The following is a 247,512-nucleotide window of genomic DNA, read 5'->3' on the forward strand; positions in this document are numbered from 1 at the left end:
TCCTAAGATAGCCAAATCTAAAAAAAACTCCCACTCCAACTTCCAAAAATATTAAGCTTTGATATTTATCAGTGTTTTGGGTTGACTGAGAACATAGTTGATGATCAATATTAAAAAAAATCCTCTAAAATATGACTTGCCTAATAATTCTGCACATGGTGTATATTCCCTATCTTGGCACATATGTTCCCCATCCTAGTATAAACTGTATGGACCCCATCTTGGCATATTTGTCCTTATCCAGGACTCATCCTGGTATATTGGTATATATGTCCTCATCCTGGGCCTGTCCTGGTATATATGTCACCCATTCAGATATATATGTCTATCATCCTGGGCCCATCCTGGAATTAATGTCCTCATCCGGGGCCCATCCTGTTAAGTATGTCCTCATTCTGGGCCCACCCTGGTATATATATATATATATATCCCTCATCCTGGTATTTATATGTCCTTATCCTGGTATATATGTCCCCATCCTGGTATATATGTCCAGATCCTGGGCCTATTCTGGTATATATGCCCCTATCCTGGCATATATAGCCCTATCCTGGTATATATGTTCCTTTGTGTGTATAGGAACAACACAAAAAAAGGCAAATTGGACATAATATCTCACAAAACCCTCAAAATGTCCTCGACAAAATTGTTGGCACTCTCTCAGCTTAATACTTGGTTGCACTCTCTTTGAAATAAATAACTGCAATCACTTACTTCCTATAACCATCAACAAGCTTCTTACACCTCTCAACTGGAGTTTTGGACCACACTTCTTTTGCAAGCTGCTCCAGGTCTCTCATATTTGAAGGGCACCTTCTCCCAATAGCAATTTTAAGATCTCTCTACGGGTGTTCAATGAGATTTAGATCCTGAATCATTGCTGCCCACTTCAGAACTCTCCAGCGCTTTGTTTCCATCCATTTCTGGGTGCTTCTTGATGTATGTTTGGGATAATTGTCCTGCTGGAAGACTCATGATCTAGGATGCAAACACAGCTTTCTGACACCGGGCAATACATTACAACCCAACATCCTTTGGTAATCTTCAGATTTCATGATGCCTTGCACACAGTCAAGGCACCCAGTACCAGAGACAGCAAAACAATCCCCAAATATCTTTGAACCTCCACCAAATTTGACTGTAGGTACTGTGTTCTTTTCTTTGTAGGCTTTATTCCATTTTTGGTAAACAGTAGAATGATTTACCAAAATGTTGATTATATCTGTCCACAAACCAGTTTCCGAGAAGGATTTTGGCTTACTCAAGTACATTTTGGCAAACTGCCGTCTAGCTTTTTTTATGTTTCTTTGTTAGCAGTGGGATCCTTCTGGGTTTCCTGCCATAGTGCTTTATTTTATTCAAATGACGACAGATCACGTTGTGCTGATGCAAACTGAGCTTGTAAGAAAGCTTGAATTCTTTTGGAACTTGATTGGGGCTGCATATCTACCATCCAAACTATCCTGCATTCCAACCTTTTATCAGGTTTTCCCTGCCTTCCATGTCCAGGAAGATTAGCTACAGTACTATGGGTTGTAAGCTTCTTGATTATATTGCGCACTATGGACAAAGAAGCATCAAGATCTCTGTAGATGGACTTGTAACCTTGAGTTTATTGATATTTTTCAACAATTTTGATTGTCAAGTCCTCAGACAGTTCTCTTCTCATCTTTCTCTTCTCCATATTTAATGTCACACACACAGACACACAATGCAAAAATTGTGTCAACTTCTCCCCTTTTTATCTGGTTTCAGGTGTGATTCTCATATGGCCCACACCTGTTACTGCCCATACTTGTTTGAACAAGCATTACATGCTTGAAACAAAGCTGTTTAGGCTAGTTTCACACTTGTGTTGAATGGCATCCGTTGCATTGCGTTTTGTGACGGATGCAACGGATGCATTGCATATATAGGCACAACGGATGCAACGGATCGTACAAAACAACGTAAAGCTTTTTTTTTCTTCTTCTTACAGTTTTACTGGCAGCAGACTATTGTGAACGATCAGCTGATCACCCGGCTGCCGGGCGCTCAGCTGAGCGCTCTCAAAAGCAGGCTGCCGGGCGATTAGCTGAGCGCTCTCAAAATCCGTCTGCCGGGCGATCAGCTGAGCGCTCTCAAAATCCGTCTGCCGGGCGATTAGCTGAGCGACCTCAAAATCCGTCTGCCGGGCGATCAGCTGAGCGCTCTCAAAATCCGGCTGCCGGGTGATCAGCTGAGCGCTCTCAAAATCCGGCTGCCGGGCGATCAGCTGAGCGCTCTCAAAATCCGGCTGCCGGGCGATCTCAAAAGCCGTCTGCTGGGCGCTCTGTTAACTCACTGATAGTTCATCGAGGTCCCCTGAGGTCAGGTTACCTGTGGTCACAGGTGGAGGATCGTGGAAACCTCTAGCTGTGGCTGCAACTTAAGGTACCGTCACACTAAGCAACATCACTAGCAACATCGCTGCTGAGGCACGACTTGCTAGCGTTGTTGCTGTGTGTGACATCCAGCAACAACCTGGCCCCTGCTGTGAGGTCGCTGGTTGTTGCTGAATGTCCTGGACCATTTTTTAGTTGTTGCTCTCCCGCTGTGAAGCACACATTGCTGTGTGTGACAGCAAGAGAGCAACAACTGAATGCGCAGTGAGCAGGAGCCGGCTTCTGCTGACGCTGGTAACCAATGTAAATATCAGGTAACCAAGAAGCCCTTTCCTTGGTTACCCGATATTTACCTTCACTACCAGCGTCCGCCGCTCTCACGCTGTCAGTGCCGGCTCCCTGCACACATAGCCAGACTACACATCGGGTAAGTAACCCGATGTGTACTCTGGCTAGGAGTGCAGGGAGCCAGTGCTAAGCGGTGTGCGCTGGTAACCAAGATAAATATCGGGTTGGTTACCCGATATTTACCTTAGTTACCAAGCGCAGCATCGCTTCCACGCGCCACTGCTGGCTGGGGGCTGGTCACTGGTTGCTGGTGAGATCTGCCTGTGTGACAGCTCACCAGCAACCCGTGTAGCGACGCTCCAGAGAAGGGCGGCATACAAATCTGACAAATAAATAAATAATAGTGGGGGGTCTCATAGATGCCTCTCATTACTAATCTAGGGCTTAGTGGAAATTGTGAGCTGACATTAACCCTTTATTACCCCGATTGCCACCGAATTAGGGCAATTGGGATAAGCCAGGTAAAGTGCCAGAACTGTCATATCTAAGGCTATGTGCGCACGTGTGCGCTCTCCACGGCACCTAAAAGGTGCGCTTCAGAGCGCAGCTGAAAAGCTCCGTTCTGAAGCGCATGGTGCCGGCGAGAACGTGCGCTCTGCCTGCAGCTCCTGCCATAGACAGAGCAGGGGCTGCCGGCAAAGCGCACGGAAGAAGTGACATGTCACTTCTTAGAACGCAGCGATTCGGGCAGCAGCCGAAGCGCTGCGTTCTAATATGCCACGTGCGCACAGCCCCTGCACAATCTCCATAGATCTCCATAGATTGTGCAGGGGACGCAGGACGCATGCAGTTACGCTGCGCTACAAAGCGCAGCATAACTGCATGAATTACGCACACGTGCGCACATAGCCTAATGGATCCTACATTCCTGGGAGGCAGCGGGCTGATATTTTTAGACTGGGGGGTCCCAATAACCCTGTGTCTCCCCAGCCTGAGAATACCAGCCCCCAACTGTCGGGCTTTATCTTGGCTGGGTATAAAAATTGGGGGGACTGCATGCATTTTTTTTTAAATTATTTATTTAAATAATTTTAAGAAAAGCTGCATGCCCTTCTTATGTTGATACACAGCTGTCATGCTTGCTGCCGGGTGGTGGTACTGCAGCCTGCCGTTTTACTGGGAGGGGCTTGACTAAGTGCTCACTGTGACGACATGGACTCTCATGGGTTAAAGTTTCTTAAAATCCAGCCAGACAGCATGATAGATTGTCTATAGACGGGGGAGAAGTCCCTCATTGTTTTTACAAGACTCTTGTTGACTCAATGTAATTGTGTTGGCCACTGAAAGCCAAACGTATTGTTTCCCCAGACATTTCCAGTAACCATTGTATTGTAGTTGTGTATTGATAATGTAATTACCTTAGTAGCCATTGTCTAGTCGGTGACTCCCAGTTTACATGTACACCCTCAGTCTTTCTATGCACATCATTTAAATGAACATTATCCATGCAGCTTGAAATTCCTCCAATGGGAGAAGCAATCTTGTCCAACCAATCGATGAGGACGCAGTGTATCCAAGTGGAAGGTTGTGGCTATAAAAAGGACTTCTTTAAGCCACTAGTGGTTGTTGATGGATGCTGATGGATACAGTCTAAGCTCTTTGGAGCTGACTAGAGGATCAGGATATCTTATGGCTTCAATCTAGGGACTCCGGACCTGGTTGGAGACCATATCCACAGCCTAGGGATTTCGACTCCGGCTGCCAGGATTTTATCATCAAACCAGGACTACCTAAGGAGGACACGCAGGTTGGGACAGTTCAGTCACCTGTTACAGACTTTGCAGACCTCAGACAGCTTGGAACCTGTGAGGCATGGACATTCTAAATCCCTGGTGAGCCAGCGGAAGGGTGAGACTCTGTTGCCTGTTACATTTTGTGTGTTTTGCTGGTTATGTGTTATGTGCCGTTAATTGTTTGGGGATCCAATAAAGTCTAATTATTGTGGTTCCCTCACCCTGTGTTGTCTGAGTAGTGTTACGCCCACGGTTAGGGAGGCCGGCGTTCAGTTGGGATGAGCCCTGAGCCACGCTGTCTTTCTAAAGGCGGCGGGTTTTGGTGGATGAGAGCGCCCACTGAGCCCCGTGTCTCCACAATTGGTGGCAGCAGTGGGATACTACTCAGCCTGGTTTACCCAGGGGAGCTGCAGTGGACTGGTGTTTTCGGACACCGTCCAGGGCTCAACAACCAGGGAGGCACATAAGCATACCCAGCAGGCCATAGGGGAGGCATTCAGGTTTCGGACGCTGCCATGTCCAACCCCACCAGCTCAGCCATGGGACAAGGACCAGAGAGGAGTTACGACCGCAGCAGTAAATGGATGCTACAGGATCTGTGCCAGATGCGAAAGATTGACTACAGGAACACTGACACTCGGTCAGACTTGATCCGGAAATTAGTCTGTTGGGATGCCCAGAATGATGCAGAGGATGATGAGGACACTGCCGTTGTGGTATCAGAGGAGGTAAACCCTGTATCTCATCCTAGATCCAGTGACAGTCTGGAAACAAACTAAACCCAAGCAGACCGAGTCAAGGAATTGTTTACTGCATTGGGGCCTGAAGCTTCAAGGGAAGAGAGGGCTGGTGTTCTGCAATTTGTGTTTGGATTTCCAATTTCCTCACCATCAGCACCTACCTCCAGGATAGACCACCACCAAGGAAGTCATCTTCGCTACAGGGATGTGCCAGTGTTTAATGATTCCAGCACTGAGATAGATGAACACTTGCAAAACTTTGAGATGCTAATGCGTATGCACCAGGTGCCCACAGATGAGTGGTCCAAATACCTGTGGACAAGCTTGCCGGTCCGGGCCCAGGAGGCTGTCCGATCACTTGGGCCTCAGGACTGCTTGGACTACGGAATTATTAAGGACACTTTGTTGGCCCTTTTTACCATAACACCCGAGAGACATCGCACTAAGTTCCGGACTATGTCTCGCCAGGGTGTCTCGTACGTCGAATTTGGCAGTCAACTCCGACGACACTGTAATCGCTGGCTCGATGGACGGGCTGCCCACTCCGCTGCTGCCCTCCGTGATGTGATAGTGCTTGAGCAGCTGCTGGTGCAGATGGACCCGGAAATCCGAGAATGGGTAGCTGACAGGAAGCCCGACACCCCAGAGCAAGCAGCGCGATTGGCTGACGAATTTACAGCCAACCGACCCAGCTGGAGGCCCAATAGGTCCCTCAACCATGGATCCAAGCGACCCCCAGACTCACGTGCTGGACTAACTCGTTACCCCACAGAAGCCCCAACAAGACAAAGGTTTACCAACAGGGTGGGTGACTTGTCTAACCCACGGCGCTGTTATACGTGTGGGCGCCTTGGACACATGGCCAAAGAGTGTCTACAAAACCGGGACCCCATGCCTGGAGCCCGTCTACCAGTCAACATATGCCGAGATGAACCAACGAGACCTGAGGAATGCTACTCCCGAGAAACACCAATAGCTGAGGAAGTGGTTTATCCAGTCCACACCCTACGGCAGGCCGGACACCGTACACCAGCTAACCTCCGTCCCCACACCAGTTATTTCGGGAAAGGACCAGGGAGAGGTTGATGTGAGACTTGTGAACAGCCTCCCCACACCTGTCATTGTGGAGACTAATCAGAGCAAGGCTGATGTGGAGCTTATGGACACCGTCCCCACACCAGTTACTTTGGGGTCTGACCAGGAAGAGGTCCATATGGAGTTTATGGACAGCCTCCCCACACCTGTTGTTTCGGGGACTAGCCAGGAGGAAGTTGAAGTGGGGTTCATAGATGGCCCCACCAAGCCTGTTGTTTCGGATACCACTCAAAGGGAAGTGAAAGTGGGGCTTGTGAATTACCTGCTCACACCAGTCATTTTGGAGAATGACCTAGGACAAGGACTATCCAGTCAGTTTGAAGAAGCCATCACCCACCTCCAAGCCAAGCAGGACCCTGATGTGGATCTTTCTAACATCTTTTCCAGGGATGGTTTGCATTCCCGGTCTCCATCATCCACTTCTGAGCCAAGAACCGTGAGTAAGCCTAACCACACTGTGGCTATTGACTGGGGGAGGATTGATAGTGGCAGATTTGTGCAGGCCCAACTCATGGACCCCACCTTAGTGCTTGTCCACCATATGGCTGCTCAACTTGGGGGAGGTAATCAGGGGGAGGTGTATAGATGTGAGCCTCTGTTGCTGACCTCACCATTAAAAAGGACAATGCCGTCAAGAGGAGAAGGATGATCGGAAGCCTATCATGTCTGGCTAATATTAAGAAGGGGGAGGAATGTGACGACATGGACTCTCATGGGTTAAAGTTTCTTAAAATCCAGCCAGACAGCATGATAGATTGTCTATAGACGGGGGAGAAGTCCCTCATTGTTTTTACAAGACTCTTGTTGACTCAATGTAATTGTGTTGGCCACTGAAAGCCAAACGTATTGTTTCTCCAGACATTTCCAGTAACCATTGTATTGTAGTTGTGTATTGATAATGTAATTACCTTAGTAGCCATTGTCTAGTCGGTGACTCCCAGTTTACATGTACACCCTCAGTCTTTCTATGCACATCATTTAAATGAACATTATCCATGCAGCTTGAAATTCCTCCAATGGGAGAAGCAATCTTGTCCAACCAATCGATGAGGACGCAGTGTATCCAAGTGGAAGGTTGTGGCTATAAAAAGGACTTCTTTAAGCCACTAGTGGTTGTTGATGGATGCTGATGGATACAGTCTAAGCTCTTTGGAGCTGACTAGAGGATCAGGATATCTTATGGCTTCAATCTAGGGACTCCGGACCTGGTTGGAGACCATATCCACAGCCTAGGGATTTCGACTCCGGCTGCCAGGATTTTATCATCAAACCAGGACTACCTAAGGAGGACACGCAGGTTGGGACAGTTCAGTCACCTGTTACAGACTTTGCAGACCTCAGACAGCTTGGAACCTGTGAGGCATGGACATTCTAAATCCCTGGTGAGCCAGCGGAAGGGTGAGACTCTGTTGCCTGTTACATTTTGTGTGTTTTGCTGGTTATGTGTTATGTGCCGTTAATTGTTTGGGGATCCAATAAAGTCTAATTATTGTGGTTCCCTCACCCTGTGTTGTCTGAGTAGTGTTACGCCCACGGTTAGGGAGGCCGGCGTTCAGTTGGGATGAGCCCTGAGCCACGCTGTCTTTCTAAAGGCGGCGGGTTTTGGTGGACGAGAGCGCCCACTGAGCCCCGTGTCTCCACACTCACCATGAGGCAGACGCCAGGTACTACTCCCAGAGCAGGGACCGAGACTGTGGCTGCTGACCCCCAGGGCAGGGGCGGACAAAAGAGGAGACAGGGCTGGGTCTCAAGTGCAAACGGTGACCACAGGACTTGTCGGGGCAGATGGCATGGTCAGGGCAGACAAAGTCTATAGCAAGCCTGGGACCACCGGAGTGGCCGAGGCAGAAGGGAATGCCAGTATGGATAGGCACAGTCTCTGGTGTGGCAGGGGCCACCAAGGTAGCTGAGGCTGGAGATATGGCTAGGATGGACAGGCAGAATCTCTGGCATGGCGAGGGTCACCGGGATAGCAGAGGCTGGAGGCGCAGCCGGGGTGGACAGGCACAGTTTCTGGTGTGGCGGAGGCCACCGAGGTAGCAGAAGCTGGAGGCACGGCTAGCATGGACATGTACAGTCTCTGGTGTGGCAAGGGCCACCGGGATAGCTGAGGCTTGAGGCACGGGCGAGGTTGACAGGCACAGTCTCCAGTGTGGCAAGGGCCACTGGGATAGCTGAGGCTGGAGGGACGGACAGTCAGGTAGACAGGTACTGACAGGACAGGACTGACAGGCAGGGAAGCTAACAGGACAGGACGAACACAGGGACCCGACAACTAGCTAGCTGGAGTACTGGAATCTGACTAGCTAAACTGGCACGTTGATCAGGCAACTCCCCTAGTGGGAACTTGCCTAAATACCCAGTAATAGGCTGGGAGGCACTTTCCCGGAGTGGCGTGCTGGCCTTTTAAGAGAGGGATCACGTGAAGAGGTCAGGGATGACCAAGTGAGTAAATGGTGGTCACACAGGGGAATGATGATGTGAGGTTAAATGGGGTATGTCATACTACCTGTTCACACTTGTTACAATCTCCGTAGGATAATAGGTGTCCCAGTCTTCACTATGACCCTCAGGTCTGGCTATACATTAACAATTTATCTTGCATAAATAATGCTTGCTATAGGCCCCAACGTTTCTGAGATAAAGAATAGGGATGAGCGACCCTGAATGGTAAACTTCAGGCTTTGTACCGAACATCTGATATCTAGGGCTCCGACTTGAACTTTTTTAAAAAGTTCACGTCGGAGTTTGGATACTGTTCGTATTTTAATAAAGTTTATTGAAACGCTGCAGTGTAGCCAACCACATTAGATGCATTTTTTTTCCAGAAGATGCAGATTTGGTGCATGAATTTGGTGTATAAACTTCTGCATCTCATGGCAAAAAAAAATGCAGTTTAGGTTTGGCTTTCTGCCAGGAGATGCAGATTTGTTGCAGAAACGTCTGCACCAAATTTGCATCTTCTGGCAGAAAACTGCACCTATATGGCATCAAACCCGTGTTTTTTGTGCGATTTTCTGCCAGAAGATGCAGAAAGTTAGTGTATAAATTCCAGCACAAAATCTGCATCTCTTGGCAAAAAACAGCTGTTTTCTCCCAGAAGATGCAGGTCTCATTGAACTCAATAAGTTCACCTGAGGTGAGGTCACTGAGTTCAATGTGTTCACCTGAGGTGAGTTTACCTGCTGTTACAGGTGATGTACCGTGGGACCCTCCAGCTGTGACCACAGGTAAACTCAGTGATATCACCGCTCACAGCTGCGGTTCAGTCAGTCTCTGCCTAAAATCTAAGAGGGTAGTCATGGTCTCTAATGTGTCCGCTACGACTTCAGTTTGTACTAGAGAAGGGATCGTCATGGGACTATGTATGGATTACATTGGATCTGCAAGGGTGTTTGGGAGGGTTAATAAAGGTGTGAAAAATTGTGTGTGTATTTCATTTCAATTAAAGGATTTTTTGATCTTTGTGTTTTATTTCTTTTCAGTTACAGGATTAATAATGAGGGGTGTGGTGGGGGTCACTGCACCAGGGTAATCATAATGAGCCTGATAAAAAGATAGAATTATCGCATTTAATGGTTTCGATAATTTAGAGCAGCGGCAGGCAGGTATTTTTTGGCTGCTGGGGGTCTATAGCCATGGTTACTCCCATCCTGATAATGCCAGCTCCCACCTGTCTGCTTTACTGGATATCAAAAATGAGGGGAGCTTAGGTCTTTTTTCCTCATCTATTTTGATATGCAGCCACAGTAAAGCTCACAGGTGGGGGCTGCAGCCTGCACCTATTGTTTTACCTGCGCTGGCTATCAAAATAGGGCAGGAGCTTATGTCATATTTTTTTTAATTATTTATTTTTACACTACTACGGTATACAGAAAACTGATTGTATCCAATCACAGACGCGGACACACAGTGGGGGGCGTGTATAGCAGTCTGCAACCAATCACAGACACTGGCACAGAGGGTGGGCGGGGGAATCAGTGAATATTGATGAACCTTAATAAGCAGGCCCGTAAAAGAGTATGATTGCAGTGTGATTCTCCATGAAACATGGTATGCATAACTATCCTGCTCTTACTGACATTTAAATTCCATTTTCAGCCCCCTAGTGCTTATGAAATGCCAAGCCCCAGGGCCTTAGGTGATATTCGGAACCGGGCTGGACTAGTCCACTGATGTCAGCGGTGGTGAGAACCGACTCCGTGACCCTGGTGGTGTCTTTGAATAAAGGGGATGATGATGATTATATTTACAATAGAATAAAGTTCGTGACGTCACCTGTGGTTTTGCGGCTATGTGGGCCGCCGCTGCGGTGCGTGTTCCCTGGGGCAGATGATAATTGCGCAGCTGAGGTGATCTTGCTCCCCACAGGTAGAGCTTGAGGCCCGGGGATGATGAGAAGGGTGCGGGAAGGACACAGACGACACATGGAGTTGCAGTTAAAAGACTTTACTCACAGTACCGATCCCTCAGATGTACAGTGTGCCGGCGATCACCCGCTGGGATCCACCGTGATAGGCCTCCGCCGATCCTGGGCAGGTCAGAGGTCAATACCGATGCACCCCTCAGATGTGCCTTTCCTGGTCGTCTCTATTGCACGGACTCTCGCCTTCCTGTCCTGCGCCTCCGCACACAGTGCCCTAAGCCAGGGGCCGCGGACCTTCAAAGGATTTTCTGCCTGATTGCTCCCTGATCTTCTTTTTTTTTCTTCAACTTTTTATTTTGAGAAGATTTTTTAACATATTTTACAACCAAAAATTAAGACAAATACACAGGTATCAGAAATAATTCTCAGGCATGCAGTCAAATACAATGCAATAGGGGCATATCAGAAGAAAAATGGAAAGTAAACAGTTTGTTATCCCATATAAGAGTAAGAGAAGATAGAGGTCAGAGCCCAAGCTGGAGGTCTCGATAGCAAATTCTCAGTTCCCGTTAATATATAGTGCAAAAACATCCAATACAATAGAGACCTTCACTACCCTATATCTGGTATGAATTCGCAAAAGTGTCCCACAAAGACCAAGTTGTTATAAACCCATCCATTGTGTTATGAAGCTGGGCCGTTAATCTCTCCATATCTCTGACATCTATTATTCGAGCATACAGATCTGAGACAGACGGAGGCGCCACTCTTTTCCAGAACAATGACACCAAGCACTTGGCAGCTGTGAGGATATGAAGCAGCAATTTTATCTCTGGCTTACTTAGAAACGATGGGAGGGCATTCAACAGGTAGACCACCGGATCCCTGCTTATGTTTCCACCTCCCCCCAGAAACCTTCTATGGCTGGGCATGTCCAAAATATATGATATAAGGATGCCCTGCTGTTCCCACATCTCCAACAGACATCTGGGCAAGCACGGTTAAACCTATGCAGTAGCTCCGGGGTATGGTACCATGTCATAAGGACTTTAACTTGGTTTTCCTTATAGAGAGTACTAATTGAGGACCTGAATGTCCTCGCCCATATGACCGACCAGAGTGCCTCCGACAACGGTCTCCCCACCCAGCCTTCCCATCTCCTCATATATGTGTGCTTCACTGTGTCCGAGGGATTCCCCACCACCAGTATTGCATAAATGGCTGAGATTAGTCCCCTGGTCGAGGACCGGCCTGAGCAGAGAGTCTCAAATGCCGAGGGGCGGCCTACCTCCCTCTGTCCCATAACATCCGCATAGAAGTGTGATATTTGTTGATACGAGAAGTATAGATGGAAGGGTAGTTTATATTGGTGTCGCAAGTCCGAAAATGGCTTGAGTTTTAATGTGGTTGGATTAACTATATCCCGAAAGCAATAGAGACCTGCCTCTGCCCACCGCCCGACCACTTCTGGGTTCATACCTGAAGTTAGATGTGGGGTGAACAGGAAGGGGGTCAACAGGGAAGACTGTGATGCCAACTGGAACTTCATCCTACACTGTCGCCATAAGTCTCTTGTGAATGCCATTTGGCCCAAGAGATCTCTAGAGGGGGTTTCGACAGGTCGTCCCCAGATTAGAGAGCTTGGATGAAAAGGAGCCATCCAAAGCTTCTCTATTTCTGTCCATTTATTGAAGGCTGGTAAAGTCGTCCAGGAGGCCAGGCAACGTAGGTGTGAAGCATAGTAATAGAGTGTAATATTCGGGCAGGACAAGCCTCCCTTAGTGCGTGGTGCACATAGGACCGAATCTGGGATTCGATGTCGTCCCGAGTGCCAAATAAAACGCAAGAGCGATGATTGAACCTTTTTTAGCACTCCTAGGGGTACTCGTACTGGGAGAGTTTCAAACAAGTACAGGAATTTAGGAATGATTGACATTTTAATTGTGGCAATTTTACCTAGAAAAGAGATCTGCAAGGAAGACCATTTCTTTAGACTATTTTCAACTTCTCGTATCAAGGGTGGGAAATTTGTCTGATATATTGTCTTGTAATTAGAAGTTATCTTGACTCCGAGATATCGCAGAGAGTCTGTGCGCCAAGAGTACTTAAAATTTTGTTTAAGGGACTGTAATTTAGCCTCCGGAATGTTGAGAGGTAAAGCCTCAGTTTTGTCCGAATTAAGTTTATATCCCGAAAGCCTAGCGTATTGGGCTATTACCTTGTGGAGATTTGGTAGGGAGATCACAGGGTTGGTCAGAGACAGCAGAACATCATCCGCAAATAAGGCTATTTTGAAGGATTTCTCTCGCACTTTGATCCCCATAATATCTGCGTTATGTCTGATATGCGCCGCCAGTGGTTCAATGCTAAGAACGTAAAGCAGGGGGGACAACGGGCATCCCTGCCTAGTTCCGTTTCTGATAGGGAGGGGCCCCGAATGTGCATTGGGGAGATGGATTGTTGCCGCAGGAGAAGAATACAATCCCCTGAGCGCCGAAACAAATGGCCCCGACAGGCCGAAATGGTCCAAAACAGAGAACATGAAGGACCAGTCCAGCCTGTCGAAAGCCTTCTCCGCATCTAGCCCCACATGCAGTGCTTAAATTCCCCCCCTATTCACCACGTCCACCAAATTCAAAATCCTTCGAGTGTTGTCTCCTGCCTGGCGATAACGGACAAAACCAACCTGATCCTTATGGATCAGATGTGGGAGCCAATTGTTTAGACGGTCAGCCAGTAGTTTAGTGAATATTTTAAGATCCGAGTTTAGAAGGCTAATAGGACGGTAACTCGCACACTCCAAAGGATCTTTTCCTGTTTTAGGAATAACAGTTATGTATGAGTGTAGGAATGTGTTTGGCATGGTGTCACCCTCCATGAAAAGGTTAAAAAGGTGTGTTAGATGGGTGGACAGCTCCCCCTCAAATGTCTTATAATATAGATAGGCAAACCCGTCGGGACCCGGGGCTTTGTGGCCTGGTAAGTCCTTAATAATTTGATGAATTTCCTCTGGCTCCACCCTCCGATTAAGGTCCTCCAATGCCTCCTGATACAGTTTTGGGAGGTGACATTCAGTCAAATAGTCATTTAATATTTTTGTTCTATTCGGGTGTGTCATTGGTAACCGCGGGGGGATAGAATACAGCGACGTATAGTATGTGTGGAAAAGTTGAGCTATTTTCGTGGGGTCATAGTGAGGGGTGCCTGTAGAATCTTTTATTGCGCATGGGGCACTAGTTATCGCTTGGTCTCTAAGCTTTCTAGCTAGCATCATATGGGGCTTATTACCGTATTCATAGTATTTCTGGCGGGAGTAACGCAGGAGTCTTTCTATGTTTCCATGTGAGATCTCTTTTAGTTTAGTTCTCAAGTCTATCACTTTTTTCAGGCGAGTTTTAGTGGGGTGAGTTTGAAGCTGATTCTCTGCTGTGCGGAGGTCCCTTTCGCACTGACGGTACCGCTGTTGTGAATCTTTTTTGAGTTTGGAAGACAGGGCTATGCATTCCCCTCTAACTACTGCTTTGTGGGCCTCCTATATTAATGGGAAAGATGGGAGGGACTGAGAATTCTCTGAAAAGTAGTTCTGTATGACTTTACGAAGAGATTCTCGAGATGTGATGTTAGTGAGTAGGGATTCGTTCAGTCTCCAATGGGTGCGTTTCAGGAGAGGGGTTGTCAGATTAAGAGATATCAACACAGGAGCGTGATCCGACCAAGTGATACTGCTAATTTGTGCATGTTGGAGTGCTCTAAGTGTAAGGATATTGCCCAAAAAGTAATCTATTCGGCTATGCGATTTATGGGGATGTGAGAAGAAGGTATATTGTCTCGCCGTCGGGTTATCGATTCTCCAAAGATCAAATAATTGATGTTTGCGGATCAATTTGCGGAACCCAGTGGATAGATGTGGTGATCTATGTGAGCCTGCCGAATGTGAAGGTGCAAGCATTCTATCAGCCTTGTCTGAGAATACCGTATTAAAGTCTCCTCCTATGATGTGGATGGTCCCACGGTCCCTCGGGAGGCGTGACAATGTTGAAGAAATAAATCTAAGCTGGTTAGAGTTTGGTGAATACAGGTTACACAAAATTAGTGGTATTCCATTTAGAGTACCTTGGATGATCAAAAAGCGACCCGAGGGATCTGCTTCCCACTTACTCACTTGGAGTGGGCAGGTGCGAGAGATCAGTATTGCCACCCCTGCCTTCTTCTTTGTGGTTGTGGCTGAGAAGGATTGGGGAAACCAGTGGCGGGCAAAGTTAAAGGAACCTTTCTCTGTGAAGTGCGTCTCCTGCAGAAACACCACCTCCGCCTTTGATTTTCGCATCTCTTGGAGGACCAGCCTCCTCTTTACATCAGAATTCAGCCCCTTAACATTAAGGCTCATTAACCTAGCCATCCCAAAATCTCAGCATACTCTAATGTAAAGGCTAGTGCCCGGTACCTCGACTTGGTGTGTGTAAGAACTGCACTCCATGAACCCCTCTGCATTTGGTGAGACGCATACCTGTAGGTAGAAGATAGACATAGAAAAACAGAAAAAAACATAACTATATTCGACAGAAAAAATAGAAGCTTTTCAGTTATGAGATAGGTATATGGTAAACGACACCACTCGTCCACTATCCCAGTATCAGAGCCGACTTGCATTCACTCTAAATAGAAACTGACACACTAAGTACAACCTGCACTGTAAACCAACGTGCGACTATACTAGTCAAACTCTGCTAGTGGGTGAGTGGTGAAACTCCACAGAACAGTCCCTCGGGTCCCCGCCCTCCCCCAGGATTCCGGAATGGGGAGACATTCCTCCCCCCAAAAGTAAGGCAAAAAATCACCGAAAAAACTATAAAAATGAGCCCATCAACCCCAATTGAAGACTATAAGTAGCCATAAATGTGCAGGAGGGCACTGTCAAGTAGGGCCCTTTTCTCTTGAACTCCCAGGCCGCCGTTTGCGGGGTGAGGTCGTTGGTTGCCACGTTGGAGGAAGCAGCGGCATCTGTTGAGGCAGAGTCCAGTCTGGTAAGTCTGGGACAGGAAGATCAAAAACCCGACAAAAAGACTCCAGGTCTGCAGGAGCCCGAAGGGTGGCCGACGCTTCTCCACACCGTGCAGTGAGGCTAAACGGGAACCCCCATCTATAAAGAACCTTATGAGCCTGCAAGGATGACAGTAGAGGGCGGAGAGCCCTCCGTTGTTGTAATGTTATCCACGATAGGTCTTGAAAAAGCTAGATCTTGGTGCCCTGGTACATCACTTGTTTTGGCGGTCGGGCTTTGAGCATTATTTCTTCTTTAAGTTGAAAGTCAATGATGTGACATATAATGTCTCTTGGGTTCCCCTTTAGATTTTTGGGGCGGAGAGCTCTATGCGCTCTGTCCATGGGTATTGGGTTTTCTGGGGGCCGTTGGAGGAGCAAATTAAATATGGTTTGCAAGATTGTGGTGACGTCTTCCTTTGATTGGACCTCAGGCACGCCCCTGACCCGTATGTTATGTCGCCTGCCTCTGTTATCCAGATCTTCAACATGGCGCTGTAACTCTCTTATGACGTCAGCCTGAGAGGAGGTTTGGGATTGGAGGTGGCGGATGGTTGTTCTAGCTTCACCATGTTCATTCTCCAGTTGGTTTATTCGTTTGGAGATGGAAAGAACGTCTTTTCGGACTGCTGCTATTTCAGATTTGCAGGCGTCCTTGACTTCTGAGATGAGTGTTTGGAAATCTGTCTTGGTGGGAACTTATTTGATAAATTCCCACCATTCTGGTGGGGGGCACCCTGGTTGTGTGGTCAGTGATCTGGCCTTCATACTGTCTGGGGGCCTTTTTTTGTTGCTTTCCAGAGCAGGTGGGCCAGGGGGTGGCTCAGGGTCTCCCCTCCATCGAGCCGCGGGGCCCGGGTTCCGGAGCCCTATGTCCCTGGGTGGTTTATGGGCTCTTTGAGGTCTGGGTGTAAGGGCCTCATTTAGTAATGTTGGAGGTCCCGATGGGGAGAGCATGTCATTTGTTGTTATATTTACTTTATCCCCTGGGAGCTGGGGGGTTCCAGCAGGCTGCAGGTCTGACCTATCATGCTCCAAGTTTTCCCCCAGAGTCTCCCCGTCGCTCCTTTCCTCATCTCTTGTTTCCTCAGGGCCATCACTCCTCAGCTCCATGTCCTCATATGCCCATTCTGCCTGCTCCAACCCCCTTTGCACGCTGTCTGTGTGGGCAGCCGGGCTCCAGCCACCGCCACGCTCCAACAGTTCTATGGGGGGGAGGGGCGGCATAATCACCTCCATCTCCTCTAAATCACCGGTGCTCGCGTCAGGGGGGAACACACACGTCTCACCTGGGCTGGCATTCCGGAGACATGCAGCGTCACTTGCCTGGCGATGCTCCGGCTCGTGCTTCTGTGCTGGTGAGTTGCTGCACGCCGCCTCCGCCGCCTCCGCCGCCATCTTGCCCACGAGGGAAGGCCCGCTCCCGCCGGGATCCACCGGCTCCCGATCTCCTCCTCCTCCTCCGTCCGCGGCGCGGGTGGGTAATCCCCGCTCCGTCCCTCCTGCACAATCCTCCATCGCGGCTGTCCCGGGGTAAGTGCTTTGTGGCGCTCCTGCTGCCTGTGCCTTCTCTTGTTCCCGCTCCCCTGGCGTCTCCTTTGTAAGGTAGGAGTCCAGGGTGAGCAGTGCTGGAATCACCGGGTCCTTAGTAGTTTTTGGGGGTCTCTTCTTCCCCATTCCTGCTTATGCAAAGCTTATGTAAAGGGCTTTTTGGTATCCTGGGCGGAGGAGCTCAGCCCTTACACGTCCTGCTCCATGGAGTCCCAGACACGCCCCGCTCCCTGATCTTCTGTAGCCCCCTTTCAGAAGATTTGTGTGCTGTTTGTGGCTAAAGGTACAGCCACCGTGGCCTCCCATTGTTACTAGAAAGTCCTGAAGTCTTTTCCTAGTCTAGGAACCGGGACCCTGTGTGTGACCAGATCCTTCCACCCGGTATTCTGTGGAGCAAGCCCCCGGGTGCTTCCAGCACTCCCCTATCTCTAGGATCCCTTCTTCTGTGTCAACTGGGGCGAGTAGGACCCCCGGGTTTCTACACTCCGGTTGCCTCCTCACCACACCACTAACTGACTGACACCATGAACTGTCAACTTTCAAACTTAACTCTGCCCACTCACCTCAGACACCTCACCCACTAAGCTCCACCCCCAGGCTGGTTTCAGAGACAGTACTAACCACTATACAAGTCCACCTGCACTAGGCCCTAACTATGGTTTAGTGGAGTGTTGTGATGAGTCTGTCTGTGTGAGTGTATCATGTGAACCGGTAGATGGCCTCTTTCTTACCCAGGATGGGGCACCACACCTCTGGCTGAGGTGCAGTACCTCTGTGGCGACGGTAGCCTCAGGGGCGCCACACTTACGACTGCCATTTTACAGCCCCAAACTTCTCGTCCCCATTGACTTGTATGGGTTTCATTGTTCGGCGTCAAGTTTACTTGCCGAACCAAATTTTTCATTTAGTTTGTGCTGGTTCGGTAAACCCGACTATCCATGGGTCTGCTCATCACTCGTTAGCTGTCACTTCACAGCTTGCATGAACCCCACAAATATTACCCTGATTGCAACCTCACCAGTGCAATCAGGAAGAGACTAGCATAGTGCCAGAATTCGCACATCTATTAGTTGCGCCACTTCTGGGGAGGCAGTGGCCGGCTATATTTAAGCTAACCATGGACCTTCGCACCCTGATAATACCTGCCCCCAGCTATCTGCTTTACCTTGGCTGGTTATTAAAATAGGGAGGACCCCATGCAGTTTTTTAAAATTATTTAAATAAATTTAATAAAATGGCATGGGATCCCCCCTGTTTTTGATAACCAGTCAAGGTAAAGCACAGCTGAGAGTTGTTTTACCTGAGTTGGTTATCAAAAATAGGTGGAAGCCCACACTGTTGTTTTTAATTTATTTATTCCATATCCAAATTTGCAGGGTAATGGCCCCTTTTTTCTACCTTTTGCAGCTCCTAGCCCTTACTACAACCATTTTACAGCACAGATATTCGGGTGCCTATTGACTTATATGGGGTTCAGGGTCAAGTCCGGATCCTGAACCAAACTTTTAACTTAAGTCCGGGTTAAATTGGAACTTCCACGGCTCCATCATCCCTAATAAAGAATCCGTCCGCTATTTGAGCCTTGTTCACTTCAGAACTTGCTATCTGAGTATGGTCTCCTCTCTGTTCACACACATCACCCTTAAATCATGTGGGTTTGTGGACCATAGGTCCTTCCCCTTTCTATGCTTTCCAATGATTACCTAACAACCAGTTAGCTACTTTCTATGCTCACTAAACTCCTCCCAACATGAGGGAGGAGAAACCCTTATTCCAGTAATGTGTTACTTACTGGGTTATTCGCTGCAGTTTTCATAAAATCCCTGTTTTCTGAGCTGAAGATCTACCAGTTTTCTGAATGCTGAGCTCTGTATAACCCCGTTTACACTACCAATTGGCAGCTTTTAACATATGGCCATAGTACACAGAAAGCTACAAATCAGTGCTGGGGGCATAGTTGGACTACATGGCAGAAAGTTTACTAGTTCTGTAGTGATAAAAACAATGCTTTCATCAGCAGGAAATTGTAAAAACTACAGCGAGCAGCTCTGGACATGATACATAGTTGGAATCAAGGTCTCTGTCTCTACATACTGCTCTCATATTACATAACAAAACCCTGGTGACCGATTCCTTTTGAGAAACGTCTAAGGCTGCTTTCACACCTTCGGTTTTAGCAGAACCGGCCAATCCGGTTCTAAAACATATGCAACGGATGCGGCGACAAAACCGCATCCTTTGCATAAGTTTTTGACATGCGGCCCGTCCGGTTTTTGCCGCTTGCGGCAGGCTACTGAGCATGCGCAGTGGAAAAAAACGCAGGCCGCGTCCATGGGCATGCATTGCAAATTGCGCCGCATCGGCCGGATGGGGCGCAATGCGGTTTTTTTTGCTAGACAAAAAAAGTACCATGCAACGTTCCATCCGGCGGCCGCATCGGCTAAATCTGCCGCATGCGGCAAAAACCAGACGGAACGCAAGCCCATGCTGCACAATACGGCACTAATGTAAGTCTATGCAAAAAAACCCGCAACCGGCGGCAAAAAAAAACGGTTGCGTTTTTTCTGCAAAGTGCCGGATTGTGCCGCACAGGAAAAAACGGATGTGTGAAAGCAGCCTAAGCTTTCCCTGTGTTCAGGGCTGGACTGGGACTAAAGTTCAGCCCTGGCATTTGGAGGCACACGGGCCCACTTTTCGTGTGGTGAATGTGTAATATCTTTGTGCACTTGTAGATTGTGTAACACGACCATATAACATACAGTCATGGCTGCGTCCAGTATTACAACTCAGTCCTACTTAGTTGCTCTTAGTAGCAGGACCTGGTGAAGCCGCTATTTTCCCTACAGAACTGGGTCTCGCAGATAATGAAGAGGATGCTGCTCTCCACATAATGCTGCGGTCCATATAATGCTGCTTTCCATATAATGCTGCTCTCCATATAATGCTACGGTCACATAGCTGATGGGCAGAGATACAAAATCAGATCTCCCTGAACTAATACTGATGACCTATTCTACAGAGAGGTGATCAGGGAGCTGTCGTTTTCACTGGTGATCATTTTGGACACATACCACTTAGGGTATGTGCAATGACATTTTTTGGGGGCAAATCCCACCATGGAAACTACTATGAAAAATACTGGAATGACCATCTGCATCTACTCGCTGTGCACAGGTTCAGGATTTTGAGCATCTTTTACCCCCTTCAGGTTTCTAAAACCACCAAGTGATTAAAAGAAGTGACCGCTCCATTCTTCTGGTGTTTTCCACTTGGAAAACGTTCTGTGTCTTGCATTCCAAATCAATGGGAAGGCTCGGAAGATGCCGGAATCTACAACTCCCAGCTTGTCCTTAACAATGGTAAGGAGATGCTGGGAGTTGTTGTTATCAGACTGCGGACCATACAGGAACCACAATACTGAAAAGACGCAGGCAATATCACAAATAATCATTTACATCCAGGTACCTTTATAGGTGACATCTTCTGAGTAGATCCCATCCCTTTCGTCTCCACGCAGTTCAGATGCCATGATGAGGTTTTGTGCCCACTGCTCGTCTCTGAAGCCTTCCCTTTTTATTCTTCAGCAGCACTTCCACACAGCAGCTTTAAATAAAAGTACATTATACTGCCCTATAAATATATCTCTCATGCTGTGTCCCTGAATAAATAATTGCTGTGCTTCCTTCACAAAATATCCCCCACACTGACCTTATCCAAAATACCTCTCACACTGCCTCGCTCCTTAATATACCCTCACACTGCCTCGCTCCTTAATATACCCCCATGCTGCCTCTTTCCATAATGTCCCCATACACAGCTTATCTCCATAATGTCCCCTCCACACTGCTCTCTTTATAATATACCCCCACACTGCCTCTCTCCATAATATTCCCCCCATGTTGCCCATTTTTATTAACATTATTCATTTATATATTCCCCCCAAACTGCTCTTTTTTAATACACACATGCATATGCCGCGGGCGGCGGGGCGCTGCGCTCGCTAACGCTCGGGTCCGGTGCTGCTGCTCAGTGGCTCGAGCGGTGGGCCGGATCCGGGGACTCGAGCGGCGCTCCTCGCCCGTGAGTGAAAAGGGGGTGGTTTGGTTTGGGGATTTAGTCCGTGACGCCACCCACGGGTTGTGGTGAAGATGGGCACCACCGCTGCTGGTGACGGGGATCCCGTGAGCGATGGTAGGGAGCAGCTGAGATGTTGTTTTCCCCCCTCCGTGGGTAGGGGTTGGTGGTCCCGGGGCCCGGTGGTGTGACGGGGAGGCAGGGTCGGTGAGGTGCAGGGTTGCAGGGACAGCGCGGCGCCGGATGGCACGGGTGTACTCACTCAGCAAGAGATGCACAAAGTCTCTGGTAAACCAAACGGCTGGATGGACGGGTCCCGCAGCCGGTTGCAGTGTCTCTCCCCGGACAGGTGATGGCGGCTGTCTTTCCCTGCACCTTTGTGTACTGTCTTGACTACGATGGGTTCCCAACGGTAGTCCGCTCCTCGGTGTATGGATGCCGGAGGAGCCCATTTTGCCCGCAGGCGCTGGCCCTTGGGTCTCTAGCCCGTGGCGGTGGCTGTATACCCTCACGGTGCGGACGGTTGCCTTCTAACGGGTCTTTGGTTGTTAGGAAACCCCTGGGGTTCCGGTCACACTCGGATGTGACTTTTGTCGGTGACTCCAAGCCTGGTCGGGGTCCGATGGCCCTGCCTGTATGTGCTAGCTTCACTTCGCTCCCCGGTCGGTACCGGCGGGCCACCGCCCGACCCCGGTCCTACGGTTCCGCGTTGATCCACCACTCCTGCAGACAGCCACCACCGTCTGCCAACCTTGCTGTCAGTGCCTGGGCCACAAACCCAGACACTCTCCACTTTACTCCTCTCACTTCAACCTCCTGAACTAAACTCCTCCAAACTCTAACTCCAACTGACTGCTTTTCCCGCCTCCAGGCCTGTGAACTCCTCGGTGGGTGGGGCCAACCGCCTGGCTCCGCCCCACCTGGTGTGGACATCAGACCCTGGAGGGAGGCAGCAAGGGTTTTGTGTTTGGCAAATGTTACTGTCCGGGGGGGGGGGGGGGGTGTGTTACCTGTGACGAACTGGCTAGTCCGGGGCGCCACACATACAAACACACACACACACACACAATACAATGCACCCTCATTACCCCTCCCCCCACACAATACAATGCACCCTCCATTACCCCATGCACCCCCCCCACACAATACAATGCATCCCCCATTACCCCCTTCCCACACACACCATACAATGCACCCCCCATTAACCCCTCCCCACACACACAATACAATGCACCCTCCATTACCCCTCCCCCCACACACAGAATACAATGCACCCTCCATTACCCCTCCCCCCCACACACAGTACAATGAACCCTCCATTACCCCTCCACACACACACACACATACACTACAACGGACCCCCCATCACCCCCTACACACACAAATACAATGCACCCCCCATTACCCCCTCCCCACACACACAATACAATGCACCCTCCATTACCCCTCCCCACACACACACAGACACACACACACACTACAATGCACCCCCATCATCCCCCCCCACACACACAAGTACAATGCACCCCCCATTACCCCCTCCCCAAACACAATTCAATGCACCCTCCATTACCCCGCACCACACGCAATACAATGCACCACCTATCATCCCTTCCCCACACACAATAAAATGCACCCCCCATCACCCCCTACAGACACACTCATACAATACAATGCACCCCATCACCCCCTACACACACACAGAAATACACACACACACAAAGTACACGGTCCCATCACTACACACTCCTGCCTCTCCCCCCCCCCTCGGAATACAGTAACCACCCCTGCCTGTCACAAAGCTGTGTTCCTTCACAAATGTTCCCCATTAAGTGTCCTCAGCCCCTCCCCACTCATCCCCATTAATTAAACCTTTCATCTTCGGTTCCTCCATGGAGCGCTTACCGCTGCCTGATGTATCCTGTGTGGTGTCCGCAGCACTGTGATGACATCAGCAAGGGGCTGATCTCATCCCGTTGCTGCATGTCTGGGGCGGGCCGCAGTCCTGACATTACACTGTTCAAATGTATTTACGTCTGAAAGACGCAAATACATTTGCATAGGAAGGAGGAAGCTGCGGTCACCGCCACCGCTGCACTCCTCAGCAGTGTGTGCATGCCGGGTACACTCACACAGCAGGGCCGGAACTGCACGCTGACTCCTGGTCCTGCTGCAGATAGTGTGTGCACGGCAAATAATGCTGCCCCGCCTGCACATTGCTGAGCAGAGCGGCGGTGACTGCAGATAGAGTGGCCCAGTACAGGCACTGACCCGCTACAGGCACTGGCCCACTACAGGCACTGGCCCACTACAGGCACTGGCCCACTACAGGAACCGGCCCATCTAGCATTTGCCAGAATTGCCTTATGGTCAGTCCGGGCCTGCCTATATTATCAATAATTCTAATAATGTAAACATATACTATAAATTATATTCCTCACTAAGGGTACCTTCACACTTAGCGATGCAGCAGCGATCCGACCAGCGATCTGACCTGGTCAGGATCGCTGCTGCATCGCTACATGGTCGCTGGTGAGCTGTCAAACAGGCAGATCTCACCAGCGACCAGTGAACAGCCCCCAGCCAGCAGCGACGTGCAAGCGACGTTGCGCTTGCACGGAGCCGCCGTCTGGAAGCTGCGGAGACTGGTAACTAAGGTAAACATCGGGTATGGTTACCCGATGTTTACATTAGTTACCAGTGTGAGCAGGGAGCAGGGAGCCGCGCACACTAAGCGCTGGCTCCTTGCTCTCCTAGCTACAGTACACATCGGGTTAATTAACCCGATGTGTAATGCAGCTACATGTGCAGAGAGCAGGGAGCCGCGCACACTGAGCGCTGGCTCCTTGCTCTCCTAGCTGCTGTACACATCGGGTTAATTAACCCGATGTGTACAGCAGCTACATGTGCAGAGAGCCGGAGCCGGCAGCACAGGCAGCGTGAGAGCTGCTGGTAACTAAGGTAAATATCGGGTAACCACCTTGGTTACCCGATGTTTATCTTGGATACAGCTTACCTCAGCTGTCAGACGCCGGCTCCTGCTCCCTGCTCGCTTCATTTGTCGCTCTCTTGCTGTCACACACAGCGATCTGTGTGTCACAGCAGGAGAGCGGCTTTGAAGAAAACGAACCAGGGCTGTGTGTAACGAGCAGCGATCTCGCAGCAGGGGCCAGATCGCTGCTCATTGTCACACACAGCGAGATCGCTAATGAGGTCACTGCTGCGTCACAAAAAGCGTGACTCAGCAGCGATCTCGGCAGCGAGCTCGCTGTGTGTGAAGCACCCCTAACTCTAGTGATTAGCTGCTGTAGTAGTACTACCAAGGAGAAGATAAGTACTTACCCTCCCGCTGCTATCATCTGTGTTGTAAATAAATATGTGTTGATATCTATCAATCCTGCTAAAGGCAGGCAAACAGACTGAGAAAAAGCAGGGATTTGGAAGACACTTACATGCAATTTTTTAAAGACATGAATGCAAATCCCCCAATAAAGGGTTTTGAAAACTTTTATAACTTTACCTGCTGTACAAAATTATCTAAAAAACCCCCCAAAACATGAAAGTTTAGTTAAGCATTTACAAAGGACCAGTTACGTGCTCAAAAATTTAGTTAAATTCTTTGGAGAATCAGGACAGCACATGGATATTTACACTTTTTTCCTTTTCACTGTCACACAGACATGGTGAAGGTCTGATACACAGCAAGACACAAAACAGACAAAGGGTAGACCAGGGACAATTTAACAATGGTGGGCCCTGGTGATAGGGAATGGGATGATGGGACATTTCCTGCAATGATGGGACATTTCCTGCACTCACCTGCACTCCTAGCCAGTCCCTATACAGGTTCTGCGCCTGAGACCGTGTAATAAACCTGGCTAATGAGGTGGCAGGTGAGGAGCTCTAGTTTCACCACTGACACTAATACAACAAGAGGGGAAGGTACGACAGACAGGGGAAACAACAAAAGATAATGCCCAACATAACAACTGCAGTCAGACATCAGGGCTGCAGCCACACTGCTTCACAGAAGGGCTCCAGCAGCTCCTTCCAGCTCAAGGCCTAGCTTCAAAATGAATCAGAATAACCGATGCCCTCTACGGCAAGATGTGACCATATATATGGGAAGGGAGTGGTCACCAACTGGATGCATCTGAGGCCAGGAGTCAGAAGCTGCTGGAAAGCAAAACTGGCATTAACCCTTTCAGCACCAAAGGAAAGGGAAATACATTTAATGTGAAGAATCTTAGATGACTGGCCCTGATCCTGTCACAAGTCTCTAAATGCAGAGAGTCAGCTATGACATTTGCATTGCGCAACTCCATTGCAGAGATATTTACATTTGTTTCTTCTGCAGCACAATATGTGACATCTCTGCTTGTAGTCTTCAGAGTTTTTTTCTGGAAGCGTATGCTTTCACCCACCCCAGAAGCTGCCATTCACAGCTTGGCAGTTGACATAGAAGTCTATAAGTCTATAAGTGTCTAGTGATGGGCGAACTTGCAGATAACCTGGACTGGTGGGTCCTGGTTATCTGGTTTTAAAATCTGGTTCCAGGCCGGTTGCTGTATCTTATATAAATCTATGGGGACCAGAATCCGGCAATTAAAAATGGTGGTAGAAGGGATTGGAGATAGGAGCAAGCGCGCTGTACTTACCGAAGCTCCGTTAGGACTGTAACTGCTTCCAGGCAACTCATTCACTTCTATGGCCGCGCAGTATCCTTCATTGCATATGCACTGCTTTTCCCTGCTACCAGTGTTTGTGATTGGTTGCAGTCAGACGCGCCCTCACCCTGAGTGACAGCATGTCAGCTGACTGCTTCCAATCACAGACGCTACGTGCGTCTATCGTGGTATAAAAATATTTTGATACCCAGCACAGATAAAGCATACGGCTACAGGCTGCAGCTCCCAGCCGTACCCTTATCTTGGCAGTGTATCAAAATAAGAGAAACCGTATGCAGCTTTTTTTTTAATTATTTAAATAATTTGAAAAACTGTTGTGCAGTTGTCCCCCCAATTATGATACACAGATGTCACTCAGGTTAGTTGTGGTCACAGCTGGAGATCCCCACGGTCTTCTACCTGTGACTGCAGGTAACCTGACCTCAGAGGACCTCATTAAATTCAGTGAACTCACCTGCATCTTCTTGCAGAAAAAGGCATTTTTTTTGCCAAGAGATGCAGATTTGGTGCTGAAAAGGAGGTGTAGATTGGCTGTATTAACCCCTTCAGCCCCCGGGCACTTTCCGTTCTTGCGTTTTTGTTTTTTGCTCCCCTTCTTCCGAGAGCCGTAACTTTTTTATTTTTCTGTCAATCTTGCCATATGAGGGCTTGTTTTTTGTGGGACGAGTTGTACTTTTAAATGAAACCATAAGTTTTACCATATAGAGTACTGCAAAACGACAAAAAAATTCCAAGTGCGGAAAAATTGCAAAAAAAGTGTGATCGTACAATAGTTTTCGGGATATTTTATTCACCGTGTTCACTATATGGTAAAACTGATGTGTCTATGTGATGCCTCAGGTCAGTGCGGGTTTGTAGACACCAAACATGAATAGGTTTACTTGTATTTAAGGGGTTAAAAAAAAATCACAAGCTTGTCCAAAAAAAGTGGCGCACGTTTTGCGCCATTTTCCAAAACCTGTAGCGTTTTCATTTTTTGGGATCTATGGCTCAGTGATGGCTTATTTTTTGCGCCTTGACCTGAAGTTTTTAACGGTACCATTTTATGCGCAGATGCTACGTTTTGATCGCCTGTTATTGCATTTTGCGCAAAATTTGCGGCAACCAAAAAATGTAATTTTGGCGTTTGGAATTATTTTGCCGCTATGCCGTTTACTGATCAGATTAATTGATTTTATATTTTGATAGATCGGGCATTTCTGAACGTGGTGATACTAAATATGTGTATATTTTTTTTTTTAACCTTTTAATTTTCAATGGGGTGAAAGGGGCGTGATTTGAACTTTAAGGTTTTTTTTATAATTTTTTAAAACTTTTTTTTACTTTTTTTTTTTAATTTTACTAGTCTCCCTAGGGGGCTATAGCGATCAGAAATCCGATCGCTCTGCCCTATCTGCAGATCACAGCTACAGAGCTGAGAACTGCAGATTTGGTGCTTTACTTTCAATGCCGGCTGTATTGGAAGTGACTCATGTTAGCTACAGGCGTCATCACATGACCCTGTGCTACCATGGCAACCACTGTAAGTCACTGTCATGGCGGCGCGCATATACATCTCGCTGACAGATTTTGGCAGCGAGATGTAAGGGGTTAATGGCCGCGGGTGGAAGCGATTCCACCCGCGACTAGCAGGCACACATGTCAGCTGTTGAAAACAGCTGATATGTGCGCAGATCGCCGCCGCCTGCCCATGGCAGGGGGCGGGCGGGGATTAACCTCACACGATCCATGACATACCCAGTAAGGTGGAAAAAATTTGATCAGCAAATTGCATTCCTTGGCCCAAAAATGCAAAAGAATGTTGTTTTTTCTGCCAGGAGGTGCAAATTTTGTGCAGACATTTCAGCACCAAATTTGCACCTCCTGGCAGAAAACCACACCAAGATGAAGTCAAAACCTTTTTTCTTTTTTTTTTACATTTTTGGGCCAAGAAATGTTGATTTGGTGATGAGATTTTCATACCATATTCATGCACCCAATCACCCAATCTACACCTCCTGGCAAAAATACACATCAAAACCGCATGTGGTATGATGTGGTAGTGATGCAATTTTTTGCTTGCTGGTAGCTGGTGTAGATTGGGTGCATGAATATGGTGGATAATTTTCAGCACCAATTGCAGGTCACTGACTTTGCTGAGGTCACCTGAGGTCAGATTACCTGTGGTCACAGGTGGAGGACCATGGGAACCTCCAGCTGAGACTGCAAATAACCTGAGTGATGTCATCGCTGATTACACGGCTCAGTCTCTGCTTGAAGTCCACAGTGGTCGGTCATGTTGCATGATTGCACTCTGTGACTTCAGATATGTAGCAGAGCTGGAATCATCGTAGGACCGCGTGTGGATTACGTCGGACCTACAGGGGTGTTTTGGGGGTTAATAAAGTAGTGAAAGATGGTGTTTTTTGTATTTTATTTCAAATGAAAGATTTTTTTGTGTTTGTTTTTATTTTCTTTCACTTGCAGATTAGTAATGAGGGGGTCTCAGACCCTCCCCATTACTAAACTAGGGCTTAGTGGCAGCTGTGTGCTGTTATTAACCCCTTACTAGCCCTATTGCCACCGCACCAAAGAGCTAGGTAAGGTGATGGGATTGTCACAACTAATAAATGCGGCAATACTGGGAGGCTGCAGGCTGCTATTTTTAGGCTGGTCGGTGGCCCAATAAGCATGGGTCTCCCCAGCCTGAGAATACCAACCCCCAGCTGTTGGGCTTTATCATGGCTGCATATCAAAATTGGGGGGACTGCACGCTGTTTTTTAAAATTATTTATTTAAATAATTTTAAAAAAAAGTCGCATGCAGTTTTTCTTATTTTGATATACAGCTAAGATAAGCGCATGGCTCGGGGCTGTAGCCGTATGCTTTATCTGTGCTGGGTATCATAATATGGGGGGGACACTGGGCCAAATATTTTATTTATTTTTACTGTACGATATAGCCCTGCAGACAGTGCCTGTGATTGGTTGCAGGCAGACGCTGTCACACAGGCTGGGGGCGCATCTGAATGCAACCAATCACAGATGCCGTTGAGCGAGGAAAGCAGTGCATATGCATGAGGCTAAGAAGCGTCCCCAAAAGTGAAAGTCCAGCTGTGGCGACGCCTCGGCAAGTATGAAGCATTTGCTTCATTCTTATCTTCTTTATTTCACCTTTTTTTTACTTTCCCGAATTGCTGGATCTGGATCGATATCTGGGCCAGGTACAGCACTCGGGTAAGTTTTAAACTGTGCGGATCTGGAGTTCTAAAGTTCGGGTCTGCCCCCCTAGCTTTTTTCCCAAATGGGAGGTAGACTTGGGTATGCCACTGTCGGGGGCGGACAGGTCAAAGATTCTCCTTTTCACCCAAAGAGCATCCATGAGTTCCATGACTCAGGAGAGAGGCTGTAAGATTTTATATAGGTTATACAGATGCCCCACAACTGTACACATTATGTTTCCCTCAACCCCAGACACCTGCTGGATCTGCCTAAACGATAGAGGATCATATATACATATCTGGTGGGCATGCGAGGCTATTAAGGGATTTTGGAAAGCAGCGTTCAACCTAATTAATCTACTCTCCACACGCAAGGTCACTCCTTCTCCAGAGCTTGCTCTATTGTCATTATGTGATTGGTCCGTATCTTGTTTTAAAAAAGTCTACTACGTCACGTCCTGGCGGCAGCGAGATGTCTGATCCCTAGGTACTGGAAACAGACACTGGTTCATCTCGGGAAGATTTGTTGCAGGAGGTGAATACATTATTTAGAATGGAAGAATTGCTAGGACAAATAACTGACACTTCAACCAAGGTATTGAGTCTTTGGACTCCATGGGTCCTTTTTAGAGACTCTTCAGATCGGGATAATTGGTTGCTAGGTGTGGTTTGAGCAGCGTTTGTAGTGGCTTATGGGAAATGGGGGGGCGGTGGCTGGATGGATCGGGTCGTGCCTTCTCCTAAGTTTTCCTTGTGTTTTTACCTTCCCTCTCTTTCTTTCTACACTTTCCCAAGATTTCTTGAATTCTCCTCTCATGTCCCATCCATCCCCTTACTATTCTCCCCCCTCAACTTCTTGCATTTTCAAGACTTGTTTCTTTACTTCTTGACTCAGATTTATCATTGATGCGGTGTCATGTAAGAAAGTTATTATGTAATTCATAATATTTTGATGTATTATGCTCTATATTTTGTTTTGAGAGCGTATCTTGTTTTGAATTGTTTTTTATGTAAAGCGAAATGTCAATCATATGATATTAATAAACTTCAATTTGAACTAAAGTTCGGGTCTGCCCATCACTGTTAAGGGTGCTTTACACGCTGCGAGATCGCTAGCGATCTCATTAGCGATGTGACACGCTATATCGCAGATGCGATCTGCCGAGATCGCACGTGACCGGCGCTACAAAACCGACCTGTGTGTGATCTCGGCAGATCGCATCTGCGATATAGCGTGTCACATCGCTAATGAGATCGCTAGCGATGTTGCAGTGTGTAAAGCACCCTTAAGTCTCACGTGCATGCCCCCTAGAGAAGTCTCTGAAGAAATGCCCAGTTGGACTGGAAGCAGAGATTTTAAATATGGAAAGAAAAATATGAATATTCCTGCAAATGAGTATATAACAGAGAAGAGCGGTAGCATCATGGAAGCTCTGGGATTTTCTTCTAGTCTCATCCTTCTCATTTTATGTACCAACCTTTGTGTAGCACTGTATCGATCACCTTGAAATGTTCATATATTCATGGCCTTACCTTAGTCTAGTCTGGAGCTTACCTTCTCATAGAAGCTGGTCAGATTAGTCAAATAGAACAAGTTATTTTTATTAAGATACTCCAGGATAGAATTTGTTGGAAAATCCTCAATGATATCGCCCACAATAAGAAATTAAATTTACTGGCCTATAATTTCCAGGATAGGATCAGTTTTTGTCTCCTTTTTTGAATATTGGCATCACATTCCTTATTTGCCTGTTCTGTGGACTATGCAGTTAGGGAGTTATGGGAGCTCTCGGTGGAATGGATATGGAAGTAGTGGTGAGTGTATGGTATACACTCACCTCCTGTGTGCAGGACAGTGGCCCCAAACACTTACTGTTTGGGTTAGGATAAGGCTATGTCCGCACTTTGCTTTTTACCTGCTTTTTTGCTGCTTTTTTAACTGCAGCGTTTTAATGCCAAAATGGATGTGTTCTGCTTTTCAAGCATAGTCTATTGGAATTTGGGTTTATTGTCCGCACTATGCTGTTCAAAATGCTGCCTTTTTGTGGCAGAAATTTGGGCAAAAACTCTGCTTTTTAAAGGGAACCTATCATCAGAAATGTAGCTATAAAGCTAAAAGTTCCCCCCTCTGCAGCTCCTGGGCTGCATTCTAGGAAGCTTCCTATAGTTCTTGTGGCCCCTTTTATACCAAAATAAACACTTTGTAAACTTGTACCTTTTCTTATGCAAATTTCGTAAATCTTCCATGGGGGTGGGCTGCCTGGGGTCCGTTGCTGTCCTCCTGACGATTTACGCCGCCCCCGAACGCTGAATTTCAAAGCTCAGGACGCCGCCCCTGGGTGCCCGTGGTCCCGCGCATGCGCTGTTCCACTGTAGCGGTGCCGTGCACTGTGTGCACGTGTGACCGCTGGTGACGCTTTGCGTGGGCACAAGGTTATGGGCGGCGCTGTGAGTGTCATCAGCAAGTGCCGCCCATAACCTCGTGACCGCACTTTCCCCTATTACTCCAGCGTTATGCGCAAGCGCTCGCTGGCCAGATGACCGGACGTCACCTCTTTCCCATCCTGCTCAGCAGCAGGTGACGTCCGGTCATCTGGCCAGCGAGCGCTTGCGCATAACGCTGGAGTAATAGGGGAAAGTGCGGTCACGAGGTTATGGGCGGCACTTGCTGATGACACTCACAGCGCCGCCCATAATCTTGGGCCCGCGCAAAGCGTCACCAGCGGTCACACGTGCACACAGTGCACGGCACCGCTACAGTGGAACAGCGCATGCGCGGGACCACGGGCACCCAGGGGCGGCGTCCTGAGCTTTGAAATTCAGCGTTCGGGGGCGGCGTAAATCGGCAGGAGGACAGCAACGGACCCCAGGCAGCCCGCCCCCATGGAAGATTTACGAAATTTGCATAAGAAAAGGTACAAGTTTACAAAGTGTTTATTTTGGTATAAAAGGGGCCACAAGAACTATAGGAAGCTTCCTAGAATGCAGCCCAGGAGCTGCAGAGGGGGGAACTTTTAGCTTTATAGCTAAATTTCTGATGACAGGTTCACTTTAAAGAAGCAACATGTCAATTGTTTTTGCCATTTGCGTTTTGAATTGCAAAGCAGAGTTTTTGCCCAAATTTCTGCCAAAAAAGGCAGCATTTTGAACAGCATAGTGCGCACAAGAAACCCAAATTCCCATAGACTTTGCTTGAAAAGCAGAACACATCCATTTTGGCATTAAAACGCTGCAGTTGAAAAAGCAGCAAAAAAGCAGGTAAAAAGCAAAGTGCGGACACAGCCTAAGTGAAGAGCTGGTCTGCAGTGGTGTGCTGTCCGCTAAGTAAAATAAGTCGCTCACCAATTGTAGACATGATTCCTTTATTTTCAAATGAAAAAAAAAAATGATAAAAGTGTGATAGCACTATTGTTTTTGAGATATTTTAAACACAGTGTTCACTATATGGTAAAAATGATGTGTTGCTGTGATGTCTCAAATATGAATAGGTTTACTTCTATGTAAAGTATTAAAATTTGTCCGAAAAAAGTGGCGTACATTTTGCACTATTTTCCGCGACCTATATCGTACATTTTTTGGGATCTGGGGCTCAGTGACAATTTATTTTTTGCATCTCGAGCTGACGTTTTTAACCGTACATTTTTGCGCAGATGCTACATTTTGATCGCCTGTTATTGCATTTTGCGCAAAATTTGTGTCGACCAAAAAACGTAATTTTGGCATTTTTTGCCGCTACGCCATTTACCCATCTGATTAATTGATTTTATATTTTGATAGATCGGGCATTTCTGAACCAAATGTGTGGATATTTTTTTTTAACCCTTTAATTTTCATTGGGGGGAATAGGGGGTGATTTGAACTTTTAGGGTTTTTTGTTTTTTTTTAAACTTTTTTTAATACTTTGTTTTTTGATTTACTAGTTCCCCCAGGGGGCTATAACGATCAGCTGTCTGATCACTCATTCATTTCTCCTGATCAGAGCAGCATCACTCAGACCAGGAGAAATGATTATCTCTTGTAACAGCCAGTACGTGGCTGTTTTTTACAGGACCTTAGTTATGTGATAACACGAGTCATCACATGACCCTGTGCTACCATGACAATCACCGGATCCATGTGATCATGCCACATGAATTCCGATGGAGACCTGTGAGTAAAGTTATAATGCTGATTTCTATTATAATGCCTCTGTCACATCTTGACAGCGCCATTTATGAGGTTAAAAGGCATGGGCGGAACGCAATTTCGCTTGTGCCTGGCAGGCATACATGTAAGCTATACAAATCAGCTGAGATATGCGCCAACCTCCCCCAGCTGCTGCCAGCAGTTGGGGGAGATTAACACTATGACCGCTAGGATGTAACATTACTGCCCACGGTCGTTAAGGGGTTAAAATAATGGTTCGTGTTGCCATTTTCTGAAACTCATCAACTTTTTATATTACATCAATGGAGCTGTGTGGGGGCTTGCTGACTGCATTTATTAGTGAACAAAAAAAACGCAATTGTAGTGATTTGATTTTTTTTTAATCTCGTTATCGAGTTTACAAATCTTCTTAAAAGGAATCTGTCAGCAAGTTTGTGCTATGTAAGTTGAAAACAGCATGCTGCAAGGATTAAACCTATAATTCACGGATGCCAGTCTTGTCAATGTCTGATCTGTTGTTTTCCTATAATGTTTAAGCAGCAGAACAGAAGCAGGACTTCTTATTGCTCAGACTACGATATCACAAGCACGGCGGTCCGACACACCCCATCCCCTGATCGACACCTCACTCTCAATGTACAATTTCTAAAGGGAGCTTGGTGTCGGCGGAACAGGACTTTCTCAGCTCTGCTACATGCAAAATCTAAAAATTCTGATTGTGTCACAACAGCTGCTCCCAGTAATCTGAGTGATACATTGTTGGATTCAGGGTCTCTACATCATACTACTCTCAAATGAGGAAGGAAAAACCTGCTGACAGATTCCTTTTATGTAATTTTATATTTTTATGTATCAGACATTTCTGGATGTAGCAGTACCAAATATGTATTTATTTTTACATTTCTTTATTAAGGAAAATAGTGATTTTTAAGATCTTTACTTGGAATATTGCATGTAAACCATCAGGTTTTATTTGTATAATTAGTGAATTCTTCTGGAAAGGTAATGATTGCATGGCAAATTACAAGAGAACTCTCGGCCACTTAGGCAGGCAGTACATTCAGAAAAGGTTGTATCCCCTAGAAGAAAATGATTGAAGATTTACATTTTAAGACTAAAATATGAGAACACAGTGAATACTTCATATACTATACAATATAGATTTTACAAAATTGTAGCACTTTTCATTATACAATGAATAGTTATTTTGTTTTGGTTTTTTTGCTGAATGCAAAATAACTTTATAATGTTCCTAGCAGAGTTAAATCGAAAAATTTAGATTCAATCAAACAGGTTACCGACGCCCCAACCTTTGTGAAATAGGATTCATTCAGAAGTAGCATCTGAGCCTTATGGCTGCAACAGAAACACTGCAAAGGGTTTGTATTACAGCGCTCAGCATTAGCCTAATCTTGTATATGGTGTTTCTCACTGACAATATGGAATTCTGTGTTATATTTATTGTTTCTTATAGTATTAAGCAAAGCACATTTTACAAGGCTATGACTGCACTTTGCGTTTTTACCTGCGTTTCTGCAGCGTTTTCATGCCAAAAGGCATGCGTTTTGCTTTTCCATAATAGTCTATGGAAAATGTAGATTTCTAGACCGCACTTTGCGTTTTAAAACTCTGCGTTTAATTTGCATATTTTGTTGCAAAAGCCATGCGTTCAAAGAAGCAGCATGTCAATTGTTTTTGCCATTTTGGGTGCGTTTTGCTAACATTGAAGTCAATGAGAAATGGCAAAAACCAAGAAACTTCAAAGTTCCAGCGTTTTACCTGCTTTTTAGGTGCAGAAAACACGCGTTTTGGACTTCAAAAACGCATGCTTTTCTGACATTAAAATAATGGAATAATATGTCCCTTTACACACACACATAGTCCGACAATTAAAGCAAATTATGATGTTATTGCTATTTTAGCATTAAATATCATAAAACAGCTATAAGTTCATGAAATATAACTATTTTCTTTATTAATTCCAAAATTATATCTGTTTTCCTTTTTTTTTTCTCTTTTTTTCATTCTTTTTGACTATTTAATCTTTATTTAGCAGTGTCTTCATGTTCAAAACTCATCTGTCAAAACGCAGGTGAAAAAGCATGTAAACAGCGCTAAAAACGCATCAAAAACGCGGTAAATACGCATGCGTTTTCAGCGCTAAATTTCTGGAAAAGGCAACTTTGGTTAAATCAATTAAGGCAAAAACGTGCGTTCTAAACTGCATGTAGGGCAACACAAAGTGCGGTCTTAGCCTAACTTTACAACATAGACTGCAATGTTTTCATGTGTTTATAAAATGTGGCTGTCTACATCAGTGTTTCAGAAAACGTCAGTCCTCACGGCCCCAACACGTCATGTTTTCAGGATTTTCTTAGCATTAACTAAGTGATGAAATCATTATCAAGGCATCCCCTGTGCAATACTAAGGAAATCCTAAAAACAAAACTTTTCATAGGCTGTAATTATGGTACATATTTATATAAACCTATAATTATATATCTCATTTCCCTTTCTGCTTTCTAAACTAGACAGAAAGCAACTCTATGGTATTCTAATGTCCAGTATTTGAAAACATTACAACTAGGAGTCCTGCATGGTTTCCTGTCATTGGAGTATCTAATGACCTATAGGCCCCAGTGCAATATTTGGACCTGGGTCCCAAACCAGCTTGTTGGTGGGATGTCAGGCTCCTGTAATAATGGCCTCCATCCTTGTCCCAAACTGTGGGATTTTGCTCCAACCTTTAAATATGGGCCCTGTACTGGCCCCTATCCTGTAATAATGTCCTCCATCCTGGCCCCCGTCCTGTAATAACATCCTACAACCTTTATTAGTGGCCCCCATCCTGGGCCCCTTTCTGTAATAATGTCCCCCTTTCCTGTCATAATGTCCCCTGTTCTGGACCCTTCCTGTAGTGTTCCCCATCCTCTTCTTCAACACATTTAGAAGAAAAACAAATATATAAATGTTCTTATTTCTCTCGCTCCTACGATGAGATGACTCCTCTTCATGCTTCATAGCCAATAAAAGGTGGTGGATGGCAGCGGTGGACATGTCAACATCAGCCGCCGGCCTCTGATTAGCTAGCATCAATAAGGCCTAAGACACATGGCATGAAAATCGGACCGAGTGGAATGCGATAAAACATCGCATTCCACTCGGACCAATATTAGCCTATGTCCCAGCACACATGAGCAATTATTTTCTCACTCCCAATCCGACGGAGAAAACAATTGCAGCATGCTGCGAATGTAAAACGAGACTCTTTCTCTCGCACCCATTCAAGTCTATGAAGTGAGTGCAGGGCAAGAATGGCATTAGCCGGCTACGGAGGAGAGAGGGAGATAAATCCTGCCCCTCCTCAGTGCCGGCCCGTCCCCCGCAGCTGAGGTCCGATCGCATGATCGGACCTCAGTCGCAGTCACATTCGCATGACACTCGGCTCCTGCTGTGCTGCCAGTCCTCGTGTGGCCCCGGCGTTACTGCGATTGCAGTGCAGAGAGCTAGTAGCTCTCTGCATCGTGATACATTTTAGCTGAAGGTGTGTCAGAGGTCACAAATTCAGTAGAAAATAATGGAGGGTGAACGTCCTGCACGTCCCCAGTCAGTTGCACACTTAGCGAGTGCAATCGTTTTGTCACCTGCTTTCTGTACGATATACGCCTGAAGATTGCAAGACCTTGACAGCAGGCTCTCTCCCCCTTTGTATTAGTTTTTCACTGTTAAGTTTGTTCCTACTGTGCTTGTATGCAAGACATGTAATATATGTATGTAAACCCTTTTCAGATGTAAAGTACCCTGGAATTAATGGAAGTTAAAAAACCCCAAAAATAAATAAATAATAATAGGTGCATATTAGAATGAAAAGTTTAATAGAATGTCTTTAAAGGCTGATAATTTTATAGGGAATTAGTTTAGAGCGCACTTCATACTTACAAGTAGATGATTTTCCCTGGAATCACACAAAACACAATGTAATGATGACAGTAAGGTTTGGTTTTAGTAAAGAAAAAAAATAAAATATTCAAGTTAAAATCAAACCTAACATCTCTCTTTGGTACAGTTCTCTAGTGACAGAATGATTTATTTCCAATATAATACAATATATCAATGACATGGTTCATGGTAGAGCAGATACATAGTAATATTTCCATACTGTGCAGCATTTAAAATCACAGTTTAACATGACAGTCTGACAACAACAGTTGAGTTTTGAGACAGACGCACCTGAACCATTTGTAAAGGCCCCTCAAGTATAAGACACAAACCCAAGTATATGAAAGGCTCAGGCTTGGCGGAACATGGCAAGTGTAGCAAAGCTAATCAGTACAGCGTGACGAGACTCATAGTTAGAAAGTGATGTCTTGCTTCGTCTTCCAGAAGCCATCCTTGTAGGCAGTCAATCCTCAAACACATCATGTAATAAACTGAAATTATATCTAAAATATACCATTTTCTGTACTTAAAAAAATACATATAAAAGGAATATAAAATTGGAAACTGAGAAGTAAACTGCTATTTGGCTTCTCCTAGCAAATTATTCTTTTGTGTTGTGTCTATTTTATTTCATTGTCTAGACTTGACATCATTTCTGAAGACGCCATACTTCCACAGTAGTATGAATGTACCTATAAGTGACTGAGATTGGGTTTGTGAATCTGTGCTATATTATAATGAAGAACTACAGAAAAAAAATCATAAAGAGGGTATTTCAGAGAAATATTCAAAATATAATTAATTTTGTCTATATCCATTTATAGGAGACCTTTACTAAGTCATTCTTAAGGTCCCAGTAGTCCCCAGAACTAACCAATTTATATGTCATTTTAATTGTGAAGCCCAAACTATTTGGTACAAGTGATAATAAATCCAGTCTTTTTCATATAACACTGTATGTCTGAATGTGTATTTCGTACCTCCATATACAGCAGATGCAATATGTACACATATACATAGGTTTTTGCCTCTATATGTAACCACCAGTAAATGAGACTGAAAGTTCTCTTGTACCAAGGTGTCCACAAACATTAAATAAAATTTTTAACTTACACTTTAAAAATATTTTTTTTTTAAATTAACATATGATCAAAAATAAGTATATTTTGTGTTCACAGCAACACATACATGAGTGTACTGAATACAGACTATTTGTGCAACAGCAGCATATACAAAAAGGTTCTACTGAGCTTGGCTTACAGGTCTGATATGTTGTAGGAAAGAATAACAGAGCCCACTCTTGCTGCTGGGGAGTAATACAATAATTTACATGTTTATTGTGTATGTGTGTGTATATATGTATATGACATACACAGATAGACACACATGTAGTTATTAGATTGAAGTGACTTGTGCAGCCCTCTCCAGCAGCCTTAGAGGTAGGTCAAGCTAAAATTTGGTGCAACTGACACACGAGAGCATCGTTGGTTTGACCACTTTTCACTGGCACAAAGAACCAGCCAATGGACTTTCCATTTATTCTTTGTGTGGTGTGTTTTTAACTTGTTTTCTTTCTTTCCCGCTCAGAATTGTGTTACCTTCTAGGAAAAATAATATTGATATTTAGCTATCAAACTTGTCCATAAATTTTGCCGTTGCGGGTGGAATCATCCAATTAGAATAAACACAGTCATTGGCATATCTTGAAAAAACAGACTTATTGGCATCGAATCTCGGGATTGGAACGGGGCTCTCTTCAGGCCAGTTCGGATAAGACATGCCTAAAAATGAAAAGACATCATTTGTTCTGCACTGAAGAACCAAAAATATATAGTAATAGCTTCACGTGCAGACAGTAAGGCCCTTGGCAAAACTCCCTTTAATAAGAAAGAACATAAGCCATTGATTTTGCTACAAAGACATACAACATAATTGACAAAAAAAAGCTAAAAATTCACAATAGTCATGGTGCTATAAAAAAAAAAAAAAAAAGGATTTTCACTTCTTGGCCCTTTACATCTGTGAAAAATAGAATCCAGTAGGACAAATCTGAGTCCATTAACAGTAAAATGAAATGAAGTAGACTCTCACTTCCACCTTGTAAAACTGTCCATTTCTTATTAAATTAGTAGTTAGGCGACATGCAAACTTTGGAAATTATGGGCCCAAATCAAAGTGTTTGCACTATGAGTCTGGAGTAAAACACAAAAGGGTGCTTTACACGCTGCGACATCGCTAGCAATCTCATTGCACATACGATTTGCCGAGATCGCACGTGTGACCGGCGCTACAAAATGACCTATGTGCGATCTCGGCAAATCTTATCTGCGATCTGGCGTGTCACATCGCTAACGAGATCGCTAGCAATGTTGCAGCGTGTAAAGCACCCTCTAGAGTTGCAAAAAAATATTGTGACTTTTCTAAGTTGAGTTTACGTCAGTTCTGGTCAGATCTGACAAAATTAGGAGCAATGGTGGGGCGCGGCGAAGCCTGATCGGCAAATTTTTTAAGAGTTACGCCAACTTAGTGGTATAACAGCTTACCCCAGTTAGGGACAGGAGTACATTTCTGTTGTGACATTTCTGGTGGAGGCAGACGCCAGTTGTAGGATGACTCTTATCTATGAAGTAGTGTTTTCATGAATTTGGCACATCTTACTCCAGCTCTCCAATCATTTAGACTGAAGTACCAAGCGCCAATCTTAATGAATGGGACCTATGTCTTTTCAACTTAGTACTTTTTATTTTGTTGAGATCTAATTAGAAACCATGGACCACTATACCACTTTCCCACCAGTTTTGATACATCTGCCTCACTAAATTAAACAGACTAGGTCATATTGAGTATAGTCACAAAGTCAAGGTCTAGTCCTAGCATAAAGAAGTCTAAATCACGAACTTTGAGGTTAGTAATATTACAAGGTAATGGATTCCAGTGTATAATAGACATTTTGGATATTAAAACTACTGCCCTTTAAAAATAAAAGATATTAACATTTTTGCATTTCCAAGGCAACAACAATGGCTTATGTCTGTGAAGCAGTTTAGAAACACGAGAGTAACCAGAATATACTAAGAGGAAGTCCACCACGTAAGGTTGCAAATTAAGACTGAGTTTTCGTGAGGCCAATGTATGTGATTTTATAATCCAGGGTCAATCAATATTAATACTCTTACACGCATTGGTAAGACTCTTCCCCTTATTGTGTATGGGTATTGAACATAGAATAATGGAAAATCCCAAGTCTGATTCTTTCATTACTGAAAATCAGAAGCAAAAAATTAAGGAGTTTTGGCAAGAACTATGCTTACTGTCTCAGGTCACCAACACAACAAGACACTTATACCAGAGACATCTCAAGAGACAACATAAAAAACAATTCTTCACAAAACATAATGTAAAATAACTTGTACGCGGCATCATCAGAATACAAGTTTTTTCTTTGTGAAGCTGTGGAGTTTAAAGGGTTTGGAAGGAGTTGAAGAAATGGTGTCACTTTTGCCTGTTGTTGTCTACACTCGTTCACATAGGCCTTATACACTTGGAAAGTGAAGAGCTGCAATATCCAAATGTAACATAGCCCCTGACAAGCAGTCATGTTTCTCTACTATCATAAAACCCTGTTAATGATATGTATTGTCATCTCTCCACCAGAAGACATTAATGACAGAAATTAATAAATCTATTCATATTGATTTGTTAAAACTAGAGTAATATAAGGTGGATAACAATGAAAATACGAACTAATTTGGCAGAAATATGCTACACTTAGATTTTTATTTCATGTTTATGCCATGCAGATGGTAATTTTAGATTCTTTTCATGCGTTAAAGAAAATCTGTGACCAGGTTTTTCTACCCTACCTGAGAGCTGCCTGCTGTAGTGCTGAGTCCAGTGATGGGACACTTGCTGGGCTGCTTGCTGTTCTGATAATATCAAAGTTTTATCTGCTGCAGATCTAGCAGTACTTTGTGAGCTCTTATAACCCCCCCTGTCAGTCTTTTCTCTGTTACAGAGTTTTGTGACAGGTTCTGAGTCAGAATCTCACTTTATATTGGGGGGCTCTACTGATTAAATAGATTCCCTTTCCTTTGGGGAGGAGAGGGTTAATGTCAATTTACCTTCCAGTAGCTCCTGACTTCTGGTCAGGTGTTTTCTTCGGCCTACAGCCTATAAATGCCCTCTACTTCCACTAGAGGATGCCGGTTATTTTCATTAATTTGGTAGTCTCTCTCTGAGACTTGCGTTGTGGGCTGCAGCATTGGTTCTTGCTGCAGCAGTTCTAGGTGTGCTGGTTGTACGGTATGGATGTTCCCCAGTAGTCTGTTTTCTTACCCCCCTTCTATATTGTTTTCCCTTGTGCACTTTTAGTGGCTCCTTTGTGTGTGGTTGCTGTGTGTACGAGTTGTAGTCGTTGTTACCCATTTTTTCTTTATTTGCCATTGGGGTTGTAAATTTCTGCTCTTGCCCTATCCCCCCCCGGTGGTGGGTTGTGGAGGGGGGTCTTATCAGGGACAAAGACAGGTGACAGGGCATATATATAGGGCAACTTTTTGCATTATGCTTGTATAATTAATGAAGGATACAAGTAATATATATATATATATTTATTTCTATGTAAATTGTAGACTGAATCGGCTTTCTTTGTATTTTTTATTTTGCTGTTTTAGGACTGAGTTATTAACCATTTGTTGTTACCAATTGTTTTAATTATGTTGAATTAATGATGTAATGTTAAACATATGAAAAGATCCTTGTAAGGACATTTTATTAGCACCTGATGAAGAGGACTAATGTCCTGGAAAAGCGTTGTGCCCAATAAATGTTGACATTTTTTTACATCTTGGCTCCCTGTTACCTGCAGCGCCTGTTATACCTCTAAAATGTTTTTCCATGAAAGACAGGAGACAGGGCCTAGGTTGGAGGCCCGGACCTTCCTACCTTCAAGGGTACCTCCGGGTGTTAGAGTGAGAGCAGGGGCCCCAGCCTTAGAACCAGTATAGGTTTCCCTGCATTCCCTTGTCACCTGTGACACCCGCCCATACCACTGATTGGCAGCTTTCTGCCCATGTACATAGAAAGCTGCTAATCAGTGATAGGGGCAGGGTTATGCAGAGCTCATGATTACGCTTGACTACTTGGTAGCACGTTTATTATTCCTTTAACCCCTTCACGACCGGCCGATTTTTTTGCTTTCCGTTTTTTTTTTTCGCCATTCTTTTTCTGAGAGACGTAACTTTTTTATTTTTCAGTCAGTATGGTCATGTGAGGGCTCATTTTTTGCAGAACGAGCTGTACTTTTAAATGAAACCATCAGTTTTACCATATAGTGTACTGGAAAACGGCAAAAAAATTCCAAATGCAGAAAAATTGCAAAAAAAGTGCGATAGCACTATGGTTTTTGAGATATTTTATTCCCTGTGTTCACTATATGGTAAAACAGATGTGTGGATGTGATGCCACAGGTCAGTGCGAGTTCGTAGACACCAAACATGTATAGGTTTACTTTTATATAAGGGGTTCAAAAAAATCGGAAGTTTGTCCGAAAAAAGTGGAGCACGTTTTACGCCATATTCCGTAACCCGTAGCGTTCTCATTATTCGGGATCTATGGCTCAGTGATGGCTTATTTTTTGCGTCTCGAGCTGACGTTTTTAACGGTACCATTTTTGCGCAGATGCTACGTTTTGATCGCCTCTTATTGCATTTTGCGCAAAAGTTGTGGCGACAAAAAACCGTCGTTTTGGCGTTTGGAATTTTTTTGCCGCTACGCCGTATACTGATCAGATTAATTGATTTTATATTTTGATAGATCGGGCGTTTCTGAACACGGCGATACCAAATGTGTGTATATTTTTTATTTTTTTAATCCTTTAGTTTTCAATGGGGCGAATGGGGGGGCGATTTGAACTTTTAGGTTTTTTTGTTTTTTTTTAATTTTTTAAAACTTTTTTTTTAACTTTTTTTTTTATTTTACTAGTCCCCCTAGGAGGCTATTGCGATCAGCAATCCGATCTCTCTACAGTATCTGCTGATCACAGCTACAAGGCTGTAAACAGCAGATACGCTTTCTTTCTCTTTTGCTGTGCCGCTGGCACAGCGAAAGTGAAGGCAAGTCAGGTGTAGTACAGGAGTCATCACATGACCCTGTGCTACCATGACAACTATTGGAAGTCACGTGATCGCGTCACGTGACTTCCGGTATCGGGCGGTAAGTAAAAGTTTACCGCGATCGCGTTTATAATGGTGCTGTCACATATTGACAGCGCCATATAAGGGGTTAAACGGCACGAGCAGATAACGATTCTGCTCGTGCCTAGCAGGCACACATCTCAGCTGTGAAAATCAGCTGAGATGTGCGCCGATCGCGGCATGCTGCCGCCGGCAGACCGCGGGCAGTAACATTATGACCGCTAGGACGTAATTTTACGGCCCGCAGTCGTTAAGGGGTTAATAATCTCCTGCTGATGAAACACTGAGTTTTATCAAAACTTCACCAAACGTTTTGGTAAGTGACACATCGCTGGAATCATGGTCTCTGCCCTTACATCATTCTATTCTCAGATTAAGTTGCAAAAAACCTGGTGACAAATTCCCTTTAACTATGAAATAAAAAGTGGATATTTAAAGTCAACCAGTCAGCAAGTTTAAGACCCTAAACTAACATCTCTGTGAAGCATCTAAAATATTAATGATGTCCATACCTTTGTATTATAAATCTGTATGTCCATTTCCTACAATATTATCAGCTTGGCCTGCACTTGTAGTGCACCAGCCTTTCTTCCACATTCTCTTCTTGCCACCTCTTGCCTATGACTGACAGGTCACTTTTCTCTGTGACCTGCTTAAAAACACAAGATTTTGTACAGCCAACAATACTTCCAGGAGCAGCGCAGATTGAGAGAGTGGCTCTCACAACATCATGAGGACCAAGGTGTTGCACCCAGGAATGACCGTGCTTCCACAAGATCTCGAGTGCGGGAGCAGGAATCAGAAAAAAGTGACCTGTCTGCCACGAGCAAGAGGCTGGCGGTGGGAGGAGAAGAAAGAATAGAGGCCATCGAGTTTACATGCCAGCCAAGCCCCCTAACAATAGTGCGCTAACCAATACAATTTTAGAAAACAAAAGGTATGGATGTCATCAACATTTCATATACTTTACATAGATGATGTTCGTTTAGGGTCTAAAAACCTGTTGACAGGTTCCCTTTAAGGATATTAGCCTGAAACATTCAGTCTGATGCTGTTTCATAGGATTAATATGTGGTCATCCCTTTGAAATATGGTCCTATGGCTATAATTAGGAGATGGTCTATCTTAAATCTGCGTATTCTCTTCTATACATGATCAGGATATGATCTTCAGTACTATCCAGTGCAAAATAATCTAGTCATAATCAAATCGATATAGAACTTAAAATTCAGTGGCACCTTACAAAAATAAAACTGCTAGTAATGTAAACTCTGACTTAATTATACAATCAAACCTTCTAATAGGAGATTAGAAATATGATAAGTGAATGAATACATCCAAGTTTAGAATAAAACCTTACTAATTAAAGATGAAATGAACCAACTAGTTTTAGTTTTGACATACAGAGTCTTGTAAAAGTATTCACAACCCGTGAACTTTTGTTTTTTTCACATTACACCCACAAACTTAAATGTATTTTATTGGGATTTTATGTGATAGACCAACACTAAGCAGCAAGTATTTGTGAAGGAAATGATACATGGTTTTCTAAATATTTTAAAAATATAAATCTGGAAATTGTGACGTGCATTTGTATTCAGTCTCCCTGAGTAGGACTTTGTAGGACCATCTTTTGCTGCAAGTCTTTCTGAAAGTGTTTTTTGGGGTATGTCTCTACCAGCTTTGCACACCTTGAGGATGACATTTTTGCCCATTCTTCTTTGCAAAATAGCTCTGGCTCAGTGAGATTGGATGTAGCGTCTGTGAACAGCAATTTTCAAGTCTTGTCACAGATTCTCCATGTGATTTAGGTCTGGACTGGACTGTGACTGGCCTTTTTACAGACATGAATATGCTTTGAACTAAACCGTGTTTTCAGGGAGATGTGCAGTGTTAGTTTTCCACTACACATAACATTTTGCATTTAGTCCAAAATGTTCTACTCTGGTCTCATCTGACCAGCGCACCTTCTTCTACATGCTAGCTTTGTCTGATACATGGCTTTTTGCAAACTACAACGGGACTTCTTATGGCTTGCTTTCAAAAATGGCTTTCTTCTTGCAATGCTTCTATAAAGGTCAGATTTGAGGAGTACACAACAAATAGTTGTCCGGTAGCAGATTCTTCCACTAGAACTGTGAATATCTGTAGCTCTTCCAGAGTGACCATGAACCACTTGCCTGCTTCTCTAATTAGCACTCTCCTTGCTTGGGATGTCTGTTCAGCTGGATGGCCATGTTCTTGTAGATTTGTAGTTGTGCCTTAATCATTCTATTTTTTGATGATAGATTGAACAGTGCTCCGTGAGACGTTCAGAGCTTGGGATGACCCTAACCCTGCTTTATTCTTCTTCACAACTTTATCCCTGACCTATATTGAGTGTTCTTTGGTTTTTATGAAGCTGATTGATCCCTAAAGTTCTCAAACAAAACAGAACAGCTGTAGTTATACTGAGAATAAATTACACACAGGTGGACTTAATTTACTAATTAGGTGACTTCTGGAGGCAATGGGTCACTCAGGATTTTTAGGGGTATCACAATACAGGGGGCTGAATACAAATTTAGAAAACCAGATATCATTTCCTTTAGACTTCACAAATACTTGCTACTTTGCCTTAGTAGATCACAAATAATTGTAATACATACATTTAAGTTTGTGGGTGTAACGTGAAAAATGTTTACAAGTTCACAGAGTATGAATACTTTTTCAAGGGACTGTATATTAATAATTATTTTATTTATGGTCATTAAGATATAGTAAGATATTATTAGTGCAATAATATGGTATCATCAAGTAGATAATTGAAGTAGGTCTCCTACTTCAAGAAGGTAGGATAAGTCAGCTTTAGTAGGAGTTATTAAAAGTTTTTTATTTACTATAACACTTCAAAATTGGAAGACCCCATTGGGACTAATTTTACCCTTCAAAATAACAAAGGGTAACATCAAATATGTACAGCAAGTCTTCATGATATCTAAGATCAAGAACCAAAAGAGTTATATGGTTAGGAGATGTAGCAGCTGCACCTAGGCCATGGAGCGTTTTAGACAGTTTTTGCATACACCTGGGCACTATTAAAGTCGAAACCATATATATGTGGTTATATATATTGAAGAAATTAAATGTCTGGTCTCCTTTATAAAATTTAGATTTGTTTTTCCCTAGGATTTTGATAATGTTTTTTCCCTCCAAGTTGCATGGGCCCTAAATTGAAACTTTTTGATATTGTGTGAAAACAAAAGGGTGAATTTATGAAAATTTTCTATGTGGCCCATAGCAACCAATCACAGCAGGGCTCTAATTTCAGATTCTAAGTTTGAAGAATGAAAGCTCCTCTGTGATTGGTTGCTATGGGCAAAAAGACAGTTTTTCTACTTAGATAATTTTCAGATATCTGCCCAGTGTCTTGAGAACATTAGATACTTTTGTACAATTTTATGAATCATTTTTCTTCTCATCGGCCAAGCTCAAGAAAAGTACTTGCCTATGTAAATAAGATGACACAAGATGTATAAATTCCTAGTGGGAACTGTCAGATCATCCTATGGTAGTTCCCACATGCTTCTTTTTTATGTAAGCCTAGACCTTACTGCTCACTGGATGCATAAGCAGATCACACTAACACTAGGTTCATAAATGGAATGATCGCTGAAGAGTAGATGAAGCTCTTATGGGGTAGCTATTGTCAAGATAATTCTATATGGCAAGATATGGATTAACCTATGAAATTTATAGATTAAGTATTGATGCTTCATCAGAAAATGTCAGCTATTGGTTAGGATTAGAGCCTTCTATTATGCACATAAGGTCCCAACCTATTCTTTAGCATGTGTTTTATGGAAAATGCTTCCTTTGGACATTACTGCAGAATTAGTTACTCATTGGCTTTTAAATTTTGCTAAAAACAAAAAAAAAATTATCTATAATTTTAAAGATTCAAAATCAAAGTAGACAGATTGTAAAGCAGAGTTTGATTTCTTAGACACACAGCCCTGGTGTTGTTGAGAAGCAGATTTCTAGAAACGTTCAGATAGATGGCATTTGTCCTACTGGAAAGCGTAGCTAGAATCTAGTAAACGCATGGGAAATTCTACCATAGAGTTTGTTTTCTATCCATGTTGAAGGCAGAGTTCTTGGGATTGGGGCATTATTACAGTCCACCAAAGGTGTCTCCTCTTCAGACAGGCCATCATCATAGAGCATGGAGTCTGCAGGAGTAGAGGCCGCAAGGTCCAAATAATCCTAGAATGTGGAGAAGAAAATTCAGGTTAGAAATGCTTTCAATAAATCACATAGAATATCAAAGCAATGCCATGTAAAATTATCCCATCAAAAGGGAAAAACACCACTGACCAATGGAGTTATAAAACCAGTGCACTAGGCACTTCATAGATGTTTTTTAGTTCCCAATCTTAAAATTCAATTATAACTGTGTCCTTAGGTGGAATTCAGACATCTATGATCCATGGTCCGAGAGGAAGGACTGGCCATGGCTCTCCTGACCGGAACTTGACAGCCCCACAGACATTTATGAGGCTTTTAAGTTTGGATCAGGAGACCTGCGGCTTTACTTGGAGCGTGATACACAGGCGTCTGAACGAGGCCGTAGTATGAGGATATGGTGGAAAATGGCTAGGTAAGCAGCCATAACCATTTGATTGTATATACTTTCTAATTTAGTCTAACCTGGCATGTAGGCAGGCACATTAATAATGGCTTTGAGGCTATCATATTATGCATTGCACTAGTCATAGAGTATAGGTGTCATAAGGAGTATATGGTGTAAAGGCGAAGAGTTAAAATTCTGGTAGCTATGTGATAGATTACGAGGCCTTGATGCTAATTTAAACCACATGGAAAAGATGTGGAAGGAACAATTGCTATCAGAGATTATGTAGTCTGAGTAATGCCTCAAGCTTGACTCTATGGCTATGTGCCCACGCTACAGGATTTACCGCGGATTTACCGCGGATTTTGCCGCGGATTTACCGCGGATTTGCCGAAAATCTGCAGCAGCAGCACTTCCAAGCCATTTCAATGGCATTTTGGAAATGCTGTGCGCATGCTGCGGATTTTTCCGCGGCGGATTTGCCGCGGATTTTGATCCGGAAAAATCTGCAGCATGTCAATTGTTTGGTGCAGATTTGGTGCGGATTTTTGGCTTTGAATGGGGAAAAAAAAAAAAAAAAATCCGCATCAAAATCCGCGGCAAATCCGCGGTAAATCCGCGGCAAATCCGCGGCAAATCCGCGGGTGCGGATTTGCCGCGAAAGTCGCGGATTTTCAGGCAAAAAAATCCGCAGGGACATTCTAGCGTGGGCACATAGCCTATATGTTCTCTACCCTCACCCTATTCTGATAATAAAGCCTATGGTGCCCCAGGTGTTCTAAAAGCAACCCCATCTTGCCACCTGCTGACTTCTACCATGTCTTGCTAAATATACATTTCAACATCATATCTGTATTCTTTAGATAAATGATTTTTAAATACATAATAGACATAGTACAGCTTCCAGTCCTTTCTGTTTGTGTTTTTTGTATATACTAAATTAGAGAAATATATACTTCAGCATAGAAATATGGTCCAGACTCCCTTTTGGACTTACCCTGCTTTTCACCATCATTTTCTCCAGTTCTTTACTAATCTCACCAAACGTTGGCCTCTTGTCTGGCTCCTGCTTCCAACATTTCAACATAAGATTATACCTATAAATTTATAAGCGAAATTAATGCAACTTACTTCCTTTCGATCAACAAATAAAAAATCTCTGCAAGTTGTGTAAATGTACTTTAACATAAGGTATGTTTCACGTGTCCATGATTTAGGCATTTTGTAGTCAGCTGATTTCTGTCACAGACGTGATGTGGTCTGAGGTTCTATTGGAAAATAACAATCTTATTGATCAAAATTTACAAGATAAAATTTAGACGACACCCTACTTACATTTCATCACTGCAGTTCTCTGGCTTTTCCATCCTATAGCCAGTTTTAAGGAGATTAAAGAGGCGCTCTGGAGCAATACCCGGGTATGGATTTCCACCAAGAGTAACAATTTCCCACAGAAGAACTCCAAAAGACCACCTATTATCATAAAACAGTACAAATATATATGTTGAACAGTAATTAGTACTTATGAAAATTATTTACAATATGAAACATGTAGATTAGGTTGGGATCTGGATTTTAAGGCGGGCTTTACACGTTGCGATATCGCTTCCGAAATATCGTCGGGGGCGCCGGTAGCAACAGCGGAACGTGTAAATCGTAGGTGCGACGATAAATGATCGCAAATGCGTCGAAAATCGGTGATCTGTGTAGCGTCGTTCATTTCCATAATGTCGGGTTGAGCGCAGGTACGATGTTGTTTGTCGTTCCTGCAGCTCCACACATCGCTGTGTGTAAACCCGCAGGAGCGACAAACATCTCCTTACCTGCATCCCGACGGCAATGCAGAAGGGAGAAGGTGGGCGGGATGTTATGTCCCGCTCATCTCCGCACCTCCGCTTCCATTGGCCGGCCGATTAGTGACGTTGCGGTGACGCCGAATGCACCTCCCCCTTGAAGGAGGGATAGTTCGGCAGTTACAGCGACGTCGCCGAGCAGGTATGTGTGACGATAATGTTCGCTACGGCAGCAATCATCGCATGTGCGACAGGGGCGGGTACTATCGCGCTCGGCATCGCTAGCCGATGCTAGCGATGTCGCAACGTGTAAAGCCCGCCTAAGATTTTACCATTCTCTGGAATTGAGCTATTCAAATGTTTGTAGCAGAGCAAGCCAAATTAATCTACTCTCATACTGTTTTGCAATGTCCTTCAGGGGTATATGCCAATATGATTTCCCATTTTATACCACCTATGAAAGCCATAGACATAGATTTGCTGCCTAAAGGTTAGTTTATCACTCTTCTGCAGAATTAAATAACACAAAGAAATTCACCAAAAAAATAGTGGGAAACAATACGCTATTCTGACCTCTGTAGGTTGAAAGGGGGGCTAATAAATTTCGAATATGCGCCGAGTTTTCCAAACACATATGTCAGATTCATTCTACAACATTTATGAAACCACTCTAAAGGCCGCTTTACACGCTGCGATCTCGCTAGCGAGATCGCTAGCGAGCGTACCCGCCCCTGTCATTTGTGCGTCACGGGCAAATCGCTGCCCGTGTGGCACAACATCGCTCGGACCCGTCACACTACTTACCTGCCTAGCGACGTCGCTGTGAGCGGCGAACTGCCTCCTTTCTAACGGGGCGGTTCGTTAGGCGTCACAGCGACGTCACTAAGCGGCCGCCCAATACAAGCGGAGGGGCGAAAATGTGCGGGATGAACATCCTGCACACCTGCTTCCTTTCTCATTGCGGGCGGCCGCAGGTAAGGAGATGTTCCTCGTTCCTGCGGTGTCACATGTAGTGATGTGTGCTGCTGCAGGAACGACGAACAACCTGCGTCCTGCTACAGCAACAATATTTGGGAAATGGACAGTGTGTCAACGGTCAACGATAAGGTGAGTATTTTTGATTGTTAGCGGTCGCTCGTACGTGTCACACGCAACGACGTCACTAACGAGAACGGTTGTGCGTCACAAATTCCGTGACCCCAACGACATCGCGTTAGTGATGTCGTTGCATGTAAAGCAGCCTTAAGGCAGACCATATGCATTAGGCAAATTGTTTGGATGACCGCCATCTCATCCGATACTCCATACTCAGCAGCACTAACTCGGCCAAGTGCTTTTATATTCTCAATCAGTTTCTCTCAAGGAGAATAATATGATCAGCAGTCCAAAATCGGACATGGGCGATCAACATGTCTCCCATTATCAGTCTTTGGGCCCCTTCATACATATTAGACCATTGGTCAAACCTGTAAATATTATTACTCTAATGTGTGCAGAGGACGTAAGGGTCTGTGCACAAGATATCCTATAAACTAGGGGAACCCGATGAGTATTTCAAGCAGAAGACGCTTCAGGAATCTCTGGAGTTTTTTTTTTCCTTTTCCTAAAGCGTCTTTTGTGCAGTTTGTTTAATTGATTCCTTAGTGTTTTTTAAAGGGCTGTCCATGATTTTTGTGCAGTCTTGTTTGCTATTGATTTCAGGCATTTTTTCTATGTTATGGAATAATGAAGAAACTATATAGGTTTTAAGCAAAAGCTAGGCCAAAATGCTCCAAAAAATGGCCAGCCGTTTTCCGGGTGTCTGTTAAGCTTTCCTATTGACTTGTATTGTATAGTACATATGAAGAGCAAGTTGTGTTCACATAGAAATGCCTCTGTTCATTCTTTTGAACATTTTCTTTGTTAACCCCCTTCAAACCCGGGGGATTTTCCCCTTTTCGTTTTTTCCTCCCCTTCTTCCAAGATCTGTAATTTTTTTTATTTTTCATCAATATAGCCATATGAGGGCTTGTTTTTTGCAGGACAAGTTTTACTTTTGAATAACACGATTTATTCTGCCACATAGTGTACTGAAAAACAGCAAAAAAAATTCCAAATGCAGTGAAATTGTTAAAAAAATAGTGCAATTGCACAATTTTTTTATTTATTTACTGTTTTAACTATTTTGAAAACTGACCTGGCAGTATGATTCCCCAGGTCAATATGAGTTTGTAGATATTTGCAAAAAAAAAAAAAAAAATTAATAGCGCTTTTGTCTCCATTTTCTGAGACTCGTAGCTTTCTCATTTTTCAGGGTCTGGGCCTCAGTGATGGCTTAATTTTGCATCTTGAGCTCGCGTTTTTAATTATGCAATTTTTGCGTAGATGTATTGTTTCCATCGCCTTTTATTGGATTTTAATGCAATGTTGCGGAGACAAAAAGTCCGTAATTTTGGCGTTTGGATTTTTTTCTCTCACTACACTATTGATCAGATTAATTTATTTTATATTTTGATAGATAGTGCAGTTCTGAATGCGGCGATACAAAATATGTGTAATTATTATTATTGTTTTATTTTCAATGGGGCAAAGGGGGTGATTTGAACTTTTAGGTTTTTTTTTTCATTTTTTTTATTACATTTTACTAATCCCCCGGGGGACTTTATGGCTGCAGTGTCAGATCGCTTCTCGTGATCTGATCAATGCTTCAACATCATTCTGATAAGGAGAAATGCTGTGTTCCTGTGAGTGCTGGCACTCTGCCGTCATTCACATTAATCATGGCATGGCAGTGCCAGGGGTCATCATCTGTGCAAACACTGCCATGCCAACCCATTGGCGCCCCGTGACCGCATCACAGGGCCGCCGATGACTGCGTGGAACAGTGTGATCCCCATCGGAGCGCTTTAGATTGCTCTGTCAGAGTTTGACAACGTGATCTAAGTGTTAACAGGCGCGGGTGGATCTCCAATCTACCCGCGCCTGTTAACTGCACATGTCTGCTGATCATATCAAGTGAGCCCACATTAAAAAGACAGACACTGCCAAGTACATACAGGTACGTCCTTGGTCGTGAAGGGGTTAAAATGAAATCTGTATGAAAAAGACGTCAAGTGCACATACCCTAAGACTAAGTTCCCATGAGTTTTAGGTGAGTTTTTCCTATGCAAAAATCACAGTGTTTTACAGTTTCAGCAAAGTGAATTGTCAAAATGTCAACTCATCTTGCAGCGAATATGCGTTTTGTGTATTTTTTCCATAGACTTGAATGTTAGGAGAAAAATACACAGGTAAAAAAATGCATATAAGGTTTTAGTGCGTTTCCTCTAGCGGATATGCACTAAAAATAAAGTAATCCGCACATGACTTTATCAATTTAGCTCAGCCAAGTACCAGGTAATATCAAAAACAAAGTATTTAGAAAAAACGCAATACTAATTCATGAAACAAAAAACACTAAAAAAGTTAAACCAATCGATGTAGAAAATCTGCAACTCATCATGGGAACGAAGTCCAAAGCGCCAACTCATCATTTCTCTAGTTTAGGCTTCATTCAAATGCCTGGAGTTATGAAGTGTACTAACACCGCCATAGAGCCGTAGATTGGGACATTAGATTTGCGGTCAAGCTAGAACTTGTAGATCTTATCAAGTTTGCTAAAATGCAGCTTCATCAAAACAGTCTGAATGAAACCATAATTGGTAGAGTGAAAAAAGCCCCATCATTTCTGATAGAATCTCTTACTGCCGCTTGAGTTTTGTTGTTCAGGCTAAATAAAAGAAAAATAAATTCCATCATTTTCTCCAAACATCCAAATCAAAAACTTACACATCACTTTGTGTGGTGTATATATGATCAAATAAGGATTCAATAGCCATCCACTTTACCGGTATTCTCCCCTGAAAATTAGAGGTGATTGCTATTAAACATTTGTTTTCTTAATTAACACATAATAAAAGAACAGACTTTATAAACTTATCTAAACCCCACCTATTTTCATCAAGGGGAAGGAAAAATATTTAGCTACTTAACTTGTGAATCATTTCCTGCCATCAACATGCCAATATCATAAATTCTATTTTATTTCCATTATTTATTTTATTTTATTATTAAGGAAATTGAAATCTGTAATTAGGGACTTAATATTTTACAACATACAGGTGCATCTCAATAAATTGGAATATCACAAAAAATTTATTATTTCAGTAATTCAATACAAAAAGGGAAACACACCATATTATAGAGTCATTACACACACAGTGATCTATTTCAAGTGTTTATTTCAGTTAGGCCTGTTTCACACGTCAGTGATTCTGGGACGTTTGTGCTTTTTTTTTAAACATACCAGAATCACTGACATACGCAGACCCATTATAATGAATGGGTCTGCTCACACATCAGTGATTTTTCACTGCACGTGTCTCCGTGCGGCGTACCCGCGTGTGCGTGATTGCCGCACGGAGACATGTCCATTTTTTTCTGGCATCACTGATGTCCCACGGACCACGCAGTGGTGTGGTCCGTGAAACACGTGCCAGACAAAAACGTGCTTTTAAAATAAAAATAATTTTTACTCACCCGGCTCCAGCGATGTCCTCTGCAGCCCGTTCTGCCGGCTGCTTCTGAGCCGGCTCATTACTGTCGCGCATATTCATGATGCACGACACAGCCGACCCGGAAGCAGCTGCTGCGGGGGTCAGCGCCGGCCGGATGCTGCACCGCGGGAGCGATCAGCACCATGGAGAGCGGGAGCGCGCACAGGTGAGTTAATCTCTAGGTGCAATCACGGGCCACGGAGAACGGAGCCCGGATTGCACTTAGACAACCCACGTGTGCCGTGATTCACGGCACACGGAGGGACATGTACGTGTTTTACACGCCAGTGAAAAACGTCAGTGTTTTTCACTAACGTGTGAAACGGGCCTTAATGTTGCAGCCAATGAAAACCCAAAAGTCATTATATTATCTCAGAAAATTAGATTCTATAAGACCAACTGAAAAAATTATTTTAAACTCAGAAATGTTGGCCTACTGAAGAGCGTGTACAGTAAATACACTCAATATGGGGTTTAGGTCTGGTGAGTTTGCTGGCTACTCAAGCACAGTGATACTGTTGTTATTAAACCAGGTATTAGTACTTTTGGCAGTGTGGACAGGTGCCAAGTCCTGTTGGGAAATGAAATTTCCATCTCCATAAAGCTTGTTGGCAGAAAAAAGCATGAAGTGCTCTAAAATTTCCTGGTAGATGGCTGCGCTGACTTTGGTCCTGATATAACACAGTGGACCTACCCCAGCAGATGACATGGCTCCCCAAACCATCACTGATTGTGGAAACTTCACACTAGACCTCAAGCAGGTTGGATTGTGGACTCTCTACTCTTCCTTCAGACCTTGATTTCCAAATTAAATTCATCTAAAAACAACACCTTGGACTACAGAGCAACCAGTTCTTTTTCTCCTTGGCCCAGGTAAGATGCTTCTGGCATTGTCTATTGGTCACAAGTGGCTTGACACAAGGAATGCGACACTTGTAGCCCATGTCCTGCATACATCTGTGTGTGGTGGCTCTTGAAGCACTGACTCCAGCAGCAGTCAACTCCTTGTGAATTTCCCCCACATTTTTGAATATCCTTTTCTTAACAATCCTATCAAGGTTGAAGTTCTCCTAGTTGCTTGTGCACCTTTTTCTACCACACTTTTTCCTTCCACTCAACTGTCCATTAATATACTTGGATACAGCACTCTGAACAGCCAGCTTCTTTAGCAATGACCATTTGTGGCTTACCCTCTTTGTGGATTGGGTCAATGACTGCTTTCTGGACATCAGTCAAGTCAGCAGTCTTCTCCATGATTGTGTAGCCTACTGAACCAGACTAAGGGACCATTTTAAACACTCAGGAAGCTTTTGCATGTGTTTTGTGGTAATTATTCTAATTTTCTGAGATGACTTTTGGGTTTTCATTAGCTGTAAGCCATGATCATCAACATTAGCAGAAATAAACAATTGAAATAGATCACTCTGTGTGTAATGACTCTATATAATAAATGCGTTTCCTTTTTTTTATTGAATTACAGAAATAAATTAACTTTTTGATGATATTCTAATTTACTTAGATGCACGTGTATTATGCACTACAGACCGTATTCCATGTTTTGTAAAATTGTAGAATGTAGAACCATATCTTTAGAATAACATGAATTCTAGAATTATAGAGTTATTCAACAATTACAACAGATGAGTAAGGGGAATTCAATAGAATAAATGAATGACTATGTACTAATGTCCTCTTCTTCCACATTTATTAATAACAATAAGTAGATAATCTAGATACATTAAGATAACTAGCATATACAAAGTGATATGAAGAAAAACAGCAAAATGACAAGGATTTCACTCTGAATAACTTTATCTGTTGATCAGGCTATAATTGCATTATCAAGGTGAAACAAATCGGTCTGTAATCATTTTGTGCATAGTCCTGGACTACAATATCTAAAAAGGCTATTTATTTGTATTCCTGGAAAATGAATTATTATAGAAGTGGTAGTGGGAATACCTTGCTTCTCTTTACATACGAATCCTCCTCATAAACATCACGAGATAGACCAAAGTCAGATATTTTCATTTTACGACCTTCTGCCACAAGGACATTTCGAGCTGCCAGATCTCGATGAACAAGCTGAGGAAACAAAAAGGTATTCAGCTATCTATACTATATAAAGTGTAGAAATTTTTTCAATAAATGCAATACATTTAGTTTTCTAACCAGTAAACACAACACCAAATGGTTGCCTTTCCTTACCTACCCTATAGGTATATTCAGGAATGCAAAACAGTTTCTCCTGTCCTTCCTTTCTTTTGTGCCTCATAGGAAAACAAAATAGACAAAACCTTTGACTTCTAAAGAAGCAAAAGCTTTACTTTTACCAACAAGTCTATTCTGCTACAAGAGCACAAGAGACAGTATCTAAACCAGGTATTCACAGTGTGAAGTGCACTTGTGCCTTCATTGTTAGGACCCTACAGGCCACGTGTAGGAGATTCAGAGTGGGGGCCGTACATGTTAGGGCTTCACTTCCACATTCTACCATTTGCTATTTCTAACATTCTTAAAGTCATTTTACCCCTTATGCAAACCACAAGTTTGACAATTGAAAGCAATCTTTACTGCGCCAAAAAGTTGTGTCCTAAAATTGGAAAATTTTGGAGAGGTTTGCCAAGATCTCTCATCTGCACAGAATAGACTGATTGAGGATAACTCTGCAGTCATGTCAAATTACACTGCTACCTGCGAGGAAGGAATCCAATTTTAGGACTGAAGCTCATATCACTTTATACTAGACGGATTACCTTGCTTTTCCTTTTTGAGTTTGACCTCAATGTCATTTGAGCCAGTATGCCCTTTACAATTATCTGGGATTTAATTCAAGTTGCCATATTAATATATATATATATATATATATATATATATATGTATATATATATATATATATATATATATATATATATATATATATATATATATATTAATATGGCAACTTGAATTAAATCCCAGATAATTCATGGATTATGGATTATGCCCTGTTTGTCAGTCACCTGACCAATGCAGCCAATCACTGGCATCCAAAGTGACTTTTGCTAGTAAGCAAAGCTAGTAAATGGCTGCTGTAGTCAGGTGACTCATAGCTGGGACCTTTGCTCACAGCAAAGCCAGTTGGGACTACCAGAATGGTGGCACTGGAGGAAAAGGGTTCTTAATGCATGGTGATTGTTGTTTCTTTATTTTAAACAAGTTTTTCCTATCCATGGGAAAATTTTGTGAACTTCCAGGAAACCACTTATTATCTACATAATCCAAATGTAAAGTTATTGATGTAGTCTCATCAGATTCATAAAATAACATTTACTATTACTCTAGGAGGCATAAGGGTACTTTTGATCTTTGGTTCACAGAAGATATGGATGTGGGATATAGAATAAAAGAAAGTGTGAAAGTGTGTCTTGTAAGGAACACACTGTGGCCTTGATCGTACACCAGTCTTCATCAATTTGACGCATATTTCAGCTGCCATGTGCCACCACAAGACATTTTTGTGGAGTTCAATATGAATTTGTTGGGTGAGGTCAGCCATACCCCTCCTGGTGGAGCTTTACACACTTTTTAAAAAATAAGCAAAAGTTGCCGGGACTGGCAGAAAAATACTGAATGCCGCAAAATGTTTGTGGAAATACAAGTTACGCAAAACGTTTGTAACATTTAAGAGTTTAAAACCAGAAAACGGGCATAAATGGCTTAATGTCTCAAACAATGTATATTTTTAATAATTTTCTGCTAGAAAATGTCAAAATTCTAAAAAAGGAACAAGTTCACATAATATATAATAGAATGGCATACCTTCATTTCTGCCAAATATTGCATTCCTCTAGATATTTGCCATGCAAAGGAAATCAGGTCTCCCATTGTCAGGGCTCTTTCATCGGGATTTTCCAAATAGCTAGAGTTGCGATTTGAGTCACCACCTATAGAACTTGGTCCTACTTTTCGACTTTCCCTTAGAAAGCTACGTAAAGAACCATACTTTGCATATTCTACTATGAGATAAAGGGGGCCTGAATCAAACACAGGGAAAAAAACAAGTAAATAAAAGAGAAGACATAACGGCCAAAAACTAAATGAGATAGTTATACAAGGTATCATCTGCCTATTTGCTTCTGCCGTAAAAATTCAGTTTATGTTTAACATTCCTAAGTTTTTTATATGAGCACCATATAACTAAGTCTGCTGAGGGGTAAAAATGTTCAGAATAGTAATAGTTTGTTAGAACCATATGAGAACATATATTATAATACTGAAATATACAACTTTAGAGGGATATATATATGATGGGATGTACTTACCATCTTGTGTACAAGCCCCATACAACTTGATAACATGTGGATGATTAACCTGCTTTAAGAGGTTAAATTCAGAAAGAAGATCCCGTAATTCACTCTGGGAGGCACTTTCTGTGAAAAGAGATGAGGGCCAGATTTAGTTTGAACTTCTTTTTACATTCTTTTTTTGGATGAGCAGGGTTGCCTTTTTTCCCTTTAAATATTGTATCTTCTATAATTGTTACTTGTTTGTATATGTTTATGTATATGATATGTATATGAGCCTCCTGAATTGTAAAGCGCTGCGGAAAATGTTGGCGCTATAGAAATAAAGATTATTATTATTATTATTATTAATAATAATTCTCTCCGGCTTTAATTAAAGAAAAAAAAAGTGTGGCAAGATAGGACTACCTGATCCAAATTTACCATGTGGACATCTCTAGACTTCAATAGTCAAAGTCCCTGCCATAGAAGGAAACCTTGACAGCACTCTAATGTCAAAAGTGCTCCCATGATTGGATAGTGGATTCCGCTTAGATCAAGGCATGATAAAATCCAAAATTCACAATCTTTTTTTCTATCTAAAAATCGGACATCAGAGAAGAGTTAAGAGACCTTCAAACACTTCAGAAGAGTGTCCCGAATTTGCTGAAATCGGTTGAAAGGTTAACATATACAGTGCCTTGTGAAAGTATCAGCCCCCTTGAATTTTTCAACCTTTTCCCACATTTCAGGCTTTAAACATAAAAGATAAAATTTTTAATGTTATGGTGAAGAATCAACAACAACAACAAACAACAACAAGTGGGACACAATTGTGAAGATGAACGAAATGTGTTGCTCATTTTAAACTTTTTAAAAAAATAAATAACTGAAAATTGGGGTGTGCAATATTATTCGTCCCCTTTAAGTTAATACTTTGTAGCGCCACCTTTTGCTGCAATTGCAGCTGCAAGTCGCTTGGGCATGTCTCTCTCAGTTTTGCACATCAAGAAACTGAACTTCTTGCCCATTCTTCCTCTGCAAATAGCTTGAGCTGAGTGAGGTTGAATGGAGAGCATTTGTGAATAGCAGTTTTCAGCTCTTTCCACAGATTCTTGATTGGATTCAGGTCTAGCGTTTGACCTGGCCATTCTAACACCTGGATACGTTTATTTGTGAACCATTCCATGGTAGATTTTGCTTTATGTTTGGGATCATTGTCTTGTTGGAAGACAAATCTCCATCCCAGTCTCAGGTCTTTTGCAGACTCCAACAGGTTTTCTTCAAGAATGGTCCTGTAGTTGGCTCCATCCATCTTCCCATCAATTTTAACCATCTTCCCTGTCCCTGCTGAAGAAAAGCAGGCACAAACCATGATGCTGCCACTGCCATGTTTGACAGTGGGAATGGTGTAATCAGGGTGATGAGCTGTGTTGCTTTTATGCCAAACTTATTGTTTGCCATTGTGCCCAAATAGTTCGATTTTGGTTTCATCTGACCAGAGCACCTTCTTCCACATGTTTGGTGTGTCTCCCAGGTGGCTTGTGGCAAACTTTAAACGACACTTTTTATGGATATCTTTGAGAAATGGCTTTCTCCTTTCCACACTTTCATAAAGGCCAGATTTGTGCAGTGTACGACTAATTGTTGTCCTATGGACACTCTCCCACCTCAGCTGTAGATCTCTGCAGTTCATTGAGAGTGATCATGGGCCTCTTGGCTGGATCTCTGATCAGTCTTCTCCTTGTTTGAGATTAAATTTTTGATGGACGGTCGGGTCTTGGTAGATTTGCAGTGGTATGATGCTCCTTCCATTTCAATATGATCACTTGCACAGTGCTTTTGGGATGTTTAAAGTTTTGGAAATCGTTTTGTAACCAAATCCTTCTTTAAACTTCTCCACAACAGTATCACAGACCTGCCTGTTGTGTACCTTGGTCTTCATGATGCTATAGGCACTTTAAACAGAACACTGAGACTCTCACAGAGCAGGTGCATTTATACGAGACTTGATTACACACAGGTGGCTTATATTTATCATCATCAGTCATTTAGGACAACATTGGATCATTCAGAGATCCTCAATGAACTTCTGGAGTGAGTTTGCTGCACTGAAAGTAAAGGGAATGAATAATATTGCACGCCCCACTTTTCAGCTATTTATTTTTTACAAAAGTTTAAAATAAGCAATAAATTTCGTTCATCTTCACAATTGTGTCCCACTTGTGGTTGATTCTTCACCATAACATTAACATTTTTATCTTTATGTTTGAAGCCTGAAATGTGGGAAAGGGTTGAAAAATTCAAGGGGGCCGAATACTTTCGCAAGGCACTGTACCAGTAACCACCCTTAGAATAGATGGGGAGGGTGGCTCTAGGGCAACGCAAGTATTGATAATGTAATGGCAGTCATTTAAAGAGAGTTTCCCAAGAACTAAGTTCCCTTTAATCAATAGATCTTGGATAATAAGCGCCACAATTGGATGTGTTTAAAAAATGTTCCTGTGCGGAGATAATCTTATATATGTGTCCCTGTTATGTACTGCGTAATGGCCAGTACAGGAACTTGTTCTGATCATACCACAGCTCCTGGATAGGGGTAGGAAATAAAACATGTATACAGACATTATTCCATAAGATTGAAAATAATTCATTTTTTAGGTAATTTTTTTTTTTAAAAACAAGCAGGGAAATGTTTTACCTCACAAAAAGAATCATCTATGATCTCGTGCTGTAATGTCTTTATGCTCTTTTGTGTCCTCCCCTTTCCAGGAGCTGTGGTATGATCAGACCATGTTCCCTGTACGGTCAGACATGGCCATTACACAGCACATATCAGTGGAACATTTATAAGAATATCTCTGCACAGGAACATTATTTTTAAACACATCCAATTGTGGAAATTATTATTACTCCAAGATCTATTGACTAAAATGAACTTTGTTTGTGGAAAAACCCCTTTAACAACTAATTATGTAACTGAATTATTGTACATTTTAATGTTATTTTTCTTTATTAATATTCACATCAATACAGGTTACAGTTTTTAAGCAGCCTCAATAGTGTCAACTTGAGTAGACTTCAAGCTTAGCAGGTCATCACAGCTACTTGGCATCATGGCTATCATTGTATCACTGACTGTCACAAATAGAGCTCTGCTGCCCCCAATCATCAGGGCAATTATGCCTTTGACTGACAATTAATGTACAAGATGGCGGCTGTTTCCATATGCCGATTATTTTAGAGCTCACAGTGAGGGTGTTGTAACGCAAGAAACTACTAGTTGCCACCACCAATCACTTATACAGTCGACTGGACATCATTAACAGTAACCAATGGCTTGAGGGAAGCATATATAGAGTAGGAGGAGTGAAGCTATTACATTTTATATATTTGATTTGAAAAGAAGGCAATGTTTATAAAAATATACAAGACATGTTACAAATGAGAAAAAACAATAGAGCATACACAATTATATAAACATAAGGGAATAACAAAAGAAAATTACTAAACCTGGGTCACAGAAATGACTCAGGTCTATGGAAGAACTCCAATGAAATATGAAACAATCCTGCACGGCAATGTATTTTCCTGTCATTGAACAAGGATCCTAATTTAGCATTTCCTTTTAATAATACAAGTTACACCCACACACCTCCCCTCTGGGGACTCATAACAGGGTTGGTCATAGGATGTGGATTCAGTCTCCACAACATTAGGAGATCCCCAACTTTCAGGATATCTTTGCCCCTGGAGGTCCCAGGCTAGAGATTTCATGGTCATGTTTTTTATCATGATTTTACCTTTCTATAGATATGAAACATGGCATGGATTGCATTATCCAACTGGCCAATATTGATTTGGAACTGATGCTCAGGTTGCACAATTATGAAAAAATATTCATACTCTTCCTCTTGTCATTACGTTGCTGAGAATGTACCTCCGATAAATATCGGATCGATATAAACCTCAATATTCATCATTAATTTCTGATGCCCAAAAGTCTGGGAAAATCTTTTTAAACTCATCAGAGCTGACTTCAAAGATAACAGAAGTGATGCTCTCTAAGCTCTGTATATACAGATCTCAGTCTTCATGTGTGGACTAATACATCTACTGGATACCAATTACCTTTCCACCCCAGGAGGTCTTACTTCAATGGAGCTTCAAGTGTCAACTCTCTTTCTTCCCCAGTTATAATTCATCCCATATGATCAATGTGAGATGGATATCTTTCCTATTCAGAGATGTCTTATGGATTTTGCAATTTCTCTGTGACACTTACCAATATCAATATTGTACAAACTTTGTCACAAAATTCCTGATACAATAGGAAAAAATATTTGATGTGGAAACTGATTAAGTTATTGTTTTATGTACAAAAAAAAAGACAATTTTCTTTTCTTACCTTTTAACATTTTGACAGCCACTGTAGTGTAACCAGCTTTCCCTTTCAACCGAAATGCTGTGGCCTTAACTACTTTACCAAACTCTCCTTCACCAAGAGTTTTACCCAGAACCAAGTTTTTCCTTGGAAATTCCCATTTTGGATCCTCCTTTAGATGAAAAAAGAAGATAAAGAAAATAAATTTGGAAATTGTTTAGGTTTCTTAAATACATTAATGCCTATTCATAAAGCAGCAAAAGAACATTAAGATAGAATAGAAAGATTTCAGTATCCTCTTTCATCCCTTAACTGAACTTTATGGACATGTCTTTTTTTCAACCTCAATATCTATGTAAATAAATATACCAGTATATTTTGCAATAAAAATATATTTTAACAGCTGACTTCCAGATTTGCTGGAAGTCCTCCAAAAGGTACATTCAAAATACTATAATCAAAATTTTACATTTGATCCTTTTATTGAGGACTCACTCACACTTCAGTTGTTTGGTCAGTCTTTCATCAATATTTAAAAATCCAAACCAGAAGTGGCTCCAAAACACAGAGCCGGCCAATTTTGTTTAACATACTGCGTTTTTACGCGCGTTTATTTTGCGTTTTTGCTGCAGAAATTTCTGTAGAAAATGGTTGTAATCTTTCTGCAGACATTCCCCAGCAAAACCTATGGAAAAAAATAGCTATGCGCACACTGCGTTTTTTTCTCAAGAACATTCTTTCTGCAGAATTTCTTGAGAAAAAGAATGATCATGTCACTTCTTTTCTACAGGTACCTGCGTTTTTTCCCATAGATAATGGTAAAAAAACGCAGGGACCAACCCGCAGGAAAAAACGCACCAAAAATGCATAAAAAACGCACAAAACCGTGGTAAAAACACATGCGGTTTTCGGTGCGTTAATGATGCGGTTTTTTACCGCAAGTGCGCTAATCTTTCAGACTCAAGAAATTTCTTGAGAAAAATCCTTTTTATAGTGTGAACAGAGCCCAACTATAGTTTTTTTTCACATAGGTTCCACTCCTTATTTTTGCTTAAAAACACTGGTGAAACACTGACCAAAAAAACTGACCTGTGAATGAGGATTAGGCTAGGGCCCCACTTTGCGTTCTCCTATTTGCAGTTCAGAACGCACGTTTTGGGCTTAATTGATTTGACCAAAGTTGCCTTTTTCAGAAATTTAGCGCTGAAAACACACGCGTATGTACCGCGTTTTAGATGCGTTTTCAGCGCTTTTTACCTGCTTTTCCACCTGCGTTTTGATAGATGCGTTTTGAACATCTAGACACTGATAAATAAAGTTTAAATAGTCAAACTCAATGAAAAAATTGGAAAAAAGAAACAAATCTATATTTTTGTGAAAAATAATGGAAATAAATTATTTTAATGAAATTATAGCGGTAATATGATATTTAATGGAAAAATAGCAACAATTTAATACATTTCTTATTTTTAATTGTCGGACTATGTGTGTGTGTAAAGGGACATATGAAATCATTATTTTGATGTCCAAAACGCATGTTTTCTGCACTGAAAAAGCAGGTAAAACGCTGGAATTTGCAGGAATCTTGGTTTTTGCCATTTCTCATTGACTTCAATGTTAGCAAAACGAACCCAAAATGGCAAAAACAACTGACATGCTGCTTCTTTGAACACATGGTTTTTGCCACAAAATATGCAAATTAAACGCAGCGTTTAGAAATGCAAAGTGGGGTCAGGAAATCCACTTTTTCCATAGACTTTGCTGGTAAATCAAAACGCATGCCTTTTGGCATGAAAAAGGTGCTTCTCAAAACGGACCTATAAAGCACCTAAAACGCAGGTGGAAACGCAAAGTGGGGCCCTAGCCTTATAAAGGATTTCTTTTGATTAGCATATGACCCCAGTCTGCACACATGGATCCACACCAATAATTCCATCATCCTGCTGGCCAGGTCTACTACCAATCACCTCTGTTGCTCTTCCATGCTTGTCAGATTCTAATCGCTGCAGTCAATCAGTAGGCACTGTGGTGATTCATTGGTGCATTTGCCACTGTGGCAACTGTTTTGTGGCAGTGATCAAACACTGAGTAGTCCAGAAAAAAAAGGAAAGACTAGCTGGTAGGGATCCAGTGAGATGGATGTGCAGGTCAGAGAAAATTAATAAATCCTTTGTACTATTCTGAGGTGTACTTAGAAATTATGAAACCAAATAACCAAAGTCCAAATTGGTCCACCACCCCCAAATATATATTGGATGGAATAGGTTCGGAAACTGTGCATATATGTAGTCACAAAAAGGCATGCTGCCCAACTTTTCCAGATAGGTAGAGAGATATGTATTGTGACAGAAACACATAGTGTTCTCACCCACTAAGATACAACCTTCATGGCTCCCATACATAACTCCTTCACACAATTCTCTAATAGTCCCCCCAACACACACACGAGCGCACACACGCACACACACACACACACACACACACACACACACACACACACACACACACACACACTATGATGCTCCCAATGTCCTTTCCTCCAACACATACACTTTATTATCACTAAGCCCTAAAAGTCCTCCCCCAAAATACACACATAGTATCATGCCTCAAAAGCCTCCCCAACACAAACACAGTATGATGTCCCAAGGCTCCTCCTCAAAATACATACAATATAATTCCTTTAATGTCCTCCTGCAACACACTGTATGATGTCCCCACAGTTCCCTCCCTTACACACAGTATCAATAAATTAAAGAGGAGAGAAGATGAAAAAGAATAAAATAGTATTACAATGGTTATTCCCAGAACAAAAGGTTGTAGATAGAGGATAAACTACTGATCACTGAGCTAAGACTGCTGACTTACGGTCTCAAGAATTGGTCTCTGAATCCCAAGGAACCCCAGTCTTTAATGAAGTGGAGATGTGCATGCTCAACTTTTTATCCTTTTTTTCTGAGAATAACCCTTTAAACAGGTGTAGTGCCCCTAAAGCCATCAGGGAGCTACAAGGTACTGCATCCCCACCAGGATGCAGGGCCTAACCCCTAGGGACCCAGAAGACCAGTGCCAGTAACAGCCAAACACTCCAGATAATCCCTGTTTTTCCCTAATTCCCTCATAGATTGGTACCTAGCTAGGGTAGGACCAATGGATGGCCACCTAGAGGTGGAGACAATCCAGTCCACTAGACGACAAGGTGGGAGGGGCAGACAGTGGATGGACAGTCAGTGAGTCAGTGACAGGGAGAGAGGAAGGACTGCCAAGAGTGAACAGTGACCTGAGGGCCCAGGTGGTTGGTTGCTGGTGGAGTACGGTGGAGTACTCCTGGAACCACGCACCAGCGGTGTACAGAATCCTAGGTCAGGCAAACGCTCCAGGCAGACCTGATAAAATCTGCACAATAGGGGAGCATCAAGGACTTCACTGACCTTGAAGTTCGGGACACAGTAACAAAAAGGGAAAACCGGGGACAAGACCAGAGACTCCAACCCACAGGGTTCACGCTACCGTCATACGGACTACCGTTAAGAGACTACCAGGAGGGGACCCCCAGCCGCTCCAAGCCAAGGGGACCCACCAACCAAAAACAGGTGCAGGGGAAAGAAGCCACCAGGTCACTAAACCGGCACTGGGACTAAGGGGACCTGAGGTTGAGACCAGCTGGCCTCGGGTGACTAGTTTCCAGTGAGTAAAGGAACCAGTTACACTGCAACCCCTTGTGTGGCCTACCTTCTTTCAACAGCCATCCACATCACCTATCCTCTGGGGCCTTACCCTGCTTGCGGAGGGCCTAACACCCAAGCTGCCACTACCACCAGACCCAGTAGCAAGAACTGTGTAGTGGCGGCTCCATCCACATAGCCGCAACCCGCAAGTGGCGTCATGTATAAACATTTATTTAAACTCCCATGTAAATATAACCCCTTTTAAAAGGCACCCAAGGCACGGAACTGGGCAACGGCCACCAAAGTGACATTCCCCAGCTATATATCGCCCGGGACAGAGTACCCCATAACCCTGGGTGACACACAGGCCATGCATGATTAAAAATGATTAACTCTGGAGGCTATGAAACCTACTGGTATTTTAAATGTATCCACTGAGACTTGATTCTCCATTGAATCTAGAGATGGTCGCCGGGCATTTGTTGAGGAGTAACTGATTGGGTAAGACTGGGCTGGTCGGCGGAAGGTCATCTCAGCAGAAGCTATCGGAGGTTTTGGTGAGTTTTTGTGATATCGGTGAATAAAGTATGAGGACAACAGCACAGAGACGATAAAGGACAGGAATACTCCACAAGCGATAACAGTCTTGCAAGCATCATCACACAACTGAACTGTAAAAGAAAGTGCATATATTCATAAATTAATTTTCCATGGTTCTTTTTTAATCACATATTTATAGTAATAAAACGATTTATCAGTAATTTTATAGGTCTGTTCATGCACACTGAGCCAGGAAGCAATGCTGGCAAATTCCAGCTGTAATGCTATGTAGAATGCAGCTCTGTACTAAAACTAAGTGTGCAATTTAAGATCATTACTGCACAAGTTACTCAACATTTATACATATTTCTAATTGTCTGAACATTTAGTGCACATTTCTTACCCTCTTCAATATCCTTTTCACAGTAGCATTTTTCAGAGAGGATGCAGTAACAGGTGCCATGACCTGCTTTTATTCCAGGAGCTCCGGGGTCGTGTCCACCTATGATTGCTAACTCTGAATCCCAAAGAGAAACAAAACCCTCAAGTTAGACAGGTAAATTCGATTTTCTGTATAAGGCATATGGTTGATAATAGAAGGAGACATGACTGAACCGTGAAGGTCAAATCTTAATCAGGTAATTTATGGCAAAGAATAAGTGAACATAAGTCAAAAAGTGGACATTTTAGTCCAATAAAAACACTGTAAATCGTAATGTCTAGAGTTGCAGCTAGAGATGAGTGGACTGCTGCGTGCAACCTCAGTCATCGTCCCAGTCAGAACTCTCCGGCCATGGACAGGAGCTGTATGAATGCCCTGATGTTTTGGATTCCCTGGCATGGCATTTGAATCACCAGCCTGGCATGACGTCAACTGTATAGTGTGTGGTGCATAAGAAACTTTTCACCTGCCCTGCTAGTCATAAGCCAAGCCTGGGATCATGGAAGGTAAGAAAATTCGTGCAGCACCCATCCACAGCCAGAGAGTACTGACTTTAACCATGGATGTTGGTTGTGCGAAGTGATCCACTCATCTCTAGTTGCAAACCGTTTTAGCAGACCACCAAAGGTCTGTTCTAGATGCTTCAGATTTATATTACGGCTGAAATATCCTTAGCTTGCCACTAATTTATTTCAATTGCAAAGCAGGAGGTACGGGTCCTACTGCCCCATGATATCACCCTTGAAAGGGAAGTTTTTGATCTCCTGAGAAGGCCCATGCAATGTTAATGAGTAATATTACAATTTATGGCAACATATCATGAATCCAGATGCCATATGCTTTTTAAAGAATTGTCCAATATGATGGTCAGATCAGATATGATGTTTAATCTGAATGGCTGTGTTCGGCACAAGCATCCTTCTCTCTCTCTGATAGGGTCCGTGTGACTTTCAAACGACGGATTTATTCCTGTATGGAGGTGGGCAGAAACAGTAGACTAAGATTTTAATGGTGCTGGCAGCAGAGGTCAGTCTAGCCTATACAATAAATTAGTTGGGCACAACTAATAAAATGAACCAGCATTTCTCTGCCTGCTTCATTTACAACCTGAAAAGGAACCGCCATGACATAAGAGAGGAGAGTGTTTAGCAAGCACTTTAACAAATTATTAAATGTGCAGTTTACTATAGTATCAAATTGGTAGAAAACTAATGTGTGTAAAGTAATAAATAACGCACTTGTACAATCCTGGGGACAGATTTTAGGGTCTTTTCTTTCCACAGCATCACAAATTCCGTCGGGGCATGTAAGGATACTTGGTGTACAAGTAGAATAGTTTTTAGTGATCCCTTTAAAATGAACAAAGACAAATATTAATGTAGCACACACAATCCCTCCTCGCTAGGATCAACCATCCTAAGCCGTCTATATGAGTAAAAAGGTCAAAGGAAGCTCAATAAAATGGCATGATACCTGCGAGCCAGTGTTTTATTCCAGAGAAATCTACATTTTTCTTATGTCGCGGGCGGAGGAGGGGACGCTGCGCTCTCCCTCTGCTCGGGTCTGGCTGCCGCTGCTGCTGCGGCCTCTGCTGCTCGGTGGCTCGAGCGATGTGCCGGATCCCGGGGACTCGAGCGGCGCTCCTCGCCCGTGAGTGAAAAGGGGGATTGGTTTTGGGGATTTATTGTCCGTGACGCCACCCACGGTTGTGGTGATTGTGTGGACACCACTGCTGCTCTGTATGGGGATCCCGGAAGCGGTGACAGGGAGCAGCTTTGTTGTTATTTCTCCCCTCCGTGGGTAGGAAATTGATTGTCCCGGGGCCCAGTGATGGGGTAGGGATGGATGGCAGGCCGGGTGCGGGGCCTGATGAGGTGCAGGGTCGCGGGGGCAGCGCTGTGCCGTACGGCACGGTGGTACTCACTCAGCCTGAGACGTTGACACAGTTCTCGGTAAAACACACGGTTGGAAAGACGGTTCCCACGGACGGCTGCTGTTGCTTTTCCCCGGTAGTTAACGGTGACTGTCTCTTTCCCTGCACCTTGTGTAATGTTGGTAGCGATGGACTCCCACCGGTAACCCGCTCCCCGACTTGGATATGGGCCGGAGGAGCCCCTCTTTGCCCGCAGGCGCTGGCCCTGAGAAACTGGTGCCTTGGCGGTGGCGGTGTCTCTCTCATACGGTTGGACTGTTGCCTTCAATCGGGACTTAGTTGTTTAGAGACCCGGGGGTCCCCTTCACTGACGGATTTGGCAAATTCACGGTGACTCCTAGCCTTGCCGGGATCCGAAAGGCCCCTGCCAATGGTGTTGGCTTCTCCTTGTGTACCGGTCCGGTACCGCCGGTCCACCACCCGTCCACGGTCCTCACGGCAACTCCGATAGGCCACTCCTGCAGACGATCACCGCCGTGTGCCAACCTTGCTGTCTCAGTCCGGGGCACACACCCGGACTCACTTCAGGCTGCTCTTTTACTACTTTCCTAGCTTCACTCCCACTCCCCTCACTTGCTCCTCTACCACTCAACTCTAACTTCATCTGCCTGGTTTTCCCGCCTCCAGGACTGTGAACTCCTCGGTGGGCGGAGCCAACCACCTGGCCCACCCCTTGGTGTGGACATCAGCCCCTGGAGGAAGGCAACAAGGATTTTGGTTTAGCTTAGGTGTACCTAACCGGGGTGTAGGGTGTGGTGATGTCATTACCTGTGACCCCTGGCTGGTCCAGGGCGTCACACTTACACTGAACAAAAATATAAAAGCAAAAAAGCAACACTTTTATTTTTGCTTTCATTTTTCCTTTTTCTCTCAAATATTGTTCACAAATTTGTGTCTGTTAGTGAGCATTTTTCCTTTGCCGAGATAATCCATCCACCTCACTGGTGTTGCATATCAAGATGCTGAAAAGAAAGTATAATTATTGCACAGGTGTGCATTAGGCTGACAACAATAAAAGGTCACTCTAAAATGTGCAGTTTTACAGTATTGGAGGGTCCTAGGTGGTCAGAAAACCAGTCGGCACCTAGTGTGACCACCCTTTGCCTCCAACAGTGCAATACATCTGTTTCGCATAGAGTTGATCAGGTTGTTGGTCCACTTTTCTTCAATGCCTGTGTGAAGTTGCTTAATTTTGGCAAGATCTTGGACACGCTGTCATACACGCTGATCCAGAGCATGGCAAACACGCTCAATGGGTGACATGTCCAGTGAGCGTGTTGGCCATGCAAGAACTAGGATGTTTTCAGTTTCCAGAAATTGTATACAGATCCTTGCATGATGGGGCCATGCATGATCATGCTGTAACATGAGGGTATGGTCGTGATTGAATGGCACAACAGAATCTCGTCACGCTATCTCTGTGCATTCAAAATGGTATTAATAAAATGCACTTGTGTTTGTTGTGCATAACATACACCTGCTCATACCACAATCTTACCGTCAACATGGGTAACTCGATTCACAACGCTAACATCAGCAAACCACTCACCCACACGACACCATACACACAGTCTCCCATCTTCCCTGTATAGTGAAAAACAGGATTCATCCATGAAGAGAACACACCTGCAAAGTGCCAGTCACCATCAACTGTGAGCATTTGCCCACTGAAATGAATTACAATGACAAACTACAGTCAGGTGGAGACTCCATTGAGGCTGACGAGCAGCAGATGAGCTTCCCGGAGATGGGTTCTGACAGTTTATGCAGAAATATTTTGGTTATGCAAACCAGCTGTCCGGGTGGCTGGTCTCAGACGTCTTGGAGGTGAAGATGCTATATTCCAACATGGTCTGTAGTTCTGAGGCCGGTTGGATATACTGCCAAGTTCTCTGCAATGTCTCTGGAGATGGCTTATGGTAGAGAAATAAATATAAAATTCACGGGCAACAGCTCTGGTGGACATTCCTGCAGTCAGTATGCCAATTGCACGCTCCCTTAAAATATTCAACATCCGTAGCATTGTGCTGTGTGATAAAACTGCACATTTTAAAGTGGCCTTTTGTTATGGACAGCCTAAGGCACACCTGTGTAATAATCATGCTGTCTAATCAGCATCTTGATATGCCACACCTGTGAGGTGGATGGATGGGGCAGCACCGTGGCTCAGTGGTTAGCACTGCAGTCTTGCAGCTCTTGGGTCCTGGGTTCAAATCACACCAAGGACAACTTATGCAAGGAGCGTTTGCGGGAAGGTTCTCCGGTTCCTCCCACACTTCAAAGACATACAGATAGGGAGCCCCAATGGGCACAGTATTGCTGATGTATGTAAAATGCTGTGGAATTAATAGCGCTATGTAAGTGAATAAATATTATCTCGGCAAAGACGAAGTGCTCTCTAACACAGATTTAGACAAATTTGTGAACAGTATATCAGAGAAAAAGGCTTTTTGTGTACTTCGAAAAAGTGTTAGATTTCACCTCATGAAAAATGGGAGCAAAAACAAAAGTGCTCCATTTATATTATTGTTCATTGCATATATACACCATGTGCAGAATTATTAGACAAATTGTATTTTAGAGGATTTTTTTATTATTGATCAACAACTATGTTCTCAATCAACCAGAAAGACTCAAATATCAAAGCTTAATATTTTTGGAAGTTGGAGTGTGGTGTTTTTTTAAAATTTGCCTATCTTAGGAGGATATCTGTTTATGCAGGTACCTAGTACTGTGCAGAATTATTAGACAACTTAATAAAAACCACATATATTCCCATCTCACTTGTTTATTTTCACCAGGTAAACCAATAGAACTGCACAAAATTTAGAAAAACATTTCTGACATGCAAAAAGAAAACTCCTAAAACGAAGTTAAAAAAAACAAACAAACCCCCCAAAAATTAGTGACCAATATAGCCACCTTTCTTTATGATGACACTCAACAGCCTACCATCCATAGATTCTGTCAGTTGCTTGATCGGTTTACGATCAACATTGCGTGCAGCAGCCACCACAGTCTCCCAGACACTGTTCCGAGAGGTGTACTGTTTTCCCTCCCTGTAGATCTCACATTTTATGAGGGACCACAGGTTCTCTATGGGGTTCAGATCAGGTGAACAAGCAGACCCTGTCATTATTTTTTCATCTTTTAAACCTTTATTGGCCCGCCACGCTGTGGAGTAGTTGTATGCATGTGATGGAGCATTGTCCTGCATAAAAATCATGTTTTTCTTGAACGATACTGACTTCTTCCAATACCACTGCTTGAAGAAGTTGTCTTCCAGAAACTGGCAGTAGGTCTGGGAGTTGAGCTTCACTTCATCCTCAACCCGAAAAGGTCCCACAAGTTCATCTTTGATGATACCAGCCCATACCAGTACCCCGCCTCCACCTTGCTGGCGTCAGAGTCAGAGTGGAGCTCTCTGCCCTTTACTGATCCAGCCTCTGGCCCATCCATCTGGCCCATCAAGAGTTACTCTCATTTCATCAGTCCATAAAACCTTTGAAAAATCAGTCTTAAGATATTTCTTGGCCCAGTCTTGACGTTTTATCTTCTGTTTCTTGTTCAAAGGTGGTCGTTTTACAGCCTTCCTTACCTTGACCATGTTCCCGAGTATGGCACAACTTGTGCCTTTTGATACTCAAGTAATGTTGCAGCTCTGAAATATGGCCAAACTGGTAGTAAATGGCATCTTGGCAGCTTCATGCTTAATTTTCTTCAATTCATGGGCAGTTATTTTGCGCCTTTTTTGCCCAACACGCTTCTTGCGACCCTGTTGGCTATTTGCCATAAAATGCTTGATTGTTCTGTGATTACGCTTCAAAAGTTTGGCAATTTCAAAACTTCTGTATCCCTCTGCAAGACATCTCACAATTTTGGACTTTTCAGAGCCCGTCAAATCTCTCTTCTGATCCATTTTGTCAAAGGAAAGGAAGAGCCTAATAATTAAGCACACCTTATATAGGGTGTTGATGTCATTACACCACACCCCTCCTCATTACAGAGATGCAAATCACCTGATTTACTTAATTGGTAGTTGGCTCTCAAGCCTATACAGCTTAGAGTAGGACAACATGTATAAAATGTATCATGTGATCAAAATACTCATTTCCTAATAATTCTGCACACAGTGTAAGTGAGCTGTTCCAGGCTATGGGCTGAACGCTGATTTGCAAAGCTATCTCCAGAGTTTATTATAAATAGAAGGAGCTGTTACCAGTGTGATATGTGATAGCCGCTCTCTGCTCTCCTGACATCACTGCAGAGCTGTGTGTGATTATAACAAACATCTGCAGGTTCCTCTCAGGGCTTCAGCTTCCATCTCACAGGAAGCCAGGTTGTAATATTTACAGCAAGATGGAATTGCAGCTGTATATTGCTCAGGCCAAAAGACTACTACTACTCCAGCAGGATACAGCTAAACCCCCACTAAGTGGAGGCAACACAGGTGCAGGTGGAGCCATTCACACTCACTTCGAAATATGGAGGAGGTGATGGCTGGATGGTAAAACTGCACACTGGTGGCTTGCATAGAGCACTGTTCACACTAGCAGACGCACAGTCACAAACCCGCAGCCTATTAGGTGACGCCCATACTATTAGATCAGGCGGACTGCCAAGCCGTACCCCCACTGCGCGCTACGTAGGGACAGAAACTCTGATAGCAAGGCCTAACAAAAAGGGGCGTGGCTGTATCCTGTACAAAAAAGTTTTTGAGGTTTTTTGTTAGCGTTATGGCCATAAGACGTAAGCCTACAACCCTCGTCACGGGAACCTCATGCTTGTAGGTCCCTACACTATATATAATATAAAAAAGCAAAAAAGAAAATATCATTACTTACAGCAAGATGGAATTGCAGCTGTATATTGCTCAAAGTAGCGCGCAGTGGGGGTACGGCTTGGCAGCCCGCCTGATCTAATAGTATGGGCGTCACCTAATAGGCTGCGGGTTTGTGACTGTGCGTCTGCTAGTGTGAACAGTGCTCTATGCAAGCCACCAGTGTGCAGTTTTACCATCCAGCCATCACCTCCTCCATATTTGGAAGTGAGTGTGAATAGCTCCACCTGCACCTGTGTTGCCTCCACCTAGTAGGGGTTTAGCTGTATCCTGCTGGAGTAGTAGTAATCTTTTGGCCTGAGCAATATACAGCTGCAATTCCATCTTGCTGTAAGTAATGATATTTTCTTTTTTGCTTTTTTATATTATATACAGGTTGCAATATTGTAGCAATACAGCAGAGCTGTGAGAGCTGCAACTACTAATGTGTTTATAAGAAAACAAAGTTCTGCTGTGCTGTGTTAGTTGCATGTCTTATATTGGTAATGCCCCTTTTATGAAAAATAAGCCTTGGAGGCAGATTGTCATGCAGATAATATGTACTGCCCACAGCCTGGAACACCACATGTACAGATAAGAAAAACATAGATTTCTCTGGAATAAAGCGGGCTTTACACGCTGCGATCTCGCTATCGAAATTGCAAGCGATTGTACCCGCCCCCATCGGTTGTGCGACACGGGCATATCGCTGCCCGTCGCGTACAACCTCGCTTACCCCCATCACACGCACTTACCTGTCCTGTGACGTCACTCTGGCCAGCGATCCGCCTTCTTCCTAAGGGGGCGGGTCGTGCGGCATCGCAGCGACGTCACACGCCAGCCGTCCAATAGAAGCGGAGGAGCGGAGATGAGCGGGACGTAAACATCCCGCCCACTTCCTTCCTTCCCCTTTGCCGGTGGAGGTTGGTAAGGAAATGTTCCTCGCTCCTGCGGTGTCACACACAGTGATGTGTGCTGCCGCAGGAACGAGGAACAACATCGCTAATGAGAGGTAAACAATTTTTTGTTTTAGGACGACCTCTCCACGGCAAACGATTTTTGCCGCTTTTGTGATCGTTTTAGGTCGCACATAACTGTTACATGCTGTGATCTCGTTAGTGACGCCGGATGTGCGTCACAAACAATGTGACCCCGACGATAATTCATTAACGATATCGTAGCGTGTAAAGCCCCCTTTAGACACCAGATCGCAGTTATCATGGTATCATTTTATTCAGCTTCCTGTGACCTACCTGCCCATATAGACGGTTTAGGAGGGTCATTCCTAATGTCAAATTCTATTTATTGTTCTCATTATCCAATATTGTGCATAATGCAAATGAGGTAATTCAAACAGATAAAAGACATACCGGCAAATTTTTTTTTAATACTATGTAATTTTTTTTCTTTTGGAGAGGCTGATATATATTTTTTCTCTCAAAGAGCTGCATGGGTAATAGGAAGGGAATTGTACTTTATTATTAAATTCTGATATTTTGCAATGTAAAAATATTAAAATAAACCCCTTTTATGTTATAAGCTGTGCACCTGAAAAGGTTAGTTGTTGATAATGGCTGATAACAGAATGGTCCAGCCATTATTATCCCTTTTTTCTCCTTTGATGTATAATAGTTTTCCTTTATAGATGCCCTATCAAAGCAATTTATATATACACAGTATATACAGTGACATCTGACAATATGAGTTGTCCAACTGTAGGAGATTTGGGTCTCACCTTCACCAAACCCCTGTCTCCATTGGCATCTTCCAGTGAGGGACCCAAATCCACTGCACTCTTCACAATCTCGTCTGTTTTTGTTTTCTGAGCATGAAAGTGGACAATTTTCTTCAGCCTTCATAGCTGGAAGGAAACAAGGATAAAGAAAACAGATAAAAAAATCTTTACAGTTGGGTCCCACCTGAAATACGTCAGCTAGTTGTGTTGTATGTGGCTCATTGAATAAAGAAAATTTCTAGTATAGAGAACATTAAATGAGACTTTTATTAAAATCAAGTCTTTTGAGACTAGACATTTTCCAATATACTAGGGGTAAAATTAAATTTTGCTGGCCTGTACAATCAGTTCTATGAATGGTAATTCCAACAGGCAATATCGTTCATGTGTTTGTGTCACCCATATAAATTGATGGCATCCTTAATAACTCTTTCCGCGCTTGATTTAGTATTCAATGCATTGTATATTCACAAAGCTGAGCACTATTACATTTAGAATACATTATTATTCAGCACATTACATTTCTAGGATAGTGACACTTACAGGTTCCTTCTATGATGATGGCTACTTGTGTCTTGGAGGGCTCCTTGACTTGTGTCTTGGAGGGCTCCTTGACTTGTGTATTGGAGGCTGAAATCGTATAAAGGATCGCCGTGCCATCATGGCTTGCCAAAGCACTTGAATCATTAACAAAAAGGGTTGCAAACATATCCCCTGATCCTTTTAGAATATCAATGCCATAAGTGGTATTTGAAGCCTGAAGTGTGTAAATCACGTTGACGCCTTTAAACAGGGAACAGTTTTCAATGCATATTCTTCCTATCTGGATCACAAAAATGACATTGGAATAAAATAACGTCAGAACATGTCATACAGAGGAATCATGCATGCACATCTATTACAAAGTGCTCAAATGTGACAGATAGACATAAGACATGACCTGCGCACTGTACATATCATGAATATGTTTAAAAGGAGTTGTCCACCTTTGGGGACAATTATTTATTTATTTTTACTTAAATGGAACATGTCAGTTGATTCATTAATTCCTGCTACTGAAACTTTACATGGATGAATCAGACCCAAACTGAACGATTGCAACCATGATTGTTTTTTTCCGAAATCCTCCATTCTTTGAAGAGTTGGCCGGGCACTGTAGTACTAGATGAGAATAGTGCAGTGCTCCCCCACAAGCGGCTTTTCTCCACTTCTCTAGTTGATCAACAAGTCTTTCCCGATATTTACACATGGGCTGCATGTGCTTTGGACAGCAAGTATCAAATGACAGGTCAATCTTAAATACAGGTAATTGAAACTAAAAATCATATTTGCAATTGGGCTTGACTACAAATGTTGATTCATTTAGCCTTCACAGGTTATTTGTTTCTCTGTACATTTAGTTTGAATGTGGTCTGTGGTCATACATCAGCTATGAGAAACTCAAATGCTGACAGATAAAGAGTTAGAAATGCTTTGTCAGATCTTCATAGAGGGCTGACTGTGGATTTTCCGTCAAAAACATCAGTACCCCATCCACCACTTCACTGTTTGTGCTCATTGGTACAGCCCTCCATTGGTTGTAAACTGGAAGAAAATACATTGAAATCCAAGGCATTGGAACTCTGTCTATTGTCCAAAAAAACTTTATTGATCCCAGCATGCACCAAAAAAATACAGAATGCAAAATTTCAGCCAACTCAGGGCCTCTGTCAAGCCATGAAACATTGCGCAAAATTTTTTAACTCTATACTTAACAGATTAGTAATGAGCATGTCATATAGAAGTCTCCCCATTACTAACCCCTGGGCTTGATATTAGCTGACAAAAGTATTAACTTGATTGCCACCACACCAGGACAAATTGGGAAGAGCTGGGCAAAGAGGTGGAATTGGCGCATCTAATGGATGTGCCACTTTTGGGACGACTGCATGCTGCTATTTTTAGACTGTGAAAGGTAAAAGTACCAAACGCGAATTGAGGGTTGCAAAAAAGGCCAAGAGTAAGGTAAAAGGATTTTGGGGGTATGTTAAAAGCAAAAGAAAAGTGAAGGAGACCATAGGAGTCCTGCAGAATCAAGCAGGTGAAACAGTCAACAAGGTGGAACAGCTGGTGGAGCTACTAAATTTGTATTTTGTATCTGTCGTCTCCCAAAAAGCTAATGCAAGCATCAACAATAATTATGATAGAAATCATGGTCAAGAGGAGTCCAAGTTTACAATAATTAAAGAATTGATATTAGAACACTTAGCCAAGTTAAAAGGAAACCCAGCCTCTAGGTCCAAATGATTTACACCCTTGAGTCTTTAAAGAGATAGCTGAGGAAATAATAATACCGCTTGCAATAATCTTCAATAAATCATGGGAAACAGGAGAGGTCCCTCTAGATTGGAAAAGGGCAAATGTGGTTCCTATCTACAAAAAGGGGGAAAAAAAGAGGATCTAGGGAATTACAGGCCAGTAAACCTGACCTCCATAGCAGGAGAAATCTTCGAGCAAATTGTCAAAGAACATTTACTTAGGTACCTGGATGGGAAGACATTAATAAACCAAATCCAGCACGGCTTTATAACCAATAAATCTTGTCAGACCTACTAGATTTCCTTCTACAACAAAGTCACTGAATGGTGGGACCAGGGGAATGCTGTGGCTATAGTATACCTGGACTTCAGTAAGGCATTTGATAAAGTATCACATGACATCCTCATTGAAAAAATGATCAAGTATGGAATTGACAAAAAATCAGTTAGATGGATTCACAACTGGCTTAATGATCGGGCGCAACGAGTAATACTAAATGGCTACACATCAAACTGGAGGAAAGTCAAAAGCGGGGTGCCGCAAGGCTCTGTCCTGGGGCCAGTCCTGTTTAATATCTTAATAAATGATCTGGATAATGAAATTATTGGGGAACTCATAAAATTTGCAGATGATACTAAAATAGGAGGAGTAACCAACACTAGAGAGTAAAGAGTGTATTCAAAAGGAACTAGACATACTCGAACAATGGGCTAAAGAGAACAGGATGGTTTTTAACAGGGACAAATGCAAAGTCCTACATCAGGGTAAAAGAAATATAAAAAGCATATATAGTATGGGAGAAATAAAATTAGGTGATAGCACCGGGGAAAAGGACTTGGGTATAATAGTGGTTCCCAGATTCAACATGAGCCAACGATTTGGTGCTGCAGCTAAAAAGGCCAACAAAATTCTGGAACGTATCAAGACAAGCATTGAATCTAGATCAAGAGAGCTCATTATTCCCCTATACTCTGCCCTGGACAGACCCCACCTGGAATACTGTGTACAGTTCTGGGCGCCCCAATTCAAGAAAGACATCGATATATTGAAGCAAGTCCAGAGAAGAGCCATCAAAATGGTAGAAGGTCTGCAAACCATGTCATATGAAGAACGGCTAAAAAAACTAGGAATGTTTAGTTTGAAAAAGAGAAGGCCGAGAAGAGACCTAATAGCGGTCTACAAATATCTGAAAGGTAGTCATAGTGCAGAGAAAACCACCCTATTTTCATTAGCACAAGGAAGTACAAGAAGCAATGGGATGAAACTTAAAGGAAGGAGAGTCAGATTAGACATTAGGAAAAACTTTGTCAGTGAGGGCAGTCAGGAAGTGGAACAGGCTACCACGGGAGGTAGTGAACTCTTCATCAATGGAAATCTTCAAGCAGAAACTGGATAAACATATAGCTGGGATGATTTAGGAAAGCCTGCACTCGCATGGGGTTGGACCCGATGGCCCTTGAGGTCCCTTCCAACTCTGCCATTTTATGATTCTATGATTCATTCCAGCATTTTGGATTTTTTTAAGCGCTTGAATGGCGCTTTAAATGTAAATTCCCTACCCCCTGACATATACTCACTTTCCGGTGCCTTCACCTTTTATCGACACCGCACTGGGTCCCGCAGCTGCATCTTGTGACTTTAGCTTCTAATTGGCCGGAAGTCAGAAGTTACATCACAAGCTCCCAATGCATCTCTATGAGAGCCCAAACGAGGATGAAGATGCATTGATTTGTGATCTCCCCATTAAACACTGGAGCGTGCTGGCAAGTTACAAATTGTTGAGACCAACGTGAGCGGCGGGGATACAAGGTGAAGCTACCAGAAGGTGAGTATCAGATAGGAGTCAGGAAACTTACATTTAAAGCACCCCTCCAGTGGTGCAATAAAAAAAAATGCTGGAGTAGAGCTTTAAATAAGGGAATATCATTTCTCAGTTTACATTTCATGCTGCATACAATCAGGACCAAAAGTGGAGGCACCATTGAAATTGTTCCAGAAAATGAGAAAATCTCCCAGAAAATTATTGACATTTTTTGTCATACACATGTTTATTTCCTTTGTGGGTATTGGAACAACACAAAAAAAAACAGGAAAAAAAAAAAAAAAAAAGGTAAATTGGACATAACTTTACATAAAACTTCAAAAAATGGGTTGGACAAAAATTGCTGGCACCCTCAACTTAATATTTTGTTACACACCCTTTTGAATAAATAACTGCAATCAGTCGCTTATAACCATCAACAAGCTTCTTACACATTTCAGCTGGAATTTTGGACCACTCTTCTTTTGCAAACTGCTCCAGGTCTCTCATATTTCAAGGGTTCCTTCTCCCAATGGCAATTTTAAGATCTCTCCACTGGTGTGCAATCGGATTTAGATCCGGACTCATTGCTGGTCACTACAGAACTCCCAGCACTTTTATCCATCCATTTCTGGGTGCTTCTTGAAGTATGTTTGGGGTTATTGTCCTGCTGGAAGACCCATGATGCAAACCCAGCTTTCTAACACTTGGCACTACATTGCAATCCAAAATGCTTTGGTAAACTTCAGATTTCATGATGTCAAGACACCTAGTGTCAGAGGCAGCAAAACAACCCAAAAACATCTTTGAACCTCAACCGTATTTCACAGTAGGTACTGTGTTCTTTCTTTGTAGGACTCATTCCATTTTCAGTAAATAGTAGAATAATTACCAAAAAGTTCTATCTTGATCTCTGTCCACAAGGTACTTTTCCAAGTGATTTTTTGCTTACATACAGTTTAGTTTGACAAAATGTGTCAGCAGTGAGGTCCTCCTTGGGCTCCTGCCAAAGCATTTCATTTCATTCAAATGTCGATGGATAGTTGGCACTGACACTAATGCACCATAATCCTGCAGGATAGCTTGAATTTCTTTGGAACTTGATTGAGGCTGCTCCACCATCCAGACTATCCTGCGTTACAACCTTTCATCAATTTTTCTCAGCCGTTCACGTCCAGTGAAAATAACAAGAGACACTGGCGCTCTAGGAGGCCTTGGATGTAAGGGTAGATAAAAAGGGGGATAAGAAAGGGGGATAAACATTTTTGAAATTTACTAATGGAATTAAATAAAATTGTGATAAAATAGCAGTAAAAATGGTCTGAATGGCACTCAGAATGGTAACTGGTAATGAGCTACAGGTAGTAGGCAGGGTCCGTGTAGAACCTGTCAAACAAGAGAGAATATAAAGTGCTATAGTACCACCGTGCTGCCTATTGGGGTAAAAACATACACAGAGGGATGATCTGTTACCCGATGGAAGTAGTGCTGGGAATGGAATTGGAGACTAAAATTTGAAGTGCACCAGAAGTCCCGTGGGAAGAAAATAACTCCCATATGGAGCTTGCAGACCTCTGCGAACTACAGACAAAAGGCAAGCCCTTCCTACTTATCTGGTCTACATTAATCGCTACCATATATCTATCTATCAAGTATTCTCACACAGACAGATTAGCTACAGTGCCATGGGTTGTAAAATTCTTGATTATGTTGAGCACCGTGAACAAAGGAACAAGATCTCTGGAGATGGACTTGTAACCTTGAGATTGTTGATATTTTTCAACAATTTCAGTTCTCAAGTCCTCAGACAGTTCTCTTCTTCACTTAGGGTACCTTCACACTTTAGCGATGCAGCAGCGATCCGACCAGCGATCTGACCTGGTCAGGATCGCTGCTGCATCGCTACATGGTCGCTGGTGAGCTGTCAAACAGGCAGATCTCACCAGCGACCAGTGACCAGCCCCCAGCCAGCAGCGACGTGCAAGCGACACTGCGCTTGCACGGAGCCGGCGTCTGGAAGCTGCGGACACTGGTAACTAAGGTAAACATCGGGTATGGTTACCCGATGTTTACATTAGTTACCAGCGCACACCGCTTAGCTGTGTGTGCAGGGAGCAGGGAGCCGCGCACACTGAGCGTTGGCTCCTTGCTCTCCTAGCTACAGTACACATCGGGTTAATTAACCCGATGTGTAATGCAGCTACATGTGCAGAGAGCTGGAGCCGGCAGCACAGGCAGCGTGAGAGCTGCGGAGGCTGGTAACTAAGGTAAATATCGGGTAACCACCTTGGTTACCCGATGTTTATCTTGGTTACAGCTTACCGCAGCTGCCAGACGCCGGCTCCTGCTCCCTGCTCGCTTCATTTGTCGCTCTCTCGCTGTCACACGCAGCGATCTGTGTGTCACAGAGGGAGAGCGCCTTTGAAGAAAACGAACCAGGGCTGTGTGTAACGAGCAGCGATCTCGCAGCAGGGGCCAGATCGCTGCTCAGTGTCACACACAGCGAGATCGCTAATGAGGTCACTGCTGCGTCACAAAAAGCGTGACTCAGCAGCGATCTCGGCAGCGAGCTCGCTGTGTGTGAAGCACCCCTTACTGTTCTTTATGCTTAGTGTGGCACACACAGACACACAATACAAAGATTAAATCAAATTCCCCTCCTTTTTATTTGGTTTCAGGTGTGATTTTCATATTGCCCACAATGGTTACTTTCCACAGATGAGTTTGAATGAGCATCACATGCTTCAAAGTTGTTTACTCACAATTTTGGAAACGTGGCAACAATTTTGTCTGCCCCATTTTGAGGGTTGTGTGTGAAATTATGTCCAATTTGCCATTTTTTGTCAGTTTTGTGGTGTTGTTCCAATACACAGGAAATAAACATGTACATGACAAAACATGTGTTATTACTTTCTGGGAAAAAAATTTAATTTTCTGGAATAATTTCAAGTGTGCCAACACTTTTGGCCATGACTGTAAAGGCTGCTTTACACGCTACGATTTATCTGACGATAGGTCGTCGGGGTCACGGTTTTTGTGACGCACTTCCATCATCGTTAGCGACGTCGTTGTGTGTGACACCTATGTGCGACTCCGAATGATCGCAAATAGGGTGAAAATTGTTGATCGTTGACACGTCGTTCAGTTTCAAAATATTGTTCGTCGTTTCGAACGCAGCAGACATATTGCTACGTTTAACACCCTGCCAACGATGAACAACATCCACCTTGGTCAAACAATATATCGCTGAACGATGTCGTTTGTGAGATGTGTATATGTGACCGCTACAAAACGACCTATGAGCGATCTCGGCAAATCATAACAATGATCTGGGTGTGTCACATCGCTAACGAGATCGCTAGCGATCTCGTTGTGTGTAAGCAGCCTTAATACTACAAACTGCTCACTATTGTATTCGCAAACAACAGAAAGTGGAAAAATAATATTACCTGGGCATAGCGCTTGGCATTACAGTTGACAGTGAACTGGTACGTTATATTAGGGAATCGCACTGTAACGGGCTTAATTGCGACATTGAAGTACAGCCTGAGCTCTCCACCAGGATGAGGATATTCAATGTCATTGACCAGAACCACCACTTGATATGATACATTTTTGTTTATGGAAATAGTTTGATTCAGTAGGAGCACTGCCAAAGAAGAAACAAGGTTATTAAATTCATATATTTATGTGATAAAACTTCTATTGCAACAATTATAAATCTGTAGAGTCAGCCGTATGGACGATTCTGAAGATCAACACAACTCTTATACAGAGGCGGCATCTAAGATCTTCATTTAGAGGCTGAAAAATTGCCTATTTCAGTGAAAATAATACTAAATGCTGAACCAAAAGAATAGCTTTAGGATCCACCAATTATTGACTAAGTAAGCAGTTGAACGCAACACCATCGCTTTAAACAAGCAAATAAATAGATTCTTCTTACTGAGGATGAACCACCCTTTACATTTATAGTAACAAAGTTTGACATAGAAAACATTTATTTACTTACTAAATTCATGGACTGTTCCTCGAACCATGCTGACATTGCTCCTGAATTGAATCTCTTTGAGGCTGTGCTTGATTCGGAATTTCTCCTTTACAAATGTTTCATTGTTGATGATGGTTTCTGTGTATCTGTTGTGATTACTGTCTATTGGATAGACAGGTGTTGTGTCCAGATCATAGACCAACAGTGACCCAAGAATGGTACCCTGTGCAAGAAGAAAACAGTAAGTAAAAAGTCTTAATCTCACAGTCACTGATGGAGGCCATTTCTGCCTGCAACATGATTATATTTCCTTTTTCCAGTTCAGAAAATTCAACATCACCTAGAGATGAATGATCTTCAAGAAGTCCACTGACACAAATAAAGTAAGGGGGTTTATCTACAATGCTGCACCTATTGTTACCTTATTAGATTTTAAAGCCATTCATTCGGAAAAGCCTAAGTGCTAAATATGTTTACAGGAAACCATCAGAAAATGACCAACAACATATTGAAGTTTAATGTAGATAAATGAAACATTATGCACTTGGGAGGAGGAAATAACATGTATAACTATGTACAACATGGTAAAACTCTGGTTAAATCTGTCACTGAAAAAGAATTTAGATGTCTGGGTTGCCATCTTGACTTTTTATTTTTTTTGGACACCTTATAAAAAAAAATAAAAATCACAGATATACAATATTTATGGACACATTAGAAAACCATAATAAATGATCCACGTTTGCAGCCCATAGTTCTGATATCAAAACATTAGCAGCATTCACTGGAAACTGTAAAATGATGGTAATTACAGTCAATATGATCTGTATACTGTAGGTTTCTTCAGCTCCCCACCCCCACCCCCAAGAAAAATCACGGATGTCTTACATTTTTTTTTTTTTACAGAATGGGCAAAAAAGTGTCTATTTTTAAAGGCTTTCCTGGAATTTCTGGATGATTGACAGTTGCTGCCAAGGCAAATAAAATGATGTGATGCAGTAAAAGAGGCATAGATGCTGTCACGGCCAGGTGTACGGGCAGGCCCAGGAGGTGGATCCACTGGACCGAACTCCTAGATGGTAGGAAAGAGTCCGGCAGCTGGAACACTAGAAACAGCAGAACAGTCCTTGCACACGGGAATAGCGGAGAAGTCCCTGGGACCACGGAGTTACGGGTGGTAGTCCGGGTGACGCAGCTCAGGTTCGGAAGCCGAGATGATGTCAGGCGGGGTCCGGAACCTTGGGAGCAAGATGACGGGTCACCGCAGGGATCCGAGATGGTGCGGACTGTCAGGATGGCAGATGGACAGCGTTCGGGGTTCAGGATACGGCAGACTGGATGGCGAGACAAGCACGGCTCTACAAAGAGAGATAGGTGAGTACATGCACTGAAACACCAGGAGACCTGACTCCTAGCTTAGGGAACACGAAGATCAGGCCCCGCCCCCTTGGACAATACACCCCTTTATACCCTGTACCTGATTAGCCTCATTACCTGTTAATGGACGCTGGCCCTTTAAGAAAGGGTCAGTGACCGCGCGCGCGCCCTAATGCGCATGCGCGCAGCCCGGGTGCCAGAAGCCAGGGAAGGAGGCTGAGAAGAGGACGCAGGGGAGCCGGCCAGGGCCTGGGAAGCCGTCGGGCGCCGCGATCGGGGACCAGGGGGCCTGGGAAGAACGGGGACCGGAGGCTGGAGAGCGGGGAGCGTGGCAGGTGAGCCGGGGAGCGGGGCTGAGGACCCGGGGAGCGGAGCAGAGGACCCGGGGAGGGGAGCCAAGGACCCGGGGAGCGTGACAGTACCCCCCCCCCCACACCCCCCCTCCCCGCAACCGGGACATGAAGGCACGGATCAGAGGAGTGCCCACGTTCTCCCTGGGCTCCCAGGACCTATCCTCAGGACCATACCCCTCCCAGTCCACCAGGAAGAACTGACGACCTCGTACGGTCTTCATGGCCACGATATCCCTTACCGCATAGATGTCGTCATCGGCAATAGGTGGAGGAGCCGGACAGGCAGCAGCGGAGAAGGGACCAAGGACAACCGGCTTGAGCAGGGAGACGTGGAACGAGTTGGGTATCCTCATCGTGACCGGGAGCTGTAGCTTGTAGGAGACCTCATTGATCTTGCTGAGGACCTTAAACGGCCCGATGTAGCGAGGACCCAGCTTGTAGGAAGGTATCTTCAATCGGATGTACTGGGAAGCAAGCCAGACCAGGTCACCAGGAGAGAAACACGGAGGGTCCAGACGCCTCTTGTCAGCGTGTTTCTTCATCCGCTGGGAAGCGCGTCCAAGGGACGCCTTGACAGAGTCCCAAATGGTAGCGAAGTCACGGGCTACAGTATCAGCCGCAGGGACATCCGAAGAAGGGGATATAGGCAATGGAACGGAGGGCTGAAGTCCGTAAACGACATGGAAGGGTGATTTGGAGGACGACTCACTGATATGGTGGTTATGTGAGAATTCAGCCCAAGGCAGAAGCGTGGACCAGTCGTCGTGATGGGCGTTGACATAGTGACGTAAGAAGGATGTCAAGATTTGATTGACCCTCTCCACTTGGCCATTAGACTGAGGATGGTAAGCAGAAGAAAAGTCCAGAGTCACTCCCAGATGCTTGCAGAGCGCCCTCCAGAAGCGGGAGGTGAACTGAGTTCCTCTGTCGGACACGATGTGGGATGGAAAGCCATGCAAGCGGAAGATGTGATGTATATAGGCTTCCGCGAGTTCCTGAGCAGAGGGCAGTCCGGCCATAGGGACGAAGTGAGCCATTTTGGAGAACCGGTCCACCACGACCCATATGACTGTGTGTCCGGAGGATAATGGCAAGTCCGTAATAAAATCCATCGCTATGTGTTGCCACGGAACTGAGGGTATAGGCAGAGGCAGAAGACGGCCATAGGGCAGGTGTTTGGGCGTCTTGTTCCTGGCACAAGAGGAGCAGGCAGAGACATAAGCAGCGACGTCCGTGCGAAGGGATGGCCACCAGTAATGGCGTACAATCGCACCCCATGTTCTCTTCTGGCCAGCATGACCGGCTGTTTTGGAGGCATGACCCCAGTGTAACACTTTTTGCCTGTCAGTTTCAGAGACGTAGGTCTTTCCGGGCGGTATCTGGGCCAGAGTGACAGGGGCCACCGGAATAATCTTGCTAGGAGGGATGATAGGTTGGGTAGTCTCTTCCTCCTGCTCCATGGGGACGAAAGACCTAGACAAGGCATCAGCGCGTACATTCTTGTCCGCGGGTCGGAAATGGAGCTGGAAGTCAAACCTGGCAAAGAATAAGGACCACCTGGCTTGCCGTGGGTTCAGTCGCTGAGCGGACCGCAGGTATTCCAGGTTCTTGTGGTCCGTGTAGATAATCACGGGGTACACTGCTCCTTCCAGGAGGTAGCGCCACTCCTCCAGAGCCAGTTTGACCGCCAATAGTTCTCGGTCACCGATGGTGTAATTACGTTCCGGCGCTGAGAAGCTCTTGGAGAAGAAACCGCAAGTCACCATCTTGCCGGAGGAGGATTTCTGCATGAGCACTGCTCCAGCTCCCGAGGAGGAGGCATCCACTTCCAAGGTGAACTGGCGGTTTAACTCCGGACGGTGGAGTACAGGAGCGGAGGCAAATGCTCGCTTCAGGGAGCAAAACGCGGCGTCAGCCGCAGGTGACCAGTCCTTTGGATTAGCCTCCTTTTTGGTCAAAGCGGAGAGAGGAGCAGTCAGGGCAGAGAAGCGAGGGATAAACTGGCGGTAGTAGTTGGCAAATCCCAGGAACCGTTGGATTGCCTTCAGTCCAGAAGGAGGAGGCCAGTTGAGTATGGAGGAGACCTTCTTTGGATCCATCTGCAGTCCAGTGCCCGAGATGATGTATCCCAGGAAAGGGAGAGAAGACTGCTCAAAGACACACTTCTCATATTTGGCGTAAAGACGATTCTCCCTCAGTCTTTGCAGAACCAGCTGTACGTTCTCTCTATGGGTCTGGAGGTCCGGAGAGAAGATAAGGATGTCATCCAGATAAACTACGACACAGATGTAGAGGAGGTCCCGGAATATGTCGTTCACCAATTCTTGGAAGACTGCTGGTGCGTTACACAGGCCGAAGGGCATCACGCAGTATTCATAGTGCCCATCGCGAGTATTAAACGCGGTCTTCCATTCGTCCCCAGAGCGGATACGAACTAGATTGTAGGCACCCCGAAGATCCAGCTTGGTGAACACACGGGCTCCTCTGAGCCGGTCGAACAATTCGGGGATGAGCGGCAGAGGGTACTTGTTTTTGACGGTGATCTGATTCAGACCCCGGTAGTCGATGCATGGGCGTAGGTCACCCTCTTTCTTCTTAACGAAGAAGAAGCCTGCTCCCGCAGGAGAGGAGGATCTCCGGATGAATCCCTTTGCCAGGCTCTCTGTGATGTAGGTAGACATGGCCCTGGTTTCGGCCGGAGACAACGGATATATCCGTCCTCGAGGTGGTGTTGTTCCTGGGAGCAGGTCGATGGCACAATCGTAGGGACGGTGTGGCGGAAGTACCTCAGACTCCTTCTTGTCAAAAACGTCTGCGAAGGACCAATAGGCCGAGGGCAGTTCCGGTAGGTTCTCTGGAACCGGAGGTCGTCGGATGGGTTGTATGGACTTCAGACACTTTTCATGACAAGCAGAACCCCATCGGGTGATCTCGCCAGTACCCCAGCTGACTGATGGTTCGTGTGTCCGCAACCAGGGAAGTCCCAGCAGGATGTGATGGGACATGTGTGGAAGGACGTAGAGAGTGATGTTCTCGGTGTGCAGGGCACCGATACGCAGTTCGACCGGTCTGGTAACCCAGGAGATGGTATCAGAGAGGGGTCTCCCATCCACAGAGGCAATCACTAGGGGCTTGTCGAGTGGAGTAACAGGCACCTGGTACTTGTCCACCATGGCCTGCTGGATGAAATTGCCTGCTGCCCCGGAATCGAGGTATGCCTCAGCCGTGAAGCGCGTCTCTCCCGTTGACACTTGCACAGTCCACATAACCGGGTCTGAGAGAGTCCCAGCACCTAGGGTGGCCTCTCCTACCAACCCTAGGCTTTGGAGTTTCCCGGCCTTTCCGGACAGGAGCGTAGGAGGTGAGTGCCCTCTCCGCAGTAAAAGCAGAGACCCTTGGCGAGTCGCTCTGCTCGACGTTGTTCAGATTGCCGTACTCGGTCGATCTGCATGGGCTCGTGGACGGGAATCCCAGCTGTTGATGACTGCGATACGGAGGGCTTCTGTGGAGGGGAGGAATGCCGTACCGGACGTCTCTCCCGAGACAGCTCTTTGGAGCGCTCCTGAAAACGAATGTCCACTCGAGTTGCTAGGGCAATCAGGGCATCTAGGGTGGAGGGCACGTCACGACCCGCCAACTCATCTTTGATGCGACTCGAGAGTCCTTCCCAGAAGGCGGCTGTTAGGGCCTCATTATTCCACCCGAGTTCAGAAGCCAACGTGCGGAAACGGATGGCGTATTGGCCCACCGTCAGTGTTCCTTGACGTAAGCGGAGGAGGGATGAAGCAGACGCAGAGGCGCGTCCCGGCTCGTCAAAGGTGCTGCGGAAGGCCTGCAGGAACTCTTGAAGATCCTTGGTCATAGGGTCCTCCTTCTCCCACAACGGGTTCATCCACGCCAGTGCCTCGCCCTCCAGGTGAGACATGATGAAGGCGACCTTGGCTTGGTCGGAGGCAAACAGATGTGGCAGCTGCGTGAAGTGGAGGGAGCATTGGTTTATAAACCCCCTGCAGGTCTTGGGATCTCCGGCGTACCGGGGTGGTGAGGCTAAACGCAGTCTGGAAGCATCCGAAGAAGCGGCCACGGGAGCGGGGGACGTGGCTTGACTAGTGGCGGCTTGGGATGTTGTAGACGTGACTGCCGCTTGTAGCGTGGTCAGGCGGGTGTCCACGGAAGTCATGAAGTTCAGCATGCGGGTCTGGACTTCACGCTGGCGTTGGAGTTCCTCTTGCAAGGCCGCTAGTGCTGCAGCGGGATCCATGGCCTGATCTTACTGTCACGGCCAGGTGTACGGGCAGGCCCAGGAGGTGGATCCACTGGACCGAACTCCTAGATGGTAGGAAAGAGTCCGGCAGCTGGAACACTAGAAACAGCAGAACAGTCCTTGCACACGGGAATAGCGGAGAAGTCCCTGGGACCACGGAGTTACGGGTGGTAGTCCGGGTGACGCAGCTCAGGTTCGGAAGCCGAGATGATGTCAGGCGGGGTCCGGAACCTTGGGAGCAAGATGACGGGTCACCGCAGGGATCCGAGATGGTGCGGACTGTCAGGATGGCAGATGGACAGCGTTCGGGGTTCAGGATACGGCAGACTGGATGGCGAGACAAGCACGGCTCTACAAAGAGAGATAGGTGAGTACATGCACTGAAACACCAGGAGACCTGACTCCTAGCTTAGGGAACACGAAGATCAGGCCCCGCCCCCTTGGACAATACACCCCTTTATACCCTGTACCTGATTAGCCTCATTACCTGTTAATGGACGCTGGCCCTTTAAGAAAGGGTCAGTGACTGCGCGCGCGCCCTAATGCGCATGCGCGCAGCCCGGGTGCCAGAAGCCAGGGAAGGAGGCTGAGAAGAGGACGCAGGGGAGCCGGCCAGGGCCTGGGAAGCCGTCGGGCGCCGCGATCGGGGACCAGGGGGCCTGGGAAGAACGGGGCCCGGAGGCTGGAGAGCGGGGAGCGTGGCAGGTGAGCCGGGGAGCGGGGCTGAGGACCCGGGGAGCGGAGCAGAGGACCCGGGGAGGGGAGCCAAGGACCCGGGGAGCGTGACAGATGCTCAAAATAAGAACATCATTTTGCCTGTATTTATGTCACTAGTGCGACCACACGGATACTGTGCACAATATTGGGCTCCGGTGTGTAAGAAGGACATAGCTGAGCTAGACCGGGTGCAGAGAAGAACGACCAAGGTTCTTATGGGAATGGGGGGACTGCAATACTAAGATAGGTTATTAAACTTGGGGTTATTACAATGTACACCTATATGAGGGGACAGTACAGCGATCTATATAATAAGTTATTACTAACTAGGTCTGCAATCATGATAAAGGGGTATTCTACATCTACATCTAGAGGAAGGAAAGAATACAGATGGCAATTCTTTACTGTAAGAGCAGTCACACTATGGAACTCTCTGCCACATCATGAGAAAATGGTCAATTCATTAAAAAACCCACCAAGACGGCCTTTCTTGAAAATATAATAACACAGGTTACGGGTACTAGATTTTGTGATCAGAAGTTGAACCAGCAAATTGGCCTGATTGCCACATGTGGAGTTGGGAACAAATTTTTCCCCTGATATAGGGTTAATGGCATCTGCCTCATGGAATTTTTGCCATCCTCTGGATGAGCATGTTAGGACATATAGGTTACTATACCCTAAGTGTAATGAAGAGTCAAATACTTGGAAAAAAAACTGGGCTCTCTGTGTATCAAAGGTCAATTTTAAAAATCCTTTACTATTTCAATTTTAAAGGATCCTAGCATAAAATACTTAAAGTGGAGAACTATACAGATCAGAATGCTAAACCAGGGTGCATGAAAGCATTGCAGAATAATACATATTTAGCCATCTATGTATTCCTTGTTTTTTTTTTTTAATTTGCCATATTGTTTCAGAAATATGGGCCTTTTTATTTAATGTAATTTTTTTTTTACAGTCTAACACAGGAAAACAAGACATCACCCCTTAGGAAACACTATAGAAATGAATGTTAAATTAAAAAGCCCATAAGATGAGTTTTTAAAAGAAAAATATTTACTCAGAGGAACAGCAGTAAAATTAGAGCAAAAACTTTCTACTTTTGAAGTGGTGACATGTCCTATATAAGACTTTACCACAGACTGCAAATTGTGAAAACTGCTAAGGAAATTGCAAGAAAATTTACATCAGATTTTAACATTTGTATTATGCAAAAACCAGAAACAATCCAGTTTTATTAGAGAATTAATGCTGCTTTCTTCCTGCCCTTGGACTATCTATAAGTCCTCATTCACACAACCATGTCCAAACATAACTGACAAAACGGTACTGGGGTCACTGTAAGCTGTGTGTGTGTCCATCAGTGTGTCATCAGTGTACGGTCCGTGTGTCCCTTTTTACCATCAGTGTGTCATCAGTGTATGGTCCGTGTGTCCCTTTTTACCATCAGTGTGTCATCAGTGTACAGTCCGTGTGTCCATATTTACCATCAGTGTGTCATCAGTGTATGGTTCGTGTGTCCCTTTTTACCATCAGTGAATCATCAGTGTACGATCCGTGTATCCATTTTTACCATCAGTGTGTCATCAGTGTACGGTCCGTGTGTCTGTTTTTACCATCGGTGTTTTATCAGTGTACGGTCCGTGTATCCATGTTTACAGTCGGTGTGTCATCAGTGTATGGTCCGTGTGTCCGTTTTTACCATCGGTGTGTCATCAGTGTACGGTCCGTGTGTCCGTTTTTACCATCGGTGTATCATCAGTGTACGGTCCATGTGTCCGTTTTTACCATCGGTGTTTCATCAGTGTACGCTCCGTGTATCCATGTTTACAATCGGTGTGTCATCAGTGTATGGTCCGTGTGGCCGTTTTTACCATCAGTGTCATCAGTGTACAGTCCATGTGTCATCAGTGTACGGTCCATATGTCATCAGTGTACGGTCCGTGTGTCATCAGTGTACGGTCCGTGTGTCATCAGTGTACGGTCCGTGTGTCATCAGTGTACAGTCTGTGTTTCATCAGTGTACAGTGTGTGTCCCGTTTTACCATCGGTGTGTCATCAATATTGTTCTCAGATAGATAAATAAGTAAGTTATGCCTGATTCAGATGTCCATGTGGCATGTACGTTTTGTATCTGTTTTTATTCACAATACAGCACATACCCATTACAATGTATAATGCTATTCACATGCCGAAGTGTCAGTTAAAACACATTGAAATGTCCTTTTTTTCTGGCAGCACGAATTAAAACTGACAATATAGGTCTATGGGTCCATGAAAAACACAAACAGCACACAGATGTCATGAGTGTACAATCCATGTGCTGTACAGGTTTAACACTGCAAAGTATAAGAGAAGATTTACAATTTATTTCTTTATTTATCCATTTGTGCGGAACACTGATCACACACTGATAGTAAAAACAGACATACAAACTATGTGTGAGGACACTGATGGTGAAAAAAAGGGACACACTAATGGTAAAAACGGACACATGGACTATACATTGATGGTAAAAATGGACACACGGACCGTACACTGATGACACACTGATGGTAAAAATGGACACACGGACCGTACACTGATGACACACTGATGGTAAAAATGGACACACTGACCGTACACTGATGACACACTGATGGTAAAAATGGACACACGGACCGTACACTGATGACACACTGATGGTAAAAAGGGACATACGGACTGTACACTGATGACACACTGATGATAAATATGGACACACGGACTGTACACTGATGTCACACTGATGGTAAATATGGACACACGGTGTACACTGATGACACACTGATGGTAAATATGGACACACGGACCTTACAGTGATGACACACTGATGGTAAATATGGACACACGGATCTTACACTGATGACACACTGATGGTAAATATGGACACACGGACCGTACACTGATGACACACTGATGGTAAATATGGACACACGGACTGTACACTGATGACACACTGATGGTAAATATGGACACACGGACCGTACACTGATGACACACTGATGGTAAAAAGGGACACACGGACTGTACACTGATGACACACTGATAATAAATATGGACACACGGACCGTACACTGATGACACACTGATGGTAAATATGGACACACGGACTGTACACTGATAACACACTGATGGTAAATATGGACACACGGACTGTACACTGATGACACACTGATGGTAAATATGGACACACGGACCTTACAGTGATGACACACTGATGGTAAATATGGACACACGGACCTTACACTGATGACACACTGATGGTAAATATGGACACACGGACTGTACACTGATGACACACTGATGGTAAATATGGACACACGGACTGTACACTGATGACACACTGATGGTAAATATGGACACACGGACTGTACACTGATGACACACTGATGGTAAATATGGACACACGGACTGTACACTGATGACACACTGATGGTAAATATGGACACACGGACTGTACACTGATGACACACTGATGGTAAATATGGACACACGGACCTTACAGTGATGACACACTGATGGTAAATATGGACACACGGACCTTACACTGATGACACACTGATGGTAAATATGGACACACGGACTGTACACTGATGACACACTGATGGTAAATATGGACACACGGACCGTACACTGATGACACACTGATGGTAAAAAGGGACACACGGACTGTACACTGATGACACACTGATAATAAATATGGACACACGGACCGTACACTGATGACACACTGATGGTAAATATGGACACACGAACTGTACACTGATAACACACTGATGGTAAATATGGACACACGGACTGTACACTGATGACACACTGATGGTAAATATGGACACACGGACCTTACAGTGATGACACACTGATGGTAAATATGGACACACGGACCTTACACTGATGACACACTGATGGTAAATATGGATACACGGACTGTACACTGATGACACACTGATGGTAAATATGGACACACGGACTGTACACTGATGACACACTGATGGTAAATATGGACACACGGACTGTACACTGATGACACACTGATGGTAAATATGGACACACGGACTGTACACTGATGACACACTGATGGTAAATATGGACACACGGACTGTACACTGATGACACACTGATGGTAAATAAGGACACACGGACTGTACACTGATGACACACTGATGGTAAATAAGGACACACGGACTGTACACTGATGACACACTGATGGTAAATAAGGACACACGGACTGTACACTGATGACACACTGATGGTAAATAAGGACACACGGACTGTACACTGATGACACACTGATGGTAAATAAGGACACACGGACTGTACACTGATGACACACTGATGATAAATAAGGACACACGGACTGTACACTGATGACACACTGATGGTAAATAAGGACACACGGACTGTACACTGATGACACACTGATGGTAAATAAGGACACACGGACTGTACACTGATGACACACTGATGGTAAATAAGGACACACGGACTGTACACTGTCCAAAGTCTAGTGAATCTGATAAGAATAATTAAACAGATTTTCTCAGATGAGAGAAAATACAGTCATGTGACCCTAGCCTTCCCTGGATTGTTTCAAGGTTTTTTTTATCACTTTTTCTAATCACTTACTTCCTTTCTTTCATATTCTACTGTAACATTTGCAGTATCAGTTCCATCTGGTAGGAAAGGAGGGCTGTCATCTTCATCATCTACCTTGATCCGGAATGATTCCTCAAACTCGTCCTCTCTGGTACTGTTCCTTACTATGCATTTAACTACGAGATCATAGTCCTCCCTCTCTTCTCTGTCCAAGGGATGAGACAGGACAACTTCAGATGTAAGAGGAATGTACTGGAAAGGGAGGTGATGGTCTGTATAGGAAAGGCAAAGTGTATAAATACATTGGATTCTTTCCATGAAAATATATTTTGAGATTTTTGGATTCAAATCTTATAGAGGTTAATTTTAAAGAGGCTGTCAGCACAATGTGTCTGTCAGCACCATCCCCTTACACATTCCAACATTCAACAAGTGTAAACATTACCTGCTCCTAAAGCTGGCTTTACACACTACAACATCGCAAATGACATCGCTGTAACGTCACCGGTTTTGTGACGTTATAGCGACCTCCCCAGCGACATTCCAGTGTGTGAAACACATCAGCGACCTGGCCCTGCTGTGAAGTTGCTGATCGCTACAAATTGTTCAGGACCATTCTTTAGTTCTTTGTTTCCCGCTATGCAGCATGATCGCTAGAAAGTCTCAGTGTGTAAAGGGGACTTAAATGTGCAGGCAGCAGGAGCCGGCTTCTGCGGACACTGGTAACCACGGTAAACATCGGGTAACCAAGAAGCCCTGTTCTTGGTTACCCGATATTTATCTTCGTTACCAGCCTCCGCCGCTCTCACTGTCAGTGCCGGCTCCTGCTCCTTGTACGTGTAGCTACAGCACACATCGGGTAATTAACCCCATGTGTGCTGTAACTAGGAGAGCAGGGAGCCAGCGCTAAGCATTGTGCGCTGCTCCCTACTCTCTGCACGTGTAGCTGCGTGCGCTGGTAACCAAGGTAAATATCGGGTTGGTTACCCGATATTTACCTTATTTACCAAGCGCAGCATCGCTTCAGTGCGTCGCTGCTGGCTGGGGGCTGGTCACTGGTTGCTGGTGACAGCTCACCAGCAACCCATGTAGCGATGCTCCAGCGATCCCTGCCAGGTCAGGTTGCTGGTGGGATCGCTGGAGCGTCTGACTGTGTGACCTCTCACCAGCAACCTCCTAGCAACTTACCAGCGATCCCTATCAGGTTGTATCGTTGTTGGGATCGCTGGTAAGTTGTTTAGTGTGACGGTACCTTAAGTCACAAAGGTTTAGGATGACCCTATATCCAGAGCACAGTCACTTCCATTCCCTTTTCCTGCTCTTTAGACATTAGCCTTGTATGAACATGACATCCAGTACACAAATTTCTTTTTTTGAAATAGCAAAATCCATGGCCGTGTCAAGCACTGATATTTAATAATTGAAGACATTGACAATGCATGGTCCACTAGAGCACTAGGATATGCAGGGGGCCTGGCATTTAGAATAGAGAGAGAAAATAAGTAGGAGCACGATCAACTGTTTGGACTCCAACAATGACACCTAACTCTACTATGAGGTCTGTGAGATGAAGATAAGCCATCAGTGGTCTACTCAGAAGACCTGCGACACCTACCAGTAGTTCCTATGTACTGCTGGTCTTTCCAGTAGCTAACCAGAGAAGGTGACTTTATAGGCCATGTACACCTTTTTATAGTTTTATATAAATATTTATTTAGAGTACAGTTATTTCTTAAGATTACAATTAAGCAACTTTCTTAGTAATCTTCATTACAAATCTGCCACTAATTTACAGTTTCACCTAGTTGGCTCTTTGGTTCTGCAAAATCTAACCCAAACTCGCCAGAGCTCTGCCAAGTCTATCAGATCTTCCCTCCCTTCTCTCAGTGTTAGACATAGGAGCAGGGAGGCAGAGGACCTGAAGCACAGCAGATTTATCAATAGAGGAGAGAAAAAAATTAAAATAATTAGAGCAAGCACAAGAGAAAAGTCTCAAAGGTGTTCTTCAGGATTGGGATGCAAATCAGTTAATCCATATGTGCGCATGTTCAGGATTCTCTGGCACCGGGAGTGGGTTGTCATGTGACTGCAAGTATGCGACTTGATACTTCTAGCCACATTCCGATTAGATGTAGCTTCACTTGTATTTGTATTTCATTAGCATTGTAAGTCTCATCGGCATGTGACCACATCACAGACAGCAGAGAATCCTGACAGCTCACATTGTGGACTTCTAATCACATCTCAGACAAAGCCTGGACAATCTCCTTTAAACTGGTGCAAGAGCAGAATGCAAACGGCATATCAGAGTTTGAAAACTAATGAAAAGTTAAAAATTGCAGACTTTTTTTTTTTAAATGGTGTCAATAGCTTTTAAGCTTGATCCCTGACTTAAAATCTGCATAATCTAGTCCTTACCTGGATGAGGTTCTAGTGTAATATTAGTTTACGCATTAAGCTTCCTTTTTACTCATTATTAAGAGGTAGTATCAACTCAGAGTTATTTTTATCTCTTACTTAAGTCAGCAAATGATTAATAAGACAATAGTGACCCATCTGCGTTCCGGGCATCAATCAGTAATGCTGTATCTTTCTGTAAATGCTTCAATGTTTCACACTAGTCATGAATGGAGGCATATTTAGTTAGCTTGTACCTAATATTAAGGAGAAGCTGACACTGGTATTTGGACACTGATGAGCATAGAACTGTGGAGAGAACTTGAAGAATCTGCCCGGAGGTCGGTTCTCTTTGATGTGGAAGGAAAGTTTAGAGTCCCCGAAGCACAAGTCCTTGGGTTGTAGAGAGGAGCAGTTGGGAATTCGGTGGTCTTTAAGTGACAGGCTAATGTCAGCAAATGTCAGGGGTTTGTTGCAGACTTGATCCTCAGCAGCAGCAGCAGACACCGTCACTTTGAATCGCAATGTGTATATTGATAAGCTTCCTTTAAACCAAAAAAAATGGAGGAAAGAGATGAAAGTCAATATTTCCATCTATCACAAACTGTTTGAACAAAGCACAATCTTAAATATTTTGACAGTCACCTTTACATTACAAGTCATCCTGATTTATTGAACGCTGTGAAATGCTTAGAGGGGTTATTCAGCACCTTTACCGTGAGAGGTAGTACTGGCATTGTGTATGACAGCTATTGCCAGGAATCGGCAGGCATTCTGCATGCGTCCTATTCTAATTAATAGACATCATTGCCCCCCAAGAAGACCACGAAACGTGTGTGTCGAGGCACGTTACACTGAGCGGTTAACCTGTTATGGGTGAGTCGAGATGTCTGGTATATACTAACTTGGGTAAACGGATTTCCTATAATTGCTGGATATAGCGGTTTATTAATATGCATTACTAGGTTTTGTGTTCATTTGGAACCTTTTTTACCATTCAGTGTCATATAATGATTCTAAGACCCCTAATCTACTGAATGGCTTATAACTGCTATATTTAGAGATTTAGTTTTATGCATTATTAGGTTCTGTGTTTACTTGGGACCTATACTGCCACCTAGTGTTATTTAATGATTTTGAGGTCTTCAACTTACTATATGAAATATAATTCTTGATCATTAACTTCATGTGATAGGGCCTTCACTCTTTGTGTGGAGTTTTCCGTTCAGGGTTTATTCTAGAGATTTTTGTCTGTATAAATGATCTGTGTATTTAGATTTGTTAATTGTATATTACCTTTTGCAGTAAGAATTTTAATAATAAAACCTTTTTCTACTTTTTCGCAATGAGGTTTCATGTGATTTGTTTACTAATGAGTCTTTTCATGGCTCTGACTACTTTAGCCCCCTTGTCCTCCTTTCACACTAATTAATAGGACAAGTAGCGTCTCTCACCTGATGTGGAGTGAGAGGCACTGGACAAAGGGATTTGATGGCTTTTGTTTTTCTCTGGAAATCCCCTGTAAAAGCATATGCTGACTTTTATTGTCAAGGGACATAGCTGAAAAAAGTATGTTGTGCGGATGAAAAATGGAATGCAAGTCAAGCAGCTCAAGTAAGCAAGTACAGGGGATTTTCTGCTTCTAAAGACACATACCTTAGGCCACATGCACATGTTGAGTATTTGCTGAGTTTCTTACCTCAGTATTTGTAAGCCAAAACCAGGAATGGAATCGATCAGAGGAAAAGTATCATAGAAACACTAGTACCACTTCTGCATTCTTACCAACTCTTGCATTTGGATTACAAATACGGACTTAAAAAACTGACCTAATACTCAACGTGTGCACGAGGCCTCAATGTAATTATATGGGGAAAATATGCACATAAAATTTAGCGTACCCACAAGGGAAATTGACATGTTGCGGATTTCAAACACTCATCACAGGTCAGATTACACTGTAAAAAGGAGCACATCCCATCCACTTTACTGGAACTGTAAGATGCTGGAGTTCTGATCCAGCCAAAATATGAAGTCAAAAACTCATCATAGGCAACCAGCCTAACATCATCAAGCAAGGAGCAAAAAAAATGATGTAGAAGAGGATGAGGTGCAGCACAACCACCCACTGAAATGAAGAATCCTTTATTTGAAAATCTTAAACAAATAAATCTATCCGGAAAACAAGTTAAAATCTGATGCGTTTCTGGCGCAATAGGCACGCTTGATGATAGTATATCTTAAGGAATCATGGGAAACTAGTTTTAAACATGCAAAAAACAAATTACAGTAGATCACAAAACTGAGTATACTACTCACATTTGTGTAAATATTATATTATATATTTTCAAGGGACAACACTGAAGATATGACACTTTGATATGTGGCGCTCCTGAGGCTTCAGTTGCCACAGTGGTACGGCATCTCAGCCAGAGGTGTGGTACCGCACAAAACAGGAGTGAAGACCTGTGGTCTGGAGCTGGTGCAGCTCGACCCAGGCACAAAAGAAAAGGGGTCCTAAAGCCCACAGGAAGTGTGCCATACATCCATGTTCTCGTTCCACATACGACATATTGGAGTGGAGGGACTTGGCCGCTAATGGGGATCCGGTCCCTAGACTAGAAGGGAAGAACCAACATGCTCATCTAGTAAAACCGGAGGCTGAGGATACAGCTAGTACCGAAGCCAAGTCCGCACACGAATCTGCTGGAAGGTGACCATTCCGCACACGAATCTGCTGGAAGGTGACCACATAGGGCCAAGGGATAGAGCTTCAAGCCACCTGACAGGGTCCGCGGACACCGGCTTAGGTCAATGTGTACGTAGGTGCGGGACAGGCGGGCGAGAAGTCAGCGCAGGAAGACGACCAGGGAAGGAACATAAGAAGGGTACACCAGTCTTGACCTCCAAACTACCTGGGATCGACTGGAGCCCATCACAGTGAAACCCAGCACTCCATAGGTGGTCACTGACTAGTCGTGTTACTGTGGCACCCCTGACCTGGTCAGGCACCACTGAGTACTGCACCCATGCTGGGGGCAGTACAATACAGGTAAACCAGAAGGCTGACCGAGGTGTGACTACACAGGTGCATAGTAATCAGGTCTCACACATCTACCTTTGATAGGGACCCCTGGGGAATCCAGGAGGGGGCGTAGCCTTCATGTCCACTCAAGGGTGTGGTAGAGAGCCTGGTTGCTAGGTGGCGTAGGCAGACAGAGAAGAAAGGTGGGAGCTGAGTCTGAAGTGGAGCTCAGGGAAAGCAGAAACAAAGAGGAGACCTGAGGCTGCCACTAGTGAGACCACGTACGCGCAGTGACTACCAACGGGGGAGATCGGTCACCTGGTAGTGCCACCCGAAATCCACCCAAGGTTAGAGAGAGCAAAGGGGTGGCAGAGTAAGGGGACTGCCAGGTAGGTACCAGGCCCGCAAGGGTAACAGATCCCAGTGCAGAGATTTATTACATTTTCTCCTGCCAAACCTACCGGTGGGGGCACTTCAGACCCACACCATACCACCACAGAGTCCGGAGCCACGTAGCGAAGAGAGGGCCCATAGTTCACAGGAGGCAAGCAGCCGGAGTGACCTGGTCCAGGCTACAAGCAAACGGGCCAAAAGAAGGGGAGAGAGGCATCAGCAACTTCCCTGGGTGACCCCAGCAGGACTTCAAGTAGGGGTCACCCCAAAACACACAGGGCTAGGAAGGCGAGTTGGTAGTCACCCTCATCAGCCAGCCGGAAGGATACCTGGTTCCAGCCTGGTTCATCCCAGCTACGCCGGGTTACTCACCCTACCATCAACAGTGAGTAAAAATCCTGAAAGACTGCCTGGACTGTGTTTGAATCATTCTGCGCCTTGTGGTTCCACACACTAACACAGGGCCCTGAGACTTGCCTCACTCTCGGGAGGCCACTACAACTGACTGCACCCGCCATCAGCCCCAGGCACCCCTTAATCTGCAGTGGCGGTCACCCTGACCGCAATACCGAGAGTGGCGTCACGAAAATTCTAAAGGAAGGTTCCTTACCTGTGACCAGACTGTTCCTCCACGTGGAGTCCCTGAAGGTAATGCACCGATACAATACCTGTGGGGCTTCACAACTGGCGTCACGAACAGGATAAGGACTAGACCTGTTAAGACAGGTGACCATGTGCCTGGGCGGTCCGCTTGAAAAGTTGGAAGCGCCGCCATATTGCCACCATGAAAAGTGTGCCAAAGAACAACAGGAGCCCGCGCTAGAAGAAGTTACCGCCCACGAAGAGGTGTGGCTACAGAGAGAACCCCTGCAGAGTCCTGACCACGCGAGTGATGAAAGCGGATGTGTACAGAGACGGCGGGAAGGAGAAGGAGTCACAAGCCTGCTGCTGAGAGAAGATCGTGCAGAGAAAATAGCGTTCACACACAGAAACCCAGAGCTGGGCTCCGCTGCCTGGTGGGACTGGGAGCTGGACCAGTGGTGTGAAAGGCTGGAGGCGAAGGTGATGCAGCAGATCCGGGAAAGACGCGCAGAGCTCAGAGAGATGGCTGGAATCGCCTGGGCCCACAAGAAGTGGATGGAGAGGCAAGCGACGCGCGAGCGGCGACTACTCGGACTCCAATGATGCCAAGCCTGGGTGAGTCCTGTGCTGCCCCTGCCCGCACGAGTGCACCGATCCCCGCTGCGAAGCCTGCGGTCCCCGCAGAGGCCCTAGAAGTAGCGACGCCCAGCCCAGCCTATCAAGCCCAGGCCGCCGCCATGTCAGGCCCGACCCACCAAGACCACGCCGCAGCAGCGACGCCCAGCCTGGCCCATCCAGCCCAGGCCACCGCAGTGATGCCCTGCCCGACCCGCCAACATCCCATTGCAGTCGCGACACTCATCCACGCCGCCGGGGCAACGCTGACCCAGGCCGCCGCCATGCTAAGCGCGGCCCTCCAAGACCAGGCCGCAGCCATGCCAGGCTCGGCCCGCCAAGACCAGGCCGCCGCCATGCTAGGCGCGGCCCGCCAAGACCAGGCCGCCGCCATGCAAGGCGCGGCCCGCCAAGACCAGGCCACAGCCACGCCAGGCTCGGCCCGCCAAGATCAGGCCGCCGCCATGCTAGGTGCGGCCCGCCAAGACCAGGCCGCCGCCATGCAAGGCGCGACCCGCCAAGACCAGGCCACAGCCACGCCAGGCTCGGCCCGCCAAGACCAGGCCGCCGCCATGCTAGGCGCGGCCCGCCAAGACCAGGCCGCCGCCATGCTAGGCGCGGCCTGCCAAGACAAGGCCGCAAGACCATCTACCCCGGCCTGTAAAGCCAGAGCAGACGCCGCTCCTCAGCCTAAGGAATTGGACCTCCCGTCCCCACCGGGAGAAGACCCCGAATACATGAGATTCTAGGCGGATCTGGAGGCCCATTTCCCAAAGGAGATGGTGGACCAGTATCTGCTCCCTCCGCATTCCCACAGGAAGGCTCCAGTAACATCCACGATAAAAAGCCCACCGCCCTGGCCTGCTGATGAGGACACATTCCCAGTGCTACAACGAGAGGAGTGCTCAAGAGCACTAAGGGGGAGGAGAGGCCCAAAGCCAGAGATGCTGCCATACTCCCGCCGGGATGAAGAGAGCCCAACACCCTCTGCTGATGAAGAGCTGACAGTACTGGCCCCAACCTGGGAGCCTGCGGTGCCGAGGAGCCCCACAACTAGAGCCCAGCGCCGCGCCTGCGCAAAACTGGCCACAGCACAGCAGTCCCCAGACTGGTATGATGTTACAGCTAGAGATCTTGAAGATAATCAACACCTAAGGAAGGCTCACTACCAGGAAAGGGGATCCCTCTGCCGTGAAGTGGTAGAAGACTTCAGCTTAAAATCAGGGTACAGCTTTATCATTGCACCTGGCATGAAAGACGGCATATTTTTGAGCAGAAGAGATGTCAGAGCACATTTACCAAGAGGACATCCAGGAAGAAATCTGTACATGGGAGACTTAGTGGAGTTCACAAAACATCGAGGAGAGCATGGTTGGTATGCGCTAGACGTTACGCCATGTTCTAGAAATCCTGATTGTGGCCCAGCTGCTTCTGCCCAAACTCCAAAGTCTACAGTAACAACAGTAAGGGGTGCTTCACACACAGCGAGCTCGCTGCCGAGATCGCTGCTGAGTCACGCTTTTTCTGACGCAGCAGTGACATCATTAGCGATCTCGCTGTGTGTGACACTGAGCAGCGATCTGGCCCCTGCTGCGAGATCGCTGCTCGTTACACACAGCCCTGGTTCGTTTTCTTCAAAGGCGCTCTCCTGCTGTGACACACAGATCGCTGTGTGTGACAGCAAGAGAGCGACAAATGAAGCGAGCAGGGAGCAGGAGCCGGCGTCTGACAGCTGAGGTAAGCTGTATCCAAGATAAACATCGGGTAACCAAGGTGGTTACCCGATATTTACCTTAGTTACCAGCCTCTGCAGCTCTCACGCTGCCTGTGCTGCCGGCTCCGGCTCTCTGCACATGTAGCTGCTGTACACATCGGGTTAATTAACCCGATGTGTACAGCAGCTAGGAGAGCAAGGAGCCAGCGCTCAGTGTGCGCGGCTCCCTGCTCTCTGCACATGTAGCTGCATTACACATCGGGTTAATTAACCCGATGTGTACTGTAGCTAGGAGAGCAAGGAGCCAGCGCTCAGTGTGCGCGGCTCCCTGCTCCCTGCTCACACTGGTAACTAATGTAAACATCGGGTAACCATACCCGATGTTTACCTTAGTTACCAGTCTCCGCAGCTTCCAGACGGCGGCTCCGTGAAAGCGCAGCGTCGCTTGCACGTCGCTGCTGGCTGGGGGCTGTTCACTGGTCGCTGGTGAGATCTGCCTGTTTGACAGCTCACCAGCGACCATGTAGCGATGCAGCAGCGATCCTGACCAGGTCAGATCGCTGGTCGGATCGCTGCTGCATCGCTAAGTGTGAAGGTACCCTAACAGAACAAGATAAAGATAAAGAAAGAACAGAACAAGAAAAAGAAACAGAAACAGCGGAAGAAGATAAAGAAATAGAAAAAGACACCAATAAAGGCAAAGAACCAACAGAAGATACAACCACAGATGATGACGACAGAAATGTAGAAAATGACAGGTGCCGCAGCCCTACAGGCCCAAGCCCTGGTGAGGAGGAATCTATGTAAAGTACAGCAAAGTTACCAGTTTTAAAAGTTTGCAACGTTGAAAAGTTCAAGAAATGCGCCCACATGAACTTATGTGAGAACCCCCCCTTTTTAAGCACACTTTGCACCAGTTTTGTGCACTTTTATAAGGACCATAGGCTATGAACTGGCTATAGCCACAAATTCTCGCAGTGTTTATAGTTACCTTGAATGGTACCACCACCAGAGCCAGCCTGTTTAGGGGCCTTGCTCGTCTGTGACCAGGGAGCACGCCTGTTTATGGGGCCTGGCTCTTCACAACAAAGAGGGTACCTGGTCAGCACCAATTGTGGAGGCCGCCTCTACATCCTGTCAGAAGAGGCTGAAGGCGCGGCTCCACCAGGCCAGTTATACCCTGAAACCACCAGACCAAGAAAGCCGCCTCTACATCCTGCCAGAAGTGGCTGAAGGCGCGGCTCAAATGGGAGAGGAAGACTGGAGGAGAGGTCTGGGGAAACGGATGGCCCAGACCTGGTTGCTAAAAGGACCGGTGATCTGCCTCCTGAGAGGGTGGGTTAACGGACTTGTGGGTGGAGGGTGGTGATGTATGGTACCTGGTGGTTTTATAATGTTTTATATGTTTTACTGTTTTATGCATTTTTATATGTTGTCTTCCAGCCCGAGGACGTGCTGGTGATAACTAAGGGGGAATGTGGCGCCCCTGACCTGGTCAGGCACCACTGAGTACTGCACCCATGCTGGGGGCAGTACAATACAGGTAAACCAGAAGGCTAACCGAGGTGTGACTACACAGGCGCATAGTAATCAGGTCTCACACATCTACCTTTGATAGGGACCCCTGGGGAATCCAGGAGGGGGCGTAGCCTCCATTTCCACTCAAGGGGTGTGGTAGAGAGCCTGGTTGCTAGGTGGCGTAGGCAGACAGAGAAGGAAGGAGGGAGCTGAGTCTGAAGTGGAGCTCAGGAAGAGCAGACGCAAAGAGGAGACCTGAGGCTGCCACTAGTCAGACCATGTACGCGCAGTGACTACCAACGGGGGAGATCGGTCACCTGGTAGTACCACCCGAAATCCACCCAAGGCTAGAGAGAGCAAAGGGGTGGCAGAGTAAGGGGACTGCCAGGGAGGTACCAGGCCCACAAGGGTAACAGGTCCCAGTGCAGAGATTTATTAAATTTTCTCCTGCCAAACCTGCCAGTGGGGGCACTTCAGACTCACACCATACCACCACAGAGTCCGGAGCCACGTAGTGAAGAGAGGGCCCATAGTTCACAGGAGGCAAGCAACTGGAGTGACCTGGTCCAGGCTACAAGCAAACGGGCCAAAAGAAGGGGAGAGAGGCATCAGCAACTTCCCTGGGCGACCCCAGCAGGACTTCAAGTTGGGGTCACCCAAAAACACACAGGGCTAGGAAGGCGAGTTGGTAGTCACCCTCATCAGCCAGCCGGAAGGATACCTGGTTCCAGCCTGGTTCATCCCAGCTACGCCCAGGTTACTCACCCTACCATCAACAGTGAGTAAAAACCCTGAAAGACTGCCTGGACTGTGTTTGAGTCATTCTGCACCTTGTGGTTCCACACACTTACACAGGGTCCTGGGGCTTGCCTCACTCTCGGGAGGCCACTACAACTGACTGCACCCGCCATCAGCCCCAGGCACCACTTAATCTGCAGTGGCGGTCACCCTGACCACAATACCGAGAGTGGCGTCACGAAAATTCTAAAGGAAGGTTCCCTACCTGTGACCAGACCATCCCACGTGGAGTCCCTGAAGGTAATGCACTGACACAGCACCTGTGGGGCTGCACATTACCTTGGAACCTGCTTCAGTGAGTAAAAACCTTGAGAATGCATCCCTGTGTCGTTCCGTTTTTCGCCTGTGCCTCTGGCCCTGCACCCCTGCCATCACCGACTACTACCCCCATCAGCCCTGGGGCCCAGCTCTACCTGTGGAGAGCTATACCAACCAAGCTGGGTCACCATCTGCCCTAGAGGTCCCATTCCAAAGCGTCGGCTATCTCTGGCCAAGTACCACATGTGGCATCCTGAATAACTCATCATCCCTTGTAAATATCCCCTTTTTATAACGACACCACCAGGGTCATGAAACCGGGCCTTGCTGCCGCGACATCCCACCCGCGAACAAGGACCGGCCCAGTAACGAGTAACCCCCAGGCTCCAGTGCGGGCGTGTCAGATACAATGTAAAGTAGTCAGTGTACAGCTTGTATAAGTGTAAATTTGGTGTGCCATCTAAATTACTCAGTACACAGCCATTAATATGTAAACCACTGGCAACATAAGTGAGTACACTGCTAGGTGAAATAGACTAATTGTGCCCAATTAGCCAATTTTCTTTCCTGGTGACTCAGTGTGACAAGGTCTCAGGTGTGAATGAGGAAGAGCTGAGTTAAATTGGATGTTATCCCTCACACACTCTTTCATACTGGTCACTGGAAATTCAATATGGCACTTCATGGCAAAGAATTCTCTGAGGATCTGAAAAAAAGAATTGTTGCTCTACATAAAGATTGACTACGCTATGAGAAGATTGCCAGCACCCCAACACTGAGCTGCAGCATGGTGGCCAAGACCATACAGCAGTTTAACAAGATTGGTTCCACTCAGAACAAGTCTCAAAATGATCAACCAAAGAAGTTGAGTGCATGTGCTCAGTGTCATATCCAGAGGTTGTCTTTTCAAAACAGACATATGAGTGCTACTATCATTGCTGCAGAGGTTAAAGGGGTGGGGGGTTAGCCTGTTAGTGCTTAGACCATACGTCGCACACTGCATCAAATTAGTCTACATGGCTGTTGTCCCAGAAGAAAGTCTCTTCCAAAGATGATGCATAAGAAAGCCCACAAATAGTCTGCTGAAGACAAGCAGACTAAGGGGTACTTTGCACGCTGCGACATCGCAAGCCGATGCTGCGATGCCGAGCGTGATAGTCCCCGCCCCCGTCGCAGCTGCGATATCCTTGTGATAGCTGCCGTAGCGCACATTATCAGCAGCTTCACATGGACTCACCTGTCCTGGGACGTCGCTCTGGCTTGCGACCCGCCTCCTTAAGGGGGCGGGTCGTACGGCATCACTGCGACGTCACACGGCAGGCGGCCAATAGGAGTGGAGGGGCGGAGATGAGCGGGATGTAAACATCCCGCCCACCTTCTCCCTTCCGCATATCCTACGGGAGCTGCGGTGACGCCGGTAGGAGATATTCCTCGCTCCTGCGGCTTCACACACAGCGATGTGTGCTGCTGCTGGAGCGAGGAACAACATCGGACCATCGCGTCAGCGTAATTATGGATTATGCCGACGCTACACCGATGATACGATTACGACGCTTTTGCGCTCGTTAATCGTATCATCTAGGCTTTACACAGTATGATGTCGCCTGCGATAACGGATATGTGTCACTTTCAATTTGACGCCACCGACATCGCACCTGCGATGTCGTAGTGTGCAAAGTACCCCTAAGGACATGGATTGGATTACTGGAAATATGTCCAGTGGTCTGGTAAGACCAAGATAAACTTATCGGCTTCAGATGGTGTTGAGTGAGTGTAGCGGCAACCAGATAAGGAATACAAAGACAAGTGTGCCTTGCCTACAGTCAAGCATTGTGTTGGGAGGGTAATACTTTGGGGCTGCATGACTGCTGCCGGCTGTGGGGAGCTACAGTTCATTGAGGGAACAATGTACTGTGACATACTGAAGCAGAGCATGATCCCCTACCTTCATAAACTGCGTTGCATGGCAGTATTCAAACATGATAATGACCCCAAACACACCTCCAAGGACTGCCTTGATAAAGAAACTGAGGGTAAAGGAGCTAGACCTAAACCCCATCTGTGAGGCATCATCAACCAGAAGGTGGAGGAGCACAAGATCTCTAACATCCACCAGCTTAATGATGTCGTCATGGAGGATGGAAGAGGATTTCAGTGGCTCCTATGAAGCTCTAGTGAACTGCATGCTCAAGAGTGTTAAAGGCAGTGCTTGAAAATAACGGTGGCCAAAAAAAATAATGACACTTTGGGCATAATTTGGTGATTTTCAAATAGCGGTGTACTCACTGTTGTTGTTAGCAGTTTAATGGCTGTATGTTGAGTTATTTAGAAAGCACACCCAAATTATACTGTTATACAAGCTGTACACTTTATACTGTAAAGTAAAGAGTGTCTTATCTTCACTGTTGTCTCATGAAAAGGTACAATAAAATATTTACAAAAATTTGAAGGGGGTATTCACTTTTGTGATATACTGTATTCAAAAAGGAACACAATGGTGCACTCATATTTGGATATTATCCTATGAGCAAAGGACTGTGTAACACTGACATCATCACCTCCGTTTCGCAGTTCTCTATTATGTCCTCTGCTGTAGCTTCCATGTCCAGAGCCTATGCATGCCGTGCTGGTCTCCTGGGAGCGAGCTTTGGGCACATGCTCCTCGCCTCTTAAAAGGGTGCGCTTCATTTGGAACGTGTATGATCAGCTTACCTATGCATATTGCTAGATGTCAGGTCGCCATTATACTGTATCAATCCTGTGAACCCGAACCCATGAACCTAGACTTGAACCTATCCTTTAAACCTGAACTTGTGATCCTAAACCTGTCCTTTTGAACCAGAGCCTGTGATGCTGAATCAGAACCTGGCCTGTGAACCCGAGCCCGTGCCTCAGTATCAGATCCTGTCTAGTGAAACTGTTCCCATGTTCTGGCTGTCCAGTGTGCTTCAACCGTTATGTCTGTTAACCCGAGTCGAACCCTGGGCTCAGCTATTGCAGAACCGGTAACTGCCCTGGAGTGGTACCTGGTGGCTACCTACAACACAAGCCTAACCTTACCATCAGAGGCTCTAATGAAGAACCAGGTAGTCTCTTGGTCACGCATTTCCAGAGTAAGCCCAGTCTTGTGGCACAGTGGGTCAACACTCGCCAGCGTGACAGTCTGACAATGTATGAAACAGACAACCTTCCAATAAATGTAAATCATTTTTACATTTCATGCATTCAGATATTTTGTGTCAAGAGTTAATATCTGAAAGCCTTCACATAGGGTACATTTTTTTCTGCCAATTTTCTCACCTTTTAGGGCTTTCAATGCCAAAAACCTAAAAGGAGATTTGCCTGTTGTGTACTTTGACAAAATGTTTGACAGCTCCAGATGTCTCTATTTTTATTGGTAATATTTATCAGATGTTCTGCATTTTGTTTTGTTATCATTTACAGGTTATGCATCCTATGTATCGCATATTGAAAGCGCTGCAGTCTACGTCATATACAATGTGGAGTCGCAGTTGATGAACAAAATCAATTATGTGGCTTGCATCATGCGGCGGAGAAAATGGATGTTTTTTATTGGCAGCAAAAATGCATACATTACAACGACTACCGGAACATCTGAGAAAGCCACTGGATGAAAGCCAATTCAGAATTAGAAAAGACTTGGTTAGAAAATATTGCCTAATGAGTGGCCTCTTCTAGAAACATTCCCACAACCTCCTTCTACCACCTCTTGGAAGACCAAGAGTCACTTCTGCTGTGCAGGATAAGTTTATCTGAGTCACCAGCCTCAGAAATCGCAGGTTGGCAGCTCAGATTAGAGACCAGGTGAATGCCACACAGAGTTCTAGCAGCAGAGACATCTCTAGAACAATTGTTAAGAGGAGACTTTGTGCAGCAGGCCTTCATGGTAAAATAGCTGCTAGGAAACCACTGCTAAGGACAGGCAACAAGCAGAAGAGACTTGTTTGTGCTAAAAAACAGAAGGAATAGACATTTGACCAGTGGAAATCTGTGCTTTGGTCTGATGAGTCCAAATTTGAGATCTTTGGATCCAACCACCGTGTCTTTGTGCGACACAGAAAAGGTGAACGGATGGACTCTACATGCTTGGTTCCCACCGTGAAGCATGGAGGAGGAGGTGTGATGGTGTGTGGCAGCTTTGCTGGTGACACTGTTGGGGATTTATTCAAAATTGAAGGCATACTGAACCAGCATGGCTACCACAGCATCTTGTAGTGGCGTGCTATTCCATGTGGTTTGCGTTTAGTTGGACCATCATTTATTTTTCAGCAGGACAATGACCCCAAACACACCTCCAGACTGTGTAATGGCTATTTGACTAAGAAGGAGAGTGATGGGGTGCTACGCCAGATGACCTGGCCTCCACAGTCACCAGACCTGAACCCAATCGAGATGGTTTGGGGTGAGCTAGACTGCAGAGTGAAGGCAAAAGGGCCAACAAGTGCTAAGCATCTCTGGAAACTCCTTCAAGACTGTTGGAAAACCATTTCCGGTGACTACCTCTTGAAGCTTATCAAGAGAATGCCAAGAGTGTGCAAAGCAGTAATCAATGCAAAAGGTGGCTACTTTGACGAACCTAGAATATAAGACATATTTTCAGTTGCTTCACACGTTTTTGTTAAGTATTTCATTCCACATGTGTTAATTCATAGTTTTGATGTCTTCAATGTGAATCTACAATTTTTCAGAGTCATGAAAATAAAGAAAACTCTTTGAATGAGAAGGTGTGTCCAAACTTTTAGTCTGTACTGTACATTGTCGGTTTTTTGCTCCACTCATGTTTGGATATTATCTGAGCAGTGGTTTTCTTTATGAATAATTATTTGATCATGTAATTGGTTCTTGCATACTTAAAACATGTTTCCCATGATTCTCTGAGATACTATGATCAATCGCGCATGTTTTGCCAGAAACGTTCACATTTTAAACTTTTTTCTGGATAGATTTACTTGTTTTAAGGATTTTTCAATAAAGGATTCTTCATGTTATGGGGTGGTCGGCCGCACCTCATCCTCTTCTATATGGTTTTGCTGTGCGGCACCAGGCGGATTCTGCACACACAGATTTGGTTTTCTTTCACATTCTCCAACAATCGTGATGATCTTACCTTTATCTTTTTGCTAAAAAAAAAATATTCTTTATTAGATGTCTATCAAACCCTTCCCGACCAAGGATGTACATGTATATCATATAGTGATTAATGTAGTATGGTGAGGGTTTAGGACCTGAAGTGTAGAGCTGACACGTCCCTATAACTGCAGCCATCTGTCCGGGCTCCATTTGTGAGGATTTAGCCTCCTGGATGCTACAATAGGAACAATATTTATCCTGCTTTCCATAAATCGAAAAAAAAACAGCAATTCTGCAATTTTTTTCAATCACTTTGCCTCCTCCTTCATCCCAAAAATAGAAATCAATACATTTACTAACGCCCAAAAACTGTAGCTTGTCCAGCAAAAAAACAAGCCCTTAACACCATAGATGGAAAAATAAAAGTTATGGTGACAAAAAATCTTTAATTTATTCAAGTAGTAAAACATTAAAAACCCACCATTCTAATATAAGGTAATCACTGTAAACTTACTGACCTACTTTAGAAAATAAATAAATAAATTAGGAATATTTTTTTTCTCCCAGTCCAACTCCAGAATGTGTTCTTTAAATACATTATATGAAACATACGGCCATGTGTGGTCCTTTAGGAGGTTAGACCACCTAACACAACAGCACGTGGCACACAGTATAATATATAGATATTGGGAAATACTTCTAGTATATAAGTTACATTAGAGGGTTATTCCTGAAATAGTAGGTTATTCACTATGCATAGGACAGGGGATGGCCTATCACTGGGGGTCCGACTGCTTTGGATCACAGGGCTCTGTAGCAGAGGAGACGGGTTTTCTAGATTCCGCACCTATGCTCCATTCGTTCTCAATTGTCTATAGGACTGCAAAGAATGCTGAACTCGTACTATAACTTACTATTTTGGGAATAACCATAAAGATTTATTAAAAAAAGATCAGTCAAGGCTTGCTACAATAAACACTTACTTAGCTCATTGAAGATTTCCCTGGTGAAGGTCTCATTGAGATAGAGGATTCCTGTCCGTCCATCCACGTGGAAAAAGTGAATGTACTTCTGTTTGGGAATGGTCCTGCACAGGCTGAAGTGTGGGACCTCTCCCGGGCGGTCGCTCAGGGCATGGACTTGTAGCATTGCACCAGCCGGCTGATCTGGGTGTAAATTCTCAGTAAAATCTTTTTTTGGAAAGTACAATCCAGAAGTTGCTGTGAAGACAAGGTCTATATATTATTGTTCATTCTACTACTAAGTGCATGAATAACATCACTGCTCAAGTATTATTGTAAAATGCTGTGTGATATTAGGACTAAATCTTGTCTAAGGCCTAAACACAGTTCCGCAAAAAAAAGTCCGTATGACACGGTCCGTTTTTTTGGGGCGTTTCTCCGGTACGTATGGCATCCGTGTGATGGCGTATGCGAGCCGTGTGTACGTGTAAAATGTCCATGTTTGTGTGTAAAATGCCCGTGTATGTCTACGTGGAATGTCCGTGTGGAATGTCCGTTTGTGTATTGCACAATGTCGTTGATACATGTCGGCTGACAGCAGACAGAGTCGCGCGATGAGAATGAACTCGGGTGAACTTCACCCGACTTCATTGTCATGCCGCGGCTCTGTCTGTGTGCCGCGTACTGATTAGCGGTCACCTGTGCAGGATTCACCAGTGACCGCTAATCCCCCGAGTGACTGAAGTTAGTAGCCCTCTCTCATACTTACCGCTCCCCGATCACCAGCGCGGCGAGGAACAGCTGTGCAGAGAATACGCGGCAACAATTACTTTGAATATGCCGGCCTCTCATTAATCAATCTCGTATTCCCTGCTTTCCCCGCCCACCGGCGCCTATGATTGATTGCAGTCAGACACGCCCCCCACACTGGGTGACAGCTGTCTCACTACACCCAATCACAGCAGCCGGTGGGTGTGCGTATTCTCTGCACAGCTGTTCCTCGCCGCGCTGGTGATCGGGGAGCGGTATGAGCCGGGGTAAGAAAAAAACCGAGCGCCAATGTAAGTATGACTGAGAACAGCAGAAAAAAAAGGTAAGTATACTGAATTTAATTAAAAAAAAAAAAAAAAAAAAAAGAGATCGCTAGTGTAAAAACGCACATGCACGAAACGTGCTGAACACAGACATACTCCGTGTGCGGTACGTGCAGGCACGGACCCATAGACTAAAGCGGGTCCGTGCCTGCGTGCTGCCGGCCAAAAACGGACATGTTGTCCGTGTAGAAAAGCGCACAAACGTACTTACCTCACGGACACACGTTCCGTGCGATTTTACGTGTGTGTGCCATCTACCATTGATTAACATGGGTATCCGTGTGTACGTGTCTCCGGTACGTGCAAATACGTACCGCACACATACAAATTAAATGGATGTGTAATGCGGGTCTAAGCAGTGGCGTAACTACCGCGGTCGCAGCGGTCGCGATCCCGACCGGGCCCGGGAGGTTAGGGGCCCGGCGGCCGCCAGGCAGATCAGCAGCCAGCTTCTGTCAGTGTGAGAGGAGCCGCGCTGATCTGTCACAGACCACGCGGCCGCTATTTCACCCGCTGCCGCCGCCGACACCAGGCCCCCCTGCCTGGTATCTGCGGCGGCACCGGGGCCCCCTTCCTGGTGTAAGCGGCTGCGGCGTCTCCCCCGTCACTGCGCACAGTAATGATGAAGCATAGCGCGGCCAGTGCCGCGCTATGCATCACCATTCTCCCCCTGTGCAGTGACATCACTCCCAAGCAACTGCTGTGCTGAGTGCACAGAGTGCAGGACGGGAGGACGCCGACTGCAGCACCGGGAGAACGAGCAGCGGGGAGGACAGCAGCGGTGGAAGGAAGAGAGAAGGTGAGTACTTGTTGTTTTTTTTTTCTAATATAAGTGAGTAAACGGTGGCCAGAGGCTTGGGAAGGCAGTTCTGGGGAATCTGAATTATTATACATGGAAGCCTGGAGAGGCTGCTTTATATATGGAGGTCTGAGGAGGCTGCATTATATATGGAGGTCTGGGGATGCTGCATTATTATACATGGAGGCCTGGAGAGGCTGCTTTATACATGGAGGTCTGAGGAGGCTGCATTATATATGGAGGTCTGGAGAGGCTGCTTTATACATGGAGGTCTGAGAAGGTTGCTTTATACATGGAGGTCTGGAGAGGCTGCATTATTATACATGGAGGCCTGGAGAGGCTGCTTTATACATGGAGGCCTGGAGAGGCTGCTTTATACATAAAGGTCTGGGGAGGCTGCATTATATATGGAGGTCTGGGGAGGCTGCATTATTGTACATGGAGGCTTTGAGAGGCTGCTTTATACATGGAGGTCTGGGGAAGCTGCATTATTATACATGGAGGCCCAGAGAGGCTGCATTATACATGGAGGTCTGGGGAGGCTGCATTATTATACATGGAGGTCTGGGGAGGCTGCATTATTATACATGGAGGCCTGGAGAGGCTGCATTATTATACATGGAGGCCTGGAGAGGCTGCATTATATATGGAGGCCTGGAGATACTGCATTATACATGGAGGCCTGGAGATACTGCATTATACATGGAGGCCTGAGGAGGCTGGGTGCATTGTTATACATAGAGGCCTGGAGAGGCTGGCTGCTACATTATACATGGAGGCCTGAGGAGGCTGGCTGCATTATTATACATGGAGGCCTGGAGAGGCTGGCTGCATTATTATATATGGAGGTCTGGGGGGCTGCATAATACAAAATGAAGGACACGTTATACATGGAATATGGGGCTGCATAATGCAATATGAAGTTTCATGGGGTTGCGTTATAATACATATAGGACTATGGGGGCTACATTATAATATATGGAGGACTATGGAGGCTACCTTAAATATAGACTATGGGGGTGCATTATAAAACATTGGGGACTATGTGGTGCAGTATAATATATGGAGAACTATGGGGTGAATATATGGAGAACTATGAGAAATTCATTATAATAATTGGAGGGGTACTTTATACATGAAGGATTATGTGGTGCAGTATAATACATGGAGAACTATGGGGTGAATTATAATACATAGAGAACTATTAATAATTGAAGGGCTACTTTATACATGGAGGATTATGGGGGTGCATTATAATATATGGAGGACTATGTGGTGCAGTATTATATATTGAGTACTATGGGGTGAATTATAATGCATGGAGAACTATGGAAGTGTATTCTAATATATGAAGGGTTATGTGGGACCCTTTATACTATTTGGAAGGCTATGTGGGTGCCATTATTGTATTTGGAGAACTATATACAAGGGGGGACAAAGATACAAGCATGGGATGGGAACGTTTTATGCTGAGGGAAAAAGGCTCTTTCCCTCAGCACCCAGCTTTCCCATGCTCTGCTATACATCTTCTCTCAGCACCCAGCTTTCCCATGCTCTGCTATACATCATTTCTCAGCACCCAGCTTTCCCATGCTCTGATATGGGAAAGCTGGGTGCTGAGGGAAAGATGTATAGCAGAGCATGGGGAAGCAGTGTGCCGAGGACAAGATGGATATCAGAACATAGGAAAGCTGGGTGCTGATAGAGGGATTTCAGATCATGGGAAAGGCGGGTGCTTTGGGTAAGAGCCAAGTGTCAGCATCATTATCCTGTACCCAGAGTGTCAGTGTCATTATCCCGTACCCTAAGTGTCGGTGTATGTGGAGGGGGGCCCAGGTCTGAACTTTGCACCGGGGCCCATCAAACTCTAGTTACGCCACTGGGTCTAAGGTTTACTTATGTCACAAATCTTAACAATTACTTTCTTATACACGACACTGATACTACAAGGACTGCTGCCGGGAATCCATGAAGATGGTTTTGTCGTTTAATCAGCAGTTATTGCAGCACTGTTCTCTAATACAACTTGCTTTTTTTTATTAGTTTAAGGCCATGTCCCTGTGTAATGTTAAGGGCTCGCTCACATTAGTGTATAAATCGGACAAGTGCAATGCGATACAATCTGAAAAGCACTCGGACCAATGTTATTCCATGATGCAGCTCAGATCTGCGATCCTTTTCTCAGGCCGATTCCATATGAGCAAAGAAATGTCAGTACTGTGATTGGCATCGTATCTCAGATCACGCGCACCCATACAAGTCTACAGGTGCGTGTGAAAGATCGGACTGTACTGAGATGTCATCAGTCCGATATACGCAGAGACAGCAGTGGCGACAGTGGCGAGACTAAGATCTCCTTTTATTTCCACCTGTGATCGATTGTCACATGTGAGAGAATCGCAGCAGAGTGAATGTCCCTCGGCTCACGGACGCAGTAGAGATGAGCCCAGAGTCATTAGCATATGGCATCTGATGCTATACACTAATGTGACCCCGGCCTTACACTGTACTTTTTCTGCTGCTTTTTCTGCAGAAATTATGTGTTTAAAATTGTGATTTAATGAGAACTCTTACCCACTGAGCATTTAACACTTAATGTAAAAAGCACAAAGACATTTTTAGATGCAGTATCCCAATATTTGGGCACTAAAAAACCCCATTAAAAAAATGTCCAATCCACACCAATATGTATAAAAAGTGAAAACGGATACAAAAACTGCAGTAAAAAATCCAAGAGTAGATTGCTCCTTTGTATATATATATATATATATATATATATATATATATATATATACATGATGTGTAACCATGACCTTATGGTCCTTCATAATTATTTGCACTTGGTTGTATAAATTACTACATGCACTTATTACAAATGACCACAAGAGGTCACTATTTACATTTAAATTGCACTTATCACAGCCAGCTTACGGATGTAGACTGACAGGCCACGGCAGGCAATCTGCTGCAGGGTTATGTTCTTGAACACATTTATTTTATTCACTTATATAGCGCCATTAATTCCTCAGCGCTTTACAGACTTCAGCCATACCGTCTGTCCCCACTGGGGCTCACAATCTATATTCCCGATCAGTATGTCTTTTGGAGTTTCTGCTATATATATAATGCTTTCTGATATTTAGACAAAAATGTAAGGGGTGTAAATTTATTGTATCACTTCACCAGGGCCTGTTTGTTGGTCTGATTTTACTATAGGCTTTTCATCCATTGTCACTGACCAGATTGTAACATACAGAATTTTCACTTAATGAGACATTGTGCCCCCTGACATCCCATGTGTTACGCAGGCCCCCAGCAAGGTCCCCGTATAACAACTTCACCAACAGACGTACACTGGGGGTGGGGGGGGGGGCAGTACGGAACCTAGTAGAGATAAACTATATGCTGGAGGTGACCAATAATCCAAGGTAGGGATCGGGAGTCGCACATGGACCCATACAAATTAATTGAATTCAATAGAGAAAGCAGCTGCTATGAATCAGTAACTTAGCGTCATGAAACGCACAGTGGATAATTCAACTAAAAGTCTGTATTCATGTCTATACTTTACCAGAATGTGTTATATACAGCATAAGTCACAATAATGGCAGCACCAAAACCTCTAAGAATATGTTGCATATGAAGACAGATTATACCACACAGTATATGGTCTTTGGAGAGGAGGACCATGCTTATTCTCACTGGCCATTAAACCTCTGGCGGGGTCTACTGTATATGGCAATCACATAATCTTCCGTTATGGTACATGTACCCTCGAAGCCAAGGACAACATATATTCAACAGTTTGCTCAAACCCTGTTATGTGCTATGAAGACTAAACATTTGGGCTACCTGTTCCCCACTTTAGTTGTTCTTTACAGTTCTGTTCTGCGGCTTTCTATTTTTCTTCATAGAAGTAAAAGGAAATTCTGTATATTTGCAACTCTTCTAATGGCATAGTGTAACGTTGTAAGATGATGGCTAAGGCAACTCAAGTTACTCAAGAGGATATCAAAGCTAAAAGGGAATCTGTCAACAGGTTTTTGCTATGTAAGATGAAGACAGCATGCTGCAAGGGTTAACACACAGAATTCAGGGACGCCTGTCTTATCAATGTCCGATATGTTTATTTACTCTTTGTTTAAGCAGCAGGACACAAACTTCTGATTGCTGGGACTACAATGTTACACACAGGGCAGTCCAGCACGCCCTCTCCAGTGATTGACACCTCACTGTCAATGTACAATCTCTACTGAGAGCCTGGTGTGGGTGGGGGCAGCTCTCTCAGCTCTGCTACATGGATATCAAAGTGTAGCCTGGAGGAAAAACGAGTTTAAAAACCGTGCTAGGAAACCACGAGCAAGGATGTAAATGAATATTTTTCTTTTATTTAGATAATTCCAACGCGTTTCGGAGACCCATCTGTCTCCTTCCTCAGGGAAAAAGAATCTCTTTTTCCCTGAGGAAGGAGACAGATGGGTCTCCGAAACGCGTTGGAATTATCTAAATAAAAGAAAAATATTCATTTACATCCTTGCTCGTGGTTTCCTAGCGCGGTTTTTAAACCCGTTTTTCCTCCAGTCTACACTTTGATATCCTTTCCTCAGACACGGGGCTGCTGCTGAACCACTAAAGCACTCATCCACGTTCTCTAAGGGGTTGTGACTGGCACAACCCAGCCAGGTGAGTGTGTTTTAACCCTTTTTCCCTCTGCCCTGTAAATCGGGTAAGACCCTATTGCGCCTTTTCTCTCCTACTACAGCTCTGCTACATGCTAAATCTAAAAAGTATGATCATGTCAGAACGGCTGCAGCCAGTAATCTAAGAGATACACTGATGGATTCAGAGTCTCTTTGCCTACATCATGCTGCTGCCAGATGAGTCTTAGAAACAAAGTGACTAAAATGTAACTTTTAATTAGATAAGTTAAAATATTCACAGCAACGACTCAGAGTATATGTCCTCATTATAGTGTGATACAAAGAGCTACTCAGTTGCAATCTGATTTAGTATCCAAGCAATACCTCAACCATTGGTAACATATAGTAAAAAAAAATAATTTCCCCTGCACTTAGATCTCAGACTGATTATACTAGGCAGACACTAGGGGTACAAAAAAATATAATAAAAAAGAACACAATACAAAAAAAAATAAAAATAATTGGAAATGTTTTCTGTATTAGCATAGATGGGCAATGGCAATCAACAGAAAAACATGAAAAATTAAATCATTCATAATCCTAAAATGAACAGATAAATGAAGGAGTGCACTGCTATGATAATTTCATGTAGAAATAAATACATAGGGTTCTGGCTAGCGCAGTGTAATGGTAAGTGACAAAGGAGGAGGAAAAGACACTGCACACTATACAGCCAGCACAACCTTGGATAAATGATACAATATGACCTTTATTTCAAATCCAGATTAAAAACAATTAAAACTAATGGTTGATACATCAGTGATTCTGATTCCTGAAGGAGTTATATTGACTTGAATTGAGCGTGGGTTAACCCTTTCGTTCTACTCCATGTATACCGATTCATCCTCAGGGTCTGCAGCTGCCATCGTGGTAATCCCTTCTGATGATATGATAGTTGCGACCCTCACAACTACCCCAGGTGAGTGTTTCCCTGTTATTAATTATGGTACCACCAGGATAAGACACCACTTGTGCCTTTGTCTTTTCCAGCAAAACATTTAAGGAAAGGGCCTAGGACAGGGACAATTATACTGAAAAAAAGCCCATTATTGCAGGAAGGGGCCTAGGATGGGGCACATTACACGAAGGGACCCAGGATGGGGCACATTATTAGAGGAAGGTGCCAGGAGAAATTATATTATATCAAGAAGAAGTCTAGGACAGGGACAATTCTACCAAAAAGGAGGCTCATTATTGTCGAAAGGGGCCCAGTATATGGCTCATTATTACGGGAAGGGGACCAGGATATGGGGCATTATTACAGGAAGGGGCCCAGGATGCGGGGCATTAGTACATGGGTGAGTGAACACGTATGTCTTTATTGTATGCTACATGGGTCCATGCATCTGACCATGCATATGAGGAACCAGGTCCAAATTTTGCACCATGGCCCACTGGACTTTCATTACGACACAGGTGTTCATAGTAAATATTGCAGTAATCAGGCATCATCTTCTCCCCAGATTATAACCACTATAATTATTGCAGTAATAATCTTTACGCCCTCATGTCAGTTTATTTACATACAGTAGTAGCAATAATTCGTAGGGATCATCATCATATGCCAATCACCATCCTCACTACCTGCCACTGTATATTGTCACAAACAGTAACCATGATGATATGCAGATATCATCCATCACATTCTCCCATATTGCTTTACACAGCATGATTATCAGGAAACGATAATTATGTAATGTAAACAAGTAGCCAATCGCTTGATGAGTTACTAAAATGCTCGTTCATCAGGCAAACTTATTTTTAGGCTGTCATGCCGATCAGCAAATAAGGAGCTGATTTCCGTTTAACGCCGCAGGCGGGCCATATTGTCCTGCTCCTAGCTGAGCAAAGCTACTTTACTGCACATCATGGTCCCCATCTGGGGAGGGGGGACCATATAAAACAGTAACCATGATATATAGTAAATGATCATCCGTTATCAAATACTCTTAGACTGCCCCCCGGACAGTAAACATGGAATGAGCTGCATTTGATAATCTCATAAAAATATGTGGCTTACTATTGGGAAATTATTAAATGCAATGCAGCTCATGCCATATTGAGTGTCTGGGTGAAGGGCTGGCAGGGGGGCTTAGCATGCTAATTGGCAGGGCTAACAGCCAGCAGAATTAAGTAATATGACATTCAGAGATGCATACCAAAACAGCTAGCAGGCAAGAAAAGGGGCAGCAATCAAGGTGTTCCTCTCTGGTGGGCGATGGTGACATTTGGTGGCACAAAAAGATACTTAAATGGGGCGTCTCTGAGCGTAGTCTATGGCACAAACATAACTAATCGAGGTGCGCTCGCCAAGGCCCAGCAGCCTCATCCTGGTTGGTTAAACATGCTGAACCTCCTAGTACGCACCTGCACATATCGCACCTCCAGTCACAGGAAATTACTGTTCTGCTCACTCGGAACAGCCTTTGTTCTCCCCACACTAAGGCTATGTGGACAATGAGGACAATGTACCCGCAGACTTTGCCGCAGGTTTGTCCGCAGCTGCTCCCTGGAATCCGCAGCTATCCATTGCTGCGGGATTCAAGCATTTTTTCAAGCATAGCCTTACAATATTACCAAAAATTAAATACATTGCGAAAGTGATGTCCCCCCTCACAATAGAAATGTCCCCATAGACTATAATGTCCTCATAGTGACCCCAATACAGTATAAGGGTCCCCTCTGTGGCCCTCACAGTGTAATATTCCCATTGTGGTGCTCTTTTCAAATAATTAACATAAGCAAATAACCATTTTTCTCACCTGTACCTGCTCCCACAACGAGAAACTCCATTTTTTTCTTTTATCTAGAGGCGCATGCAGCGCAATACAGTGACATCATTACACCACCAGCATAAATACACCAACATCACCTGCTGCTACCCTCTGAAAGGCCAATGACCTAATGGCTCTCTGCTGCACAATGCTTGTCAGTTGGTTGGATGTGCATTCAAGAGCACACTTTAAGCTGAAAATAACACTGACCGTGGCAGGCTCGCCCCTGGTCCTGCATTGTCACACCATTCTTTGAGAAACTAAAATTGGCCACTGCCTGCCAGCCCCGAGTGCAGCGTCTCAATCTGAAATGGGGCAGCAGCATTTTGCGATCCATCTTAACAGTTCAGACCATCATCTAAGGCAAGATGCTGAGTAGTTCTACTTGATGCTACAAGACATAGCGGAGAGAAAAGGAGTGATTAGCATAAAAAGTGCACACTTAGCATTTGGAATTGTCAGGCTGAACGTAAACTATGCTTTTATTTATTTTTTCTTAAATTCAACAGTAAAAGTGAATGTAGGAAACTTTTTAAAATATCTTAAAGAAAAAAAATATTTCCCCCTTAGTCACTTTTTGTGTCATACACTTATCATTCGCTACTAGTGATGAGCGAGTACTAAAATGCTCGGGAGCTCGAGGCTCGGGCCGAGCATCTCAAAATACTCGTGTACTCGGCCCGAGCACCGAGCCCAATGTTATCCTATGGGAGACCCGAGTATTATTCTGAAATGACCCCCGGCAGCATGTAGAAACCATAAAACTGTAAATTAAAAAAAAAAACGTGCGTGTGTGTGTAAGCATGCATATATATATATACACGCGGAGTGGAGTGCGGGAGGGGCCGTAGCCGAGCGGGGAAGTGTCGGGCTAAAGGCACGGTCACGCTGTGCGGGCTGGCCAATCACTGCAATGCCACAACAGGGCTGTGGCATTGCAGTGGTCTGCCAGCCAATCCCTGCATAAGGGATGGCTGTAAAAAGAGCGCCAACATGAAGACCACGAGTACAGCACGAGTATCGCGAGATTACTCGGTCCCCGCCGAGTAGCCCGAGTACATTGATACTCGTGCGAGTACCGAGTAGTAACAAGCATACTCGCTCATCACTATTCGCTACCAAAAACTGCTGAAATCAGTCTGCAAATCCACCTGCAGCAAGTGATCAAATAACAACTGCTGCATCCAAAAAGGAAAGGAGGGAAGAGGAGAACCTGGAGGAACAGAAAAGCAGGAGTGGGCAAGGAAATACTGCTGATAATGTGTAACTCAGTTCTATACAAGTAAAATATATCTTTGTACTGTGTGTTATACCATGCCTGATGAAGAGACCTGAGTAGTCTCGAAAGCTTGCAATTATTACCATCTTTTTAGTTAGCCATTAAAAGGTATCAACCACTGAGGACTCTCAGTTCTTTTAAACAATTTTTTTTAACTCAGTTCTATTACTTTATAAAAAATGTAAATTTAATTTTAAGATTTGATCAGTTAAGGTGAAATCATACAGAATAATTAAAGGATAGTGAAGAAAGTTTTCACGATATTTAAAAAAAATAATTAAAGAAAAAAAATTGACCAATGAGAAGTTCTCACTTTCTAAATTGTGTTAAATTACAAACTGAGCTATATATAAACGAACACGCCAAACTCAGATCCTCTACATGGCAATAAAACACTCCTAAACATTGAAATGACAATACCAAGAAGCAAAAATAGTGGAATTATGCAATTCACAGGATGTAGATAGACAGGTTACTGGTCTGCAAATTATGAAAATGGAAACATTTTTGAAATATCTCAATTTTTTGACTATTGCGTATGAGAGTAGAGATCCCGGCTCTTACACTTACACTGCTATCAACGAGGCTAATATTAGTTGTCTAAATTCTATTCTGCACATAGGTAAGCAAATCATCGAGCTCAACTGCTGGCAGCTCCCTTTGTAATTTTGACCAATGACATCCCAGATGTGCTCGATGGGAGTCAAGTCCACAGATGCTGCAGGACATGGTAACATGTTTAGGCTGGTATCATCAGTCGCACAATCATGTTAGATGAGTACCACTGGTTTCTAGACTTATCTCTCATCGAGTACATCTGGGACATCATTGTTCAGCAATTACAAAAAGAGCTGGCAGCAGAAGATCTTGATGATTTGGTGCCCAAGTGAATTCAGTTTGGTAGAATATTCCTCAGACAACCATTAATAATGTCACTGATACACAGCCAAGGCGTTTAAGTGCACATGGTGCTCATACTCAATACTGAATAAATCGAGATATTTTGAAAATGTTGTTTCCATTTTTCAGCTTTTGCATATGAGTAACATGTCTATCCATCCTATGAATTTCAGAATCCTATGACTTTTCCTTTTTGATGATGAAATTTTAGTGTTGAGGACTATATACTAATGTATTTCTTACGTAAATGCAGAATATATACTGTATCGCAGAAAAAAAATCCGACCACAGCGAAACCCAAGACCTCTCTCTGTCCATCTTGGATAAAGTATCAATCAATACATACACTTCCACTTATTAATTGTCAGCTGCTAGGTTTGTATTTATGACAGCCCCTCCTATTAGTTTGAAAAGAGAGAAGTGATGAAAACCGCCACAGGGTCATGGCCGACTCGGACTTTTCTGCAATTGTATCTCGTCAGCATATATGGATGAGATCTGGCATAATATCAATAAGCAACATCCCCTGTGGGAGTAGATTGATTGAGAATAGAATTATCTGGCTAGGGATGGAAACTTACACTGTGATATATGAGAGGACATAGGATTAATGATTCCACACTTTAGGACAAGCTTTGCAGTTTTGGCAATGGAGCAATAAAGCGCTTAGAACAATAACGTTCTCTCACTTGTCCTCATTAACAGAAACAAAGTCAAACTTACATTCTGTATAAAAATATTGAAAATTTTCTTTGAACAGATTAATAATAATTTCCTTAAAAATATTTCTAGACAATACCACCTTCCTCAAAGGTGTTGTCCCATCACAGTGGGGTCAGATTTCCCCTTTCGGTGCTGTGGGTAGACTGCAAAGGTTCAATATGTAGGGACTAGAAATAGAAGACAAACTCTTGATTGTACGGAATTAGATGTGTGTAGTTTAGGTTTTGGATTTGTTCATAGAGACTTATTGATCAGTAAGTCATCAGTTCTACTAAACAATAATCAACCTTCTGCCAAACAAAAATCTATCCTTTTGTGCCTAATGGCAGCTCTTGGATAAGTGTTGGCTAGTAGGCATAGGCAGAATTGTCTATTGTAGTCTGCAAAAGCTAAGAACTGAATGAGATCACTGTCAACTATGATATCTCCATTTTCCTTTCTCTTCTTAGTGGCTCAAGGGAGGCGCAGGGATACAGCGATCGCGGGCGCAGTAGGTGTGACAGCTATTGGTCCCGTGGAGTCAGGGAGTCCACCGATGCCAGCCTTGTTTTCAGCTGAAATGTATTATGGCACAGAGATTCACCAGCTCTTTAACCTTCGTCTGGCTGAGTAGGTACAATTGTAACTATTCCATTTTAAAATTGCAATAACTTTTTTTCAAAAAGCCATAGAGGGCTGAAATTTCGTGACATCTCTGCAGTTTTGGTCCAGAATATATTGGCCAAATTTCAATAAAATATCTCCACCCCCTTCCGAGAAAAGGGGTCGAGATATTTTTGCATCCATAACAAGCTGCATAGGTACAAATGTACTCTCATATATTTTGAATGAAGATAATGCCAGGAAAAAAGAATAATATTTTTTTTACTGATAATGCCATTTTATTATTATAAACAAGTAAAACAACTGTTCATTTACATTATAAAAGAAAATGTAAGAAACTTTTTTTATTGATTTTCTTCGCAAGTAATGCATGTTGTCTTTGCTACCGAGTGTTCATCGCAAACGGGTTTCACACAAACCAAACAAGACTTTCTAGTCTTATATTGTTTTCGCCTCAGGTCTCAGCAGACATAACAACTACCAACAACAGGGGAGGGTCCACGACTACCATGAGGTATTTGAGGGCCAGCTGATGCTTGCGATGCTACCAGAATGCATCAGCCAAGCACCATTTCTACTGCACCTCGAAGAAAATGGTTTCTCATCATCATTCGGTTTGTACTACGATCTTCAATTGCAGGCATACACAGCTGATTTGCGAGATCTTTCAGGAACTTTCTTCGTTGATCCTTTGTCCTGAAGCTTGGATTGTGTTCTCTGTAGATGATGTAGGATGCTAACCCAGTGACGTCAATCATATTGTAGAAAAATGCCAGAGGCCAACATAATGTTCGTCATTTCACAGTGTACTCTCCCAACATTTTATCCATAACATCAACTCCGCCTTTTGTTTTGTTGTAGTATTTTATTATCTCTGGCTTGGCTGCTAGTGTCTCTTCAACTTCTCCCGTCATGTGCATAGATGATAGAAGCACGACTGATTTGTTCTTCTTTGGTACATATGAACAGACTGTTGCATCATGATTGTAGGCAAAATTTGTCGAGTTTACAGGCCTTTCTTTGGCAGGCTGCGTGTTGCTAGGTAGGAACCTTTTGTTTTTTTCTCACTGTACCAACTAGTGTCATGTTCCAGGAGTTCAATACCTTAGCTAGTTCCATGGTTGTAAAGAAGTTATCGGTGGTGACATTTCTTCCAGAGCCTTTATACGAGCTCACTAGGTCCAATACTGTTCGTTCACCAATGTTTACTTGTCGAGGACCATCAGTTGGTTTCCCAGTGTAGAGCTGACCTTGTAATGGGTAGGCCTTTGACGAGTCACAAGCCCAGAAAATCTTTATGCCATATTTAGCTGGTTTTGAAGGTATATACGGGGTAAATTTAGTATTGCCTCTAAATGGAAATAATTGCTCGTCGACGGTGATACAATTATATGGCTTGTAGGCTCTCAATCAAATTTCTGTTCAGCATTGTCCAGATGTCCCATATTGGTGAAGCTTTATCTGTTTGCACACGTTCTGCACGTGTATTTTCGTTGTCAAATCTGATAAATCTGAGTATCATCTTGAAGCGGTCACGAGACATGGCTACACGTATAAGAGGCAGAGCAGCAACATTCCACGTTTCCTCCAGATTCTCTTTGTTGTCTCTGTGCACACCAGCAGCAATCAGTATGCCCAAAAATGCATGGAGTTCAGTTTCAGTAAATTGCTTGAATGTTTTTTGTGGTGCCCGTTCAGAAAAATCAGGAAAACGTTGTACCAGTTCGTTGTTGTAAGCATCACAAACTCTCTTGGCCTTTCGATTCGTTTCTCGTATTATGATGTCACACATCTCGGGAGTCATGATTAACTTGAATAGCTCTTTTGCTGTATACAGGTTGCTGATTGCTGCAGGGCCACCTCTTTGTCGTAGGACATTACGAGATTTTGTTTGTGCATTTGGCAGTGGATCACTACACCATTGAGTTTTATCCTTAGCAGTCCAAATGTCGCCTGCACTTTGAGGCACAGACTCATCCTCAACACTTTCGTCTGAGTCGTATTCTTTTTCCTGCTCTATGACCATTTCTTGATCAATGTCTGAATCTTCTTCAGTAACATCCACTTGTGGTACATAGTTTTCATCATCAGATGCAACATATGGCTCTTCCTCGTGCTCAGAATCAGATTTTTCTAGCATTCGCATTATTTCGTCAGACGTAAATCTGTAAATATAAAAAAATGAAAAATAAATAATTTTCCGAAATACTACACAATACTACATTATTGGCTTTTCACAAAATGATACTAACCTGCAAACACCTTTTCTTGGATTATGGCGGAAACTAGATCCAGCATCACTATCACTCATGATGACTTGGTAGATGAATTTTGGCTTCGTAATTTAGTTCAGTAACACGTGGCAAGTAGAATGAAACTCGATTCTAAAGTGCAGATAAAAAAGTAAATTATTTCTAGAAATAATTATTTATAAATGTCATTTATTTATTATGTAAACCGTATATGGTTTCAGAATTTTCATTCCATCTTCGACTGTTTTTTCAACCAATAGGAAAATTTTAACAGAGCCACCATCTTTATTTTGTGCTGAATATAAGTAAAACATTGTAAAACAATATGTAGATACTAATTATTATCCATTTTTCATATAAAAATCATACCTATAGTGATAAGTTTCATACAAAATATATGTAAGCCAAGTCCAGGCTCAAAGACAATTTCTGACTGTTCTGTCCCCACATAAGGCGGATGAAGGTATAACTGGCTGTTAGATGCTGTGAGACTTTCCTACCTTCGTATCCAAGAAATTGAAGACTTCACAAGCCTAGAAATGTGTGTGCTCACAGCAATGAGATGAACAGCAAAATGGCTACTGAGAGGAGGGAGGCAGGAAGAGAAGTAGAAGCCACTCCCAGTTTGAATCAACTTAATTGACAGCAACATAAGTGAGCAGTAACAACACTGGCCAATAGATATCAGCAGAAGATTTGTAGCTGAATGAACTTTAGTTTCTGAAACCAAGTAAAGGAGAAAGTCTTCCCACAGTGGAGGTATATATGAAGGTACAATTGTACCTCTGCAGCCTGTAAACGTTGTAAAATTATGCAGCCTGACGAAGGTTAAGCTGCAAAAGCTGCAAGCCCATCAGAGGCTGGCAGCTGTTGTTGACGTGCTCATCGTGTGCACTTCATAACATCATTGCTATATTCCACCTGCCCGATGCATTGGCTATGAAGGAGGAAGAGGGAATTGCTTGCCACTGGAGCAGGGAAAGGTAAGAATAACTGCTGATTTACTGATGTTTAAATATGTTTGAGGAGAGTACAAAGAAGGGAATTATATTATAGGAAGGAACCTAGGACAGGGGACATTAATACAGCGGTCCAAATATCTGACCAACATACTGGTGGGGGCCCTGGTCTACATTTTGCACTGGTGCCCATAGAACTCTAGTTACACCACTGTGGAGAAGCATACTAAGGTGTATGTCAATTCTCCAACAGCCATGAGTCATGACGAGTCATGTGCCTCCTCATCAAGATGTCACGGGTGTGTCACGTGTGACAGACAGTCATGTGGTTTCTGGCCATCAAAGGTCACAGCGTCAGGCTGCGCAGAATGCTCCCTGACTTTCCTTTGTTCCTGCTGTCAGTATTCATTGGTATAGTTAGCTTTCTTGCTGGATTAATCTCTCTCCCTTTTGGATCCAGTAGGAGCTTGACTTCCACCCTTCTGTTGATTGTCAGTATTCCCTTGGTGTTTAAATACCCCTTCCTTCCTTTGGACTGTGCTGGTGATATTTTCAGTTCCTCCAAGCCGAGGTTGCAAGCAGGTGACTTGTATTCCTCTGTGGTATGGTTTATGAAAGCTCTGTTGAACTCCTAACTAAGTCATCTAATAAGAAGTTCATGCTTTCCCCCCAGTGTCCTCTCCTTGTATCTTCTATAGTTGTTTAATGGGATTAACGAAGAGCTCATCCCATTCGTTCCCTATTTAGGGCCCAGCACTAGGGATACCTTGGGTCTGGTATCCAGCTTGGTACATAGGAGCGGAACCTATTTAGGGTCGTGAGGGACGCTAGAGACCAGCAGTAAGTTTGGTCAGGGGTCACCAGCCCCCTCTCTGTAGGCACAGGGTTTCCCTTCTTTTCCCTTTCGCCGTCCTCTTGGTACTTCCCCATACCTAGCGTGACACAAGACCGTCATTGTTCTGGCCATAGTGTTATTCCACTGTTTTAGGAGCCATCAAGTATTATATTGAGCAGTATCTAATGCATGGCTGGCTGCAATTTCTCTGGTGGTAAAAGTGGGTTGGAGAGGTTTCAGAAGGATGACCCACTGCAAAAATCTGATCACCAGGATAACTTTATTTAAGCCAACCCTTTCAATGGCATGAATATATCTGATCTGCTGCACATACTCTCTCAGCCTTTTCAAAGTATTTCAAAGTTAACAATTTTTACATTGTCTTTAAATATGGAAATGGATTGTAATATATTATGAAAGTCTGCAGCATTCAAAATTCATTGTGTTGCAAAGTTCTTCTGACAGGAAAACACAACCATCAATTTGCATCTTCCAAGTGATGTCATAACCAAAAATGAGCAAATACCACATCCTCAAGAGGACTGAGAGAAATCAGGCTGCAGTGTAGGACAACAGATGTGTAGATATACTGGGATGAGATATTTCCTCAAAAATGTCCCATGACCTAGGTCAAATATTTCATACTCCAGTCCTCAAGTACCCCTAACTGGAACTCCACCAAGCCTCACTGTACACAGTGCAGGTGTTTTTAAGCAAAGCAGGGACGTAGGACCTCGGACTCCCTAGCGTGACCCAGCTGTGGGGAAATCATTACGTTAAGCAGCTTGAATCTGACTGAAAATGCTGAGAATTGTAGTTTAACTGCAGCAATACATCCTTAGAACAATCTTTGTGTATAAAAAAATCTTCTCCCAAAATGTTTTGCAGAAACAGAAACATGAAAATATTCTGCAGAAACATGTGCCCAGTTCCTTACCTTACTGGTAGAGATCAATGATGCCTACAGTGTAAAAGCCATCACAACCAGAAAATATTTGGGTTGAATGACCTTGTCATATAATGAGCTTAAAAAAGGGGTGTAGTGAATGAAAGCAGCAATCAGTGTATCACCATGAGCTCAGTAGAGTTGAGCGCGGTTCGCGGTTCGAGGTTCTCCAGTTCTAGGCTCGAGTGATTTTGGGGCCTGTTCTAGATCGAACTAGAACTCGAGCTTTTTGCAAAAGCTCGATAGTTCTAGAAACGTTCGAGAACGGTTCTAGCAGCAAAAAAACAGCTAATTCCTAGCTTGGTTTCCGCTGTAATAGTGTAAGTCACTCTGTGAATCACACTATTATGACATTTCAGTGTATAGTGTGCGGGAACAGCGCCTTCAGATCACTGCTGTTTCTATAATGGCGATCGCCATTTTTTTTTTTTTTTTCCTTGTCTTCCTTCCCTAAGCGCGCGCGTCTTGTGGGGCGGGCCAGCATGTCAGCCAATCACAGACACACACACACCTAAGTGGACTTTTAGCCAGAGAAGCAACGGCATGTGTGATAGGATGTCCATGTCACATGTCCCTGCATTATAAAACCGGACATTTTCCTCCAGGACGCCATTATCTCTTCTGCGTCTTTGGTGTCAGACATCACTGTCGCAGCTCCGTCCTTTGTCCTATCGCTGATACAGCTGTATGCGCTCCATACACAGCACTAGACAGCTTAGGGAGAGCACTTTCTATCAGTCCTTTTAAGGGCTCGTACCGGCAGGGTCAGAGCCATAGGTGACAGGTCCTGAAAACAGCGACAGCGTCTGTGTAGCAAAGGTCAGGGATTTCCTCCCTGCATTTCCCTATTAGGAGGGAATAGAAAGGCAGGCTTCCTTTCCTCTACCCAGAGCCCCACAATCCTGGCACTGTACCCTCCTGTCCTCTGCACACTCCAACTCATTATAACTAAGCCATTATACTAGCAAACACTCAGTGTACCTAGTGGCATCCTAAACGTGGCTATTGGACTTTGCTATAGTCCCACTAGTGCAAAGACATTTGCAGCACCTCTGCCTGCATTGCACACTCCGACTAATAATAACGAAGCCATTATACTAGCAAACACTCAGTGTACCTAGTGGCATCCTAAACGTGGCTATTGGACTTTGCTATAGTCCCACTAGTGCAAAGACATTTGCAGCACCTCTGCCTGCATTGCACACTCCAACTCATTATAACTAAGCCATTATACTAGCAAACACTCAGTGTACCTAGTGGCATCCTAAACGTGGCTATTGGACTTTGCTATAGTCCCACTAGTGCAAAGACATTTGCAGCACCTCTGCCTGCATTGCACACTCCAACTCATTATAACTAAGCCATTATACTAGCAAACACTCAGTGTACCTAGTGGCATCCTAAACGTGGCTATTGGACTTTGCTATAGTCCCACTAGTGCAAAGACATTTGCAGCACCTCTGCCTGCATTGCACACTCCGACTAATAATAATGAAGCCATTATACTAGCAAACACTCAGTGTACCTAGTGGCATCCTAAACGTGGCTATTGGACTTTGCTATAGTCCCACTAGTGCAAAGACATTTGCAGCACCTCTGCCTGCATTGCACACTCCAACTCATTATAACTAAGCCATTATACTAGCAAACACTCAGTGTACCTAGTGGCATCCTAAACGTGGCTATTGGACTTTGCTATAGTCCCACTAGTGCAAAGACATTTGCAGCACCTCTGCCTGCATTGCACACTCCAACTCATTATAACTAAGCCATTATACTAGCAAACACTCAGTGTACCTAGTGGCATCCTAAACGTGGCTATTGGACTTTGCTATAGTCCCACTAGTGCAAAGACATTTGCAGCACCTCTGCCTGCATTGCACACTCCAACTCATTATAACTAAGCCATTATACTAGCAATTTTTGCTGCCAGTTTAAGGGCCGTAGTTGCATGGTCAGGGATATTTATTCTTTATTATTCTGCTGTTAATAAAGCTAGACCACCACTGCAATCTACACCACCTCTCAATTGTTACTACCACATTTTCAGTCCACAATCTTGTCGCAATCAACATGAGTGGCAAAATGACAGATGCTGGTGGAAAGGGGAAGAGGCGTGGTGGAAAAGGCAAAAAAGGTTTTGTCCGTGGGGAAGGTGGCAAAGCTCCATTATCATCTGCTGAAGATAGACCATCTACCAGCAAAAGTAAGATGTCTACTACTTACCGTGGACAATCCGATGTGCTCCCTTTTTTACGGACACGAACAACAGGAACAAAGGTAGATGATGGCCAAAAAAGGAAAATGCTTGAATGGATCTCAAGTGGTCCAACAAGTGCCCTCTCAGACACTTCAAGTACCGCATCCAAAAAACACCAGTCCTCTGAGTTGTCATCCCAATCAAACTTGATTTCTCCCAGCTCTGAAGTCTCCATCAGCCCTGCACAGTATGGTGGAACTGAGATGGCTGAGTCTGCAGAGCTGTTCAGTCACACTATAGCCTGGGAATCAGAGGTCTGCTCCCAAGCTACAGTGACTACAGAACAGGAAATGGTCTGCAGTGATGCCCAGAACCTTTGTGACTCTGATTCAGGCCGTGAGGACCAAGTTTCGGAGCATAATGTTGACCCTTTGTCACAAACTGTAACACCTGTGGTTATAGACAATGAGGAACATACTGATGAAGATGAGACTCAGATACCCGATTGGGATGACAACTTAAATATTCGGTCAGGGCAAGAAGAGTAGAGTTGAGCGCGGTTCGTGGTTCGTGGTTCTCCAGTTCGCGGCTCGAGTGATTTTGGGGCATGTTCTAGATCGAACTAGAACTCGAGCTTTTTGCAAAAGCTCGGTAGTTCTAGAAACGTTCGAGAACGGTTCTAGCAGCCAAAAAACAGCTAAATCATAGCTTGGTTTCTGCTGTAATAGTGTAAGTCACTCTGTGAATCAAACTATTATCACATTTCAGTGTATAGTGTGCGTGAACAGCGCCTTCAGATCACTGCTGTTTCTATAATGGCGATCGCCATTTTTTTTTTTTTTTTTTCTTGTCTTCCTTCCCTAAGCGCGCGCGTCTTGTGGGGCGGGCCAGCATGTCAGCCAATCCCAGACACACACACAGCTAAGTGGACTTTGAGCCAGAGAAGCAACGGCATGTGTGATAGGATCTGCATGTCACATGTCCCTGCATTATAAAACCGGACATTTTCTTCACGGACGCCATTATCTGCCTTCTGCGTCTTTGGTGTCAGACATCACTGTCGCAGCTCCGTCTTCCTGAGTCCTATAGCCGATACAGCTGTATGCGCTGCATACACAGCGTTAGACAGCTTAGGGAGAGCACTTTATAGCAGTCCTTTTAAGGGCTCCAACCGGCAGGGTCAGAGAGCCATAGGTGACAGGTCCTGCAAACAGCAACAGCGTCTGTGTAGCCCAGGTCAGGGATTTCCTACCTGCATTTCACCATTAGGAGGGAATAGAAAGGCAGGCTTCCATTCCTCTACCCAGAGCACCACAATCCTGCCACTGTACCCTCTTGTCCTCTGCACACTCCAACTGATAACTAAGCCATTATACTAGCAAACACTCAGTGTACCTAGTGGCATCCTATACGTGGCTATTGGACTTTGCTATAGTCCCACTAGTGCAAAGACATTTGCAGAGCGCGTCTGCCTGCATTGCACACTACAACTCATTCTAACCAAGCCATTATACTAGCAAACACTCAGTGTACCTAGTGGCATCCTATACGTGGCTATTGGACTTTGCTATAGTCCCACTAGTGCAAAGACATTTGCAGAGCGCGTCTGCCTGCATTGCACACTACAACTCATTCTAACCAAGCCATTATACTAGCAAACACTCAGTGTACCTAGTGGCATCCTATACGTGGCTATTGGACTTTGCTATAGTCCCACTAGTGCAAAGACATTTGCAGAGCGCGTCTGCCTGCATTGCACACTCCAACTCATTAAAACCAAGCCATTATACTAGCAAACACTCAGTGTACCTAGTGGCATCCTATACGTGGCTATTGGACTTTGCTATAGTCCCACTAGTGCAAAGACATTTGCATAGCGCGTCTGCCGGCATTGCACACTCAAACTCATTTTAACTAAGCCATTATACTAGCAAACACTCAGTGTACCTAGTGGCATCCTATACGTGGCTATTGGACTTTGCTATAGTCCCACTAGTGCAAAGACATTAGCAGAGCACATCTGCCTGCATTGCACACTACAACTCATTCTAACCAAGCCATTATACTAGCAAACACTCAGTGTACCTAGTGGCATCCTATACGTGGCTATTGGACTTTGCTATAGTCCCACTAGTGCAAAGACATTTGCATAGCGCGTCTGCCTGCATTGCACACTCAAACTCATTTTAACTAAGCCATTATACTAGCAAACACTCAGTGTACCTAGTGGCATCCTATACGTGGCTATTGGACTTTGCTATAGTCCCACTAGTGCAAAGACATTAGCAGAGCACATCTGCCTGCATTGCACACTACAACTCATTCTAACCAAGCCATTATACTAGCAAACACTCAGTGTACCTAGTGGCATCCTATACGTGGCTATTGGACTTTGCTATAGTCCCACTAGTGCAAAGACATTTGCAGAGCGCGTCTGCCTGCATTGCACACTCCAACTCATTAAAACCAAGCCATTATACTAGCAAACACTCAGTGTACCTAGTGGCATCCTATACGTGGCTATTGGACTTTGCTATAGTCCCACTAGTGCAAAGACATTTGCATAGCGCGTCTGCCTGCATTGCACACTCAAACTCATTTTAACTAAGCCATTATACTAGCAAACACTCAGTGTACCTAGTGGCATCCTATACGTGGCTATTGGACTTTGCTATAGTCCCACTAGTGCAAAGATATTAGCAGAGCACATCTGCCTGCATTGCACACTCCAACTTTTTTAAACTAAGCAATTTTACTAGCAAACACTCAGTGTACCTAGTGGCATCCTAAACGTGGCTATTGGACTTTGCTATAGTCCCACTAGTGCAAAGACATTTGCAGAGCACGTCTGCCTGCATTGCACACTACAACTCATTGTTACTAAGCCATTATACTAGCAAACACTCAGTGTACCTAGTTGTATCCTAAACGTGGCTATTGTACTTTTGTCTATTCACAGTATTGGAACGATATTTGCAGCACGTCTGCCTGCATTGCACACTCTAACTTTTTTAAACTCAGCCATTTATAGTAGCAAACACTCAGTGTACCTAGTTGTATCCTAAACGTGGCTATTGTACTTTTGTCAATTCACAGTATTGGAACGTTATTTGCAGCACGTCTGCCTGCATTGCACACTCAAACTTTTTTAAACTCAGCCATTTATAGTAGCAAACACTCAGTGTACCTAGTTGTATCCTAAACGTGGCTATTGTACTTTTGTCTATTCACAGTATTGGAACGATATTTGCAGCACGTCTGCCTGCATTGCACACTCTAACTTTTTTAAACTCAGCCATTATACTAGCAAACACTCAGTGTACCTAGTGGCATCCTATACGTGGCTATTGGACTTTGCTATAGTCCCACTAGTGCAAAGACATTAGCAGAGCACATCTGCCTGCATTGCACACTACAACTCATTCTAACCAAGCCATTATACTAGCAAACACTCAGTGTACCTAGTGGCATCCTATACGTGGCTATTGGACTTTGCTATAGTCCCACTAGTGCAAAGACATTTGCAGAGCGCGTCTGCCTGCATTGCACACTCCAACTCATTAAAACCAAGCCATTATACTAGCAAACACTCAGTGTACCTAGTGGCATCCTATACGTGGCTATTGGACTTTGCTATAGTCCCACTAGTGCAAAGACATTTGCATAGCGCGTCTGCCTGCATTGCACACTCAAACTCATTTTAACTAAGCCATTATACTAGCAAACACTCAGTGTACCTAGTGGCATCCTATACGTGGCTATTGGACTTTGCTATAGTCCCACTAGTGCAAAGATATTAGCAGAGCACATCTGCCTGCATTGCACACTCCAACTTTTTTAAACTAAGCAATTTTACTAGCAAACACTCAGTGTACCTAGTGGCATCCTAAACGTGGCTATTGGACTTTGCTATAGTCCCACTAGTGCAAAGACATTTGCAGAGCACGTCTGCCTGCATTGCACACTACAACTCATTGTTACTAAGCCATTATACTAGCAAACACTCAGTGTACCTAGTTGTATCCTAAACGTGGCTATTGTACTTTTGTCTATTCACAGTATTGGAACGATATTTGCAGCACGTCTGCCTGCATTGCACACTCTAACTTTTTTAAACTCAGCCATTTATAGTAGCAAACACTCAGTGTACCTAGTTGTATCCTAAACGTGGCTATTGTACTTTTGTCTATTCACAGTATTGGAACGATATTTGCAGCACGTCTGCCTGCATTGCACACTCTAACTTTTTTAAACTCAGCCATTATACTAGCAAACACTCAGTGTACCTAGTTGTATCCTAAACGTGGCTATTGTACTTTTGTCAATTCACAGTATTGGAACGTTATTTGCAGCACGTCTGCCTGCATTGCACACTCAAACTTTTTTAAACTCAGCCATTTATAGTAGCAAACACTCAGTGTACCTAGTTGTATCCTAAACGTGGCTATTGTACTTTTGTCAATTCACAGTATTGGAACGTTATTTGCAGCACGTCTGCCTGCATTGCACACTCAAACTTTTTTAAACTCAGCCATTTATAGTAGCAAACACTCAGTGTACCTAGTTGTATCCTAAACGTGGCTATTGTACTTTTGTCTATTCACAGTATTGGAACGTTATTTGCAGCACGTCTGCCTGCATTGCACACTCTAACTTTTTTAAACTCAGCCATTATACTAGCAAACACTCAGTGTACCTAGTTGTATCCTAAACGTGGCTATTTTACTTTTGTCTATTCACAGTATTGGAACGATATTTGCAGCACGTCTGCCTGCATTGCACACTCTAACTTTTTTAAACTCAGCCATTATACTAGCAAACACTCACTGTACCTAGTTGTATCCTAAACGTGGCTATTGTACTTTTGTCAATTCACAGTATTGGAACGTTATTTGCAGCACGTCTGCCTGCATTGCACACTCAAACTTTTTTAAACTCAGCCATTATACTAGCAAACACTCACTGTACCTAGTTGTATCCTAAACGTGGCTATTGTACTTTTGTCAATTCACAGTATTGGAACGTTATTTGCAGCACGTCTGCCTGCATTGCACACTCAAACTTTTTTAAACTCAGCCATTATACTAGCAAACACTCACTGTACCTAGTTGTATCCTAAACGTGGCTATTGTACTTTTGTCAATTCACAGTATTGGAACGTTATTTGCAGCACGTCTGCCTGCATTGCACACTCAAACTTTTTTAAACTCAGCCATTTATAGTAGCAAACACTCAGTGTACCTAGTTGTATCCTAAACGTGGCTATTGTACTTTTGTCTATTCACAGTATTGGAACGTTATTTGCAGCACGTCTGCCTGCATTGCACACTCTAACTTTTTTAAACTCAGCCATTATACTAGCAAACACTCAGTGTACCTAGTTGTATCCTAAACGTGGCTATTTTACTTTTGTCTATTCACAGTATTGGAACGATATTTGCAGCACGTCTGCCTGCATTGCACACTCTAACTTTTTTAAACTCAGCCATTATACTAGCAAACACTCACTGTACCTAGTTGTATCCTAAACGTGGCTATTGTACTTTTGTCAATTCACAGTATTGGAACGTTATTTGCAGCACGTCTGCCTGCATTGCACACTCAAACTTTTTTAAACTCAGCCATTTATAGTAGCAAACACTCAGTGTACCTAGTTGTATCCTAAACGTGGCTATTGTACTTTTGTCAATTCACAGTATTGGAACGTTATTTGCAGCACGTCTGCCTGCATTGCACACTCAAACTTTTTTAAACTCAGCCATTTATAGTAGCAAACACTCAGTGTACCTAGTTGTATCCTAAACGTGGCTATTGTACTTTTGTCTATTCACAGTATTGGAACGTTATTTGCAGCACGTCTGCCTGCATTGCACACTCAAACTTTTTTAAACTCAGCCATTATACTAGCAAACACTCACTGTACCTAGTTGTATCCTAAACGTGGCTATTGTACTTTTGTCAATTCACAGTATTGGAACGTTATTTGCAGCACGTCTGCCTGCATTGCACACTCAAACTTTTTTAAACTCAGCCATTATACTAGCAAACACTCACTGTACCTAGTTGTATCCTAAACGTGGCTATTGTACTTTTGTCAATTCACAGTATTGGAACGTTATTTGCAGCACGTCTGCCTGCATTGCACACTCAAACTTTTTTAAACTCAGCCATTATACTAGCAAACACTCACTGTACCTAGTTGTATCCTAAACGTGGCTATTGTACTTTTGTCAATTCACAGTATTGGAACGTTATTTGCAGCACGTCTGCCTGCATTGCACACTCAAACTTTTTTAAACTCAGCCATTTATAGTAGCAAACACTCAGTGTACCTAGTTGTATCCTAAACGTGGCTATTGTACTTTTGTCTATTCACAGTATTGGAACGTTATTTGCAGCACGTCTGCCTGCATTGCACACTCAAACTTTTTTAAACTCAGCCATTATACTAGCAAACACTCACTGTACCTAGTTGTATCCTAAACGTGGCTATTGTACTTTTGTCAATTCACAGTATTGGAACGATATTTGCAGGACATCTGCCTGCATTGCACACTCAAACTTTTTTAAACTCAGCCATTATACTAGCAAACACTCACTGTACCTAGTTGTATCCTAAACGTGGCTATTGTACTTTTGTCTATTCACACTACTGCAAATCTATGTGCAGCACCTCTGCATGACAACCTCGTGCTCTGTTTTTAATAAGCTATAATGATAGCACAAAATACTGCCATTTTGTGGCATCATAGAACTGGCTGTTGTATTCCATTAGTGCCCCACTGGTGACAAGCTATTTCTAGCACCTCTACATCACACCCTCATGCACATTTAGCTACGCTAATGTTATAGCAAACTCATGGAATTCATTGCTGCATTTCATAATTCGGAGGGATAGAAAGTCAGGCTTCCTTTAGCTTTTCCTTCTGTTCATAGACAGCATCTCCAAGACAAATTTCCCCTCCACGTCTAAGTGTGGAGAGGCAGCTAGTGCGCATGCGTGTGCCGATGTACCCCAGCTGCAGCATAATTACAGTGTTTCGCCTAGTGAGTATGCTCAGCCTGACTGTGCCATTCCTGACGCTAAGTCTTCATTTCGGGATACAGCGCATGCTCCCACACTAAGTGTGAAAAGCCTCTTTGCACAGGTGCTTGCATTCTGTGCCGGGTCTAAGTCCTGTTTTGTGCCTAGACACCATGCTAAAGCTGATAGTCTTTTTTCAGAGACTGTATTTCATGCTACTGAGCATGCTCAGGCACTTCCTGCATCAGAGACTAGGTCCGGTAATGAACTCTTTGGCCCTGGCCCTGATGTGGGGGTCCCATATAGACCACAGGGCATCAGGTGTCCTCCCAAATGGCTTGCAGAGGCCCACACCTATGACTTGTCACCGCATTATTGATGGTCAGACGATGACTGGTGAGGTGTTTGGGTCATGGCAGCCATGAGGTCATCATTGAAGTTGCGTTTCCAAATAGGACGCTAGTTATGCCACTCATGACGTGTCACTCTGCTTTTGTCTCCAGGAGGTGCATTGTGGTTCACCCTGGTTTGGGGCGGACCCAGGTTATAAAAGGGGCTGGAGCCAACAAGGAGGTGCGCAGTCTTCTATTATGCTCCGAAAGAGCACACCTCCATGTGTTGAACCCATTGCGGCTTTAGGCCAGAGGTAGGCAGGGATAGGGTGGTGGATGCAGGCCACCACCACAGTTGGTAACGCAGAACGGTTAAGACCAGCTCCTGTCCTAACAGTCCTGCTTGTGCAGCCCAGTGGCATTAACAGGCCTGCTGCTGCTGATGCGCCTGCTGTCCACAGGTGTGGCCCCTACGCACACGGTCAGCGTACTCAATGGCCCCTGTGTTGTTAACAGGGAGTTCCTGGGCTGGGTGGGCATGTGGACCCTGTGACGCTAACAGGGCTCACAGTCTCCAGATCCGAATGGCGTCTAACTCGGTTCAGGCTACTATTAGTTTCATAGCCACACAGCTCTGTATCCTCCACCAAACCTTCAAGTTGCCAACCTCTCCTTTTCCAACTGGGAGCACGGTGGACACTGACTGCTGAAGGTGATATATACCTTTCTCTTTCTTTTCTTATTAATTTTTGTTATATAGCGGTCACAGATTATATACCACTTTATCCAAATCTGCCAGTCCCACTGTAACAGATGTTGTTTCTTCAGCAAATGTTACAGTTGTTTAACCACCAAATCCACGGACCAAAATTTTTTTCCCCTTTCCAACACACCTGTTCCCCTTTCCAACAGCATCTGTCCTTTTTCAACTCATTTTGGGATATGACCAAAAGTGCAACTGTGCAGGGACACCGTACTCAACGCCATCTCAGCACAGCAGCCATCCCTCGGTCCCTCCGATGTGGACAAGTAAAAGACCATTTCCTCCTATCCATGACAAAGTGTTGAGATTCACTCTGTGCAGCACTGGTGTTTAGTGGAAAAGTAGATCTAAGATTGCGTACCACATTCTGCAGATACTCCTGTATACGTGCGTCTATTTCTATGGCAGGAATTAGTTCGCCAAATTTTGTCTTGTACCGGGGATCTAACAGTGTGGCAACCCAGTATTCAGGATTACTTCAAATTCATACAATCCGAGGGTCATGTAGGTAGTGCAGCAAGAAGGCGCTCATGTGTCTTGTGCATCCAGGAGGACCAAGTCCTTGGTGTGTTGGTGGCAGAGAGGTGAGAATCGTGCATCCTTCCTCTGCCCTCTACCCACAACCTCGCACAACCGAAATGTGAGCAAGCTCTCACTCATCTGCTGAGTCTTCCATGCCCATCGCCAGTTCGTCCTCCATTTCTTCATGGGCTCCTGCACTTTCATCAACACTTTTTGCTGATACTATGCGCCCTTGTTAATCCCTCTCCCTCACCATGACTGCCGCATAGGTGCCGCTGACCATCTGGACCTCGTAGATCTTGTTATCCCTTCCGCATATGACTCCTCCTGTACTTCCTCCCCTTCCTCTTGTCCCAACACCTGACTCCGAATAATAATTACAGTGTGCTCCATCATGTAGATGACCAGAATTGTCACGCTGAGAATGACATTGCCAGTGCTAAACATCTTCGTCGACATTTCAAAACTGTGTAGCAGGGTGCATAGGTCCTTGATCTGACACCACTCCAGCAGCGTGATCTGCACCACCTCTGGATCAACTTATCCCAGGCTATATGTCTTACCGTATTTCAGCAGGGCTCTGCGGTGCTGCCACACACGCTGCAACATGTGCAGATTCCAATTCCTGCGTGTCGGAACATCGCATTTCCGGCGTTTAACTGCCAGACCCTAAGACTTCCGGAGTGATGAAAGTTGTTGAGCTGCTGTGTGCGCACGATGGAAGTGAGCACATAGCGAGCGTGCCCGCTGCACAAGGCCATGTAGGCCGTGATGGTGTTTTAAAAATTGCTGGAGAATTCGGATCAACACGTGAGCCATAAAAGGCACGTGTGTCACATTGCCCTGAGGATGGCCCGCAGCCAGGTTTGCATCATTGCCGCACACGGCTGTTAAGTCACCAACGGAGTCCGCTCCGTCAATTTGTACTCCGGTCGCCAGGTGACAACGTGTTCCTTTCATGAATAGTGCTGATGATGGGAGAGTAGTCGATGCCAGCGGCGCAGGTGGACGCAGGTTATGCTCACCCACTGGGCTGCATTACCTTGACAGATGCAGAATCTCTGGCTGAATGTAGCTGGTGGGTATCTCACAGATGAAATACCATCATTCAGCTACAACCAATGGGAAGACACCACACCCTTTTTTATGCCCATCCTGTCTGCAGACCACTGCCAGACATAGCTATGAACCTCTGGTTAATTTTACCCCCAGTTCAGTTTTATGATTTTGTGTGCTTGTTACCTGACTACTTTTCCTGCTTGCTGTTTATGTACCTTGTTGGCCGATACGCATTTCACCTCTGCTTGTTTTCTGATTAAGTCCTGGCCGTCCCATTCTGTTCCTGTTCCTCAATTAATGTTTTGACCCTGCCTGACTACTATTCTCTGTAATAGCGGTGTGACTCACATTTCCCATACATTTCAAAGTAAAACTTTGACCGCCTGATGGCATTGAGCTCTGCTGCCAGCATAGTAAGGAGGTGTGTGGTAGTCCTTGTGCGCAGTTGCAAGGAAGGGTGGCCTGACCACACAGGGTTTGCGCAAAGGTAGAGGACCCACACGAGGTTGAAGAGGCAGAAGCAGTGTATTAACTTCTACATACAGAACAAGGATTGAAACAACTCGTGGGGACGGCAAGACTTGTACAGCAGACCCTTCTCCATCTCTCACCATAGTTTGCCAGTGCCCAGTCAGTGACATGTAATGACCCTGTCTATGCTTACTGGTCCAAGTATCTGTGTTGAAATGCACCCTGTCGCACACAGATTTTCTCAAGGAAGTGGTGATGTTGTGTGCGACATGCCGGTGTAGCGCGGGCATGCTTTTCTTGGAGAAGCAGTGGTGATTGGGCATCTGGTACTGGGGCACAGCGACAGACATAAGGTCTGTAAAATCCTGTGTGTCCACTACGCGTAAAGGCAGCATTTCGGTAGCCAACAGCTTACAGAGGGATAGAGTCAACCACTTAGCTTTGTCATGGGTCGCAGTAAGTGGCCTTTTATTTGACCACATCTGAGGGACAGAGATCTGGCTGCTGTCTGTAGACGGTGTTGAGTAGGGTGTCCCTGGAAAAATGCAGGTTTGTGAGAAAAGTGCAGGCGGAGACATGATGTTGGCTTCATCTTGCCTTCAGATCTGTTCATCTTGTATCATTTTTAAAAAACACAGCAAGCAAGGGTTACTCCAAGCGGAGTCTCCCTTTTTTTCCAAAAATTGGGCCCCACACAGACACCTTATCAGTGGCAGCACTTGTGCCCTAGTTGCAAACAGGATGTTTTGATTTGCATCAAGCACATTCCAAATCCACAAGCATTTACTCTCCCCAGGATGACACAGGGGTAGTAAATTCCTTCTGGATCCATGACTTGTTCATTTTGATGAACGTCAGTCTGTCCACATTGTCACTGGACAGACGCGTGCGCTTATCTGTCAGCACACACCCAGCAGCACTGAAGACACGTTCAGAGACAACGCTGGCAGCTGGACACGACAAAATCTTCGAGGCGTAACTGGAGAGCTCTTGACATTTTTCTAGATTTGAAGCACAAAAGGAGCAAGGCTCCATTTGCAAAGTCATTGCATCGATGTTCATTTGGAGATACTCCTGTATCATCCTCTCCATCCGTTGACTATGTGTCAGACTTGTTGTCTCTGGTGGCCTTGCAAAGGAGGGTCTAAAAAAATTATGAAAAGATTCCATAAAATTGCTGTTACCAGCACCAGATACGGTCCTACTGGTACGGGTAGACTGTTGAAGATGACGAGGCCGTCCCATGTTTGTCAAGTTACAACTGGGAGAATCACTCCCTTCACCTGCACGGTTGTTTGGTGGAAAAGCCGAGCTAAGATCGAGTAACAGCTTCTGCTGATACTCCTGCATACGTGCGTCCCTTTCTATGGGTGGAATTATGTCACAAAATTTGGACTTGTCCCGGGGATCTAATAGTGTGGCAAGCCAGTAGTCATCATCACTTCTAATTTTGACAATACGAGGGTCATGTTGGAGGTAGTGCAACAAGAAGGCACTCATGTGTCTTGCGCAGCCATGCGCACCAAGTCCACGCTGTGTTTGTGGCATAGAGGTGCTAACCGTTCTTTCTTCCTCTGTCATCTCCCCCCAACCTCTTTCAACTGAAATTTGACCAAGGTCCCCCTCATCTGCTGAGTCTTCCATGTCCATGGACAGTTCGTCCTCCATATCTTCATGTCCTCCTGCACCTTCCTCAACATCTCACCTGCTACCATGCGCCCTTGTTGATCCCTGTCCCCCATGGTCCCATGCCTGCCGCGTTGGTGATGATGAACGTCTGGACCTTGGTGATGTTGTTGTGTCTTGCGCATATGAATCCTCCTGTAGTTCCTCCCCTTCCTGTTGTCCCACCCCCTGACTACGAATAGTGTTTAGCGTGTGCTCCAGCATGTAAATGACTGTAATCGTCATGCTGATAATGGCATTGTCAGCGCTAAACATATTCGTCGCCATGTCGAAACTGTGCAGAAGGGTGCATAGGTCCTTGATCTGAGATCACTCCATCAGGGTGATCTGCCCCACTTCTGCATCTCGTTGGCCCAGGCTATACATCATGACGTATTGCACCAGGGCTCGCCGGTGCTGCCACAGTCGCTGTAACATGTGGAGAGTTGAATTCCAGCGTGTCGCCACATCGCATTTCAGGCGATGAACCGGCAGGCCGAAAGACTTCTGGAGCGATGCAAGTCGCTCAGGTGCGGCGGTTGAACGGCGGAAGTGAGCACTGCAGACAGTTTCCGTGCCCTGGTCAGAAGGCCATCTAGGCCGGGATAGTGTGTTAAAAATTGCTGGACAACAAGGTTAAACACGTGAGCCATACAAGGCACGTGTGTCACCTTGCCCAGGCGAAGGGCCGCACCCAGGTTTGCAGCATTGTCGCACACGGCCTTACCAGGCTGCAGGTTGAGTGGAGACAACCATTTATCAAAATCAGTCTCCAGAGCTGCCCACAACTCAGTCGCTGTGTGACTCCTATTTCAAAGACATGTCAAGCTAAAGACCGCCTGATGCCGTTGCGCTCTGCTACCAGCATAGTAATGAGGGGTGCGTGATTCCTTCTGCGCAGTGAGAACGCTGGTGGCCTGACCAGGCAGGCTTGGGGCGGAGGTGGAGGACCCAGATGAGGTGGAGGATGCAGAAGCAGTGGCGGAACTTGGACAGACAGAGGATTGACACACAAGTCGTGGGGACGGCAAGACTTGTGCAGCAGACCCTTCACCATCTATCACCATAGTTACCCAGTGGCCAGTCAGCGACATGTAACGTCCCTGTCCATGCTTACTGGTCCAAGTATCGGTGGTGAAATGCACCCGTTCACACACAGAGTTTCTCAAGGAAGCGGTGATGTTGTGTGCGACATGCTGGTGTAGCGCGGGCACACCTTTCTTAGAGAAGTAGTGGCGACTAGGCATCTGGTACTGGGGCACAGCGACAGACATAAGGTCTCTAAAATCCTGTGTGTCCACTAGGCGGAAAGGCAGCATTTCTGTAGTCAACAGCTTACAGAGGGATAGAGTCAACCTCTTCGCTTTGTCATGGGTCGCAGGAAGTGGCCTTTTATTTGACCACATCTGAGGGACAGAGATCTGGCTGCTGTGTGTAGACGGTGTTGAGTCGGGTGTCCCTGGAAAAATGCAGCTTTGTGAGGAAAGTGCAGGCGGAGACATGATGTTGCCTTCATCCAAAGTTGGTGCTATCGATGTCTGAGAGAGCTGTACACACTCACTTGTTTCCCCTTCCAAACCAACTGACGACCTACCAAGCAAACTGCCTGTTGCGGTTACAGTGGTGGAAGTTGTGGGTGGAAAAACAGGTGTGACAGCTGTCCCCACAGTCCTAGAAGATGACGAGCGCGCGGATGCACTGGAAGGGGCAGGCGGTGGATGGTTCGCTCCGCTAGGCCGCATTGCAGCACGGTGAGCTTCCCATCGGGCCATATGATATTTATTCATGTGACGATTCATGGAAGAAGTTGTCAAACTGCTGAGGTTTTGACCTCTACTAAGAGAACCATGACAAATTTTACAGATCACATAATTTGGGCGATCTTTTTCTATGTCAAAAAAGGACCTGGCTAGGCAAGGCTTAGAGGCCATGCGACCTGTTGATCCACCCCGAATAATGCTCAGAGGCAGAGTGGTGGCTGAGGATGCAGTTGTAGACGTGCTACCAGTGCTCCGACTGTGTCCAGGAAGGCGCCAGGTTACTTCGACGTCGGTTGCATCCTCCTCCACCGCCTCTGTTGACCTCCTCGAGTGTCTGACTGTGGGTTGACAGTAGGTGTGATCTAGAACTTAATCATCAATTGTTGTGTTTGCACTCCCCTACCCCTCAGACCGAGTTTCTTCTTGCCCTGACCGAATATTTAAGTTGTCATCCCAATCGGGTATCTGCGTCTCATCTTCATCAGTATGTTCCTCATTGCCTATAACCACAGTTGTTGGAAAGGCAGCATTTTGGTAGCCAACAGTTTGCATATGATGAAAGTCAACCTCCAAGCCATTTCATGCCCTTCTAAAAGCATGTAAAACACAGCGAGGGGACTCCAACCACAGTCTCCCTCGTTGCCACTAACTGGGCCACACACACCCCACTTGACTGGCATCGGTTGAGCCCCCTTTTGAAAAAGAAAAAGATGCTTTGCATGAAGCACTCTCAAAAATACGCGTGCCTTTCCCGTCCCCTGGCTGACCCAGGGGAAGAAAAGTCCTCTGAGAGCCATGACTTGTTCATCTTGGTTCTTTTAGAGACACAGCGAGGGGACTCCAACCACAGTCTCCCTCGTTGCCACTAACTGGGCCACACACACCCCACTTGACTGGCATCGGTTGAGCCCCCTTTTGAAAAAGAAAAAGATGCTTTGCATGAAGCACTCTCAAAAATACGCGTGCCTTTCCCGTCCCCTGGCTGACCCAGGGGAAGAAAAGTCCTCTGAGAGCCATGACTTGTTCATCTTGGTTCTTTTAGAGACACAGCGAGGGGACTCCAACCACAGTCTCCCTCGTTGCCACTAACTGGGCCACACACACCCCACTTGACTGGCATCGGTTGACCCCCCCTTTTGACAAAGAAAAAGATGCTTTTCATGAAGCACTCTCAAAAATACGCGTGCCTTTCCCGTCCCCTGGCTGACCCAGGGGAAGAAAAGTCCTCTGAGAGCCATGACTTGTTCATCTTGGTTCTTTTAGAGACACAGCGAGGGGACTCCAACCACAGTCTCCCTCGTTGCCACTAACTGGGCCACACACACCCCACTTGACTGGCATCGGTTGAGCCCCCTTTTGAAAAAGAAAAAGATGCTTTGCATGAAGCACTCTCAAAAATACGCGTGCCTTTCCCGTCCCCTGGCTGACCCAGGGGAAGAAAAGTCCTCTGAGAGCCATGACTTGTTCATCTTGGTTCTTTTAGAGACACAGCGAGGGGACTCCAACCACAGTCTCCCTCGTTGCCACTAACTGGGCCACACACACCCCACTTGACTGGCATCGGTTGACCCCCCCTTTTGACAAAGAAAAAGATGCTTTGCATGAAGCACTCTCAAAAATACGCGTGCCTTTCCCGTCCCCTGGCTGACCCAGGGGAAGAAAAGTCCTCTGAGAGCCATGACTTGTTCATCTTGGTTCTTTTAGAGACACAGCGAGGGGACTCCAACCACAGTCTCCCTCGTTGCCACTAACTGGGCCACACACACCCCACTTGACTGGCATCGGTTGACCCCCCCTTTTGACAAAGAAAAAGATGCTTTGCATGAAGCACTCTCAAAAATATGCGTGCCTTTCCCGTCCCCTGGCTGACCCAGGGGAAGAAAAGTCCTCTGAGAGCCATGACTTGTTCATCTTGGTTCTTTTAGAGACACAGCGAGGGGACTCCAACCACAGTCTCCCTCGTTGCCACTAACTGGGCCACACACACCCCACTTGACTGGCATCGGTTGAGCCCCCTTTTGAAAAAGAAAAAGATGCTTTGCATGAAGCACTCTCAAAAATACGCGTGCCTTTCCCGTCCCCTGGCTGACCCAGGGGAAGAAAAGTCCTCTGAGAGCCATGACTTGTTCATCTTGGTTCTTTTAGAGACACAGCGAGGGGACTCCAACCACAGTCTCCCTCGTTGCCACTAACTGGGCCACACACACCCCACTTGACTGGCATCGGTTGAGCCCCCCTTTTGACAAAGAAAAAGATGCTTTGCATGAAGCACTCTCAAAAATACGCGTGCCTTTCGCCTCCCCTGGCTGACCCAGGGGAAGAAAAGTCCTCTGAGAGCCAGGTCCACATTGTCAGTGGACAGACACGTGTGCTTATCTGCCAGCAGACCCCCAGCAGCACTGAAGACAGGTTCCGAGAGAACGCTGGCTGCAGGACACGACAAGATCCTCAAGGCGTACGTGGCGAGCTCAGGCAATTTATCCAGATTGGAAGCCTAAAATGAGCAGGGCTCAAGTTGCACAATAATGGAATCGATGTTTCTTTGCATATACTCATATATCTGTGTGTCTCCCTCTTTTTCCTTGTCCAGCTGTTTTGTTTTCACATGAGTATATGTCCTTGTCACTTTCCCATGTGTTTGTGTTATGTTGTGAGTTGTTTGTCACCTTTTGGACACCTTTCAGGGTGTTTTCTAGGTGTTTTACTGTGTTTGTGATTGCCTGCCATTGTTTCCTATGGGCTCGAGTTCGGTTCGTCGAACGTTCGACGAGCCGAACTCGAGCCAGACCCCCCGTTCGGCGAACCGCCTCGAGCCGAACCGGGACCGGTTCGCTCATCTCTAAAGAAGAGGCTCGGTCTGAGGGGGAGGGGAGTGCAAACACAACAATTGATGATGAAGTTCTAGATCCCACCTACTGTCAACCCACAGTCAGGCACTCGAGGAGGTCAACAGAGGTGGTGGAGGAGGATGCAACTGATGACGAAGTTACCTTGTGCCTTCCTGGACAGAGTCGGAGTACTGGTAGCACGTCTACAACTGCATCCTCAGCCACCACTCTGCCTCTGAGCATTATTCGGGGTGGATCAACAGGTCGCATGGCCTCTAAGCCTTGCCTAGCCTGGTCCTTTTTTAACATAGAAAAAGATCGCCCAAATTATGTGATCTGTAAAATTTGTCATGGTTCTCTTAGTAGAGGTTAAAACCTCAGCAGTTTGACAACTTCTTCCATGAATCGTCACATGAATAAATATCATATGGCCCGGTGGGAAGCTCACCGTGCTGCAATGCGGCCTAGCGGAGCGAACCATCCACCGCCTGCCCCTTCCAGTGCATCCGCGCGCTCGTCATCTTCTAGGACTGTGGGGACAGCTGTCACACCTGTTTTTCCACCCACAACTTCCACCACTGTAACCGCAACAGGCAGTTTGCTTGGTAGGTCGTCAGTTGTTTTGGAAGGGGAAACAAGTGAGTGTGTACAGCTCTCTCAGACATCGATAGCACCAACTTTGGATGAAGGCAACATCATGTCTCCGCCTGCACTTTCCTCACAAACCTGCATTTTTCCAGGGACACCCTACTCAACACCGTCTACACACAGCAGCCAGATCTCTGGCCCTCAGATGTGGACAAATAAAAGGCCATTTCCTGCGACCCATGACAAAGCTAAGAGGTTGACTCTATCCCTCTGTAAGCTGTTGGCTACCGAAATGCTGCCTTTCCGCCTAGTGGACACACAGGATTTTAGAGACCTTATGTCTGTCGCTGTGCCCCAGTACCAGATGCCTAGTCGCCACTACTTCTCTAAGAAAGGTGTGCCCGCGCTACACCAGCATGTCGCACACAACATCACCGCTTCCTTGAGAAACTCTGTGTGTGAACGGGTGCATTTCACCACCGATACTTGGACCAGTAAGCATGGACAGGGACGTTACATGTCGCTCACTGGGCACTGGGTAACTATGGTGATAGATGGTGAAGGGTCTGCTGCACAAGTCTTGCCGTCCCCACGACTTGTGTGTCAATCCTCTGTCTGTCCAAGTTCCGCCACTGCTTCTGCATCCTCCACCTCATCTAGGTCCAACACCTCCGCCCCAAGCCTGCCTGGTCAGGCCACCAGCGTTCTCACAGCGCAGAAGGAATCACGCACCCCTCATTACTATGCTGGCAGCAGAGCGCAACGGCATCAGGCGGTCTTTAGCTTGACATGTCTTGGGAATAAGAGTCACACAGCTGAGGAGTTGTGGTCAGCTCTGCGGTCCGAGTTTAATAAATGGTTGTCTCCACTCAACCTGCAGCCTGGTAAGGCCGTGTGCGACAATGCTGCAAACCTGGGTGCGGCCCTTCGCCTGGGCAAGGTGACACACGTACCTTGTATGGCTCACGTGTTGAACCTTGTCGTGCAGCAATTTTTAACACACTATCCCGGTCTAGATGGCCTTCTGAACAGGGCACGAAAACTGTCTGCTCACTTCCGCCGTTCAAGCGCCGCAGCTGAGCGACTTGCATCGCTCCAGAAGTCTTTCGGCCTGCCGGTTCATCGCCTGAAATGCGATGTGGCGACACGCTGGAATTCAACTCTCCACATGTTACAGCGACTGTGGCAGCACCGCCGTGCCCTGGTGCAATACGTCATGACGTATAGCCTGGGCCAACGAGATGCAGAGGTGGGGCAGATCACCCTGATGGAGTGGTCTCAGATCAAGGACCTATGCACCCTTCTGCACAGTTTCGACATGGCGACGAATATGTTTAGCGCTGACAATGCCATTATCAGCATGACGATTCCAGTCATTTACATGCTGGAGCACACGCTAAACACTATTCGGAGTCAGGGGGTGGGACAACAGGAAGGGGATGAACTACAGGAGGATTCATATGCGCAAGACACAACAACATCACCAAGTCCAGACGTTCATCATCACCAAGGCGCCAGGCATGGGAGTATGGGGGACAGGGATCAACAAGGGCGCATGGTAGCAGGCGAGATGTTGAGGAAGGTGCAGGAGGACATGAAGAAATGGAGGACGAACTGTCCATGGACATGGAAGACTCAGCAGATGAGGGAGACCTTGGTCAAATTTCAGTTGAAAGAGGTTGGGGGGAGATGTCAGAGGAAGAAAGAACGGTTAGCACCTCTATGCCACAAACACAGCGTGGACTTGGTCCGCATGGCTGCGCAAGACACATGAGTGCCTTCTTGTTGCACTACCTCCAACATGACCCTCGTATTGTCAAAATTAGAAGTGATGATGACTACTGGCTTGCCACACCATTAGATCCCCGGTACAAGTCCAAATTTTGTGACATAATTCCAGCCATAGAAAGGGACGCACGTATGCAGGAGTATCAGCAGAAGCTGTTACTCGATCTTAGATCCGCTTTTCCACCAAACAACCGTGCAGGGAGTGAATCTCCCAGTTGTAACTTGACAAACATGGGACGGTCTCGTCATCTTCAACAGTCTACACGTACCAGTAGGACCGTATCTGGTGCTGGTAACAGCAATTTTATGGAATCTTTTCATAATTTTTTTAGACCCTCCTTTGCAAGGCCACCAGAGACAACAAGTCTGACACATAGTCAACGGCTGGAGAGGATGATACAGGAGTATCTACAAATGAACATCGATGCCATGACTTTGCAAATGGAGCCTTGCTCATTTTGGGCTTCAAATCTAGAAAAATGGCCAGAGCTATCCAGTTACGCCTTGGAGATTTTGTCGTGTCCAGCTGCCAGCGTTGTCTCTGAACGTGTCTTCAGTGCTGCTGGGTGTGTGCTGACAGATAAGCGCACGCGTCTGTCCAGTGACAATGTGGACAGACTGACGTTCATCAAAATGAACAAGTCATGGATCCAGAAGGAATTTACTACCCCTGTGTCATCCTGGGGACGGATAAGAACGGCGTATTTTGGAATGTGCTTGATGCAAATCTAGCTGTGAAGTGTACAACTAGGGCACAAGTGCTGCCACTGAATGGGTGGGTGTGTGGGGCACAATTTTTGGAAAAAAGGGAGGCTCCGCTTGGAGTAACCCTTGCTTGATGTCTTTTTAAAAGAAGCCAAGATGAACAGAGCTGGGATCAGGAAAGACTTTGCTACCTACCCCGGTGTCATCCTGGGGACGGATAAGAACGGCGTATTTTGGAATGTGCTTGATGCAAATCTAGCTGTGAAGTGTACAACTAGGGCACAAGTGCTGCCACTGAATGGGTGGGTGTGTGGGGCACAATTTTTGGAAAAAAGGGAGGCTCCGCTTGGAGTAACCCTTGCTTGCTGTGTTTTTTAAAAATGATCCAAGATGAACAGAGCTGGGATCAGGAAAGACTTTGCTACCTACCCCGGTGTCATCCTGGGGACGGTTAAGAATAGCGTATTTTTGAATGTGCTTGATGCAAATCTAGCTGTGAAGTGTACAACTAGGGCACAAGTGCTGCCACTGAAGGGGTGGGTGTGTGTGGGGCACAATTTTTGGAAAAAAGGGAGACTACGCTTGGAGTCACCTTGCGGTGTTTTACATGATTTTAGAAGGGCGTGCCATGCCTATATCTGTGTGTCCTCCTCTTTTTCCTTGTCCAGCTGTTTTGTTTTCGCATGAGTATATGTCCTTGTCACTTTCCCATGTGTTTGTGTTGTGTTGTGAGTTGTTTGTCACCTTTTGGACACCTTTGAGGGTGTTTTCTAGGTGTTTTTCTGTGTTTGTGATTGCCTGCCATTGTTTCCTATGCAGTTCGAGTTCGGTTCGTCGAACGTTCGACGAGCCGAACTCCAACGGGACCTCCGTTCGGCGAACCGACCTCGAGCCGAACCGGGACCGGTTCGCTCATCTCTAGAGCTCAGCTTACAAAACACCCAGCAATCAGCCAGGAAGTTTGCAGCTATTTAGGCTAGTTTCACAGATTGTGTAAAACTGATGCGACGGATCCGGTAGAAAACCGGATCCGTTGTAGCAGTTTGTACCGAGAATCCAGCTGTGGCCTCGGTTAACCTAAGTGGCATCACCGCTGACAGCGCGGCTCACTTCAGTCACTCGGTGACTTACTGTCACAGTTGGTTGATCCAGCAGTGGTCGTGGGTAGCATGAGTGACGTCACCGCTGACAGCGCGATTCACTTCAGTTGGTCTGTGGATTACCAGATTACCAGAGGCCCAGATTGGTAGAGACCAGATTACCTGAGGCCCAGATTGGTAGAGACCAGCACCAGCTGGGTTGCAGCTACTCAGAACCAGTAAGTAAAGAACAAGTTAAACCGCAGCCCTTGTGTTGTCTGAATTCTTCCTACACCCCTGCATCACCACCTTTCACCATACTACAACCACCATCATTCTCCCCTGGGGCTTAAGCTCTACTTGCGGAGGGCCATAACATCCAAGCTGCTCAATACCACCAGTTCCAGCAGTGAGAGACTTTGCAATGGCGGCTTTCCCGTTATTGCTGCATACCGCAAGTGGCATCATGAAAAACATTTTATTTTTATTTTCCCCTTTTTATTACGTGACCCCCAGTGTCACGAAACTGGGCAACAGCCACCCTTAACACGTCCCCGTGATTCAAGGCCCGGGACAGAGTACCCCAAGGCCCTGGGGTGTGTCACGTACACTTCAGATTGCGCCACCAGAATCTGCCGGACAGGGGTTTTCACGTCCCTTCGACCACCACAAGTCCCGGGGCACAGCAGCACATAGAACCAGGAGTCGTGATCATGGTCAGGCCCAACAAAGGATTCTCGCTGCCTGCGGATGGGAACTAAAGCAAAGAACACCGGGGTCCCCAAGTAACTTCAAGTTATGGGAATCGACACTAAAGCGCACAGAAAGGAAGGTCTCTCAGTTCACAACACCGGTGGTGGCCTCTGAACTACTCGGGAACGGCTGGGGCCCATCACTGCGAAAACCGGCACTCCGAGGGTGACGACAGTACATTGAGTAAAAGGAACTTTGACCGCAGCCCCCTGTGTCATCCAATTATTGCTGTCGCCCCGCGCTTCGGCACCAACAGCCACTACTACCTCCAGTATCCTCCCTGGGGCCTAGCTTCCCTAGCTGCAACACCATCTGCCCAAGAGGACTGCGACTGCAGCAGTGGCTAATCCCTGGCCGCATACCGCAGGTGGCATCACTACACAACTTCCAACATCCTTATCATCCTCATCATCCTCATCCCATCTCCATTCCACTTTTTGGTGTAGACCTCGGGGCCACGAAGCAGGGCAGGGCCACCAGTGACATCTCAGACCCGACATCACCAACCCGGCAACGAGTATTTAATCCCTGCCCCGTGGGTACTACATGTGCATATATAGGGGGAGATCAGTCACTACACAGCAGTGGGCAGGGAGAAGCCACAGTGTACCCGCCTGTTCGACTAGTCTCCCAGGTGGCTCTGTCCCCAGCAGCTTTTAACATCAAACATACTTGGCTGGGATTATACAGCAAGTGCCCGATACATACTGTGCACGGGTCAAGCATCATTTATCAGATTTAATTTTCCCTTTCCCATAATCTGAAGTTGTTGTTTGGGGATTTTATATTATTATTGATAATTATTGTTATATAGCTGCAAACATAGAAATCCCAAACACACTGTTTTCCCCAAGTCCAGCATTGCCAATCGTCTAAAGTAGGCAGCTTATGCTGTGAAGCCCTCAGATTAGTGGCAGCGGTGGTAAGGAAGCAGCGCTGGATGATTGGCAGTATTAGTCTGTTAGTTATTTTATGTGACTTAATAGTAGTATTATTATTATTTCTATTCTTGAACAACAACTTTAGAGGGCTGTGTTTTTGTCAAGCTCTATAACTGTCAACAAAAATGGCTCAGCAGACTTACGCAGGGCACTACAAGCTCAGTTATATTCTAGATTACGCTGATTTGTTGTAGTAGTAGCCTTCCAAATATAGTTCTATTGGTGTAATTCATTACTCGGGCTGAAGAAAAGCTAGGTAAAGTTATGGGATGGATAATTTACTAGGTCTAGATCTTCCCATCTGACATGGTACTTGACCAGGAAAGAGGATTTATATTCTTACACATCCTGACAGCTGGGTGATACAAGGTCATTTCCCAATGGAGGCCAGATGTGGAAGATTTATGACACTAAAGTGTAACTATGCATTTGTTTTACTTGTTTGTTAGATTGCATTTCTTGTTGGTGACATGATCGTTCAGAAACACAAACACGAGAAGACTACAAGGCTTATCAAATCAAATCAAATCAAATCAAATAAGCTTTATTGGCAGGACCAAATACAAATTAGTTTTGCCAAAGCAAGTGTACATTAGGGCCTGGGGCTGTGGGGATGGTGGGTGGGGATTGTAGGAAGGATGGATGGGGCACATCCAGGGTGGGGACTGTGGGGGCACTTCTAGGATGGGGGCTATGGAAGTCCATGGCTTATGATGGGGCATATCCACGGTGGGGACTGTGGTAACGGTGGATGGGGCATATCCAGGGTGGGGATTGGGGGGCCACATCTGGGATGGGGGGCTATGGAAGTCCATGGCTTATCATAGTTCTCTTTCTCGAAGTCTATGACATTCGCTCACATACCGCGCTGCTATCTCCACTGCGCTCTCTTCTTCCCCCAGCAGGATATATATTTTCTCTTCCTCCTTCATGGAGCTGAAATCCGGGAAGAGATGGGAGAGTCTCCTGAAGTGAGTGTCCCTCACTGCTGAGTACTTGGTGCAGTGTAGCAGGAAGTGGGTTTCATCCTCCAGGGCCTCCAGGTCACAGTGTTGGCACAGTCTGTCCTCCCTTGGCTTGTAGCTCTGCTTGTGTCGACCGGATTCGATGGCTAGACTGTGGGCACTGAGTCTATATCGGCTCAGGGTCCTGCGGTCTCTGGGGTCCGGGATTTTCTCCAGATACGGGGCCAGTCTGTAGTCTCTCTGTAGACTCTGGTACGTGGTCAGTTTCTGTGAGGTGTTGATGTCGGTCCTCCAGTCACTGACATACCTCTCCTGGCCCTCGTCTACCATCTTCCTGATTCTGGTTCTTGTCAGGCTGCTGTGATTGGTTATTTTGTCCAGTTGGGTTTGGGAGAGCTGTGCCAGGGGTCCTGGTTCATCTGGCCCACGTATATGTATCAGAGCTTTGTGGTGATGGGAGCTTGGATTGCTACTCTGTAGGTGAGCCTGAAATGATAGTGACCTCTTCAGAGCTGCTAGGTGTAGAGGGAATCTGCCCAGCTCAGCTCGACAGGCGCTGTTGGAGGTGCTTCGATGGGCTTATTATGACCCGTCCAGAAGAGTTATATTTCTTGACATATAAGAACGCCTGTGTGGTAGTTCATCTAAACTAAGGTGCTCATATATAAATTTGTTTGTGCCTTTTATGACTCATTTTTTCGCCAAAATAATCTGCTGTGACATTTGCACCACAATTTAGAGCCATTTGCTCCATGTATGTCAGTTTTGTAAAACTGGAGGAGTGAAAATGGGCAAAGCTCATCCTAATCCTAGATTTGGATGTATTTATGAATGTCACAACATTTTGCACAATGTATCAATACTAGACTGACAGCATCATATGGTAGTTATGGCGAATTAACTGAGGATTATAGCATGTGCAGGGTTAATAAATACAAATTCTAATTTCAAATAAAATGCATTGCAACTAATACAAATGTGAAAATGTGAAAGCAGCATACTGCATGTACCAATAATACAAATTTAATACTGCATATTCTGGTAAAAGCACTTTGTTCTCGTGATTGTAAATATCCTGTTGGATATATTTTTCATTGTAAACCAAAGGTATTACCATATAGGTCAGTCTGCCATAATACCCCTGATACCTCAGCAGAGCCAGACTCTGGTGTGTGACGTGATTTTGCTACGCCACACAGACACATCTACCCTACGTCCAACAGACATGTTTGCACATAACTTGAATAAAACAGATGTAACAACAAACTTCACAGCAAACTTCTACTTTGGTCTCATCTTACCAGAACCCTTTCTTCCAGATGCAATATGGGTAAAATAGCTAGCAAGTGGAAGAAGTTGCTGTTGTCAGAAAAGACCAAAGTAGAACTTTTTGGGCTAAATTTAAAGAATTATGTGTGGTGGAAAATTAACACTGAGCATCTTCCTGAAAACACCATCCCCACGATCAAACATGGTGGTGGGAGTATGATGCTGTGGGGAGCCTTTCTTCAGCAGGGACAGGAAAGCTGGTCAGAGTTGGTGGGAAGATGGATGGAGCTAAATACAGGGGAATCTTTATAGGAAAACCTGTTAGAGGCTGCAAAAGACTTAAGACTAAGGTGTAGGTTCACATTCCCACAGAATAATGACCCTAAACATACTGACAGAGCTACTATGGATTGTTTACATCAAAGTAAATTCATGTGTTTGAATAGATCAGTCACAGTCCAGACCTAAATCCCATTGAAAATGTGTAACAAGTCTTGAGAAATCCTGTTCACAGACACCTCCATCCAATCTCAAAGAGCCAGACTATTTTGCAAAAAAAATAGGCAAAAAAGACTTGCAGTAGTAATTGCAGTGAAAGATGGTCCTACAAAGTATTGACTCAGGGGGATTGAATACATATGCACGTTACAATTTTCAGATTTATATTTTTAAAATATTTAGAAAGCCCACGTATCATTTCCTTTACACATCACAAATACTTGCTACTTAGTATTGGTATATCACATAAAATCCTAATAAAATAAATTTAAGTTTGTGGATGTAACATGAAAAAGTATGGAAAAAGTTCATGGGGGATGAATACTTCTTCAAGGCACTGTACAGAGCATTGTGCTCCTGTCCAGTCATGGAAAGTCCTATACATGGGATTTCTGCTGCATTATATCCTTTTTTATGCAAGTACCAAGCCGATCTGGACGTAGCAGAAATGTGTTTGCCCATTGTAGCAGAATCACATCACACTAGTCACACAAGTCTGTCTTGTTTTTCAATCAAACAGCTTGGAGCAGTAAGGACGGTAGAAGAGATATGAACTGCAAGTGCACAGATACACCCAACAGTGCACTTGCAGCCAAATTTGCATAAATATTAAACAAAGATTTCTCAACAATGGCACAGCAGATCTGGGCCAAAGAGGTTTCTTGGGAATTGTGGCACAATGACCTGTGCAGGATTACTTGTGGTTAACAATGGAATTTAAAGCTGACAGGATCCCTTTAAGTAGAGTGCTTGACCTATAGTAAAACCTGACTCAGGTCATCAAGTGAAGACTGCAAAAGTACCGTATTTTTCGCTTTATAAGACGCACTTTTGTTCCCCCAAATTTTGGGGGAAAGTGGGGGGGTGTATATATATATGTACACTGCAGGGTCCAGGGGAGGTGGGATTGCTGTGCTGGGGGCAGGTGAACGCTGCGGGCTGCAGCCTTTGATCTCCTGCTCCCGCTCATATAATATGCACAGCCGCTGTCCATCTCCAATGGTGCTGAAATCGCACGCAGTGATGGGCTGGGGGAGCGGTGCGCCCCCCTGTGATGGCACATGCCCCCCCCCTGTGTTAGATTTGGCCCCCAGGCTGCTGCTCATTCTAAAATAAAAAAGCTTTACTTACCCCCTCCAGCGTTTATCCCCGTGTCCCTGCTTCCACTGTGATCAGGCAGGCAGAGATCTCAGTCTGCTGTGCCGATCACATGACCGCACTGAGAACCAGGAAGTAAGGAAGAGAAGCACGGAGGGAGAAAGGAGGGAGATAAACGCTGGAGGAGGTAAGGAAAGAGTGTTTTATTTTACTATGGGCAGCACTATGGGGGCGATATCTAACACAGGGGGACTTGTGCGATCTATATAGGGGCCATGGGCAGCACTATGGGGGCGATATCTAACACAGGGGGATTTAAGCGATCTATATAGGGGCCATGGGCAGCACTATGGGGGCGATATCTAACACAGGGGGACTTGTGCGATCTATATAGGGGCCATGGGCAGCACTATGGGGGCGATATCTAACACAGGGGGACTTGTGCGATCTATATAGGGGCCATGGGCAGCACTATGGGGGCGATATCTAACACAGGGGGACTTGTGCGATCTATAGGGGCCATGGGCAGCAGCATGGGGGCGTTATCTAACATGGGAACGTGTGCAATCCATAGGGGACCATAGTCAGCACAGGGGAATGTATGCAATCCATAAGGGGCCATAGGCAGCACAGGGGAACGTGTGCAATCCATAGGGGACCATAGGCAGCACAGGGGAATGTATGCAATCCATAGGGGGCCATAGGCAGCACAGGGGAACCTGTACCATCACAAGGGGGCTATATTCAATATAAGGGGGCCATATCCAGATTAAGGGGGCTAATTTTAGGATGGGGGGCTATGAGGGACATATACCCTATATGATTTGTTAGAGGGACACTGGCATTATAAGATGGACCCCATTTAACATTAAAAAAAAAATTCTCTTTTCCTTCACCAAATTTGGGGGTGCGTCTTATAATCAGGTGCGTCTTATAAAGCGAAAAATACGGTATATAGGGGAAAAGCTTAGCTTTATGTGACAAAGCTGTTTCAAGTTTCATTCAGGATCTGTAGAAAGCTGAGTAACAACCACTGTGGGTATCAGTTTTCTGCAAATCAAGCAATTATTAGTCAACCAATAACATTTCTGATTCTGCTCATTATAGGGAGTAAAATAATTATTGAGTGATGGGCGATCTTAAAATATTTAGTCACAGTCTTTTCCAAGGCAGTGTAAAGGAACTGCACACCTAACGGCACTTGGAGATGCTTCAATTATGATTCATTGTTAGTATCGACTTGATATGTAAATGGTTAAAATTACAAAGCACTTTTGTAAAAACAAGCGAGTTTGTAATGTGCTCCTTATTAAAAATCCCTCTGTTCTCAAAATTGGAGGAATTTTTCATTTTATGGTTTAATAATAATATAATAATAAGTTTTATTTCTATAGCGCCAACATATTCCGCAGCGCTTTAGAATTAAGAGGGGACATGTACAGACAATATGAGACAATACAAAATAACAAAATTAAGGTACTAAGAGGAGTGAGGGCCCTGCTCGTAAGCTTACAGTCTATGAGGAAATAGGGGAGACACAAAAGGTGAATGGGGGGGAGAAAAGCTCCTTTACAGCTCCTTTGCGGGGTTACCAAGCACCTCTGCATTGGCTGATTTCCTATGAAAGGAGTCTGAACTTGCTATACAGCTTGTAAGTGCTGGCAGCTCAGCCCTGCTGCTGGTCTGAACTGACAATCTTCAGAGGCACACCACCCCCGAGCAACCAGAAAGCTGGGAGACAGGGGAGCAGTGCGCTCCTGGGGAACAAACATGGGACAACCCCTTTAATCACAAAAGAAACTTGCATTGTCCTCTAAGGCTACTTTCACACATCCGGTTTGAGCAGTGCGGCTCAATCCGGCTGTGAAACCTATGCAACGGATGCGGCGAAAACACCGATCCTTTGCATAAGTTTTTACATGCAGCCCGTCCGTTTTTTTCCACTTGCGGCATGCTACTGACCATGCGCAGTGGAAGAAACCGCATGCGGCGGCCGGATGCGGTTTTTTCCACATCGTGCCGCATCCGGCGTCCATAGGCATGCATTGAAAAATGCGCCGCAGCGGCCGGATGCGGCGCAATGCGTTTTTTTGCCAGACAAAAAAACGTTGCAAGATATGTTGCCTCCGGCCGCCGCTTTAATTAATTTTGCCGCATCCGGAATAAAACGGATGCAACGCAAAGCCATCAGGCACAATCCGGTAACAATGCAAATCTATGGGGATAAAACGGATGCGGTACCGCATCTGTTTTACCCGTTTTTTTCCGGATTGTGCCTGATGGAAAAAACCTGATGTGTGAAAGTAGCCTTAGTATGTTTAATGGATGAAAAAAAAATTCTAATATATATATATATATATATATATATATATATATATATATATATATATATATACATATATACTGTGTATCATAATATGCGATGCCTATGATTGACAAAAGAGATGCTCTTCAGAAACAGACCACCAGGGTTCAACCCAGGAGGTCTGTATTGCAAGGGTGTTAAGGGCATGGACCGATGGCAATCTCTCTACAGCACTGTGGAGTATTTTGGTTCTACAGTACATAAGCATCAGAAATTAAACTGTTCAGTCTTACCCCCCCACCCCCGACTGTGTCAATTACTTTCCTGAGTTAAAGCCATGCACAATGTGGAAGGTTTGATGTACTTTCACTAAGTACTACCATAAAGATTGCTTTGGGAGGACGCTCTACCGACTCTACTTTCTAACCTTTTACAAATGTAGCCCTTCTTTAAGTGGGATTATACTGTTTTCCAAACAAAAACGTCCTTCTGAAATCCTCGCAATTAGAGTCCAGGGATAATGTTACCGGGATGTGGAATAAAAGCCATTGCACATAATTAGCAGTGTGCATTACTGGAAGAAGGCGGAAATGAAGGAAAAAACAAAAATATGACCTGCATGTTATTAATGTAATTATATACCTCTCACTTTCTTCTGGAGAGCAGGGGCATTCGTTAGCAGCAGGAACTAATGACATGCAGGCAATATTACAGAAGATATTACTATTACACCATTTGCAACCAAGCCTCATATTTCAGTAATCAATTATGAGCTTTTTTTCAAATAATAATGGAAAAATGTGCATATTAATAGCAAGAAAATTAACCTTTTCACAGCAGAAAGCAGATGCTCCATAAATAATAAGGAGTGTGCTCACATAAAAGTACACAGCGTTACTAAACCTTAACACCACTTATAATATACTTATATTAATAAGACTTTGGTATTCATAAGGGATTCTCTGTAAGGCTATGTGCACACTATGTCTTTTAGACCCCGGCATAACCGCTGAGATTTCTAAGCAGAAGACAGCAGCGATGTTATTCCTGAAGCATCTTTTTTGGCATCATTACGGTTGATTTTTATCGTGGTTTATTTTTTAAGCCTTCCAAAAGAATGATCTCATCACTTCTTTTGATCATTTTATGGCTTTGGAAATCTAATGGAGTTAAAGACTAAATATATGCACAGCAAGTGGTTCTTACATTGTAATGCATATGTCCATTTTTCTAGCATTTAGTTAGGGCTTTCTCAGCAATATACCCACCAGAAAAATATATCGTTTGCACATACTTTTGAGTTGTTGAAAGATTCTGCAACACTCTAAAACACCGTGTCTGCAAACTGAGATTCTTTGTTTTTTATCCTAAGGGTACCGTCTCACTAAACGACGTACCAGCGATTCCGACCATGATATGACCTGGTCAGGATCACTGGTGTGTCGGTACATGGTCGCTGGTGAGATGTCAATCAGGCAGATCTCACCAGTGACCAGTGACCAGCCACCAGCCAGCAGCGACTCGTGGAAACGATGCTGCGCTTGGTAACCAAGGTAAATATAGGGTAACTAAGCAAAATGCTTTGCTTGGTTACCTGATATTTACACTGGTTACGCACACCGCTTAGCGCTGGCTCCCTGCACTCGTAGCCAGGGTACACATCGGGTTACTAAGCAAAACGCTTTGCTTAGTTACCCGATGTGTACCTTGGCTACGTGTGCAGGGAGCAGGCAGCCGGCTTCTAGCAGCTGCGGATGCTGGTAACCAAGGTAAGTATCGGGTAACCAAGCAAAGCCTTTGCTTGGTTACCCGATATGTACCTTGGTTACCAGCGTCCACAGAAGCCAGCTCCCTGCACCTTCAGATCATTGCTCTCTCGCTGTCAAACACAGCGATGGGTGCTTCACAGCGGGAGAGCAATGAGCAAAAAATGAACCAGAGCAGTGTGTAGCGATCAGCGATTTCACAGCAGGGGCCAGGTCACTGCTTAGAGTCACACACAGCGAGATCGCTGATGAGGTCACTGGTGCGTCACAAAACCTGTGACTCAGCAGCGATCTCGTTATGTGAGAAGTACCCCTAAGTCATGTAGCAAGGCTCGTTAAAAGGGCAATATTGACTTTTAGGGTTCCACAAGGTGGCACTAGAGGTTAAGTCCTCTTCCTCTCAATTTCCATATTTCGAGAGGAGCACTGCATACGTATAAACCTCCTCATCCAGACATGTTAAAAATGCCACTCTCTCAAATGGAAACATTACGTCTTAGATCCTTAGCCTTTCAACAGAACTTGAAAGTGCTGCTGTGATGGCCCATGTCCACTTGGGTACCGCTTTCGATTTAAAACTTATGTCCTATTGTAAGTGAGTAAAGAAAGCTTCTCATGGTTAATAGACCATGAAAGGTCTTGCAGCCACTTCTATGGCACTTTCTCAAGTTAACATGATGTAATGATTATGCCTTTGATGAACAAATTCTTAGCCCCACACGGCAATAATGATGTATTGGGATCTACATGAGCAACATAATTTAATTACACTCAACTGAAATCCTCTCAAAACATTTTTTTGGGGGATGGACAAGTTAAAAAAAATTGTAATTGATTGCCAATTTTAGTGGAGCAAAATTATTTCACAATAACTAATTGTCTAATATTTGAATTGAATGTTCCTTTCTCTAACATAAGCCGTCTTCAAAGGCGTTTCAGAGAATTTTGCAGTACATTCACCGGCCTCTCAACCACAGACCTCATGTAACCACACCAGCCCAGGACGTCCCCATCCTGAATCTTCACCTCCAAGAATCATCTGAGACCAGTCACTCGGCATCTGCTACAACAATCAGTTTGCATAATAAAAAAACTACTGCACAAACTGTCAGAAACTCTCTCAGAGAAGCTCATCTGCTGCTCGTCATCCTCATCGGGGTCTCCAACTGACTGGAGTTTGTCATCATAACCGACTTGAGTGAGCAAATGCTCACATTCGATGGGGTCTGATATGGTGGTAAAATGTTCCCTTCATGGAGGAATTCCAGTCTTCACTGTACAGGGGAGATGGCAGACTGACAAATGGTAGTCACACCAGATACTGACTGGTTTTCTGACACCCCCCCGGGACCCCTCAACAGTGCCACCATCAGGGCATTACAACCATAACTGGTGTATCGGGCCCGGTGAAGAGGGGGGGCACGGTCGGGCCTGGGGTAATTACTTAGCTTTATTAAGCCCCGGCCGCCTCCCTCTTCACAGGACCCATGGACGACACTGTACCTTTAAATCTTCCTGTCTGATGCTTCAGATATGGCAACGCAGCACGTACATTGTCAGGTCCTGGCAGATCATCTGCGTGAAGAGGATTCCCGGCATCTTCTCTACTCCAGACAGGACCTGCGGAGTTCAGTGCAGGCTCCGCCCCTCCACCTCCTGTGATGTGATTTATGGCTTCTCTCCTTCTAGACACGGAGCTCTTGGCCAGTCAGAGGCTGGTAAGATGCATGAGTGGTGACAGCTCATGATATAGGTCTAGGTCTACTATACTGTGCTGGGCTGGATGGAGGACTAATAGAGGGTCTGTAGCTGTATATATTATTATATGGTCCTGGGGGGGGCCTGAGCTGTGTATATTATATGGTACTGGGGGGCCTGAACAGTGTATATTATTATATGGTCTCAGGGGGGCCTGAGCGGTGTATATTATTATATGGGGCTGGTGGGCCTAAGCTTTGTATATTATTATATGGGGCTGTGGGTCTGAGCTGTGTATATTATTATTACATGAGGCTGGGGGGTCTGAGCTATGTATATTATTATATGGGGCTGGGGGGGGCTGAGCTGTGTATATTATTACATGGGGCTGGGGGGGCTTGAGCTGTGTATATTATTATATGGGGCTGGGGAGTCTGAGCTGTGTATATTATTATAAGGGGCCTGAGCTGTGTATTTTATTATATGGGGCTGGAGGAGTCTGAGCTGTGTATATTATTATATGGTTAATCACAAATGTCCAGTTGACTATTCACACTTCAATCAGACTTATTTGACCACAACTTGGCATCGGAGATAACCAGCCAAGAAAGAAGTGATTCCATACAAGATTGCTTATCAAAATCTTAAATATTTTATTCACAATGAATTATTACATAAATAAATAAACAAGAGAGCCACCTGGGTGGCACATGGATCCAGAATTGCCTACTCGTCATATCCAATCCATTAATCGGTATAACAAATAAAGAGCAAAAATGCATCACATTAGGCAGGTATAAAATTGCATGACATTATCATAATAGTTGGAAATACCCATTTCTAAGCTTTGATAATTACCGCAGTGATGTATATCAAATGCCAGAGAGACATACCCCATAATCGTATATAACTTCAAAAATTCAATAAATTGGTATGCATATATCTCCTGGCATATCACTACTATCACTGCGAGTATTTGTCATTGCATACCATGGAAGTAGTATGTGACACTACATGATAAGCCAAAGGACTGACCAATGTATTAAATAGAGGGATATAAATAGTTCCCCATTATATTTACGGTCAGCTCCACCGGCAATTTATAATATAGAGTCAGCCACTATCAGTATTCTTGTGTATAGCACATCCGCGCCATCATCAGGCGACTGTCCACTGTATCACAGATATTAATGCAACTACCTGCGCTAGTTGAGACGCATAATTACTCCCCATATCAAAATTTGCTAAACTGCAATATTACACACCAATCATGGAGAGGAGTACTTACATTATTGAATGAAATATCTGGCCATGCGTCCCGCCACCCCTGACGTACGTTTCGCCACTCGCTTTATCAAAAGGGGGCGCCCCTTTTTGATAAAGCGAGTGGCGAAACGTACGTCAGGGGTGGCGGGACGCATTGCCAGATATTTCATTCAATAATGTAAGTACTCCTCTCCATGATTGGTGTGTAATATTGCAGTTTAGCAAATTTTGATATGGGGAGTAATTATGTGTCTCAACTAGCGAAGGTAGTTGCATTAATATCTGTGATACCGTGGACAGTCGCCTGATGACGGCGCGAATGTGCTATACATAAGAATACTGATAGTGGCTGACTCTATATTATAAATTGCCGGTGGAAGTGACCGTAAATATAATGGGGAACTATCTATATCCCTGTATTTAATACATTGGTCAGACCATTGGCTTATCATGTAGTGTCACATACTACTTCCATGGTATGCAATGACAAATACTCGCAGTGATAGTAGTGATATGCCAGGAGATATATGCATACCAATTTATTGAATTTTTGAAGTTATATACAATTATGGGGTATGTCTCTCTGGCATTTGATATACATCGCTGCGGTAATTATCAAAGCTTAGAAATGGGTATTTCCAACTATTATGATAATGTCATGCAATTTTATACCTGCCTAATGTGATGCGTTTTTGCTCTTTATTTGTTATACTGATTAATGGATTGGATATGACGAGTAGGCAATTCTGGATCCATGTGCCCCCCAGGTGGCTCTCTTGTTTATTTATTTATGTAATAATTCATTGTGAATAAAATATTTAAGATTTTGATAAGCAATCTTGTATGGAATCACTTCTTTCTTGGCTGGTTATCTCCGATGCCAAGTTGTGGTCAAATAAATATTATTATATTGGTCTGGGGGAGTCTGAACTGTGTATATTATTATATGGGGCTGGGGGAGTTTGAGCTGTGTATATTATATGGGACTGGGGAATCTGAGCTGTGTATATTATTATATGGTGCTGGAGGAGTCTAAGCTGTGTATGTTATTATATGGGGCTGGAGGAGTCTGAGCTCTGTATATTATTATTATATGGGGCTGTAGGAGTCTGAGCTGTGTATATTATATGGTGCTGGAGGAGTCTGAGCTGTGTATATTATTATATGGGGCTGGGGGGCCTGAGCTGTGTATATTATTATATGGAGCTGGGGGAGTCTGAGCTGTGTATATTATTATATGGGGCTGGGGGGAGTCTGAACTGTGTATATTATTATATGGGGCTGGGGGGGCCTGAGCTGTGTATATTATTACATGGGGCTGGGGAGCCTGAGTTGTATATATTATTATATGGGACTGGGGAGTCTGAGCTGTGTATATTGTATGGGGCTGGGGGAGTCTGAGCTGTGTATACTATTGTATTATGGAGAGGGGAGGTGTAGAGGGTGTATTATGAAGAGGGGTGGTGTAGGGGTGTATTATTAAATTTTCTGAGGGAAATATTTCATTTTCGGGAAAAACTTCAAGGGTGCTAATACTTTTGACTGTGTGTGTTTGTGTGTAAGGCTGAGCACACACGGCAAGTAAAATGGAGCGAGTGGAATGTGATAAAAAAAATTGCATTCCACTCGGACCAATGTTACTCTATGGAGCCACTCCCATGAGCAATTTTTTTCGGAACCCTAATCGGACCGAAAAAATAATCGGAGCATGCTGCGGGTGGAATCCGATTCATTTTCACTTGCACCCATTCAAGTCTATGGGTGTGAGAGAAACATCGCATTGCACTCGCATTACACCGGTGTAATGCGAGTACAGTGCAAGAATCGCATCAGCTGACAGTGGAGGAGATAGGGAAATTACTCCCTCCCTCTCCTCTGCAGTAGGATTGCATCACAGTGGCATGACACTCACATAACACTCGGCTTACACGCCAGCATGTGTCCCCAGCCTAAATGTATGTATATGCATATATATATACAGTATATATATATATATATATATATATATATATATATATATATATATATATACATACATACACACACACACACACTAGGGGCGATCCAAAAGTAATGATAATCGGGTATTTCTATTGCACACAGAAATTAAAATAAAATGTTTTCTTCTCTCTTAGGTACCCACTAGTCCAGGAAAAAAAAATCACTTAAATAGGCCACAATTCCCGGGAGCTACATTCATTTGAATATGAACTGCCGAGGAGTGAACATCAAAATGGAAAAAAACGAGCTCCAAGCTGTCACCAAATACCTCTGCTTGAAAAAAATGACTACCAAAGACATACACAGTGACTTGGTGGAAACATTGGGGGACTCTTCTCCTCCAGATTCCACAGTTGCACGCTGGGCCAAGGAATTTAAGCTGGGAAGAACATCGACGGAAGATGAACATCGTGAAGGATGCCCAACCACGTCCCTCAATGAAGAAAACGTGAAAAAAGTTGAAGAAGTTGTATTAACTGAAAATATAAGGAGCGCTGATAGTGTAAAACCAACAGATCAGTGAGGTAGATCAGGAAAAATACACTCACCTGAAATGGTTGTGATAGTCACAACCACTGATAGAGCATAGGATGATGGCGTCTGCTGCAGCCCCACGTGGATGTGCATACAAATCAGAGTGAAAAGGGGGTTAATGCCGCACATCAGCCAAAATGAAGATGTAGCACGTTGATGTTATAAACGTATTCTTTTATTCCATCGGTCTACGCGTTTCGAGGATATACCTCTTCTTCAGGACCAGTGCATCAGCATAGTATCATGTTGATGCACTGGTCCTGAAGAAGAGGTATATCCTCGAAACGTGTAGACCGATGGAATAAAAGAATACGTTTATAACATCAACGTGCTACATCTTCATTTTGGCTGATGCGCGGCATTAACTCCCTTTTCACTCTGATTTGTATGAAGAAGTTGTATTGGCAGATCGAAGAGTGACTATCAGGCATGTAGCTGAGGTCACAGGGATCTCATATGGCAGTATTCAAAGAATCCTTGCAAAAGAATTGCATATTAGAAAGGTCTCCACGCGTTGGGTGCCAAAAATGTTAACCGACGAGCAAAAGAAGCAACGAGTTGACATTTCAATAGCAAATCTCGAAAAGTTCCAAGCAGACAAGGAGAATTTTTTGTCCCGTTTTTTGACCATTGACGAGACCTGGATCCACCACTTTGATCCCGAAACTAAACAACAATCGATGATATGGAAACGAGCCGACGAACCGATGCCGAAGAAATTCAAAGTGTCAAGCTCAGCAGGGAAGGTTATGGCGTCCGTTTTTCGGGACGCTGAAGGAATTATTATGGTGGACTATTTGGAGAAGGGAGCCACTATTACGGGCTCCTACTACGCAGAACAAATAAGAAGATTGCGGGAGGCTATCAAGGAGAAAAGGCGCAGCAAACTGTGGGCTGGAGTGCTGCTTCACCAAGATAACACGCCAGCTCACAAAGCTGCAGTTGCCATGGCAACCATTCAAAAAGCGGGCTTTGAATTGGTGGAACACCCCCCCTATTCGCCAGATCTAGCCCCCAGTGACTTCTTTCTCTTTCCTCGCCTCAAGTAACACCTCCGGGGCAAGAAACTTGACGATAATAGCGACGTGATAACCGCTGTTGGGGATTTTTTTGAGGGTCAAGATCAAGAATTTTTTTTGAAGGGAATTCTAAGTTTAGAAAAGAGATGGACTAAATGTATAGACTTGCTAGGAGACTATGTAGAAAATTTAATATATTCATTGTGTTTATTATTGATAATCATTACTTTTGGATTGCCCCTCGTATATATATATATATATAGTCAAACAATGTAGAAAACATATAGCCAGCTCACAATAAAGGAGTTCCTCTTGATCCAGTGGTCGGTGTTCACCTTATGTTCTGCAGGGATCAAGGCAGGGAGTATGCCCAAACAAATAGAAATGTAGGAGAATTGGGATCCAGCAAAAGGATGAAATTTCACCAGAATTATAAAAACCTCTTCAGTGCCCATGAGGATACGTTGGGTAATGTCATTTCCATGGGAAATTCCATAGGAAAAAAACATTAAAATAAGTCTAGAAGTGCAGTGTCATTTGTGGAATGAATCCAGTCTATTGTAGACGAGGTGGGACAACATCTAGCGTCACACATCCCTTCATCATTCTCCAGCTTTGAGCAACTGGTTACTGACACTAATTAAGGCTTTTTTTTTCCAAGAGCAGTTACATTTTACAAGGTCAAAGGTTAACAAATTGAGTTATCTAATTTTCTGCTACTTGACCATTGCTAAATAGGATTGATCACATCCACCGTGCTCCACTAATGACTGCTGGACTGTGTAGCTGGATCACCTCTCTGACAGAATATTTGGTATCCATTGTCATCCATATTTCATCAGCTTTATACAGACTGAAATGTGGTGCCAATGTTATCCAATAGAGCTAGTCACATGGATGTTTTTCACCTCAGTTTTTAAAAATGCAGCCATTTTGATTTCTTTTACAGCTATAACATGCCTATGAGAATATACGGGATAGAATTATTGCTCTCTAAGGGCTTGTTCACACAGTACATTTTTGCTACACTTTTTTGCCACAGGAAAAAAAAAAAGAAAAGCGTTTTACAGCATCAGCAAAGTGAGCGAGATTTCTGAAATCTCATGTAAATGCTCATTTTTTCCTTGCGGATCTGAACCAGCAAAGCATTTTTTCAAACTTGCAGCATGTTAATTGCTTGGCTATGTTCTCAAGTGGCATTTTATAACAAAGATGGCTGTAAAGGCTAAATGAAGGAAACTGAGTCTTCAAAAAATGATATTTATAATCAAATGTTCCCCTTAGGGATATTATTGAGATCACGTGCTAACTATACAGATATTATTGATGCATATTGCTTTTACTTACCTATAAACACTTACAAAAGATTATATCATGAGTATGTCAGGTGCTGTGTCCCTCCACCCTGACTCGCGTTTCGTCCTGCTTCTGCTTTTTTTTCCCTTAAGAAGCAGGGCAAAATGCATTTTATACAAATTTTCACTGACAAGAATAAAAGCTTTAGCTGCAGAAAAAAAATGCTACAAGAAAACCCATGATAACATAACCTTTCAGGTTTTTCTCACCCATTCAAATGGATGGGAAAAAACCAACACATTTTGCGCAGCTATTTTCTAGCCAACACAGTTTTTACTGAATAAAAACCTACTGCAAATACTTAACACCTACTTTTTTGTATATATGAGACTTTTTAAGAGCAAATAAAAATGTTAGTTTGGGACTGATAAGGTCTTCATCAGACATGTTATAATAAAGTTAGTGACAATAAAACGTTCACACCACTTATCTAAATGTAAGCTAATTAGGGATTTACTATCAAAGCGAATTCTGTTTTTGTTTTTTTTTAACTCATTTATATTTAAATGGGCCCAATGCTTAGGCTGTTTATAAAAGATTCGTAAAACAACTTAAAACGTTTCATTCCCAGCTAGCTTCACTTAAATGGGCAGAGCATGGGTGGAACAGGACACGGCTGAACCTGCCCATCTAATTCATGAAAATTTACACCACTTTGATTTATTAGTCAGTAAATGGGACGATATCTAAATAGGAATAACACATGCTAAATGGGATGGTCAAGCAATATGAATCAGGGCAATAAATAATAATAGTTATAAATAAAAATATGTGGCAGCTGCCAGAAAAACTCTGGGAGTATTAGTAGAGTGTGGTGCTGCCCTATTGGCCGATGTAAGGAACTGTATATATATGTCTGACATCTTCATTTATGCTATACTATGTTGATGCACTGGTCCTGAAGAAGAGGTATATCCTCGAAACGCGTAGACCGATGGAATAAAAGAATACGTTTATAACATCAACGTGCTACATCTTCATTTTGGGTGATGCGCGGCATTAACCCCCTCTTCACTCTGATTTGTATGCAGAATGAATATGGCAGTGCCTAGTGACAGAAGCGCACATTGCAGGAGCACGTCTATGAGGTGATGGGACAATAATTTGAGCTGCGGTGAAAACTACATCTGAAAACTGCACTCTCTTTACAATGCGCCAAATATCCTCATGTTTTTTTACAGGTCAAACTTATTGACTTTACATACTTTAGCTGTAAAAACTGAACAGGCTACTACTGTTTTACTTTTTGCCTTGCGGTTTTATGCCTTGAAAAATGCAGTAAGAAAATTAAATTTAATTGATTAGTTAAGTTGTTTAGTGATTCACATGTATTTAAAAAAAACAAACTACAGCATTTGATATTTGGTTTTACAGCGATGTGTGAATTCTCAACTACAATGTGTGGACATCCCCAAGAAAACAAAGCTCCCCCACTAATTAGCACTACACAGGTTCCACCATCTGGATTCCCTCCCTCACCATTTCATCCTGTCTTTTGGGATCTCAAATAGGATTAGAGAAACTGGCTGTGCCATTTACAAGAACTGAAGTAGGTAACTAAAAACCATCTCTCTCATCTACACCTAACTACAAAAGCACAAAAAACAATCTGCGGAAAGCAGAGCAGTCGCCACTGCGCCTCCAGACCCGACGTGAGGTTTTGGAGTCAGTTACTCCCAGTTTCCTTCACTCCTCCACCCTTTTCTTTCGCCACGCACTGAAAGTAGTTTGGAGCCATGCTTCCTTTCCAAATGAACACAGATTATTCTCAAGTTTATAAAATGTTTACAGATCTTAAAGTGTAACCGTCATTTTAATTTTTTATTTCATAAATCAATAGTACACATGAAAATTAAGCAACTTTGTAATATATCTTATCATACACATCTGCTTCTTTCTCTGCCAGAATTGGTCATCAAAATTCTCAATTCTGAGCAGGGGTGGAGCTTTGTCTCAAGCTCCTCCCTCTGCCTCTAGCTCCTCCTTCCTCCCATCATTATAGAATCTCATCAGTAACAGCGCTCATCTCCTATCTCAGTATTGGGAAAGTCTTCACTGAATATAGATTTTTTCTTAGTATTGAGAGTGTCCGCACATTGCAATCCGACATTGGACCAAGTTGCAAGGACGTGTGAAAGAGCCTTTAAAATGACTGTATAATCCTGAGGTGACTCTGAAAATACTGATATTAAGAACAGGAAGATAAATTTAAAAGGGAACCCTTCAAATGATTTATGATCACAGAGCAGAGCACACGGGGGGGGGGGGGGAAGCAGGGACTGACCATTTTCACCAGTCACCTCACCTCCGGCCTACTTTAGCCATATTCCTCTCTAATGCAGGAGCCAGTCTTTGATTCCTGCTGCCTGTGGTTCTATGCTTCCATCAGCGGGAACCATCATGGTGTAGTATGCGTACTACTGATGTAGTGGGTGTTTGATCTGATGAACAGCTTGGAGATAATAGTGACAGCCAAATGTTAGTATTTAAGTGTTATTTGTATATAAGTCCCATGCCTAATATCTAAATATGGAGACCTACTAATTTAGGAATTTGGGATTAAAGGGTTGGTTCACCCATTTTTTTTTTATTTTTTCTATCAGTGTAACTTAATATTTCAGTTATCTTCTTAATTACCTTCTATTTCCAGTTCTGGCACTGAGTGGTGCTATTCTGCTTGCTCAGTGCTGATCACATGACCTGCGGGTGCTGCGGCCTCTGGCATCCGCTGATGTCACGTCAACTTCCAGGCTCTTAAAGTAGACGTAACATCAGCAGCTGCATCTGATCCTGAGTGACTGGCCTGTGGGCGGTGATTACTGCATGTCACAGCAAATACCGATTTAAATATTAAGGTAGAAAACCGCTCATCAAATACCATTACTCACTATACCTTAAAATCACTTGCTTTAATAAACACACACATGTCACATACATAGTACATACATTAATTAAATTATACTTATTTTTGTGTTGTAGAAACAGGTGGGAATACGCATGAACCCTGCCCTCTCCCTTCCTAAACTACGAGGGTCGGCGTCCTAGTTGGTTTTGACACCCCTGTTCCTCGTCGGTTAGATCCTATCCTGACCCTCTACTCTCTCCATGCACCCAGTGATCTATCTAGTAGTGGGTAGGTTGCCACACCAGAGGACAGTCCCACAAGGATAAGTTTGTGCAAGATTACAGAGAGTGCATCTGTCAATACTGGTCAGTCAACATCTAGTGGGATAGGTCCCAGGCTAGTCGACTACCCGTCGGTACAATATATATATACACATAAAATAATGTTTTATGCTGTATTTGAGTTGTCCAAGAATCTCCCTACGCGTTTCACCCCCTATATCAACAGATGGGGCTCATCAGGGGCACATCAACAAGATCCTTGAATATTCGGGTCACAGCTTACAATCTACAATAACAAAATCAGTCTATTGTTACCATCAATAGAGGTCTATTTTTAGTAAGTTCCCCCATATAGTATTGTGGTATACTGACCTATATCCATTTTTTGTTATACTACTAAAGACCACCAAATAGTGGGGACCCTCGTAAAATCATTCATTTTTGCTAAATTGCATCAATCTGACAAATCAATAGGAAGAAGTTTGTTTCAATATCTGTAAATTATGCACTACATGAAATTTATGCACAGTATATATATATAAACACTAAAGGACTAGAGTACCTGAGCTGCACATGACACATGGAGGCCCTGGGGGGCTGGCTGCATGACACATGGAGGCCCTGGGGGGGGGGCTGGCTGCATGACACATGGAGGCCGTGGGGGGGCTGTATGACACATGGAGGCTTTGGGGGGGGGGCTGCATGACACATGGAGGCCTTGGGGGGGCTGGCTCCATGACTCATGGAGGCCTTGGTGGGGGGAGGCTGGCTGCATGACTCAAGGAGGCCAGGGAAGGGGCTGGCTGCATGACACATGGAGACCCTTGGGGGCTTGCTGCATGACACATGGATGCCATGGGGGGGCTGGCTGCATGACACATGTAGGCCCCGGGGGGGCTGGCTGCATGACACATGGAGGCCCTGGGGGGCTGGCTGCATGATACATGGAGGTCTAAGGGGCTGCATGATACATGGAGGTCTATGTGGCTGCATGATACATGGAGGTCTATAGGGATGCATTATACATGGAGGTCTATGGTGATGCATTATACATTGATGTCTATGGGGCTGCATAATAACCATGAAGGACACCTTATACATGGACTATATGGGTGCATTATACATGGAGTATGGGGCTGCATAATACAATATGAAGGTTTATGGGGCTGCATTGTAATACATATAGGACTATGGGGGCTACATTATAATAAATGGAGGCTACTTTATACATGAAGGGATTGTGGGGGTGCGTTATAAAATATGGAGGACTGTGGTGCAGTATAATATATGGAGAACTATGGGGTGAATTGTAATACATGGAGGACTATGGGAAATGCATTATAATACATGGAGGACTATGGAGGTGCATTCTAATATATGAAGGGTTATGTGGGACCCTTTATACTATATGGAAGCCTATGTGGGGGCCATTATAGTATTTGGAGAACTATATACGAGGGGGGACAAAGATACAAGCATGGGATGGGCATGTTTTGTTACATAGTTACATAGTTACTTAGGTTGAAAAAAGACCTAGGTCCATCTAGTTCAACCGTCCTCCACCAGTTCTACATTTGGTCACTAAGTCATTTATAACCAACAATGTTGTGTGTACTGAGGAAATCATCCAGCCCTTTTTTAAAAGCTGTTATAGTATCTGCCATTACTACCTCTTGTGGTAGTGTATTCCACAGTCTGACTGCTCTAACTGTAAAGAACCCTTTCCTATTTAGCTGTCGGAATCGCTTTTCTTCCACTCGCAGTGAGTGCCCCCTGGTCCTTAGTATTGTCTTTGGAAGAAATAAGTCATGTGCCAGTCCTTTATATTGACCACACATGTATTTATACATATAAATGAGATCTCCTCTGAGTCGTCTTTTTTCTAAGCTAAACATATCTAACTTTTTCAACCTGTCATCATATGGGAGGCCTTCCATTCCTTGTAATAGTCTAGTTGCCCGCCTTTGAACTGACTCTAACTTCTAAATGTCCTTTTTAAAATGTGGAGCCCAAAACTGGATCCCATATTCCAGATGTGGCCTTACAAGTGATTTATAGAGGGGTAATAATACGTTGGGATCACGGGATCTAATTCTCTTTTATACACCCTAGAACCTTGTTTGCTTTTGCAGCTGCTGCTTGACATTGAGTGCTGCTGATCAGCTTATTTGTAATGAGAATACCCAAGTCCTTCTCCTGTTCTGTAGTCCTGAGTTTACTTCCATTTAATGTATACGCAGTTATAGGATTACTACATCCTAGGTGCATTACTTTTCATTTATCAACATTAAATCTCATTTGCCAAGTATCTGCCCATTCTGACATCTTATCCAGATCTTTTTGTAATATTGTACTATCAAGGTCAGTTTTTAATATCCTACATAGTTTGGTGTCATCAGCAAAGACTGACACTTTACTGTCAATCCCATCCACAAGGTCATTAATAAAGAGATTAAAAAGAATCGGTCCTAGCACAGATCCCTGCGGCACCCCACTGCTGACTGTAGCCCATTTAGAGAATGTACCATTTAGGACTACTCTTGGTTTCCTATCTTTTAGCCAATTCCTTACCCAGTTGCATATAGTTTCCCCTAGTCCTTGCTTCTGGAGGTTTAGTATAAGGCTATTATGTGGTACAGTATCAAACGCCTTTGCAAACTCCAAATAAATCATATCAGCTGCATTACCAATATCCAGGTTTGCACTTAGCCCCTCATAGAACCCCAACATATTGGTTAGACACGACTTATCTTTCATGAATCCATGCTGTCTGTCAGTTATTATATTATTTTCTGCAACATATTTTTGCATGTCATCCCTTAAAATGCCCTCAAAAACTTTGCATACTACTGATGTCAGGCTTACTGGACGGTAGTTGCCTGGATCTATCCTCTTACCTTTCTTAAATATCGGTACCACATCAGCAATTCGCCAATCCTGATGCACCAACCCTGTTACAAGTGAGTCTAAAAAGATGAGATACAGCGGTCTGTCAATTACGAAGCTCAATTCCCTCAATATTCGTGGATGAATGCCATCTGGCCTGGGGATTTGTCAATGTTTAATTTACTCAGATGTAGGCGTACTTCTTCTTGTGTTAAATTAATTATATCGGGTGGTGAACTTTGATTTTTCACTTGTTGAATGATCCCTGGTACAGTCAGTTCCTTGGTGAACACAGATTAGAAATGCCTATTTAATATCTCAGTCTTTTGTTTGTCCTCTATAACTAACTTGTTATTATATTTTAAGGGGCCAATACTATCCTTTGTTTTCCTTTTGGCATTAATGTATTTATAAAAGATTTTGGGATTTATTTTAATGTCATTGGCGATTTTTGTTTCAGTAGCTAAAAAGGCTCTTTCCCTCAGCACCCAGCTTTCCCATGCTCTGCTGTACATCTCTCAGCACCCAGCTTTCCCATGCTCTGATATGGGAAAGCTGGGTGCTGAGGGAATGATGTATAGCAGAGCTTGGGAAAGCTGGGTGCCGAGGACAAGATGGATATCAGAACATGGGAAAGTTGTGTTCTGATAGAGGGATTTCAGATCATGGGAAACCTGGGTGCTGAGGGTAAGAGACAAGTGTCAGCATCATTATCCTGTAACCCGAGTGTCAGTGTCATTATCCCGTACCCTAAGTGTCGGTGTACGTGGAGGGGGGCCCCAGTCCAAATTTTGCACCAGGGCCCATCAAACTCTAGATACGCTACTGGGTAGGCATCTAAAAATATAAAAGAATTTTCGGCAATCTAATGGTTTTGTAGAAAAAATTTTTCCCTATCCATGAGGTTTCTTCAATTTTTAATGCTTTTAGGTCATTATCTATAGCGAGAAGAAGTTTGTTTATGTTTAACGGTATGGTTTTGTTTAAGTTGTTTGAGAGTATTATACCTAAATAAAGTAGATTTTCCTTTTCCCAAGAGTAATTAAATTATTTTTTTATATCTTTTTTCAAATTTTCATCGATGTTGAAGCAAAGAATTTGGGACTTAAGATTATTAATTTTATAGTAAGACATGTCATTAAATTCCATTAATACTTTATTAATATGTCTAAGGGATTCTAGGGGATCTGTAATTGACAAAATGACATCATCTGCGTATAGGGTTATTTTGTACTGTCTCCAATTGGTGTGTATACCTTTAAAATTATCGTTTATCCTTATGTATTCTGCTAATGGCTCCAACATTAATGCAAATAAAAGTGGGGATAGTGGACAGCCCTGTCTTATATCGTTAGAAATCGGGAATTTTATAGAAAGGTAATTATTAACAGATTTGAGCAGAAGAATTAGAATAGAGTATGGAGATTAGATTTTTTATTTTTCCTTCAAATCCGAAATTTTGTAAGGTAGCTTTTAGATAATTTCAGTGGATTCTGTCAAACGCCTTCTCAGCGTCCAATGAAATGAGCAAAGAAGGCTTTTTTTCTTTATTTATATGACTAATCAAATTAATACGTTTTCTGGTAGCGTCAGAAGCTTGTCAAGAGCAGTCTGTGTGTGGAGCAGTGTGCATGAGCAGTATGCGGAGAAGTGTGTATGAGCAGTGTGCGGAGAAGTGTGCATGAGCAGTGTGCATGAGCAGTGTGCATGAGCAGTGTGCATGAGCAGTGTACGGAGCAGTGTGCATGAGCAGTGTACGGAGCAGTGTGCATGAGCAGTGTGTGGAGCAGTGTGCATGAGCAGTGTGTGGAGCAGTGTGCGGAGCAGTGTGCGGAGCACTGTGCAGGAGCAGTGTGCGGAGCACTGTGCAGGAGCAGTGTGCATGAGCAGTGTGCATGAGCAGTGTACGGAGCAGTGTGCATGAGCAGTGTACGGAGCAGTGTGCATGAGCAGTGTACGGAGCAGTGTGCATGAGCAGTGTGTGGAGCAGTGTGCATGAGCAGTGTGTGGAGCAGTGTGCGGAGCAGTGTGCGGAGCACTGTGCAGGAGCAGTGTGCGGAGCACTGTGCAGGAGCAGTGTGCGGAGTACTGTGCAGGAGCAGTGTGCAGGAGCAGTGTGCAGGAGCAGTGTGTGTGCGCATAAGCAGAGCAGTGTGCACATATATATATGTGCGTACACACGCTATGAACTACAGTGTTTGGCCCCTTGAATTTTTTAACCTTTTACCACATTTCAGGCTTCAAACATAAAAGTAAAAATTTTAATTTTATGGTGAAGAATCAACAAGTGGGACACAATTGTGAAGTTGAACGACATTTATTGCTTATTTTATACTTTTTAAAAAGTTTAAATAAATAAATAACTGAAAAGTGGGGCGTGCAATATTATTCATCCCCTTTAAGTTAATGCTTTGTAGCGCCACCTTTTGCTGCGATTACATCTGCAAGTCGCTTGGGGTATGTCTCTATCAGTTTTGCACATCGAGAGACTGAAATTCTTGCCCATTCTTCCTTTGCAAACAGCTCGAGCTGAGTGAGGTTGGATGGAGAGCGTTTGTGAACAGCAGTTTTCAGACCTGTCCCTGCTGAAGAAAAGCAGGCCCAAACCATGATGCTGCCACCACCATGTTTGACAGTGAGCATGGAGAGCTGTGTTGCTTTTACGCCAAACATATCATTTGGCATGATGCCCAAATAGTTCAATTTTGGTTTCATCTGACCAGAGAACCTTCTTCCACATGTTTGGTGTGTCTCCCAGATGGCTTGTGGCAAACTTTAAACGACACTTTTTATGGATATCTTTGAGAAATGACTTTCTCCTTGCCACTCTTCCATAAAGGCCAGATTTGTGCAGTGTACCACTGATTGTTGTCCTATAGACAGACTCTCCCACCTCCGCTGTAGAGTGATCCGAACTTTTAACGTCTCACACTCTCACACCACTTCCTCATCTCACCCCCTATCTGTCGGGGTCCCCCAAGGTTCAGTTCTTGGACCCCTGCTGTTCTCAGTTTACACCTTCGGCCTGGGACAGCTCATAGAGTCTCACGGCTTTCAGTATCATCTCTATGCTGATGATACGCAGATCTACCTCTCTGGACCTGACATCACCTCCCTACTAACCAGAACGCCACAATGTCTGTCTGCTATTTCATCCTTTTTCTCTGCTCGATTCCTAAAACTGAACATGGACAAAACAGAATTCATTGTCTTTCATCCTCCTCACTCAATTCCCCCACCTGACATATCCATCAATGTCAATGGCTGCTCACTTTCCCCAGTGCCACGCGCTCACTGCTTGGGAGTAATCCTAGACTCTGATCTCTCTTTCAAGCCACACATCCAAGCCCTTTTCACCTCCTGCCGCCTCCAACTCAAAAATATTTCCCGGATCCGTACATTCCTTTCCCAAGATGCTGCAAAAACCCTAATACATGCCCTTATTATCTCCCGTCTGGATTATTGCAACCTCCTGTTCTGTGGCCTCCCTTCTAACAGTCTCGCACCCCTACAATCTATTCTAAACTATGCTGTCCGGCTAATCCACCTGTCCCCCCGCTACTCCCCGACCTCTCCTCTCTGCCAATCCCTTCACTGGCTTCCCATTGCCCAACGACTCCAGTTCAAAACACTAACCATGACATACAAAGCCATCCACAACCTGTCTCCTCCCTACATCTGTGACCTAGTCTCCCGGTACTTACCTACACGTAACCTCCGATCCTCACAAGATCTCCTTCTCTACTCCCCTCTCATCTCCTGTTCCCACCATCGCATCCAAGATTTCTCCCGTGCCTCCCCCATACTCTGGAATGCTCTACCACAACACATCAGACTCTCGCCTACCTTGCCAAGCTTTAAAAGGAACCTGAAGACCCACCTCTTCCGACAAGTCTACAACCTGCCGTAACCCTCAGTCTGATACAGCGCCGCACAATCAGCTCTACCCTAACCTACTGTATCCTCATCTATCCCTTGTAGACTGTGAGCCCTCGCGGGCAGGGACCTCTCTCCTCCTGTACCTGTCTGTGTCTTGTACTGTTTATGATTATTGTACTTGTCCCTATTATGTATACCCCTTTCACATGTAAAGCGCCATGGAATTGATGGCGCTATAATAATAACTAATAATAATAATAATAATCATGGGCCTCTTGGCTGCATCTGATCAGTCTTCGCCTTGTTTGAGATGAAAGTTTGGATGGACGGCCGGGTCTTGGTAGATTTCAATATGATCGCTTGCACAGTGCTCCTTGGGATGTTTAAAGATTTGGAAATCTTTTTGTAACCAAATACGGCTTTAAACATCTCCACCACAGTATCACGGACCTGCCTGTTGTGTTCCTTGGTCTTCATGATGCTCTCTGCGCTTTAAACAGAACACTGAGACTATCACAGAGCAGGTGCATTTATACGGAGACTTGATTACACACAGGTGGATTATATTTATCATCATCAGTCATTTAGGACAACATTGGATCATTCAGAGATCTGCAATGAACTTCTGGAGTGAGTTTGCTGCACTGAAAGTAAAGGGGATGAATAATATTGCACTCCCCACATTTCAGTTATTTTTTTTTTTTTAAAGTTTAAAATAAGCAATAAATTTCATTCCATTTCACAATTGTGCCCCACTTGTTGTTGATTCTTCACCATAACATTTAAATTTTTATCTTTATGTTTGAAGCCTGAAATGTGCGATAAGGCTGAAAAATTCAAGGGGCCGAATACTTTCGCAAGGCACTGTATATGAGAATGAGCAGATGATAGCCGCTTTGGAGCTGATGTGATCTTTCTCTCTCTATCTCACACGCAGCAGGTGCAAACACAGGAAAGATGACAGGGAGGAGTTGGGTGGAGTGCTGAGTGGGTGTGAGATACAGGCCACTGCAAAGGATCATGGGAGTTGTAGAAACTGAACCCAGGAGAGAGATTAACCCCATCAGAGCTGGAGCCAGCAATGAGGATGTGCTCCTAGAGCACGATAAAAGGTAATATTGCTGAAATGACATAATAGATTTGTGGAGAGGCACATATTAGCAAGATTTAGAAGAAAACAAAAATCAGTTTTGGTAGCTGGACAACTTATTTAATAATATTAAACATTGAGATTGGCATGACTCCTCTGGCATCCTTCTTTAAGCAGTGATCCATATAGAGTAAGTTGTCTCCTCCGGCTTTCCCGGTAGTGATGTGATGTAAAGGGAGGTGAGGCTATTGGTTATTACAGAGCATCTAATAATAGAGTTTGAATCCAGATGAAGGAGAAGCACCTCAAGCATGTTCATCAGCCCGTTTGTGGACCCTTTTTTTTATCGGATTATAAATGGAATTATTTATAAAAAAATAAATATTTGGAAATAAAATACAGTTTTGGAGTCCATTTGTGGGGGGTCACTTGATTTGTGAGAAGCTTACCTGTAGCTGGGGTACAGTGGAGCCATTCCCCCACATAAAACAGGAGTGCTATATTGTTTATGTGGGGGAAATCCGGTTGAGCAGCAAGCATCATATGATGGACTCCATCTATTAAAGATTACACAGCCAATCTGACAGGGCATTCAAAAAAAAAAGCAAATCACACTCATAACTCCATGAGGTCAAATATACCTATTCACTAATACATGTAGTTTATACTGGGAAGTCAGGTGATACATCTTCTATAAAGGACTTTTCCCCATAAGGACAATCTATCAATTTGGAGTATATGACAAAAGGCGTTTATTACTTGGGATCACTATGAGCCAAACTGAAAAGCTGTGGTGACCTTAGGCCATGTATGTGTCATGGGAATGGCTGCATGTAGTAATGCATTTCCCCTCTAGAGGCCATTGCATGAGCAGAAAACAACAACTTTCTCCTGCCAATTTAGCTGCTTTATGGGTTTCTCAGTCCCAGATGCATGCCGAATCCTAGTGCAGCAATAATGTTAAGTTTGAAACATACATTTTAATAAGACCAAATAGTATTCAACCAAAATCCGTAATGCAATGCTATTCACCATAATTCATACACACACACACACACACACGCACACACGCACGCACACACACACACCTTAATACTGGCACTTCTTCTCACCCAATAATATACAAAGGATATTTATAGAAGCCAATGTTTCATTTTATTTACTGTTAAAGCCTGCACTGATATGTCATGATGGCAAGACTGGCTTTATGGCGGAGCAAACTGAGAAGTTGCCCCAGGCCCCACCCTTTTGAGTGGCCCCCAGCGTGTACTGCAGAAGCTACACTGATAATAGCATTTTAAGTGTAATTTCAGATATGCAGACCGCTTGAGGGCCTTCAGTGCCATCATGAACATGTGATCGGTCAGGTGCCGTGATGTCACCACGAATCTTTTACTCTGCAGGACTTCAAGACCTTTGGCAGAATAAACACAGCACTTCCGGTAGATGATGGTGCACAAGTAGGATCCAATCCCACATTAAGTAAGACATGAAATTGGCACTCATATGCAGATTAATGACTTTTATTTCAAATCCAAATATAATCAGGCACAAAAGTTTCGGTCTTTTAGACCTTCATCAGTGTGCACTATGCTTTATCTTATCAAGCTTCAGGATGGACAAGGGCCTGCTTTTACAGAGGGGAATACCGTGGTCTGCAATAATAGCACTCATGCATTCTGAAGCTTGATAAGATAAAGCACAGTGCACACTGATGGAGGTCTAGAAGACCGAAACGTTTGTGCCTGATTATCTTTGGATTTGAAATAAAAGTCATTAATCTGCATATGAGTGCCAAGTTCACTTCTTATATCAAGACCTTTGGTGACATTACAATCATGTGACTGGTCATGTGATGTCAAAATTGGCAGGGTTAAACAAGAAATGGCATGGTGCTAAGTCTTCTATGGTGTGTGTGCGCGCTTATAATATATGGGCCCCTGCTAGTGTGTGTATAATAAATATATATATTACTGTACACATATACATATATCTTTATTTTAAACCAGAAGTTTCCATAGACTATCTAAGAAGACACATAATATTAATTTTATTCAGTTATATAGTGCTATTACTTCCACAGCGCTTTACATACATTGGCAACACTGTCCCCATTGGGGCTCACAATCTAGAATCCCTATTTATATGTCTTTGGAGTGTGGGAGGAAACTGGAGAACCCGGAGGAAACCCACGGAAACACGAGGAGAACATACAAACTCCTTGCAGATGGTGTCGTTGGTGGGATTTGAACCCAGTCCCAAGCGCTGAAAGGCTACAGTGCTAACCACTGAGCCACCGTGCCGCCCATACGGATCTGCATGTTTTCTCATTATCGGACATGACATCAGAATAAACCTTTCCCGTTTTGGGTCAATTAGGAACCAAAATGATTTATAGTTGCCAAATGCCAGAATAATGAGAGAGTGAGAATGTTTTAAGGCATTTTTATTACTTTCTACAAAGTCAAAGGTTTACATACATTTCATTAGTATTTGGTACCATCACTCTTAAACTGTATTACTTGGGTCAAATGTTTTGGATATTTTTCCACAAGCCTCACACAATAGTTGGTAGGAATTTGGGCCTATTCCTCCTGACAGAACTGGTGTAACTGAGCCATGTTTGTAGGTCGCCTTGCTCGCACCTGCCTTTTCAGCTTTGCCCATAAATTGTCAATAGGATTGAGATCAGGGTTTTGTGATGGCCACTCCAAAATATTGCCTTTGTTATCCTTAGCGACTTTGTAACCAGTGGCAGTATGCTTTGGGTTATTGTCCATTTTGAAGACCGATTCCTGCCCAAGCTTTAAGTTCCTGGCTGATGTCTTGAGATGTTGCTTCTTTATTGCCACATAATCTTCTTTCCTCATGATGCCATCTATTTTGTGAAGTGCCCCATTCCTTTCTGCAGCAAAACAACCCCACAACATGATGCTGCCACCCCCATGTTTCACAGTTGGGATGGTGTTCTTAGGCTTCAAAACGTCTGCCTATTTCCTTCAAACATAACGATTGCCATTATGGCCAACAGTTCAATTTTAGTTTCATCAGACCACAGGACATGTCTCCAAAAATTAAGGTATTTGTTCCTGTGTGCATGTTCAAACATTAATCTGGGGTTTTTTGTTTCTTTTGGAGTAATGGCTGCTTACTGGCAGAGTGTCCTTTCAGCCCATGTTGATACAGTACTAGTTTCACTGTGGGTGATGACACAATCTTACCAGGTTCCGCCAGCATCTTCACAAGGTCTTTTCCTTTTGTTCTTGGGTTGATATGCACATGTCTGACCAAAGCAGGTTCATCTATGGTACACCAAGCCCGTCTCCTTCCTGAGCGGTATGATGGCTGGAGATTCCTATCTTGTTTGTACTTGCGTATAATTGTTGGAACAGAAGAATGAGGCACCTTCAGTGTTTGGAAATTGCACCCAAGGATTACTAGATTTGGAAGTCCACAATTCTCTTCCAGAGATCTTGGCTGATTTCTTTTGACTTACCCATGATGCTACACAAAGAAGCAGTGTGTTTCAGGTGTTCTTTAAAATACATCCAGAGAGGTGTCTCTAACTCAGATGTTGCCAATAAGAAGCTTCCAAAGAGATGACATCATATGAGGTGTCCCATATTGTTTAAAAGTACACTACTCATAGTGTATGTCAACTTTTGACTTTGCTGAAAGCAATTAAAATGTCTTAAAACATTCTCTCTCTCATTATTCTTGCATTTGGCAAATATCAAAAACATCAGGATAAAGGATAGAAATGTGCATTCCATCAGAGGAAAAACGTAATTTTTACTAAATCCGTTTAATAGGTTAAAACCAAGACACACAAACAAACATTGATGGCGACTAGCAATCTTCAAACAATATCTCAGAACTCTCCCTTGTAAAGTAAAAGGCCATAGGGGCAGAAAGGTAAGTATTGAAAATGTCCAAGTAAGTGCCACTATAGTTATCTGCCCTGGCGGTACATGAAAGCAGCCTCAAGCAAATTCATAAAGCACAATTACTAATAAAGACAATACATAGATGGAAACAAGGTACAGCACACCTTGTGTTATCTACAGCTGGGGGGCCAAATCCACAGCCACACAATAACACTCTTACCTTGTTAATAAGTAGTACTCCTGGGCCTCCCAACGCACTTTGCTGGTGGACTCATCAGAGGAGCACGTGGGCAAAAGAGCATGCCATCTTATGACAAGAGAAAAGGGGCATCGATACTGAGATGTCCGACCTGTGCTGCGCAGAAAGTAATAAAAATGCCTTAAAACATTCTCTCGCTCTCATTATTCTGGTATTTGGCAAATGTAAATAATTTGGTCCCTAACTGACCTAAAACGGGAAAGGTTTATTCTGATTTCATGCCAGATAGCGAGAAAAACATGCAGATGTGTCTTTATAGATAGCATGTAAACTTCTGGTTTATATCTCTGTCTGTCTGTATATGTATACATACATACACACACACACACACAGGGTGGGCCATAAGTATGACCACACACTGATAAAATGGAAGTGGTTGCTGATATCACATTACCGATTGTGGCATATTAGTACATGGGTGGGGCCAAACATTTGAGGCCGGGTGACGCCCATGGCAGCCATCTGCAAAGCTGACATTTTGAATTCAACTTTAATTGTTTCAATGGGAAGGGGGTCATGTGACACATCAAGCACAGAGAATTGCTCAAGAAAAACAATGGTGTGCTCATTTTTAACGTAGCTTTATTCATTATCGAGTTATTGACACTTTTGTGACATGGAGCAGCGACAGTAAGCCACTAATGTGCTCAAAGTGCTGCCCATTGTGTTGAATTGTCAACGCGATTCTCTTCTCCCACTCTTGACACACCGAGAGCAATACCGCAGATCCAGGATCCAGGATGTGGGGCATCTGTCTGAAACAACGGATACAGGAGGCCTGTGCTAGCATTTCTTCTGCAGTATTGCTCTTGGTGTGTCAAGAGTGGCCACAAACGGTAATGTGATATCAGCAGCCACTTCCATTTTATCAGGGTGTATGCATACTTATGGCCCACCCTGTATATACATATACTATATATATATATACACACACACACACCGGTATATATACACACACACACACTTACACACACAGAATATACATACATACATACACATACATACTGCGCACTCCCCATCGTGCACCATCCGGCATGCTGCGCACTCCCAAGCGGATGGAGCATGATGGGGGGTGCGCAGCATGGCGGATGGAGCACGTTTGGGAGTGCGCAGCATGGCGGATGGAGCACGTTTGGGAGTGCGCAGCATGACGGATGGAGCACGTTTGGGAGTGCGCAGCATGACGGATGGAGCATGTTTGGGAGTGCGCAGCATGCCGGATGGTGCACGATGGGGAGTGCGCAGTATGGCGGATGGAGCACGTTTGGGAGTGCGCAGTATGGCGGATGGAGCACGTTTGGGAGTGCGCAGCATGGCGGATGGAGCACGTTTGGGAGTGCGCAGCATGGCGGATGGAGCACGTTTGGGAGTGCGCAGCATGGCGGATGGAGCACGTTTGGGAGTGCGCAGCATGGCGGATGGACCACGTTTGGGAGTGCGCAGCATGGCGGATGGAGCACGTTTGGGAGTGCGCAGCATGGCGGATGGACCACGTTTGGGAGTGCGCAGCATGGCGGATGGAGCACGTTTGGGAGTGCGCAGCATGGCGGATGGAGCACGTTTGGGAGTGCGCAGCATGCCGGATGGTGCACGATGGGGAGTGCGCAGTATGGCGGATGGAGCACGTTTGGGAGTGCGCAGTATGGCGGATGGAGCACGTTTGGGAGTGCGCAGCATGGCGGATGGAGCACGTTTGGGAGTGCGCAGCATGGCGGATGGAGCACGTTTGGGAGTGCGCAGCATGGCGGGTGGAGCACGTTTGGGAGTGCGCAGCATGGCGGATGGAGCATGATAGGGGGTGCGCAGCATGGCGGATGGAGCACGTTTGGGAGTGCGCAGCATGGCGGATGGAGCACGTTTGGGAGTGTGCAGCATGGCGGATAGAGCACGATGGGGAGTGCGCAGCATGGCGGATGGAGCACGTTTGGGAGTGCGCAGCATGGGGGATGCAGCACGATGGGGAGTGCGCAGTATGGCGGATGGAGCACGTTTGGGAGTGCGCAGCATGGCGGATGGACCACGTTTGGGAGTGCGCAGCATGGCGGATGGAGCACGTTTGGGAGTGCGCAGCATGGGGGATGCAGCACGATGGGGGGTGCGCAGCATGGGGGATGGAGCACGATGGGAGGTGCACACCTCCCCCCAACACACACGCGCACTGCACAACACACACACACTAGGAATCACAAACAACGCCCTACACAGACACCCACACACACAGACAACGCTGCACACACAAATATACGCACATACTGCACAACACACACATTGCTCAAAACATACCTCCCCCCAAAACACACCACACCCACACAAACCGCACAACACACACACACACACAACGCTACAGACACACAGCGCTCCACAAACAACGCAACACACGCAACACACATACAACACCGCTCTCACCCCCCGCGACACTCAGAACATGTACAGCGCCCTACACAAACACTTGGTAACTACACACAACAACATCTATATCTATATATATAATTGCCTTATTCTGTCTGTCTGTCTGTCTGTCTGTCTGTCTGTCTGTCATGCTCCGAAATTGTGTCCTTACGGTGACACAAAGCTGATTGGCCGCTGGGCTCGCCATGGCCCCGCCCCCCCACACGGATTGGCCTCTCGCCCCGGCTCTCTGCAGGCCCCGCCCCCCTCACGCAATGCACGCTCGCTGTGGCCCAACTGACACGGGGCTCCGATTCCCAGGTGAGTACACGCACACATCAGATCACACTCACTCTCACACACACCTCACACATCACATCCACACATCACAACATGCTGGGATATCGCTTGCTTCTACACCGGCTCCGTCAGGATCCCAGCAGCGCCAGACATAACCTTGCGATGCTGGGATCTTAACGGAGGCCGTGAAAGCTGGTAACCATTATACACATCGGGTAACTAAGGTCCCTTAGTTACCCGATGTGTATCATAGTTACCAGTGTACACCGGCTCACACTCACTCTCACACACACCTCACACACACATCACATCGCATCCACACATCAAGGTCCTGCAGCTGCGGAACATACATAACATAACAGCACACACACACACACAAATCAGATCACACTCACACACACACATCACATCGCATCCAAATACTCACAACATCCTGGGATATCGCTTGCTTCTCGGCGGCGATATTGTGCTGTGAGCTTCCAGGACCTGACGGAGGATCACATGGCCAGAAGCATGTGATATCCCCGGATGTTGTGAGTATCAGCGCGTATGTGCAATATCGTCAGTGTCTGTGTGTGTGAGTGTATGCGATCGGGTGTGTGTGAGTGTATGCGATCGGGTGTGTGTGAGTGTATGCGATCGGGTGTGTGTGAGTGGATGCGATCGGTTGTGTGGGTGAGTGGATGCGATCGGTTGTGTGGGTGAGTGGATGCGATCGGGTGTGGGTGAGTGTCGGCAGAGGAGCACGGCGTGCTGGAGGAGGCTGGGAGCAGAGAGGCTGATCTTGGGGAAGGCTGGGAGGGGGAGGCTGATGCTGAGGGAGGCTGGAAGGAGAGAGGCTGAGCAAACGTGCTCCATCCGCCATACTGCGCACTCCCCATCGTGCTGCATCCCCCATGCTGCGCACTCCCAAACGTGGTCCATCCGCCATGCTGCGCACTCCCAAACGTGGTCCATCCGCCATGCTGCGCACTCCCAAACGTGGTCCATCCGCCATGCTGCGCACTCCCAAACGTGCTCCATCCGCCATACTGCGCACTCCCAAACGTGCTCCATCCGCCATACTGCGCACTCCCCATCGTGCACCATCCGGCATGCTGCGCACTCCCAAGCGGATGGAGCATGATGGGGGGTGCGCAGCATGGCGGATGGAGCACGTTTGGGAGTGCGCAGCATGGCGGATGGAGCACGTTTGGGAGTGCGCAGCATGACGGATGGAGCACGTTTGGGAGTGCGCAGCATGACGGATGGAGCACGTTTGGGAGTGCGCAGCATGCCGGATGGTGCACGATGGGGAGTGCGCAGTATGGCGGATGGAGCACGTTTGGGAGTGCGCAGTATGGCGGATGGAGCACGTTTGGGAGTGCGCAGCATGGCGGATGGAGCACGTTTGGGAGTGCGCAGCATGGCGGATGGAGCACGTTTGGGAGTGCGCAGCATGGCGGATGGAGCACGTTTGGGAGTGCGCAGCATGGCGGATGGACCACGTTTGGGAGTGCGCAGCATGGCGGATGGAGCACGTTTGGGAGTGCGCAGCATGGCGGATGGACCACGTTTGGGAGTGCGCAGCATGGCGGATGGAGCACGTTTGGGAGTGCGCAGCATGGCGGATGGAGCACGTTTGGGAGTGCGCAGCATGCCGGATGGTGCACGATGGGGAGTGCGCAGTATGGCGGATGGAGCACGTTTGGGAGTGCGCAGTATGGCGGATGGAGCACGTTTGGGAGTGCGCAGCATGGCGGATGGAGCACGTTTGGGAGTGCGCAGCATGGCGGATGGAGCACGTTTGGGAGTGCGCAGCATGGCGGGTGGAGCACGTTTGGGAGTGCGCAGCATGGCGGATGGAGCATGATAGGGGGTGCGCAGCATGGCGGATGGAGCACGTTTGGGAGTGCGCAGCATGGCGGATGGAGCACGTTTGGGAGTGTGCAGCATGGCGGATAGAGCACGATGGGGAGTGCGCAGCATGGCGGATGGAGCACGTTTGGGAGTGCGCAGCATGGGGGATGCAGCACGATGGGGAGTGCGCAGTATGGCGGATGGAGCACGTTTGGGAGTGCGCAGCATGGCGGATGGACCACGTTTGGGAGTGCGCAGCATGGCGGATGGAGCACGTTTGGGAGTGCGCAGCATGGGGGATGCAGCACGATGGGGGGTGCGCAGCATGGGGGATGGAGCACGATGGGAGGTGCACACCTCCCCCCAACACACACGCGCACTGCACAACACACACACACTAGGAATCACAAACAACGCCCTACACAGACACCCACACACACAGACAACGCTGCACACACAAATATACGCACATACTGCACAACACACACATTGCTCAAAACATACCTCCCCCCAAAACACACCACACCCACACAAACCGCACAACACACACACACACACAACGCTACAGACACACAGCGCTCCACAAACAACGCAACACACGCAACACACATACAACACCGCTCTCACCCCCCGCGACACTCAGAACATGTACAGCGCCCTACACAAACACTTGGTAACTACACACAACAACATCTATATATATATATATATATAACAAAAATCATACATGAACTACACAATACGTAAATTCTAGAAACCCGATGCGTAGAATCGGGCCACCTTCTAGTATATATATATGTCCGACCTGTGCTGCGCAGAAAGTAATAAAAATGCCTTAAAACATTCTCTCGCTCTCATTATTCTGGTATTTGGCAAATGTAAATAATTTGGTCCCTAACTGACCTAAAACGGGAAAGGTTTATTCTGATTTCATGCGTGTGTATATATATATATATATATATATATATATATATATATATATACACACAGACAGACAGAGATATAAACCAGAAGTTTACATGCTATCTATAAAGACACATCTGCATGTATCTTTAGGAACAGGTCAGTTAGGAACCACAATTATTTATATTATTGACCTGATCGGTAAACACAAAAAAAAAAAAAAACACCAAAATTACGGTGTTTTTTGGTTGTTGCAATACCACAAAAAATGCTGTAACGAGCCACAGCAAGGTATCAGTAAATGTGTTGCTTTGCCCTGCAAAAAATAAGCCATCACATGGCTGCATCGAGTGAAAAAAGAAAACCCTACAGGTCTTGAAGAATGGCGACACAAAGTCCCAATTTAGATCTTTTAAACTGATTTTTTTTTCACCACTAAAATAATGAATAAAACTGGACATATTTAGTATCGCTGTAATCATACTGATGAGGAGAATCTTATTGTGAGGTCATTTTTACCACAACATGTACACTGTAAAACCAAATTCCAAAAAACATGTCAGATTTTTTTTTACAATTTCTCCACGTTTGCAATTCCTTCCCTGTCTTCCAGTGCACTATGTGGTAAAATGAACATTATCATTCAAAAGTATAACTCGTCCCAGAAAATTAAGCCCTCATATATCTATGTGGACAGAAAAATATAAAGTTAAGGCTCAGGTAAGAAAGGAAGGAAAAAGGAAAAGGCAAAAAATGGAAATTGGTCCAGTCGTGAAGGGGTTAATGTGAACATCAGCAAGTTTTGGCTCTTGGTAGGTATATAAGTGTCTGTATCTAAATGCTCTTTGTATGCATGTGTCATTTATACACACACACACACACGTGTCTGCGCTCGGTGTACACATGCAAGTGTACTATATGTGCTCCGGACTCTGCAGTGGTGTGTGTTCTGCAGTTCTGCGCATTTCGGTACAGCAGGCACGCAGTAGTGATGTCATCGCACCCGCTATGCTCTGACATCAGAGTGCAGATATAGTGGGAGAATGATGCCGATACAGATGAAAGTGAGATCACGGGGGGCCGTCACCAGCACTTTCACTGTGGCCCCTCCGACTCACGAGCCCCAGTCTGTCGTAGTCTGTCGCCATTGATAGTATGCCACTCTTGCTGCTAACATGATACTGGATGGGACAGATTGGTGCATTAGGTTGCTTTCACACTTGCGTTCGGCGTAATACGCCGCTATGGAGAATAGCGCAGTCCATTAACGCACTGTGCTATTCTCCATAGGCTTGTATTGACGACGCACTGTAACGCAAGTGTCTGCGTTTCATCCGCTGGACGACGCTGAGTCGTTATTTTGACGAAGCGTCAGCTTAGCATGTCCAGCAGAACGATCTAAATTGTTTAAAATCACTCCTGGTCTCTCTCTCTCTCTTTTGGTCGGTCTCTCCCTCTCACCCCCTCTCTCATACTCACCGATCACTGGCACGGCACTGCACAGCTGTCACACTGCTCTGGCAGCTTCTCCTGCTTTTAAAAAAGGCAGAGAGAGAGGGGAGAGAGCACGATCTGAAAATGGCATGCATCATATAAAAAGTGCAAATTCACAGATTTATTCCAACTGTACTGTAATATAAATGAGATTTTTAGCAAATAATTGATCAATTCTTTGAGCCACCCCTGCCAACGTCACGGCAAATCTCAATAGGGGGGTCCTACACTATATTGTGTATTTCATGTGCCATGCGGCCTCCTAGATAAAGTTAAAAGCAGAACCATAATGGAGCACACATACCTGTAACCTGTATATATAACCGCTTCTATGTTGCAAAAGAGGCAATTGTGGATAGAGGCCAGCCCAGGTCCCAGCATGTGGAGCAAGCTCTACACATACCAGGACTATATCAGAACTGACCCTCCCAGTGCCAGACAGCAACCATTGATAAAGGCGGACCAGATCCAAGTATGGTGCTTAATTAGCAATGCCTGTGGAAAGGGCGGTCGATCATTATTTCATCTCATATTCCCTGCTTCCCCCGCCCACCAGCACCTATGATTGGTTGCAGTCAGATCCGCCCCCACGCTGAGTGACAGCTGTCTCACTGCAACCAATCACAGCCTCCGGTGGGCGGGTCTATGTAGTGCAGTACAATAAATAAATTATTAAAAAAAAATGGTGTGCGGTCCCCCCCAATTTTGATACCAGCCAAGTGTAAAGCACATGGCTGAAGGCTGGTTTTCTCAGGATAGGGAGCCCCACGTTATGGGGAGCCCCCCACCGTAAAAATATTAGCCAGCAGCCGCCCGGAATTGCTGCATCCATTAGATGCGACAGTTCCGGGACGCTACCCGGCTCATCCCGAATTGCCCTGGTGCGGTGGCAATCGGGGTAATAAGGAATTAATGGCAGCAGCCCATAGCTGCCACTAAGTCGATCATGATCATGACAGGTGTCTATGAGATAACCCACCACGATTAACTTGTAAGTGAAAGTAAATAAACACATACATCCGAAAAAATCCTTTATTTGGAATAAAAGACAAAAAAAAAATCACCCTCTTTCACCACTTTATTAATCCCCAAATACCCCTCCAGGTCCAACGTAATCCACACAATGTCCCACGACGCATCCAGCTCTGCTACATGAAGCTGACAGGAGCGGCCGTAGAACACGACCGTTCTCTATCAGCTCCAGCAGCAACTGAAGTAAGTTGCGCGATCAGCTGTGCCCTCATTCAGGTTACCCGCGGCCACCACTCTCAGGTGGAGGACTTCAGCTGTGGCCGCGGGTCACCTGAGTGATGGCACCGCTGATCGCGCAGCTCACTACGGTCACCTCTCTCTCTCCTCCCGACTGCAATTCTCCTTTCCCGGCGAAACATTAAAAAAAAAATTACCTTTATTAGCAGACGATTTGCAACGCAAGTGTGAAAGCAACCTTAGTGATTGTTCTGTGCCCGTTATTATTCATCAACCTATGTAAAGACTGAAGGAAACAAGCACAGAACAATGTCAATATTGTCGCTTGTGCTCGTTTACCGGTCCAAACTCATGTGAAGTTCATGTAAATGTAGCCTCCTAAGTGTTTGAGTGTGATGGTGCAATATGTGAGCATATAGGGCCCCACTAACCTTTTGCCCACGGCCCCGCTTTCTTTAAAACTGGCCATGCATGATGGCTGCTCCATTTAGCAGAGGTTACAGAATAATTTATGGCACTTGTCAATATTCAAAGTTTAGCCTTCTTTAAGTGTCCTCCCTGTCCTTGTTCCTACTTCCCTGTTGCCAGAATTCAAATATTGTGACTACATTTTGGATTTTTGTTGAATACTTTTTTAATTGGAAGAAAGTTATGTTTCATAAGGACCAATTAAGCTATGCACTGGTTCTTTTATACAAAATATTGAATAGGTATAGTGCCCATATTGTCAAGTTCTCATCTATTCCAATTTAGGATAATACATTTTTGGATTTCTATGCTTTTCTTCTGCCTTCTTCTTTCGATCCTGAGTAATACTCACCAGTAGGGTATGTCCACTATTTTGTAAGAGCAAATGAGAAAGTGACTAATACGTTTTGAAAAATGACAGTGGATCACAGCAATAGAAAGTCATCACTCACGTGTTGTCACTTATAGTAACTATTACCATCTTGCAATTGCACATACAAGGTTCATGAGCATTTACATATAGAGAGGCTTCCAGGGTAGCGTTTGCCTCCCCAAGGACGTAGATGGTATTAGAAGCTGTGTACACCAGGACACTCCTAGTACCATATATCCCATAGCAGCTTCCATAATATGAGAGGTTATGAGTGAGTACATAGTAACCAGGCTGGATCAGCCCAATTAATGCATATCCTATGTAATATAAGCAGTGACTGCAGGCCATGTGCACAGATCTAGCCCGCCATTACCTATTCCACACGCTTCATAGAGTCCTGTTTGTTTAAGACAAGCTGCACCTGCTTCCCACCTGCCTGCTTTGTGCCATACAAAGAAAAGCTTGTTTTTCCTGGAAGTTTGCCTATTAAAAAGAAATTATCTGTGTCCGAAAAACTGCTATCAATCTTTCTCAAGTAGACATCATTCTTCGTATATTATATAGTCCATGGCCAAAAGTGTTAGCACCCTTGAAATTGTTCCAGAAAATAAAGTATTTCTCCCAGAAAATAATTGCAATTACATGTTTATTTCCTTTGTATGAATTGGAAAAACACAAAAAAAGCAGAGAAAAAAAGGAAATTGGACATAATTTCTCACACAACTCCAAAAATGGATAGAACGAAATTATTAGCACTCTCAGCCTAATATTTGGTTTTACCCACACCCTTTAGAATAGATAACTGCAATCACTCCCTTCCTATAAAATCAACAAGATCAACAAGCTTCTTATACCTCTCAACTGGAATTTTGGACCTCTTTTCTCTTGCAAACTGCTCCAGGTCGCTCATACTTGAAGGTTGCCTTCTCTCAACAGCAATTTTAAGAGCTCAGGACTCTCCGCCACTCTGTTCCCATCTATTTCTGGAGCTTCTTGAAGTATGTTTGGGGTCATTGTCCTGCTGTAAAACCCATGAGATATAATGCAAACACTGCTTTCTGACACTGGGCACTACATTGTGACCCAAGATCCGTTGGTAATCTTCAGATTTCATGATGGCTGGCACACAGTCAAGGCATCCAGAGCCAAAGGCAGCAAAACAATCCCAAAACATCTTTGAACCTCCACCATATTAACTGTAGGTACTTTGTTCTGTTCTTCTCTTTGAAGGCCTCCTTATGTTTTCGGTAAATAGTAGAATGATGTGCTTAGCAAAAAACTCTTAGGCCGAGTCACACTTGCGATTGGAAAATCGGACAGATTCTTATTCTAGAAAGTAGCATGAGCTCTGTCCAAGCGTTGATCCGTGTGCAATGCAACTGCAATGCGATTCTGTGATTTTCTCTAGATTGTAGTCCGTGTGCAATCCGTGTGTAATCCGTATGTGATCCGTTTTTATTCTCAGCAGCTATGTCATCTGCCATTCAGCTCTGCTACATGCCCTCTGACAGCAGACACAGACAGAGCCGCGCGATCAGAATGAACTTGGATGAACTTCACCCAACTTCATTGTCATCTCGCGGCTCTGTCTGTGTGTTGGGGCCTGATTTTCGGTCACCACTGAAGGTCTCACTGGTGACCGCAAATCCCCTGACTAACTGAAGCGATCTGCGTGATCAGCTGTGCCGTCACTGAGGTTACCCGCGGCCACAGCTGAAGTCCTCCACCTGAGATCTGTGGCCGCGGGTAACCTGAGTGACGTCATCGCTGATAGCGCGACTCACTTCAGTTGCTGCTGGGAGCTCACAGAGCTCACAGAGAGCGGTTGTGGTCTGTGGCCGCTCTCTGTCAGCTTCCGATGTAGCAGAGCTGAAAGAGTCGTGGGACCTCTGTGGATTACGTCGGACCTGGAGGGTTTTTATTTTGTCATTTATTCCAAATAAAGGATTTTTGGGTGTATATGTTTATTTTCTTTAATTTACAGGTTAATCATGGAAGGTATCTCGGGGAGACGCCTGCCATGATTAACCTTGGACTTAGTGGCAGCTATGGGCTGCCATTAACTCCTTATTACCCCAATTGCCACCGCACCAGGACAATTTGGGATTAGCCGGGTACAGTCCCGGGACTGTCGCAGCTAATGGATGCGGCAAATCTGAGCGGCTGCTGGCTGATATTTTTAGGGTGGGGGCTCCCCGTACGTGGGGCTTCTCATCCTGACAATACCAGCCTCCAGCCGTATGGCTTTACCTTGGCTGGTATCAAAATTGGGGGGGGACCGCACGCCGATTTTTAAATTTATTTATTTTGCTGCACGATATAGACCCGCCCACCGGCAGCTGTGATTGGTTGCAGTGAGACAGCTGTCACTCAATGTGGAGGCGTGTCTGACTGCAATCAACCATAGGCGCCGGTGGGCGGGGAAAGGAGTGAATACGAGATAAAATAATGAGCAGTCGGCATTTTCAAAAGAGGAAAAGCCGCTGGAGCTTTGTGACAGCTGTGCAGCGGCCGCGCCGGTGATCGGTGAGTATGAGAGAGGGGGTGTGTCGCCCGGGGACCAGGGGGTACTTAGATCCGGGCCACGGGGTCACTTCTGTGGGTATCACGGTGGCGTGACCCGGTCTGTGATCCCAGGCTCCACAGTAAAAGGGGGGGTTTGGTAAGGGAGATTTATATTGTCCGTGACGCCACACACGGTTGTGGTGATTGGAACACCACCGCTGCTCTGGACGGGGATCCCGGGAGTGATGATATGGAGCAGCTAGATGTTATTTCTCCCCTCCGTGGGTAGGGGGTTGGTTGTCCCGGGGCCCGGTGATGGGGTAAGCAGGAAGCAGGGCGCAGTGCTGCGGTGCGGTGCCCGAGGGCACGGGCGTACTCACAAGTATTTCACACGGAGTCACTGGTAAACTAGGAATTGTCGGTGTCCGCAGCCTTCGGTACGGGGGTGTTAGTGTCCCACACACGGTGCAGCAGCTCCTGTTCTTTCCCTGCAGCCAGGTGCCTTTCTCTCCACTCTCTTCCTCCTTCTCCTCAGCCGGGAACGGGGAATACACTCCCCTGCAGTGATCCGGGTCACCCAGGTACCGGGGGGCCACTACCCTGCCCGGCTACCTCTGGCCCCTTCCTCACTCACAGCCTGTCCCGGCCCTCTCAGAGCACGCTTCACCATCAGCCTGGGAGCTACAACTCCAGACTCCTCTTCTGTCTGTCTCTCCAAACACTCTGCTCCAGCCCCTCCCCTCTGCTCTGCTTTTCTCTTACACTGGGGGCTGTGGTTTGTCCTGCTGCACCAGTGTGAGATCAGATTACCAAGGAGGATTAACTCTTTCTGTGACAACCTGGCTTTGCCAGGGCGTCACAGGGGTGAGAGGGAGAGACCGACAGAGAGACAGAGATGGAGAGACCGACTGACAGAGAGAAAGAGATTGACCGACATCGACAGACCTCATTCATTACAGTGTTCTCTGCAACATGTGATAAATGTATTTGGAAAAACGCATGTCACTAGGATGGTGTGTGTGCCGTCCATGTGACATCGGGTTTTTTTTCTCGCACCCACAGACTTGCATTGGTTTGACTCACGCGAGAAACTCTAAAAATCGCAGCATGCTGCAATTTTTTTCTCAGTCCAATTTGAGCTGAGAAAAAAATAGTAGATCGGAGCTGCGTCATTGATTAACATTGGTCCGAGTGCAATGCGAAAGTATTTTACCCACAATTTTGGAAAAGTGCCAACAATTTTGTCTGACCCATTTTACGGGATTTGTGTGAAATTATGTCCAATTTGCTTTTTTTTGTGTTGTTCTAATACACACAAAAGAAAAAAAATGTGTATAACAAAACATGTAATTGCAATAATTTTCTGGAAGAAAGACTTCATTTTCTGGAACAATTTCAAGGCTGCCAACACGTTCGGCTATATAAATCACATTGTCATTGGTTTTAAGATAACAGGTCTAGACCATACCACATTGTATTAACCAAAGTTTTTACTCGTTTTGCCATAATTTCCAATAATGACGTTTGATCCGTATTCACTATGATCTTATATGGTTTAATGGTGCTGATCACCAGATACAATGTCATGTGTTGGCAAGCATGTTACAACACAATTATACTCTACGCTACTGTAAGCACAGTGGGCATGGGATTTCTATTAGCCCAGGGTCACAGTACCGTATGCATCCGATGCGAGAGACTCCATTGTGATATTCTAATGACCCTCAGCTCAGGCTCTGCTGAAAGTGTGATCCAAGTATCATGCAACTGTGACCCAATTTTGTGATCGGATCACAGGTGCGGAGAAGAAGGAGAGAGTGATATCTCCCTCTCTTCCGCTGTCTGTCTCTGTGTATATCGGTATTTGTGAGGTTAGACACTGATGTTGGTTGGTGATGTCTGGTTTACAATGTATTACCGAGGTGTTTAAGGATGAGTCCTGTTTTTCTGCACAGAACTCAACAGTCTATGGCCCTCACCTGGAGCATCGTGGGTGGACTAAACTGCTAAAATAAGCACAGGTGTTTCCCAACCTGTTGTATCAAAAGCTGAAAGTCTTTTTAACACTGTGTAAACTGATCTGCGGTGCGGGTTTTCTTTCCACAGCATGTCAATTTCTCCTGCGGAGACACTTGAGTCTCCTGCAGGCGAGAACTCAGCGGTCGCAGTGAAAATATGCTGCTTCCGATCGCCTACTAATCAGATTGTGGGAAAGTACCTTAAATCACAGTTTAAAGCCGTACCATAGCAGATGAGTATGATTGCAGCCTAATGAGACTAGTAACAAGTGCTAATTGGCTTATTTATAGTTGATCATCAGTAGTAAACAATATGCCAAGATCACCCGTCTGAATGTAGTACAGGCTGCATTGTAATATCAGAGGGAAGTCCTGGGGAAGAAGGGGGACATCTTCTGTCTGCTTTCTCCAGACTTTGACACTCATAGTTAGAACAAAGCTGTTGGCTCCAGTAAAACATTTTGAGAAGGACCCTTCAACTATCAATTGTAATGATGAGGATTTCTAATATGGCAGATCCAATCCTGGATCCTCACAGCTATTGTACCCGTCTGGGTATGTAAAGCCTCCCTTTACTAGATGTAGAGAGATTACTTCTATGTGCTGATTATAGGGCACATCGTGCTTCATGCTGCAATGAAGGTGAAAGCTTCACCTATTCATATTATGTAATAGCGAGAGAGCTGCATACAACAGCTGAATAACAATGAGTAAAAATTTACCTGATTTCTGAATTGTTAATGATCAAGAGAAATGTGAACCTACATAATGACATCATACCATCAGGGCAGCACAGTAGCCCAGTTATTAGCATTCTAGCCTTGCAGCGCTGGGGTCCTGGGTTCATATCCCACCAAGGACAACATCCGGATTTTCTGGTATCCTCCCACGCTGCAGAGACATACTGATAGGGAATTTAGATTGTGAGCCCTAATTTCACCATTGAAGTCTATGAAGGTTTTAGCCTACACCCCCCCCCTTACCAGCTGCAGCTGGTTGCCTTAAATTGCAAAACAAAATAGTCCCAGTGGTGGGGCCCCATGGGTGTGATTTGCATCTCTCCAACATTTACAGCATATCCATTGATCAAAATAACTTTTATCATTTACTTTGACATTGCATGGTTCAGCCGATGGAGTACCTAAACCAAAGCACTTACCACCTAGATTAGTAAGGGTGTCCTATAAATCTCTTTTCAGCTTTACATTTCATTCACTGAGTCAAGCCGTCTTTATTTGGCCAAACACGTAGTCTAACCATAGAGCTGCCTATCCATGTAAAATGCCATTCTATATTCAGGCTCATATTAGGTATAACAAAGACGGATATACAGACTGGCAAGGAGACAGGCATTGTGACTCCTTCGGGCCCCTTTCAAATAGGTTTAGAATAGGAATTACATCCCTCAATTCAATGGGTGGTGAGAACTTCTGCAGAGACCCCTTATTTTTAGGTCCTACAAACAAGGATGTGGAGAGCTAACCAAAGCAAAATAAAAACCATTGGGGCAAGCAAATACTAAGTCCTCCTACTGCCATTCCACGTAGAAAGGGGTGCGGTTAGTTGACCTGCACCAGAAAGAGGTACTTCGTTATATCTGTTGAAGCGTAAAACAACGAGATTCTTTTGCTGTATTACCAATCATCGCCATCATGAATTAGATTTGTGACATGACCATAATATATGAGCGGCCCCTCTTAGATGTTCAGAACAGCTGATCACTCACAGAGTGCGGGCGTTTACTGCCAAACAATAACTTTATCTTCTTGTGCCTGTAAATGATTCATACAGCGCAGTCCTGTGTGTCATCTCCAGGAATAAAGGGATACGTGAGGTGGATCTACACATCCTACAGCCAACATGAGCTCATCATTCTCCATTTTTATCATGTTAATCTTCCAGCAGACATTCGGAGGATTTTCTTTGCCCCAAAAAGTAACTTTGTTTGTGGTTGATTATCTGGGATTTTTGATATTCTCCCATCTTCCAGGACATTATTTTTATTTTTTATAATAGTGTCAGAGTAACCCCTGTATATTCTGGTGACTGGCTCATGCAGCCTTTATCTATCCTCCATTTCTTCGAGATAGCTGGACCATCCACGTAAATAAGCACTTGTACCTTGTGTCACTCCACTGTAGATTGTAAGCTCTTACGAGCAAGACTGTCTTTATTTTGCTTTACTTATTGTACCTTATATAACTGTTACTTATGAATGTTTGTTTGTATATGAACCTCTGAATTGTAAAGCGCTGCGGAATATGTTGGCGCTACAGAAATAAAGATTGTTATTATATTATATTCCTTCTCATTGCGGTGAATTTTGAGTTATTAACATTGATGATGAAGTGCAGAAGTTCAAGGCTGTTACTGACCTGTAGAATACAATTTGGACAGTTTTTGTTCATTTTTTACAGAATGACTACAGACGGGTGCGTTTTTTCGGGCTGCAGAACAATAATTATTTAATGAAATCATTGGTGTAATGAACATTTGCAGCAGGCAGAGGACACAAGTCTCTTTCCAGGGAACAGAAAATTAATTTTGAACCATAAAATTACTCATGATGCAGGGCAAAGTGAAAGTCATATCACTGAACACGGAGATTGGAAGGATTTTACATGAACCAATATCCACTAACTAGTGCTTAGTGCCAGACACTGGGGTTATGGAAATGACAGTAGTGCTGGGAAAGTGGCAATGAGCCCCCTCCGCAGCATAGCCCGGTGCCCGGCTGCCTCTCCTCCTATAGCGACATGTCTGGACAGAGTCTATGGTTCTCACATCGTCCTGGGGTGTCAGACATTATGTGCTCATTTTACATACACAGTTGTCAGAGTTTTCACACTTTATATTACTTTTTTTTTGGGGGGGGGGGGGTGAGGGGGTGCAAATACATAACACTTTTCTGTCCATGACCATCAGATATTTCCAATAAAGATTTTCCCTTAAATACAACTTTTAAAAAATTATAATACATTAAATATATTGAAATATAAATATTAAAAATAATAAAACATATCTTTTTCCTAGCCAAACACGATAAAACACTTATTGCAGCGATTTTTAATCAGTTTTCCCATCCATCACAGCTTCTAATTATCTTTAACTGCTCCTCCGCTCATAAATCTGTCTTGTTGCTTTAAGCGAGCATGAAAGTGAGCCAAAAACAACAATTTCATAACTTCTGTAGTATTCTGATGAAACAAATACATATAAAATCAAATGGCAACAGAATCTAATCTAGTTCTTCCATACTGAAGAGTATGTCAACAAAAAGTTTGGTTACAGATGTAGCAGAGTGGAGTTTGTCACCTGTGCTGCTTCATAAGAAAACCTCATTTATTATATTAACTTGGGGAGCTGGATGAGCGGGCACTACCATGCTCGATACTTGTAACGGGCTGTCAAATGCTTGGATGGGCTTGACTTGTGTACTGAGTATAATAGAAGTCTTCCCAGAAAAAATGCTTGTGTTCCCCATTGACTTCCATTATACTTGGTACACAAGTGGTGCCCATCTGAGTGTCCGACCTGCTCGTTACGTAACAAGTAGTGAGCACCCAAACAAGGTTCTGCGTACTCATCACTACTCGTTACGGCATCTGTGCATGGTAGTGCTCACTCATCACTACTCGTTACGAGTACAGAGCACGGTAGTGCACCTGAGCATGTTAGTGCCCATTCATCACTATTTTCTACTGCACCTGAGCATGGAAGTGGTCACTCATTACTACTAGTTATGAGTACCGAGCACCCAAGCATGATAGTTCACCTGAACATGGTAGTGCCAACTCATCACAACTCGTTATGTGTAGAGCACCCAAGCATGGTAGTGCTCACTCATCACTACTCGTTACAAGTACTGAGCACCCAGGCATGGTAGTGCCCACTCATCACTACTTGTTATGTGTACCAAGCATGGTAGTGCTTAATTATCACTTCTTGTTACTGCACCCAAGCATGGTACTCATCACTACTTGTCACGAGTAATGAGCACCCGCGCATGGTAGTGCACCCAAGCATGGTAGTGCCCACTCATCACTACTTGTTACGTGTACTGAGCATGATAGTGCTTATCACTACTCGTTACTGCACCTGAGCATGGTACTGCATTCGAGCATGGTAGTGCTCACTCATCACTAAATGTCCCAAGTAATGAGAACCCGCGCATGGTAGTGCACACTAAATGTCCCAAGTAATGAGAACCCGCGCATGGTAGTGCATCCGCGCATGGTAGTGCCCACTCATCACTACTTGTTATGTGTACCAAGCATGGTAGTGCCCACTCATCACTACCTGTCACGAGTAATGGGCACCCACGCATGGTAGTGCACCCGCGCATGGTAGTACCCACTCATCACTAATTGCCAGGGATCATGACACATACATGACACAAATCCTGCTCTTCTGCAATCCCTGTAACTTTTCATTACACAGCTCTGATTTCCATCCCCTGCCCTAGACTTTATGAGCAAACACTGACATATGGTGATAAGAATATATGACAAGACTGTGTTTACATTGCACCCAACAGCAGCTGCCTGCATCTTTATCAAACTTTCAATCCACTAGCTCACCTGCACGGGGAGTCCTGGAAGAGGTCCGATCATAGTGAAGCTGGCCAGACACATCATAAAGCAAGGCAGGTTTGATTATTGGGAATTGTACAGTAACGTTCCTATATTGTATGTCAGCCTGCCAAGCTGCACACAGTAGTGTCATATTGACAGATTAAGATGGATTGAGCATTTCATAGTATAAATGTAAGTATCTGAGCCCATGTCCCACCTGTGGATATGTATCACAGACTCTAGCTTGCTTATGGGTCACATAGAAACTTTTACAGAATTCAGTTTATAGCAAAACTTTGCAAACTAGAAGGTGAATGCTATGAAAGCCAGATTACTGGAGAGCAAACTACCCAGGAAGAGGCCAGTGCGAAGGCTTTATGGCAATGAAAGAGTCCCCGATGTGGATATGATTTATTGAGAAAATAACCTATTTTACGCACTGCAGATATTTGTATGCAGCAGAGATTATTAATATCAATAGTAATTATTTCTGATGCTGGGTAGAAGAGTTTCCTCATCCCGGGCATTACAAGTCCATAGGAGGCAGCAGAACTCACCTTGACACAGGCATAGGATGCAGAGTGCCCACCTGGCTGATGCCATGCTGTGTGGGCAATGGCTTCTCTCTTGGAGGTAGAAAGTTGACCCTCTGCAATAATCCACTTCTTGTCTCCAGGGCGTGTCTGGCAGGAGACTACAGCAAAGATTTCGGTATTGTAGGGACTTGTAATTCCTCAGCCAGACTGCCCCATGCCGCCCTGGTCTTCTCTGGTGAGTGCAGGTTGTGCCCAGCTCAGTCCTGGAGCTGAGTGTCCGCTATGCTCACCTCAGCCTGTAACCTGGAGTGCTCAGCATGCAGTATGGGTCTGCACTGTACATTGTCATTGATCATGCTGCATGCTCCTGTCTGCCTGCTTTTGGGAAACAGATCTGGAAGAGATAAGACCCCTCCTTGAGGTTCAAGACTGTTCACAAGACAATGAAATCCACAGAAAGAAAAGTTGATAAAGATAAGAGTCAAGGTCCACTCCTCAGATCAAGTTATTCTCCAAAACATAGTAAGGATGGCAATGTCACCTTAAGCATTGCCTAGCCCTGGCACTCCTTATGGCACTGTGCCTGCCCCAGGAGATACAGGACCACGAGTCTTCAGCAGGACTTCCAGCTCTAACAATGTGTCTGCAGATGTCTGAGGATGCTGCTGTGTCAGTGCACCCTGGATCCAGGGATTCTGTCTCCCTTCTTACAAGTGATGCCTTTGGGTGGATCCTGCTCTCCTAGACAGGCAGAGCACTAATGAAAGCAGGAGCAAATGGGCACTCAGCTACACCCAGCTTAATTAATAAACTGCAGCCAGGAGCAAGCAGGGGAGGGGCAGGCGGTGGGGGAAACACTCATATGTACTGGGATGAAGTTAAAAGGGCAAAAGGAAGGAACAGACACAGCTATCATCAAAACCAATCAGCCAGAAAATGCACTGCCAAAGCCGCAGGCTGCCTGAATGCCATGGTGTAGCCCCCACCCCAGGAGCACCTGCTCAGAGGTCGGGGCCCAGGCTGACCATTGTACGCATTTGTGTATAATCTTTTATTTCACTTTTCCTCTGAAAATGAAATATATTCTTCTTGCAGAGACTCGGCAGAAAACATTTAAACAGCACAGCTCACCACTTTTCACGGGAATTTTACCAAATAGGTGGGTTCCTCATGAAAATACCCATTCTGGAGCACCTTGTCTTATAAAGCTGGTTTCGGATTGCAGACCGCAAATCCTGAACCGACTGCGAGACTCTTTTTCCAAACTAGCAGACCCATTCATGTCCGAGGCGGTTGGTTCAGGCATTGTGGCCCATAACCTGATCATGAAACATGGGCATCTGAATCCAGCCCTCTGTTATGTGTATTTCCTCCTAAATATATAAATTTACTGTAAATGCCAGGGCTGCACAGTGACTTTGGCCACGAGAAATGTTGTACATTATATTATCCCCCATTTTCTTGAGATATCTGGTTTGTCATTGTAAATAAGCACTTGTACCTTGTCCCCCCCCCCCCATCTCATTGTAGATTGTAAGCTCTCACGAGCAGGGTTGTCTTTTTTTCCCTTTAAATATTGTATTTTCTATAACTGTTACTTGTTTGTATATGATCCTCCTGAATTGTAAAGCGCTGCGGAATATGTTGGCGCTAGAGAAATAAAGATGATTATTATTATATTATGCTGCGATGTAGCAGCAGCGAATGGTGATAAGTGGCTGCACAACAGTCTGTCCAATAAACAGCTAGGCACTGCTGCAGCCAATCACTGGCCTTAGAGGACATATGCCATAACACTGGCGGCCACAGAGCCGGGCCCCTGTGCAAGAACAATATATGGGCCATTTGCAGCCCAAGAGCTCATAATTATAATTCCATCTCTTTGGAGGTAGAAATGGGCCACCCAACCTCTAGACCCCCTGTGTGGCCGCACAGGTTGCACCAATGATATGCCCATCTGTGCTGCAAATACAAACCACCATGACAGCCAATGAGTGGTCCCAGAAAAACCCTTTGGGTCTGTATTTTCTTATATAACTTCAGCACTGTAACATCACAGTGACAGAAGCTCTTACTGCTCCCCTATACGTTGCCTGATGAAACTAGGTATACATAGATCACTGTTCAGGAAAATTGGTGACTGGCAGTGCCGAGCGCCATAAGGTAACATTCTGATTTTGCTATAATGTCCTGTTATTCCCTTTCTCTCCTCTTTATGCCGATGCTTTCTCTATTCCATGGGAGAAAAGTTGATAAATGGAAGTTTTTTATACTTATGCCTTTCATCACTACATCTTGAGATTTGACTTTTCACTAAATAGTTTATTTTTCTACCGATTTCCCGGTAAAGATTTATATTAGCAGGCATACACTTCTTCAATAATGGACTATATGATAAGTGCTAGGGATAGTACCTACTGAGGATTTATATAATAAAAAATAGCATCAGATCACCTTTCAAAAGAAAATATTATAAAACAGGGGCATTGCTATGAGAGAAAACAGGAGCACGTGCCAAAAAGCCACTTAAGAACAATTTAGACTGGCCAATAATTGGTAATGAGCATTCTTGTACACATGGTGGCATAAAAATCAGTAGCACATTACCCCATCTAAATGGGATATGCTGTCAATAACATGATGCTCTATGGGGGCAGAACAATTGTGGTAAGGATTACGGTATTCTGTTACCATTGGTAATTGTTGGCAGGCAGTTTAAACAGGTCAGAAAAACACCACCGATCAGTTTGTATATATTTGATTGGTGCATATTAACAGACTTCAATCAGCCTGTTTCATTGGATCTTTACACTTGGCCTGGTTAATTAGATACAGGACCTAACCCATTGCCTCTGACTTAATTTAAAGCTCATGGGCCCCATTGCAAAATCTACAAATATCACAGATCTTTAATACTATTGGTTTCTCATATGGGCACCCCTAGACTTCAAGACCCAGATGTATTGCAACCCCTCTACCAACTATAGTTACCCTCCTCCGGCCCTTTGCCCCTGGTGGCTCTGTCATCTGGTACACCCACTCCAGTAATTACTATGACGTTACCTCAGTCCATACATTACTCTCATTACATCACATAATACAAGCGTTGTATGTCGGGCTATAAATGAACGACATCTTCCTAGGATTTCAATGCATAAAACTCATCTATATAAAAAATGGAGGGAGAGACAAAAATAAGAAGTAAAACTGAAATTACCAAAAGGAAACCATACAGAGAGCCATAAAATATAATTTTTATTAGTTTAAGAATAAAAACAAGGTATAGACAAGAGTGATTGAAAGAAACACCAACATAAACAGCAGGGGAGAAATGAGTAAAATAAATGTGCCGGTACAAAGCTATGCATACACAGCACTGCTTATACTGTCAGAAAGGTGAGACAATTGTATGCATAAGCAGGCAGGGTCATAAATAATAGAAGGTACAAGTGACAGTCAGAAATATACCGTCACATTAAATCCACAGTAATCAGAGTGATATCTTCAAAATGATCCATAGCAATTACCTAATGGCATCTCCTCCTGCTGGTGCTGGCGTCCGTCCCTACACGTGTTTCAGCATAAAGCCTTCATCAGGGGGCTAAAAATAAGAAGTACACAACTGGCAGTGGAGCATAGCAGGCCTTCACATGCATGGTTTGTCAACCTCTGTATGCATCCATAGTTATAGTCTCTAAGGCCCCCTTCACACACACGTGTCTCCGATACGTATTTAGCAGTTTTCTCACGTATCGGAGATACATACACACGTAGACCTAGGTATTCCTATGGTTTTAGACACACATAAGTATTTGCGCACGGAACGTGTGTCCGTTCCGTACTTACGTGTGTCCGTGTGTTTCTCACGCCGATATGTCCGTTTTCTCTCCGGCATCACGGGTGTCACACGGAACACAAACGTGTCATATGTAACACACACGGACCACACGGATGTGTTCCGTGTGACACGCACCGGAGAGAAGACATGTGTTTGTGAGAAAAAAACCCCGAAACTTTACTCACCTTCTCCTGCCCTCCTTTCTCTGCCTCTGCTGTAACTTGCTGCCGACCGCCACTCATTATGCTAATTGAATATTCACTTCACTGTGGCCAGAAGCAGCGGGGAGTCACCAGGACCGGAGACCGAAGATCAGCACCACGGACAGCGACGCCAGGGACAAGTGAGTAGAAAGTTCCCGTTCTCCGTGTGTTATCACGGAGAACACACGGAGAACACACGTAGCCCATAAACACGGGTCACGGAGAGCAAAACGCACCTCTGACATGTCCGTGAAAAATGTGCGTGATTTTCACGGACGTGTGAAGGGGGCCTAAGGCAGTGTTTTATGGAGGATGAAGAAAGAATGAAGCAGATACACATAGAAGAATCCATGAGATATTATGGGCTATTGTATCCAGACAGTGAATGCTTATGGTGAGCCTTACAAGATATTAGAGAAGCCCGTTATCTAGTTGAGTATCCAGTAGCAAGCACTATTATTGTCCTTTTAATTTTCTAGTGCCCCACTTGCCTAAGGGATGCCATGATACACCTACACCTAATGAAGAAATATATTGAGCTCCCTATTGTGTAAGCTTGCTTTAATACAGAATAACTTTACTGTATATGAGTTCTCAACCTAAATTCTGAGCCTCCATTTGTAAGATATAAAGAAAAATGGCTAATGAAAGGAGAAGGAAAATTAAGAAAGTGGTAAACCACAAGAGGAAATGAGCTTTCAGTGATAAGAGAGGATGCAAGAAATTGGCTCCGGTGAAGATGAATGAGAGAACAAATGACTAAAGGGGGTCATTGATAGACGAAAGATAACAAGAGGTTTTTGGCTGCACATATGGAAGTAGATAATAGCAGAGCAAGAGAAAACTGACCTTTAATGGTCTAACTCTATCTTATTCACCGACGAACTGGAATAAAAAAAATCTGCATTGATTGAAAGCTCTTTGGTTTGATAACTGTTCTATAGAGCAGAGGAACAGAAGTTGGTGCTCCACCACAGTCCTATCAGGGCTCATATTCACGTGGGCCAAAAATTTGTATTCTAATTTGTAGTAAAAAAGTTTCAAGGATTTTTCTTATCTCAACCTTTTATGACAGAAACAGGGCTAATGCCATTTATTCTAGATGAGGAGCTACAGAAACAGTCTACAGTGTTGTTGAGCGGGAACGGTTAGAGCTAAAACTAATAAAAGCTCTAAAGTCTCCCGAAGTCCTCAGATGGACAAGCGGCTGGAAGGCACAGCTTCCGAGAAATAAGAATATAAAAAACACAATCGGCAGTGTTAGGTGCACACATACCGAGAACAAGACCTATCCTGTTAGCTGCTCAGAGAGTCCTCAGAGTGACTGTCCGTGTATGTACAGGGCACACCAGGACAAAAGGCGCAGCTCAGTTAACTCCACTGAGCTGCTGTTGAAGGACTGGATCGGTAGTGCAGAAGTGGGGAGATTGACCCTACCAGTACCTCACCACATTATCTTGGTGTGACGGGTACTGTCGCCTAACCCTGCCTACCGCTTCCAGACTGTATTGGTGATTGGTGCTAATGCTACTGAATGGCTGCACAGCTCTGAACCACTCCACAGAGCATATGTGACGCACGCGCAGCCATGTGCGTCGTCCAGGATTTTTTAAAGACTAAGCCCTGCCCCAAGCCAAGCACCAGATGGCAATGGCGCCTGCAGCAGCCAACCAGGGACCGTCACATCAGCAGTGACATCATCAGCGGCCAATGCGGGACTGCCATGTCGCCAATGATGTCTTCGTCGGCCAATCATCGGGTGCTGCATCACCGGTGACATCAGCAACGGCCAAACAGAAGCGGCTGCATCACTGGTGATCTCACGGACATGCACAGTAGCATGAATCCCTCACTTAGAGCCAGAAAAGGCAGCGGGAACAAGCGCATGCATAGTAGGGCAAAACAGAGACTTAGCCTCAGAACATACAAAGACCCTGGACACCTGATGCCTAGCAGCCAAGCACCTGGAGCGGCGGATAGGTGGTGCAGGAGAGCCAGCAGGCACCACAGCAGTGTCTTCCTCAAGTTTGGAAAAGGAAATAACTTTTGCATTGCTGGGAGTCTGACTGCTGGGACCTCCGCTATTACTGAGAACAGGGGGCTCGCCCTGTGTGAATGAGCGAATCATACACAATGCTGCACCGTTCATCTTTATGGGAATGCTGAAGACCATCAAATGCAGCGTTTCATGTTTCTCAAAATGGCACAAAAATTGCACTAAACTTTGAAGCGTACATAAGATCACGCCATTGGGGCTTGAGTACATTTTTTGTCACAATTTGAGACTTTTTGAAAAGTTGAAAATGATGTATCAGGTAAAAATATTTGGAATACCTAACTCCTACCAAGTGGCGAAGATAAAAAATAAAACATACGTGAACATGTGAAATTTAAAAAAGGACAAATTGAAAGATAGCTGGCAATCCATTGGTTTTCTCCCACACTGCAAAACAGAAGAATAACATACAATATTTATGCCGATGTAGTTCTTGATCGGACATGAACTCCGGATACCAGTAATAAAGCAACAACCCTGACATTGAGCCACTGTAGGTTTGATCTACTCGGTTTAGTGATTGTACATCTTAAAAGAAAGAAAATGAAAAATAATACAAAATATTTCTCTACAATAGTTTCTTATTTTGCATAAATAAGGTCCTCCTTGCCCAGAATATTTGTATTAGATTTTCACTGTATGAATTTTCCCATTTTTTTTCATATGTGACAGATGAAGTGTAAGGAAGCCTGTCAGATGTGGAAAGGTTAATAATGCTGGTGCGACAGTCGGGGAGGAAGAGAAGAATGACAACATACTGAGTCATTAGGAGCAGGAGAAATCCCATTTAAAGAAGGTGATCTACCAGACAGTTCCTTATTTATTAAACAGGATTAAAAATGGCCACTCAATTTACTGAATAATTTAGTTAAGGAAGAATATACATCCATATCTTTATCACAGGACATTTGTTTTTACCTTGACAAACTCATTTCATCAGTTGCTAACAACCTTCTTCCGAACCACAGAAGATATTCCCTTAAGAATATAATCCACACTACAGACACTGGTTCAGTCCTACAGCTCCTACAGCTGAGGCTTTCACATGACGAGGACTGGATTACTGCTGCCATGTTTAAAGCGTTTGGTTATCTGCATGTCCAAATGGCAGGTACAAGACGCCCAAATGGAAAGTTTTTTTTAAGATGTCTCCTTTTGTTTCTTCTCACTATAGATGAAGGTATCTACTACATTTCCATTGATTATGTCTTGTTGGGCCATGATAAATAGGAAGAATAGAAAATCTACCAAATAGGGTAAAAATAATGATAGTGAAGAACCCCTGGCAGGGGTGTGGGGTAGCACCATAGACATGTTTCATGTGTTAATATGCGATAACAGATCATTGAAACGGGTTGTATATTGGATTTCTACAATTGAGAAGTCGCCGCTGCTCGGATCCGGACCTTCAGGGGTGGTGGTTCGAGGGTCTCCGGACCGGGGGTCTCGCGGACATGCCGAATAAAATGGGGGACTTAGATGTACGGGCTAGGCCGTAATAGGTTTGTGACGCCACCCACGGTGTGTGGTGAGGTGGGACACCACCGCTGCTGTTACGGGGCACCCGGGGGAGATGTTGTGCAACAAGATGTTAAGCCTTCCGTGGGCAGGGATGGTGGCCACGGGACCCGATGGCTCTGGTGCAGGGGGAATGACGACCGCAAGGGGTGTTGGTGTACTCACTTTCAGTAAAACACACAAGTCTCTGGTAAACCAAGGTGGTGGTGGCCGATGCCGTGGCCGGTTGCGTTTGGGATCCCCCACCCGGCTGGTGGTCTCTATCCTTTTCCTGCAGTGTTTAAGTAGAAAAGACTTCCCAGTTTGAAACGTAGGAGTCCGCTCCTGGCTGGAGAAGCCATGCCCGCAGACGCTGGCCCGTGGGATCTATGGGCCTTGGTGGTGACCTCTTATCCCTAATCGGTGGGCTGTTGTCTTCTATGAGGGACTTTGGGTCTGACAGAACCTCTAGTCTTAGCCTCAATCGGTTAATTAACCAGTTCCACTTGTTTCTGGCTCCTGGCTTCAGGGTCCGAGTACCCCCCTTTGTGCTATGGTTTCCGGGTCGGTTCCTCGTGTAGGTACCGGCGGGCTACAACCCTGGCCCTGTTCACCTCAGTTCCACGAAGCCGTCTTCCCGTCTCCTGCTGAGGGAGACCACCGTCTGCCTCCTAGCCAAGGCACCAGGGCTCCTACCTTGGTACCTGTCAGTCAACTTCAGGCCTGACACACAGGCCTGACCTCCACTCCACACTCCTCTGTCCTTGAACTCCAAGACTGATCTGCCTTACTTTTCCGCCCCCGGGCTGTCTGGACCCCTGGGTGGGTGTGTCCCAACCGCCTGGTCACGCCCACTGGTGTGTCTATCTTTCCCTAAGGGGGTGACTAGGGTTTAATGGTTGGCTGTGTGTTTCCTAGTGAGTGAAGGTGTTATGCCAGGGCCTATTTGTGACTACCTGGTTTTGCCAGGGCGTCACAGGTGCATGCCATGTTACCATTAATTGGGTTATCACAATGCTGGCACATGCGATCACCATACACAACAGTGTACTTACCATGGTACAATGGAAGTCACCTATAGTCATAAGATGAAAAGGAAAGCAAAAATGGTGAAATGCAACAGAAAATATTGAGCTTCACATCTCATCATCCACATCCAGCAGAGGGTGCTTTTATATCATAGCCAATGTGAATATCCATGATCCAGTGGAAATCCTCATATCATGTGACTGTGGGTAACGAGCTGATTGATGGCACATGTAGCAAGTCGATCAGAGGTAGAGTAGAGCGCGGTTCGTGGTTCATGGTTCTCCAGTTCGCGGTTCGAGTGATTTTGGGGGCTGTTCTAGATCGAACTAGAACTGGAGCTTTTTGCTAAAAGCTTGATAGTTCTAGTTACGTTCGAGAATGGTTCTAGCAGCAAAAAGCCAAGCTAATTACTAGCTGGCTTTCCGCTGTAATAGTGTAAGTCACTCTGTGACTCACACTATTATGAAATTTCAGTGTATAGTGTGCGGGAACAGCGCGTTCAGATCACTGCTGCTCGGATAATGGCGATCGCCATTTTTTTTTTTCTGTTCTTCCTTCTCTCCCTAAGCGCGCGTGTAGTGGGGCGGGCCAGCATGTCAGCCAACCCCAGACACACACACAGCTAAGTGGACTTTTAGCCAGAGAAGCAACGGCATGTGGGATAGGATGTCCATGTCACATGTCCCTGCATTATAAAAACGGACATTTTGTTCCAGCACGGCATTATCTGCCTTCTGCGTCTGGGTGTCAGTCACCTCTCACGCAGCTCCTGTCACCGATACTGCTGAGTACGCTCTACACACAGCGCTATACAGAATAGGGATAGAAGTTTCTTTCAGTCCTTGTAAGGGCTAATTACAGCAGGCTCAGAGCCATAGGTGACAGTCAGGTCCGTGGAAACCGTTGTTTAACAGCTACAGATAGGAGCATCTGTGTAGCTAAGGTCAGGGAGTTCCTTGCTGCATTTCACCATTAGGAGGGATAGAAAGTGAGGCTTCCTTTCCTCTACACTGACCCACAACCCGGCCACTGTACCCTCCTGCCCTTTGCACACTCAAGCTCATTGTTACTAAGCCATTATACTAGCAAACACTGAGGAAACTTAGTGGCATCCTAAGGCCTAAGCCACACGGCGAGAAAATCGGTGCGAGTGGAGTGCGATAAAACATCGCATTCCCCTCGGACCAATTCTAGCCTGTGTGTCAGCACACATGAGCAATTATTTTCTCAGCCGTAATCGGACCGAGAAAACAATCGCAGCATGCTGCGATTGTAAGCTGAGACTCTTTCTCTCGCACCCATTCAAGTGAATGGGGCGAGAGAAAAATCGCACTGCACTCGCAGTACACCGGTGTACTGCCAGTGCAGTGCGAGAATGGCAATAGCCCGCTACGGAGGAGAGAGGGAGAGAAATACCTCCCGCCCCTCCTTAGTACCAGCCCGCCCCCCGCAGCTGAGGTCTGCTCACATGATCGGACCTCAAATGCAGGCACACTCGTATGACACTCGGCTCCTGCTGTGCTGCCAGCGCGAGCCGAGTCTCATGCGAGCATCGCATGTAGTGCCCTGTGTGGCCCCAGCCTAAAAGTGGCTGTTGGACTTCATTAGTGTCCCACTGGTGCAAAGATATTTGCAGCACCTCTGCATTGCACACTGAAGCTTATTGTTACAAAGCCATTATAATACCAAACACTGAGGAAACGTAGTGGCATCCTAAAAGTGGCTGTTGGACTTCATTAGTGTCCCACTGGTGCAAAGATATTTCCAGCACCTCTGCATTTCAAACTCATTATTACAAAGCCATTATAATACCAAACACTGAGGAAACTTAAGGCTGCTTTACACCAGACAATCTATCGTGCAAAAGAGTGTCGGGGTCACTGTTTTTGTGACGCACATCCGGCATCGCTGGCGATGCCGGCCTGTGTGACACCACCTAGCAACGCAGTATCGCTCACAAATCGTGAGTCGTGTACTGCTCGCTAGGTTCCATAATATCGTTTCATTTAGTTGTTCATCATTTCCGGGGTAGCACACGCCGCTCCGTGTGACACCCCGGGAACGATGAACAGCAGCTCACCTGCGTCACGCGGCCGCCGCCGGCTATGTGAAGGAAGGAGGTGGGCGGGATGTTTACGTCCCGCTCATCTCCGCCCCTCTGCTTCCATTGGCCGGCGGCCGTGTGACGTCGCTGTGACGCCGAACGTCCCTACCACTCCAGGAAGTGGACGTTCGCCGCCCACAGCGAGGGCGCACGAGAGGTAAGTATGTGTGACGGGGGTTACAGACTTTGTGCACCACGGGCAGCGATTTGCCCGTGACGCACAAACGATGGGGGCGGGTACGATCGATTGTGAAATTGCACAATCGGTCGTACCATGTAAAGCCCCCTTTAATGGTATCCTAAAAGTGGCTGTTGGACTTCATTAGTGTCCCACTAGTGTAAAGATATTTGCAGCACCTCTGCATTGCACACTCAAGCTTGTTGTTACAAAGCCATTATAATACCAAACACTGAAGAAACTTGCTTGGTAGGTCGTCAGTTGGTTTGGAAGGGGAAACAAGTGCGTGTGTACAGCTCTCTCAGACATCGATAGCACCAACGTTGGATGAAGGCAACATCATGTCTACGCCTGCACTTTCCTCACAAACCTGAATTTTTCCAGGGACACCCTACTCACCACCGTCTACACACAGCAGCCAGATCTCTGTCCCTCAGATGTGGACAAATAAAAGGCCATTTCCTGCGACCCATGACAAAGCTAAGAGGTTGACTTTATGACTTTATCCCTCTGTAAGCTCTTGGCTACCGAAATGCTGCCTTTCCGCCTGGTGGACACACAGGATTTTAGAGACCTTATGTCTGTCGCTGTGCCCCAGTACCAGATGCCCAGTCGCCACTACTTCTCTAAGAAAGGTGTGCCTGCGCTACACCAGCATATCGCACACATCATCACCGCTTCCTTGAGAAACTCTGTGTGTGAACGGGTGCATTTCACCACTGATACTTGGACCAGTAAGCATGGACAGGGACGTTACATGTCGCTGACTGGGCACTCGGTAACTATGGTGATAGATGGTGAAGGGTCTGCTGCACAAGTCTTGCCGTCCCCACGCCTTGTGTGTCAATCCTCTGTCTGTCCAAGTTCCTCCACTGCTTCTGCCTCCTCAACCTCATCTGGGTCCTCCACCTCCGCCCCAAGCCTGCCTGGTCAGGCCACCAGCGTTGTAACTGCGCAGAAGGAATCACGCACCCCTCATTACTATGCTAGCAGCAGAGCGCAACGGCATCAGGCGGTCTTTGTCTTGAAATGTCTTGGAACTAAGAGTCACACAGCGGCTGAGTTGTGGTCAGCTCTGGAGACTGAGTTTGGTAAATGGTTGTCTCCACTCAACCTGCAGCCTGGTAAGGCCGTGTGCGACGATGCTGCAAACCTGGGTGCGGCCCTTCGCCTGGGCAAGGTGACACACGTGCCTTGTATGGCTCACGTGTTGAACCTTGTTGTCCAGCAATTTTTAACACACTATCCCGGCCTAGATGGCCTTCTGAACAGGGCACGAAAACTGTCTGCTCACTTCCGCCGTTCAACCGCCGCAGCTGAGCGACTTGCATCGCTCCAGAAGTCTTTCGGCCTGCCGGTTCATCGCCTGAAATGCGATGTGCCGACACACTGGAATTCGACTCTCCACATGTTACAGCGACTGTGGCAGCACCGCCGAGCCCTGGTGCAATACGTCATGACGTATAGCCTGGGCCAACGAGATGCAGAGGTGGGGCAGATCACCCTGATGGAGCGGTCTCAGATCAAGGACCTATGCATCCTTCTGCACAGTTTCGACATGGCGACGAATATGTTTAGCGCTGACAATGCCATTATCAGCATGACAATTCCAGTCATTTACATGCTGGAGCACACGCTAAACACTATTCGGACTTAGGGGGTGGGACAACAGGAAGGGGAGGAACTACAGGAGGATTCATATGCGCAAGAGACAACAACATCACCAAGGTCCAGACATTCATCATCACCAAGGCGGCAGGCATGGGACCATGGGGGACAGGGATCAACAAGGGCGCATGGTAGCAGGCGAAATGTTGCGGAAGGTGCAGGAGAACATGAAGAAATGGAGGACGAACTGTCCATGGACATGGAAGACTCAGCGGATAAGGGAGACCTTGGTCAAATTTCAGTTGAAAGAGGTTGGGGGGAGATGTCAGAGGAAGAAAGAACGGTTAGCACCTCTATGCCACAAACACAGCTTGGACTTAGTCCGCATGGCTGCGCCAGACACATGAGCGCCTTCTTGCTGCACTACCTCCAACATGACCCTTGTATTGTCAAAATTAGAAGTGATGATGAGTACTGGCTTGCCACACTATTAGATCCCCGGTACAAGTCCAAATGTTGTGACATAATTCCAACCATAGAAAGGGACGCACGTATGCAGGAGAATCAGCAAAAGCTATTACTCGATCTTAACTCGGCTTTTCCACCAAACACCTGTGGTGCACGGAGTGAATCTCCCAGTTGTAACTCGACAAACATGGTCTCGTCATCTTCAACAGTCTAACCGTACCAGCAGCACCGTATCTGGTGCTGGTAACAGCAATTTTATTGAATGTTTTCATAATTTTTTTAGACCATCCTTTGTAAGGCCACCAGAGACAACAAGTCTGACACATAGTCAACGACTGGAGAGGATGATACAGGAGTATCTCCAAATCAATATCGATGCCATGACTTTGCAACTGGAGCCTTGCTCATTTTGGGCTTCAAATCTTGAAAAATGGCCAGAGCTCTCCACTTACGCCTTGGAGATTTTGTCGTGTCCAGCTGCCAGCGTTGTCTCTGAACATGTCTTCAGTGCTGCTGGGTGTGTGCTGACAGATAAGCGCACGCATCTGTCCAGTGACAATGTGGACAGACTAACGTTCATCAAAATGAACAAGTCATGGATCCACAAGGAATTTACTACCCCTGTGTTATCCTGGGGAGTGTAAATGCTTGTGGATTTGGAATGTGCTTGATGCAAATCTACCTGTGAAGTGTACAACTGGGGCACAAGTGCTGCCACTGAAGGGGTGGGTGTGTGTGTGGCCCAATTTTTTTAAAAAAGGGAGACTCCGCTTTGAGCAACCCTTGCTTGCTGTGTTTCTAAAAATGATCCAAGATGAACAGATCTGGGATCAGTAAAGACTTTGCTACCTACCCCGGTGTCATCCTGGGGACAGTTAAGGATGGCGTATTTTTGAATGTGCTTGATGCAAATCTACCTGTGTAGTGTACAACTGGGGCACAAGTGCTGCCACTGAAGGGGTGGGTGTCTGTGTGGTCCAATTTTTGGAAAAAAGTGAGACTCTGCTTGGAGTAACCCTTGGTTGCTGTGTTTTTAAAAAGGAGCCAAGATGAACAAGTCATGTTTCAGCAAAGACTTTGCTACCTACCCCGGTGCCATCCTGGGGACGGTTAAGGATGGCATATTTTTGATTGTGCTTGATGCAAATCTACCTGTGAAGTGCACGACTGGGGCACAAGTGCTGCCACTGAAGGGGTGTCTGTGTGGCCAAATTTTTGGAAAAAAGGGAGACTCCGCTTTGAGTCACCTTGCGGTGTTTTACATCATTTTAGAAGGGCATGCCATGCCTATATCTGTGTCTCCTCCTCTTTTTCATTGTCCAGCTCTTTTGTTTTCGCATGAGTATATGTCCTTGTCACTTTCCCATGTGTTTGTGTTGTTTGTCACATTTTGGACACCTTTGAGGGTGTTTTCTAGGTGTTTTTATGTGTTTGTGAGTGCCTTCCATTGTTTCCTATGCGGTTCGAGTGGTTCACTGAATCGGTTCGCCGAACCGAACGCGAACCGAACTCGAGCTGAATCACGACCAGTTCGCTCATCTCTAATCAGAGGTTGCTTACTTGTATTAACACATTACAATAATATTTATATAGGAGAATTTACTTCTTTTATACAGTCAAATATGATTAACCACAAATGAGCAAATTATTGTTTGATCACTGGTCATGGTTACACTGGGCAAAGTACGCGCAGATTAGAGAATTATCATATTGTATAAAAGTCACAAATTAAATTCTGGTTATGGCCATATAAAAAAAATCAGACAAAAACGGGTTGTGAAAAGATTTCTTGCTAATCGGTCTAGTTAAAGATTCAACAATTAAGGCCACTTCACAGATAACGAGATCGCTAACAGCATCATTGCTACGTCACAGTTTGATTTCCAGAAAACCTGAGCACATGTTCACTATAGATTGCAGGAGGGAATCCACCCACTCAGAAAGCCGTTCATTCAATGAGCTGATCCTGGCTGCAATGGGCGTCTTGGGTGGGAGAAACCTCTCCTTGTGAAACTTAGAAAGGGAATGAAAAATAGACATTATTGGATTGTCAACCAATAAATAATCACACTTTTTTTTTTTTTTTTTTAGATAAAACATCCTTTGACAATTCATAACTCAAAAGATTATTATTATTATTATAGTACATGTGAAAGGGGTATACATATTAGGGACAAGTACAATAATCATAAACAATACAAAACACAGACTGGTACAGGAGGAAAGAGGTCTCTGCCTGCGAGGGTCACAGTCTACAAGGGATGGGTGAGGGTAGGGCTGGTCATGCAGCGTAGTATCAGACAGAGGGTTACGGCAGGTTGTAGGCTTGTCGAAAGAGGTGGGTCTTCAGGTTCCTTTTGAAGCTTGTCAAGGTAGGTGAGAATCTAATATGTTGTGGTAGGGTGTTCCACAGTATGGGAGAGGCACGTGAGAAATTTTGGATGAGATGGTGGAGATGAGAGGGGCGTAGAGAAGGAGATCTTGTGAGGATTGAAGGTTACATGGGGGTAATTACCGGGAGACTAGGTCACAGATGTAGGGAGGAGACAGGTTGTGGATAGCTTTGTAGGTCATGGTTAGGGTTTTGAACTGGAGTCATTGGGCAATGGGAAGCCAGTCAAGTGACTGGCAGAGATGAGAGGTCAGGGAGTAGTGGGAGGACAGGTGGATTAGTCGGGCAGCATAGTTTAGAATAGATTGTAGGGGTGCAAGACTGTTAGATGGGAGGCCAAAGAGCAGGAGGTTGCAATAATCCAGGCGGGACATAATAAGGGCATGCACTAGGGTTTTTGCAGCTTCTTGGGAAAGGAATGTACAGATCCGGGAAATATTTTTGAGTTGGAGGTGGCAGAAGGTGAAGAGGGCTTGGATGTGTGACTTAAAAGAGAGATCAGAGTCTAGAGTTACTCCCAAGCAGCGAGCACGTGGGACTGGGGAAGGTGAGTAGCCATTGACATTGATTAATATGTTAGGTGGGGGGGTTGAGTGAGGAGGAGGAAAGATGATGAATTCTGTTTTGTCCATGTTCAGTTTTAGGAATCGAACAGAAAAAAAGGATGAAACAGCAGACAGACATGGTGGGATTCTGGTTAGTAAGGAGGTGATGTCAGGTCCAGAGAGGTAGATCTGCGTGTTATCAGCATACAGGTAATACTGAAAGCCGTGGGACTCTATTAGCTGTCCAAGGCCGAAGGACCTTGTAATATAACTTTAAATTCATCCGTTGGATTTCCCTTAAGTCTCTTGCATGTAGAAATATCATTTAACAGCTTCTGATTCTCCTGCAGATACATAGATTTATTTAAGAGAACCACACATCCTCCTTTATCCGCCTTTCTAACAACTATTACTTTTCAATCTATATATATAATCGCCTTATTCTGTCTGTCTGTCTGTCTTGCTCCAAAATTATGTCGTTACAGTGACAACCGTCGCATTGGCCGCTCGCCTCGGCTCCGCCCCCCCGCACGGATTGGCCGCTCGGGGGGCTCCCCCCTCGCACGGATTGGCTGCTCGCCCCGGCCCCCTGCACGCATTGGCGTAGTCGCGACCTCTGTGACCGCGGTAGTTACGCCCCTGGTTCCAAGAAAGAGTACAAAGATTTAAAAGTGTTGTACGATAAAAGTAAAAGGGAATCTGTGTCCGGTATGTGATCCTATATAAAAGAAGACCAGTAGCCACATATCATATGGTCTTCCTTTATATAGGCTCTGTTGCCCCTTTTTTGTAATATGATTTCTTTTCCTGAGGAAGGAGACGGAGATGTCTCTGAAACGCGTAGAATTATGAAATAAAGGAAATCTTTTTCATCTACAGCATCAGTGGTTTTTAGCGAGGTATTTAAACCGGTTTTCTCTTTACCTGACCTATATATTATATACTGCATTACGGGGCCGCTGCTAAACCACAAAAAGGCACTCACATGCGATCATAAGGAGTTGTGACTTGCACAACCCTACCAGGTGAGTGTATCTCTTTCTGTCTTTCTACCCTCATACCGGGTAAGACCCTATTGCGCTTTTTCACCCTACAGCTCTAGCAGTATACAGGGAGCATGGGGGAGCTGCCAGCATGCCACCCAAATAGCCAGCCAACCGGCCAGCCAACTGGTAAGCCATCCAGCTATCAAGCCAGCCAACCTGTCAGCCAGAAAGCCAGATAGTCAGCCAGCCAGACAGCTAGATAGCCAACCATACAATCAGTCAGCTAACCAGCCAACCTATCAGGTACCTAGCGAGCCAGCAAGCTACCCAAACAGCCAGCCAACTTGCCAGCCAACTAGTAAGCCAGCTAACTATCAATCCAGGCAGCTAGTCAGCCAATCAGCTAGATAGCCAACCAGCTTGACAACTGGCCCAGCCACTGCCAGGCAGGCAGATTTATAGGTGAAGACCACAATGTGAGGTCAACAGGCATTGTGACACAAGAGTGTCCCTTCCAACGCATTGATGACAAGCTAGTGTTTCTTTGATCTCAGGTGGAACCGCATTGTTAGTTATCTGTGTTCGGTGCAAGCCATGGCCGCATTGGTGACACGCTAGTGTCCCATGATGCCAGGTGGATACGCATTGTGACACGCCAGTGTTCCATCTACAGACACTGATTGTCCAATGAAAGTAGTAGTAATATCATTATTACTAAATTTAATTTTATTATTATAATACAAAAAAAATTGTTTCTTTTTGGGTGGGAAGATTTTTTTTTTCTAATCTTTTTTCACCTGCATCTAAGTCGACGAGTGAGTGCTCCACCAAAAAGACACAAGAGGTCACAAAAAATATGATCCAAAGAAAAAAACAAAAACATTCAGCCAGCTAGCCAGTCAGCCAGCCAAACCAACTAACTAGACAGCTAGCCTGACGGCCAACCAAATTGCCTACCAGCTAGCCAGACAGCAAGCTAGCCACTCAGTTTGCCAGCTAGCCTGATAACTAGCTTACTAGCTACAAAAAAATGACAGTTTGCACTCGGAAATGATAAAGCATGAAAACCATGAATGCAAGAATATAGATATGCATTACTGCTAAAGGAAATCTGAGGAAAAATTAGATATTTAGCATACAAAAACGGCAATTTTTTATGTGCCCAGTTGCTACGTCATGGTATATCACCTGTGGCTAGTGGGAGAGGGGTGCCCACTAGCCACAGGTGACTTCATCCATTGTTCTGCCTTATGGCAGCCTGCTAATAGTCATTCATTGCAATTTGTGTTACAACCTCTAGAGGTCGTTGTTATTCTTTTGAATTGCTCAGTTTCTCTTTAAACGAAATGTATTCTGGGTAACAAACACCCTCCTCGGAGCTGAGAAGAAGCCTGCAGCCATTTTCTCTTTGGATTTGTCAGGAAAGGACATGCCGACTTACCTCTCTGTAAATTCACCCCTGCCTAGTGTAATCCGGTGAGCAAAGCACATTACACGTGTTAGTGATAGAATCTTAGATGGAAGAGTGTAGTAAATGCATTGTACATTGTAATTCTACACCTTTAAGGTCCAGTCACACTAAGCAACTTACCAGCGATCCCAACAACGATAGGGATCGCTGGTAAGTTGCTAGGAGGTTGCTGGTGAGCTGTCACACTGCGACGCTCCAGCGATCCCACCAGCAACCTGACCTGGCAGGGATCGCTGGAGCGTGGCTACACGAGTTGCTGGTGAGCTCACCAGCAACCAGTGACCAGCCCCCAGTCTCCTAGTTACAGCACACATCAGGTTAATTAACCCGATGTGTGCTGCAGCTAAATGTGCACAGAGCAGGGAGCAGCGCACACTGAGCGCTGGCTCCTTGCTCTCCTAGTTACAGCACACATCGGGTTAATTGCCTGATGTGTGCTGCAGCTATCTGTGCACAGAGCAGGAGCCGGCAGCACAGGCAGTGAGAGCGGAGGAGGCTGGTATCAAAGGTAAATATCGGGTAACCAAGGACAGGGCTTCTTGGTTACCCGATGTTTACATTAGTTACCAGCCTCAGCAGAAGCCGGCTCCCTGCTCACTGCACATTAGTTGTTGCTGTCTCGCTGTCACACACAGCGATCTGTGCTTCACAGCAGGACAGCAACAACTAAAAAATGGCCCAGGACATTCAGCAACAACCAACGACCTCACAGCAGGGGCCAGGTTGTTGCTGGATGTCACACACAGCAACATCGCTAGCAACGTCACAAAAGTTGTTCGTTACCAGCGATGTTGCTAGCGATGTTGCTTAGTGTGACTGGGCCTTTAGTGTCATCCCTGTCTTGTTTGTATAGATAAGATTTTCTATGTATTGCACATGCAGTGACCTTTGACTTTGATTCCCATATAACTGCATCTCATATACTGTTATGCTATGATAACTCTGTATTAACACTGTACTGACTGTAATCATATTCTTGTTATAGTTTTTACCCGTGTAAAACAGTATCTTGGATATACCGTATTCCGTATACCGTATTAATCTGCATCTTGGATATACCGTATTCAACTGTATCTTGGATATTCCTATATTCACTGTATATTCCACGTACTGCAATCAAGTTCACGTTACCAGCTAATAAATCAAGGCTACTGAATTCCAGTCTGTTTATTTGAAATGTGAACGAGGGTTTAGCTGTATGCCGGAGATTCACAGCGTTACGTGAAAGAAGGCAGAACAGTAAAAATAGACACTGACCGCAGGCGGTAGTTGAATAGACTGCATGGTACCGCTATCCCCCACACTGCACCGCATGCGGGTACTACAGCAGGCGCCATACAGCCACAGGGATCAAGACCGCAGTCCTCCCCAGCAAGCACGACACCTTTCCCGCCACGCGGAACCCGTTCACGTATAGACCCAGCTTTTCCGCCCAAGTTATCATCAATCCACAGCTGAGTGCACAATGTCTGCATCCCGAGCACCCTCAGTCAGGACAAGGTCCAGAGCAAGCTGCTCTAACAAGTCTTCAGTGAAAGAGTTCTCTGCTCTCGCTCGTGCAGAAGCTGAGGCTGCAAAAGTAAAATCCACCTTTGCTGCACAAGAGAGGCAACTAAAGCTAAGACAAGCAGACCGAGATGCAGAAAGTGCATGCCTGCAAGCAGATCGAGAAGCAGAAAGTGCACGCCCGCAAGCAGATCGAGAAGCAGAAAGTGCACTCCTGCAAGCAGACAGAACACGCTTGGTAGCTGAACAAGAAGCTGAAAAAGCACGCCTGCAGGCCTCTCTGGACAAACTTATTGCAGAAAAGGAGGCAGCAGCGGCAATAGCCAAAGCAGAGTTACTGGAGGCCGTGGAGTATTCTGAATCCGAGGAACGCAGCAACGTACTTGGACCAGACGTAGAGCAACAAGATCCAACCCAACGAATCTCAGAGTATGTCCACCAGCATCACGGAACGGATGACAATCCTGATCCACGACATCGATCAGCTTATATCGACTACCAGAGACTTCATCCCGAACTGCAGTACTGTAAGCAAGAAAGTATGCAGCAGGTCGACGTCGACTACAACTACAGTTCTACAGAACAGAAGGTATCACCTCTATCCCGAATCAGAGGAACACCCTTTGCTTCAGAATGGTATTATACAGACTACCCTGAGACTGAAGCCCCTAAAAGGTATGGTGATACACCACACATTAGACATGACTATAACACACCAGCTTGCACCAACCAAGCTACCATGGACTTTGCAAAGTTCTTTGCTCGCCGAGAACTGGTTACCAAAGGACTTGTAAAGTTCACTGACAAAGCTGAGAACTATAGGTCATGGCGAGCCTCTTTCCAGAACACCATTCAGGGTCTGGACCTTTCTTGTAGCGAGGAGTTAGATATCCTAGTAAAGTGGTTTGGGAATGAGTCGGCTGAGCACGCCAAACGACTAAGAGACATTAATATAAAGCATCCAGCCACAGGCCTACATAAGGTGTTGGAAAGACTTGATGAATGCTATGGGTCCATAGAAGCCATTGAAAATGCTTTATACCAATTGATGGTTTTCCTAAGATAGTGCCTAAAGGTTATCAAAAACTTAGAGAACTGAGTGATTTGTTGATAGAGTTACAGGTTGCCCAGGAGGAAGGAAATTTGCCTGGATTGGCTTTCCTGGACACTGCCAGGGGAGTTAATCCGATAGTGCAGAAACTTCCTTACAGCCTACAAGAAAAGTGGGTCACATGTGGTTCACGGTACAAACAAATTCATAATGTGCCTTTTCCTCCTTTCACTGTATTTGTAAATTTTGTTGTTCAACAAGCTAAAGTCAGAAATGACCCCAGTTTTGACTTCACCCTGTCGTGTCCCACTACCCCCGGTGTCAAACTCAGTAGGACACCCGTGGCAGTCCATAAAACTAACATTATTTCCACAGGACCCTCTCAACATGCTAGTAAGCCACCTCCAGAAGAGAACAGACCTCAAGATGTCAGTAAGCAGTGTCCGCTACACAAGAAACCGCATCCGCTACTAAAATGCAAAGCCTTCAGGGAGAAGTCTTTAGAGGATCGCAAAGGTTTCCTCAAGGAAAACAACATCTGCTTCAAATGCTGTGCTACAACATCACACCTCGCCAGGAATTGTGAAGCTAGCGTGAAATGTGCAGAATGCAGCAGCACGGATCACAATACAGCCTTACACCCTGGACCACCCCCACGAGTGTTGTCACAAGCAGAGGAGCGCAATGCCAAGCAGAAGGATACTGGCGTGGACTCCCCTGAGGTCACCTCTCAATGTACCGAGATCTGCGGAGGACCCATAGGAGGAAGATCCTGTTCAAAAATCTGCCTTGTCCGAGTCTACCCAGCAGGCCATAGGGACAAAGCGATCAAGATATATGCAATCCTGGATGACCAGAGCAACAGATCGCTAGGCACGTCCATCTTCTTCAACAACTTCAGCATTGTAGGCCCCGGTTCTCCCTATTCCTTGAAGACATGCGCAGGTACTGTCGAGATGGCGGGGAGGAAAGCAACTGGATACAAAGTGGAGTCTGTAGATGGCCAGATCTGTCTATCATTACCGACCATACTGGAGTGCAATCAGATTCCCGACAACAGGTCTGAGATACCTTCACCAGAGGTAGCTGCTCATCACCCCCATCTGAAGCGTATAGCTCACCTGATACCTGAGTTGGACCCAGAAGCCCCAATAACTTTACTCTTGGGAAGAGATATACTACGAGTTCACAAGACTAGAGAACACATCAACAGCTTCCAAAACGCTGCATACACACAGAAGCTCGATCTTGGATGGGTCATTATAGGAGTCGTCCGTCTAGGAGGAGCACACAAGCCGACCTCAGTCAACAGTATGCTCACCAATACATTAGAAAATGGACGCCCGTCTCTCTTCCAGCCATGTGAGAATAGTCTGCTGGTAAAGGAGTTACCATGCAGCACCCCTCTGCCTTGCCCTTTCTCAGTTCCTTCCAACGAAGACCATGCTTGTGAAGGTGAACAAAACCACATAGGGTGTGCAGTCTTCCACAGGACAGAGGAAGACAACAAAACAGCGATGTCCATAGAAGACAGGATGTTCTTGGACACCATGGATTGGGAAATAGTCAAAGACAAATCAAACAGTTGGGTCGCACCACTACCATTTCGACCTCGGATACGACGCCTACCAAACAACAGGGAAATGGTCTACAATCACTTCATCCCCTCAAGCATAAACTTCAGAGGTCACCTGAGACAAAAGAACACTTCTTTACCTTCATGGAGAAGATCTTACAGAACAACCACGCGGAGGTCGCACCCGCACTTCAAGACTCCGAGGAGTGTTGGTACTTACCTATCTTCGGTGTGTACCATCCCAAAAAGCCAGGCCAGATAAGAATGGTATTCGACTCGAGCGCCAAATGTGAAGACGTCTCATTGAATGATGTCCTATTGTCGGGCCCAGACCTCAACAACAGACTCCTAGAAGTACTACTCTGTTTCCGCAAGGATTCAGTGGCATTCATGGCTGACATACAACAAATGTTCCACTGTTTTCTCGTCAAAGAGGAACACAGAAACTATTTGAGGTTCTTCTAGTATCGCGACAACGACCCCGATAAAGACATTGCAGAGTACCGGATGAGGGTACACATCTTCGGGAACAGTCCTTCCTCAGCAGTCGCTATCTACAGTCTCAGAAATTCCGCCAAAGAGGGTGAAGAAAAGTATGGGTCAGATGTCAGATCATTCGTAGAAAAAGACTTCTATGTAGACGACTGCCTGAAGTCCACACCAACAACTGAGGCTGCAATCAGTCTGCTAAAAAGGGCTCAAGAAATGCTTGCTCTGTCTAATCTCTGGTTGCATAAAATTGCCTCCAACAGCCGAGAATTGATGGAAGCCTTTCTCATATAACTGCATCTCATATACTGTTATGCTATGTTACCTCTGTATTAACACTGTACTGACTGTAATCATTTTCTTGTTATAGTTTTTACCTGTATAAAACAGTATCTTGGATATTCCGTATTCCGTATACCGTATTCATCTGCATCTTGGATATACCGTATTCAACTGTATCTTGGATATTCCTATATTCACTGTATATTCCACGTACTGCAATCAAGTTCACGTTACCAGCTAATAAATCAAGGCAACTGAATTCCAGTCTGTTTATTTGAATTGTGAATGAGGGTTTAGCTGTATGCTGGAGATTCACAGCGTTACGTGAAAGAAGGCAGAACATCCATTATAGCAGGTTCCTACTTGCCCAAACACAAGAGATTTTTAAACCCACAGAGAGGCTTCACTATAGAGTAGGTACCCACGTATGCTGTGACGTGGTGACAGGGCACATATAAAAAAAAAGGCTGGTTTTGTATGCTAAATATCTCATTGTTTCTTAGATTTCCTTTAGCAGTAATGCATATCTGTAGTCTAAAGGGGGCTTTACACGCTACGATATCAGTGCCGATATCGCTAGCGTGAATACCCGCCCCAATCATTTGTGCGACACGGGCAAATTGCTGCGCGTCGTGCACAAAATCGCGCACCCCCGTCACATGCACTTACCTGCCCTGCGACATCGCTCTGGCCGGTGATCCACCTCCTTTCTTAGGGGGCGGGTCGTGCGGTGTCACAGCGATGTCACAAAGCAATCGTCCAATAGAAGCGGAGGGGCGGAGGTGAGTGGCACGTCACATCCCGCCCACCTCATTCCTTCCGCATAGCCAGTGGAGGCAGGTAAGGAGATGTTCCTCGTTACTGCGGTGTCACACACAGCGATGTGTGCTGCCGCAGGAACGAGGAACAACATCGGTAATGAGAGGAAAGCGATTTTTTGTTTTAGGATGACCTCTCCGCGGCAAACAATTTTGGCCACTTTTGCGATCGTTTTAGGTCACACAGAAGTGTCACATGCTGCGATATCGTTAATGACGCCGGATGTCGGTCACTAACGATGTGACCCCGACGATAAAACATTAACGATATCGTAGCGTGTAAAGCCCCCTTTACATTCATGGTTTTCATGCTTTAGCATTTCAGAGTGCAAACTGTCTTTTTTGTAATTTTATGTTATGTTCAGTTACGCACCTGTTCACATTTCAGTTTTGGCAGTGACATCATTCTTGCTGTCTAGCTTACTAACTAGTTAGCCAGCCAGGTAGCTAACCAGCCAACTAACCTGATATCTAGCCATCCTGCTAATTAGCCAGTTTTTTTAGGCATCCAAACAGCCGGCAATCCAGCTAGCCATCCAACCAGATAGCTAGCTGGCCGGCCAGTTAATAAGCCAGCTAACCAGACAACCTGCCAGGTAGCTAGCCAGCCAGCCAGCTAGACAACCAAACAGCCAGTCAACCAGTCAGCCAACTAGTAAGCCAGCTATCAAGCCAGCCAGCTAGCTAGCCAGATAGCTGGCCAAACAGCCAGTTAGCCAGCCAGCTTGAAAACTGGCACAGACACTGCCAAGCAGGAAGATTTATAGGCATAAGCTACTATGTGAGGTTAACAGGCATTGTGACACAACAGTGCGTGCCGCCCCCGTGCCAGCAGCCGGGCTGCTTGGATCCGGATCCGCGGTGGCTTGAGGGGTCTCCGGACCCGGTGGTCATGCGGCCACTCAAATGAAGTGGGTAATTTACAGGGGATTGAGTTTAGAGTTCATGACGCCACCTGTGGTGTGTGGTAATGTGGAGTGCCACCGCTGCAGTTTGGAGTACCCGATGGCGATGGAGTGGGGAAGCCAGGTGTTAGAACCCTCCACAGGTAGGAGGGATGCCCAGGGACTCGGTGATTATGTTCAGGGAGTGCCATTGGGTGCGAAGGGGGTCACTTTCGTACTCACTCAGTCCATTAAGCTGACACCGACAACTGGATAAACCAAAGTTCTGGATACCGCTGCCGCTGAGGGTAGCTAGTTCGGGTCTCGTCCCCAATAGGGCTGCCTGGTGATCCGTGACCTTCCTCCTGGTTTACTTCTCTGTTGGTCCCGATAGTATGGAACTAGTCGGGTCCCGCTCCCCACTATGGCTAAGTGTGGGAGCGTGCTCTCAGGGTTCACGCTTGGGATTTTCTGGACCGTTTGAGTGGAAAGTCCTATCCCCCTCGTTGCGCTAGTACCCCAATTTTGGAGCAGGTGGAGAGCGGATCTTGAAGGCTCTGTTCTCGTCGGGTAAATTGTTAGGTTGCCTGAAGCTACTCCCTGACATAGGTCCACGTACCCCATCGTGCCCTGGTCCAAGTCCTCGACAGACCTGTGCCCGTTGCCATGATCCCCTGCGACCGGGGCTCCAGCTCCTTCTAGGCCCAGACCACCATCTGCCACATAGGTAACTACTTAGGAGCCCTGCTCCTGACCTCCTCTGTCCTTCACTTCCAAACTCCTTCCCTCGGCTCACTGACTCTCCTGACACTCCTGACCTCCCCTAACCAACCCCCTATGTGGGCGACCCTATTCCACTCAGGCTGTCCACTGGTGTGTCTGGTGGGTGCGGTGCAGAGTGTTCCCAGGATTTTGATTAGCTGATGTAGGCAACACCATGTAGTTGGGGATCCATAACCAAGAAGGAGTTGGATATTGCACGAGAGGGCAGATTGTACAATACCCTGTGACTACCTGATAGTGCAGAGGCGTCACAAGTGTCCCTAACAAGGTGTGGCCGCATTAATGACATGTTAGTGTTTTCGTGATGTCAGGTGGATCCGCATTGTGACATAATCTTTTTCTCACCGGCATCATGGAAGTCCAGGAATGAGTGCTACACCAAACGGAGACAACAGGTCACAAAAGACATGACCCAAAGAGAAAAACAAAAAAAATCTAGCCAGATAGCCAGTCAGCCAGGCAAGCCAACTAGCTAGCTAGCCAACTAGTCATCCAGTCAGCAAGCTAGGCAGTGATATAGAAGGGTTAATAGTTTCTCTATTTCTTTATTAAAGATATTTTATTGTTCCATTAGTAAGTATATCTGGTGGTAGTTCATAGTCATTATGGAGCCTTCAGAATGAGAGACAAGCTCAAGGATTATTATTGTCTCTAAATGTTCTTCTTATCTTCTTCTTATCTCATATGCATGACTCTACATTTTTGTTTTGCTAAAACATAAAGGTCATATGAGCAACTTGTAAAGTCCAGCTAGAAGCCTTTTTTGCAATATCACATTGATCTGTAAATGGTATAAATAAACTGCACCTTAGCTAAATAAACAGAAAATTGATCATGCTCACATGAATGCAGGTCTTTTCTCCAAGCGCTCGATCTTGATTAGGTCTGAAGAGGCCTAATTCAGAGGACCTCACTGGTGATCCCATAAGCTGACTTGTGACAAAACAGAACAGCTACAACAGCAGCAAGCCAGCTTTCCAGTCAGTATGCCAACCAGCCAGCTAGCAAGCCAACCAGTTAGCCAACCAGCTTGAAAAGCAGCTAGCTAGGCAGTTAACCAGCTAGCTAGATAACCAGCCAATCAGCTAGCCAGCCAGCTAACCAGAAAACCAGCCAGCTAGCCACCCATTTAGCTAGCCTGACAGTCAGGTAAAAAACCAGACAGCTAGACAGCTAGATACCTTGCCAACTAGCCAGCTATATAGCCAGCCGGCCAATCATCCAGCCAGCTAGCTAGCCAGCCAGGTAGACTTCCTGCAAACCATCCAGCCAGACAGATAACTAGCCAATTAGCCAGCCAGCTAACTAGCCAGTCAGCCAGATAGCTAGCCAGTCAGCCAACTAACAAGCCAGCAAGCAAGGCAGCCAGTGAGATAGCCAGCCACCATTTAGATAGCAAAGAGAAAAGCAAAAAAAAAACCCCAAGCAGGCTAGCCTGTCAGCCAGAAAACTAGCCAGCAAGCCATCCAGTCAGCTAGACAGCTAGATACCTTGCCAACCAGCCAGCCACTGAGCTAGCTAGCCTTGCCACAAGCCAGTCAGCCAGCTAGACTTCTAGCCATCCAGCCACTGCCAGCCAGATAGCTTGCCAGTCAGCAAGCCAGCCAGCCAGTTAGCTAGAAAGCCAGCTAGCAAGCCAGCAAGTTAGCCAGCCAGCAAGCCAGCCAGCCAGGCAGCTAGCAAGCCATTCAGATAGCCAGCCAGCCAGCTTGACAACTGGCACATGTACTGCCAGACAGACAAATTTATAGGCGAAGGCTAAATTGTGAGGTCAATAGGTATTGTTGTGACATAACAGATTCCACAGCAAGGCATGGCCGCTTTGATGACACTCTAGTGTTCCGTAATGTCAGGTGGATCCGCATTGTGACAAAACAGGGTTCCGTACAAGGCATGGCCATATTCTTGACACGCTAGAGTTCTGTGATGCCAGTTGGCTCTGCATTTTGACACGGCAGCCAGCTAGCCAGATGGATAGCCAGCCAGGCAGCTGAACAAGTGGCACTGCTACTTCCAGGCAGCCAGATTTCTAGTCGGAGGTCACATTGTGAGGTCAGTAAGCATTGTGACACAGAAATTTTCCTATCAAGGCATGGCTGCATTGATGACACACTCGTGTTCCGTAATGACAGGTGGATCTGTAGCACCTACGGGGCAAGGGGTTAAATTACTCGTCACCAGGCCTGGTGAAGTCGGGTCTGGAGATGTCATGGGGTGGCCCTTTTGCCCGGTTTCGTGGCCCTTTTGCCCGGTTTCGTGGCCCTGAGGTGTACAATAAAGGAGGGGGTGGTAATGGAGGTTTGATTTTATGATGCCACATGCGGTATGCGGCCAGGAAATAGCCGCCACTGTTGTCGCTGTCCTCCGGGGCAGATGGTAGTAGCAGCCGTCCTGTTTCTGCTTCCCACAGGTGGAGCGAGCCCCAGGGAGATGATGGGGGTAGTAGTGGTGCGCTGGGGTGCAGGGCTGAGGGCACCAACAGTAACCAGACGACACAGATTGGTAGTTTACTTTTAACTTTACTGGTAACAGGTTGTAGTCTCGAGGTTACCGTGGTCCGGTTAGCCTGGTAGCAGGGAGGAATGTCTCTATGCCAAGTACGTTGGAGGCCTTCCTTTATGCACTTTGGATGTCAGATCCCCGTGGTTTGAAGCTACTTGGGGACCCTGGTTCTTGGTTGCTTAGTGCTATGTCCCTCTCTGACGGGCAGCGCGAGCCGGATATGGGGCCCGCGTGTTCCTCCACGGCCCCGGGCTCTATTTTGCTACTTCGCCTTAGGGCTTTGTTTGTGTGCCAGGAAACATGGAATCTCCTGCCCTCTGGCTTTTACTATTGAGCCTTTAGTACCCAGTGATCTAGGACTCCGGTGTCCTGTACAATGCGCTCGGTCCTGGAAATCTTATACACAGCTCTCTTACAGCGACCGATCTCCTTCTCCTCCAGGGTTCTGATGTTTCACTTTTTGTTCCTCTGACTAACCCCTTCCCAGCCCAGAATGCACAGGGGAGGCTCGTCCCAACCAGGACTTGAGCTACCCCTTCTGGTTTGAGTCAGGAAGTGTTGTGTGCAATGGTACCTGACATTGAGATCTTCCCCACTGCTTCCAGGCATAGCACTGTCCTCCAGGTGAAGAGAACAATGCCACTGTGGCTCCCATAACCACTGGGGTGCCACAGATCTGCTTTGTGACATACCAATGTTCCATGCAAGGATTGGCTGCATTGGTGACATGCTAGTTTTCTGTGATGACAGGTGGACCTGCTTTGTGACATACTAATGTTCCATGCAAGGATTGACTGCATTGGTGACACGCTGGTGTTCTGTGATGACAGGTGGATCCGCTTTGTGACATACCAATGTTCCATGCAAGGATTGGCTGCATTGGTGATACGCTAGTGTTCTGTGCTGACAGGTGGATCCATTTTATTTTGTGAAGATTTTTTTCGTAAATCTTTTTTAATCGTATCTTGAAAGTCAATGAGCTAGGGCTTAGCCAGAGGGAGGCATCCAGTCACAAAAGAAGATATAACTAAAAGAAAAAAAAAACAGTAGAAAAATGGTTCTCAGCACCACTGGTGGACACAGACAGAAAAGGGCCTATGTGCAAGAACAATATATGGGCCCTTTGCAGACCAAAAACTCATCAAAATGCACAGTTTCACCTGCTTTGGAGATAGAAATAGGTCTCCAACCTCTTGAACCCCTGTGCGACTGCACAGGTTGCACTAAATGATGTGTCTGCCCCTAGCCAAGTGATATGTATGTGTGCAGCAGCTCTACATGGTCGGTCACCATAAATAACACATAGCAGGAGGAGAACATTTATAAGATTATCTCAGCACAGAACATTTTTCTTAAACACATGCAATTGGGGAACTTACTAATAATCCAAGATCTTTGATTAAAATGTACTTTGTAAGACAACCTCTTTAAAGCTAAACGCAACTTGCCCAAAGGGCAACAGGAGGTACCCTAACTAAAATCCTAAAATTTAACTTTTAATCATAACATTTTAAATATACATTAGACCAATTAAAAAACTGGTGTGCAAGGTAAACTACCACATTTGATTTGCTATTCAGCCGTGGACTGAACGCATAGACAATTGGACTTCTGTCTTCCCCTACGCTGCCTACCTAAAAACGTTCAGCTAATAGCCTCCCTGACATGTTTCACCAAGAACTGGCTTCATTAGGGGGCTGAGGCTATATTGAGCTTAAAACCAGAAAACAGGCCCTCATAAAAGGTCTGTTTGTGACATCACTCGAAGGTCATCCAATACATGCTATCTTTAGAAACCCCAAATCACCCAACTTGAGGGTCCGTACTCCCATTTCACATGTCTCATTGGTATACACCTTATACCTTCCCCAATATAAACTCATCATTGGCTATAAGAGACATCAATTAAAGTCCCTTCAATTATGGGGACCAATCATACTCAACGTTATCTAGCCACAAGTTATACCATTTCAGCCTATGATCTTTAATATCCAGGGCATCATGGTGTCATATGACAGGTCCGGCGTATCACCTAGTCTCGCATCCGCGTGATGTTCCACGGGAAATCCCACAAGAAAAAACACAATCTCACACAAGCGCAAGAACTTAGAATAATCTTCACATAGGGTTGATGGTGCGCATGCGCGTGGACTTAGGCGCTGTAACCAAAAAAGGTTACTACCGCGCGTGCTCACAAACTTAGAAAATGAGCACAAATGTGGTAGTTTGCCTTGCATGCCAGTTTTTTAATTGGTATAATGTATATTTAAAATGTTATGATTAAAAGTTAAATTTTAGGATCTTTAGTTAGGGTACCTCCTGTTGCCCTCTGGGCAAATTGTGTTTAGTGAATCACACTGCGCTTATCGGGGTAATAGATTGAGGTCTCAGTGTGTAACCCCTTTAAAGCTGACAATTTGACTTTAAGTGGCCTAATAATTGTCTTTTTAGTAGTACAAATTTTATATTTAAATATATTGAATCTAGTAGCAGAATCATCATTCATCCAAAGATATAAAAGACATAGACAGTTTCAAGTTCATAAAGAAAAGATAACATTCCAAAGAATAAAAAAATAATTTCCAAGATAACAGTATTAATGAGAAATATCAGGAATTACACAGAACTTCACCCTCTTACTTCCCTCCCTGTCTCAGCTTTAAATGCTCTGCTTGGTCTGATTTAGTTTTCCCCTCCCACCTCATTGTGAGAATCAATAGAGATTATGGCGCAGTAGGACCCACATTTATTTCACAGAGTGCACTCTCTTGCTCCTGGGAGAATGGGGGGATATCTAACTGGACACTCATTCAGTGATTGCTCTAGAGATTTCACAAGAACCACATTTCTCACATTATAGTTAAAGTTAATTTTGTAAATGGCAATTCCTCACCATATTAGAAATATATTTAAGATCAGAAATGAGATCAAATGTAAAAAAAAACACGTGAAACATACTAGAGATAATGGAAAATAATAATTCTGGACAACTGTCACTGTTGTTTCCCTTAGGGTATGTGCCCATGATTAGGACTCGTTGCGTTCAGATCACAGCGGGTTCCTGACCAGCGGGACCGCATGTCTCCTCCACAGGTGAACGCAGGAGACCGCAGCTGTCAGTGCCCACGATCAGGGTTCAGTGCGCTGTGGTCTCTCGCTTGTATTCTCCCTATGGAGGATGCAGGCAATTCTGCAGCAAACAATTAAGGTGCTGTGGTCTGGAAAGATGCACCGCAGGTCAGTGTTTGCTGCATAAAAAAGAAGCACAGTGCGCACGGGATTTCTAGAAATCCCATCCACTATGCTAATACTGTACACCACAGCGTTTTGGATGCAGCTGAAGCATGCTACGTCAAAAACGCTGCAAATACTGATCGTGGGCACGCTGCCTAGGTGTACTTTCCCTTTTTTCATAAAATAAAATACCTTTATTAAAATAAGCTGTGATGATGTCATTTTGTTATGACTTCAGGAAACGTTATGGGAAGTTTCTCACTAGTTACATGGAAGGCCAATGTATCAAGAAGACCAGCACTGATCAATGAGATTCAGGACTGGACAGTTCACACCAATGGCCTTAAAGGGAATCTGTCAGCAGGTTTTTGCTATGTTAGCTGAAGCCAATATGCTACAAGGGTTAACACAAAAAAAATTCAGAGCTGACTGTGTTGTCACAGATCGGTTGTTTATGTGTTTATGTTGCTATGTGTGTTTAAGCAGCAGGATCCTTATCATTGCTGAGAATACAAAGTCATGCACAGGGCAGTCCGGCATACCCCCTCCTCTAATTGACACTTCACTGTTAATGTACAATCTCTATTGAGAGTCTGGTGTGGGTGGTGGTAGCTCTTTGGACTCTACTACATGGCTAAAGCTAAAAATTCTGGATTGTGTCAGAACTGTAGCACCCAGTAATCTAAGTGATACATTGTTTGACTCAGGGTCTCTTTGCCTACATCATGCTGTTCTCGGATGAGGTAGCAAAAAAACTGCTGTCAGATTCCCTTTAAGCATTACAAATGCACTATATTCTAAAATATATTATTTATAGTATGAAAATATCTACTGAAATCCCATTCTAGACATTATTATAGATTCTGTCTCCCATTGGCATGAAAACTCACCTAGCTCAACAATGCGATCTTTCTCTAATGGGACCCTAATATGTATCAAACAATTTAAAGGGCAGGTAGGATCCTTAAGGGGGCTTTACACGCTACGACATCGCTAATGCGAACTCGTTGGGGTCACGGAATTGGTGACGCACATCCGGCCGCATTAGCGATGCCGTTGCGTGTGACACCGATGAGCGATTTTGCATCTTTGCAAAAACGTGCAAAATCGCTCATCGGTGACATGGGGGTCCATTCTCAAAAATCGTTACTGCAGCAGTAACGAGGTTGTTCCTCATTCCTGCGGCAGCACACATCGCTCCATGTGACACCGCAGGAACGAGGAAGCTCTCCTTACCTGCCTCCCGGCCACAATGCGGAGGGAAGGAGGTGGGCGGGATGTTCGTCTCGCTCATCTCCGCCCCTCCGCTTCTATTGGGCGGCGGTTCAGTGACCGATATCGCAGTGTGTAAAGCCCGTTTTAGACTGTTAGGAGTGCTCAGCCAAATATAGAGGCCGTCATCACCTAAAATAGTATGCAGCAAAAACTGGCAAGCATTTCCTAATAAAATAAAGCAAGTGTGAACAGGTGCAGGCTGCTATTACTGCACCATGTACAAACAAAGATATATGCGCTACAAACCTTCAAGTATATGCTATATGGCAGTAATGCACTTTAAATTTCCTATATTCAGTGTTTGCACACATCTTAGCACCTATGGCTGCTGTATTCTTTTGTTGTTTTATTAGTTTATGTTTGTCAAACCTTTGTTATTTGCTTCTGAACCGAAACATGGCCACTTGTTCCCAACCTCCCTGGACGTGGCTGCAGGAGGAAAATTGATGACAAATCAAAGGGATGGATAATACGAATGGTAACAAAAGAGCCCAAAAAACTTCTAAAGAGATTAAAGGTGAACTTCAAGCTCCAGGAACATCAGTGTCAGATCTCACCATCCATGATTGTTTGAGCCACTTCATGCGAGATGACCAAGGAGGACATCATTGTTGAAAAAAAAATTATAAAAAAGCCAGACTGGAATTTGCCAGACTACATGTTGACAAGCAAAACAGCTTCTGGTAGAATGTCCTATGGACAGATGAGTCAAAAATTGAACTTTTTGGCAAGGTACATCAACTCACAGGCAGAAAAATTTAGCATATCAAGAAAAGAACACTGCCCCTACTGTGAAACATGGAGGAGGCTCTGTTATGTTGTGGAGCTGCTTTGCTGCATCTGGCACAGGGTGTCTTGAATCTGTGCAGGGTACAATGAAATCTCAAGACTATCAAGGGATTCTAGAGAAAAATGTGCTACCCAGTGCCAGAAAGCCTGGTCTCAGTCGCAGGTCATGAGTCTTGCAACAAGATAATGACCCAAAACACAGCTAAAAACACTCAAGAATGGCTAAGAGGAAAATATTGGACTAATCTGAAGTGGCCTTCTATGAGCCCTAACCTAAATCCTTTTAAGCATCTTTGGAAAGAACTGAAACTTGCCATCTGGAAAAGGCAACCTTCAAACACGAGACAACTGGAGCAGTTTGCTATTGAGGAGTCGGCCAAAATACCTGTTGAGAGGTGCAGAAGTCTCATAGAGACTAGTTGCAGGAATCGTTTGATTGCAGTGATTGCCTCAAAAGGTTGTGCAACAAGATAAGTTAAGGAACCATCATTTCTGTCCAGGCCTATTTCATGAGTTTGATTTTTTAAAAATTCTGTGGAAGCAGAAAAGCAATGTCTGACTTTCATTTGTTCATTTTCATAGATTTTTAATTTATCATTACTTTTGTCAGATTCAAGTTATTTCTGTGACCATTGTGGGTTTTTCTTTCATTAAACGAAGGGCACCAACAATTTTGACGTGTGTACACACTGGTCTTACTCCCAGGTTTATGGTGTGGGGTGGCAGCAGGAGTAAACCCACATGGGTGATATTTACTTTAATCTTATTGAATTCACTCTTCCATTTTGGTTTGGGGCACTGATATGAATTATATACTGTATGTCTCTGCCTATGCAAACACATGTATGATTATACTGTAATTTGTCAGCCCCTCCTTTACTCATGTGATTTACTCTTTTTTATTAAAAAAAACCCCTTTTATTATTACCTTGATATAAATAAATAAAACATTCTTTATAAATATCTTTGCGGCTATATGTCTTGTGTGAATAGGTTTTTCATCAATATTAAAGGGAACCTGACTGATTACACATGTTGCCTGATCCCCAGTCACCATATATCAGACAATGGCTGGATGACACCAGACATGTATTTCTGACTCAGAAACGCTGCAGCATTTCATAGAAAACCTTACTTTAAAAGTGGACGAAGACAAAGCCAGATGAGAGAATAGTCAGATAAATGGGTTCCCTGTGACTTTTCCCTGTCCATTCGAGTGACAGGTCTTTGCTGTGTGCGTGTACTGGAAGACACCTATCATTCACTGCCGGGGACCTGCCTATCCTACTAAATTCCCATGTGGCTTGGTCCACTGTGTCTCTTAAAATATTGTTTTCTCTGATATACTACAGCATTTCAGGGTCAAATAGTCACTGGCTGTATGACGTCAGCCAGGTAGGATCCATGCTGCTTTTGGATCGGGCAGCATGTATAAGCTGTCAGGTTCCCTTTAGGTGATACAAATTAATATAAATTAATAATAATTTGACCCAATATTATTGTAATTAAATTGAGTTCAGCTGGTTGCTTTGTCACTCCTCACCTGTCAAGGGATCTCTTGTGGCTCCTTGATAAAATGTAATTGTTCACTCATGTATTAGAGCAATAATAACTTGCTGAGATTCCCATTTAAAGCATACAGTGGAATGCAAACGTTAGGGCACCCCCGGTCAAAATTAGTTATTGTGAACAGTTAAGCAAGTTGAAGATGAAGTGAACTCTAAAAGACAAAGTTAAAGATAACACATTTCCTTTGTATTTTAGAAAAAAAAAATATTGGGTCAATACAAAAGTTTGGGCATTCTGCATGGTCAGTACCTCTTTGCCAAGTATCACAGCTTGTAAATGATTTTGTAGCCAGCCAAGAGTCTTTCAAGTTTTGTTTGAGGGTTTTTCATCCATTTTTCTTTGGAAAAGTCTCTTCCAGTTCTGTGAAATTCCTGGGTTATCTTGCATGCACTTTTCTTTTGTGGTCTAGCCACAGATTTTCAATGATGTTCAGATCAGGGGACTTTGAGAACCATTCCTTCAGCTTGTGTCTTTTGAGGTAGTCTATTGTGGATTTTGACATGTTTTTAGGATCATTATCCAGATGGTGTTATGTTTACATCAAGAATTTGTTGAAATTTCATTGAATCCATTCTTCCCTCTTTCAGCGTAAAATGTTCCCCATGATTGATCCACCTCCAATGGTTGCCGAGATGTTCTTTTCCTGAAATTCTGTACCCTTTTTACTCCATGCATACCTTTGATCATTGTGGCCAAATAGTGCTGTTTTAACCTCATAGTTCCACAGGACTTGTTTCCAAAATGTATCAGGCTTGTTCAGATGTTCTTTTACATACGTCTGATGCTGAATTTTATGGTGAGGATGCAGGGGAGGTTTTCTTCTGTTGACTCTTCCATGAAGGTCATATTTGTGCAGGTGTCTCTGAACATTAGAACAATATAACACAACTCCAGAGTCTGCAAAATTTTCCTGAAGGTCTTTTGCAGTCATGTGGGGGTTATGATTTGCCTTTCTAGCAATCCTATGAGCAGTTCTCACTGAAATTTTGCTTGGTCTTCCAGATCCTATCTTGACCTCCACTGATCCTGTTAACTACAATTTCTTAATTACATTTTGAACTGAGGAAAGGGAAACTTGAAAGTGCATTGCTATCTTTTTATAGCCTTCTACTGCTTTGTGGGCTTTCACCATTTTCATTTTCAGAGTGCTAGGCAGCTATTTAAAAGAATCCATGGCTGCTGTTTTTCTTGGCGCAAGGATAGAGGAGGCTGGATTTTTATAACACTGTGAAATTTGCATCTCCTGAACCTCTCCTAATGATGATTGTGAATAAGCTATAACCTTAACAGGCTAATTAAGGTCTGAAACCTTAGTCAAAGCTATCTGAGCACAGAAATCTAGAAAGGGTGTCCCATTTTCCTTTTTGTAATTTTTCAAATGTAAAAGATGAAAATATATTTTTTTTTGCATGAAATACAAAGGAAATGTGTCATATTTAATAGTGATGGATGAACCCGAACTGTAAAGTTCAAGGTCCGTGCACGGACCCTGGACACAAACTAAACTGTGTTACTGTTTGGGTTTGTCCACCCAGATAAGAATAACATTTTTAAAAAGTTAAAAAGAAGCAAAATGGGGATTAGAGCAGGAAAGTTATACTTACCGAGTTTCCGTGCAGCTGTCACTCTGCTTCCGGGTCCGCTCACTAAAGCTTACAAAAATTCACTGCTTCCCCCTCATCATCTGTGATCATCATCCTCATCTGTAATTGGTTGCATCCAGATTGCCCGCGTGCCAGCATCTGTCATTGGTTGTGGAGTGCAAAAATTAAATACAGTAACAACTTGGAAAACATAGGTAAGGTCCCCCGTATTTTGATACCCAGCACAGATAAAGCAGGTAGACAGCCCATGTTGTTTTTTAAAATTATTTAAATAATTTTAAAAAACAGAGTGCGGTCCCCCGAATTTTAATACCTAGCCAAGAAAAAGTGGACAGCTGGGGGCTGGTATCATCAGGCTGAGGAACCCATGGTTATTGGGCCCTCCCTAGACTAAAAAAGCAGCCCACAGCTGTCCCTGAATTGGCACATCCAATCAGGGCCGCCATCAGGGTATTACTGGAACTCTTGTAGCGGGCCCGGTGAGCAGCAGGCAGAAGGGGGGGCCTGGAAACGCTGACAGGCCCCTCCCCTTTCATTCCTCTGCTCCCCGACGCAGGTGGCGTTGACAGTGTACTTCACAGGGCGGGCTGCTCATGCAGTGAGCAGGAGGTGGGGCCTGGACACGCTGACAGCCCGAGCCCCTCCCCTTTCATTTCTCTGCTCACCGGGCCCCATGGGCAGAGGGTGGGGGCGTTGCACTAACAGCACCTGCAGTCGCACAGGGGAACCAAGCAGGAGCGGGCCCCTAGAGCCTGAAAACGTACTGAATACGTCATAGCTCCCTGGTACTTAAGGACCCATGACGTACCCAGTACGTCATGGCGAGATCGTGGCCCCAGTGGCTGCGATCGCTGCAAATATCTTAGATTCGGGGAGGAGGGGCCCTCTGCCTGACCTCAGGAGGGGTGGTGTCTCCTCCCCGGACCTAAGGAGGCTATGATTGGCTGAGAGGCATTCGTCAGCCAATCACAGCCATTGTAATGTTCCAACCATTGAAAATGGCTAAAACATTAAAATCCAGCCCTGATCAGTGCAGCTGTAGCACCGATCATTGGCTGGAGCTGGGTGACCTCAGTTTCACCTACCCCCAGCTCTGATTGGACAGATCGGCCTTGTGACCGATCTCTCCAATCACTGTGGATCTGGGGCCGGTGACCACTCCCCTCAGCTTCACTCCACTCCGTGGAAGGTGAGGGGAGCGATCGGTAAGTTTAAAGACACTGTCTCCTTTCAGCCGCCGCCATTGCCCCAGCCCCCACCCTTCAGCTGCCGGCTGCAGCAGTCACTGCCCCCTGATCCAGCAGCACTGAACCCATCTGCTGCATCCCCTCCATCTGCCACCCCCTCCCCCATCAGACACTGCCCCCCTCCCTCATCTGCTGCCCCTCCCCCACCTCTCACCTTCCTCCATCTGCTGTGATCTCCCCACCTGCTGTGATATCCCCACCTTCTGTGACCCCACCCCCACCTGCTGTGACCCCACCCCCACCTGCTGTGACCCCCCACCTGCTGTGACCCCCCTACCTGCTGTGACCCCACCCCCACCTGCTGTGACCCCCCACCACCTGCTGTGACCCCCCACCTGCTGTGACCCCCCACCTGCTGTGATCCCCCCACCTGCTGTGATCCCCCCACCTGCTGTGATCCCCCCACCTGCTGTGAGACCCCCACCTGCTGTGAGACCCCCCCACCTGCTGTGAGACCCCCCACCGTCTATCTGTCCCTCTGTCTATCCATCCCTCTGTCCATCTGTCCCTCTGTCCATCTGCCCCTCTGTCCATCCGTCCCTCTGTCCATCCATCCCGCTGTCCATGGGTCCCGCTGTCCCTCCGTCCCTCCGTCCCTCCGTCCCTCCGTCCCTCTGTCCCTCTGTCCCTCCGTCCCTCCGTCCCTCCATCCCTCTGTCCATCCGTCCCTCTGTCCCTCTGTCCCTCCGTCCCTCCGTCCCTGGAAGGCCCCGGGCAGGATGATGAGAAGAGTAGTGCCCATTGGCGGCGAAGCGCGAGGCGACGGCAATCAAAAGGCTGAATCAGCTGCTGTGTTTCCAGCCGTGATGGGCCCCAGCTGATCCCGGATCCGTTGGAGGTTAGAACCGGTACGGTGGTCGATATGCCCTTCCTTCTTGCGCCTTTACAGATGGATCCCCGTGGCCTGATGCTGCTTAGGGATCCCGGTTCGTGTAGTGTTAGCTCCTGTCCCGTGTGTAGGTGACGCGGGGTCGCTGTAGGGCTTGACTGTAATCACGACTCCAGAGCCTATGTGGCACTGTGCTCTGAGATCTCGTGGTGGTCAGAGGGACTTGCAATCCTCCTGTCCTGCAGATTCTGGTGATACAAGGTGAAGTCTGTTCCACTTTAAGGCTCTGCACCCTGAACTGCGCCGGTCCCACTCCTGTTCTCTCCTGCTGGAGAACACTCTAACTGTTGTGTAAGCTCCTAACTCCTCCTGGTGGCTGCTCCTCCCCCGGTTCCCTGTCACTAGTGGGTGGCCGCCCCCCATGTTTGATGACTAGCTTAAGACCCGACCCTAGCCTGGACCCCAATGGGGAGGGCAACCTGGTTGTGTATATGAGTTTGTGTTGTGGAACTGATACCGACCTCCTCTGGATCCAGGATGAGTACTGCACCTTAAGTGAGGTGCAGTACCATGTGGTGACTGAAGCCACAGGGGCGCCACATATCCATCTATCTATCTATCTATCTATCTAGCCATCTATCTATGATTCTATCTATCTATCTATCTATCTGCTGAAAGAGCCTTAAAGGGAATCTGTCAGCAGGTTTTTGCTCCCCCATCTGAGAGCAGCATAAAGTAGAAACAGATATCCTGATTCCAGCGGTGTGTCACTTACTGGGCTGTTTGCTTTCATTGTGATAAAATCCATGTTTTCTCTGCTGCAGATCTAGCAGTTATACAGAGCTCATGAATATGCTGGACTACCTGCAGCATGACAAGTAGCCCTGTAATGATAATCTAATGCTGATTAACCAGTGATGTTATCAAAACTATACTAAGCAGCCCAATAAGTTACAATCGCTGGAATCAGGATCTCTTCCCCTATGTTATGCTGCGCTCAGATTATGTGTTAAAAACCTGGTGACAGATTCCCTTTGAAGGAGTTGTTAGGTCTAAATCCACAAGTCTGCATTATCACAATTTGGACCTGGGAGCAGTGTGACAGCCATGCAGAGACTCAGTAAGTATAATTGTCCTGCTGTAATCCCTGTTTTGCTTCCTTTTGCAGACCCCTAGCCCTTACTAACACCATTTTACAGCACACATTTTCAGGTCCCCATAGACTTATATCGGGTTTGTTCGGGTTTGGGCTCATGTTCGGGTTTAAGTCTGGTAGTGAACCAGACTTTTTTTTTTTTTAAAGTCCACCCAAACCCGGCAAACCCGAACATTTGTAATTTTGCCCATTTCCAATCTTTAACTTTATATTTTAGAGATCATTTCATCTTCAACTTGCTTAACTGTTCAAAATAATAGTCATTTTGGACTGGGTGGCCCAAACCTTTGCATGTCACCATATGTTAATATATTGGGCTTTCAGTAGAGAATATCTTTGTGTGAGAGAGACGATTGCTGGCAGGCTTTCTATTCTTGTGTGCAGACGTGCAGGTATGGTTGGCATTGGCAGCGATCAAACATAAAACACTTATTTTTTTTATTTTATATGCAAGTTTTTCTTTATGTAAATAGCTGTAGATTAGACAGAGGCTTGACTGCTCTAGAGTATTTGTGTAATAAGCATGTTTTTAAAAAACAAAATCTCTGATCTCTTAGCACTCTGTGTCAGCTGATCAAGTAATCTATTAAGATTTATTAGCCATCTTTAATTAAAACATACAGTTACTGTAGAACAAATTCACACCACCCTGTACCTGGCTTGAGGTAGTGAAGGAGAGAAGTGCACAGAATTTGCACGTACCAAGTGCCCATAAATCATGCACTGTTTTTTGCAATAATTGGCATTGTCTGTGAGATGTAATCAGTGTGGAGATACCCCCTTTAATTATTCTGCCCTGGAGGGCTGCTGTGTATCCTGTCTGTTGCTGAGCCTGTTTTTATTCTTTTCCTTTCATTTTACGTTATGTGTCTTGTGAATTGTCATGACACAGATACATAGTTACTTAGGTTGAAAAAGACCTAGGTCCATCTAGTTCAACCTTCCTCCACCAATTCTACATTTTCTCACTAAATCATTTATAACTGACAATGCTGTGTGTACTAAGGAAATCATCCAGCCCTTTTTTAAAAGCTGTTATACACTGTGTGCAGAATTATTAGGTAAATGAGTATTTTGATCACATGATACTTTTTATACATGTTGTCCTACTCCAAGCTGTATAGGCTTGAGAGCCAACTACCAATTAAGTAAATCAGGTGATGTGAATCTCTGTAATGAGGAGGGGTGTGGTGTAATGACATCAACACCCTATATTATTATTATTTATTATTATAGCGCCGGTTGGCGCTATAATAATTGGTCGGTGGTTGACCTCCACCTTGCTATGCACCCCAATTTGGGATGTATTCCATCTGTCTGGATTTTGGCGGTTGGTGACTGTTCACATTAAGTCATCAGGCTTTGTCCACAGGCTATTTACTTCATGCAGCATTTGCTTGGACCTGTCCCGCCCACAGCCATGACTCAGTCATGGGTACGGGATTGAAATAGACCAGGTGAGTGCTGCTAAGAGCAGTTCTACTATTCATATGTGAGGCCGTATGGCACATTTTATAAAAATATTTTAGTGTAGGACTGCTTCAAATGAGATTTGCCGTGACGTGGCGAAGCAGCTCAAGAAATTGCAATTTTTTGCCAAAAATCTCAAAATTTTTTTTATAATAAGTACAGTTTGGAATGTTTAGTGCTGTAGTGCACATTTGGTGCTGGCTTTTTGTTTTTTCTTCATTGAATTGGTCGGTGGTTGACCTCCACCTTGCTATGCACCCCAATTTGGGATGTATTCCATCTGTCTGGATTTTGGCGGTTGGTGACTGTTCACATTAAGTCATCAGGCTTTGTCCGCAGGCTATTTACTTCATGCAGCATTTGCTTGGACCTGTCCCGCCCACAGCCATGACTCAGTCATGGGTACGGGATTGAAATAGACCAGGTGAGTGCTGCTAAGAGCAGTTCTACTATTCATATGTGAGGCCGTATGGCACATTTTATAAAAATATTTTAGTGTAGGACTGCTTCAAATGAGATTTGCCGTGACGTGGCGAAGCAGCTCAAGAAATTGCAATTTTTTGCCAAAAATCTCAAAATTTTTTTATAATAAGTACAGTTTGGAATGTTTAGTGCTGTAGTGCACATTTGGTGCTGGCTTTTTGTTTTTTCTTCATTGAATTGGTCGGTGGTTGACCTCCACCTTGCTATGCACCCCAATTTGGGATGTATTCCATCTGTCTGGATTTTGGCGGTTGGTGACTGTTCACATTAAGTCATCAGGCTTTGTCCACAGGCTATTTACTTCATGCAGCATTTGCTTGGACCTGTCCCGCCCACAGCCATGACTCAGTCATGGGTACGGGATTGAAATAGACCAGGTGAGTGCTGCTAAGAGCAGTTCTACTATTCATATGTGAGGCCGTATGGCACATTTTATAAAAATATTTTAGTGTAGGACTGCTTCAAATGAGATTTGCCGTGACGTGGCGAAGCAGCTCAAGAAATTGCAATTTTTTGCCAAAAATCTCAAAATTTTTTTTATAATAAGTACAGTTTGGAATGTTTAGTGCTGTAGTGCACATTTGGTGCTGGCTTTTTGTTTTTTCTTCATTGAATTGGTCGGTGGTTGACCTCCACCTTGCTATGCACCCCAATTTGGGATGTATTCCATCTGTCTGGATTTTGGCGGTTGGTGACTGTTCACATTAAGTCATCAGGCTTTGTCCAC

The 247,512-nt window shown here is 44.9% G+C and overlaps 1 protein-coding gene across 2 annotated transcripts; it reads right to left on the reverse strand.

The window, feature by feature from the left end:
- Positions 1 to 37,324: 37,324 nt before the first annotated feature.
- On the reverse strand, positions 37,325 to 205,635 carry RET (ret proto-oncogene). Of its 2 annotated transcripts, none has more exons than XM_075349037.1 (20): positions 204,885 to 205,635; positions 113,034 to 113,270; positions 98,314 to 98,601; positions 95,690 to 95,931; positions 84,350 to 84,551; positions 83,787 to 83,986; positions 76,782 to 77,061; positions 76,239 to 76,364; positions 68,990 to 69,100; positions 67,713 to 67,826; positions 67,184 to 67,440; positions 63,126 to 63,273; positions 58,757 to 58,864; positions 58,254 to 58,468; positions 56,415 to 56,537; positions 53,686 to 53,756; positions 49,421 to 49,558; positions 49,083 to 49,182; positions 47,571 to 47,718; positions 37,325 to 39,063 (listed from the first exon to the last, which is right to left on the reverse strand). In XM_075349037.1, exons 1-20 carry the CDS (start codon positions 204,928 to 204,930, stop codon positions 38,906 to 38,908), a joined length of 3,312 nt encoding a protein of 1,103 aa, XP_075205152.1. In that variant the 5' UTR covers positions 204,931 to 205,635; the 3' UTR covers positions 37,325 to 38,905. The 2 variants fall into 2 exon arrangements, with proteins under 2 accessions (XP_075205152.1, XP_075205153.1); XM_075349038.1 differs by lacking the exon at positions 204,885 to 205,635 and adding an exon at positions 198,116 to 198,400.
- Positions 205,636 to 247,512: the final 41,877 nt, after the last annotated feature.

This window comes from Anomaloglossus baeobatrachus, chromosome 5 (assembly GCF_048569485.1).
Source record: "Anomaloglossus baeobatrachus isolate aAnoBae1 chromosome 5, aAnoBae1.hap1, whole genome shotgun sequence".
NCBI lineage: Eukaryota > Metazoa > Chordata > Amphibia > Anura > Aromobatidae > Anomaloglossus > Anomaloglossus baeobatrachus.

Coding starts and splice junctions, on each gene's coding strand:
- RET (XM_075349037.1), bottom strand. CDS start 204,930: ATGGCATCAGCCAGGTGGGCACTCTGCATCCTATGCCTGTGTCAAG. Junction 58,469..58,756: donor TGGGGCTTGTACACAAGATG/GTAAGTACATCC, acceptor TGTTTGATTCAG/GCCCCCTTTATCTCATAGTA. Junction 56,538..58,253: donor AATATTTGGCAGAAATGAAG/GTATGCCATTCT, acceptor TTGTTTCCTCAG/CTTGTTCATCGAGATCTGGC.